The 230,355-nt window shown below is 28.0% G+C and overlaps 1 protein-coding gene across 2 annotated transcripts; it reads right to left on the reverse strand.

Moving 5' to 3' along the window:
- Positions 1-7,233: 7,233 nt before the first annotated feature.
- Positions 7,234-218,527, reverse strand: LOC111027285 (protein eva-1 homolog C). 2 transcript variants are annotated; one of them, XM_022305605.1, is made up of 9 exons: positions 218,203-218,525; positions 68,117-68,313; positions 40,373-40,505; positions 23,388-23,537; positions 22,390-22,533; positions 19,029-19,238; positions 16,889-17,029; positions 13,733-14,004; positions 7,234-8,442 (listed from the first exon to the last, which is right to left on the reverse strand). In XM_022305605.1, exons 1-9 carry the CDS (start codon positions 218,288-218,290, stop codon positions 8,365-8,367), a joined length of 1,413 nt encoding a protein of 470 aa, XP_022161297.1. In that variant the 5' UTR covers positions 218,291-218,525; the 3' UTR covers positions 7,234-8,364. The 2 variants fall into 2 exon arrangements, with proteins under 2 accessions (XP_022161297.1, XP_022161298.1); XM_022305606.1 differs by lacking the exon at positions 16,889-17,029 and having other exon boundaries at positions 218,203-218,527.
- Between the last annotated feature and the right edge of the window lie 11,828 nt (positions 218,528-230,355).

The following is a 230,355-nucleotide window of genomic DNA, read 5'->3' on the forward strand; positions in this document are numbered from 1 at the left end:
CATTCTTTTTTTAACAAAAGTTTTAATCATATTTCTCCACCAATAAGTACCTGGTTAAGTGTTATTAATGAAATTCAAACTGAAGTCTACATTAAATTAAATAGTTTACATTTACAAAGGTGTCCCAAAGATAAAAAAAATTATAGATCGACAGCAAAAAAAGAAGAAAAAATACAAAAATATAAAACAGGAACAATTAATCGGTATGATTTTATTAAATCAATGTCATTTAACTATTATATTTAATATTAAAGTATCAAAATTTTGACGATTTATACTTTTGATAAAAACTTACTCTTGTATTATATAAAAATTATATTGATGTACAAAAACTGTACAAAAACACAATACATTTTTGGAGAAGCCGCCTCTTCGTGGTACTCTCTGGGTAACGCTAAATGGCTTTATAGAACTAATTAACACAAATAAATAATTTAAATACATATAACAAATTTATAATATATTATAAATAATTAAATAATTTCAAGTAAGTGTTTCCCAAAGTGTGTACTATACAAATTTGTTCGGAAAGTGCTATTAAATATTCTTGGGCGAAAAGGGAAAGTAGTATTAAAATATTTGGGCAAAAAGAGACATGGGCAAAAAGCGAAGGGTCATTTTTGGGCGAAAAGAGTACCGCCCAATATAGTTATAATGTTAAAATATGAGTTGAGAGGGTTTTATCACTTATCGAGCCACTAAATGGAGAGAGGGCTATTTAAAAATGAAGGATTTTAAGACATATTATACCCGTACGTAAATATTGCTCTAAGAATGTATCTATGTTATCCTGCGTCTAATTGCTCTTCAGAGCGATCGTTTAGTTCTTAAGAAACTTAAGTTACAATATTTTAGTCTCCATACTGGTAATAATACATGATAAATCCAATGACAAGGTTAATATTTATGTGTAACAACTAGGTCATTGAGGTGGTCCAATTTTGTCGATTGTCCAATATTGGTTACTCTCCTCTATACCTATTCGTGTTGAAAAAATTAATAATATTCAAAATTGATTTTACTTTTATTTTTTAGATTCAGATATTATATCCCCAAGTAGTTTTTGTGGAAGACTTATGTAAAAAGAGTTTTATGTAATTTTATATTTCATATCTTGTTATGATTTATATAATTTATATTTATCTATGGTATTAATTCTATTCAGATATTATACGAATAAAATCGATTTATTTCATAATGCATAATTTTTTATATAATATTATTATTATTAATGTTTCACACCATCATTATAATATTGTATGTTTTTTTTTTTTCATTAATATTTACCCACCTACCTAACATACTTTGTATTATTTTAAACTTCACAATAAATTGATAAATTAATAAAATTACATTTTGTATTAGTTAGTGTTGTAGAATAAAAAGATGGAGGAAAGGGGAAGATAGTGGTAGTCGTGTGCGTTTGAGATTTTAATGTGAAGGCTACGGTTAAATTCGTATTGTAATAAGACGACACCGCATAACATGTGATAGATTGATGACCTATATATACGAACATTGTCGCCGAGAGTGGCTGAGCGTATCCTTCCAAGAAAAGGATGGCCCAGTGTCCCCTAACCTTGTATTCCGTAAAAACATAAAAAAAAATTTGTCTGTATAGGTACTTAGTAAATTTGTTGCACGTTTAACACATTTAACGTTTTTTTATGCATATTTTAAAAGTGTTTGTGAATTGCATGCATGTTTAGCCTTTAATGCAGTTATAGCTATTTCAACTTCCGAGTCCTAGTTAAAACAATGATAAGAACAAGAACTAATAAGCAAAGAAAAATCAAGGTAGGTAACTCATATGCGATCATTGTACTATAATATTTCATTGGGTTTGGGATAAGTTCTGACTCGACGATATTGATATCGGAGTTTGCTTGGATATTTGTTATCTGAAAATTAAAAAGGTATATGGCAGCGCTGTATAGTGACAAAAGTTTGTGACGGTATAGGATGTATCTCTGCGCTCGCATGTTGGTAAGTTCATAAATATTGGCAGTAGATGGCACTGCAGTTATCATCCGGAAAAATTGATACCAGTTTAGAATTCAAATTCTGAATTGACATTTTAAAATGATTACAAAATACTGGCTTATCGCATAATCGTATGAAATAAATGTTTTACTAATTCAACATTTGTATACTTTAACGTAAAATAGACAATTCTAAAAGGAATATTGTAATATTATTGTGTAGAATCTGTATCAGAAATTTATCGATTTGGAAACCTAAATCTTACAATCAAGAATCTATGGTTAGGAATTTTAAAATACAGAATTCGGGATTGGAAACTTAACAATTAGAAATTATAAGACTAAAATATTGATCATTGGGGGTATCAAGTTATTTTTTTTTTATAAAATACATATTTATACACTTCACAAATTACAAAACATGTAGTTTATATTCGCTCAAAATCTTTCATATAGTAACTTGATGGATTAGCATTATTTTGGTTAAAATATTGAGCAGCACTTTTATTAATAATAACTTTTTGATCCTCCAGTATTCTGATTTTTACTTTATATTTAATTTCACTAATATAGTAACGACTCCCATTGTTTTGGTATTTCTCACTCTCATGATTTACAAGTATATTGATAAAATTAGAAATCTATGATCAAACCATAATAAAATAATATAATATCTACTTAAGTTAACAATACTAATCTAACCTTTCGAGTTCGGAAACATTTAATACAATTTACAATAGGTACATGTTTTTATTAAAACATTTTTCTTTTGGGGGACGTAGACTTATTGACCAATGAACTATTGGCCGATTGGCACCAAATTCCAATAACTATCTCTGTTGATTTTTAAAAATTGAACAGGAGAAAATATCTATTTTGTAACCATAATAACTCCACCTTGTATTTAGTTACCCATATCGCAATAAACTTATTTATTAACCTAACTTTTTATGTTTTTATTGGTTGAATAATCCAAATCCGATTAATTAATAAGTTTTGATTTTTGACGATTGTTTATTTTTATGGCCTTCCAGCGTAATATATACACACGCATATAATACATATTGTAGTATTTTTTAGAAAAAGTAATCAAAACTATTAAGTGTTTCAAATAGTTTCGCAACTAATTTTTTGTCTTTATCTTATCTTTTCCTCAGATAGCTCGTTAATAGATTAATGGTCTTTTCGTCTGACGTTATTTTTTCCATCACATAATAAATTGTTTTAAATTTTTATGGAATTGAGTCCATAGAAAATACTTTTACAACTTCGGAACATACCAATTTGATGAAAACACAGAGTAGAATATTGTCAAGTATCACACAGCGTCTCAGAAAACAATATACTTAAAAACATTCTGTTAGTTCTTTCAAAATTCGAAAACCTCATAAATTTAAATTATAAAAGGAAATTAATTTTTTGATTAAATATTATAAATTTGATATATTTATAATAATTTATTTTTTGATGAAATTATTGCCAAAACAATAATGGGTGTCATTATTATATATTATTATGCATTAAATGTACTACCTTTTCACCAACCAATGACCGTATTTATGCAAAACATGTATGTATCTGCAATATGATTTAGATTTCTTATAAACGATCCTGACCACGTGTCTGTTTGCGACAATATTTATATTTTATATTTTCCAGAATATTCAAAACTGTCAATAATCCGTAAGGTTTATATTTTTGTTCATTCAATAAGACGCATAAAACGTTTGTATTTATAGTTATTTTATAACATTAATTTTCACTACAGTTTAGAAAACTTAAATGCCTACTACGTAATAATATTAATAAGAAAGTACTTACAAGTTACAATAAAATATTTGAACACAAAAAGTCCTAAGGTTCATTGTTATCAGATAATACATTTGTCGATTAAGATAGTAAATTTGGCGTTTTTGAATGATATAGTTCTAAATTTAATATCTGGAATAAACCACCCGGGTATCTGGGATTTTAGCGCTTTTGTGCGATTTATTATTTTCTTATCTCGTTTTGGCACTTAAGTCTTCCGCTGCGAAAATTGACTTATTTTAAAATTAGAGCACTACTCTTAAAGTTTGATCCTGGAAGTATTTTTATAACAATACTATTGATTGAGTCAAATGTATTATTTGTTCATTGATTCACTCATTAAGGTAATTTGAAGTTTAATTAATTAGAAAATGATTTTATCTGATAGCGCTTAGTTAAATTTACCTAACTACCATCAATTTTTGTAAAATCTACGAGTCTTAAATAAATAAATTAGACTTGAAACAAAGTAAAAATACAATTTTCATCTACTTATTCAATATTATTTTTGTATAGCGCGGCGTATTATATAGGCAATATAGGTACATAGTTTAAGAAAATTAATTTAATACGTAATATTAACTGGTGTTTTCTTTTGTTTGTTATCAAGCTTTGGAATTGTGGTCATTGGAAGAAACATTTTTTTAAGGATATATGAAAATATTACATAGTAATAAATGAGTTATATAACAACAAATATATACAGGTAATATGAGCTTAAACTTTAAGACAGCCCACAGTATTATCTGATGATTAAATTAGTTTGTTTAATGCTATCTTCTTGGCGTTTTATTCAATAACATTATTACGCATTTAAAATATCATCTAGTTGCATTTTTAAATTATGTTTACTTCGGATTACTGTGTATGATTTACGATTTGACTGATAACTCGATATTTTTCGACTGAGTAACATATCTTGGAAAATGGCATAGCACTATTCACCACCAGTTAAGCCTTAAAAACGAAATATAATATTTGTTTAACCAGATGATCAACTAATACGTCAGTCAACTCATTAACTTTTGGGGCGATTAAATGTACTTAAATTAAAATCATTATCTAGTTAAATGAACGGTCGATTTCAGTAAAGTAATAACTAATAAGCCAACACCAATTCAAGTATTAAAATAGAGGGATGCATTCCTTACTACTGTAATTTGTGATCGCTTTGTGTAAAATGTCACAAGAACCACATTGTGTGTACTTACTACTTTTTACATTTTTTAAATACGTTCTTATACATTGTGAACTGTCATATTTAATGTTGAGCCCAGAAAACTTAGTTTATACCTAAATAAATATAAATATTTTATTTAGAGAATTATAATTAAAAGAGAATTTTCAAATAAATTGTACATACAAGTATATACATTTTCACAGTAGGAGTTTGACTGTAAAATGTTCACAGTTAACAGTTGTACAGTATTCCGTGTCCTGTTGAAGAGAAAGCTGGTGTTTATGGATATTAGGTTTAACCGAATCAGACGAAAATAATCAATCACAGAGTACAGTGTGTACACTTTATAAATGTCTTTCAAACTATGCACATTAATATTATAATTTTTAAAGTTGAAATTAGAGTAAAAATTCAGTATGAACAAAATAACGAAGTAACATAATATTTTACTTCGATTTACCATTCGGAATTTTAAGCAAAGGGCGCCATCGGTGCTACAGTGAACTGCAGGGGGAAGACATGTGAAACTAAATATTACCTATTCATAATCAACACGTATGTTTAAATATTTATTAAAAGTTCTTAGATGATAATACTAAAATAAATACAAATAATGTAATATCATTGATATTAAACTGGTTCTCAGTTAAACATTAATTAGTGGCGTGTAACGTAGGGTTAAATTATTGCTCAGGCAACACCTTAAATATGAGTGGGTGGGTATTGATTGATGAAAAATAGGACATTTTATCGGTAGATATAATATTATTATCAAAGGTACGACACCTTACATTATTTGAGCAACACTATTTTTTTTTTTGATACGTGTCATTATTAATGATAAGAAATTGGAATGTTTTATATTATGCATTGGTAACATTGCAATCAATAGTAAATTTCAATAAATAAAAATTATCACAAAAAAAAAATAATAATATGTAAAGATAATTTTACTAAAAACTAAAAAGTTTCTACTCGTAATATATTTTTTTATTATCTAGATAAGTAATTTGTTTATCTTAGATACATTTTTAAGATATTTTATTTCTAATTATCTCAATAAGATAAAGTGAAAAAGTTACTAATTATTAATGATTTCAACACTTATTATTATTAACTTTAATGATCAGTCAATATTTATAAAAGATAACATGAGTTGTACAATAATTGTAACTTGGAAGTATAACTGTAGTTGTACAGTTTTGACCTCGGAATATTGTTTAAACAATAATTTAAATGTGGTGAGTATGATGTTTTTTTAAAAATAAGTTTATTCATAGTATATATACATTACATTTATTTACATTGCATTGAGATTTAATGAAAAATAAATAAAAGTAAAAATTGTTTAGGTAAATACATAATAAAACAATATCTATTACAATGATTAAACTGATAAATAGACTAATAAACAATTTGAATTGACTACTTTATTTAACATTTTTTAAATTTGTTCATAATAGTCTTAAATAGAAAGAAAAACAATAAATTAATACATTTTGTCATAATACAAATAAATGTATAGTCTTAATGATAAACAATGAGCTATAGTTATCAACACAGTTAAAAAACATAAATATAATATTAAAATACAACAAGAAATGAATTTATTATTTACAATTTCTTTACATACAATTAACAGTAATGAATATTAACATTTTATTATACTTTAAAACTGGGATAATAAAGATATGGTTCGTTTATATATTACTATTATTAAGAAGTTTAACGATTGCGTTGATTTTTACTTCAAAACAATATTTTTAATAATTTATGATTTTCTACTGAGAAGGTTTAATACAAGCATAGCCGTACAGTTTGAATACTAAGGAAACAAAAATTATAATGTTCTTAAATATTTATAAATATAATATTTTAGTGATATAGCCTTTAAGTAATCGAAAGATCAATTTTGGCTTATTATTTTTAGCTCTAAAGTTATTCTTATGAAAGATTATATTTATAGTTTTTCTATGTATACATTTTATAATTGCTTATGTATTGCTCTGATTTCGTTTTATACTGAACTAAATATTTACTCCGCCAATATTTTTATATGATTTATTGTTTTTATGCGTAAAAATGTCTCATATCCATGTATTACAGATAGATATCGTTATTTTTAACGGATGATTTTATATCCTCGATGGTTCTACCTGTTCTTCTAGTTGTGCTGTGATATTTAATTAAATATATATTTTTCATTTTTATATAATACCTATTTATTTTAATTTAAACTTTATTTTCACATTATTTGATTTATTATGTTTAATAATGAAGCTTAATACTATTTTCATCATGGTGGGTATAATACTCGATTATAGGTGTCATTTTAAATCCTCATTAAGATCGTAATGGAAAAACAGGTTATCCTCCATTAGCAAAATCGTTTCTTACATATATGTATAGATATTATGTTGAAAAAACTAATTAAATTCTAAACTAAAAAAAATTAATTTTTTTTATGATTAATTAAGCAATAATTTTTTAATTTCCTTTTCAAAATATTTCTAAGTTTTACAGGTTACAAGACATCATTGTAAATTAAAAGTATTATGTGGAAACTGAAAATGATCAAGAAGTGTATTTATATTTGTATTTATTTATACTTATGGCTTATAGTATTGTGTTTAATTTAGTTATAAAATGTTTTTTTTGAGAAATGATGCTAACCAAAAGCGACAAACCCTAGAATTCGTTTATTTTGAATTAAAAAAAAAATCTCTATAATCATGTCATGAAAAGTAGTTAAAAAATAAGTTTTATTGTAATTGTATGTGTCAAAAGTTAATAACGTACCTCCAAGATTAAGTGTCTTTTCATGTTAAAATTTATCAAATTAGTCATTATCACTTTATGAGGTTCTATTCGTCGGTCACGGTTATTTTTAAGTGCAAAAAATCAATAGTAACATATTCATTATGGTAATGGAAATGAATTGTCTGTACGAACAAGCTGTAACCCTCTTCATATTTTTACATTACACAATTTTCACAGCATATAAAACTCGTTTGATGTAATAATTATTATACATCAATTTATATTGATTGTTCCCTGATTCGTTTTTCGAATGGTCTCGTTCTTTGGTTTTGAGTTTATTAAATTATCGGCAAATTAATCATATAATAATTAATAATATACTTAAAATTATATAACACGATTCGACTGATACGCAGATATTTATTTATATAATATTACATACATTATACATAAACAAAAGAAATTATAGACTAAAGTAAATTCGAAAGTCTTTTAAGTTGGGTTTTGCTAAGCTCATTCTTGGGCAAGCAACGATCCCGTCCGTTAGAAACAATACATTCTTGATGCGGCAGGATTTGCTGGCGTTTGGGATGAGCAAGGCAGCCGGCTGACCGTCTCCTTGCCGCCATTTTGTCATCCATAGTAATATTGTGAGCTGTCATTCCTACACAGACTTTTGGGCGCAATACCTTCGTTTCCATATCTCACCACCTATAATGGAAACAAAAGTAATTCACGATTAATCGTAGGTGTATAGTTTAAATATTAAACTCGATAAAAAACATTTGTGATGTCAATAATAATTATTGTGCTAATAATAAATGCAAATTATATTAGACAACTTAATGTAAACAGGTTCTATATATAGGCCTAGGTAGTTTTTTTTAAGAATAATTAAACTAAAGAACTAAAGAAGCTAAATTTAACTAAAGAAGTAGGTGGAAAAGTCCGAGGGACATCTGCTAAAAAAAAGCTTCGAACAGAAGCAGTGAGTCCTGTTAGTATTTTTAAAATTGGGAGGAATAGTTTAGAAATGTACAGTTACTACATAATATATTGTTGATTCAGTGGCGCAAAAAGAATTTTTTCATTTTGTTTTGTCCATATTTGTTTGGACATCGAGAGTTCAACCAAAGCGAAAATCTGATGTACTATAGTAATAATTGGTACGATCCAAGGGGAGATCCTGACCCGGGACCCTCTCCGCTTGGTCACGCAACTGAGTTGGTCATATTATGTACGTCTGTGACATTATGATTCATAATTATTAGATTTATCTTTATTAACTAAAATACGTGACAAATTAAACTTGTTGTATTATCAAGAGTCAGACTTCTGTGTCCCGCTAAAACACACGTTGATCATTTTTCGGCACATCATAAAATACGAGTGTCTGGTTCAGATATAGTTAGAACTCCGAATTATTAAAGTGGCATCGAGGTTATTATAAATAGCATCAAGTAGAAAAATTGGATACCATGATATTTTATTTGAGTTTAAAAATAGTTGTATACAAATCGTAATACATATTTTCCACTGTCTTGTATTTTATTTTATTCTACTGAACAACCGTTTACTCCTTTGCATAATTACGCAATGTTTATTACACGACGACACTCTGTATGATGTTACGTTAAGGGTAGATAACCTATGTTTTATGAAAATCGTCGAAAACTTATCTGACGACATTAAGTATATGTTACCAGTGTATATATTTTTAACCATTCGCCATTTAATATAACATTTGTGGTTTAAGTCTAGTGTTTAATGCGAAATAATATTTCACTGGAAAAGCGCATAAGTATATCAATGTATGAAAGTAAGAAAAACTTTTTAAATTTATGTTTACACAAAGTCGTTTTCAAGATAGATGTAAAACTGTATTGTTCAGTTACATTTATGTGAAGCTTCTACAAAAGTATATATTATACGCATATATGTATAATATAAAGTTATACGTTTATTAATTTAAAAATCGTTTTATACCGTTACAAATTTAATAGCTCATTTTAAAAGTATGCATATTTTTTAACACGGGTTTCCACATCATGCATAGATCCATGTAAAACTGTCTTTAAAAAAATATCAACTTAATTAAAATTTTTTTACTAGTATAAAAATTAAATAATACATTTTTAATTAAATCAGATGATAAGTACTGTAGGTAATGTATTATAAATTGAAGAACAATAAAAATCTAGCGGCTAAATCCAAATATATTATTATAAATAAATTTAGCAATTTTCTTTGATTATATACGTATTTACTAGCAATTGTTTTAAAATATTATGTTTGACTATAGTTATAATGTTAAAATATGAGTTGGGAGGGTTTTATCACTCATCGAGCCACAAAATGGAGAGAGCTATTGGGCTTATTGAGAGGCTATTGGGATTCAAGAATATTGGACTAGTCACATTTTATATTCAATGTCTACAATTTGAATTCATAGAATAGGTTCTAATGATTGTAAGATTTAAGAAACAATAATAAAAAAAATTAATATTTTTGGAGTCACACATAAATAAATTATTATTTACAAGTACTCATTTGTTCATAAATTCGTTGTTATGATTAAACATCAAATATTAAATTTGTATTTTTTTTTATTGCTATATTGCCATGGGCCAACGGCTCGTTTTGTGTTTAAAAATGAATAAATAAACATTATTTAGTATTTACGATTTAACAATTTACTATGTATACTACTATACTGTAAATAGATACAAAAATATTTTATGATTTTTGTATTATTAATATTATACATATAATATTAATCTTTTTTGGTGTTAAAAAACTGGCAACTATAAAATATATTTAAATTTTGGCCATGTCTAATATATTATTATGTTCAAGGTAGTTTGAAATAACGGACTAAATCGCATACTTACAAGTACGAAAAATGAACTTTTTTGTTTTAGAATAACAATATTACCGATGTCATTGAACGTTTTTCCGTAAGAATTTTAGTCTAGGTATTTTTGAACAAACCTTCCAAAACTATTTTGTATAATATAAAATAACATAATATATAATAGGTAGGCAATGAAGACTTAATAATTTCTTCGGGTCTCAACTTAATACATTTTGTTTTTTCAATGTTTGTTTTTATTGAAAATTGAATAACAAACTATAACAATGCAAAAAGATTTTCTCCCCTCCGAATAAATCGAATCCGTGTCACCAGCTGCATTACTAATACATTTTGGTGTTTTTTTAATTTTATCCATTTTCTGTTAAATTCAAAAATTTACCTTCGGTGCACCATACGGTATAAACGTACACAGTGAGTATCAGAAAGACCTTACATATAAAAATAAATTCATTACGTTTCAAATTAATTTCCTTAAAAAAATAGATAGTATTGATATTTTAAAAATAAACTACTTGACTTAACTAAACGTTTTTATCACAAAATTTGCCTAATTATTAGATTTATAAATTAGCTACTCGGAATTTCTCCAAAAATAATTTTTTTAAAATTTTCATTAGAACAAAAGTTATTTCATTTGTCAGGTCTTTCTGTTACACTCTATATTTGTGTTATTTATGGCTGATTGATACTATAAAATAATATGGTCCATATTGAACTTTTCGAGTACATATCTAATCTAAAATCTTTTTAACCGGAGTTATGATAATATTCCAACACATAAATAACATAATTATATTACAAAACATCACTAATTGTTAGAGATTACTTGCTTTACATGAAATTGAAAAATCGAGTTAAATTTAAATTTTAAATAGTGTTAGTTAATATTGATAACATATTTTAGAAATCAAATTAGAGTTTTATTTGAATAAACATTATTTTCAATATATTGTAAATTAAATACGACAGTTTCCGATGATTTGCATTTATTTGTTGATCGTTAAAATACATACTAAGTTTATAGGTATATCCGTTAATTTTATGAAAAGAATAATAACATGTATGAGTGGCATTCCAAATAGTTCGTTTTTCTTGTGAACGACATATTATATATTCTTTAAAATGTTGTGAATTACTGGAATTATTGAGTACAATGGTACCTACCTCAATAATTTGAATTAAATGAAAATAAAATAACTTGTGTAATCGCAAACGGAATAATGTTTATATCTATCATTTATAATTTCATTTTCATGAAATTAATATATTTCAAAAAATTAATATTTTTTGAAAAGAAAATAACTATTATAGACATTTTGATATTTGTATTAAAATTGATTATAAAATGTTCTTTACGTCACTACATTTTATCGTAAGCGTATTACTTTTTTCATATTAAAAAATGTATATAGGTTTTATTTATTTATTTCAAAAAATGTTAGGTTGACGGAGTTATTTCTGATCTTTAATTTTTATACTCTGGTAAGTATATTTAAAGTACAATCTGATTTCATCAACTGTAGATTTTTTTGTTGCCATTTTAATGTTTTAAGCGCATATTATAACCGATTTTTAAATTAATGTTTATCTTAAACTTGTGGTAAAAATTGTACACCATAACTTTAAATCTCATTTTCTTATGCTTCCCTCATTGTTGATTCACTTATGAGGTGCTGATAAACAGGTAGTTATGTATTTATATTTTATGGTAAAGGTACCTATTGAACAAATATTTTAAGTGAATCATTGGACTGGCTAGATATCGGAAAATGTGTAATTTATTTTCTAAGAACCGTATTTTTATTAGACGCCTATAGGTACTATATATTATTAAAAATAATACATTTAACTTTTTTAACCGTTGAAAGGGTTACTAGCAGTAATTACAAAGTCTTTAGCGATATCTTGGTTTTTTTTTTTAAATTAAATTGTCTACGATTTCAATTAACTTTACTTGTCTATTATTGTCTATGTGTTTTATTTAAGTTACTTTGCCATTATTGTAGTATGCTCAATAAATAATTATCAAACGGACAAAACGATATCCAACCGATAGCAATATTACGCAAACTGATTGTTTACCTACCGGAATATCGATACAATTTATAAGTAATACAATAATTTATCATAACATTTCACATGTAGGTAAAAGTAAAATAACGATTTTAGTCACTGCGAAAGGCTTATAACATTTTATATTATTAATAGGAAATTGTATGGGCATTTTTATTCTTCAGTTTATTTCAAAACTTGAGTTTTGAAATTCAATTTTATACTCATGTACTTAAATAACAAACATATAGTTAGGGTGTACGGTATTTCATTACTGTTGATATGTTATATTTTTTTAATTTTACAATTCAATGAAGTTCACCTAAATACTTATTACGTGCAAGTAAAAATTTGCTTAGGTCTAGTAGACGACATTTATGCAGATTCACTTTTTGCGTAAATGGGACAAAATTACTCTCTTTTATGGGTAAATTGAATTTACATATTGTATTCTGTAAGTGTGTGAATTTTAACTATTCGGGTTGCGTAAATTTACACACTTTTGCACCAATTTAGGATTGGTGTATGGGTTTACCAAACAATCACAGTTTATTATATTCCTCTTCATTTTAGAACAATTGTGTGTAATTTTTTAATTAAATAATAGAAACGTATATGGAATACGTTTTAAGAGTTATTAGTTTTGATTAAAAATGCTAAACCACTGTACTTTAAACGTTTAAATTTAAAAAAAAAAAACAGATTATGTACCTATATAATTTATAAGGTAGAGGTTAAACCTAGGGAGAAGTAAATTATGCGATCACTCCCTCCTATCGTATAAAATAAAAATAACTTCCCCAATCCCTCCCATAGTGCGCAGAGAACTTACTTAATTTATTGGTGAGTAAATATTTGAATTTTAGAATTGCCAAATGATTTATAACATTTAAAAGTTTATAGGTAGCATACTGTTTTACATCTTATTGGTTGACAATTGTCTAAAAAATAATTTAACGTTCTGCTCAAAATTATAAAACCGTTCTATCCAGTTTATTCTATTTTGATTACTAGCATGTTATTATCATCTTTTTCCAATATATTTTTTAATTATCGTAATAATAAATCTCTTACTTCGCTTGGCGACAACTGTTGTGTGGGTATAACGGTGATGGGAAATTGCGTAATATCCGTTAGATCAATATCGGCGTCTACTTCGCTAATGTTATCGCCAAATGCGTTTGGGTCGATTGACATGTCATGGCTGGCGTTATCGGACTTATGTTTGTTGTCCAAATGTCTCCTGGAACGCTGCCAGACGAATTTGGCCGCCACAACACACAGTATGGACAACAGGCCGCCAATCAATCCACCGCCCAAGTATAGGTAAAACTTGTCTTGTTTTTCTAAACAAAAAAATACACAAAAATCAACAATTAATCATTTCCGTAATCTGGTACTCACAATGGCAATATCATTACGTATATCACGTCGATCGTATATTATGACGAATTATAAATGGCCCGCGAAACATTGATAATTATTATTTAACTATATCGAAACATCGACGATCCAACCATATCGTAAAATCGATAGTTTTCGACCGACTCTATATTACCCGTTTGGAAAGCACGTCGCGGACGAAAATCGGGACCTCAATGTTTCGCGACGGGACTCTGTCATATTTTCCATTTATAAACACCGTGTGGCGTATATTATAGATGGCATACAAATGAAGTGGGTATAATATATAATACTGCGAGGAGCATATTATTATTATTATTATTATTATTATTATTATCATTACCGTGGCGGAGTGGTTCGATCGTCTGACTTACGTCTTGCGCGCATTACAAGCCCAGTCCCAGCGCCACAGTGAGCGGTTAACGCACGCGGCATGTGAGATTACTGCTGTATTGACGTTATAGTCCCGGCCGCATTACACAACCTCTATAATATATACTGACTTTGATGCTACGTTTATTAATTTAAGGTCTGCAGGTTGGGTCATAATACAGGACGTGGGTACCTCTATTTCACTACCTATGTACACGCTTTCCGAATAAAAGTCTGTTGTTCAATAATAATATAGTAATAGTAATAATAATAATAATGATAAAAAAAAAAAACAACAAAGCCACTTTGGCATAATATTATTATAATATGTTATACTAATATTAGTTTTTGGTTTTTCATCGGAAACGAATTTACAAAATAAAACATTGATAAATAATCGGATGCCGTTCATGGTCGAGGGTACATTTTTTATCAGCATTGCGCGGTATTGTATGTAATATGATATCTACAACCTCCGTATATTATAACATTCATTATTACTGCCACAATGTAATATTATAATGGTGCGATTACACTGTGATAAGCTTCAGTTATACGGAATTTAAGTTATATAATCTGTAATATGTAATGCACAGTTGATATTATAATAACAATGTTGATATTTGATTTCAGACTCTGAGCGGAGCGATGAATGTATCGGTTTTGAAATTAAGAATTTAAAAAAAACAATTTTTCGTCGGTGCACACACATTTTATGTTACGGAAAAAAAGCTTCTATCTTCAACTTTGAAGGTGGATTTCGGTTGAACTTTTCAGGATCTAGATGGTACTACAGTGGTCGAAAGGGGGAAAAAACAGAAAATACCGAATTTATGACAACATAATTTTGTTATTATTCAATTACAAACAACACTTTTTGCCAAATATTTATATTGCTATTTTATATAAGTAGTATAATTTTAAAAATATTTTTCCTAATTTTTCTCTTTTTATAGACATTTAAATTTTGTTCTTTTTTATAGACTAGGTGTGATAACAGTTTTACTTTTCGTTAAAAGTTTGAAAATGTAATGCATAGTTCTTTATAAATTGATCTAACAGCATTCTAAAAATATTTAAAATACATATACACAGTTTTTGTTAATAAATATTTGAAGACTTGAAGTCATAACTTTGATAACATTGGATTATTAAACGAAAAATAACAATTTTAGTTATTATTATGTTGTGTAGTTCCAAACAAATTTAGTCGTAGGGACTAGAAACTTTTTACTATTATGTATATAATGAATTGTTTTCTGATGATATTTCAAAAATATACCTACTAATTTTAATATAATCATGAAACTATTCATATGATCGTTCTTCTGTTCTGTTGGTACATTGGCTTATTAGTTATTAACAATGATGTATGATGTAATATTATAACAATTAATTTATAGGCGATATTTTAGCAAAAATTACTTCAACCTACTTACTGTAATAGTTATACACATAAATTATAAAATATCCTTAGAAATATGGAAAAGTGACGCACCAACATACAGTCCTCGCTCAGAATTTTCGTACCTAACGACTAATCGTTGAATTTAAAGCCATTAACATTCGTTACAGTGACCTACTTAATGACAAGGTATACTCAAAATCTACTAGGTAAACATCATAGCGATTTCCTGATTTGTTGTTGTTGTTGTTGTTAAGCTGTATTATAATATTGGTACGTTTATTTTTGTGTTCACTTAACTGTTCACTGTCTTCAACATAATATAATATCAATTGATAACATCATTATCTGTTTAGTTTTTACTTTTTTGGAGCCTTATAATAATATTATACATATCATGTATCGTTAGTTTTATTCATAAATTTAAATATTTATATTAGAAATTGTTTGAATTTCTAAGGTCATATTGAAATCATAATACTATTCACTGTACATAATATAATAATTTTTTTTTTGAAAAACTTAAACTTATATTATGCTTATATGTGAATGTTTTACACGGAAATATGAATATTATATTTATAGGGTTTGTATAAGCAATTTGGTACTATATTATCTTTATTTTGTTGTTGTTTTTTTTTTTTGGAAATTGTCATTCTTTTTATTTTCATTTCCCAGGAAACGATACAATTGTTGTGAATATCACAAAACTATTTGTCAAAAGAAATAACTGAATTGATAAGTTATTAAAAAGTTTTTTAATTCAAAAATATTGTAACAACAGTTTGAAACAACTCTCAGAAATCAGTTCTTGTATCGATAACTTTCATTGATTTAAGCCAATATTATATATATATTTAATGAAACAATGTAGTACTACATAACAATATGGAAAATTAATTTGGTTAAGTACCATTAGACGCTAAATTATTTTTCAATAAGTTACCTACATTGTTTATTTTAAATTAATTAAATTTTGTTTGATTTTGTTGACAGATTACGCTTATTCCCGCAATGTCGTTCAAACCAGCCATTAATATTTCACTTACTGTACACAATCTTGTAAGAAACGTAACCAAAAGTAACGATGTTAGCTAAGATGCTATTCGGATCAGCCGTCTTGATAGTGGTAATATTTTGTACCGGATGCTGTGTCGTGGACTGTTGATACGTATGCCGAGATATCGTACCTAATGTTGACAATATGGAAATGAGATTTGTCAATAATTATTTTCTGTGATTTTTGCCACCCAAAAGCGAAGGTTGTTGTGTTCCATTTATACAGTGGTAGCGATGACCGTGCATCAGCGCGTGTGCTAAATACTGATAACTTATAAGCCGCAGCGTAAGTGGCAATTATAATTATGGTGTACGAAGGTGTATTTTATTATAGTTGTGGTAGTGCTAGTGATATTTTACAATTAAACATGATTATAATATTGTTATTGCATTTGCCCGCTGTGATGATAGAAACCAGCATGTAATAATATATTATTATATTAATAGCGCGTCAAAGGGTTAGTATCAAGCAGAATTAGCAATATTCATCAAACCATTATACTATTAGGTATAATATAAATTATTATCAGCCTGAAAAGTATGACGAAACGAAGTAATAATAATATTGTGTTCTCGAATAATCGAGTAATGTTTCTGTACAATTTTATAGGCAATCGCGGGGAGTCCTGCAGTAATAGTTTTTAATTTTAATAAATTACGTTAAACAAGATTACAATACGAAAATAAAATGTTTAGTGTAAGTGTGCAAGTGTGCAACGCACAACACTGCGGTAGAAATATTTTTTATTTATTTTATTTTTCTCATTTTTAATAATACAGTTAAGAAAATATAAACCTAATTATATTTCAATAAGTAGGTAGTTTTCGTCTCGTTATAATTTAGTTTTAAATTTTTGAAAAAATACTTTTTAATAAAAAGAAAACAAGGTTAGTGTAGAATAACATTATTTATTGTATTACTGTAAAATATACATTTATATGCATTTCACTCTTGAAGTCTTTACAACTTCAATTTGCGAATATTTTGCTGAAGAGTTTACTACCTGGTAAATAAATATTAGGTAAGATTACATAATAATATGCAGAAGTATGATTGAAGTCGTATTTTGAAATAAGAAAATGTAGGTATTTTGATTGTCTTTTACTTTAAAAATTGCAACTACAATTACAATTACCAAATTACATAGGTAATTAGGTAGGTATATGTTGATAGTCTTGACGTGAGTCTCAGATTTAAGCACCAGATTACCACTTAAACAATTAAAATAATTTAGATTTAAATCTAAATTTTGGCGAGCTTTACATTTAAGCTGGGTTTACTAAATTGAGATATTTTTTTCTGATTCACGTGCAAATAATAGTAATGTATTACACAAATCAATTAGAAAAAATAAATAAAATGTGAAAAACCCTTTTTTTTACATAAAAGTCATCATCGAAAAAAAAAATTATTTACTATTACAATAAAATAAATTTAATTAATGACCAACGAGACTTTTCTTTAAATTGATTTACAAACTTCTTTCGTTAGTTTTAGGTTTTCTCTAATACCTATTCCTCATATTTTTATATTAATGTCTTACATAAAAATAAATATTTTTTAATTACTTTTGTGAATATATATATTGGACAATATTGGACAATTTTTGAACACCTACCAATTAATTTGTTATGCATTGAGAAACATTCATTAATTTTATTTAATTCATACGAAAGCAATTAAAAATTCTTATTGATATTATTTTAATATACAAATATTACGATAAAATAAAAAATAAAATTACACTAAATGTTCTAAAATTAAAATGAATTTATTTTAAGTATAATGATCACAGTGGAATTATTTAAATAGTTTATTTTAAATTCTTTTTAGAAAAATTAAACATTGAACAGTCTTCAGCGAGCTCCCTGTATTAACGTAATTTGTATTTTATAGAATCAGTCCCACGAGGAATTACTAATTTAAAGTGGCGGGGTAATGTTGATACGGCTTGCTCGTTATTTTAAATCAAAAATCCTTCGTTAGACACCATACATAATACAAAATATATACAACAATATGCGATACGTATTTTGTGTTATTCAAGGACCATATCAACATTTTTCCATTACTTATATAATATGTCTGCGCTTGAAATATACTAATAAATCAATAATCTGTGTGCTTACCCAGTGACGAACTAGATGAATTTCCATGCCCAACGGGATCAGCAGCCGACTCGTTATACCTAGTCCTGGGGTCGTTGGCGGGCGGGGATAAGGATTCGAATGGCTGTACGGGGGCCACACCGGGGTTGTCAAAGTAGTCCAGTTCCATTACAGTCGGTTCGTCGGAATGAGCAGGCTCTTCGAATTGTTCTTTTAACACTCTCCTGGGCACTATAAAAAACCAATACCGAAAAAATGTAGATTAGTCTACAATATATTATATTGTTAACACGGGGCCTTATCACATTTTTTGCGTTTATGGTTCAAATGGGATCGTACATCATGGAGAACGCAGTTTCAAATAAAATAGACTAGTACACTCCGAGGGGTATTAAAAACGTCATTTTAAATTCGATATGTTTTCAACTATAGACATGATATATTATTTTCATATAGTGTATTATTGTATTTATTATGATATATAGGTATTTTTAATTAATCATTACTAATTTGAAACTAGGTATCTCTAATACATTTTAATGGTGTTGTTGTAAGTAGTTTTGAAACATAATATTTTATAATGGATATTTAATAGAATCAAATTTTACTTATTTTTCTACTCATTGTTGGTGTTAATAAACATAAAATGGAAAATTATTATTCATTCGAAGACAATAGCATAAAGTACAGGCGTAAAGTAACCATATTTTCTCAAAATAATTTATTATTTTAATGATTTTTTTCAAACAATCAATTTTTAGATAGTAATTTTTTTCATTTAGAATTATTTATTTTATTTTTTAAAATTATACAAGTAGGTAGTTCCATTAAAAATGTATTACTCAGAGGAAAACGGTTTTCAACTTTTTATCCTTGTGAAACCCCCAAGTAAATGTCCTTTTGAAAAATCGCCTTTTCTAAGTATTAGTAATAGTAATATGACAGTATGTATATGTACACAAATAGGTGCTGTGAAACGTATAATCACATTAAGTAATTATTATGAAATGTAATTTTGAAAGTAAATAGAGTACACGACATGATGGATTAGTATTAGAAACTACATAAAAACGAATATTTTTTATATAACTCCGTTGGAATTGCCAAAAGATGATAAGTAGATTAGAATAAATATATTATAGGAGGTAGGAATAAACCAGAAAACTATTAAATAAATGGAAGTACTTTTATATAAGTTTATCATACATATTGGCATCGTACAAAACTATTTAACTATGTAAACCTATTAAAATACAAAGGCATATGGAATATGTGCAATTTCGTTATAAACTTGTTTCAATTAATTTATCAAATGGAAAATTTTCAAATTAGCACAAATAATTAATGTTGTAACTTTTAAGTGTAGGTATACGCTACGGTATAGAATAATGAATAAATAAAAACATAAAGAGAACGACGTATGGGCTATAATAGGTCGAGTGAACGAAAACAAAAATTGTTTGTAGAATTACGCATAATGAAAAAATTAGAAATTAATTCATCAAAATAATAAATTATATGTGATGGCCATGTTCTGGGGAACCCATAACAGAATCTTGCACCAACGGAAACATGAAAAAATATTAAAGTTTTTTGGAATATTGTTAAACGTATACCGGGAAATATACCGATGTACACTACAAGTCTACAAATATTTACTAAATGTAATATTAATAACTCAAAAATGTAATGCGTTATTGGTAGTATATATAGATAGCGTACACATCATATTATTATTGTAACACACAGACACGAGGTAGCGAACTATATTGTAGCTTTATTTAATAAAAATAACATAATAATAATTTGAGTTCGAGAAAATATGGTGCGTTACAACATGTCGCTTTTCGAAGATACGTATTTTATTCCATCGTATTACAGCGGCGGGAAATGTAAACGGTTTGGACGAGTATATTTGCTTTTCATCAATTCGTTTTCCGGGAATGCATTACGGGTTAGGTATCTGTCTACAATACGTATGATATAAACACGTAGACGTATTTCGTTTCAAAAATGATTTGCGAGGAGGTCGCAGCTAGGAGCACCGAGTGTCCATACAAATTTTTCAGATTTTTTAGTGTAGGTGCTCAGTACTCCTACTTCTTTTTTAAGGTATAGGACGGTATACATCATTATTTTGACCTTTGGGTTGTAACTCTATTTTTCAATTAGATTTTTGAAAATCATTTTAAAATAATTATCTCTACCATATGTTATTAAAGTTTCTTTAATACATAATAATTTAATTTTTAATTTACTAAGTGTACCCTTTCTAAATTCTTTACTCAAAATTGGTTCACAATTACCAAATTGGTTCCAATGAATTTTCATTTTTATCATAATATAGGTACCTGCTATGTAAATTATGAAAAATTGTTGTATACAAATCGACAACAGTTTCACAGGATAGCACGTTTGTTTTTCTAATTAAACTATATACTAGTGCAAGAAATAAGTTAAATTCGAATTTATTCATACTATAATAATAATGAAATGGTTTATAATCATAGCTTTACCCAATATCAAATAGGTGAGTCGAAATTAATTAAAATAAATAATAATAAAAACAATTGAAACACTAATTAACATTTCATTTTCAGCTGTTTTGCTTGACTTAAAGTGCTCTTCTTTGTTTTAGGTATGTTTCACGTTAGATCTTTTTTCAGTTAATAAAAATATACTTGTGTGGGCGAAAGACAATTTCGCATTAAGTTTTCAGTCAAACTACTTGCAAAAATGTGTAATTCGTTCTGACGTAGATGAAAGTTCTGCCCACATCTTTCTGGTGGAAAATCATAGTCAGATATAAATAATAATACTTATTTGTACGCATGTGAAACAGTCTGAACATTTGTATGATGGTAAGTTGTTATATTTTATCGGGAACCAATTCCGTATTTCCCATTTCTAGAATATTCTCCAATATTGAACTCTAACGATCCCAACGATATCTAGTAGTCTAGAATTGATCGCTAAATAGCGTACACGTTTGCCTACGACCCGCAGACTACTAGACTAGTATACCATTGAGTATAATATTATATTGTACAATATACTACTACTACTTGATAGCCTATTCTTAATGTATTAGTGTTAGTGGTCTTATGTATGTATTAGTGGCTCCGTAATAATATTAGGATATTGATCACACATATATTATTATCTGACTGGAACGTATTCTTAGAACAGTCTAAATCCACGCGCGCAACTCTGTCTAGCCTCCCGTTCGCGGGTTATAAGTGTTAGGACGGCAAGGTACTATGATAAAAAATGTGAATTTATTTTTTATCTGTATGCCTTCGGGGGTCTCCATCACTCTGTAGCCGGTTTACTGCATTATAATGAAAACATTTTTTTCCGCGGAATAGCTTCAGATACTCACCGCAGTTGTAAACGACTTTCAAGTACATCCTGGAAGCTGGTTTGCAAGGGTTGCCGAACGTCGCCGCATCCGCCGCCAGTCTGCAATTTCTCTTGCCGTGGCACACAGTCATCACGGTCTCCGTCGCGTAACTCACCAGACACGCTGGAAAAGAATTTAACTTATCAGCACTGTTCAACAATACGTTTTTAACACAACCATCGAATCGTGTCTACAAAACAGATTGATCGTGCATAGCAGTAGATATAATAACATTATTGCCTCGACCGTTAATTATTAGTTTAATACTGCAACAACTCAAAAATAAATAAATAAATGGAAAATTAGTTGACCTTAAACCATCATCGTTTTACTTTTCAATATCAAAAACAAAAAGTTAAATTATTATAGATCATTAGTATAGTAGTGTGTTAGGGGTTCTAAGTTAATTTTTACAGTGACTTGAAAAAAGTTCAAGAGATCATTACTGGCTTACACGCACAACGAATACCGTGAACCTACAGATTATATTTTCTTAAATTTTAGTTCATTAGCTAAAAGCGTATTTCAAGTTGTATTAGTACATAATTAATGGTAAATAAAAATAATGTGTACACGGTAATTGTCGACTGTATAAGTCGTATGGTCGGTTTGAATTGTTTTTGTCTCCTCGTAAAAATGAACACAGAACCCCCAAATATATAGGTTTCTGTTATGTGGTTCTTTAGTAAAATATGTTTGTGTGTCATATCCAACTGTGAAGTGAAACAAAATCACTAAAAAAACGTAAGCAACAATCAAAACTATAGGTTGTAATAACATAACCCCTACATAATATCTAATAAGATTTTTCAAAATTAAATCGTATACATAACTGATTTACATCAAACTGTATAGTCAATTAAGGAATTGGTGAATTTTTTTTAATTGCACTCTTGAAAACGTTAGGTACTTTTTTCAGGAGTTGTGACAGTCTAGAAATAGAGGGAATAATAATAATAGTTGTATGATATATTTACTCTCTTCGGGAACGCCTTGTGGTTGCGGACACTGGATACTCTCGTACTCTGTCCGGCCATAGCTTGCTGAGAACATGGCCAGCCGGGAATTCGGATTGCACTGCAAGTTGACCACCTCGTTTTCACACGCCACTTTGCTCCTGAACTCGACTGTCAAAAAATTAACATAATCGTCATCAGAACTGGCCACACTATACAATACGTAGAACATATACAATGCGTTATTGTAGGTACGTGAAGTAGCAGATGACGAAACTCGTTTATTGATTTCGGATTTCTTGTGAAAAGTTAAGCTTTGAGAAAAATTAAATAAATAATACTCTAAACGTGGAGACATAGGAAGGCACGACTGCTGTTGTTATAGCCGTTTACAACATTTTTTGAAAATATTATTAAATATTCACTTGACTATTAAGTATTTAAGTGCTCTTTATGTGTATTATTGCATTTTGTACTATTCGCTCCAGAAACTGTCTTCAATGTCTTACTAATTTTATCTTATAATAATATTTTACATAATTTATATAGTCATTTCTGAAGTTTAGTTGAACTTTATAATTTCTAAAAGAGTTGTATGTACACCTCTTCTGGTAGAGGTTATGGTGGTTTAGAAAATTTGATTCGGAAAATAGAAATGTAAAAACATTATTCTTTTATCTTTATTTTTATAAATTAAAAGTGCTGGAAAAACCTTTTTTTTCTGTTTAAAACAACAGTTTTTTTTTCAGTCGGTTAAAACAAAATGTTCTAAAACTAACAACTATAGATTTTATATACATTTAAAATAGAATTTATTTTGTAGCAAATTTATATTTTTTATCTTTGTTTACATTGTAATTTTAATATATAATACTAGTACAGGTTCTAATTAATAATAATTATCGATACGGTTATTATACAATTTTACATTCATTTAATTAATGGCTAAGCGAAATCAGCAATAAAATGTATTATCCCCGTGAAACTTTCGTAAATATTAGTTTTAACGATATACCTAAGTAATTAAAAGTCAATAAAAAAATTATAAACTTTTATAACTCAGTAAGAATATCCTTTTTAATTCACAACATATTATTTTGATGTAGCTGGCTAGGTTTACTTTAGGCGGTGCAGTTTATCCGGACGTTTTTCACGCTTTGAATGCACATACAATTTATATATATATATATACAATGTGAGTACCAAACCACGATTTTTGGGGGTTTAATTCTCGCGCGGCATTTGAATGAAAAGACGCGCAACGATATAACAATAATCATAATAATAATATCGTGAAATTTCCCGACAACCCACGTCGACCACAACATTTTTATGTATTTAATCTTTTTTTTTTTGTGTTGTTTTGAGTGGTCACCTGTTGTTGGCTCGACGGGTTTTCAGAATATTAACCATATTATCTTATCAGTATTCTGTTGGTATTTTAAATATTATAATTTCCAGCCTCTACGAGTCTGACCTTAACGATGTACATTAACCACGGCAACAAGCTGCTGTTATCCTTGTCCGCAGTAACAAGTTACCAAACATGACTGCCTATACCGCACAGTTTGTCTCGCCGTGTTTTTACTTGTACATGTACCCGCCCACCTATTATTTATACACCCTTTACCCCCCTTCTACCACAACTCAAAAACTATCAATCCTATTTGTTGATAAATAGCTTATCAGTTAAGCTTTCGAAATATTTACATAAATAAGTGGCTCTATAGATTGCTTGTTCGACGTTTTTGAGAAAAACAAAGAATCAAATGATTCCAAAAAATATTATAATTGAATTTCTTTAATACGGTTATAATATTTAAATGATAAAAATGTAAAAAGTTATTGGCTGGGATAAACGACCCTATATGTGTACAGTAGATGAACTAAAAATGTTTTCTCCAGTAGCCGACCATCTGGATCATTCTATGGGAAGATAAGCTTTTCAAAAAACAAACAACCAAACTAGAGAGGAATGAGTTTATAATAAGTTTTTTTTTCAGTTTTGTGTGTTTAGTTTGTTAAAAAAAAATTATCATAATATTGAACTATGGTGTCCGTGTCTGTACGATTTTTTTAGTGCTCATGCTCGTCGTAATTTCATCAAATATTATTGAAAAGTTTTAAAAATTGACCGTTTAAAGTTCAGGTTTGTAAATCAGTTCAATAATTCATAAGTAGCAACGTGATGAGACTTTTAGAATCGTTTTATTCGTCCAAACTATGTACCTAAGTCGAAATAAAAACAGTGAAAGACGTAAGTATACGTCATACCAACTATATTGTATCGACGTTTGAGGTTACCTTGTTATGTAGAAGAAGCACAAAATCTTCACGTCACCCTTTATAGAGACACATCTGGGTTTTTTGTAGTGTTTCAGGGGTGTAAGTGTGGATGCGTGCGTGCGTGCGTGCGTGTGTGTGTGTGTGTGTGTGTGTGTGTGTGTGTGTGTGTGTGTGTGTGTGTGTGCGAGTGTTTGAGTGGGTGGCTTTTACTGGTTATATTATTATTTTGTTATTGTATAATATACGAATAATCAAAACAACGTAAACCGTTTTGTCAGCCAATTTTTTTAAGATTTACTCTTTCTTTAAAGTTTCAATCACTAATACCTCCGAGAACGGATTGTGTTCCTATATAAATAATACATTAGCTGGCGACTGCGTTTTATTCGAATTTCCAACGAATAAAACTGCCACGGACAGTCCCGCGAGCTCGACTAAGCACTGCGATGACGCACGTTTGCATAAATAATTTGTAGGTCCCATTTGTATGCCTCGCAGATCATCATCATCATAATAATAATAATAATAATAATATGTGAATACGCCGTACAATAATAATTATTAAATCGTGTCAAACGAAAGTCTATAACGGTTCGATTCACATTTATGTGTTAGATGTTCATTTGTTTTTCAACTACGCCAGTAAATGTTGAATATTATTTCCGCAGCACAACAATAACGGAGGTAGCAATATGGCTGGGGTTTTTCGATTAGACTGCATAAAATGTCGTCCATTTTCAATTTGTATAACCTCATTTAAATATTATGTTTATCTACATCACATGTTTAATGTATATTTACATTCGTTTTTATGAAATTGTGATTATTAAAATATCCCCCCCCCCCCATCAATATTCGTTGAAATGCAGTTATATTTTGGGTGTTATACGGTGGGAAATTATATCGATTAATATAATTCATATCACGAAATATTTTAAATTCATTAAACCCGAACTGGGGGACAAACGGTCGACCATTATCACCTAATAATATAAAACTTCCGACGTCCCAAATTCAATAAAATAGCTCGTTAACACTTCTATCACTCTCGTAGCCATTATAATATTTTCCATAGACCAACACTCGATCAATTAACTATTATTAGTAACAATCAACAAAATAAATTTCAAGTATGTTAAATGTATGTTTATATAATATTTACTTGTAAGATACAAATTTAATATATTTCGAACACGCAGCAACAATTCCAAGATTTTTTTTATTTTGATTGAAGGGACATGGCGTAGCATTTAATTAAACACTTTACAATGTTTGGAAGTTTTGTGTGTAATAATTGTATCATTTTGATGATTACCTAAGGTCTTTAAGAGTAACACTCGCCACTTAAATATAACTCTCTACTGTTTCAATAAAATGTTTTTATGTCTAGCTGAGAACTTGACTTGTATTTTTATGGTCCTCGATTGACTCGAGTTAGAAAATTTACCATAATACGATGCAATTTAATACAATATTTTAAAACACCTATCTGTGTACATATTTACAACAGTTGTATAATAGTTAGTAATTCACTATTCATTGTTCATAAAATAATTCAATTTTTTTAAAAACTTAAATTTTGTGACTAAATTTAAAGCGTTTTATTTATTTGATTGCATCGCTCAAACCTAGTGAGCCACTGAAAACTAGAACGTCTATTTTAGTATTAATCTCTATTTTCTAAACATTTCTCTTGAACAGACTCGATTAGATAAACACAAGATTTACCTGTCGGATACCGTCATTTAATAACGAACCAGCAAATTCGCAATAACCATACCTAATTTATTTAAAGCTGTAAATGGATTTTCTGATGGCTGTTATTGTATATTATTTTATCAGAATTTTGATTTCTTTGATACAATTTTGGGGCTTGGGCTAAATGTATGATATTATAAATTATAATATACGACCACTCGAAAGTTCTAGTGCGGTAAACAACACATTTGTCTCAATTTATATTTCATTGTATGCATTTATAGGCTTATACAATGAGAAATAAGATATAACCTTAACGTAATCTTAAATTAATCATACAATATTATTTAGCCTTAATTGACAATAATTGTACTTTTAATCGTCAATATTTGAATTAATCGGGCTCCAGTTTATTTGCCGATAATAATATGTACATAATTTATGAACGACAAAGTGACGACATATTGCTCTTATTTATTTATATTTGTTTTATATAGATATTTATTTAAAATACTAAATGTATTGATATGTTAAGTGACTGTTTAATTTACCAAGTAAAATACGACACTTGATAGGTATGTTTTGTAAGAGTATTTCAATTAAATTTTTTTAACAATATTTTTAATTATTTATAAACTAAAAGTGAATATTTTATTTTAGTTCGTTGCAAGTTTAATAACACTGATATTATATTTATTTATCTTATGTTATGCGGTGGTTGGTCATTAGTTACAGTTGTGCACAATTAGAGAAAAAACATCTGATATAGTCGATAACATATTTTATATCTAAATTACTTGCTTTTATAACATTACGGTTATGATGATGTAGGACATAAATCATAAAAATGCACGTATCATACTCCGTTCAAAAATCATTTCGAATATGTGGTTGGTAAATGGCAATTCTAGCAATTAAATCGTACGTTGTTTATTCGCCAGTAGTGTCTAACGTCGAGAGAGATAAAAAAAAAGGATCGATTAAAAAGTTTGAAATTATGCCGGAGATGGATGAAACGGATAAGCTGAATGGGTTGTTTGACAAATGAGTATGTATAACTTTTATTTTATAACAATTTTTCGACGTCACAAAGCCGCCAGAACAGAGGCGTTTTTGAAATTCAAAATAAATTATTTTTATATTAATAAATAGTTGTATGTACAATAAGTTGTGTACAAATTAGTAAAAATAAATATTATTTTTCATCACAACTTTAGGTGTGGAATCAGTATGTTTGGAATTATGTAAAAATGCTTGTCGGTCATTTTTTAAAATTAAACGAAACAATGGTATACATTATTATTTATTGTTTTCACCAGAGCTTACATGCAAATAAAAAGTTTTCTACAGATGAAATTATTAATCGTAGCAATTGAGTTGCTCACTAGAATGTTATAATATATGTGTACGTCGGAAAATACAATAGTATAAGCAGTGTACTTATAAATTTATAATAATTAAATTCCTGAATACTCAAAGAAGGATTAAGAGCAGAGTCGGAGATAGGACTATGGACAAAGGGGTAAGGCGAATCGGAATTTAATCTCGTGTCTTTCCAATGGGCAGACACCCACAAAAATTTAGCTTTCCTATTTATATTTCTCTATTTCCACTAGTGTTTAAACATTATAATATTAAATTCATCGTCATACATTTAATTTAACAGTAAGTTGTTTGGAACGCATGTCAAGAAGATATTTTATTTTTTATTCTCGTCTGTTTCAAAAATGTAGACACAAATAGAAACCTTGTTTTTAAAATAAGTGAAAAATCGTAAGTCAAAAGTAGTATTTTAAAATACTAGACCTCTGTAAAAAAGAAAAAATGTATTAAGACCAATATATTGACCTAATGCACTAGGAGTACCAGCAAAATATAGGTCCAGTGGTTGAAAGGATTTAATGTATGTATTTAGCTAATGCTCATTTTCAATTTTTTATAACAATTATTTTTTTTAAAGACTTTAAAAATTGATGTAAAAATTAATGAAAGTTTCAAGAAAATTTCAAGAAAACTACTTTAAATTTTTTTGTTTTATGCTCAATTTGATGAAATATTAGATTTTATCCACCGTTTTTACTTTTACTAAGCTGTAATAAAAACTGATAAGCAATTTGTTTATTTTTTTAATTATAGTATTCTCAATACAAATGAAAAGTCATTCTAAAATGTTTGCTGATTAAGTAATACAGTCTTATTGATCAGCCAATAAAAATTTTTAAATAAAAAAAAACCGTTCTGTAAGTTTAAAAAGGAATTATGATTTATGATGGTTATAAATTATTGATTTTTACATTAAATTCAGAGGCAAAACAAATGAATTAAAAAATTAAATTGGTTAGATTTGAATTAAATTAAAAAAAACGATTTGAAATCGTAATATCTAGAATGTATAAGGCACATAATATATTTAGCTACCTATATAACTTTAATAAATGATGTTTTAACATTTAGTGTACTTATCTAAATATTATTATTAAAAAATGTCAAGTCTCTGAGGTAATTTATTTTTAAAAAAACATTAAAAAAATAAAATTGGTTTTGCTTAAAAATTCCAGTTTTTCTTTAATTTTAATTTTTGTTTATCCAGCAGATTGTTTGAAAAGTAGGTACTGAGATATTTCATTTTTACCTTCAAAAAGTAAGTATTAACTATAGATATTCATGATATATGTATATTCTGTACATGCTATATATTTTTCATTCTCATAATATAATAACATAATATAATTCTAGATAGTATAGTAAATCGTTTTAATTCGTAGCCACGAGAACAAACAAATCGTGCATTTAAATAATTAAAAAAATTCGGAACACCTGTACGTCTGAGAGCGTCGTCGATCTAGAGAGTGTTGAAACTAAATAAGTTCTCCGAAAGCTAAACCCTCTGAAGCCTACTGCAGTAGGAGGTGTGAGTGCTGCTGGAGAGTTAGATTAGGGGCCCAAATCTTTTTTCACATTTCTTGTAACTTAAATTTTCGTAAAATAATTGGTATTCAGCCCGTTCCACGTGAAATCATTACCTTTTAATCAACAGGTAATAAACAGACGTGGTTCGATACCCGACTGATGACAACATTTTTGCATTATTTTTTTAATTGATTCATCAATCGTCGTTGTATAGTATATTACTGTTAAGTGGTTTATCTTCTAGAAGAATAAATAAAAAATTAAATATGGTTGTTGTTAAAACGTAATTTCTATATCTCTGGTAGAGTGTATTAAAGAGACAGATTAATACCAAATAGGGGAATATGAGTAGATTTTGATGTCATTATATTGGACAAGACACTTAGCAGTTACACTGAGAACAAACTATTATTTAACTTATATTGAAATAGAAAAAAAGAAATTCAAGTGTCTACGGCTATTAATTTTTTAGTTAAAAATAAAATCGGTTTTTTCAAAAATTGGTTTTGCCCAAAAATGACCACTTTTGTTTTTCCAGACGCTTTCTAAGACTCGTGGGTATTTTCTACTCTGACCTCTTAAAAGTTAAAAGTAACAACTAGATTCAATTTTCTATTAGAAAAGACGCTGCGGATGTCAAAAATTGGAACATTTTTACTACCTCCCAAATGTTGATGACAGACAGAAAAAAAACAACACACATCATTGTAAATACAGTACATTCATTCATAATATTCAGAATCAAAAAATATATAATAATATTTTATTTATTTCGATACAATTTCGATAACCATTAATGAAATATTTGTCAAATAACGGTTATGCATATTTTAAAGTGATCCCCAAAATAAATATGAGGTGTATCATTTCCTATCCTAAACATTTTGCTGGTGCGTTTTGCGCAGACGTTTTCGACATTTAAGACTAAAAATTGTCCCCGATAACTGGTAAGACATTTGTGGCTAAACGAAATAAATCTCAAAGGCTTAAGTCAATAATTCAATATACCTCCCTATAACCTATGATAAAGTGGGAAAATTCAAGGAAAGTGGTATAGGTCAGCCACTTTATCATGGGTCTAATGTCGTGGCGATACGCTTATGAGAATTTATAGATACCGTTGGACGTCCCGAACAAAATGTTAGGACCAGCTTAAATATTGACATTACAGGTTATAATTTACGGCTAATGTGATGCAAATAAACTTGTCTTATTTAAATACCTAGTGATGTCATCCTGCAATCTGAAGGTTCTGGTTAAAAATATTATATCGATTTGTGGAACAATAGGTTTGAAATGTCTGAATCGTAAATTATAATATTAATGTTGTAACTTTGTAAGTACTTAAAACTGTAAAATCTAAAATTTGTCTATCTATATTTAAATTTCGCAGGATACCTACTAATTAATATTACTAATTTTATTTTATTTTTTAATTTATAGATACCATTGGACACTTGGACGTCCCGAACAAAATTTCAAGACCAGTTTAAGTATTGGTATTACAGGCTACAATTTACGAGTAATGTAATGCAAATAAACTCGTAGTACCTATTTAAATTGTGAGACTTCCCTGCAAAGGGAAATCGCAGGTTAAAACAAAATTATACGTAATAGATTTGAGTCTAGCACATTGTCTATTGAGTGTAAGTATATAATATTATAAACTGTAAAATGTATAACACTTAACTGTGTCTCAATTCCACAGGTTAATTAATATTAGTCATGACTAAAACTATTATAAATTTTTTTTTTATTAAAATAAAATGTTTTCGAAGAGCTTTCATATACAAATTCGAGAGTTAATTTTTTGTAAAATGTATGCAGGATATCGTCCTACGAGGAATCACTGGTATACATTATTTTCTTGTATTTAGACACATAATTTTATAAAAAAAAGGGATATGATAAACCGTAATGTTATCGTCTTGCAGTAATAAAATATATTTAAAAAAAAAATCACATAAAATCACTGTAAACTTTCTATCGTTGTAGCTACATACAGGCGCATTTTGTTTATAAACATAGAAACTGTCCAAGCATCTCATTTATAGCGACAAGGGGCTTACGGAAGACGGGAAAATGGTGATATTCAGTTTTAACTAAATTAATTCCGAGAGTAGGGAGGTAGGAAAACTTGGCGATAACTTGGTTGATAATCTTGCAATTCTACCAGCGCATATTTTACCATCCAACCGCCCGTGCCACCGTCTTTGGCCAATATTATAGGTGAACGTTATAACACTCTCAATGCACATGGTTATAATAATGTAAATTATTCAACCAAAACCCGAAGTGTGTTTGCAGCTATCAACTATCCCCCCCTATCCCGTACAAGAGGTCGTATGTGTACAGAATGTAAGTTTATGTAAATCATGGACCCCAGTGGTGTGCCATTTGATTCGGATGAATAATGCTCGATAAGTTTTCCTCGGCATGGAAAGGATGTCCGTCTTGCATAATCTTCTAGTCATAAAAAGAAACCAAATGGATAACACTAGTACATTATTTACATATTATTACCTTTATTTCTTCATTAATATTATTATCATGTTATAGACAAATATCTATTTGTTTTAAAAAATAATGACAAGTTTACCAGTAGATAGGTAGTTCGGTAACCGTTACGACGTGTTGATGTTAAAACAATAAATACAAATTTGATTTCGATTTAATTCATCGGATTGTAATCTCTCGTTAACAACTGCGATCAAAATATTGTTCAACCAAATCGGTTTCATCGAAAAATAAAACAATCCTATTATTATATTGTTCGATACAAAAATATATTAATCAATAAATATCAATAAATCAAAGTGTTAGGTACTATTATATTATAGGGACGGGTAGGAGGTATACCTGTACAATTATTTATTTTGCTATCGAATTTGACTAATGGAGTTTGAGCTTCCAATAACAAAGTATCATAAGCTTGTTTTACAAAATAAAACCATGATAATAATATTATGTACTTGTCATAAACATGGTACTATTTATTACGTATTCCCCACTGCAAGTATATATTGTACTTCACACATATCTGAGAATTGAACTCGTCGCGGTATTAATTAATGAAATCTTCTTACCGAGGTAGTTATTGTAAATTAAACTATGAAAATTTCCATTATTCAATACGCGTATAAAATTTTAAAGTATTGTCTTCAATTGTGATTTTCTTAAACTCTGATATAATTGTACAATATAACTTGGTTCATTGTTAAACACAATATATGTTTCACTTATTTTACACATTCAACAATACCGATTTGGCGATTTATTATGAACACAATATTCGTTGATGTCTTTGGTGTGCAGTATTCTACGTAATCACACTGTTCAAAAAACATTTTTGTTTTATTGAATTTAAATATAATTAATAATATTATTTTGTGTACATTTTGTGTGAATTGCACGCGGAAGTCAATAGTTATAATAATATTATCAGTTGTTTTTGTTGGATGTATTTGTCATTTAAGTTGTACAATTATAAACATGATATTCAATATAACTAGGCAAAGCGACATTAATAATTATTGATTTAATTTTATGACTATCATAAATTACGTATAGAGAGCACTGAATGTCCATAGAGTGTACTTACCCTTACTTGTTTATTTTTGTAATTATTTCCTTATGGCATTTCATTATTGCCAATTATTGATTTTTTTTTAATGTTCTTTAAGTTTATTAAAACTTTGTACCATTTCCCAAGAGACTTGCTAGGTTTGCTTTATTTTATGATGTACTTTGCTCATTGAATTTTAATTTGGTATAGGTAGGTAGAGCTAAAAATACGAGTATTATTGATGATCGAAAATTGGTGTTTTCATTTAGTGTGGCCTGTGAGTGATTTTTCAAATATCGATCACATCGAATACGTTATCAATTACAATTAAGGTAAAACATTAAAAGCATTATATTAAAGTAATGTGTTCGTATAAACTAAATCAATTAGAATTAATGTTGGTATCTCCATATTGTTTATACAGTACAATGAAAACAATATACTGACCAATGGATTAAATACACGAAGTTCTAGGCCAACAAATTGAAGCAATAAGCAACATAACATTTCTCTTTATACTTAACTTATTTATGCAAATGTAATTAATCTAGGCATAAGATTGTAAAAAACAAAAAGTAATATTTTGAATTGTTGTTTACATTAATTGCTTCATTCATTGTTTTTAATCTAACTAGTAGATAATTCATCACACTTTTTTGCGTTTTGAACATAATATTGCTCGAATAGTAACACGAATACGTAATAGGTAACAGTTAGAGCTATTATAAAGTATTACAAATATTAACAATTAAACATAGGTAGTTTTAAAGAAGATTTTTAATTTCCTATACAATTTAAAAAAATAATAACTTAAAAAGTTATGATAAAATGTAGGCGCGAGTGTATATTATTGTATACAATTGTTAACTGCACGCCGAGTTGTAAACTATTCGATTCCAATATTGGTTAACGTCTCATTAAAATTATAAAAAAAACTCTATCATGACGTGCTTATCACCTATGTGAATGAGTTGAGACGAGCGACCGTTATTGAGTTATTGAGTTATTGAGTTATTGCAGTATTTTATTTTTTTTACTTTTACCCAGACAAACCATTTTTAAATTTAATTTCACATCATGGGCCCTGTACTTGTTATCGTAAAAAATAATAGACTGAACAGCTTCATTAATTATTTGTAACACACTTTGTTAAATTAATTTCACAGACCACGTACGGCACTTTACTGATTTGTCATTACTCATAAGTTATTACACACTTTTGTGACCAAAACCGTTACGACAACCCCCAAGCGTAACAACATTTAAGTTTAATATATTATATTAATTGATGTATAATTTTATTTACATATTATATGTTTGTGCATAATCTAAAATTAAAACAGAAAGATGACAAGCACAGTGTAAAGTTTTCACACTGGGTTATCTTTATAACGACGCAATTTAAAATCAAAAATATTACTTGAAAAAATTATAAAGAGATATTATGTAATTTGTTGTAGATCTGACTCCAGGAAATTTTAATGTAATCTAGTACTTGTCTTTTTACAAGATAATGGCGCTAAATAATTGTACGACTTCATAGATAACTTTTCATTTATTTTTATTAAATTATGTTAATAATATTTTGTACCTAAGTGTTAGTTTGATGTAAAATTATTTTCAATATTTACGAATATAAATGTTCATAATTACATTCTTACACTCAAGTAGGACTGCAATAATAAAACAAATAAGTATATATTATACCTATATAAATTATTAAACTACTAGCATAACATCAAGTTTAATTTTTATTTACAGGTAAAAGTTTAGATATAATATATATTAAAAACTTACTCAAATCAAAAATCAAAATATAATTTCAATGAATTATTTTAGCGTGACATTGTCATAGAAAAGTCATTATTAAAGCAAATGGTTTCGTGATGTTTATTCCAAAAATGATTGTGAATTTATGTTATTTATGATTTTTAAATGTCACGCATAATAGTTTTCCCAATTATTATTTTCATAACAAATTCACCATGTGATAATTGCTTATTGACTTTTGTTTCATTAGTGAATAGTGACGTTGAATCTCTCACGTGTGACAAAATTACAGAAAGATATTGTTTTTTTGTTGTTTAACTACCACGACGAAAGCGTATTGCCAATTAAAACCTAAGCATTTAGACCACACGCCATATTTCATCATCGTAAATAAATTTTTTAAAAAAATGAGTTAGGTATAAACTACATTTTTTATTTCTATACATGAATACTGCAGTAACACGCGGTTGGCCACAGTTGCCGAGGACTGACTAAAAAAAAAAATGCGCAGTCGTTGTTTAAAGTATATTATAGAAAGACGGATCGTGTATAATATTATAATATATTTTACTCTATGCTCAAAACATATTGGAATAGTGTCAATATATTATATTTTGATGTTAATTTGACATTTCTTGTCAATCATTTTGCTGTTCATCTTCCTAATCGCGATACAGTTAATACCATAGTTATATTTATTTATTATTATATTTAAACCTTATTATTTAAAATTTTTACTTATTGACATTTCATCATTAGTTCATCAGGTATCTATAGAATCAGTAATAATATGGGACTTGAAACGGGGACAAAAGAAAAAAGAGAATAATACTTAGCTAGTATGTATATAATATTATCACTGTAAAATGTATACAATATTTAGCTTTGTATCAACTGATTTGACATCAAAATACGCTTATAATATGATAGATTGGCAATATGACTATTAATTAGTATTAATGTTTGACTGTTTTTGTTAGTCTAAGACATAAGACTTAAAATTGTGTTTACTGTATATAATTGTGTATGATATATTACCTATTTGTATGATAAATTCGTCAATTAATTATGTTTAAGTATAAAACGTTATAATATTTCGTTTTCTGATTGTTTTTCAAGAGAATTGTTTAGTATTTAATTTTTTTTTCCCTAAACTGTGTTGAGTTTCAAACGAAACGCTTGTCAACTTTATTGCATTTGTATATAATTTATTTTTTTAAACTAAAATTTTTATACTGCGCGTTTCGTTAAAAAGGTTCAGATGTGCTGCACGTGTGTACTTATACTGCAGTGACCCATTTCAGCTGTACAACAGTTTAATGTAAAAAATAAATATTTTTAATACATATACATATATTGCATACAAATGGCTGTCAAATAAGACATACCAAAAGGTTTATATTGTCCAAATTTCATAATAAACACGATATGAGTAATTCAATTTACCATAGAAGAGTTTTAAAACACAATCAATCAATTAAATAAGCGTTCAAAGTTTGTTTTAGATAAAGTGTATGCACATAATGCATATTATAGGTATTATAGGTAATGTATAAGTAGGTATTAATATTTGAATTTTTAAATAATATTATGCTTATCATAATCAAAGACTTCCACTCGTAAAATATGCGTTTATAATTGTATTACACAATACTTTACTCTGTAAATTGTCATTATACCAATCTTTTAAATATGCGTGAATTTTGGTACTTGTTTAAGAGTAAAACGTCACTAATTTGAATTATTTATACATTTATAATTTACGTTAAAAATTTAAATCATGCATGTAAGTGCATATAAATTGTAATTTAATGTTACATACTTATTGACGATATAATATTGATTAAAAAGTTTACACATTACATTGTTCACATAGACCTGTCTCTCATCACATCACATCCACTATAATAATATGAAAATGATAAACAAAGAGTAATCGAGTTCATAGAAAATTTGACATATTAATAGTATGATTTAGAGTTAAAACTGTTACTTTTACCCCCTATTTAACGTTGTTATTATTAATTTCATTTTGTATAATTTTAAGTAAGAAAAAACTTCAAATGTAAAATACATAGGTCTTTATTATATTTCCCCAGTTGTCGCTTGTCGTACAATACAGCGAGGAGCAAGTAATTAACCATTGACGGTTTGTGTGTCATTGAATCAAAACATTGAAATGTATATACAAATAAACAGCATAAAACAATTATTTATTTTTATACCGCCTATTAATAATAACTATACAAAGGTACGTAAATTATTATAAGCCTTTTATTTTTTATTTTTCGATTGTTTATAATGTAATAATAATGGCATTCATTGCATTGCTAACGCATAAGAAACGCATACTTCCTATGCCACGTTGTAATTTTTTTTATTTTTATTATTATTCTTAATATTAAAACTGATATAATTATTATTAAATTTATGCTCTCTGTTATAGTATGAGCATAATAAATTTAAGCTAACAGTATTAAAACAAGCGTAGTCATAAATCTGCGAATTGTGGCGTGGGTGGGTCGTAGGTTGAGCGGGGAGGAGGGGTTGTTCCGTCCTGTGGAAAATGTTTATTATACGAGGCATAGATACACAGTTTTAACAATGATCCGATTACAAAACTTTTCGGGTTGAGCAAACGATAAAACGAAACATACATGCTTTATTTTTGCATAAATGTCACATATTATACGAGTGCAAGCAGTGGCACAGAGTTAAATTTGAATTCGTGTGGTTGTGGGAAAGGCAAGGTGAGGTAAGGTGTAAGGTGAGGTAAGGCATGGTAAGGTGTAAGGTGCAGGTGAACATCACGCCCTTTGCCTAACATCGCCACTCTCCTCATCGCACCCCCGTACGACATTATTTCGTGGTGTTCGGTGCCCACCGAGTGCAAGTGTTGTTAAACGTCACAATAATATATATATGTATGTAGTACGATAATGGATTTGGTAACATCAAAAATCGATTTGGTGAGTGTTTCTCGTCGTTCGGAAACGTTACAGTTGCACATAAAAATGACTGCAGGGGTTTATTTGTTAAACACGAGTTCGAATGTATACCTATAGTGGTTGTTAAATATTTTAACGGCATATAAATTTCATTTGGAGAAATTAAACACTAAAAAGTTGACATTTGCTACAGGTAAATTCGTTCGTAATTTCGTTATTATGCAATCAGTTTTTTTTTTTAATTTGATCAGTTTTTTGGCAAATAATAATTACTAACTGCTGGGATTTATATAAATCTCATTAAAAATATCCAAAAAATTAATCTTATTAAATAATATATTTCTAGTCATGTTTTCATCAATAAATTAAAAATTGATATTTAATTACGTGTCATCTGCAATATTAAACTTGATTGATAATTCAAAAAAAACTTTCACAAATATAATACCTATAATATGTTATGATATTTTTATGAGACCATGTTTCATTTGTCATTTACACGACTGTTGTGGTGGTTGAGAGAGGACAGAGATTGTACATTGTATAATAATCTATCATAATTTTTAAATGTAGTCAACCGTTGTTGTTATTTTCTAGTGTACTATCTCCACGTTTGTCAGTCGAGTATGGGACTATTCAATCGATCAATGAATCAATGAAGAATGATCTATGTACCTACCTATGATCGCTTGGTACAGCTTACCAGTTATCATAAGGCTGCATCATAAAAACAAATTGCTTACACATTTTGAAGACAATATGCTAATGTTGTCTATACATTAGTTCATTTCTTACAAGTAGGTAAATACTTTTGAAGTTTGGTCGCAAGCTAAGTTGTGTATGGTTTATGTTTAAATAATAAACTAGGTAGCGGAAAAAATGATTACATAAATTATTGCGCTACTGGTTTGTCGAAAAGTAAATTACTTATTCAGTTTCGAGAAAACCAAAAGACGAACGGTTTAAATTTAGCAAAATATTGTTGTGTAATCTATTTTTCCTTAACTTTATCATAATTCAAACATAAAGAAGAAATGATTAAGAATACTCGAAATTCATCACTTTAGTTTTTATAACTGTTGTATAAGCCTCTTTAAATTTTCGATGTTGTTATAACAGCGATGACGTATAATAGCAATCTCTGAAGATGAATATTTGGCAATTGTTTTGAGTACCGGGCGTAACTAATAAGTAATAACTTTGTATAAGTTTAATAAAACTAAAAAAAACCAGTAAGTAGTTTATCTTGATAAATAAAATGTATGGTTTAAGTTTATTTGTTTAAACTTTAATTTATCGTATTGTTTATGCTGTATATGTATTTGTAAACACACCGGAATCGTTTAATTTGTCTGGAATACATAATATTTAACTGAATATAGGAATTACATTTTTAACACGATCTGTATGAACACATTACGTTTTATGCGCATTTTGTTTGACATATTATTTCAATTTGATTCGAATAATAATTATTATCGTACAAATAATTTAATTGGCCTAATTAGCTTGTATACATATTGAATGCTGTAATAGATTATTATCGTCTACGTAATTTTCAAACATCAAGTTTTCATCTACAGCTCTAGACATAACATTATAATCTGAATTAACCTCGTCACCATGTTGTTTTAATAATATTTAAATTTAATAGTTTGATATATATTTGGTAGCTATATAAAAAAAAGTTTCTTTTAGATTGGTGTGAGACGCACTTCCCACAAATTACTAAGACTACTTGCAATCGAGCTCCGTCGGATTTGACCAGCGGTAGAATGGAAGTAATTGAGTTATAGTTTAGTGTTACAATGTAGTTGAAAATTACTTACATGGTCGACATTTATAATCGACTTGAATGAACTTTGGGTGGCCTGGACAAGGATCGTATTTGCCCACAGATGGCTGAACTCTGCATTGCTGTTTTTTCTGACACGCCTCTACCACAGTTTGTAGCAGCGAATACTATAATAATAACATAACAATAAATTACCTCCACATCATGAAACGTTTACTACAGCATAGGGTGATCTGAAAAGGTGTTTTGTATTTGACGGGATTTGGGATATTGTTTTGAATATACAATTCAAAACCAAAACAGTGCCAAAATAAAATAAATGTTCAACATCTTTATGATTTTATGGACATTTTAATGTGATATGATTATCTCTATTTATTCGTATGTAGATAATAGATTACAGAAGTCTGTAATACACGTATAGGTATTAAATTAAAGTTCAATAGCTTTATGGATAAATAAATATATATTAACCATATAAATAATTTATTATGAATAATGTATATTATAAGCGTTTTAATGTATTTATTTTACTCTTGTAAAATCATTTTGAATATGCCACATTGCCATTATAATGACATTATGGAGGGTTAAATTAGACGGCGTTGATCGATTTCTTATTAAATATTAAGAACTTAAATATATTTCGTAAATATCACCGTGTATACAATTTAAATTTGCCGATTTTCATAACTCGTATAAGTATAACAACCTATTATTTAAGTTAACAAAAAAATCAAAAAAAAAAAAGATTCAAGTTCAGTTTTAGTTAAATTGTTTTCAAAAACAAAAAAAATAGTTTACATTGAATGATATAAATATTAAATTGTAGTGTTTTAAATAAAGAATACAATTGGTACCCAGTTGAATATAGTACATAATATTTATACAATATTTTCATATAGTGTTGAATATATATTTCTATTTCACCTGCAGTTATGCAAACCGTTTAATCACCTAAAAATGGATTTTTTTTATTTAACTTTATATTCATCTATTTCTGTAATTTATAAATTCACAATAACTACATATAGGTGTGTTCTTATCGAAAAAATTCTGTTATATTTTGAATCCTCTTTCAACAATCGTAGTTTGGTAAGTAATTGTATTACAATTATTAGATTTCATATTATAATATTAATAATCATATAGGTATATTTTTATTAGTCCTTAACTGTATAGACAAATTATTAATACGAAATTTCAATAGTAGAAAAGAATAAAATAAAAAATTCATTGATTACGTATAAATTATTTTATAATAGGTAGAACAAATTTGAATATTAAAGCATTTGTTCATTGTAACGTTATTTTTTAGATTTAAAATCTTTTAATTCAATTTTTAAGTACACTTTTCTTATAGGAATTATTCAAATTTTTATTTTTATTCAACCAGAAAGTCACGTTGAATAATAATAATGTATATTTTGCTTAACTTCTTTCTTTATTTTATACCTTAAGAGATGCTAGGAATATATAGGATTTTTAAATTTAGTTTTTATCTGCTATTATTCTTATCTGTATTAAAATAGTGATTTAAGCCTCTAAATTATTAATTTTGATCTGTATGTCTAACCAGTAATGCATAATGTTAAACAATTTAGTATTTATTGTCAATTACCTTTAAAACAAAATAATATAAAATTGTAAATATTAGTTTAATAACATTTTCCACTAATGAAATAGTGGTATAAAAAAATATAAAAAAAATAATGAAATGTATCTTATTATATTTTGTTGTTTTTAGGTGTTATAGTGAAGTAGGAGAGGGGATGCAAAATATATGGTCTACAATTTTAAGACATTTTATTTTGATTGGTTTGCAGTGTCCACAATATTTGAAACCACTGATCCAGGTATAATATTATGTTTGAACTGACAACATAAAACATATACGTTTTATATTAAATGGTATTTTATAAGTCATTTTTCGATTTTATCAGTTGGTAGTTCCCACGAGTCCAAGGAAAAACTACAGCAAATTTCTATCAAATGGTGAATTTTACAGCATAAAATAATTACGATGAATTTAATCAAAACAAAGTGTGTAGGTAATGACGATATTCGTTTTTATAGAATTTGTGGTTTGTATTTTAAAATGTAAATACATTTTTTGTGGTTTTTTTACGGTAATTAATAAATTTCAAACGCTAAATGCTTATTGTTTAAAATTTCGGTGTAAATTGCAAATAGATACTAAATAAATTTATATTGTACGTGCAAAATACAAACATTATATTTGTACATTACTGTGGTTGGATGAATATTGCTCTAAAATACCAAAATGACATTTTGACATTTCACTATAAGAAATGTGCCTGACAAATCCTTATGTTCGATAATATATGTATATTGTACATTGTACCTACTACATTTACATTTACACACATTCAAACTCGTGCATATGCCTATACAAAATGCGATGGCGCATCTAGTAAGCATTTCGAGGGATATTTCTAAGAACATTGTGACGTCGATGTGTTGAAATAAATCTCAGATCTGATAAAAAATAAAATAAAATACTATAACTTAAAAAAAAGAGATTTTGTATTTTAAAGTTTAGTGTTCGGAGATGACATCTGAAATAAGTATGGTTTTGTTATTGTTTTTTAAAATCATTAATAATATCAAGGGTTATATATCTTCAAACTATAACTTAAAATATCTATTTAGATGCATCGACATTTTGAAAAAATCATCGGGTAACATTCAACTATAAGAAAGTACTCAATAAAAATAATGAATAGAAATTTATTTACTGGGCACTAGTCAGTTAAAACTGAGAAGTCTGAGTATTTAAAATATGGTCATTAAGGAGTCTAATTAACAATTCCAATAATCAGAATTCGAATGGATGTATAATTAAAGGGTGAAATTGATGGAGCATGAATGGCGAATCACTTTGTACAGTACTAATATACACACAGATCTAAAATATGTTGTTTATCTCTTATGCGATTATGTATACAAAGTACAAACTTCTCGAACAAAATATTTAATTTCTACTCGTATCATTTACCCCATTGTTTCATTGCATCGATTTTATCAACCGACGTTGAATACAATTATATTTTACGACGGTAATTATGAGTGTGATGATAAAAGCTGCGAAACAAAATTGAAAAACTACAGGACTTAGAAGTATTAAAAAAAAGTACTTTCGGAAAAACTTGCTCGTCAACGCTAAATGGTAAGATGTTGTAATTTCCAATTGTTCTTAAAATATTTTATTCAAAATGCGATTATGAAATTCAATTCCCAATTTCAGAATAACTACGTTCAATGTTTATTAAATTAAAACTATAAATAGTTAATTTACATATTATTGTATTATTTTTATCTGAATTGAACTAATTATATTCAATTATGCATTACGTGGTAATTAGATAATTATTTTTTGTTTGTTCTCTTTTGGTTTTTTTTTCAATTATTATTTCATTAAAAATTATTTACTTGTAAAAAATATGTGCCAATACCTTTGTCAGTTTTCATAAATCATAATAGTGTTCAATAATATTCATGTTCTGCAATAATAAATGTTATAAAAGGCAATTGTATAATTTATAACAGTGTAATTTACTGTGTTTTAACTTAATAGTATTTTAATTCATACCTATGAAGTATGTAGTGTAATATGGAATTAAGATATAAAATATTATTTTTTATTCGATTCAGCAAGTCATTATGTACAACTTGTAATGCCTTTATTTCGTTTTAATCATATTTTATTCAGTCGATATATTTCTGTTTTATAATTTTCTATTTATACAAGTCGCAAATAATCTATTATAAAAAACAACAGTAGGAATAAAGACGATTCTTTACTACGATGCTTTTATATATTTACTCAACATACTTATTACGGGTACATGCTCTGAAAGTATGAACAGTGAATACATTGTACAACATTAAGTTAACGCGTAATTAAAACTATAAATGTGTCAGCCAAAATTATGGAATAATACGTAGACGTTCATATTATATTGGACTTGGTGTGGTAACTATGTAGGTATTTTATATTATTTAAGTTTCTACGTCAAAAACTTAATTTAATTTGATTTATTTATTTAACACTTTATATGATATGAAATATAGTAGAAAAAAAGTTTGAAATTTATTAAAAATTTAAGTGAATTGGCATATACACAAGAAAAATAACACATTAACTCATTAAACTTATTACTTATATATGTATTATATAGGTAGTTAATTAAACAAAACAACTGTGGTAAATGGCTTCTTTTAAATATGCATTAAGCTGTAACGGTAAACAATAGAACAATTGAAATAATTATATCACACTTAATAAATTAAATACGTTTATTTATAATGAAATACGGTAGTTTGTATTATTTTGTGAACGTTTCAAAAAGCTATGGAAACTATAACTTTAATCGTTAACCGAACATTATAATTACAGGACATGTGATAAAACTTTGAATTTGATCTTAATTAGTATTCCAAAAATTGTTGTGAAATCTAAACTCATGTAACCCATTCAATAACTGAAAAGTAAAGGATGTACCAAATAAACGGTTTTTTTAGCACTATAATTACCTAATTAATAATTATATTATACAATTCTGAAGCGGTTCAAAATTTAATTTAAGTTTAAATTCTCTGTCTTGGATCTGATGATATTGATTATTAAGTTATTAATTTTGTATTATATATTTATATTACATAATATTAGTATATATATTATCATATAATGTGATACCTACCTATATTAGTTATGTTGGTAGTATTATTACTGTATGTAATATAAATTATGATTTATTGTTTAACTTTCATGAATAATTATAGTTAGGTATGAAAATTTGATGACAATCATCATTCACCGAAATTCATTGATAATAATTATTGTTAATATGTAAATATATTCTTCTTGTTCTTGATCGCATGGTCTATCTCTATAGGCCATTTTAAGACCATCCCGTCATACCTACACCCAACCCTCAAATTATCCCAATAAACTGCTCGTGTTTTCCATTGTAGTCCTTGCTGTATGCAAGTGGCTAGGAATCCTGTTGTTAATGGTTTTTAATAAATGGTTGGTAAAAAATTTCCAAGAATCAACGAAATTATATTTTATTTCTATTAATTTAAACAAAATCATAACGTGTACAAGCTGTATTGATATAAGTGCCGTAAAAGTGCCCAGGCTATGGTGCAACTCTTCTCTCTGCTGTCCTCTGGGCTTCCTTATAACTTCCTTATAAATCTCCTTTGATTTGGATGGGTCACGTGTTCTACGGATGTCCTTATGAATACTGACGTATAATTGATATTTAACTAATTTGTGATTTGTGACCTGGTCAACAGTTCCTTGTTTACAATTATATATTTATATAGGACTAAAATTTATGAATTGTGTGAGGTTAAGGCTATTGATCACACAGTAATATATTCTATTATTCTTAATGACCGATTGAACCAATTCGAAGAGTTCATCGCCGACGACATCCATCATTCATGGATTCTACGTATTTTTAAATTATATCTTTCCATCTCAAACGGAGTCTCTTAATCTATCTTTTTTATATTTGATTCTCTTCCATTATTACTTTCTTTAATATTTAATTACATTCAATAGGGAACATATTGTGCCCCCTCCTCGTATTAACCAATATTTTACATATATTTTAAATGAAATATAGTTGTAGGTATTAACATTATTATGATTAGCTTAACAAAATTATATGCTTTTAAAAAAAAAAATATTATTATTACCTCACAACGATATACGATAATTTCAAACCCAAGTACCTATCGACAAAAAATGTATGCATTTTTTCTATATAATATTTTCAATAGAAGAATTTCACGAATTTATCCTTTTTTACCTTAAATATTGACATCTCAAATACCAATTTAAATGCACAATGTGCATTGCACATGTTGGATTGTACGGTATTGAATAACCCACATATGGACAAAGAATAGATCATCTTATTAAGTTAGTGGTGTGTAGGTAACTTTTAAAACCATTACACTACTAAATATAGTAAGTAAATATAGACATGAATATTTATATTTTTTTCTATCGTTTATTTAAAACATTTAAAGCAACAATTTACTTGGTGGTGTATGTAATTTTAGTTATTATTGCAAATAGGTATACAAAGTGGACGGACGGCTTAGCACATAGCAGTTATTTTAGATTTATTTGATAAATTGACATGACAATAATGATTACTGTTTAAAAGATGTAATGTTATGTTTTTAGATAATATTCGTAGTTGTTTTGGTATCATTATTTCGTTAAAGTAGGTGTCAATATAAAATTAAAAAATACACATTCGGTAAAAAAAATGCTATCAAATAAATAAATAGTAGGAACGTTATAATTTGTAAAACTAATATATTTTGTCAAAATAAATTCGGTAATTATTAGTTTATAATTAAAAAAAAAGTGTTAGCACCAATTTCCTCCCAAAGCTACATATTTCTAGAAAATCCTAAAATAAATAATTGACAAGTATAATTTGCAATTTGCTAGTATTATTATTTTATAAATTAAAACAAAATAACCAAAATATTCATATTTTTTAACCAACTTGCCGTAAATATAACTGTTATTTCTCGTGGTTTTCAGAATTTTCTATTTTTCTGGAAATCTACTGGGAAATTCCAAAAATGACATGTATAAAGTACCATCTGTGTTGTTCCCCATTATAAAGTGGTGCCGTATGCAACTTGTGGAGCATTCTTCCTACCCGGAAAATTGTTAACATATATTTTAAAACTGAAAAAGCACATCACACATAAAAAAAATACTAATTTGTCCACATTTGTCCGACGATTAATGGAAACATCTTGATATCATATCCTGGTCACATTTCGAAATGTTACGGGTGGGCTGCATAGTTTGATCTGGCTAATCGCCAAGTGCCTTCTCTCGGAAATTTGAACCATTTATATTATATTTATATAATAATTATATAAAATTTATGTACCATGTGAAGCAGAAAGACCGAGTCATTCAAAATAATACAGGAATTTACCGAAATAATGTTATTTAATTACCTATTTAATATATGAATCATTAAAATATCAATGAATCATTTTACAACACAACCAACTAATTTTAGATTTATTACACGTACATTCATAATTATTACCGACAGTACGATTTATGGAGTTTAGATATAATCGTGACTTAGTCATTCAGGCATATAATGTAAGTATAATTTATCGTAATTGGTATTTTTTTGATTAAAATACCTATGTAAACAAAGTTAAAATACGTGGGTATTAATAAAATGTGAAAATATAACATCAATTTAAATCATATACCTACGATATATTTTGATAACCCCGTCGTCGTTCATTGAAAACAAATAATTTCAAATATTACCAACGTAGCATTATAGGTATTACAAACAACAATCGACTTTGTGTCTGGCTTCAGTCACAAATGTGCTCTGACTGCCAGCACCACCCGATGCCACTAGTTCCTGGATGGGTGATCACCTGGGTTGTTAATTCAAAATCTTTGAGGCGCTTACACGTGTTCCAAACCAACCATATATAATATATATTATTTAAAATTAATTATCTATTATTGTATAATATGAATTATAACATATATAATAATACTAGCTGACCCTTCAATACTTTGCTATTGCTAGATTTCAGTACATTTATATATGTTTAGGAATATTTAAAAAGTTTGATATGAATTATATTATCAGATATTTAATTTGGTTAATTTTTTTATTAAAATTGTATATATAAGAGTGGAATATATTTGTTTCGTTATGATGTATGATTTGTCTTTTTGTCAATTATTTAAATTTGTCTTAAGCATTAAATATTTCTGGATACACCACTTTAAGTGTCTCGGGGCCAGCACATATAGATTTTGTTTGCATGTGACACGTGAGTACGTGACAGAGCTACGCACAATTGACCATGGGAAAAACACTGGACGGTTAAGTCTAAACCTGCAACGTTTAATGTTTGACCTTGTGCCTTATTAATAGTCATTGCGAAGCTTCATTTCACGGGAAATTGCAGCTGTTTGAACTGGAATGGCAAATTGGTTGGTATCATTGGTATTCTAGGAACCAAGACCATTTCCCCCTCTCCACAGTCAGTAAGGATTATACACTCAAGCAGACAGTTTCTTAAAAATTTTATTTGTAATCAAGTATCGTGGCATAATTTTGGTGGACTTAAGTTACGAAGTACAATTTTTGGAGAACCTACCTTTAGAATTAATTTGTGTGGTGGAGTCCCTGAAGGAGATATAAAAAATTTAAAAATTCAGTTGGATAATATATCGCCTCCTCTGTATCTAAAACAGTGTCAATGGAATAGTACACTTTTGTTGGTGCATTGAATTTGAAAACCAACTTGACGTTTTAGTCGAAGTATTAGATAAATCTGGGTAAAAATTTTCAATTAGGTCCAGCAAATTAGACATCAAAAAACATACGCACAGCAGTTCCCCACCCCATGCGCATCGACAACGATAATTAATGTGTTATCTGTGTACTGAAATAACTCAATATTATGTTTCTACAAACAAAACTAAGATTACGCCATATAGCCGATATAATAATCGTTGTATGAAAAACTAATAGTTAAGTAAAAATTATATTGCGAAAAATAAGAGTCTGATAATGTAGTTCGAACTCGAGACACTGTTTTTGAAATGTTATAAAAGTGCCACTGCGCAAGAGAAATCTGCGCACGGGGCGATAATTTTATGCTACTTAAGAATATACCGATGTATGACCCAAATAAGTTTTTAATTTTATTAATCAAGTTATACGAATAAATCGTTTATTAAAATTTAAAACCTTCCCTGAATCTAGACCTATTGATTAGTGAAAACTGTACTAAAATCCGTCGAGTACTTTTTGAGTTATGCGCGTACATACAAAAAAGGAGGTTCTATTTTATATAGTAGTGTGATGTGTAATGAAATCTATTATTACCATTCAAACAAATCATAAATATCACTCAACATCATGTTTTTATTTCAATAATCAATTGGTACATATTTTTGTTTTGTTTTCTACTCTTCTTGTTTTATTTTTATTTTTCCATTTCTATATTGTATTGATATATACCACTATATTGTTGTATACTTTAAGCTTCATTGCGTTTTAAACAAATAACATTCATATATTTTTTTAATGTGGATTATAAATATTCCAAAGTTTAGTTCTTTTAAAATGTCACAGTGGTGAGTTACATTTGAGATTCTTATTCAAATTGCGAATTATTATTTACGTATTTTTCCACACTAAAAGCCATCTAAATATCAAAATATATTTTTTTCAATAATTTTAATACAATAATTAGTGTTTTGTGAGTGGGATGTAGTAGAGCACAGTTGTAGAATATTAATTTTTTCAATAAGGTCTAAAAATGTTTTAAATATTTATGTTTTAACATTTTGCAAGATTTAATATGCATCACTGTTATAAAAACAAGATTTTTTTAGCACGACATTAAAAAAAATATACGACTGGAATTATTGATAATATTGGCTCAAGCCTTATCGTTTATGATGTTGCGTTAATGTTTTATGATTTTTTTTTACTTAAGATTAACTAATATTATAAACCGACTTAGTAACTTCATAAAAAATGTTGTTCTCTTTTGTTAAAAAAATTGATTAATCACAATGGACTCGTGTTTACTTATTTGCTTTTAAATATTAAATCATGCTTTCTAAATAGATTATCTTAGTGCACAGGGTAACACCTTCGTCCTTTAACAGCAGCTCTCACCAAATATAGTGCTCAAACAGCTGCCAACAATTTAAAATTTAAATGGTAGTCGTTTTCATTCACGTCATTGCTTATCTATATTCTACAATCTACATATTGTATTATTAAATCAATGATAAAGGTAATCCATGTTTTTAGAAAAGTGTTCGAGAGAGTGTCTGCTATGATTATCGAATAAATTGCTGTTTATGTACGAAAAGTGAGCTCTGATAGAACATAAACAACGTAAGACTAAGTTTTTAACAACATAAAAGGGGTTGACGCATTTTATTAATACATTTATTATTATATATGATGTAAGACGAATTTATGAAAAAAAAAAAACATTTTAGGAATCAGTTAAGGAGCATGTTTTTATCTTATTCAGGCTTTGGGCAAACCACAACTATGATGTTATTTCATTTATTCGATAATAACAAATACCTACCTAACGAATTGAATTGCATTGAAGTCATTTGGATTTGTTTTCTTAGAATTTTTCGGTGTACCGAATTTTATAGATGAACTATTTTACCCAACAGATTTGAAACAGTGTTATTTATATTTGCTGTAAACGGAACGATGACCAATGTAAATGATGTGAAAGAAAATTACCTATAATATTTATCATAATAACACAAATACATTTATTTTTGGCTTACATAATTAAGGTAACACATTTAACAAACTTAAAAAATGAAATTTAACACCTCTAACCTTAGCTCAATCATTGCATACAGATGGCTGTAGTAGTTAAATCTCAAATCAATATAAATAAATAAATTATGGTTGGTGAATAGCTCTTCCAATGAAATAGTGTATCATAGTTAATCTCAATAGATTGCAACATAATATAAGGATAAAGTTCGGCTCAGCTCTAGTATCACCAGACATTGATTTTTAATTTGTCTACCATGTTTATACCCAATACATGTAATTTAGATTAAGTGTATGAATAGAGTATCGTATACAAATAATACGACCCGAAGCGTTTATTAAATAAGTAGTATTAAATTCTAAAAATACATCGATAAAATTAAGTAAGTATTGAGTAATTACTATTTTGTTGAGTTTTAATTTTGTCGTGATTCATGATCAGGGTAGTTTACCATAATTATTTTAGAATTTAACAAAGATATATTACGAAATTTAGATTTGGATCAAAACAAATTTTCATAAATATTTATTATAATATCAGAATTTAAAGTTATGATGACAGTATAATTTGAATTTAATAATTTAATTTAAAAATGCTCTTCATTTACAATATTTCTACTTTCGGAAATTTTTGTGATATTTACATACAAATGTACTCTATTTTTCGATTATTATTAGTTACATTTTTAGTTATTAACTCTAAATACTAAACATTTCTTATGATGGTGCTCTTTTTGTTTCAGCAAATAATTCATTATGGCTCTTGGGACTATTCATTTTCGTTGAGTGTTATTTGACGTTCATAATGTTCAAAACAACAGAATATTACAAGAAAAAAAAATGTTTGGCACTCGTAGTAATCATTATACGTTATTATCGATAGTAATAAATAATAATAATAATAATAATAAAAATAATTTTTATTATTAAGATAAAATGTTGCATTGTAATTTGTAACAAACTAGTAGGTTTAGTATTTTATGATAAAATTTCTATGAACAAATGTCACAATGAAGGCTGTAATTAATTAGGAAAAAAATATGCGATTTCTTATTATTATTATTTATTATTTAAACAATTATTTATTTTATAAAAATTTTAATATTCTAAAACAAAATGTTGAAATGTTTTCACACCATTTTGTCGTTGTGTAGAAACTGAACCTTAAAATTCTCCTTCCCCACCATGCTTCACTAATCACTACCAGGGTTAAGATATTATTAAGTGTAGAGATATAATTGTATTGAAAATAAAATAACTGTAAATTGACGTTCTGGTCGAAGGTACTATGTATATCGCTTATAAATGTACCACGTCGTACATGTAGAGCATAGACATTTTTTTAAAATCATTTTTAATTGTCTGTGACTAAAATAAAAATAAAATTCACGACATTATTAGGTAAAACGTATTTGATAGGTAAATTGCAAAGTTCGGTGAATAAATTAATACCATCAAACATGTTGGGGGTTCGTATCAACAATGTTGAAAATAATGGTATCCGATTTAGAAACGTTTTGGCAACTTTTTCTGACACAAATTATGGTTTAAAAGGTAAGTTTTATGTATAAAAACCGTAATATAGGCTCAATTGTGTTCAACTGGTGTCTACATAGATAAACAAATAAATACGACATTCTAGAGACGCATTTGAATTTTTTTACTATAAACAATAAAAAGTTAAACACTCGTTATAAGAAAACCTCAAAGGACGAAAATCCACGATTATTCCACTCAAAACTTTAAATATTAAATATGGCATAAGCAAAAAAATATCTATAATAATAATAAACTGTAATGTTGATAATGTATGAAAAAATTAACACAATAGTTTAAGTATGTTTTCACACTTAAAATAAAGTAAAATTAATATGCATAATATAACGAATTTAAATAGTCAAAATAAATATTGTGTGCATTATTAAGGGAAATGTAATAATAATAAAATGTTTTAAAATAATACGATGAGAGTATATAAATGTGATGTTGACAGAAGTAATTTTATTAGAATAGATATTGAGGGTCATCACAAATACTGCAAAGTATATTAAATATAATCAGTTTGTTTATTGTTTCAAAAAATATAAAGATACATTTTTAGTATTTTAGTTATATGTGTACTGATGTGGGTCCTGGAAGATCATAAAAAACAGAATTATTTGGAAATATTATGAAGTATAAAGTAGGTATGATATTTTTTTTTCATTTGATAGAAAAAAAGACTTAACTTTTATTTATGAACATTTTTTTTTTTAATTTTACTTTATTGAATTATTGTTAGTTGGCAGCTACTTGTTTATCATAGTCCATCTATCATGTGTAAAATTAACTTATATATTATACTTCAGTGATTTAGTTATTAGTACACAAATACATTTTAGAGGTTCTTAATCAATCGAAAAAAAACAATGAGAACATTGCCGTTTATACTAACACTCAGCTTTATCAGTGTAAAATAAAATATGACGATATATTGAATTGGATATAAACATAACTTAATAACATTTAGTGTATAATAATATAGTTAAAGCTTTTTTTATTTTATTAATATATTTAGCTTTAATATAAAACTATTAAATTTGACAATTAAAATCTACAATACCTATACTTAATGATATAAATTAACAGATATTTCGCAATGTGTAAATTTAGCAGCCGTACCATGAAACAAATAATACTATTGTACCTATAAAAATATACGATAGATGTCAAGTTTTTAGATGGTTTTAAATAAGCTTTAATAAGTATAAATAATAAATCATGATTACATGAATGCTAGGACATAGGCTATCAACCACTGTGTTTATATCAAGACAAGTAATTTATAAATGTAACAAAAACGTTTTGTTAAATATTGGAACACATATACCATAAACAATATAACACATACTAATAATTACGTTCTCAGAAAATTAAATATGTGAAGAAAATCGCACTCTACCTAGATTTATATGCAATTTATGAGTTTAAAATTAAATCTTATAAGATAATAGGTATAACGGTTATAAAAGCTTTGACAGCCGACACAAGAATATTCAGTGCGCAAGCGTCAACAACCTTTCCTATTTTCATTCTGGCGTTTGAATTCGATCTGTTTTCCGGTATTCCTTAAGATGGTATAATATTTAATTTACATCAAAAGATACCATAATATCGTACATTATATTTTTTATGCATTTTTAACAACAAATTTATGATCACACGGCGTCTTGGATATGCAATTTAGCTGCACCAATGTCGCGGTGCACATTTCTTGGTATTTCACAAACATGATATTATTAAAATATTGTATTAAATAATAAATAGACATTTTACACTGTTTTATAATATGTACCTATCTAAACGGTTAACACATTAAACAACCAAGTTTCTGGTAGATGTCATTGATTTTACACTGATCAAACGATGGTAATCGAAAATAAAAATATTTATGTATAAAGAATTAGTGTTAGTTGTTTGTATAATTTTCTATTGCATAATGATGTATGTTTTTCAATAAATCTATCATCAATCATAGAAATGAAAACTGCCATGGATGAAAACGAAAATGAAGAGTGGAAACTCAAAGTCATATTCTTATTGCATGATGGTAATATGTAAAAGTTATAAAACAAAGTGTATTTATCATTGTGTACATTAATATTATTCATACGAAAACCGTTTCAAACCGCAATAAAAATATTTTCCGTAAAATTCCTTTTGCCGATTTCTAAAAATATAATCATTTTATCTATTTCAATTGCAAATCGTGTCTAATGAGATTTTTTATGGGTAGTAATATATACTGTTGTTTTGTACGATTTACTAGTAGTCTGAGCTTTATTACTTAAATACCCTTCGGCAATGACTGCAGACGGTGATAAATCGAATTTCATTAACTCGGTAGTTCTTGTGCAGCAGCAGTTATAGTGTAACGGAGGCGAACCTTTTTTCACAGACAATGAGTTAATCTTGAACCCGTGACCTTTTGTATGAAGTTGACATCGAAAAATGAAGTATGTAAGTCTTAGAGTAGGATTGTCAATTGTGACTTTCTCCCCTTTCGTTACACGCGCGGCGGCGACAACTACAACAACGTAACGGCAAGAGATGCTTCCTACTCGATAACTCAAAAAAGTAACTGTTGTATAAGGCAGTGCGTTTAAGACAGGCCTCTTTTATAGACTTGAAATATCATTTGTCACGTCCCCTATGAAATGAAATGTCATAAAACTAATTTGTCACGGGATGTCGTTTCTAAAATTTCGAGTATTAAGTTAGATATTTTAATTTCAAGCACAACTTGTGTGTAATAATTAAAATTGTCACACTTATTTATGTGTGTAAATTAAAAGGTCGACACGGTACAGTGACTTACATTTTGATTCACAATGATTCTACACCAAGAGTATATATATACATTTAAAAGTCGCAGGAGAATAATAATTTATGATGTTTGGTTAGTGACCGAGTCGTAGTTATGAACTTCTAATCTGATCAAAAACAAACAATCAAAACAAACAATTTGAACAAACAATTACTTTATCAACTGAATATGTTCTACAATATTTTTTGTAAATTATAATTCGTATGACAAAATATCTTACTGGATGCATTTCATTTAAATTTTTGATTTGATTTAAAACAATTTTTTGTATTAGTTTTGGGATTCTTTTTAAGCAAAATTCAAGTAATTTAAAATTTATAATCTAAAGAAAGATATCTTAAGCCCACATGGTTTATCAAGAACACCACAAAAACTTCCGACTTCAAACTATGAACAATTGTATTTATAAATTATTGAACTAACTAAGTTAAATAAATCAAATGAAAAAAAAAAATTGTCATCTATCTGAACCTTTAAATATCGTTGACTTAAACGAGGTCACAGACAGGACAACTGTTTTCAATCGAATATCTATTATTATGGTTAAATGACTGAAATTGTTATTATTTTGTTCTCAACTGATACATACGGCAATAATAAGACCCATCAAAACCTAAGGCATGTTTTGTATGGATTGCTGATCCCAAACAAAAGCTACAAAATTAGAAACTATTTGAAACAAATTTCTAAGCATAGCACATAAAAGCCACTCGGTTGGTGTGAAATAAGCAGCTTCATAACGATACGTAATTAACTTATCGATGGATAAAATATCGATTTAGATTAACTAAAACCATAGAATTCTCCATTTCAATATGGGCCAAAAACCACGGCTACTTGAAGATAATTTCCTAGAAGACTACAAAGACTAACCATACAACTTACAAACAATATAATATGTACCATAATACAGCATAAATTATAACTATAACGTATGTAGTAGTCTTAAGATAGTAAAAACATTAAGTTAGTTTAGATAATTAATTGATTTAAAAAATAAATATTATTATCATTATGCTTCACGCTTGGATTAGAAAAATAATAATTTATTATTATATTTACGAATAACTACTAATAACTATAATACGGATCATAATATTTCTAATTAAAGTTAAAATCTATTCATCAATTATCATCAAGCTTAGATGACAAAATGCGTCAGCAAAACTTTTATAAAAATAATAATTTTGTTAACAAATCGACACAAAAACCCTAGAACGAATATAATTTTAAGACTCATTCACATTAAAAATTAATAAAATATTAAAAACAAAATATCATGGGTACTGTGAAATGTTTTCTTGTATTAATTAAAAATACAAAAAAAAAACAATTGTCATGTTTTTACGAGGCAGTATCATTGTTTCAACGAATGTGTTTTTGGAAAAAATATGACATGACTTTCATGTGTCATCACAGACAAAAAGAACCTATTTTGCATCTTTTAATGGTACATTCGTCTGAGTAATACTTATGCTTTAGTTTTAGTATAATATAATATAATGGTACATTATACCTAGAAAATAAGATTTAAAAGCATTAAAAAAAAACTTTAGCTGGATTTAGGAAATAATAATTGTGTTATGCAAGAAATATTTGCATTTTATATTTGTACCTCGAATCTGCTTTACGAATAAAAAAAATGAATAGTAGAATATTACAAACAATAATCATTATTTGGTATTTTCAGATGATTTATGTGGTCTAAATAGTGTTTAAAAACTATCTTCGATAACATCGACAGCATTAACTTGTCTGTTTTAAATAACCTCTATACGTTTAATAATTATTAAAGAAGAATATTCTCATTCTGTTCAGTTTTTTAATTTCAATATGGTTCACATAGCTGTGAGTAAATGTAAATTGGCTTTTTGATTTAAGGATTTTTTGGCGGAACAGGAAATTATTCGAAGAGAGAAGAGTTTTGGATGTGGGAAGTGAAAAGTATTTGTTATTTTTGCCGCGCTACTTAATTTGGACAGCACTATTTGTTATAGTGACAATTTTATGTGATAAAAAGTTCTGTTTTTTTTTTTTTAAATTCAAAATGATAGGAAACAAAATATATATGCACAACTCTCTTTAGTTAGAGTTAAAGTTGTATAACAAATGGACTGTTATCATTGGTGTTCATAAACAAAAGTATTGTATACCAGTGCATAGGTGATAATAACATTTAATGTACATCGTGTATTGAAAGTAATATACCTTAAGTATATTTGACGCTTGCTTTAGCAGAAGTATTTAATTGGCTGCTATTAACTAGGTACATATATTTTTTATTTTAAAAACTGTTCGAAGTTTACAAATAGTTAATGTGGACAAGTTGACACTGGTGCAACAGACTGTGTCGTTATGTTGATTCAGTTTATTTCAGTATTTAACATCGTTCTATAATTGGTATGATATTATAATACATTTTGTAACTTGCATACTTAGAACAATCAAAGTAGTTTGAATTGGTTTTGATAGATTTGGTAAATTATATAAGACATTCAATTTTGAAGTAAGATACAATAACTTGTTTCAATGAACTGTTGTGTCATGTCTTGGTTTTACAATAATTTGGATTTAATAAGTATGATATGTGTGTTCAATTTTTATTCTTTGTTTTTGTGTCAATGATTGCTTTTAGGATGATTTTAAGTAGAGAGTTGAACCTGGTTACTACTTTGAGGTGGTTTAAAAGACAAGAATTTTCTAATACGATTCAAAATAATTGGAAAACAATAAAAAATAAGCAGCAGAAAATAAGAATGTATAGACGTACAAATATAATTATTGACAAAATCAATTTTGTTTTTAATTGAATTAAAAAATAAAGGTATACCTACACTTCAATTATTATTCATTAAATATTTATGATAATAGCATTTTGTATTGTAATAATTTATGTTTAATTTTTTTAAACTATTTATATACATTTTGAATTGTTGACTTCTTTTATCTAAATATCTAATACAATTTTAATTAAAATCTATATACTAACATTTTTTTCTGAATTAAGAAGTTTGAAAATGTAATACAAAGTTGTTTTTATAAGAAATTTAAAAATATTAAAAATACATATGCACAATTTTTTACAGGCATTTAAAAGTTAAATATTGACGAAATTGGATATTTAAACGAAAAATAACCGAATTTCTATTAACGATTTCGGTTATTTAATTTTAATTTAAAAATAACTATTCCTTGTGACTTAACTTGAAACATTTTGGCATAACATACAAATATTTTTTCTTTACACAGTGAAAGTGACTAAAATGTATTAAAGTAATTTTAAGAATAATACTAAGTTATTTATAACACATTCTTTTTCATACCAAATTACTTTGGTATCCACTTATAAGTTAATAACGATAATATAATATAATATTATAACCATACATTTATTAGTATACAACTAATATATTATTATGTGATGATTTAGGTAAAAAAAGTTCAAAATACAGTATAACGAATAAAAAAATGTTAAAGTTTAATAAATAAATTATAAAACTCAATTAGAATTAGAGACTAACCTACCGTTTCAGCATAGAATCGTTTTTCGTATGCGGTGATTTATCATTGAATTCAAATTTCACCATTAACTCAACTATCATCTATCGACTCACTCAATAACGGCGTACACTCAAAACCTATAATACACAGTAGAATGACTTCCCTGTTTTATTTTACTTTTTTAAATAACTGTTGTTTTTTTTTATAATTTGATGGAGTTATAGATATTGTAATTTTCCGAATCAGTTTATTATATTGAAAATGTTGATTCACAAACTCGAAATATCAAATTTAGAACTTATATGAAAGTTTAAAATTGATATTAGTGGAGTGAGGTCATATCGTCTACCAGAATACTCTTCTTGTATTAGCTTCGAATATTTATAAATAACAAACTGTAAGGAGTTCAATATTCGATGTATATGTTGAAACAACTTGCAGACATTTTTATTTTGTTGTAATTTAGTACAGTTGTTGTAACTTAAAAGTACTTACTAAAATACGTAATGATATAACATCTTCATAACTGAAAATCGAGAGAATGTATCACGTAAAAACTTCAGTCACGCGTATCATTTGAAATGCGTATAAGTATATAACGTATAAGAAGGTGAAACTTGGTTGGTGTCAGAACTGTACGAGAGTGCCAGGACAGGATTTTATTTCGATTTTATCGAAGTGAGGAAATAACGTTATTAAATGGTGTGCATTTTATTTTTTTAAATTCTACTTGCCTTCTAAACATTTTTTATTATACTGTATATATTTTTAACGTACACGCAAAAAGCTTAAACGTTTTTTACGATGTACGTTATATATATATATATATATAGTATAAAACGCATACACAAATCTACCAACGAGGTAAGGGAGGAAACAAAGGGTGCACCCATGTTTTAGCAGTCTAAATAATTGTATAAATTATTTATGAGCCCTTTGGACATTTCTTATTTTTATCGTAGATTTATCGACTTCCCGGACAATTTTGTTTTGTTTATTTAACACGGTATATACTTGTATGTAAATAATCTAGAACAGCGACCCCAAAAAAGTATTTATTATTTTAGTAAAAGTCACAAGTGATAAAAATAATTCAACAATGAATTCGTTTCAACAATGCTTATAATATTATAATCTTGAATCGTACTTTCTACACGTATTTTAAACGTGACTTGGTAAAATATATTTATAATGAGTTTCGTTTACAATGTAGGTAGGTACCTATTTTTGTTATTTATAGTATTTTTGGGAAAACGACTTGATAACTATTACAATTAAGTCAAATTTATTATTTAATACTGTTAAAAGTTTCATGTACCCTAAAATAATATATTAGTATGTTTAATAATACCTATGCTTAATACATATTGTATTTGAACTTTTTGTTATGGTTTGAATTGACTTTTAGCGCTTGGAGTGTTTTTAAAGATTCATCTTAAGGGTTGCATCGATTTGGTCAGAACTTGAAACGTTACTATTATGTCAAAGCAGTATAAAACGTAGTAAATATGAATAAAACTTATTAAAACTAATACATTATAAGTATATTATGACTACATTTGTGATCAAATTTGAATGAAATTTTAACATAACATAAAAATCCAATTCGTACGAGAAAAAATATATGTTTAAGAAGTCATTATTTTGCTTGACTTCATCGGCGATTGTAAAAGCTCTGAAGAATATCGAAATTTTTAATATTGAACCTTAAAACAAAATATCTTGCACATTATATTTAATGTTAGGTAATAAATTCTTAGTAAAAAAACTAAGTCTTAAAAGTTGTTAGTTAATCGATTTATTATATTTTTGACAGGTTTCAACAAATTTAAACAACAAAGTTATCTTTTTAATTATTAAAATGTGTTTTATATTTATTTTATCAATCTAAATTTATAAGATCAGCTTCAGCATATTAGGGATGCCGAAAAAGTTGTTTTTATACAGTCATAGTATTGTTTGCTAATTGGTAACTATTGTTCAATTGACCTTGGTCAATTATTTTTCTCCTGAACTTTTAAACTATGGTGAAACATAATGTAACGATGTATGGGAGGTTGGGGGGAGTATCATTTACACTGTTAAACTTTTGTAACGAAAAGCTGACGTTGTAAAAGTTCAAACTCCAAATGATTTATATATTTATATATATACGAATGCGTGAGTGTGAGTGTGTGTTTACAGTATAGGTATATATATTAAAGTTTGAACTGCACGTTGTTTAAGGCATATTTTATTATACCTCTGCCCGGGCTAGAGAGGTTAAAAAGGGAGATAAAGCTATCACAGTTAAATGGGAAATTACGATCACTTTTGGGTGGACAGAAAAAACCCAACAAGTTGAATGAATGGAATTAATCCCTTCAATTGTTTGTGGTCGAGGAGTGAGAGAAATCCATAGTTTCACCCCAAACAATATAATAATATATTTGCAACACAAAAATGAAATCGCATTTACCATATTTTGACTACTATAACAATAATTTATATAAAAAATGTATATAGGTGTTAAGTTTTGTTTTAATATAATGTTTAAATAAAAATTAATTTCTGTGCTGAAGGTGTACAATAAATGTAACATTTAATATTTTGTTGAGGAGCTGAAATTAATACATAAAAAAAAATATGTTATAGTTATCTATTAAATTTAATATTAAATGTATACAATGAGGACAAAAATAATTTTTTTGAAATAATTTTTTACTTACAATTACTTTTTATTGTAAAAATATTGTGACCACTAAGTTGTGATACAAGTTTATAATATAAAAGTATTATTTTTTAGATTTATGTAATATGTTTCTCCAGAATTTAACATCAAAGAGTTTAAATTAAAAATTTAACTTTGTCTCTTTTATCATTTCTATGAATATATACGTTTTAAAAAATATTATGTCTGGTCATATAAAGTTAAGTTAAATTAGTTTTTATTTATGAATCTTTAGTGTAGCAGCTCTGTGCTTTTATTTGTTTATTATTATTTACACTATATGTTGGTATGATTTTCACCGAAAACATTGCATTATTATATTATAATGATTGTTATAATATTGTATCATATAATATTATTGTTATAAACGTATAAGTCAGTACCACATCCCATAGAACGGTATGAATAGAGTGAAATTAATTTAAATATTTCTAAAATTCCTCTGTGAATGGAAATTAATAATATACCGTCGCAACGGTGTAAAATGTCAATTCTTTACGAATACTTTTTTTGAATTAAAACATAATAATATAGAAATATAAATGAAATCATTGGAGAAAAACCCGTTGTCTTTCGTTGTTAAGTATTCAATTTTGTCAAATTGTTAGCAAACGCGTTGTGCGTAAATTCTATTCTTATCAATTGTACAATTCGTTATCCATTGGCCGTTATGGAACTGTTTAAAACAATAATATTCACTTCTATCATTTGTCTATTGATAGTTACAGCTAATCACCGAAACTAAACTTGAACGAACTGCACTGAGAGAGGGTGCAAAACTTATCGTTTTACACCCGCGCTAAAATACCCGGATGAGCGAGTTCCCAAAGCAACCTAGTAATTACGCCTATGGTATGCGTGCCGACTAAATAATAAATATATGCATTATTATGTAATTTGTGCTTCGACAGATGGAAGCAAACGATTATGGAATAAGCGGTAGTTAATGCATTTTAAACAGTAAAAGTACCTATCTGGGGAATTCGTTGTAGGATGTGGTTTTTATTTCTATTCGTTACCGTCCTACAAAGTATAACAGTATAATAGTCATTGTAAAATGTGTACAGTATGAGATTTAAACGTCTCATCATTAGAACTGTACTTATCTGTGAACTTGTTTTCATAAATATGTTATATTTTGTACATTTATTGAATTTTATTTTAATTATGTTGACTGGTAAAATAGACAGAAAATCGTCAATAAGTAAGGATAAAAAGCATTATGAAAAATCTGAAATTTAATGTAAATTATTTGGTTTATATGAATGTAAAAAAAGTTTTTAAAATAACAAAGAAATAGGTTAGGTGGAAATTAGTACTTCAATATTTACCTGAAGACTAATTTGAGAAATAATAATCATAAAATAAAAGTGAATGACATACGAATAAGTTAATTTAACAACACAAAAAAAGCACTTAAAAAAATGCACTTTTATTATGATTCTATAATATGATAATTTCATGAGTTATCCCCAGTTATGTATTACGGTATATAATTTTGAAAACATAAAACAATTTTCAACTTTAATGATGGTAATAAAATATTAATTAAATATGGCCTGTACACATTTTAATTATTTGTTCAATTTTAGAAATAATGGTATAGGTATTCACTAAAATGTCGTAACGCTGTTTTGTTTTTATGATAAGTAGGTACCTATACCTACTCATACTTGCTTTATGACTTCACTTTACCTATTACTACCTAGGTATATTACTAGGTATACATTGGTGTTCATATATAGGTATATCATATTGCTCAACATCCATTATAGTTTAGGTATGCAATATAAATGTTTTATGTTGTGCTACTTTGATGTATAGTGCCTAACTTTTTAACAAAGGATAACTGCAGAACATTATGTTGATGATACGAGTTCCTGGACCTTTTTTTTTACCACATCTAAGTTTTAAACTATGTGTCTATTTATACGTATATTATAATATTATGTTTGTATAATCAAAGTTTATTGGAATTTATCAAGTACCTACGGTCAATGGTAGCAACATGTGTTGTATATCTTTGTTGTCTGTAAGTATTATTAACGAAAACTAATAATTATACCAAAGAATTTATGGTAAAATGTTTTGAATATTGCAAAAATATAAAAACCGTTTTATATCTTTTTCTTAACAAAAAATGTATTGAACCACTTCCCTCTCCACTGAAGGTATTTAAATTAAATTATTAAAATAATTGGAACACCTTCAAAATACTTCCATATATTATTAAAATATTATATTTGTCGTTTTCATTATTTTATTTAATATGCAGAGCGAAACCTATTTTGAACTAAAAGTAAAATTATGAAATACATGTTGGGATATTAAATTTATTTGTGGTACATTATCATTCAGTCTTAAATACCAAAATTTAATAAATTGTAAATGCTTATATTTTTATATTTTATAGTTACATTTACAAGCTACAATTTTCAATTTTGAATATAATAATATAGTTATTAAATTCTATAGTTGTAAACAAACAAGTGAGCAAGTTTGTAGGTAATCGGAATGCCTTAAAATTGGAGTCAAGTGTACCTAACCATAGAAGATGTTAATACATAAATTTCGTAAATAATTCAAGTATCTACGGTGATTTGGGTTTGAATAAAGTTTATTAAAATAAGAAAATTGATTTTGGCAAAAAACTGGCTTTGTGTAAATAATTTCAAAGTTCCATTTAATTTTTTTTCAATTTTTTAGACAAATACTGGGCATTTTCACTTTTGTTATATTCATCAACTAGATTCACTTTCCTACCAGAAAAGGTAAATTGTATTATATATTTAAAACAATGAAACACACTATCATTGCATTATCAATACATTCATCGCTCCATTCAGAATCTAAACATGTTTAAGTACCAACTTTGACGATAAATAAATATATACCTTTCTATGTATTTTAAAAATAAAAAAAACTTCCTTTAGTTCTCAACGTAAATGGTAAATAGTACAACTTAACAATAGTGATTAGATATAAACAATTTTTCAGAATACAAATTGTTATGTTTTATTTATTATAATTTCAACAAAAGCTCAGTAATAAATGAAGGAAGTGTAAGAATGAGCGTAATCACAGTGAAAAAGGAACATGACGTTGAGCTGAGAGATACTATTGTAATATCGAAACCAGAACCTAAAAATGTATAGGTACCTAAGTGCTATTAATGCGGGGCCGAATAAATAAAATCGATTATATTGATTTCATATATCCGGAAAGATGTGTTCATATTAGATTGTATTTAGATTTTAAATTTTAAGCAGATGGAAAAAAATATAAATGTCAAGATAAATAAATAAATACCTTAGGGTACCCTAGGTACATTAATTTAAAAAAAAAAAAACGTCCATTTAAAACTTAACGTAAATAATACAACATAACAATGATGATTAGATATAAAAAAAGTTTTCGAAATGCAAATTGTTATGCTTTATTTATTATAATTTCAACAAAAGCTCAGAAATGAATGGAGGAAGCGTAAGTGTGAGCGTAATCACAGTGAAAGAGATACACGAAGTTGAGCCGAGAGGTACAGACAATAAAACAATATGTGAGAAAGATCATAGATACATTAATTAAGGCGCGGTCGTACGGATGATAGGCCAGTCATTGAATGGAAATTGAAAAGCATAACATATATATATATTGTACAGTGGTAAATGGTAATCAGGTATAATAATGAATGACCCGTACGCATACGGCTAAAATAAACAATACAATTCATAAACGGGTTAAGATTTATAATTATTTATAAGCCGCGGTTGATGTGAAGAGCACGGTGGTGTATGGTATATTCCAATGTTTGAATAATATAATATAATATAGAGACAAAATTAGCATGCAGATTAAATCTAGTATGATATGAAAACCAGAATTATTGTAGTTAGTCGGTGTGGGGTCGTAAAAAGGGGTGAAAAAATCATACCCGAGAAGTTTACGATGATAATATTATGTGAATATTACAATGGGTGTAGATTCAGTCAAGCGATTTTAAACTTCATAACCTCGAATTTCACCTGATACAGCGGACGGAAATTCGTGGAAGAGATGTATAGTGGAATTAGCTCGGTATGGGGAAAAAAATCTTATTAATGTAACAATGCTTCGGGAGGGGGGGGAGGAGGTATTATTGATTTGACAGAGTATAAGGCAAGAAAACGTCGAGTGAGACGTTACTCAAACATTATTGGATGGGAAAGAGAAGAGGATTCATAATAATATTATGAGCATTTCAATAATCTACGAAACGAAAAAAAGAGGAGGACGACTGTTAAAGTGAATTGTAGGTAAATATGAGATAAAAAATCATGTCGATTGTTAAACAATTACAATTTCGATTCCCTAACACTGTGTTATTTGAAACGATTTTTTTGTTAAGTTATTAAATCTAAACATTATTTCAGATTGAATTTTTACTGAATAAATCTAACCTTATAAGTAATTTAAAAATGAGGGAATTAATTACAATTATTAAAAACAGTCAATGAAATTGGATTTAAAATTTTTTTTAATTACTAAATCTAAATATTATTTGGAGTAATATATTTTTAGCTTATACTTATACTATTAAACTACCTTTAAATGTAAATGTATATTTTAGCTGTCAATTACATGTCCACGTTGAATTTTTACTGAGTAAATCATCCTTATAGGTAATTTACAAAATAGGGAATTAATAATTATTACTATTAAACATTTTCAATGAAATTGGATTTTTAAAAACAATAGTATGAAGCAACCGTCTTGTAATACTTATTCGTCAGTATTATAAAGGTGTGTTAAAGTTAATTTGAAAAGTTTAAGGAAGTTAAAGAATTTCAGTTTTCTTAAATTGCTAATTGGATTTAATAAACTTTAAAAATGGTTTTGATGCTATGGTTATATTTTTTAAATTATTTATATTGAAAATTTTTTTGTTTTTATCAACATCTTCAAATGCATATATTACTTTGAGTGTTCTTTTCTGATTTAAATGTATAATTAATTCATTTATTTTTGAATAATAAAAGTGTTTTGAATTAATTTATTTCTACTCGTAATTACTTGCTTTAATTTAGGTTGTTGGCACCAAACACTATTTATCTTCGTGTATATAATTCTAACGCGGTAAAACATATTTTTATAAATTTCGGTAAGTATTATTCAATTGTGATAAATATTTTACACATTATATTTATCAAATACTCAGAAAAAAAATCATTTAAAATAATAACGACCCTAATAATCTCGATTCGTTAGTTAAAATGGGCTACCTAAGGGTAATTGAAGGTTATGCGTTCAGAACTCTATGGTGTTATAATGTTGTATGCATAAAGAAGACCCCTACGTGTACATCGTATACAACATTAACATTTTAATTTGTTAATGGAGAGAATGATGTAAATAACTACATGTCTTTATGGTAATTTTATTTATTTTAACTTGAATAATATTATATCTACCATAGATGTAAGATTATTTACTACTATTATTTGCAGGTTTGGTGTAATACTTATTGGTAAAATAGGTTTACACAACAATACCATGATGTTAATATGGTAGACACTGTAAAGGTGTTTGAACAAAAATTATTTATAATATTAAAATTGGGAAATCACATACATTGGTTGGTTAATGTTGCATATTACATATTATGCTATCATAATAATTAATAATTGTATGTTTAAAAATAGCCTTGTCTTATTACCAATATATAAATATTTAGTATTTTCCCATAAGCTATTGTAAATTAACTAAATACATATATTAAAATTATATATATTTTTTTTGTTTTTTATTTATATCATTTACAATCTGTTACAGAATAAAGAATAGAATTATATTTAAATAGAAATTGTTGAGTCTTGAAAATTACAGCACAATTATTTGGGTTCAACTTGTTATGATTTACGGGACAGATATTTGCTTACATTATTATTTCGCACGATTTTGTTATATATGAACAATAAATGATCCGGACACATGTTTTGTTATTTAATTGGTTGAAACAAATTATATTTTTGGTCAAATCCATGTTTATTTCATATGTTTGACACTCGGCTGCAACTGAACCATTCATTGAGTAAATCAACACTAGATTGTTTAAACTTCACGAAAATAATTCATAGGTGGAAAAAAGTATAGAAAAATCGTATATTAGGTACTTGTGATTCAATAATTTCATGGACATTTTGTACCACTATTTAAGACCCAGATATTGAGTGAAGTGAAGAATGTATTGGTATTTTGTAATTTATTTTCCACGTTTGACAGATTATTCTGTAGTACACCAATTTATTCCCTCTCTTTCTCTCGCTCCCTCCCTTACCGTCACCACTGTTTCCGTCTCTCTTTATTATAAATTGATTTAAAAACTTATACGATTTATTTTCATTTCACTCATGCCTTTTGAATCAACATTTGTTTTTATTCATCTGTATATGACTCTCTATATACATAAATAGTGAGAGGGAAATATGATTTATTAGATATTTTTTGGAGTAAAGGAGTGTGTCTATTCGTTCATTACAAAACAGCATAATATACTCTTTGATGAATTACAATTTTTTTGTAAAACGAAACAGCGGTAACAAAATAATATATATAACTATGGCGTTTAATTCCGAATCCTCGTCGTGTCAAACATTTTACAGAAACAAAATACAAAAATACCAAATAAACCTCAGGTATACCAGCCATACCTGCAACTACCGGCTCTACGCAGGCACTTGGATTTAATTTGCGGAAGGCGGTGAGATCTTATGGGACTGATGCGCAGCTCATAAAACGTATATAATATTATTACTATTGTTTTATCGTTTATTCGCTTACCTGTAAGGCCTGAGGCCAGCTGCAGCTGTTGTTGAGATTGGCTGCAAGTCTGGTGTCGGAGCAGGGTAACGCCAACGAACCCGGCGTGTACTGGGCCGACTGTACCGAGATGATCGTACCGGTTGGACACGTCAGCGCCAACGATTGGGTCTCGCAGCCCACCCTGTGGTATGTCCTGAGCGTACCAGATAACAGAGCTGGAGAAAAACAAAAAAAAAAAAAAAATTCAAACCTCGAGACATTAATATTTCATTTAATAAATTATTACCGTTATAGGTACCTTTAAAGCTAGTTGTTATTTATACATATTTTTTTTTCGACGCATCGTAAATGTACTTTTTTAATGTCGCGTCGCGCAAAGTATAATGATAGATGGGCTCGAAATAAAACCCAAAAGCAGGTAGGTCGGTATAATTACCTAGGTACCTTTTATACAATATTATACCATAATATCATACGTGCGCGTGGTGTTTATGTGCTCAGAGTCATCGGCTTAGGATGCGTTCTCCCACTGGGGTACACACGAACTTTTGCGTGTGACGTATCAATATTTTGGGCGTTTCCTTTTTATTTACCTAATGGATTCGCGAGTAGCAAAAGGTGTGGGACCGTGCATAGGGTTAGAGTGGGAGTTATGCCATTGCTATTCTTCATCACGCTCAGTTTCGTTTCGATCCATTTTCACTGCGGTTTCCGTTCTATTTGCTCGGTTGCACAACAATGACTACCAAACTTGTTTGGCCTTACCGAATTCGGGGAAAAAAATATTCATGTATAATATGTACACGTAATAATATATACATATTACACTCTATACGCCATAAAACTTACATGGAAATAAATATATAAATACTTCCCCAAGATATAACGCAGTGTTATTGACGATAGCAATTTTGTTCGCCACAGACGCGTATTTTAAATAAAATTATACATTTTTTTTTCGTATTCAAATATTGTAAGCTCATTGTTTATTACGGTTGTATAAATTTATTTTTATTATTACTTTATAACGACGTTCTAAACTTATATTAGATTAAATATTTTTCAATCAAATTTGTAGCAATAACTCTTACAAACGCCACCAGCTGGATATGTATGCAAAACCAATTTTAGAAAATACTTGTAATCTTATTTTACATTCTCAACGAAGCGAAATATGCAAATGTACAAATGGTGTTTTTTAAGTAATTTTTATCTGTAATCATGTTTATTAGTAGAAAATGTGGCAAATTTCAAACGGAATTTTCTATTGATTGGACATATTTTATATAGTTGATGAGATTTTAAAAGGTAATTTTTAAATATTTTATATCAGTATTCCAAACACAAAGGAAAACTACTGGAAAAAAGTATTTTTAAATGTTAGTTATATACCTACTGCCATAAAAAATGTAATCATACAAAGCACTTGAATTTTTCATTAATTATTAATTTAAATTTTATGTTGAAGTGAAATAATTTAAAAAAGTAACATTTCCAGATTTATCATGATAAAACTCACAATTTTTCTATGACATAACCATTTAATATATGTTCAACCATAAAAAGAATGATTCAACAACCATTTTTTCCTTTATAACAAATGCAATACATTTTTAATTTATTTAAGTTTTGATTTTTTAGATTTCTCTTGGATCTTCTTCCCAAGTATACCTATTTAAGGACTATATTTTAAAATGCATACATTTTATGTACCATTTAAACAGTGTCCTGTGGTGTACAAATTTCTGTTTTTCAAATAAGAATCACCTTTTTTAGTATTTTTACTGTACATTTTTAATCATATAAATTTTAAAATTTTTAGTTGCTTTTGAGTTATTTTGACTTTGTATTGGTCCCGAGGAATAAGAATGATGGGTTTAGAATATATCAGGGCCTTGATGAATAGTACATTTTAGTTATTAATATCCAATAATATTTTATAAATTGTAAACATTTTTTGAGTATAAAAAAATACAAGATCGAATATTATAATAAAATCTATTTAATATTTTTATAAACCTATTTTTAAAGAAAATTATTTTTAGTATATTCATTTAAATAATTTACTCAGAAACTACTCATTGAAAAATTTTGAATTAGAAACATTAAGCTATCAAAATCATATGTATATTATAGGCACCTATTCCAATTAGTGGCGTTTACTCAATTATTTTGCACGGAGAAGGGGCATAATATATGTGTAGGCGTTGATATCTTAAAATATTTATGAAGCCCCCAAAAAAAGTCATTAGGTAGTGTATGAAAAAATAATTTTAGACAAGATATTAAATAATCAAAGGCCTAGTTATGTCAATATTTTTATATTGTATAGTATAGTTGTAGTATGTATATTATGATACATAATTCATATATTTCCACCATAATGCATTATAATATGTGCAATATTGCCAATATTGAATATATATTATATGTGCTATAATCATACGATATTGTTTTTATGAAGATAAGCATTATATTTTTAAGTTTTTTCTAAAATACATTATTTCATTAAAATGTCTTAGAAAATGGCCATAGAGGTAACAGACCCAAATATCCACCCGTGTATAGATGTTTTATTCTAATTATAACTTAATTACCCCTAAAAACTTAAGTTTAATTTTTTTTAATGGAAATAAGTAAAAAAATAATATCAACGACATCAAAACTGAATACAAACTTAACCATATTGTATATTATACTGAAGTAATTAATTGAGAAGGTTCATACAATATTATAGTATTATAGGACTGTGCCCTGTGCGTATGTTCCTAGAAGATCGAAGCTAGGTGACACCCGAAATCCGGTCTTGTTAAAGCCCTGGCTATAATTTTCTTCTGGGTATTCAAATTAATTTTGCTTTACTGCAATTATGTACATAATATTATGTATAGGCTTGAAATCTGGTTTGGTTGTATAAGGTATTGTTTAAAAAAACATTTATTTTGATTGTAATTATTTGATATTATCATCATTGACGATAATTTTAAATTTTAAATTCAAGAATAATATTCAAAATTCGAATAGTACACAATGCTGACCTGATTTTGTATCCCAATAGAGAATTTTAATAATGGATTACGGTATAAATTCAACTTAAAAATAAATCATTATAGATGACAGTGTAGCCATAGGGACTAAATATTCACTGAATTACTAAAATCGAGGTATGCCATCTTTGATTCAATTTGAGGAGTGTGACTTCATGGGTAAAGTTATTAAAGCTCAAATTGATATACATAATTCTCACATGCCATTTTTAAACACAATATGTTATTAACGATGTGAAAAAATTGTTTTGTATACCTACTGGTTTATTTTATTTTATCAGCCTAATGTATAATATAATTGTGTCAATAAATCCGTTTTGTGAAAGGTACCTAAATTGTTATTTATTATTTATTTAAATAAATACATGAGTTACAACACGCCAATATTATACCGTTGTTATCGAATTTCCAAAATATTCGAATTACAGTTGTGTTTATTTTATCGAACAAAGTAAAACGCGTATTTATATTATTCTAACTGGAAAATAAAAATCGTAATAATCTTAGTATATTACTGTATTTTACATTATATGTATATTATTGTATAATGTATTTTATTGTTTTTTGTTTTTTGTGTTTTTTTTTTTTTTTTGTAAATGAAATTTACTACACCAAGTTTTGTATCTTTAAACTTTTTTATTTTATTGCATTTAATAAATCACTTTTGTTTGTAGAGTCTTTTAGTAAGAGAATTATGTGTTTTTAACATTTCTCACATAATATCGTTTCTTTTGAAATCCATGCACTTAAGCTATTATATGTATACGTTTCGTAGGTGCAAGCGTAACGCCACAACTCATAAGAAATTCTAAGACTCGAAAATAATATATTTGATACAGGGTACCAAATTAACTTTTTGCGCAGACAAATAATGTCAAGTGTTGACCCTTTGATCATATAAATCAGATTTTTTTTAGAATATAATAATAATCTATGAGTTGTGGGTAAATTTTTTTATTTATTGACGAGATAGGTACCGGAAGCAGAAAAAAGGTTTACCATATTTTCGATATTTATGTCACGAGCACAATAAATATCGATAGGTAATCAAAAAAACATCGGAATAAATAAATACTATACATAGTGTGTACGATAATAATATTATAATCTAGTATTTTACATATTATATTGTGAGCCGTTTATTGATTTACGCTGTTATATTTGTAAACTAAAACGGCTTTATGAAAATAGTTTGATACAAAACATAATAATAATAATAATGTGATATGCATCATGCCAGCTATTATAAGATACGTACATATAGTTTGCTGTTAATAATAATAATGAAGATAGTTCCTATTGATAAATGCTAATTATATTGCAATATTATTTGTACGAATGAATAAACCTTTATAATTATTAAGTTTTTCGTTTAGCATTAAATGTGCTGTGTAATTTCAATATATTAAAATAATGGTATAAATCATATAAAATAAAATAAAATGGAAACTATTTATCTTGATTTGGAAAATTAAGAGGAAATAACTGCAAGCTTAACTGTAATATTTTCAGACAATATTGTATTGTTAGTTAAGTTTACATAACCATTACAACCGTAAAGCAATTAAACATTATTTGTACGAATTATTTAGGCTTTAAGAGTTTATAATATGTGACTTATATGTAATATAGGTACAATGGTAATTAATTACAGACAGCATTTTACAACGATTATACATATGTGCCTACATCATTAAATAAACTAAATCATTTATTTTAAAAACAAAATAGTTTAATCATCGGAGTTTTTTTAAAAAAAATTGTACCTAAATAATCTGCAATAGATTTACAATTTATATTTTAATAATAATTGTCGCTACTTAGAAGGAAACATCGTGGTGCGACATGGAGTTGTATAGGCATTTTATTTAGACACAGTTAACGTAAATATAAGTAATCAAAATTAATTAATAATTAATATTATTGAAATTGTTTGTTTACGATATCATCTAAAAAAGGTTTAAGTTTTTCAATGTTTAAAATAATATCAAGCAAAAATTGATGTTTTTTTAATGTACAGTTGTTTATTGCGATAAGAAATTTTTTGTTTAACAAAAACGAATTTCACATTGTTATACAAGACTCTAGTTTCATTAAATTAAGAAGCATTTTTTTATGTTATAAACTACATTTTTTATTGTTGCATCATAATATTATTATCAATTTTTATTATTATTAAATAGATATAATACTCAGAAATATAGGGTACAATAATAGTGTGTACCGTATGCGATTTTCATAAAATTGTTTGTTTCATGCATTTTTATCAACATATTTAAACACACAGAGTTATAAGTATGTGAAATTAGTTGAGTAAGTCTTAATTTGGATTTGCTGGATACAAAGATATTATTTTTATAATATATTACAATATTTCATAAAAACGAAACAATTAAGAATTTGTACATGGGTACTTATATCTTTTTTTCAGCAATTTAATGAAAAATTACAAAAAACGTATATTTTAATTTAGAAACCATATTTTTATATTAAGTGTGAAACTTTCAAAACTTTTTTATTTCCATTATGCGGTTGGTTTTTAAATTTATGGCCAATAAAATTAGAAATATCTTTGAGTTAAAGCATAAAAAAACTCGGTTAAGATATCATTAAGAATTCTAAATAGTAGAAATTAAAATTAACCGTAGAAAATGTTTCTTTAAACATTCAGTATTCAGACTTTTCGTTTAATATATACAACTCCAAAGTAAATACATACAATTCCGAATAAAATATACATCACTATGATTCTACAATTTATTATTTTATAATTATTATTTACATCGCTCTTTAGATTATAATATACGACTTATTATGTTAAAATAAAACACTGCGATAAAATACTTCATTAAAATGTACGATTAAAAAAAAAATAAAAATAATAAATAAATAAAAAAAATTAAGTTCATAAATAAATGTTCATTGTTTTTACTAATGTTTCCCAAGTGTCGATATGGTAAATTTTAATATATGTATACAATAAACATGCTGGTGGATTATAACAGCAGGAATCTCATTTTGGATTATCCTTCGTACCTATATAATATTATTGTATTGTTTCGGTGGTCATAAACCAGACGACACGAGAGTCTACCCACCCTATCCCGCCCGGCGACGGTGTTAATTAAATAAATACAATTAAAATTGTCACTCCCTAGCACGGTGGGTTTCGGGATTTAAAAAAATAATTTATTATATTACGTTTCGTGTGTACTGCTGCGGTTTCCATGTGCATATATTCAAATAGATTGAACATATATTATCACGGCAAACTACCATGGTCACAATGCGCTCTTTGAACGACGTATAAATAACTGCTATTGCGGCCACAATATGCTCTTTGAAAGACTTATATTTATAAATGATAATTTAATACAATTAAATGCAAACGATCGAGTGTATAAAAATATCAAAATGAAACTCTGACGCGTCTATAAAGACCTACCCGAATGTATTTTAATTAATTCGACGTGAAAAGAATACATTTTTCTTCCCATTTTAATTATTTTCGAACAATCGTACCAACCTATACATATATGGAAACGATTTCAGTTTTAGTTGGTTATAAGACGGGCCTAATAATAATTGTACGCTAGGGATATGTGGCCCAACCCTTACATATACGTGAGGTTGTAATTCACTGAGGCTGTCTCGAAATCGCTACAAAGTTCTTATTCCGTTTAAGTCCAGGTAGAATTAACATATTATTGTCGAAACCACCTTGCTGTGTATTTTATGCGAATTCTCAAAAGAACTTTTTTCGAGGCATGGTGAAATCTGAGTCCATAAGAACAAAATTGTTTCATTTTTTTACATGTTTTCGTGGTTATCGAAGTATGTAACTCGAGTACAATTCATAAATCATAAATAATGAATAATAAATTTTGAATTAATAAGTGCTTTGCAAAATTGTTCGTATGAAAACTATCTCTTCCTAAAATTATACTTAAAATATGCTATTACCGACCAAACATAATATTGATTCTAAAAATAATCGTTGAAGAGATAACTTTTAAAAATCCTCAATGTTTTCCTGGATGTCAAGAAAAAAATACAGAGAAGTATTGAAAAAATAAATAAATTCAAGTTGGCTCGTTTTTATCCGAGCTTGTCTCATTTTTCAAATTAGTTGATTTATCATTACTTTAAAATGTAATATCATAATACATTAGTATTCCACTGCGAAGTATTTAAATTGTGTATTTTTTTATAAATATTTTGTTTTTATTCACAGATTTTACCAATCGTTTAAACGATTTGTTTTAATTAATGCGCATAACATGTATCTAAACAATAAATTGTTATTATAATTATTTTTTTTTTTTTTAAGCAATATTGCAATTTTTGTATTGAACATTAAATTATTAATTTGCGTAATTACGGTTTATTATTAAAAATGAATACAATTTTGTATTTATAATTAAATTATTTTTAAAGTTTTTAGTTCATAATTGCCGGATGTTCCACAAAGATTTATTTATTTCGAGAAATGGAGTAATTTAAATTACATAATCTTATTGTTTAACTATAATTTGAAATTTGTTTTTCTTTTTAGAACTTATAATTCAAGTATTCATCGAATAAATTAAATTGGTATTTTAGAATAATTAAATGCGTTGATATACATTCATTAAATTGAAAAACAACCAGTATCGTTTTCTGATGGGATGGTCATTAATAATTCCAATAACTGAATGACTCTCGAACTATGTGCAGTACGTATTGTTGTTTTTTATTATCCGTATGGACGGATAGTTCAATATTTTAATAATTCCATAAATAAGTGACTGATAGGTAATAAATTATACTTAGATATTATTATAATTAGATGTTCTAATAGAACGTTTAATATTAAGAGTTCAATTAGGATTAGGTACTTTTAAGCTTAAGTAACCTTGTGATATGATTTCTCGTATATTGAATTTATATTAAAAATATCTCAATTTCAGTAAAAATTACATCAACATAGTGTAATTACACAATGCTTTGTAATCTATTTCTATTCTCTGGACGTGGATAAATTATATGGTAGGTAACAGATTATTAATATTCATAAATTCAAAGCATTATTTCAGCATAAAAAATAATAAATAGAGCTTATGATTATTGAGGTTATTGAACTGTTCAGTATAATATTAATTAAAATGGCAAAAACTTTTATGAATATTATAGTTTTATTTTTTTAAAAATTGGTTACAAAACCTTATTGATTACAAATTTGTATTTACATTGTATCATACAAAATTATTTTAACTATTATTATAATCATAATAGTACATTTTTGTGGCTTAGTGATGCACGGTCGTACGCTCAATCTGCGGCTCTAGGATGGGTGACCATCCAGGTTTTTAGCATAAAATCCTTGCCACACACACAAATACATATTCCAACCAACCGTTCTTCTCCCACACAGTACTCGACTAATGACTATAGAAGTTGGAGCCTTAATATTCTCATTAAATATAATAACAACAATTCATTTTATAACGAATTAGAGCAGAATAGATCACTCACTTTTTTTTTTAAACAAAAAGTGTATTTTTGATGTGTGTATATAGTTATTAATATTTATGATGAAATAAAAATAAGTATTTATCTATTTTTACAATAATTTTGTATTACAATTTGTAATGTTTTTAGCAATATAAGTAGTTATATAAATTAATGTCTTACGTTTAAATATGTATTTAAAAAAAATAATAATTTAGGTAGACTATATTTAGTTAAATTTACAATTTAGTAGTAAAAATGAAGTATAATTTTTAAAACAATTATATAGAGAGTTAATTTATATAGAAAGCCTAGCTATAAGATTTATAAAATCTACAATGCATAAAATAAATCACTAAAAATTATTTTTTATTGGTTTACCAAGATTTAATAATAAGTTAAGAAACTGTATTAATGTTTTTTGGTTTTGTTGAAAGTTCAACCAGAATAAATAATTGTAGTATTCAAAGCAAAGTGGAAAATATCGAGAGAACGTAAATTGTTTTGGTATCGGTTGTGCAATAATGTGGATCTGTATTGTTTTTTTTTAGTTTGTATGTAATCACTTTCCCGGGTGAAGGAGTGCTCCAAAAGTTTCATACAGGTTCTCTATACATCGGATTTTGGACACAGGTGGTACTTTAGAGAGAGGTCATTTTGGAATATCCCCACAGTATTTCCCAGAAATTGTCGAAAGACTATAGGAAAACCACAACCATATATGGTATACCCAGTTAGACCTGGGGATTTGACTCCCAATGGAAGGAAAACTTTTGAATTATTTTACGATTTTTTAATAATCCTAGAGATATGACATTTTCTTCGATTACTTTTTGGTTTTTATGACATATACATGAAGTAATTTTAATTTCAATATCTTGATACATTACCTGGCATGATATGTTATTCTTCTTATTTTTAAACAAATTTGAAATTGTATTACTTCATATTTTCTTGAAAAGAGTGAAACTTTGATGATATTATTAATAAATTTAGCTTTTAACGTTCAGGAGAAAAATATTTATAACATCATTTTTCAGACATGATTAAGTTTTAAAGTATTTTAGTTTATTTTGAAACATTTATAAGCCTTAGCAATTGTTTACTTTTCTAGTTTCGATATACTATGTTGATGAATTATTTTCTTGGTCAAAAAAACCGCTTGTAAATTTAACACAGTAAGTCCCTGAAGGAATTTTCTTACATCACTTAAGAAATATTGAAAATACATAATCACAATTTGTTTTGTAATCGTATGCGATTCAAATTTTGACGAAATTAGACACTTAAACGAAAAAAAACTATTATTATGTATGCCTCATTCAATTGTATAGTAACTGTGTAATGTTTCAAAAATATTAATCAATATAATCATACACTCTTGAAAATGTTCTTAATTATGTATATTAAGATAAATTTAACACTTTGAAATATCCAAAATATTTAGATAAAGTTTTGATCATACAATGAACCTATATTCACGCCATTCTATTCTGAGCGAGTGTTGACTTATAATAAGTAAGTAATGAAGGATGCTTTTGCCAAAAAGTTAGTCCAACCTCCCTAAAGTTAAGAAAATACTTTTAATAATATTAATAAAATATTACATTTACTATCCTTAGAAATAAATGCTGATCCTTTGCTCAGGAATGTGGGTTATTGTTTTGAGCGATGACGAAGTTATTCGAAACTCACTATAGTACAGATGAAGCGAATTCTCCGGTATTTTGTTTTAAAGTTGTAATACATTTATCATATTTTAAAATTTTTTGTTAATGTCATTTTTTTATGAGTGTTCACATTTTAAATGTTCCATAAACACACAGTTTAAGTATGGCCTGTAATATTATGCTTTATTTAGAATTATTTTTCTATGTACGATGATTGATTTCAAAAGATAAAACTGTTGTGGTCTTCGGTTAGGCTTTTACGCTTATCCAGTAGCTGCCCTTTTTTATTTAAATGTATTCCTTACAAGTAAAGAGTTCACACTTTGTACGCGTTTGTATATTTTTATTAATTTAACGTTTTAAATTATCTAAAAAAAAATGGACCGAATAAAGATTTATTTTTAGCATTTCCGAGTCATAACAATCACAAATGAAATACGAGTAACTACCGAGGTATAGTTGGTAAAAGGTTTGTTTTTACGCCAATAGGGGACGTTAAATATTATAATAACCATTTCGCTACATACAAACGGTCATTATTACAGCTATATTTTAATATAATTGGAGTCTTTCGTAAATAAATAATATGTGACGGTATTTTATTGTGTAGGCATATTAATATTGGAAAACGGTAAAAGGTCCAAATCTGGTGAATGTTATGCTAACCGTACCAAAAAGATAAATCGAGTATTTTTGCGACCATAGAGGTCGTCCGATTCTAATCGTCGTCGTTAATCATATTATACGAATCACACTGCGTATCAATAAACCGGAAATACAAATAATGTGGTCGGACCTTTTGTCAGATTTTTTGAATGGTTAAATCCCTTTTAGTCTTTCTGAGGTCTGATGAACGATTTTAAAATAATTAATATGAATTGAATTGTAATTGTGTATTTTTCATCTATATCATTCTGAAGTATCTCGGACATAATGTATTTTAAAAATATAATATTGATGATGGAATGGCGGATATCCTATATATAATGTCAATGCTGCAGTGTGTGAGTTGAACAAATAAAACAATACATAATTCATATTTTTTTATGAACGTATACGATTTGATTTTCTAGCTATCTCATGATTTGATCAGCGTAAGGAGGAGTAAAGTATAATGTTATGTTATTTTTCTTTATTTATTTAACTATAGGACCAAAACACCAGCACTAACAAAACATTACCTATTTTACTGATCCAAGAAGAAAAAAGAAATTAGATTACAATGAGGACAACAAAAGCATATTAATTTAATTATAGTTTCATTTTACTAATGAGTTATAAATAATGACATTAATTTGATACTGCGAGTAACAAATGCGAGTAAAGATTATCTTAAAAAATAATTAATCAGACTTTTAGGACATTTTGTAAGTCAATATTAATTATTATGCGATTTTTTTGTTTACGCATAATTATCTTTAGATACTATAAACAATAATGGACAAGGAAAATAACCGAATAGAAACTTTTCAATTAATCGTTTTTCTCAACTTCACACGTTGTGCCCTCTGTTTTTAATGCAAACATCTAAACGTAATTGAATCGATCATATTGTAAATGTTTAGCTACCAATATAAAGTCTATGACGGGAATAAACATCCTTTGTGCAAAATGTATGATTTTAAGGTGTTGATATCCCTAGATAAAAAATAGAAGCTATTTGTGGATAAAATATCTTATGTGCTATCTGTATTGTTGAATTAATGAAAATTAATAAGTGATCTCCCCTATATGTGTTACCTAGTGTTACCTACAATAAATCATTTATGAAATATCTCCTATGAGCTATCTCCGTCGTAGAACAATCTTCTAATGTGTTACCCAGTATAAACCGTTTATGAAATAATCTATGTGATTTTTTTATTTAAAACGTTTTTTGTATTTCTTGTAAACAACGGATTTTCACATAGGATTTTTATTCCCGTCATAATTCGTAGAAAATACGACTCGTCGGATAAAGTTAATTCTGGCAATATTATAAGAAAAAAAAATACGAATTTACATTCTACAAACTGTTATCCACTATATTAATTAGTAGTTATTTGCACTTTGATCCGATAAAAAAAACAGAGTGTTTTTGATGGACGAATAATTGGTGCTACCTATTATTAAGACGTCAGTGCAGTTAATATTATAAATTTCAACATTATTAACAGTCGTAGGGTCATGCGCAGACGAGCTCGAACGTATCGAACACACCCCTAGCACGAGGATATTGCACACTTTTGTCGATAGGCACTTGTCACTTATACACTCTGGTTGGCACAGACGATAATATCGAAATAATATTATTGTGCTGGTAAAAAATAAAAAAAAATAAAGAATAAAAAATAGCGAAGTTGTATCGCGCGAGTGGTGTAACAACGCGGCTTATGTACGTATAAATGTTATATATAATATATAGGTACCACGTGCGGCTTTTATAATATTTGCATTTTGACTGGTGACTATTATAATATGTGACCTTTATATTATGTGGTGTACTTAAACGCGTGTAGTGTAACGCAAACATTGAAACGTGTGTAAATTACGATATCTAAGTGGCAAATACAATATTACTATGTGTAGCTCATAATAGTTGGTGGTGTATAATAACACTGCTGTTCCACTAATGGTTGACGGCAAAAATTCAGATATTTTCATATTATATTCCATGTATTGTGTTTTACACCTAAACTATCGAATAAACGCGCTTCACCTGTTGTCATATATGTGCAGTGTTACCTTCATGCATATTGTGTCCAGGACGTAGTGAACATGTTACCTGTATTGTTGCATATTATGTTATTATGTTTATTTACATATTATACACTCTGCCACTAACAAGCCGCGAACTGACGAATATCTGTTCTTCTGCTCAATACATTGTCTCAGGGGCAGTGGCGTGCCCATCCGGGGGGGAGCTTATAAAGGATATTACCCTCTTCTCAATTGTCTCATAAAGACCCTTATTTGTGTATTTTGTAACCTTTGATACTGTCACAACGATTCATTTAAAAATGTATTAATATACTTATAACACACCTTTCTCCTTCTCATTGAAAATTCCTAAGCACGTCACTATTTTGGGGAACCGGCTTCGAAGGCGGGGCTAAAATATGTGCACAGTCGCCGTGTTCTCTCGCTGCCAAAGAGGTGTATTTTGTGAGAACCATTGAAGTCAGACGGTTTAAAAAAATATGATTTGGTGTCGGTTTTAAAAAATATAGTATTCTATGTATTTGTTTATGACCACCTGTCTGACTAGTCATTTGATTTTTCAAAATACGAACAACAGTCAATAATTAAACTGTAGGTACCTACTGTCATATTATGGGTTAAACAGAGTATACCGTTTTTGGTATATTAATATTGTCATAATTGTTCTACCTTTAAAGAATAACTGCAAGCAATACATGCGTTTTTAACACAAATCGGTTAAAGTAGATTATAAAACTTAAAACAAAATAAATAGCTGTTCTAAGTCTTAGATAATTAAAATAACAATCATATTTTATAAATGATAACACAGAAGCTTGATATTTAATTGTAAGTACCAGGCATTATTATTGATCAGTTTTTATTATTTTTTAAGTGCTAATATGAATGAATAATTGTTCACAATACATTTTTTCTGTTTGATATTATGAATATTATAATAATGAAAAAACATGTTTCACGTTTTTTTTTTTTTTTTTACATTTTTGGCATCATTATTAAGTCCCACAATAGTGCCAAAAATACTGAAAACTTTGGAAATATTAGGACAACGTTTTGTTTTTGATCTTGGAGTGGTATTCATATTTTTATACATCCAGTGGTCCAAAAAGAAAAAAATTTAAAACTGAGAATATAAATATTTATTTTTAAAACTTAGGATGAAACATATTTTCACATATTTTCAACATATTAAATTAAAAATTGAAAATTGAAATTAAATCTATTACGTATCGAATAAAATCGTTATTTTTTTCCACTTTTGCACCAAAGCTCACCTCAAAAATATTCTCAAATTTTAAAGACGCCCTTTGGGGCCAAATGAGAGTTTGAAAACCTCTGGTTTAGAGCAAAAAACTGTACGTTTCGTTGATGTGCATGCGTAGAATACAAGAGTTCAACAATTGTGTAAGTTATAGGTTTTTATGATACAATAGTTAAGTCTCATGTCCCGAAATTCAAAAATATGTGTAGGGTAATAAAAGTAATTGAGTTATAAAGTGTACCCACCCTGTTTTTGTGGACACACGGATATACACATATAACGATATATATAAATATATTACGATGTAGTAAATAAACATTTTATTTCGTATTGAATTTCGGGATTTAATCATTAAAACTATTTTATACATACACGTAGCGTTCGTTTAACTAATCTAAAGTTTCCAAACTGTTTTCTACATGTATGATATTATATCGATATATAAAACTGTATTATGAAAAAGTTGGTAAATATGATAGTAGTTATATATGAAGCCGAAAGAAAAAATTAATGTCAATAATGACAGTTTTTTTTTTATTTTTACAGTAATGTATTTTGTGCTTATTGGTATTTCTATAAAATGATGTTTGTAAAGGACATATTGGATGTTTTGGTGTACGTGATTTTTGTATTTTATCTTTAATCATAATAAACTGACAAAAAAATCTTCGACATTTTCAATTGCTATCGACAAGTTGTTTTTATTTACAATTGAATTCTATAAGCTAAAATAATTACACGACTCCTTTATGGACTCTATAATAATTGCGCGTATTTAGTTTTTTTTATGATGATACACTAGTACATTAATTTTAAATCATAATATTTATAAGATTTATATATTTTATATTGATACAGAATTTTTTCTTCAAAAATAATAAACATCAACAAAAGGGTGACAAATTAAAACCATTTCGGAGAGTTCATGGTATTGTATAAAAATTAAAAATAATATTGTATTAGATAAACGTAGTGTATTTGATAAACTTTGCGAAGTTTCAGATTACCTCTAACAATGTACTCACAGATAGTTGAGTACCCCTATTCACCTGTTGAAAATTCCAGTGGCGATCGGCTTTCAACATTCTACTTAGCCACTGCACTAAACCCCGCCATAATCTTTGCTGCTTACAAATAAATAATAAATATGAATGCATATTTCATCACACATAACACACATGTTAATATTATGGACTAATAACTTAACCGTAGGTACAAAGTTTGCATGCTTCGCTGAATATATACGTTACCATAAGTGCAAGCAATTTATTAAGAGTAAATATTCCTTATCTGGGTCTTACAGTGATTGGTGGACAATTATTTTCGAAAAACGTCCTTATCCGTTTATGAAATTGCAGGCACATACCTAAATACATTTGATATAATGAGCATCTCCAAATTCGATTTTTTTGTTTTTTGTTGAGATTATTTTCAGCCAAAATGTATAGATCAAAAACGGTTATTAACATAGATTTCCTTATTTCTCGAACTAAATAAGTAGAATTTCCTTGAAAACAAGTTAGTTAAACCCAAAAATATACTCATTCGTGTACCCATCTGATCCAATTCCTATAATCGCTAAAAGGAAGTATGTAATGTTTACGCAGCACTCGTCCAATTTCAGTACCAAAATGGTAATCACGGACAAAAAATAAAAAAATGTTGAAAAATCAATAAGATTCTCGCGCAGAATACAAAATAGTTACCCAGTTATTGGTATAGTATACTTGAAAATTCAAAAAATACTCAAATAAAATACAACGTAATTTTGAAATGTTTACGACAACAAAATGGAGATTTAAATTATATTGTAGGCATCTACTGATTATTTGAGAAGTCACTCACCCTCTAAAAAGTTGTATACTCATAGATTTTATTGACATTTTGAAAAAAATTAAAATTTCAAGTCTTAAGTACGTAAACAGTACCTATGTTTAAATATTAATCCAAAGTAACTGTCAAGTAGCCCTTTGATGTCAGTACCATTGATGGTTGTAGTGCAATTACAAGATTTCATAGAGTAATGGTTTTACGTGAAAAAAATCACTCAAGTTAAAGTCCTACTAACTATATTTATACTCGATACTTAAGAAATAAAATAATATGACGTACTGTGCCAATGTGTTATAAAGTTTTTATTTTTTTGATACCATTCATAAAAAAAATGTATTATTATTTTAAAATCCGATAAGTTAATGTTTTTAAAACTGAAATAACTTTTATTCAATTGATGGCATTAAAACTAATAAAATATAAGTAAGGAAAAGTTAGGTTTTAAAAATTTGGGTTTTCAACTATAACAACAGCTTGATGAGTGGCTTTTTCGTTCTAAATTGTTCTCATAAAAAATTACTTTTTAAACAGTACTATTTTATAATAGCTTGATTTTAATACTTTCTGAATAAATGAAAAATTAAGCTTCATAAGTATGGATTTAAGAATTATTTAAGATGCTTATTTTCAAATGTACTTTTATGGCTGTAAGCACATTAAACTGTTAATATATTTTAAAACGTTTATCTTCACTCAAAAAATATATATATTTATAACCAATAACTTAAGTAAGTCGCTTAATATTACAATGTTTTTTTTTGTACTCATGTCATTGGAATCTGTCAAAACTTATATCAAGTGACAGACATTGATTTTGAGTTGGATTCGTTTAAAAACGATTGTCATACAAATATACAATATTTAAAACTATATAGAAGTCACAGTTTTGAAATTTACTAATTCATAAATTGCAAATGTAATTTTAAAAACAATGTTAATTTGAAAAAAACATTCAAGAGATTTTTTATCATAATTACTCACTTGTTAAGCTTAGAAATTGTACCTAAGTTAAAAAAAGCTTCACTATAAAATGTATAGTTAATTAAAAGTTCAAAAAATTATAGTTTAGATTATATACATTACCATCTTATAGGCAATAACTATAAATTTTATCTCCATATAATTATAATTGTTAAGTAGATAATACATATTGGTGAATAATTATTTTCATAATTAGATCAGGATTGATCATGTTATATTATAATCTACAATTTTGTTTAAATTGTTAAAATAAACTTGTTTGCTAGGTATAATTTACTGGATTTATTGTATTCAGAATTAGTATTATTTCTCCGAGAAACTTTGTTTAATCTATACATAAATAAAATGTTCATATTGTATAGGATTAGGCTTCCTAACTGATAAGCTTATGGATTTTGTTGGGTGTGTATAAAACGCTACGTTAAAGTTGGCAAAATAAATCTTACAACATTAACTAGTTTTTCTTCATTAAGTCCAGGTAGACATATAGCAATAATTTGTTAATTATTTACTTCTATAAAAAACCCGAGCTTAGGGGGTTATAAAATTGATCTAAACATGTCATACACCATAATATTATAATTCAATTAAAATGATCTATATTAAATACTGGTACAAGTTAACATTTTATGTATACATTTTTTATTGTTGTACAAAAAATATCGTAAAAACAATATCAAGTCTATTATGTTGGTAACATTTTTATTTTTATGTTCAAACTTAAATACAGCTATACGCATCTTGATATTAGATAAGTAATTGAAAGTTTTGAAAATTTAAAAATCTAAAAAAAGTAAATAAATAAATAAATACCATAAAACCACACAAGGAATGGTTTTAAAATGACGTGATAATGTCACTTTCAAATTTAATATGACAACAGTGTTACAAACTTACAAACGTACTTCGAGCACACGGACAGAGGAATGGCTCAGCATAAACCCATACACATAAACTATATTTTGCTTTCGTGATATGACTTGATGATAATATTATTGTAAGTGTGTGTGGTAATACGACCTAGTTTGAAGCAGTTGAATGTTTTAATAATATGAACTTATTGTTTTTTTTTTTAGCTTTTTTAGCTTTTAGTAATACTGAACTTAGTGTTGTGTTCACTATTACGTGAGATTTCCGCTAGATTTTTTTATTATTATTATTGTTATTTTAGTATTTTGGAAATCAGTTGAATTAAATATTAAAATAACAGTAAACTACACAACAAATGTTGTATTCAACTGCTGAAATGTCGTATAAATTAAACTGTACATCTACTTAAGCATTTAATCGATTGATTTATAATCAACAAATGTATATAATTATTATTTTTCCATATAAAATGTGTTGTCAAATTTTCGTAGATTATATAAAGATATGTTTAGAAAAAAAAAATATTGTCTTTAGTCAAGTAAGAAATATAATATCACACACGTGTTCCCCCCTGCCGTTCCAAAAACCTACAAACCATCAATACAAAAACCTACAGTACCTACTAATAGCTAATGGCCACAGTTGCCGAGCTCAGGATCAATTAAAAAAAAAATATATAATATTATGTAAATGTTTTGCAAACATATATTATCGTAAACATAATAATAATTATGATATATTTTGTTATGCACAAATAGGCGCTCGCAATTAAAAAAAAGAACAATGAAAAAAAATACTGCAATACAATATAATGTTTCTAAAAAGAAATAAAAACATATTTATGATGTACCTACACCTGCATTTTAAATTATTTTCGAATTCTGCACTTTAGTCAAACGGAGCAATAATTTTTCATCAGTTCGCATTAGGTATTTGAAATAATTATGTATTTACTTTGATTTTGTCAGGCCATGTTCTCTGAGAAATTAGCATCTTTGTTTCGAAGTGTCGGCCATTGATTCATATTAATATTGAACGGAGAAAATTTCCAATATTACTCGTGTAGGGTGAACATAATAATGATGGCTAAAGTAACAAACTACTCTACCATAACTAATTCTCGCTGACTGGCTGGTATTTTGAACGACGTTTATAAAGGGTTGCTTTCATCGTCCTTATTAATGAAACACCAGCTGTCCTTATTCATTAAACGAAGTACTTCCATGACCGTTGCAGTCGATAAAAGCGGAAGTCAAGGGGATCAATTATTAGTAATAATAGGTGTATGTTTTTTTAAACTAATTTTTTTTTTGTAATTAGATCGAATTAAATTGAAAATAATTTTATTCATTAAGCAGACATAATATCGGAGTTTTTTCGTTTTAAATTTTGGAACGGATTTGTGAAATGTGTATACAGTAACTCTATGGGATAAATCTCACCTATAACATGGATTGATTATTATAGAGATGTGTTGTTGGCCAATTACGGATAGTAAGGTAATTTGAATTTATTGACCGGGAAACTATAAATTTAATTTTGTAGTACACCAACACACGATCACCGAAATACCGTTTTACTGTAGCAACTATATAGTTGTCGTTATTGGTTTTTAAGTGGTGTAGTACTTCAATGGTACGCTAAAATAAGTAATGGATTACCTTTTCACAACATATAAAACAAAATATCAATAAAAAAATGGTTTTAATTTAATAATAAACAACGATACATCCACATGATAACCTTTAGCATTTGGAATTAATGCATTTTAATATTAGGAATCATACATAAATATCATTTGTACGTAATATAATATTACGAAACATAATTTATTATTCTATAAAATTATCATTAATTTATGTCGTTGGGGAGGGTAGTTAAGATAAACTATCTAAAAAAATACGTGTGATTCCTTTAAAATATTTCTTATGAATTTGATACATGCGTTAAATCAGTTGGAATTTTTTAAACTTAAAAAAAAATGTGATTATGATATTTTGCAATATAATATTATAATTTATAATACAAAATATTAATATTTTGTTTTATTTTTTTATATATTATAATATATTAGGTACTTCTACTAATAATTTGTCTACAATAAGTGGCAAGAGCTATTTTCCGTTCATTAATTGGATTATGTTTATGCTACCTACCATATTAATATATTATACGGTTTTATTGTAGTGTACTTATTTATGACCAAGTACTAAGTTCCCAACTTACACTTAACTAAACATATCAATTATATTTAGTATACATGTCATACATTATTTAGATAGTAGACATAGGTATATTTCATATATTATAGACTTCATAATATAGAAACTTATTTTTAAAAGTCGCTATTCAAACAATTGTTCATCCCGTACTCGAGATACTCGGGATTCCTAACTGCTGTTAGGTATTTGATTACAAATAATTAATTTTAGCTCTGATAGTTAGGCTGAAGTTAATTTTATTTAGTTCACGACGATGTTCATACTAAGTATTTTTTTTTTTATTTCATGTAAATTTGTAATTTTCAAACTCAAAAAGATCTTTAGAAAATGAATTATACTATGCGCCGTTTGCTAACAGTTGTAATTAAAAATCTTTGTAGTACCGGCTTACGACGTTTTTAATGAAAATCGAAAAACGACTCAAGCACAATACATTTTTCAAACGGTATGATTTGAAATTAGTTTAGAAATTCTAATATATAACGTTGTTTTCTGCTGATGAGATAAATGAGGAATGAGTGCTCAAAACTCGGTTTGTGTACCCAATATGGTTCTCGTGTATTGTGAAACCGTGTGGGATTAAATATATTAAAATCCCCAAAACGTTTATAATTATTTCATATTTTCCTCATTTTATCAAACATTTTGCATAGGATGATATTTTTAGTATTTATTTACTTACATTAAACAAAATAACATGTGTTTACTTTTGGCGAGTGCGTCAGAGATCCTTCCATGACAGGTAGGATAATTTTGTATACGAAATTGCCTTCAAATGAACCCAAAGTTTTACCATAACCTGAAGGGTCAAAATATGGTAGTTGCCTTTCATGCTAGATGAATATTTTTTTTCCGTACGTGTTGCGCCCTAATTCACCCTTAACCATGACCAAAAATCGCAAAATATGTTTTCTATATTTATCCTGTGACTAGTATATGATATCATATATTATAGTGTAACAAGTATTTTATACAAAAAAAAAGTATCTTCATTGGTTTTAAAGGTAAATCACAGTAAATAGATAAGATTTTTTTTTTAACTGATAAGTATGATGGGTATTTATAAAATCAACCGTCATTTTTTAGATTCAGTCGGTTTTTGAACATTCATCTCCATTTGCTGGCTGGTGTATGCGGACGTGAAAAGGAATTGCATGTATACTATTATTATTAACTCGTCAAGACGTCAACCATATATAATGTTATATTATACTGGTATATTTTACGGCTTTTCAAGATATGAAATAAAGCTTAAAATTCATGAGAATAAGTACTATGGTTGATTTTTGAAATTATGGTGTCATACAGAAATTAATTTATTTGTCATGAGAAACTAGTAGTTGTTTATTTTAATCCCTTGGGTGGCGATCAACTTCGAAGGTTATTAGGAAGCAACTTTGAAAAGTAATTATTTGTATTTAGAAATATATCTTATACGCACTAAACTGGTCTAGTTAGATTTTGGGATTTCTTGTAACTGCAAATCATTAAGAACCAAAATTACTGTCATTAAATATTGTATTCAAGTAATAATACGGTTCTAAGCCAATTAAATAAAAACTCAAAAAATGTGGTTTTATCATGAAGGTATCTCAATTTATATTTATAATGTAGATTTTATTAAAAGATGGAAACGTGTTTTTGAATTATTGTAGTTTTTTATAAAAAAAAGGGCATCTATGAAAAGATTGATGTGTATGATAAATTATATACAACGGGTCTTGTAACATTAGGTTTATTTTGTTTTGAAGATAAAAAGATTAAATCTCATATTTACCGAGTTCAGTGTCGTTGACGGCATTTCCACCTTTACTCGAGAGAAACTTTATACGAAAGTGTGGCACGACACTTAGGCTTATTATTATAGGCATGCATATCAAATAAAATGGATCTCCTCTTAAATTCTTACATATCTTGGCTTTTAATTAAGTGATACTTAATTTATTTTTTGAATTTGTTATGTGCCATCAAAATCCTTGATTATTATCGTTGAAGACTTTTATTCTCGAGATGATGATATCTTATTAGCTAGGTATCACATATGTACATTTTTTCATATCTATATACGCGTTATCAAATAACTTAAAGACAATAAAGAGTTGAGACAAGTGGAACACTTTTATGGATCGAGAAATTCGTAATCAATCAGTGATGAAATTATTAATTAGGTGCAACCTTTAGCAGTTATATAATTATAACACTTATGTTATACGACTAGGTATTTAACATTTAAATTAGTTCTATATACAGAATTCACTTAGAGTTATGGTTAATGTTATAAATAAAATAAAATTCTAAGAATAGAAGTGATACCAAATTGTAGTTACATTTTCACAGATGTTTTGGTAGTCATCGTATTTCTATAATAAATTCTTAACTATACAATTTTTATGGAGACTTCAGAAAAAAACTACAGAAGTCCACCTTCATAAAAATTAATGCATATTTGTGTACATAGACTGATCATTAATTATTTGTTTAATTTGTTTTTGATATTAATTTCGTATTTATTTGTACAGAAATTTGTATCGTAATCACCCTATTTAATATTTAATGAATTTAAATTGTTTTTAATTTCAAAAACATTATTATATACGATGTTCAATGGTTAAAATTACGTAGTTATTTATTTTTAATGAAAACTTAATATTCAAATACAAAATTGTATAAATTATAAATTTGTTCAAAATTTAAATATATAAAACTTAGTTATATATTTCACGAAGATAAGAAAATACATGACTTTTACGCTTAATACAAGTGTCTAGGTCAATTACATTACAGTTTTACATGCCGTTGGTAGTAAAAAAAAAGTTGGAAAAGTGGAAAATAGGATTAGTTTCACTTGAAAGAATATATTCTTGTTGATCCATGTATTTCACGAACGTCAGTAAAATAATCATTATTCAGTTGGTGTTTTTAAGTGTTAAGATAAAAAGAAAAACATACGTTTTAGAAACGAGGATTAGATTGGTATTGTGTAATTTAAATCACGAAGTCTATTATTAGGTTTGCTACAATAATTTTCTTCGTGTCGTTACAGATGAGTTTTTTTTTGTTACCTACTTAAACAATAAATTCAATCGTTAACAACTATTTTCTATGAAGTATATTGTGCCACGAATTATTTAAAACACGTGTTTATGTATTTTTCTTGCAATCATACCGAAGCACATTAGCATTAAGCGTGTCCGTGAAACGTTTAATATTTATCGCATCAAAATATATGATATATTATAATGCTCATGGTGTCGGGAAATTAAAAATAAAATGCATCGATGTACAGGTACCACTCTGAATTTTATTATAATATGAAATATTACACGTGCATATATATTATAAATTATATTAATAAAAACCTATCGGAGAAAAAAAAACACCAAACAATTTTCGTGTAAATTACACACCTACGATATAATCTACAGGAAACAATAAATACACATAACGTGTGTTTGTTCAGGATTTTTCAAATTAACAATATTCAATATCGGTTCCTAAATAAATAAATATTTAAAAAAAAACCAATACAATACACTATTAAATCCAGGGCGTGGCAATATGTTAAACCATTAAAACAAAAGGTGAACAATTAGAACGCTAGTTCTAACATAATTATATTGGATCGTGAAAATCGCCCTGAAATGTCAAACTCAGGTCGTTCATTCATTCATACGATCGTAATAAAACAATTTATTATTTTAATGGCGTTTAAAAGCATTTACATTTTTGAAATACAAGAAAAAATTGAAATAGCACCGTCGAAAAATCACGTATTCGTATAGTCTCGTTATTTTCAATGCTGCGCATACGTATTTTATATTATTATATTGCCATATTGGTAAGGACTAAAGAGTGATGACAAGTTTAAAATGAAGAATTTGATTAATCGCAGTCATAATGCGTATCGCACTCGATCCAGTGTACATTACTGCAGTATATAATATTATAGTTAGGTTATACATTTCATTGTACTATGTACAGTATTGTACACTGTATACACTGTAACAGCAGTGATTGATATTTTCAAAAGTTATAACTTGATCCTATATAGCTCGGGAAATATTCGTATTTTTTCATCACAAATACTAATTTATTTAAACGTACAGCCACCTTCTACATCAGCTGATATTCTTATACAAGGAGTAACAGACATGAAAATTGAAATAACTTTTGTTCTAATAAAAATTCAAACATTTTTTTAAAAATATAATTAAGTGACACTTGCGCACAGAATATATATTTTTCTTTAATAGTGAAAATGTAATTATATTTATAAAAAAAATAAAAAATTGCCAATTTTTAAACACATTTTGATGATAAAAACGCTTATTAAGGTCAAGTAGTTTAATTTTACAATTTTTTATAATATCAATATTTTATTGGAGTAAATTAATTTAAAACTTAATAAATTTAATAATTTTTAGGAATTTATCGGCGTAAGTATATTTCTTAAGTTATTTGCTAACCATATAATTTTCATAATTATTCTCATACCTTTAACTAGTTAAACTAGTACTAGTAAATTTTTTTCCATTTGTCAGGGCTTCCTTTTACATACTATAATTTGTTCATTATTATGATATTGTTAATCCCTCATCATTATCACTTCACACTTTTCGTGTGGATAATATTTTCAATTTAAATTTTAAAATTTTAATTCAGAATTATATTCTAATCTTAACAATTTTAAAAACAGTCTATTGTTCTAAAAATGTGATATTACGCCTTGGGTTTTTAATCTTATAATACTTTATTTGCAGAAAATATTACGCAGAAAGGCTGTTTGATAAGATAAAGCTGTAATGTAGATGGGTCGTAAGCCATCTTATTTAGTTGTATTTCGTTACAACAGTGCTATGACCTATCGCTGATAGAATGAATTACTTCATATCAGAACTCATACTATATTCATAAATTCTATCCATAGAAATACTTAACTCATAGTTAAACTAATATTAATATTATAAAATTAAATAAAAAGTTTAATTTGGTTGTTTAGTTAATTATTTCACTGTACAGCAAATACATAAAATATCATGGTCTTGGAAATATACAATACTATTAGCAGACAATTATTCTAGTATTTAGTACTAAATCAGTTTGTAACAACATTTCTTTTGATAGATTTCTTACGAAACTACAAAGCCTAAGGTAGGTATGAAATGTAATAAAATATCGATTACTGCGGGTTGCTTTTTGAAAATTTAAAACTGAAAAGTGTCACTGTCTTGACGAATAAAGAGCGACGCGATACAACTATTTAATACCATGAACAAATTTAGAACAACCAATAAAGTCTGACGTTAAAAGTTAAAAAAAAAAATTAAAACAAAAAGTTTTGTGTATTTCTCGATTTAAAACCTGTTGGATCACTCAAAAGAAATCTTAGTAAAAACTTGATAGTCATATCAAAGTCAATAAACATTTCTCGTGGCACTTGGCAATCAATATGTATTGACCCGTCACTAAAAATGTTCCACATTATTAAATTAAAAATTTTACGTCAATGTTGAAATTAGAGTGTTTGAGTACCTGACCTAACCATGATGTCAAAAATAAAGTGTCCATGCTTTAATTTATAATTGATTAACATCGATTTATACACGTGCAAACTATTAGGCTTACAATTTAAAAATACATTAAGGGTTATCACGTGAGCTGTTCAATAGAAAATATCAGAACAAAACATCAATGAAAAAATATTATGGTATGAAAATGTTTTTAACACATTTTTACGTGCTTTTTGAGCACATAACAGTGTATAAAATAAGAAATAAAAATAGGTCACGTAAGGTTATATTGCGTTAAACGTTTCTATAGCGACTTAAGTATACATATATATATCATATAAAAGTACAAAGTATATAATACGCATATACTGCACATTTCTATCCTAAACGAATTTTTTTTACCAAACTCAACAATCAGTTTTGACATTTTGAAAAATTTACATAATAACATACACGGCTTTCCAATGTACCTGCAACATTTTCGGTAAAGCAATTTGCTTACATTTCAATAATAAAAAGCCGGACAGGACAAAATAGATACGTCACACATAACATAGTATCACCTAGAACCTTGATGATCGTAATGTCATGATATGGTTTATTATTTCAAATAGTTTTAATACACTTAGAAACCTAACCTAACCTAACCTAACCATAGAATAACTATATAAGATGTGATTTCAGACTTTTTAAATTCAAAGGTTATCATAAAAATTATATAATGAATAAGAACGGGAAACACATTGAAGAAAACGGTAACGCGCACTTACCACATATTATTTTCTTCGTCATTGTATTTTTGTTTTTTCCTATATAGCCCAATAAAAATGCTGCAAGAAATTAACTTATACGGTAAACTACAATACATGTTGCTATTTATTTCATTTCCTAACTAGACAGCGATAGAGTTGGGCTGGAAAAAAGGACGTGTAAACAAGATAGTAGACACACATAGTTAAAAAAAAAATTCGTTTGGAATATATACTATTGTAGTCTCTGCTACAGTACTGTTCACATAACATAAACACTATTAACACGTGCAAAGGGGCGTCATTGAAAGTGACAGAAACTATACAAGGCGATAACGAAGCTGCACATCAAACGACGAATTAAAACTGGAAAAAAAGTTTTTCCAAATGAGAAGTTCAAACTGCACAAAAGGTAAACGAGACACTACACGATATTATAATATTATTGTGTTATGTCATATTATGTTGTTCACAGCCACGCAAAACTAACTATCGTTACTTTTTGCTCGACAACGAGCAGCCCTTGTCCTGTATCAATTGCAACACAATTATGATACAACTGTTCGTACAACTCCTGAACAGCCGCAAGTAAACTCCACTGCGAACGAGTACAAAACCGAATGTCAGGAAACTGGCAACAACAGCGCCCACAGCAGCTAACCTAATGAACACAGCAGCAGTCGTCTTAACTTCCTCCCCACGAGCAAAACATCTCTGACCGATATTGTGTGACATGCAAACGCATAATGTTATTTTAATGTTGGCACCGCAGCTAAAATAATAATTACGTTGTATTGTCTCACTTGCTCGTGTGCGAATGTACCCGTACCGAATGCGTACCACCGTCGTTTTTTATGAGTAATGCGGGCTAAGAAATTTGTCATATCGCTTGGGCGCTGCTCGAAAACAACACGTACCTCAAATTTTATTAAAATCTTAAGAATTATGTTTCTAGCTGTTATCGTTGACAGGTAAGTAATAAAATAATGACGAATATCCATTATTAGTCTGATAAAATTATGGTTCCAAAATCCGTTATTATTCATCATAAACAACCATATTATATTGTAATAATGTAACAAGTAGAATCACAATTAAATCTTTAGTTTACTCAACTGAATATCTTTTATAAATGGAGGAGGCATAAGTGTTGGGTGTTGCATGTTTACGTGGGCGTAACAATTTATAATTAAAGTTAAACGTTAAACATGATCCGAGAAAATACTCATAATCGTTTGTGTTTGTTCTTTCGTAGTTACCTGACGTAGTAGGTTATTTTTTTCAGAAATTGCGAGTCGAGAATGTTCAATAACGGACGCTACACTTGTGACAAATTTGGACCTTACCTCAGCCTTAAAAAAGACCGGATAAAGGAACGAGCGTTATCAAATAAATAATTAAGTTCCAGTAATTATACTCAACCCCTATGAGTACGTGTAATGTAAGACTAGATGAATATAGTTACATTAATTGAATAAGAATTAAAGAACTGAAGGCCCCTCAGCTGTGTGTGCGCTAGTGGAATTGTACGTGTACATCAAAAGTAATATGCGCAGAATGCAAAACATATTAATTAATGTATTCCAAAAAGACACACTTGCTTTGATGATTTCCACAAGTAGAAATAAAGATTACCTCATACATACATTTTGTTGATTAATTTGCGCTGCATAGTACAACGTTAAGGTAATTTTTTCTTAATTTCCATAAAATAATTGATACCACTAAATATATTATTATGATGCGGAGACCAAACACTCGAGGTAGCGATACACGGTTGATCTTCGCCTCCACATATTTTATTTTAATTCTTAGCATACGAATGCAGAGATTTAATTCAACCTGTGCCGATTTTTGTTATTACCATTTCGTCTGTAGTTTAGGACGGCATATCATTGAAATCCGACGAAACTCATAAAATCGTAGTTTTATTACTACCTATTACATATTTACATATATATTTTTCAAAAATTTAATATTACGTTAGTATTCGGTGAAATAATTCTTTCAACACTATTATAAATATGAACATATAGGTACTAATAATTCACCATCAACATTTTCAAAAATCATTTGCAAATTATAGTAATGATTTTTTTTTAAAACGTCAATGTACTAAGCTAAACATGTCTTTGCGTTAGGTTAGTATTTATTGTTGCTTTACATTTATTTGTTACTTTATGTTGTATTAGAAGTTCAAAGTAATTTCAATTACTTCTCGTACATTTTTTTTTATATTTTTACACAAATGAAAAAAAATATCTAAAAACAAAGTGAAATTCTTTTGTTCTTGACTTTTCTTTGTACCTCTTGTTTTAATTTTAGTTGGATACGTTGGCGAAAATGGGAATGGCTACGATCATTTGAAGATAACAGCTACCTTTTGAGTCCATGGTGCGCTGTTGATTATGAATAATAGTCAGGACCCTTGTGTACAATCGCACACTCAATAAAAAAAGGTGAAGATTTACAACATATGATTACAACTATTTTTTATTTCATTTATGTTAGTGTTGTATTTATTCATTTTTAAATTCATGTTCTTCTACGATTATGGGTTGGAAAGCAGGATAAAATAAAACATCAAATTGAAATTTAAATTATATTTTTAAAAAGCACGAAAACAATTGAATTGATATTTTTGCTTCTGAAATTATATTTTATTTATAATACTTAACATTTATATGTGAATATAAGCTAATCAGAAACCTCAAATAGGTTGTTACCATTCACATTATTATGTCACTTGAATAAGTAGTAGTGTTAATTGTTATCTGGTATCTATAGCTAATGACTTTTGGTAGTCACGTTTATGTTATATGAGAGATAGAAGAATATATTATTATGTTGACTTCAAAAGACAATAAACCAAAATAAAATAATGCAGTTACTTAATGAAAATTTGATTTCAATCGTTTCTACAATTTGTACATCGTTTTTTTAACAATTTATTAAAAAGTAATTTTTATCTTAGTTGATGAATGTGACTCTTTATATTTGTATATTATACCTACTACTTAAACCTTTTTTTTTAGAAATTTAACTTTCACTTAGTTTGAATATTAAATATATCGTAATTATAAATAAATACTGAAAAGGTAGACAAAAAATAAGACTATAGGTGTCGCGCACTTATCTTGTACTCACTTCACTGCGATCCAGTGTTATGTTATTATACATTTGAAAGCAATGATAAATCATCTCATTTGCAAAACGATTTTACGTTGAGGTCGGTTTGCTAAAGTGTTTATAGGACACCTTTAACATTTTAAGTGCTCATAAAAATAATTTATGAGTAAATATTTTCAAAATGTATTAAAAATAGTAATGAATTTGATATGGGAAACCATGTATTATCCATTCTTAATACCCAAAGCTATTAGTTTTACAGAATGAGAACTAAAAATCATTTTCCATGGGTTATAAAATTAAAAATATATTTAAAAAAAACAATACTTGTGATTTTTGCAGTCTTCGTAATGTATTAAAAAATTCAATTTAAATTTTGAAATCTAGTTCTTATGGGATATCGTAAAGATACTTTCAAATTTGTTAATTTTAAGTTTTTATAGAAATTCTGTTTTAAAATTGTGATAAGTACCTTAAAATATTTTTGTATGCAGCGTTGTTAGCTTTATCTCTATATAGGGCGAAAACGAAGCCAAAGTTGATAATTTATTGATCTATAGTATTGTATTCTAGGAATTTGCCATTTTGTTTAAGAATTGAATATTCATTTTAGATTCTGCTCTCCAGTCTATATATGTACAATTTTTTTAGAAAGTTAAGAATTAAATCTACATTTTTGCTTAAGTTAAGCTGTTTAAGGTTGTTTTGGAGTGGTACTTTGTTGTTTCTAGATTATAGTTCCAGTGTGTCATGACAGAAAACATCGCTGCCATCGGTGAATAATATTGACTATTACGACAGAGCTTTTAACGGCATTTGTAACGCTGTGAACAGTATGTAACTAAGTAGATGTTATATGTGGTGACATTGATTGCAAAGTATTGAAATAATATTTTATAGTGTACATTTTTTTTGAAAAATACAATAAACTTATTTTTTTTAAATATATGGATTTTTGTTACGAGTTATATATGACAACTTTGTCAAATAGTATCAACTCAGATGATTGAAATCACGTCCTTCTAATATCCCTTAACAAAAATTATGTAATTATTTGAGTAAGTTTTTAATTTGTTCATATTTTAAACTTTATACGCGTATTACATCCTACCCTAATAATAAGATATTTACACAAAATTAAACATTGTAATTGCTGAAATCGATGTAGCTTCATTAATCACTAAATTCAGAAACTTTTAAGAAATGTAAATGATTTAAATATAGTTAAGAGGTACCTATTTATAAATTATAGCTTAAACGAAATAATAATAATAATAAATATATCATTTTTAATACCACTCTTTATTATTGCAAATCAAGTTGTAGATTTATTTTTTAAGTATAGTTTTTTGGTAGTATTATTAACCATTACTCATAATCATCGTTTTAAAAATAGTGCATAATGGTAATGATTAAATATTATGACATGAAATTGCCTATATAAGAGCAAATACCGGAGGTGGGCTAAGCCTTTCCAAAAATACGACTACCTAAGTGATTATGCCCTATATACGTATTCAGATAGAAATATATTATATTATATAGGTTCGTATATTGCGTAGATGCCTATAAATGATTACTAATTCAAAGTATTTTATTTATTATTGAAATAATACTGAACAACGTTGCTAGTGCTATCCATAATAGATGTTTAATGGACATAATATTACATTGAAAAGGTTTTTATTAGTGTTTAGCGACTTTTGAAATTAATAATATTATGTTTTTTTGTGTTCTAGAAAATAAAGTAATGCGCAATCAAGTAGAATTACGAATTATGAAAATAATTGAAAAGCGAAGATTGAATTTACTGTCGAATAAATAAATTAGCTGTTGAATACCTCCAAGTAGGTACCTATGCAAAAACTAATAAGGTGTATATTATATTTTTTAACAACTTTTACTTAAAAATAAATAACTTGTAAAGAATAAAAAATATTTAAATTTATTAGGCGAGATTTAAAATAATAATGTACAGTACATTTTGAATTACAATTTTAAGTCTTCAATAGTAAAATAAGAACTAAAAATATATACAACAAATATACTTCCAAAACGACAACAATACACAATGTCTGCAAAATTCGTTAACACGAATTAATAGATCTCTTATATTTATATAATGATATATAATGTAACAGTTATTTTATAATATGTATACAGTTAATTTAACATTGTAGCGCAACGTAGATTTACGGTACATCTTTTGTCGGTAGTTTTCTTTTTCATCTCCAAAACTTTATACATTTTAATAAATATAGGTATGAACTTGACGATTTTTTTTTAATACTTATTATATTCGTGTAACATTTTATACGTGGGGGGAATTATGCCATTTAAATTTTTACGACACATCATATTTAGTTGACCTACAAACAGTTCTAGAATAAAAAAAATTGTTTCTTGTAGAAAAAAATGAATCGATAAATGAACTTCTCTTATGCGATGACCATTGGTCGACGTCCGACACGTTAATCTAAAGTTTCATCACTGGCTATTTTGTTAACAGTTTCAAGTATTGAATTATTAACTTTGCGTAATGAGTTTTAAATCAATTTCGGTTTATTAGCACTATCCTCCATATATAACCGTTCTTTACAAGTCAACATGCTTTGGAGAGATTCCAGTTATCTGTTCCAATTGTTCAACCCTATTATCGAACTCAATTCTTTTCATCTGCTAGTTCCTCGAAAAAAAACGCGGACATTCCTCCACGGGGTTGTTTTTGGGCATTTTCGTTTATTGTTGATAAAATTGTTTTTTTTTTTTTCATCACTTATTGAATGGTCTACAAAATAAGTTTTCTTTTCGATCATCCGCCTGAATGAGACACAATATTGTAAAAAAAATTCGATGGATTTCTCTATCATTATTTTTTTTTTTCGATTGACAAAAAAATTTATTGTACACACATTTTTTTTTATCGAATTTGCACTATCGTTTTGACATATTCACTTCTAGGTGACAAATTCAGTGACATAAGGGTTGCACTGTTTAAAACATATTATATTGTAGTCCATGGCCTAATTGGTATTGTTTAGGCACGAAGTGAGATGAATGTTCATGAATACTCTTAAAATGTTTTAATTACAAAGACTTTAATATGCGAGATAAATGAGTAGGTAAATACATTTCGACATAATCATGAGGGTAATTTAAAACATTTGTAGATGAATTATTTTTAATGTAATAATTGCACACATTATTATAAACTGTATATCACAAAACTGTTAAGTCTCTAACGTGTTTACCATTTAAAACATTATGTTTAATCAGTCTCTGAACTCGAATTCCCATAAAATATAACACGTACGCTGATATACAGTACCTGCAAACAAAATCCACATTAACAGTTTTCATACGCAAATCAAATACCTTAGAATTTCAAATTGCATATTTAGGGTGACGTTCGTTGGTTTTCAAAACTGGGACTTTGTACGTGATTCGGTTGTTTAATGATAAAATAGTTGTTAATTTCTCGAAATATATAACTAATTTAAGGTTTTTGTTGATTTAATTTCTAAATCTCATGAGTCATGACTATGTATATTATTATGCTCTACTTTTATAGGATTCTAGCTTAATTTTATTTCTTGAACAGTTATATAATTTATTTTCAGAATTTCAGTATATACCATTAAGAAATCCCAATTTGTTACTTTTAATTTAGGTATGTACCAGATATAGTATCCGTATGAAATTGTTGACAACACTGGATTTGGGCCTTTATTCCAATAAAATAAATGTACTATTATTATTTAATTTAACAGTAAAGATTATACTGACATTAATAAGTTTTATAAGATTGTTAGAAATAATTATGTTGTAAAATGTCTGAACAGACAATGCAGTGATATTTACTGTCTCAGGCAATTTAAAAAACCAGTAGCAGATGAATTTGATTAAATAAAAATACTTATTTCATATCTTCGGCAAAGTGGTGATCATAGAAAATAAATATATTCAAATTGATATTTTACTGTTTATTGTAATAATTGTCACGGGTATAAAACATGGATGTAAGAGACTGCTAAGAGACTGTTTTATGAAGACTTTTTTGTTATTTTATGTACATTTACATGACATTCAAGAAAAATATTTTCATAAAATAAGTAGGTACCTACTTATACATTGAATGATCAGTTAAAAAAAATAATATTTATAATAACATAAAAGCTAAATATAAATCCCTTACATATGCTTTTATACTGCAGACTTTGAAGTTTGAACCATCAAACCATTACTATAAATATGAATCCGAGAAGACTGGACCCTTATTTTACATTACTATCAAAGAGATAAAATGAACATAAGTATTGCCTTCAAGAAGTGACATTTAATGGACCGTTGTTTGTAAAATATTTAGATCTTAAAATAATTGCCAATGGATTTCTAATGAAAATATAATTTGACAAAATATTTTTTTGTTTACCAAATAAATAATTTATGATGATATTTTTCATAGGTAAATATATTAATGTTATATGCAGACTGAAACAAAAGTGCCATTATTTGTATTGTACACGTTAATAGAAAAATATAAAGCTCTGCTATAAAGCTTTTCGAAGACTTCAATTAGTACCATTTATTTAAATTGAATAGTAAAATAATAAACAGGGTTTTCAAAAAATTTAAATGAAGTCGGTATCTATTGTATAAGAAAAAAAAACCATTTTACTATTGTGAAATTATTTTTTCCATTTGCTGTAAGTAAAATATAATTAAATTAATTATCTTTAGGATGTGAATCTCGTCCCATGAATAATACTGCATGGAATAAAATCGAACAGAGAATAAAGTTCTTCTCACTTCTGTATTAGAAATATAAATAAATAGAAAGTAGAAAAAAAGAGATATTTTCAGTTAATACTAAAATAGTCTTCTTTACAAAATTTCAATACAATAACAGTGTTATGTTATCCTGATAACTATGATTTTATCTATGTTAATTCAAAAACCAGTCTCGTTGTAGATGCCATCAGTCTATATTCGGCTCTCTGCGAAATAAAAAAGAAAATTGAAAAGTAAAAGTCAACATCTCTATAGTCTATTGTTGCGATTCCTTTGAAACACCGGTTGATCGGGTACACTCGTATTTAATTTTAATATAAAATATCCGTGCCTAATGTCTAATACCTATAATATTATATGTTATACAGAATCTAAAACTTCAGTTTATGTATTATTTATTATGAAAAATTTAATTTGAAAACATTGTTTTGTACTGAGAACAGGTACATGTTTCCTTATTATCAAGTAGGTAGTAGAATATTTTTTTTAATGAAAACCATTCACAATTTGTAATATTATTATGTCAACATAGCAGTTTTAATACAATAACGTTTATTAACGTTTATTATACATATTATATTGGAAAAACTACGTTGGAAATAAAATTTAATTAATATTTTATTAATGGTTTTTTTTTAACTCCTTTGCTTTTTTTCCATGTTATCAAATACCATTATATTATTTTTACTTTGTTTTTAAAGATTGTGTAGTCTGATAGAGCAATTTAGAGTCTGAGAAGGAATGATTTATGGTATTGAGTTGGGAACTGTTTGAATTTTCGGATCATGGTTTGGGATTTGATAATTTACAAAGCGAGGAGCTTTGGTGAGTAGCTATTAGAATTAATATTCTGGAAATATCATAGCACAGAGGATTATGCAGTAACAAAAAGTGGTGACATGATATGTCACAACTAGTCCAATTCTCATTGTTTATAATTTATTTAATAAGAACTAAATAATAAAAGTATAATGTTATTTTATAATAGTATGTATAAAGTAGTATATTTAGTTGTGTGGGGGCCTTTTCATTCATAATAATTTATTGGTAGTGCTAAAATATTAATGGATAAGCATTTTTTCTGTTTTAGAAGCGTTACACTTGTAAGTTTTATTCTATTTATATTTTAATAGATTTTCAAGGTATTGTTTTTGTTTAATATTGTTTTAACGTTGTTATACTGCCTCGACCAGGCAGAATATTAATTTTAAAAAAATGTGGGTTATAGGTAAATTCTCGTTATATTAATCAATTTTTATTCTCAAATCGTAAAAAAGTGTTTGCTGGGGGTATAAATTATTGAGTAGGTAGTCAGAAGGAAATTTAGAACCCGAGGCAATCAGTTGGGTATAGTATTGGGAACGTGACTAAGGCTGTGGGATATTGCAGGGATCTATATGAAGAATATCTGGTATGTAAATGTCATAGAGGACCGGGATTAGTGTACATAATAATAAACTTCCATGTGATACGTCCGTTTTTATTCGGAACCTATTATTGAACAATATTAATCACACTGAATAGGAAAGGTTTGGCAATTGGAAGGTAATATTATTATAATATAAGAAAAATTGGCGCTGATATTCGAAGGTACCCAATGTATGCGCACACAGACTTTTTCAAAAGCTTGAGCCACATCAGCTGTAAAAAGTAAGCCTTCCAGCAAGAATTGACTGCATCATACATTACAATATTAATCTTAGGTTAATAATTGGTAATCTCGTATGCATTAAAATAGTAAAAATAAATATTGTAAATCATACATCATTTTGTATAATTTATAAGATGTGCTCTCGAATCAAACGAGTGAGATATATTGTGAAGTTTGAAATATTGTATTTGTTATAATTCACCATATGTTACACTCAGAAATGTTTAATGTTTTCCACATATATAAATGTATATATATATATCATCGTTTTATTAACAGTTGTTACAACAAAAAAACAACGAACAAAATCAAATTATATTTCCGATTCCGTGGTCTACGGCGTAAAAACTATATAACTACTGGATTCACGATGATGTGTTATTTATTTATATATTTATTTGTTATGTTACATTCTATAATATGGTATGATGTATAATAAATCTAATCATATTTTTTTCGGAGAAGGAACTGCAGAATTTCAAAAGTTTTATGTGGTTGATAAGTTTTTTTATTGATTAGAAATTGCACACAGCTGAATAGATACTATACTTAGGTATTTTTTTCAGTAGGTTTGTAAAAAAAAAGCTACAGGCATAATACCAATAATATACAAACAACAAGCTATGCTTATTCATTAAATTTGAAAAAACCAGCAAAAACAAATTATAATACTATTAAAAAAAATAATATAAATATCAATTATAGTATTAAATGAACCACCTATTTGAGATAGGACGTAAGTGAATAAAATTGAATTCGGAGAAAACAAGAAAAAACTATTTTTACGCTACCAGTGATACATAATTATTTCATTTTCATACTGATTATTGACAGTGGTAAAATTAAGTATTTTTTTTTGCAATTGTTTACACATGATAAGTCTATCATTTGATAACACATTCCACTCAATAAACTTAGGGTTTGTGATGTTTTGCGACTACGTCGTTTCTCAAGTAGATAGTTCAAATACAAATTAATATTATGTACAAGTAATACAATTTTATTTAATCTTTTTAAAGTTTAAATTTAAAATTTAATTTGAATATAAGTACCAACATTATTTTTTCCTATTGTAGCAGGACTCTACATTAAACATTTTTATTCAAGTTTTTGAAATTACAAAACCTTATACCTACAAGGGCCCTTTAAAATTTTAAATGAATGATCAAAAAAATAATACAATTGTATATAATATGGTACAATAATAATATACTATGCTATATGGTATAGAATTTTAACTATTCTGTATAAATGGAGGTACCTGTAGGCAACATGTTTGGTGCTTTTAACTTTAATAAGAGCACACGAAGTTTGCAATAATAAAAATCACTGAACATCATGATGGAGTGTACATGCATTTTTAAGATGGGCATGTATAGAACAAAAGAAACCAATTTGTCAAAGTTTGTGTGAAAATTTATTACGATTCTCCTTTGTGGAATGAACAATATTAATAATAGAACTCGTGTAAAAAAAGGGTTTGTCGACAAGAGGTCGAACGAATTGAAAAACATTGTAGAAATATCACGGTGTAGTCGTCTAAAGCAGAATCATTAGTTTTAATTTGAAAGCAATTTCAATTCATCGAATGAGAAATAAGTAAGAACTGAGTGTGATTATCGATTAATCTTAATTAGATAATAAACTGTATTGTTTATATTTTAAAGTAATGATTAGGTATTATTTAGGTCATATTATTGTGACGTGTTTAATAAGTTTTATAAAATTTATTTTTATCGTATGAAGATGACAAGTTTAAATCGTACGACACTAAATTGTGACTGGTTTAATATTTTAGTATACTTTTTCTTTAAATATTTAGTTGATTATAGGTACCCTACCTATGTAAAAAATGGTATAATTTATAAAGTTGAATTAGGATGCGGTCGAAATAGTAAGTTTCAAATTTCGATTGCGTCTAAAACGGGTGATTAATTTGGTTCATTAAATATAAATATTTTAATATTCAGACAAGACATGATATTGTTATTACCTATTAAGAATAAAAAACTTTTAATTAAAATTGTAAGACTCAAAGGCCCAATAAATCTTATAAAAGTGCACTCTGAAAAAGTTATATAAGTTACGTACCTACCATTGTTACGACTGGCTTATGTAATAATGTGCAATATATACGAATGACTATTATAAAAAAAAACCGATAAAAAGAACGAATTACACTTCTTTTTTTGTCTCTTGAAAACGTAGTGATAATCTTTAATAATATTTCTTCACTATTCTATTTGAAACCATTTATGAAGTTATCCAAAATTTATATTATTTGTCTTTTCTGTTCACTGTAGTTATTAGAACGCAAGACGATGCCGTAAAAACAGAAAAAAATTAAATAAAACAATAATAACATTAAAAATAATAATAAATAAAAATGATAATAACTGGGCTTAGGGACTCCTAGCATTTGCAAGTTTTTTTTTCTTGATAATTCAATAAATAGCAGGGTCAATAAGGCTTTAGTTTTTTCTTATCAGAGCATATTTACGCATTATCTAGCTTTTTAGGGTTTTTTCTTTGACAATTCTCCTGAAAAAAAATCGTTTATAATAATGTAATCTAAAAATCAAAACGCCTATAGTATTTTACTAACATTATACTAATATTACATTATTATTTATAATAACATAACCTGACCTTCATATATTATAAAGCGTGACTTCCACGCTATAAGCTTAGCTCTCTTCGAACCATCGATAACAATCTTCAATCTGTATTGACTTATTGTGATCTCATTTTTTATAAAAGGATCAGAAGACATTTATATGGAAGAGATATATTTGGATGAAATGAGAAAAACTTATAACACAATCAATAATAAAATAAACATTTTGATATTTCAGTCAACAATTTTTTGTTTTATTGTACATTTGTACCTATATTTATTTGGGTGTTTTTTAGAACTATCCTATACATAGTCACTAAGTCCCTAACCCTAATTATAACACTTTGCTCCTTAGATATTATAAAGATCTTTATATCGTTATATATTGTGTTGACGACAAGTCTCCTAGAATGGTATTTTACGCTTCTGTGATCTTACCGGTTTCCGTGTTAATGGTTACTTCCGTTCTTTTTTTCCCCATATATAACGGTCATACGTGAAATGAAAAATTCGGTCGGAGAAAACGGAAAATCGCTAAACTTTATGCTGTAGATTATTATCACTGCGATCTAGTGTGGCGTTAGATATATAGACGTGACCGGCCAATTAAACGTTAATGTGTAGTAGTTGCACTTATAAAAATTGTAAGTGTACAATAAATCATTTTGTAACGGCGATGTTTCACTGAAGGTTTCTAACTAGGTATACATACTACATACAGAAACTTTTTGAAACAAAGAATACAAATAACGCTATAACTGTGTTTTAGTTTTCAATACATGAGTTTAAAATATTAAATACTCCACGCATAGAGTTTAATAATAATAATATTTATAATAATTATTAGGAGAAATTTTAACATTTTTTTTTGTCAAATAATAAATTTATTATATTCGAAAAAAAAATGTAAAAAACATAAATACATAATATGATACAATGTTATATATAAAATGATAATTACTAATCTACCTACCTATTATCATTATATTATTTGAAAATTTATTATTTTTTTATTTTATTAGGTATAGGATAAGAGTAATTGATAATTTTTCTACATAATATTAGGACTCAATTTGTGGTTAAAAAAAGTATTACAGTTAATTTTATAAGATGATACAAGAAATATAAATATGAAAACAAAACAAATTTATAAAATACTTTGAATAGGTACATACTTGTGTTTTATTGTATTCAAAATCCTATAACCATAATCAGTTGCCAAACACAGAACCTTACAGTTTAAAACAGATGGCTGCAGATTGACCGTTTTTCTATTTTGCATAGAAATTCTTATGAAAAAATATTTTTTGATTACGTCGTAGTTACATGAGCCAAATGGACAATGTTATTTTTATTTTCACAATATTTTCAAATTATTATTATTTTGAATTATATTATTTTATAAACGATTATAATGAAATCCACATTTCTAACATAAATTCTTGAAAACTATGTCAAAGATTCATTTATTCGAAAAAATATTATATTTACACATTTATTTAATTTTTATGCAACAGAATACTTCAAACTTAAAATAACAAAAAAGTTTGCAAGATGAAATAGAACACAAAACAAATTCGATTATTAATTTTTTGAATTTTGAACAAACACAATGATGCTAGAAACTTTGAAATAAATAAACAGTATCAACTTGAATACTAAATACAAATATTTGAACATACTATACAAAAATTAGTATAGTTAGAAAATTATTATCTGTATTATCTAGTATCAAATAAACATGACGTCTTGGCAAGAATGTTTCTACTTGATGAACATAAATCAAATGTTAATCGAAATTTAGGAATAAAAAATAAATACCCATTTAGCTTCACATATAGGAAAAAAATACTGTTTTCACCTAAAATCAGACAAAGGGAATTGTATCTTTGTTTTACAGAAACTGGATTAAACAGAAAGAAAGACACATCTAATAAACGTATATAGAAATAAAAAATGAGTTGTTAACTAAAATAATTAAAAAAGATTGTGAACAACTAAGGTTAAAAAAAGTTTTTGTTAGGCCCGAAATCTAAAGTTTTCGAAATGTATTAAAATATTGCAATAGGTACCGTAGTACTATTAAGATAAACGAACTACTTGTAATTAAAGTATAATATTGTGTACACAATAATTCAAAGAAAAAAAAAACAAGAGGAGAACTATCTGCTCTGCTCTCAGTAGTAGATGTCAGTGTAACTCGACATTGAGTATAGATCACTGAGTGGATGTGATTATATGATTAGAAATTTGAAGTCGATGGTAAATCATTGTATGCGATGGAAAAAAATACGAGTTGAAGGTTTGTGTGTCTATAATTCTAAGGATATATTTTTTTGAATATTTTTATAACTATAGTTATTTTTTCGTTTATCATTAATTCAGTCGATTGAACTCTTCTTTGCCTAAAACGATCGCATATTTTAGATAGTATTTTTATTTATTACTAGCTGTTATTAACTTAAAATTCAATGCCGTCCTACCACGTAAAGCAGAGAATAGGTCCATAGCGCAAATAACTTAAAATAAATCTGAATATTTTGAAAATTCATTGTTCTTAGGTTTGTAGTTATTAATAATACGCCGAGGCGAATAATTTAAAGTCTCTATAAATTGTACTTATTGAATTACAATAAAATAACTAAAATAGTTATTTTTCAGTTAAAGCTTTAAGTATCTTATATCAATAGCATTTAATATAAAAATTAAAAGTAATATGTAGGTATTATTGAGATTTTTAGGTTTTTATAAGAAAAAATTCTGAAGAATTGAAGAACACTGTATAAATTTTGAAGCCTTAGATATTAAAATTGGAAATGTTATACATTTTTAACTATAAAATAATTTGCTAATTTGTATGACAGTGATGTGATTTTAAAACCAACATATTTCTCACACTACTCAGAATCTAAATATAATGCTCTAATGAACAAAAATGTATAGAAGACAATTTTTTCAATTAACTCAAAGCTGTCGATAGAATCGTCAGAAAATAATAATACACATTTAGTAGAAATGTTAGCTGATAATATAAGTCTAGAATCTAGATTAAAATGATGACGGTTTAATTCCTTTCGATGTGTTTCCTTTCCAAGTATTGCAATATTGAAATCCTAAGAAATATTTTCCTCTAAGATTAGTTGAACACATTCAAGATAAATTATAAATCAGTAAAACTGACTAATCTCTAAAAGTACTTCAATAATTTGTACAAAAAAAAAAAAATATATTTTGTGGATTTTTGGTTTTAAAATATGACATGTTATACTATTAAATAAAACAAAAATGACAATTTTTCAAAATATTTTAACAGGCTGCAAGACTTAAAACTTTTAATATGATCAGGTCTCTGCTTACAGTTGATGACCTATGATTTATGACCTAAGCTAAAATATTTAAAAACCGAGAGCCCGAAATAGGGTTGTTCAATTTCCAGGAATATCGTTCAATTCACTAATTAACTACTTACAATTAATCATTATGTTAATGTATGTTATGTTTATGTATTTTAATCAGACAAACTATTTTTTGAGCACATACAAATATACAATAAATACATAACATAAAATTAGTAAATATGATGGGTTTAATAATCGTTCTTTATTTTTCCTTATATTTTACTTATCTTTTAGGGTTATTCCCTTTATCCGCACTTTTTATTCATCCTAGTATCCTGCCGAGATAATTAGATAATATTTCAGAAAACTGATCTGAATTCGTTGTAATTTCTACCCGTTGGTCAGTTCACATTTTAAGATTTCTGAAGAAAATCCCAAATAATCAACGTTTAGAATTCCAAAATTTCAAAATGTTCAAATTGAATTTATAGTTGTTGGGGGGGGGGGGACTTAAATTAAAAAAAGTGGATTGAACAATTTCAAGTAGACATAATAACGAATTCAAATCAGTTTCAAAAAATATTATCGCATTACTAGGTTGAATTGAATGACGGACACAAGATTATTATGTTTTGGCTAAAATAACTTTCCATCACCAATTCCCTTAAATCTAAAAATAAAGTACTTATAATATTTAAAAAATAGTGTAATATTTAGTAGTAGTGTTAAAATTTAAAAGTGTAGTTTTAATTTGTTATATTCCCAGGAACGATTAGTTCAATAACCCTCTGAGAATTTCCAAGAGTGCCAACCCTAGTTCAAAAATATTTTACCTTTTTGATGAAAGTCACTATATAATTAACCTCTGCTAGTTTACTTAAATGCCTCACTGTTTAGGTTTGTATCTTGTTATATGAACATTGAATTACCTGAAAAAAAAAAACATAATTACTATAATTTTCCAATTTCTCATGCAGGTACGAGGTACACGAGGTAAATATTTTAACCACGGACTAAGATAGATCTTAGTCCGTAATTTAAACAAACCACATTATAAGTCTATTAAAATATTCGAGTAACGAATTTTATTTCACACTCATTTAAGTTAGGTTCTTATTCCATATGTAGTGGAAAGCATATTTAAACAATCGTCAATCGGTTATCCGTAGCACCAACTGAATTTTGTATTATTCTGTATTTAACACTTAATGGCTTAAGCATCATTAGCTGTTTTTCAGCCCACAATCCAATATATTTAAAAAAACAAGTTTTTTGAGACATATGAAATATTTATCATATCAAACATTGATATTTATTAGCTATTACACAATTCAACGTTCTATACGAAAAAATATTCTATTATTACTTCATTTCAGACATATTATTTTGATCTTAAACTTAAGCGATTCAACTTCAAGTATACATTTATCAGCTATAGATGCCTATTATTATAAGTTAAGGAATGTAATGTTTAAATACCTTGGTATTTAGGCATTTAAGCCTTTGGAGTTTTGATATATATAGTTGATTTTGTTAGTAATAAATATTTACTAAAATACAAAATATATAAATCTTTAGAGGAAAAAAAATGAAAAACTGTAGTGCAAATTTTCAAAAATAAAACCTATTAAGGTAGTAAAGCTAAATACGTTTTGTTTAAATCGGGGCTACTGTAATTTTCAGAGTAATTCTAAAGTTTTTTGCAACTAAAAATACGATACAAAACATATTGTATACATTTATTATTATTAATAACTACATTTTACATAACATAACATGTGTTTTGCACGCCTAAATGATAAATCGTTACAATGTTTTATTCACTTGACATATTTTAAAAGGGGTAGTGCAAATCATATATATATTTAAACTTTTATCCAACTTAATCTTGAATATAAAAATAAAATGGATTTATAAATACGAAAGAGAAAATAATTTCACTGGCATTGCAATGAACGGTGGCTTTAATATCAGTGCTTCTGACAGAAAACTGGAACGAAATGTGACTATATATCTTTATTAATTTTAAACGAATTAAAAAATACCATACATGGAATTTCTAGAGTAAAAATAATTTTTAGTATTTCATTTTTAAACTTTTTAAGTTCTCGATTTTTTTGTACACATTTTGTTTTTACGAGTTGAATTTATGAACAAACTATGCAAACACGGTGGAATTTTTATATTAACGGATTTATATTACACAGTCGATTATCACAATACCCATCGCGTAATTTGTAAGACACCACTCACTATAACTAAAACACTGTGTATAGACGGTAGGTACCTATGTTACATTATTATCTGTTGTACTTGAATAAAGTATACCTGTACACGGCACATAATGTTGAAACGAAGCATAATAATATTATCTTTCACTCTGGCGTCTTATTTGCAATGGGCAAATGTACCATTATTCTTGTCTTTATCAACGAGAGCTGAAATCCGCGATTTTGGCATCGGCGGCGACGCATTAAACGCACAAAAACGGAGCGAGATCTACTCCCGAGTCCGCGATTCGCGCCGAGACGGGTGAAAATCATTATACAATAAACAGAAGAAAAATAGTGCTCCCTCACATATTTTCCGCGCGAACAATGGACCGGATAATACGGAAAGGTAGGTAGAATTAAAGAGAGCGAGTCTCTGTGCATAAAGGTTCTTCAGAGCAGACGGCCTGCTGCAAACTTACGGCGAATATAATACTTCGTCGTCGTCGTATCGAATCGCAGGCGACTGAGTCGCAGTCGTAGGAATAAAGCGCATTTCTCGGTGCGGCCGTTGTCGTTGTAATATTATTATTATGTTTAACTCGCGACATTTGTCCTGCTCAGCCGCTCGGGCGCACTGTTGAAAATGATTTCGGTTACACCTTTTGATTTTCCGATCGTTTATTCGTGGCCATCTGCTTTTGCACATTACCGCGAGCTCTCTACGTAAATAAATACAAATTTGGCGCAACTGGCAGCGACGGGGATGTGTGTGTGTGACTGCTGCACGACGAGCTGAGTCAACAGTAGTCGAAGGATCGTCTCGGGTAGATATCAATTCGCATTTCGCCGTCGTCGTATCGCAAGCCAGTCAACATTTAAACGACGACTTTTTGACGCATCCTTCAAAATGTAATTTAAATTATTAATTTCCACGCACGTTTCACGGTATAATCAGAATCTCTAGAATTCCCGGTAAGATCGTGGTTTCCAAACGACACACGTAAATGTTCATACGCACCATATCTTTAGAACGCTGCACAGACACCACTATCGGTAAGACAGAGCTGCGAAATCGATCAAATAAAAATAAAAACTTCCCATTCGTATTTTGACAATATATTTACTGTGTTAATAAATATATTGTTTCCAAGTTTATTCAATCTATCTCGCGAGGTCTATGATTGAATTACAAGCGTCGTGCGTATCCAAATAACATATTTAGACTTATTTAAATATTGAGAAAATCGTGAAATAAAACTGTTGTTATTTATTAGTTATTACCTACATATATTATATGATGCATGTAGAAGTATCACAATATAGTATGCGTATTTGCGATACATTTTTAAACCTATTAAAATTAAAATTATTAAATCATTTTCTATTATCGTCTATATTACAGTATTATACGTTGTATACATGCGACAACAGTGAATGATTAATAATTGTAAAAAGTAACTACAACTGTCATTAATTGTCATTGGGCGCATTTTATAGTATGCAATATGTAAATTGTAACTCAATTTTCGTTATTAGCCTTAGACCATTCCATAGGTACACTTCCATAATAAATACAAATTGTATTTTACAACATGTTTTTCTTCGTGTTCTTAATAAAATATGTCTTACGAAGAAAAATTGTTTCAGACCATGGCCTTAACTACAAACGACGTTGTTTCGCGGAATTTTCATATTTTCGATTTACGGAGCGTAGCAACGGCTAAACGAGCGCGGCGTATGACTACCAATGCCAAACACGAGAGAGCGATATAAAAATGAAGTGTTGAACCCCAAAAGATCAACAACGGTGAAATTTACATGCGACCCGTGCCGCAAATTACACATCTAAATTCGTTATCAGTAACGGCGTACATTACATAAATTCACTTTTGGCGTACAAAGCAAATAATACCGTCCTATATTGTCATCTTATCTGTGTACCGCAAATCGCATACACCTTGGCTTTTGAACATATTTTGTACAGGTTTTTACTTTATTAAAAAAAAAAAAAAAAAACGTCATATCCGGGAAACCAAATATTATAGGGCACTACTGCGGACTGCCTGATGGTGGTAAACACGTTTTTATAACTAATTATACACGCCGTACGTTTATGAACATTATGAGTAGGTACTTGACTGTTTTTTTTTTTTTTTTTGATCGAGAACGCATAAACTAAAAGTAAATATTACTTTTCACGTTATCTGCTGAACAATTTAACATATCCTACTTAGAACTGTTATTAATTCAACTGTTGAGTTATCATTTTCAAATAAGCAGTGTGTTGATACATTTGTAAGTTCAAAAGTATAGGAAGTTGGTGAGTGGAGGCGTACACATCAGTGAACTACCACTGGTGTGGGTGGCCGTATATATGTATTTACGAAAGCAGACACCACTAGATATCCCGTTTAATATATTTATACAAACACCAAGCAATTTATTGCACGGCTTCAACTAAAAATGACAAACTTAAAGAACGAAAAAAAAAAAGTATGACAATTTAATATACTCTTCAAGTTTGGTGTACTATATTATTTCAAACAAAATACAGCAAGTTTTAGAATTCCATAACCCATAGTGATATATTGAATAAAGTTGTCAATTGTTCTTTTTAATGCATTTTTCGTGTATTTTCGTGCACGAGATTTATTTTTTAATTACGTTTTTCTCTGTCAAAAGCGTTAAACTAACAAACCCGTTTTTTGAAAATTTTAGTTTTTAATTAATTAACTTATTAGGTATTTAGTAGAGAAATATTTCTTATTAAACACGACGCTTCAAATAATACTGTTGTCTATAAATTCAAGTAAAAGTTCAGTTCAAACGTAATAATATTAAACATCCTGCTGCAGTACCGAGGTGGCCCTTGTTTTATAATAATGTATATAAAGTTCAGTTATACTGTTTTCATAATTGTATATTTTATTTATACATTTTTTAACGGACACGGGGGATAATTGATTTTTACGCACGAGTGCAGTTTTTGGTTTATCCATGTTGTTTCGATACGTATACATTGTCAACTTGGTAAATCGACGACGACGCAAAACATTGATTCACAGTAAAGCGGCTCAGTTTTCCAATCCAATGATGTCGTAATATTATATAGTAAGATAATTATAGAGGTGCCCGTCTACATAACATCATCAACGGCTATCGTACCTATATCGCATTTCGATGTGCAATATCTGAAATCCTAAACGCCCCGTGAAGGCGTTATCGGACTACCTCGTATTGTTTTTCGATGGTTTTTTTTTTCCCGAACAGGCTAGAACCGGCGCGGCCGTAAACCGGCCGTATGCGCGCACGGCTAATCTATTTGCGTACCTACCTACACTCTGCCCACCCATATTCGTCGGATCGCAAAACGGCTTAGAAGTTAATCTCGTACCTAACACCGGCAGACGCAGCGCGCAGTTGCACGCGGCGGTCGTCTAATTAATATCCCTGTCTGTAATAGGAGTCCAGGCGTTTAATCCCAGTCGACCGAGCTGCGCACCCCTCGTCTCAAAAATACATTCGATTGCGGGCGGCATCCGGCGGCGGCGGCGGCCAGACAACCCTCATTCGGTCGGAAGTCAAGACGACGAATAATTCAAGGAAAACCGACGCCGAAGAGAGCATTTCGTAACAGTGTTACGCGCATTATTATACACGCAGCGAGGTATATTATTATATTGTGTATTATTGTCACAGTGCATGTATATATATATATATGTACGCATTACCATATATGTATATATACGTTATAGTTAAGGTGCTGACTGTGAAATACGTGTGTGTGCGTGTGTATGTGTAATCACGTCGGTAAACCAAAGATGCACCGCCAGGTTTAAATAATTGAATTTCGACGGTGAACGGGCGTGGGCGAGCAGTTTGTAGGTAATCAAATTATATACGGTACCTATAGGTGAGATATTTTGAACCGTATCGTACAACACGGCTATTATGGGTTTTTTTTTCGCACGGGTCTTAATTCGCGACGGTTTTGTGTTACGAACACATTCGTGATGACACTTCATGTAAGAACAATAATAGTACCTACACAACCACATGCATTAAATTATTAATATTATTATTATTATTGTTATATAACTATCTATATGACGCATAAGACGATGTGGCGAAATAGACGACAAAATATATCCAAAACAAAAATTCACACTTTAAGATGTGCAGGTACCTACTTATATCAACCTATTTTTAATTATAAAGTTAAATTTCTCAAGTTTTTTCTTTCAGACAATTCAGAAAGGTAAATCTTATCTAAAACACCATTAAATTAATTTCCTACCGTATTATATGATGTCAAATACTTTAAAAGTTTACTAAAGGAAAAATCTAAATAAACGATTTTTTTTAAATAACTTGTAAAATGTAACACAGTTTGTTTTTACTGAAAAAAAATTCAATCGTTGTTAGTTTTCAAACCGATTATATTGCATGGCTTTAAATTTCTATTGAAATGTTTATAAATAGTTTAAGTACAAACAATTTTTATCGTGTAGCTATTTCCTATTCATGCTGAAAGTGGCTAATTGAGAATTCAAGTTGATAGTTTTACAATGGTATATTATAACCTGTGGGAGTGAATGTGGAAAGAATTACTGGATAGAAGTTCAGGTGATTTTTAAGAGGAGTTAAAAAAACAAAAAATGAAAAGACAGTCGGCTATATCAAAGCGCCGGAAGTGACTGTTGGTACATGAAGGGCACTTCCAGTAAGAAAATAGTCATGTAAAAAATGTTCCTATTTTAAGAAAGGATTTGTTTTAGGCCAGAGGAAAAATGTTTGAAAGACAGACTTTGTATAAGATTCTGAGAACCGAAATTATGATAGCGTAATAACATTGATGATAGAATCAGTATCATCAGTGTCGACCAAATATTGAAAAAATGATTTTGTTATTCTTATGAAGTATATTACCGAGTATTTAAAACAATATAGTTTTTTTTTTGTTAATGCTTTGACTCGTTGAGATAGATATTTTTTAATATTACATAAAAGTATTATTAATACTGCAAAGTATATTTTAATATATTTCTTAACTTATTCAGCACTTTATAATTCAGTTTAGTTTACCTATGTATTATTAATTTTCATTGACGAGTGTCAGCACTCAGCTTCAGGGCAATCAGTTATTGTTTCACCAACACCAGAAACTCAAGAATATGACTACCTACTTCTCTGCTATTCCGAATCAAGTTCAAATTATTTTAAATTATTGATTCTGATTCTGTATTTGTAACAATATGCACTGTTCATTAAAAACATATAATATCACGAATGAGACTGTCTTGATTATTCACCATTGCTGATAACCCAGACGATAATATTATTATTATACCGTATCGATGATATGATTGCAGTAGCCGCTGCCGAAAAGAATAAATGGACGGGATTTACTTGCGTGAAGTTGCCCCCCCCCCCATTTCAATCCAGGAACTTACAATTTGCATGGCCCATCTAAATTCACTTACGCATTCGAACCTGGTATCAAACATTTATATTCAACTAAGATTTTAAATTAAGAATATTTATTATTCATTTTAGATTTTTTTTATTAATTTACATTTGTTATTCATTATGGATTTCAATTATTACATTTTTTATTAATTGAAGTTAATTTATAAATATACATTTTTTTATTAATTTAGGCATTTAATCCAATTAAGAATATATTTTTTTTTTATTCAATTTAGATTTATTATATAAATTATATTTGTTATTAGTATTATATTTTTTAATATTTTAGGCTTTTTATTTAATTAAGAATATTCTTTATTAATTTTAGATTTATTATTAATCTACACTTTTTGTAAGTATTATAATTTTTTTATTAATTAAGAATTGTTATTAAATTTGACTTTTTATTTAATAAAGACTATTTCTTATACATTTTGATTTTTATTAATAAGCGATTTTTCTTAATATTACATTTTAAATGTTTAGGTTCATTTGTTATTATCACATTTTTTTATTGACTTAGGATTGTTATTACATTTTTTATTAAATTTGACTTTTTATTTAATAAAGACTATTTCTTATTTATTTTTATTTTTATTAATAAGCGATTTTTCTTAATATCACATTTTTATATTAATTTAGGATTTTTATTTAATCAAGAATATTTTTTTATTTTTTAATTTACATTGTGATTATTTAAATATAGATTTTTGTCCTCAACTTGACTTTTTAATGATATAAGTTTTACAATTCATCATCTTTTTTATTCCAGTTGTATTGTTTCATTTTTTTCATTTATTCAAACAAGAATAATTTATCAAACATGTATTTTTACCTAATTAGACTAAAAAAAATTTGAATAAATTTAGAAAAGAAGTTAAATAAAAAAAATAAAAATTTAATAAAAAACCTAAACTTTTTCTTTCTTTTTTTCTTTTTCTTTTTTTCTCTCTTTTTCTTTTTTCCTTTGTTTTCTTTTTTCTTTTTTTTCTTTCTTTTTGCTTTTCTTTTTTTCTTTTTTTCCTTTTTTTCTCATTCTCTTTGTTTTTCTTTTTTTCTCTTTTTTTCCTTTTTTCTCTTTTTTCTTTTCTTTTTTTCTTTTTTCCTTTGTTCTCTTTCTTTTTTCTTTTTTTTCTCTTTTTTTCTTTTCTTTTTTTTTTGTTGGAATAAATTAGTTTCTGGGTTAAGTGGGGGGNCGCGGAGGACGATGACGCGGGTGAGTGTGGCGAGTCAACTTCAAGCATTTATAATATAATGCGCAAGCGTGGAATTTGAAGAGTAACACGCACCAGACAGCGAACAAAATATTGGTAATGCGAAGTATGATATCAAAGTTTCGAAACGGCCGACCTATTCGATAATATGCAGGCTTAGGGTAGTTTTATTATCGCATGGTACCTATAATAATAGTTACTCGACTTGGATAAGGCGTGTGATAACTGTTTTCAAACTGTATACGCATACGATGCGTACCGTATCATATTACGATGTTGGTACCTATATATATGTATATATATATAATATATAGATATAGATTATATATATATATATATATATATATATGGCATGGCATATTATGTATAGAACAGAATATGCATGCCGTGCGTGTACATTATTATATGTAAACTATACACACCCTAACTATCTGCCGTGGCTGTATAGAGCTCTATTATATTTGATGTATTTTGTAGGTAGTCTCATATTATTATAACCTCCTTATCAATATCATTAATTTATAATCGTACGCCAAGCTCTCTTAACGGCCACTTTTAACGGCTTCGATAATAATATTCCAGTATAGGTATAAGTAGGTAGGACGTGTGTGTATTTATCTGCAGTTATGTCTGCAGGCATCCATACAATAATAATAATAATATTATATTATATTATTAAATGCAATATAGGTTGGTACATAATGTATTATGTTATGTGCAGTATACATACAATTTAATATACTCATTTATATATAATATTATATATATATATATTAGTATATTACGTTATGTACCTATGCATATTTGGGTTCGGCATAAATTATTAATGGTTCACGTAATAGTGCATCGCGGGTCTATGACCAATTCGGTCGTAGATATTAAATAAATATTAGTATTACTATCTGCATAGCAGTTCATGCATGGTAGACTGTAAACTGACTGTATAAAAACCAATGCAGTATTAACTTTGGAAATTATTCGAGTTGTGGCGTCAATTTATACCACCTAGATAATATTAATATTTGTTTGCGCTAGTTTTGAATTTTAATGCCACCTGTGGGTTAAGATATCATTATAATAATAATTTGACAACTTACATGTGCCCACTGCGGGTTTGCAAATTAGTTAATAATTTAACTGATTCATTATAATAACTGGAGGTAAGGAAGATGGCTGTATTGATTAAATATTTAACAGACGTGAATACATATTTTCTACAGACTACTCCATTTTTGTTGGTTTCTACTACCTTAAAGTACCAGTGTACGACTGTACGTCTAAGGCTTGGACGCTTTTAGTTAAGACATTTTCTTTGTAGTTTTCAAGGATATTCAATAACGAAAACATTCAAATTTAAAAATTTAAATGGCCCCCTCACATTGAACACAATCTTGATATTAATTTAGGATGAAACTATTTTCTACCTAATAATATCATTCTTTATTAAGTTAGCTTAAAAGTAGGTACTTAACTACTTATTGCATATTTGATCAGTTTGTATATTACTTTGTGTTTGTTTGAACAATCTGTATTTATAGTGGTATTAGCTAACACTAAAATATATTGCATTACTTACAACCATCAACTTTTATACCTCAATGATATTACCTTTATGACAAATCAGCAAGTGGATAATTTAATTCGATATGATTTATGTGACCAATCAAATTTGATTTGATAGAGTAAATTAAAGATTGAGAATCAAACACTTTTTTTTTTTTTTTGATCTCAAACTCTACCACCGTTCAACTATATCAGATCATATTATGTAGGTAATTTTAAAACGACGTCTTTGGTCATACTTAGTATACATAATTACGTAATATTGTATAAGTGCAGTATATAATTTTTTTCCTCAAAGGATTCTAATAAATCGTATCCTGTGTCATTTTTGCTATTTGCCGCCCACGATGTATCAATATATTATTACAATAACATTTACTTATCGTAGGTATTTAAATATTTAATATATCACATGTATTTTTAATTTATACAACGTAAATTGATCGCGTTTAGAAATTACAATTTAACATTTACTCAGGAATATATAAAATCTAGGTACTCGTTCCAGTGTAACAGTATACCTACTTTAGATATTATTATTTATGGTCTAGGTGCGTGTCACTTTGTAGTTTATATTTACTATCGCAAAGTATACATTTGATTGCTTTGTTGATCGAGCGTGACCTGTTGATTAATATAACTGCCAATTTTATAACATTTTAATTTTACTACCTTCTTCTTATTAAGTGTTTTAATATTCTTACACACCAATACAATTTCACTTTTAAATCTATTCTTATGATTTTATTTTATCAAAATGTATCTTTATGAATCAATAATGTTATTCAATCAGACTGAAATTTGAACGGTATACCTACTATATATTGTGTTACTTACATCGTATAATTAATAATAAAGGCACCTAGACTATCGGGAAACTTGCTTATATCCAACATATTTCTAATATTGTTTACCGGAATTCACCATTATATCAACAAATATTATAATAATATATTAATTTAAATGAGGAATCGGTTAAAATATATAACCAGAACTGAAAAGCACTTACGTTCATTCTGTAGATCAATATATAATTCTGAACTTGGCATTGATTTTCATAGTTCTGAACACTATTTCAAAAAATGGACAAAAAAACAATTTAATGTTTCAGTTGCGAATTATTACGACCGTATAATACACAAAACGATGAGATTGTTATTCATTTTGATAACATTTGTATAGATTCATGTGTAATGTGTAAACACATGGAATTTTAATCCAGATTACTTGAACGTCTTATTTAAATTATACTTAATAAATGTCGAAAATCTTTGTAAGCAGTTTTTTATTTTTATAAGCATTGAAAGTTTGTAAACCACATAAACACTGTATAATACACTAAGGCACTAAGCTTTGTTCAAAACCGTATTTCGACTGAAATAATTAAATGACAGCCCCGGCTTTCATTTTTAATGATATAATTCGCTCACTCTTATTGCCCACTCAAAATATTTGTTGTATATATGTATTTATACAGTATATATACCATGCGTGAAGGATGTCTCCTTTGTTATATTATTAAGTTCCCATTTTACCACTCGTAATTGACATGTATTCGTAATTGCTTACTATTGTATGGTGATTAATGTTATTATTAAATTACCATCAATACGTCAATGTGAACAATTTATTCCATAAAAACTCAAAGTACTTAATTTTTGTATTAATTATAACTAATTAAAATTGATATGTTTATTGACTCATATTACATTTAGGTATATCATTGGTTTTTTTTATGTTTTTCAATATTTATTTTATACAAATCCGACATTTTTTTTTTGTGGTATGAAGCCAGAACATAATTTCTATTGACGCACTCATAAAAGTTGTGATAAAATATGTAATTTTAAATACCATTTTAATCAAGCGAACTTACACGTTGCAGATTTAGACATCATGAACGAGAACTATGCAAATTTCTATGACTCACGTCTCTATAAATTTATTACTAGTGACGAAAATATTGAGTTTGGAATGTTTTGTATGACGTGAAAAATGTTATATAGTAGGTATGTTATAATTTATAATGATAAACATTAATATTATACATCGTTATATTACATTATTTAAACAGTGGAAATCCAGAACTGAACGTTTTAAAGTAATTAAATAATATAATATCTCATAAATTCTAGTGGAGAACACTGTACCTCGCTCGGATATGGAGTACACGCGATATGCTCCAAATGAATGGTGTATGTGTAGTTCGGTTTATTATTTTTTATTTTTTGACGGAACTTGAAATAAATCCTTTATAAATCCACAAATAGCCGTATACATTTTTTTTCTTTTAGGGTATTAATACAATTAAAAAAAAAAATCCTGAAACTAAAATTTACACCTTTTCTCAAGTTGCATCAACATCCAACGAATTACGTCACTGTCTGGGAGACATAATGTTATGCGATGAACGTCGAGACAAACCGATCAATAAAGCAAAATGTGCCATTGTCTATTAACGCGATCACCGCTACCAGGATAACGTTAGTAAAAATATTGCTTACTCCGTTGAGAGGTTCCTGCAGGATTATGATTAGGTGTTCTATAGTTTTTCATCACTGTTAAGATCCTTCGTCAAAACTGTACACAAGCCGTTTAGAAAGAAAAATACGTTCGTCGTCCTAGCGGACACGCTATGCGAACAATACGCGTTTGTATTTACATTTTTAAACTTGTAAGTTAAACTACTCTAAACTTTTTAACTTGTATAGTTTAGTTTCTCCCCGTGACATAAAATATACATATTTTACATGCGTATATATATGATAAATACGTGTAGATAAATACGGCTTCAAGTAGGCTGTGCATTCGATTTTGTGTACCTATATGTCTTGTCACAGGTGGATTTATATATTTTATCAAATATTGTTTTGTAAGGTTAAGTCTTATAAATTAATTTATGCATTTCACTTATTCGTTTACGTGTCTTTTGGCAATCTCGTTTATAAGGGAGGTTCCATTTAGGTAGTTTGTTTATTTTTGTCGTACGCATAGTTGGTTCCTTCTTCATGCACCTATCATAATACATTAATACATTATGTATTATTTTCTAGAATCGTTTATAAATTGTAATTAATTTACTCATTTAAATTAAGTTTCGCAGTAATAATATAATATTACCGACGATTCGCTCATGTTTCCAGAATTAAATTCAACCTTAATATGAAGAAATAATAATTATTATGACCTGGTAAACTGTGTTTTCGTTTTCATTGTGAAAGTTGGAATCCATAAAGTGGGCTCAACTCTTAGGGTACCAGTCGTATGAAATTAAACCCTGTTGTATTTGAAAATTAGCGATCCCAGAGGACAGAGGTATTATAACGAGTCGTTTAATATATGCAGATACAAGTTTATCTGAGTTCAAATGTAGGAATAAAATTTAAAAAAAAAACATTTTATTTTCTATGCTTAAAATAAAAATAATAATGTCGTGAAAAATCATAGGTAAAAAAAAATAAATCCGATATTGTAATGGGCACCGTTGTTGACTCCAAAAGGACAAATATAAAGTACATCTAGGGATATGGGGACTTTCACTTGTGTTAATATCAAGTGGTTTTCGTTTTTGTTATGAGAAATAACTTTAAATCTGTTTTTGACGTCAACCTAAAGTTATTGTGTTTCGATTACGTTTAGGAATATTGAAGAATTCAATAATAATAGTCATAATATAAAAAGAGTAATGTCGTAAAAGTTCTGGTAATGCGAAACATCTGGCTATTCTTTAAAAAGTACTTTGATTGTTTTTGGTTTGGTGCGGTCATCATTATCCATCTTTATTACACATACTGAATGTTGTTTTTCAATACTCCTCTTTTTTGTTTTACAAAAATAACGCTTAGGGTTAAATACTAATACTGAAATAAGTTAAAATCCAAAAATGTTAAAATTTACCACCATTTATTATTCCACACAAGAATAAATGTTGTGGTATACCTATAACAAAATATAACATTTTTAAATTTAGTAAGATAAAGTATAGGTTTGTTTTTTTGCAATAATGTAGAATATTATAAGTTATTACATGTACTTAAACTTGAACGAAAAAAATATTGACTAAAATAGTAAGAGTAGCGTGTTAAATGTATCACCCTTTATATTTTATACTTAAAGAAAAAAAGTAACTTATTAACTTTAAACGTGGCGCTGCCATTAGTTTCTCAAATTTCGCACTGCACTAATAGGATAACAAAAAAAAAAATTATTCTCGTTGTATAAATTACTAACCATTAAAATAAATTTATACTTATACATTTTTTTAATGCACTAATTAAATTCCTCAGTACGCGTAGTATACCGTAGTATAGTGAACACAGTTCAGTGCCCGGCGAGGTGTGTGTGATATTTGAAGGACAATTTATTAAAACAAACAAAATATTATGTCATACCTACATGATTTGTTTGCATAACTCTGTAGTATTTTGAAACTTGAATTGAACGTAAAGACAATATTATGTAGGTCAAAGAATATATTTGTTTTGAAAAAAAAAGGTGAACATTGTTATTGTGGATTTCCATTGAAATTTCTGTCCACGATCTTTATACGGGATCCCGATTTATGGGTCTGAGGTTTTTCTGAGGTAGCACTTTACCGTGGCGCATAGTTTATAGTCGTATTTCCATTTTAATGATATTCTAAGTTTTTTTTTTCTTGATACAATGTCTGATTCCGAAGAAAGCGTACTATACTTGGATTTAGATTTGAAAGAAAATAATGTTTTTGGGTTGAGAAAAAACGAATTTATGATTACCCATACGTACAAGATTAGCACATACAAATATGTAATAAGAAATTCTGATTTTTGTGATTATCGGCTACATCCAGAGGCGATCAGGAAGTTAGTGAGGTAAACCTCAATAAATCTCAATTTGAATAAAAATTTACTAAGTTTCAGCTGGTTAAGTTTTTGATTTTCTCGAAATTAATGATTACGTTAGTAAATACAAAACGGATCGCATTCGTTTATAAAACTCGATTGTAAAGCAAACTTTTTCACAAAAATCACTTCAGTTATCTGCCGCTTAGTATAATTTGAACACAATGAACGATACATTCAAAAGATTGAAACAGAAACTTTGGGAAATGTAATTAATTCTTTCGTACAAAAACTATAACTTTGTGTAACCAATGGAAGGTGTTTCGAACATCTGTAAAAATTAAAAATAATTAAGTTTAAAAAGATGATATCGAAATTCATTTGTTAGTTTTAATAAAAAAAAAAACATTTGTAGTTTTCTGTTAATTATTATTTTTTTATGCCATAACTTTGCATTACTTCTTCAATGTACTATATTTTCTAGGGTTGAAATGTTTTTATTACAAAAAATATCTTACTAAAATTTAGAAAAAATTATTATTTTTAAATTGTGATCAATATTTAAGATTAATTGTTCAACCATTTTTAACATGATACGCGTTATGAGACCCAATTTTGATCTTAACTAGATTTTGTTGACTGCCAACAACGAGTATACATTTTTTATTGATATGGTATAAAATATTGAAATAAATATTTGATATTTTGTAGTTATATTTAAATATATCTTGGAAATAATAATTATTTTAAGATTCATTATTCATATCAAAATCTAGTGCCAAATCTGAAAATAATAAATGTAATACCTAAAATAAATGATAAATGTTGGGCAATATTGGTTATCATTTAATAAAAGTTCAAAAGTAAAATATTAGTGAGACCCAAATGTGGTCATCATGTTTTAATATAAAAATATTCACCTAGAACCAAATTTGTGTCTTACGGAAACATTGGAAGAAACTATAAAACCCACATTGTACTCAACATGTTAAAAAATGTTACATAAATTAGGCTTTATTTTAGCCACTTTACAAATTAGATCTTAGTTACGAGTTCATCTATTAAATAACTATCTTGGACAACTAAATTTGTTAAATCTCCCTCGGCTGATTCGTCCATAGTTCAACTCAGTGCATACACCCAAACATTAAATAAATATTTAATATAATAATTCAAAAAATTACTTAAACAAATTGTTAAATAGTAATTAAAAATGGAATTTCATAACTTTTGTTATTATTAATATTTAAATTTACCATATGAAAAAAAAATTGTTAAAATATTGTTCACTTAATTACAATAAATTTAATTTTATCTATAACCCTTTTTTTATTCGTACAAAGCGAGTTTTTAACATTTGTAATAATACATTGAAAATTATATACAATATTGAAGGTACCTACCTAGAAGTATAAATAATACTTAGAACATTTTTAGAAAAATAATATTCAAATCAATTTATTCATGTTAAAAAAACATCTCACCGGATATATTATGTAAAATAAAGTGATTATTACTATATAAGTCATTGCTTTGTACAAGTTAATGTTCACACTTCAGACAAATCAATATTGATAAACGATTAAGTTATTACATTTTTATTAACTATCAGATTTTAACCGAACTACGAGTGATGAAAATAATATAAATTTATTGTGCACGGCGTTATGATAAAAACCTCGTTTGAATTAACACAATTTTATAAGGCAAATGAGTATTGCGAGACGTTATAACATATTATCATCGTGAGTTATGTTTTGACTTCGTCGGAAATTAATACCTACTAAAAAGTGACGTAAAGTAATTAAACATACAATTTGACCAGACTGGTGTTTTGTATAGGTGTGCCTAGACTACAATATCAATTATGTGTGAGCCTTCTATTTCAATATAATATCAATATGTATTATAAGTTGGTACATGTAATGATATTGGCTAACCACTCAGCTAGGCAAAACTATGCACGTACCTTGTCATAAACTCAAATTATATTATCGAATGAAAGAATGTTGTAGCGTGCCCGTAAACAATATGAATATGTATGGGTATTTGAACCCATAATATTTTACTAGTTAATCTTAAATTACCGAACGGCGTCTAAGTTGCACGAAATCAGCAAATTATGACATAATATATATTATTATGATGCCATAATTTTTCAACAGCGTTCAAACGGTCGTTTGCTGACCGCGCATGTTCCAAGTTATGTTGTATATCGATACGTCTTAGATATACTGATCCATATTGTAATAATATATTCCCATGATGACCGGTAAACTATCTTTTATCATTTGGATTTGTCGACAAAGTTAGAGAAAAAACGCATCACATATCTGCAACACGCGCTGATCTAAAAGAAAGCTTTCGGTAAGATTTGTTCTATATACCTAATGTGTTCGTGTAGCGAGTATTATGTTCAACGGACTAACCCATATAATCAGATATTGAGTTGGGCCGGATAAAGGACAATACGAGCAAAAATAAATAAATAAACAACATGCCAGTGCGTCCGATTTTTTACAGTCATTAAATTATTAAAATTTGTTTTTAACTTTTAAAGACTTCTTACTTTCACCGTAGGGTCGAATCGAATGTTTTCAAACCAGCTGCGTGCTTGCACTACATAAACGTGAACATAATAATGCGGCTGTGTAGTACCTTACAGACCTATTAATTATTATGTTAAGTGTCGTATTAATTTTGGGTTTTTCGAAAGTAAGTATATATTATTATTATTATGTGTTTTTGCTTCCTGGCAAAATCGTAAGCATTTTTTGAGATATTTTCTCCTCACGTCCAAATTAATTTTTTCGCGAAATCGTATCGATTAAATAATTTTTACCGTTTTCAATTATTGAAGTTTTGAATATATAATAATATATAATTTATAGAGTGAAAATAACTATAACGAACCATCATAATCGATCAGTTCTTTAATTTGGTGTAGGTTTCACAATATATTTGATTTGCAAAACCCGATATTTATTATACGTTTTCTATAGGTTTCGCAGACGAACAAATGGAAAATGGTGAAAAATATTTTTGAAAATATACGGTTTCGCGGTTAAACTGCAGCTTTGGTAGTAAATGGAAATTGCCAGTCGAAGTGTTTCGACAATATATCGCGATAAAAAAAAAATAAAAAATAAAAAAACCATAAAAAAAAACAGACGCCCAAATGAAATACACCGAGACCCTGCACTTGCCCAAGCTACACTTGTACTATATTTTTTAGACGGCTCACCTCGGCGAAATATTTTAACGCGTTGTACACACACTTGTACTGCAAAGAAATAATTATTATTTATAATACCGTTACACAGACTCGTCTAGCGAAACCGTTGCCTGTGTATACGGGAGACCGTCTCACGCGACTGCTGGAAACGTTTCTGTGCTGTGTAATATAATTATGCTCACGACTCGATCGATCCCTCAGCGATGTAGTACACCGTGTAATGTGAAATCCAGCTCATGTGCACTCGGGATTAATCGCTAACACATCGAGAATGTCCGGGGAAATCACGTCTAGAACTTTAACACGCGCACACGATCGATAGCCGTCGGTTTTCGGCGTGCAATTCTCGTATAATATAGTCGCAGTACGTGTACGTACACGTTTTTCCAGGTTTCCCTGGAAGTGCGGCTGCCATCGTGTGTGGACACCGTGTGGTACCTGTGTGCAGATACAGGATGTAGCTGACAACCACCGCCCCCCCCCTCCCCCCCCATCGGACGATAACCGCCGCGAAATTATTGAATTTGTTTTCGGTTCCGTGAATATCCCACGCAGCACGTTGTCACTCTCCCGGGATCGCTAAACGATATAGGTCAATCATTTAAACGCTCAGAGCCGTTCTAATTGTCCGTTACCATATTACATTATACAACGTCGATCATGTACACTAAACATTTACCGCGAACCTATCAATTGTACATCTGCAAGTGCGGTATGCGCAAAATTAGCATTATATTATTATGTTATTGTCCACGGGTATTGTGTGTAGTTTTGCCCCGAGCGTTCATCGCAAGGATATAGGTACTCTCGCCACCCGACACTGCTTATAACCCACGTTCGTGATTCCGAGTAATGAGCGCCCGTCTTTCGAAGTCCAAAATGTAAAAACGAAAATGGACGAAATCGTCCGTGTCTCGACTATTTTTCCCTACTTCGAGCCCAACACTCGTCTTCAGATGTACGAAGTATTCGCATTGGGCGTTGTGTCGTTTATGACGTGCAGCACTACCATTTTTTTTCGACATTACAATTTATTAATCTAGTTGTGATCGAATCATCGGCTCAGCCATTCGGTCGGACATGACGTCGCGGCGGAAGTGATGCTTTTTCGTTTTTACGACGAAACCAATTCGAAGGATATTTTGTCGGGATTAAGAACGCGAGTCCGCTGTAATACGGTTCACTTAGAATAAACATCGAAGGCGGGAATGTGCGGGTACATTTTATCTCTCTGGTGCTCTATACTCGTAATAATTATCGTAATTAATCGTTAACGCTTTAAGGATAACACTTTCTCTAGTTTCGTACCGAGACCATCTCATACATCCGTGTATTATGTATTTATAGGTACCTACCGCAGTTATAACTACTGGAGGTTTGCCTTTCGGGCGTCGTCGTCGTCGACAAACAAATAAAATAAATAACAGCGGTACAACGAAAATAATAATAATAACAATAATAATAATAACAATAAATATATCTGGCTATCGGCGAACGAACACGGTCGTGGGGAAAATACTCGGCGGGAGGTGCGTGAGGGGAGACACGTGTGTCGATCGTGGCTGTGGTTCTCACGGGCAACGCGCGCGCCGACGAAATCGTAAATCTACACCGAACAACGTGGGTAAATGGGCAATACTGCTGCTTTTGTGCCCGGTGTTGCAGCCCACGAGGGGAGGCAAGTGTGTTTTTATTTACGACTATGAGACCGTTCCCGTGTACCAAACGAATACCTCGAGCGAGTCGACGACCGCGTATATTATTATAACGTAGTCGGCCGAGATCGCGGGGTCGCATATTGTAGCCGGCCTCTCGGAATTCGGGGCCTGGCGAGAGTGAATAATAATATAATTTCAACGCGTGTGCACAACGACACCGCTCGGGCCCCGCCTCCGATTAGCTCTCGTTCGATACAGCGAAAGTGAAAAAGAAAATTCATTTTTCATAACGCAAGACATCAGGTAGGTATAATACGCGTATACCTATACAGCTGATATCAATCGCAAACGCTTTAAGGACGAGAGGCTCGCGATACCGAGTATAAACCATACTGTAGGGTGATTCACCAAGCATGCTCACTCCATTTTTTCCTTTAATAATAATAATGAATTTATTCAAATTCTGATTTTTGGAACTTTTAAACCAGAGAATATACTTTCAAATTCTTGAATTTTGTTGTACTACTTAAGGAGTGTTCTGTGAAGGTCATACAAACTCCTGTTGTTCAAATGAGAACACCCCTATTAGACTTTAAATTGTACAGGGCTCTTTTACTATAAATTAATTAGTGGATATTTTTTTTTGAAAACGCTGATGTACCACATTCAAAATTGGAATGAGTAGTTTCTTAGTTATTAAAATGTTTGTACTAAAACTGGATTTACATAAATATAAAATAGAGCCATTTTAACAAATTATTAATATCGATAGATTAATATTAATGGCTACAATTTTCAAACCTCCATAGCCCCCATATCTTATAAACTCATAACTATATGGACCTTTTATCCTTAGAATTCAATGTAAAATAACCCAAAAACTACTAGTACGAATTTTGATTTTGATTTGTCAAAAAATTTAGAAAAATTATTTTCTGTATAATTTATAGTTTAAAATAGAGGGGTGTTCACATTTAAAAAAACAGAAGTTTGCACCACCTTCACGGGACACTCCTTAATCAGTACAAAAAATCTCGAGAATTTGAAAATATGGCCTAAAGTATACTTAAAAATTAAAAAATCAGATTTTCAATAACTACATTATTGAAGAAAAAAGGAGGTGAGCATGCTTGGTGAATCACAGTGTATACTATGTATAATAATATTCTAATAGCATACCCATAATTATTTTTCAATCGCAATATGCCCTCAGCAATTATTGTGTTTCAATCATACTCTGCAGAGTTACCTACGCGTTGCTCGAGCACAATAGCATTGATTAAATATTTGTATATTTAATTACATGATGATCATAAACACCGGCTTGTCGTATTTTATTGGAGCGACATCGAAACAACAATATGTATATAGAAACGAATTCTGTCCACGAAAAATCTGATGTATAAAATAATAATCTATCGTATGAATAAACTGTCAACGTAAACAAATAGTATAATACTATATGGTACGCTTATTGTGTAAGAGATAAAAAAGGTAATTGTTTTATCAATACCTGTGTATAGTTAATATTGGCACGGTCTGGTGGGGATGAATACGTTGCATAGGTGTATCAGATTTTCGCAGAATTGTTCGGCTGTATTATGTAAATTAATTACCCGACGTCGGCTGGACATTTTATTTGTCGTTTTAATATATTTTAGTCATTATTTAATATTATTATGATATACGGGCATAATATATCAATTCCATCAATCCGCGTCGTCATCAAATAAAAATAAGTCAAAGTCAAGTACATTTTTCCGAAACAATTACCTCTGCGCTGTAGTTGGCACTTCGGTCTTTGTCTCCGTGCACATGTCAATGTGGATCGAATACGAGTAGGTACTTCGAACTACGACTGTTATACGAGTGCGGGTAAAAGTCAAATAATATGGCAGTCCTAGTAAACTAATATACAGGGTGCCGGGGTGGATCACAGTGGTTTTGGCATTAGATTGACACGGGAAAATGGGAAAACACGGTGGCCCACCCTGTATGTATATATTATCATAAGTAGGAATAGTAGGGTGAAAAAACACGCGTCACGCGTGGATTGTGACCAAAACTCGTTCTCCGTCTGTCATTACCATGATATAGGTATATTGTGTGTATACTTATTCTCTGTAATTGTATGCATTAGGTAGGTACCTATAAAATGTATGACAGCAGGGTAGGTCGCGTACACATGCGAGTCGAAAATAACATATTTTAATAATAAACTCCTACTACTAAGGTTACTTACCCCGTGCAGGAGTGAAAAATAATACGTCATAGTTGAGTGATGTGGAACGATTAATGTTGTGACCAAATACCAGATTCTCGTGCGACTGTAACTTTTTAGGCATTGCGTGTTATACAAATCTAAATTGAAACAAGTTATAGATCCGAATCCAGTGAAATAGATTGATACAAATTACAAATTAAAATATTGCACGAAATTAAACGTTTCTGGGTTTCTGCATTAAAATACACATTTTTATTCAACTACCGTGACTAAATTGTAATGGTGGTATTTTTTGTTTATATCAATTAAGATATTAAATATTCTATAAATAGGTAATATTGCATGCTTTATTATTGTACAGTAGGTCCATGTCTTACACGGTAAACTGCAACCAGAGGCTGGTGAAGGTTCACAATATACTCGGAGACCTTCCGGCTTGGCGCTAATCGTCATTATCATAATATTAAAAAAACATGATTTCTTAATATACGCATAAGCTTACAGTCATACAGATGGGATTTTAACAAAAATATTATCAGATAAAATAAATTGGCGAAAAACGGAACTGCATGCAACTCATATTTTTTCAGATATAGGAACGGTTCCGGCCAAGCAGACGCTCAAGACGTGTTACGCACATTGAATGGATGGTACATATTAGAATGGAAAAAAATGACAAAAACCACTTCCGGGTAACTGTACTAGTTCATTCGATTTTCAAACAGGAAATACGTGTTTACACAGATCCTCATATACTTCTGCAGGGTTTGTACACCCGAGTCAACATGGTATATAAGCCAAGCGCAATTGATTCTAGTGGTATTATATTTGTTTCAACGATTTTAAACGACATTTACAAACTTTTATCTCAACAATGTATTTCAATACCCAGAACAAAATGTATCGTACTTCCCTTAATTATTTCTAAAAACAAAATTAATTACATAGTGTGAATGGATACATATCTCTAATCGTTTTACTTCAATAGTTATATTTCCGAGAGACATGATATAACATTATCTAAAACATTTAAAACTTTAATTTCAATAACTTATAGTTTCAAATTTGAATACTAGTAACTTGTAAGTAGGTAATGTAAATATGACTTAGTACAGTGGAACCATACCTATTTTTCTGAAGATGCTCACTGTTTCTTAGATGACTTTATTTATTTTTTGACATTTCTTATACAGAGTTCATTAACAACAAAAAAAAACGATTTTCTTTCTAAACGCTTGAGACTCAAATGTAGTTATTCTCACTAAAAATATCAATAGAATACATTAAATTTTCAATAATTTTAATAACCAATATGTTGTAATATTAGAAGATTCTTAGATTATTATTTGACAAATTTGTATATTAAAATGAAAATAAGGATTTTATTTAGTATATTTTAATTCAAAAAATATTAATCGAAAGGACTTTAAACTTCTCACAATTACGTAGGTACCTTGGTATCTATATACTCGTATTTATTATTTTCTTTATAATATAATGCAATTTTCAAAACACTTAGCCTAACTTTAACCTATACTTTTACATAACACCTATATGGTTATAAGTTAGTAACAATAATATATTACCCATATAATATTATAATAATTAATAAAACGAGATGGCTGATAAGGTAGCAAAAAATGCAATTTTGAACCCTTCAGCAACAGCAGGTTCAACTCTTAACGAAACAAGATGTAATACTCTTAATAATATTTCATTGTTCCAATATGTGGCAGGTAAACTGGAAGTCTGTTTGCACGAAATTCCAAGAAATCAAAAAAGACGTATCCATATGACCACATTTCACAGAACTTCCAAGAAAGTTCGAAGACATCCTAAGGAGTTTCCGGATCGAACCCACGCAAATTACTCACAGCCATCTAATGAGTAAAAATAACCCTTTAACATGCCTATCATGTGGCAGTGGTCTTGCAATTAAGCTCAAAATGACGGGATGTAGTTATTTTTCCGAAACAAGATCGATCTCAAAATTTCCGGAACACTTTGCAGAATCTCTTAGGCACAACAGATCTTCACTTGCAGACACCATTGAATTTACCAGAAAAGCAAAGCTCCAAAACAAAATATAAAACAATTTTACAAAATTCTATAAATATGTACAAACTTAATATCACTAACACTAATTTCTCCATGTATTCAAATTTAACACATCAATACAAAAATAATAACTCGATGATGAGGTGACTACAACAATTAACCAGTTACTATTAAAACGGCATAGCAACTTCCCGGGTTATTTTTTACTATTAATTTGGCAAACATCCCGTTCTTTAATTAGGGTTTTTCAGTTTGTTTCAGTTAGGTTTGTATCTCAAGTATTATTTAAATAATTTTCAATATATTTTTCCGTAACAAATTAAACCACTTTTGTTGGATTTCTCTCAGTTTTCAATTAAAATTAAAAAATACATATCATAAATACATTGGCCTTCAAAATAAAACACACATGCCTCTGAAATTACTGAAATATTTTTTTAACAGTTCATTCATATTTACTTATAAAATATAGATTTCAATTAAAAACTATGTAATACTGATATCAGTGCAGCAAATTTTAAAATAATACGTAAATTATTACAACGTAACCTATATTAATTTTTAGTAATTCATACGCTAGGTTTTTATCTTGGTGTATGTACCAGGTACATTGTACCCATAATACATCAATGGTACCTATAATAATTAACAACACAATTAAATTACATACCTAATTATCTTACGGATTCAGTATATTCCTAAATGCAAATAAGTCCCTATAATGCTTTGTGTTTAGAATACATTGTTTTTACTTTTAATTTTCAATCCATAACAAAAATAGTCGTTGTTCATTAACGAGGTATGATTTCAATATGACATTTAAGTATAGAAATAAAATATTGTGTACTTTAAAAAGACATTTAACTAAATATATGCATAATATATGTTATAATTATAAGAGCTGATATATTTTTAAATGGCCCTAACTTTTTATGGTTTTTTTTTTTTTGCAAACTTAAGTTTACCACTCGTATATAAGATTAATACTTAGCTATTTATGTTTAATTTAAAATGGATTTTACTAATTAAATCGAGGTCTGTCCATCAATAACCTTTAAAATTGCTCTGTTTTGGTATTTTACTAGTTTTTGCACATTTTTTAAGCCAGTGTCAAAAATGCGATATTCAACGCCTCTTGGATAATAGATTTTAAAAATATGATTTTTTGGAAAAAGTTAGTTTTGTACAATGTATTATAATATATAGGTACTTACTATACATAGTATATACGTTTTTAAACTTTCGTAGTTATTAATTAATTACATTTATCATATATATTTCTTATTAAGTTTATTATTCACTTAGACAACAAAGTTTCAATACTTTTAATGTTATTGAAAAGTTTTAATAATTACTTACTATTTTGAAAATATTTTAAACTTTGAATTTTCAATTAAAACAATCAGTTATTATTTTCTATATCGACCTTGGTTAATTTAATAATTAGTATATCACTATCTAATGATAATCTGAGGAAATTTATATGAAATTTATTGAAAAAAGTAGATAGTTATATAATATATGGTCAAATACTTTAAAAATTTTAAGTTGTACATTTATAATAAAATACTATATTCTCCGATGGAAAATTATAAATCAAATTATGATGTTATAACTAATAGCAATGAAAAAACTCGAAGGTAAGTAAAAAAAAAAATAAACTCAATTATTATAATTTTTGTATACATTATATACTTTTGTGCCTTTACTCAAGCCGAAATCAACCATCAGTATAATTCTTTATTTTTTATATTCTCAACAGCAATCCTAACACCTAAAATTCGTTTATTATTCAAAAATATGTACCATAACGTTACAATACAAATCTAATTTGGAAAAAATATACTCATAATCCATATATTATGTACTTACATAATATTTTATTCAATAGAATATTATTACAAATCTATGTACATATTTTCATGTCAGTTAATATAGTACAAAACGATAAATATTATTATTACCTATATATGATTACTACCATGTTATAAATTAAAAACTATCTAAGCTTTTATTCTTATAATAGTAAAATTATTTCTTGTTTGTGGAACATTTATATCAATATTTTTAAGCATTGTCAATACATAAATGTATTCTCTAATATTTTAATTCGACATAAAAGAGAAAGATTACTGTTCTCGTGTTTTAAATAAAATGGGTTTCAAGAGCTTATGAAGCATAGTGTTTTTATGTCTTTGAATTTTATTATTTTTACGACAGAAAAAAAAATACCAAGGAACATAGGTACAACCACTGGTTATAAACACTAATATTATTGTATTTAAAATCAATGACCAATCCCAGTGTTCACACGAAATACTTATATAAATAAGATAATAGATACAATTAATATATATATTTTTGAAATAAGATAGATCATATACGAATATTCATTAATACATGTAAGTATAATTTTGAAGGATAATTTTTTTTTTCATTATTGGTACAATTCCCTCGGTGACATGGGCCATTGGGTTTAAAAATAATTTAAATCGATAGCATAATAAAATTAATTATTCTTGTAATGATATTTTCAAATAGATGTACCCATAGAGTAATATAATAATCATACAATTTTTTCGATCCATTGTTGGTTTCAATCAAGTTAGATTACTAAAAACTAATTATCTATTTGGATAAAACAGCGTTCATTTTAATCTACGAATGTGACGATTAAAGCATAATAATCACAATATATTATGAGAATTACCATTATTTACAGTCAGTAACATCTAAAACCTTATTTCATAGTTGTATTACTCTCGGTTTATAGTGACGACTGATACATATAATTTTTATCGATTTATTATTTTGTACATAATGTATACCTCCTACATCGTTATTCCCATAGCGATAAACTGCAACAAAAATGTTTTTCAACCATACATTTAATGGATGTTCCTCGTATTTTCTTTTTTTTTTACAATAGCGAGAACATAGCAATTATAATACAGAATGCATTACAAGCGCCCGAAACGTTCCCTAGGTAAACTTTACGACGTTATTCAATTGGATATTTTGGGACATGACTAACATATAAATCGTTTTCAGAAAGCACTTCGATAACTCTAATTATAAACTTCATAATAAATTAACCATTGAATATTCCGCATTATAATTTTAGAACGATAAAGTTTTCAATTTCACATTGATTTAATGAATTAGATATATTTAAAAAAATATAAGACTTATTATTAAAAAAATGTTGACTATATTCACATACATTCATAAGGGAAGAAGAACCAACAGAGTACATACTTTTTACATTGAGGAATAATATTTATTGTTTTTGGTAAACGATTTGTATTGTAATAAAAATATTTCAAAAATGAATCTACCATAATATTTAGCACGGGAAATGGAGCATGGAACATTTGATCGTAAACAAGTTTAGATCGAGAAACTTCAGCCCAAGGAAAATTAAACACACGACTTTCTTGTGTAATAATAATAATAAGTGCAATGTATGGTGTTCAATAAATTATAAATTAAAAAGTGCATATTCTATAAATTATTGTGTAGATACATATATATTGACTTACCTACTATAAATCACATATTAAATTAAATTCAATATTTTTAACAAAATCTTTTAAAAATGTTTCAAAATTCTCGTAATAAATTTAGCATTTTAATTATTTATGTAAAATAAGAAGTTTCACAGTACTTGACGGCTGCAAGTCCGGTGCGGAGGAATTAAAACAAAACAACTATATAATGCGGTCTGTGGGAATAATGTTTGCACAGTACTTATGACAGTTCTCTAAAAATCACGTATTATTGAAACATGATGTAATTCTGGTTTAATTCCAATATTATTTTGAACAAACGCAAATATACATTATCTTTTGTTTTATTAGGGATAAGATCGAACATTTACGGCCACGACGTTTCATTGTATTGCATTCAATACACCGCCAAACTATTATTTTAATCAAATCTGTGCATTTATCGGCTTAAATTTAAAATGTATCACCTACTAAACCCAGATTATTCCCATAAATCGATAAGGGGGGAGGTGCAAAGTCTACATCCTCTCCGCTTACTGCTCTCTGATTATCTAGCACTGGTCCTTGTAACTACCTACTACATCCGTTATATAATCAAGTGCCAACTACACTTTAAGAATATCTGCAAACCGCTGAACTGGATAATCATCATCTTATACATAATTTATTTCATCAAAAAATCGACTCGTTTTCTAATTTTGCCACATTTTTAGTTAATAATTAATAAGTTGGATGTTTGGAAAATTACACTACAAATATTTTTGTTAGTGATAATATTCTAGAACTACACTCTAGTTATGCTCATAAACATAAAGTGGGAGGGAGCAACGCCACCTCCAATGCTTACTTTCAACCTTTGATTTTCTAAAACACTAACCCTCGTAACTGAGTCATATACATTTACATATATATATGATTATTAAATGTAAACCGTAAAACGAAACAAGCTTTCAGTTGCTTGGGGTGACTCGGAAATATTTATATTATAATAATATTTTTAAATAAATTATTTTTAGACTATAGTGAATAACTTTAGGCTGTAGGAGGTAGACATTGATGATCATTGGTATTTTAGACCGCCCTGATGATTACTGGTACCAACGTAAGCCAGTCTACACTTTTGAAAAATCTGCAGAAGAACCTCAGAACTGGATAAACGTGAACTTATATTATATTTAATTAGAAAACCAACTAACTTTGTAATTTTAAAACATTGTAAGTTCCTATCTATTACTTTGGTTTTTTGAAAAAAAAGTATTGTATAACATATATTTTTGTTAGTGGAATTTGAATATTTATTATATTATCGTGCATTGTAATATGATTTACTGTCACATCCGATATTTATAGTCGGTAGTTAAAAAGACATTTGGCAATGAATTGAAAAAATAAAACAAAATTTCGTTAACACATCTTATATTATATGAATCAAAAAAAAAAAACTTTTGTTGTATATTGTATTTTTTTTTAAATTTCAAAATGATTACATTTAACCATTTTGGCAGTTGCGCTTTTCTCGTAAAGAACGTACAAATATATCTGTGGTAGGTTTAATAACAATAATGTTTTTGTGTATCAATAACTTGCAGAAAAAATATACGTTCTGGTCGAAAATGACAGTACATGACAGTACCGAGTATTTTTTGAAAAAAAAGTTCTGAAAAATCAAAATAAACTTTTTTTATGTGATTCCATTAATGAATAAATATAAATAAAATACACTTCTATCGGTTGCGCGCTAACATCGCTTTAGAATAAACACCTCGAGCTTTTCGTGGTTTTATCACTATGGTAATAACCAATATATACTATATGTAACAGGTAAGTATGATAATATTATGTACAGGATGTACTGTACACAGGGTCGAACGGAGATACGTATCTGAAAATATTACACTGAACTAACACTCTTGTTCTATTCATTTTTAAAATTTATTTTGTATTTTATATTTCGTCTGTCAATAATAATAAAAAAAACTTACAAACATTGATTTTACCGAAAATAAGTTACTACATATAATGACTATTACCTAGTATATTTTATGTACTCGTACTTATCGAAGCAAATATTATGGCTATTGTACACTATTGTACACCTATATTGCGTGTTATACACTTAGTAAATAATAAATATATTTTAAACGTTTAGAAAATATGCGCTGTAAGAGATTTAAAGCTATATCAGGAAATTAAATTTTGTAACTGTAGACTTCCATGTCTATCATGGTGTACACAAATAAAGTTGGTATTATAGATTATAAATATTTTAATAGAATGTAAAAATTATCTCTGTGTCCAGGCGCACGAAAATCAAAACCGTCGGAATAAATCCACATTTTGTTCACCATAATAATTTTGTGTTCATCCATTTAGGTTATTGTGGCATTCTACTCGGTTTTACTAGGCGGTTGTACAGCGGAAAAATTCAAACGATTTAATGTAGTGTGAAAGGTATATAATAAACGTAGGAGTCGCTGCAGAGCCGTTCGAAAAATAACTTTTTTTCCCCAAATATAAAATTGACACGGTTCACCGAACTGTTAGTCGATATTCCATACCGCAACTATACATGTAGGTACTATTTGATATACACACACATTAAATTATAATAAAAATATATTATTATTTCGAATACAACCGCCAATACAAGACGATTATGTATTATTATTTGATTTTCTACGTTACATAATATTTCACAATTTGTGTTTTTAACATTTGGAAATTTATTCACGAAGAATGATTTTATATATTTTTCTCATGATAACTTACGCTCTTGAGTCTCTTGAGTACCCATCGATTTAGATACATATTTGATGTGATTAAGTGTGGAATTGTGAACGGTTTGATAATAATATCCGAACAGGCTGACTTTTCTTATAATTTATGATTTTTAAATGTATTGTGTATCGTATAATAATGATTGTGAGTATTATAAACTATGTCGAATAGTATAAAAGAGCAACAAATACTTTGGAACCCGCAATAGATATTTATCTAATAATTTGGCAAATTAAAAATGTAAATGCGAAAACAAAGATTGTCTTTATTATTTGGATTATCCAGATTTTTGGATATCTTCCAATTCAAGTAAATGGTTGTTCGATTAATTCCTACTAATGCACAGAATCAACATTTTTAATTAAATAATGCTAAAACTCACTTGGATTGATAAAAAAAAAATCTCAAGCACTGTTTTTCTTTTCAAATTGATAACGTATGAAACGTCGCATTGTTGATCGAACTGACCTGGTGATCATGAGTTAGAACGCTTGATTCGAATTCATAATAACAAATAACACACTAAAATCATACTCCAAATTATATTAGAACAGAGTCTGCTTTTAACCTATTCGTGTCTTTGGCCCTTCATAACAGCGACCTGTTAAACATGCGAATATCAACGTGGTTATACTATAAAAATACCAGAGATATATTATACATACATACAATTTAATTTATAAACAACATACCGATACTAAACAAACAGACAATAGTAATGAATACTTACTAAATATGTATTTAAATTATTATAAATTATTTATAACCTATGTTATATTTAATTATGCTAACAAACATTTTATTTATTACAATATAATTTAATAAGCCACGCTTCGCATATTGTTGTAAATTATCTGTACTCAATTAATATAATTATAATTATGTTAAGTATATGAATAAGTTTATGCACCGTCGATTATTTCATCGGTTAAAATGGTAAATTTTTTGGGCCGTTTCGTCTATAAACACATTGCGTAATAATAAAAACAATAAAATCGCCTTAAGCTGTTTTTAGGTGAAAGTGTAAATAAAAGTGATATATTTAAATATATTGTAGGAAAAGTCTTAAAGTAGGTAGACAAAGTGAATACTATCTCCCAAAGAGTATAAAAACTTTTCTGCTCAATACTGTTTACCGATTGCGCCTTCGCAATTTTATTATCAGCTGATAGGAAAGTTTTAAACGATCCAACCAAATAATCATTTTCAACCTTTTTATTTCCTTTTTTTTTTAAATACTTAACATTTAGCTTAAGTACTTCAGGCACAATTTTGCTAAAAGGTTCACCGTGACAAAATTTCACGTTAGCTTTTATTACATATCTTAACCAACTCTCGTTAATCGAATAATATAATAATACACTCTGAACATTCCCAACAAAATTATCACATTTGAACAAAATTATATGATTATAATCAGATTATTCAAACGAATAATATGTCATTCTGCCAGCTAAATTAATTTGTTTTTTAAATCATTATCGCAATTAATTTGCTTAATACTAGCTTGTTAAGATTTGCATTAAATTTAAAGTTTTAATAATTTTGTTAATGGATTTACAATTAAGACATTCTTTTGAATATAGCCCAACATTGAATATTTTCAATAAAACAATACCTAAAGATGTCTGCTCATTATAATGAGATTGGTGCACAACAGGGACATTAATACTTGAATATTTATAATTTTATTTTTTTGGCTAGGTGTATAATTATGTGGGATTTTATTAATGTCACTATTTGTTTGTTTGTTTGTTTTTTTTTTTGTTGTTAAAATAAATAATAGTAAAGAATGCAACCTAAATTAACTACGCATAGTGTTGTATTTGCACCCTAATTATTTTTTGTCGCACAAGGTGGTAATTTCAATGGAATTCCTCCTCTCACCATATAGCTTTAACATTTAAACAAAAGATAATCCATTTAAAATAGGATAATTATACTTACATGCATACTTATTAATTACCTACTATTATTATAATACTCGAGCTAATATTTAACACAACTTTCCTGACTATAATTAAAAATATATTTTGATCCCATATTTGCGCAACAGGGCAAAATAAAAAGTTACACGCGCGCACGGCTAAATCGAAATGTGTTCTGTAGGTTTTTTAACTCAAACATCGAAAATGTGAGCTTTGCCCACACAAAAAATATAAATTCGTTTAATATATTATTATTAAATACGGGTAGACACGCGTGTCGCTTGGTCGCCTTGTGATTTTATAAAGCAAAGTTCTTATAACAAAAACGCCTTCTCAACGCCAATTTACACGAGGTGGATATCATTTACCATTGAAGTTTCGAGGGAGTATAACTCAACAAACATCATATACACCGGGTTAATATGGCCGTACATCGTTCCTTTATCGAAGACACTACACCTCGGTTGCCGACCGGTATCTATTGAAGGATTTTATAGGATGCGTAAATATTGTTAATTGTTACCGGGTGGTTGACCACCTGGAAACAACATTAATCGACAACACGTTATGACTTCTAACACTCGGTCGTTCTAACGTCTAACAACAGCTGATTCGTGGTTCGGTTTCTCAGCTGGTTATTGATCGCTCCAATCATGTTTTGTGAAAAACACCAGCAACCATCTGCAGATCATAAAAGTGACTAACTTAGTCCTGTATTGTATAATTACAACGGAGTAATTATTAAAAAAAAAAATCTGTGAGCTATGTTGAAATTTGATACTTTGTTTACCACGCCGTGAAATTTCAACTCTTTCATACATTTCAGAAATATGTGGGCTTGATAAAAATATTGACCATATCTATAGTCTCTTCTGGTGTGATATTTTAAATATTGTTTTTTTCAACCGAGACGTCGACAACCGGTAAAAATAAATCAACAGAATCAAAAAACTATTTTTCTACAAAATGAATTATTTTAATAATACCCAGTTATATTATACGATATGTTTTTTAACATAATATTTTTTTTTTCACTAACATTTTCCCTGTGCCTTTTTTCACTATTGCTTTTTACTGTAGGTACCTGTGCTTTTTTTTGAATCCACGAAATTACAATGAACGGCGCTGGACTGAATTTTTAAACCACACCTCAATCATCATCGATGCTTATTCTACCCGTAGAGTCCCATGTCCCAAAAGTTTGACAGACGAATATAATACAACAATTCTGGTGTCCCACAACAAGATGCAATTTCAGTCCAATTACACCCTTCGTCAGATTATATTATACATTTACACTTCAGACCCAAGTTCTTGCCCCTTTCACACTGAATTGGAAATATCAATATAGGTAGATCGTTGTATGCCCAAATGCCTTATAACTTAAGTAGCTGATCACAACGAGGCAAATTGATTTATTACGGTTACAAATAGATTAAAAGTTAATGGCGGTATCAACATACACCACGAAACTATAAAATATTTTGATATTCCCCTGGTGACAATATACTTTAATTAACAGTATTTAATGTCCTAAACCAGACAGACATGGTGTGTTGTGGGTATGGACTTTGGAGTAAGTCGTTATTAATGGCGAGGTTACTCAGACAATACTTTATTATTACTCAATGTGAATTATAAAAATAATAATCTAAGTTTCCGTGTAACAATTACGCTCTATTATCAAATCATAATTGCGAGAAACTCGTACAGTCGTACATAGTCCAAGACACCCTCTGTCCCACTCATCAGTGAATTGAGTAATTTGTAATATAATTCACTGATGATATTCGGGACACGAGCTGACACCATTTTCAAAACATAATATTCTGTAAGATTATAGTGTCATACGACGTCGCTCGCTATGTGTCAAAAGAAATTTGTAGAATATAATATCATATTTATGTAAACAAATTTGGACGGTAATGATCTCACATGATGCCTAAAATATATACGACTTGTGCAACTCGTGTATGCCCTTGCGGTACATGTTATGCAATAATGACCGTAATAAAATACTTTAAAGTATGCGACTGTTTGAAGTAATAACATTAATACAAGTGTTTGTATTTTAAAACAATTTTTTTTTCATCTGTTTTAATTATTGACTAACAATTTGTTAATTTTTAAAGTTTTCTAATGCTTATCATATTAGTATTTCCTCTGAAAAAAATGTAGATTTTAAAGTATGGAAATTTAATGATTCAAATACATTCACCGATAAAATGACTTAAAAATGCAAAGTTAATGCGTTGTATCCACTATAGCTATATACAACAGTAATTTAAATAATAAACCAATACCTAGGTGTTTTAATAGTCAGGGTATCTGAAAAGACTGTAACAAATACCTACAATATTATTTAATGAGGCCAGTAATAAAAAGAGAATATAATGTTATGTAAACCAAATTGGAAAATATTTTTTTTTTAAATAACTTTTAGTCGATAACTTTGTTTCATTAATCTTAAAATAAACTGAGATGAATATAATAATCTATATCTGTGGTAAATCAAACCCTATTATGAAATTTTTCAACACAAAACACAATAGGGCAGACATTATTAGGTTAGTAGCGTAACAAGAAAGAATTAGTCTAACCAGATATGATAGCTTAAACATTAAAAAAAAATTTAAGCATGAAAAACTCGAGTAAGACGCAGTTATTAGATTTGATTACTACATTATGGAGAAAAATCTTGAAAACTCTCCTATATTCCATAATATAATATGTTTCAAAAGAGGACGTAATACCCGCACGTGTAATTTGCTGTCTTATAATCGCACAAGTGCATAACATACGAACATTTACGTTCAACAGATCCAAATTTGTGTTGTCAGCTTAAATATTAAAGTGAATTGACCTATATTATGAAACTTAAAAGTAAAACCAAAATCTGTGTTTCACGTAGGTATTTTAAGATATCTTCATTTTTAAGCGAATTATAAGTATGTGAAATATTAATATTTAAATATTACATTCATAACTAGCTATGAAATTAAAATATTCAAAAATAAAACTAACGAGAGAATAATACCCTTAAATAAATGGTGTTATTACTTTTAATTATTATAAAAACACGAAATTGCCGAAGGCTGAATGAAAAATTAATATTTTGGTCCATTTGAGTGGATTCGGGGGCGATAATATTTGATTGTTTAAATAAAATATTTAAATGATGTTAGAATTTCAATTATAACATAATATTTCATCAGAAATAAATAATATTATTTTTTAGATGTCAGACTTATACGTTTATGATAATTATGCTATAATTTTTTAAATAAATCTGTTCAACATCCAAATAATTTATCAAGAAAATATTAGTACGACGTGAACTTTCATTAGAAATATATTCTAACCACAGAGAATTAGATGGGTGAGTATCAGAATCATTTCTTCACGTTCAATGACTTATCACATAACTCTAATTTAAAGCAATATATTAATGTAACATTGACATACTTAACAAAGGGATACAATTGGAATCTACTATGAAGGAGAAGTTAGTTCTCCGCATGGTTTTTTATCTACTCCATATTATAATTTTTTTTTTTTTTGAGAAAACATAACATTAAAAAAAACAAGACTGATGGTACACCTACGTATATTAATCGCGAAAATAAAAATATTTAATTTAATTAAAACTGAGATCAAATAATAATACAATAATAAAACTAATAATAATACAATTTACTATGTTACAATAATAATATAAATTACTCTGCAAAAGTTGGTAATTTGTTTAAAGTATCAAAAGTGCAGTAATCTACTAAAACTGCTTCACTCGTTATTATACTCACGTAAGTACACGCGCTTCACACTGTCGTTGCCAATTAGTATACTGCAAGTCTGTCAATAATTCGCCTGACTCAAATATTTATTTCTAAGACACCTCGTGCCACATAAACCACCCGTTTAGTTACTATTATATTTTCTCGTCGATCATTAATTATTATCGTCGTTAAACCGTCTTCGGAACGCGCGATCAATATACCGTGATGGACTTATTATTTTTATTGCCAGCGACGGAAATCGATTATAACTCATGAGCCACGTGTCCCGCGTCCAGAATCAAATAATATAGTCGCGGTAAAAATCGGCGACAGTCTGCCGACGTACAATAGCCGTCGTACCGACGTCGGTGGTTGTGGCGGAGGTGGCTACTGGCCGTCAGTGGCGAGAAGGTGTAAAATATATAATTCTATACAGTTAGGCGGCGTAGGTATTATATTATTATACAGTGGCGCTTTGTCAAAAACTGATGCGCCACAACAAATCATGGTCCAGGCGGATGCTCGTCAATGTTAAACTCGAGGCCGATAAGCCGAACAAACACATTAAGGTCGCACTATTCCCAAAGGGATGTTCGGTAAAGTACGATATATATTATTTGGGGCAACCACCCTTTTAAAAATAAAATTGATTGATACGCCTGTACGAGAACGGTTGTGCACGATAAATAATACTGTTACATTAACTCCGGTCTTCTTCTACTGTTTTTCCTCCGTTCGCCGATCCGGCCGACCCTCCCCTCAACAACCCTCTTACGACCACCGCCCCTCCCCACTCCCACCGCTGTACACGGCCGCTGTAGTATTGCCGAATGTGACAAGGCTGATGGGATTCGTGACGTCGACATTTTGATAACAACACATAAGAAACAGCCAGTCATTTGTACGCGGGGAAAGGTCAAACGTATTATAAGGAGCAAAAACGTACTTTCTCAACGGCGCTATTGCTATATTATCGTGTTTTCACCATTATTATTATTATTATTATTATTATTATTATACACGTGGTAATGGCGGTGATACTGACCAACGTAATATTATTTTTAAAAACGCAAGCAAACCATGGCTTTAAACTTTACCATATACTATTATTATTAACCATAACCCCTCTAATAACATTTAAAGAGCATATTATCCCGGACGTGGTTAATAGTAGATACATATGGCCATAACGCAAATCGTCTATGGATTATGTCTTACGTAATAGACATGTAATGTATCTAAAAATAATATACCGACTATTTCAAGGTACACTATGACCGCACGAGTGTTCAATTTATAAGCATACAAAAATGTGTGTTTTAAATTTTAAATTGTTTTAATCGCATTACGGTTGATAATATTATAATGTATTGTACTATAATCATATACTACCAGTGGCGTATCCATGATATTTAGCGGGTTGTAACACCCCTCTCACCGGCCACCCGAAAATTGTTAAATAATATCAACGTTTGAATTCATAAATCATTTTCAGATAAAATTTGTCAAAAATTAATTTTAAACCCCCCCCCCCCCCCAAAAAAAAAAAAAAATCTGTTTACTCCACTGCAGTATTTTACCTACTTTTACAACATGCACACAGTATGCAGTGTTATATTCTATCTCTAACAACCATTGACGATAATAGTATAGTGATAACCGGGTAACTTAAAATATTAAGAATAATAATGAAAATCATTTAATACAAACACGTGTCTGGCAACAAAATATTAATTCCTTTGAATTCTATGTAAAAAGTTTACGTGAGAATTGCTTATTATTTTACAGATGTAACCTTCCGTTGGCTACCGATTAGTTTTAACGGAGAGTATATATTACTAGCCGGACCTGGCACCTGAACCTCTAAACTCACACCGCCGTCTCCTACCACCCTTTAATCGTCCCTCCGCGAGAACAAATAATAATCCACGGTCGTAGTTGGTTGATTCGTCTCTGTAGTATATTGTTTATCAATACCGTTCTGAAATTTTCAGTTATTTGCTAGTGGAGTTTCCGTAATATTGTTAGTGGTCCCTTGTATAATGCAGTCAGGAAAATACTTCATTCTGAATCGTGAGTGTCGTGGGATCTATCCGGTGTTTATTGACGGCCGTCATCTGTCCATGATTTGAGATTCGCTGTAGGTCGTGTTTTCTCTATTCTCTCCGATATGGCAGTTACGAGAACGTTATAAATTTTGTAGTGCTAAACAGTTCACTTTCTTTGGTTATCCGACGCCTGTCCACCGGTGCACGAGACATGATATTTCTTATCTCCAACAGCGAACGTTTTAAGGAAAAAAAAATCTAGATTTAAAAACCACTATGTAACGAGATACTGTTATAATATTTATTGCAACTTTGAAATTGTTTGTCAGTTCGGGTCAGACATAAAAAAAACTTTGCGATTGAATGCAGCAAAATCGATAGAAGATCGCTTTTCGGTGTGGTCTTGGGAACTGTACGCTTGTTTTTTTTTTATAACTCATGTTTTTTCTGCCAGTAAAATTTGTGGGCAATTTTTGTTGCAAAAAATATAAGTTAATGAAAATCGTTCTATTGTTAAAACTAAGACTACCAATTTATGATTTTCAATTTCAACAAACGCTATTATGCCATCGACAATCCAATATAAAATATTATATTCGTCTGTAAATTATACAACTGGAATAATCAGTATTTGTGCCTTGGTTTTTATGAAACGATATAATGCCGAGGATAATGTTTACAAATAATATTTATGTTAGTTTCAAGAGATGGTAAAGCAAAAGATTAAAACAAGTGAAATAAAAATTAACAGGAACAGAAAGTATTTATATAAACAAGCCAGTACATAAAACGTAAACATAGGAAGAAGCCCGTGGCGTTATTTTTGGCGTTACAGATGTTTACTGTAGTTTATAAATGTTATGATTTCATTGTAGTTAGGTACCACTAAACTTAATGGGGATATCAACAGAAGTATAATTTTATACAACAAATATTGGCATATCAGATTCCAAGTGAATACATATTATCTGTAAACAAACGTACTAATAAGTACAAAAAATAAAATACAAATATACTTAATTCTATCAATGAGTGTTATTTAGTTTTAAAAATGATCATTTATTAATTCACGACGAATATACAAAATACAAAAAGTAATATTTTACTGTTTAAAATCTAATTTTTTTAAATTTAAAAACATTGCCAATCGGTAAGGTACCTACTTTTAGAAAACCTCCGACGGTATTGATTGCTATCGAAATAAAATAGTATAAAGAAGTACGGGCAAAACAGAAATCCAATCTATTCAATACACTGATTATTTACGGTCTGTAAGTATAGGTAAGTGCACACTTGAATTGAAATAAATAAATATTATTGAGATAACAACATAGCTGTTAAGCTAAACATGTTTATGTTTTTATTTTGATATTTTTAATTCCTTATGATCATGCTAAGAAGCATATAAATATATTAAAATGATATTAAATGTACCTCCTGTGGCGTGTAAAAATATTTAACCATATTATTTTTATTTCTGTACGCCAAATAATAAGGATACGTTTTCCAAATTAATGTCAGTGGCATTCATAAAAGGAAACAAAGTTAATTGTTTCCTTTGTATGCTACAACAAAAGCAGAGCTTTTGGACTGTGAGCTTTTTCGTCATAATAATAAGGTAGATCAAATAAAGACCTTACCTATAAAGGAGAAAATTGATTTGGCTATTCAGCAGGATAAAATTATATATTTATTCTATAGTCTGTATCCCCTTGAATAAAACAAATTTACAAACACACAATTCCATATCCCCGTGAAAGGCAAAATATATTCAATCGAATTCTGGACATTTTTTTAAAATAACTAGTGCTTAGGTTATGGCATTTATCTCTAAATGGTATAAATGGTAAAGTTTTTCAGTAGTATAAAATATACACATTTGTATCGTCGTTCATAACCCTTCTATAACTATTGTTCTAATTTCTTTTTGATTTTTGTAAAAATATATCTGTGTATTAAGGTTTTATTTATAAATGAAGACAGTACTCTTTAGCTAGTTTAAAATGAAGATAAAAAATAATCTCAAAAGTTAACTTAAAAAGTCTGAACTAGCCAACTAAATGTATATTTAAAAAAAAAAATAAATAAATAATTAATTTCTATTAAGTATTCAAATAATGAAGTCAGTCTTGAAGTATAGGCAGAAAGATGCAGATATAATGGAGTACAAATTTAAAGGCTCGCTCGTATGTAAATAAGAGGAGACAAAGTACAGTGAGCTGACATCCAGTCGTGCGTCGTGTATGTATCACGTACTCATATTTGTTCAGAAATTTACATTCGTCATAATATATTGTAATATTATGTTAATCGTTTATAAAAATATATTTTTTTTTAAACGAGTCTATAACGTTTTAATATTTTTACACTTGTGACGTGCGTGGAAATATTATTATGTGTCTACCAATTAGTGTCCGAAAATAGTATAGTCATGGATTATTTTAGCATTTCTGTTAAAATAAACAATAAGACTACGTTTCCATTTTCATCCTGCATCATTTATTGACGATAAAGTTTTTTCACTTTTATTTTAATGAACAAAAAGGTGTGACAAACAAAAACGAGCTTACAACAAATTATGTAACTTAACGCTCTCATAACATTAAAAGTAGGTACGTACCTAATTAATTAAATTTGTTTCCGAGTAAAATACATTTTATGACTCATTAAAAATTGACTATCTATTGTACAATAGTAATCTTTTTTTTATATGAACGGGGGACAAATAATCACTTTTTAGATTCTTAGTGGAGTGATGAGTTTCAAAATGTATTGGTTTTACAAAAAAAGTGTTTTTTTCTTGTGTGTCTAAAGAGTGACTCTTCCAAAGGTTAGTCCAAACTTTTTATAGAAGAAAAAGGCTTCTATCTTCAAATTACATAAAAATTACTAAAAAAGGGAGTATTTTAATTATTTACTTAAAACCAATTCTTTGAAAATGAATTGTATAAATTTTTTGTAAAACCAGCGATACTTAGAATTTTTTATAAATATTATGCAAATAAGTTGTAGCATTTGAAGGTAGGTAATACAGATAATAATGAAAAATACTACTTATTTACATTGGATTAAAATATATTGGGAACATATTTTATGAACTTTATCAAACATAATATGAATAATCTAAATTCTTTCAAATTTGTGTTAAATTCTATAGATAATAATATTATTGTTTATTATTCCAGTATAGAAATTACATAAGTAGTATCAATGATAATATATCGGAGACTTGGTCAACCATTTTTCAACTTTTTTTGTTTAAGATTTCTTATTCTAATCAGTAATCTCTAGATACCTAAGATACATCTAAACACGAGAAAAATAGAAAATTTTGGTAAAATAATGAGATTATATTATTATATCACGGTTGGCTATTGTACACACCTGAGGTATAAAATGTGGAACAAGAGTAGATGTAGCAGTAACTTTTCCCATAATTTCTCATTCGAACCAGAAAAGCCGTTACTTTTAGTAGGCAGCATTTTTTGAACCTCTAAACTCAGTTGAATTTAAACTAGAGAATACTGTACATATGACAGATATATATATTATGACTCGTATATCAGTTTTATTTTTAAAACTGTAACCACTTTACATATTTATAAGCATAAATATTTGGGATGAAATTTTAATTTATTATCAGCTGAATGCGTACAAAATGCAAAATCACACAATTGACAAAATTATCTCCGAAATATATAAACATTAACTTATACCCTTCAGGAACCAATAAGATTTATTTAAAGTTAACTAAATGATGGCAATTTATAACTTTTAACAACTTATTGTGCTTTAAATTATGACTTTTGTTTAATAAAACTTTTAAACATTTTTCAACGAAACGTTTGTCTTTGGAAAACTATTTCAGACATTATTATGATTGTGTATTATTATTATTATTATTATTATTGTTGTTGTTATTATTTTTAATACAATTTTGTTCATCATACTAAGTCACTTTTTATCTTTAACAATACTATTATAATATTTATTTATATGTTTTTTCCTGGAAGTTCACACACATTGACTTACTCTGCTAAAACTAAGTTGAAGTGTCACTCTATAATAGTTTTTAACGAGAAACATTTTAAACTGCTAGCACAAAAGAAAAGCTTTTGATTTAATAAAGTTGATTCATTTTTCCCCTTTAATTTTTATCGTTTAAAATAGTACCCAAATCAATTTATAGCTATATAATTTGTTACATATTTGATGTGATGCGATTACATGAAATTTTATTTTGAAGATATCAGATTTGATAAAATAAACTAAAAACAGTTTCATATTTCTTTTGAATCGGTGTAAGAGGTTGAGTTGAAATTACATTAATTTATGATAGAAATATTATAATATTATTATAGGAATAATCAAAAGTTAAAAATATTCGTTAATTTTGAAGCGCAGCTACGCTATTAGGTATTGTCTTACAATGTTAAAATTACTAATTTGTGTCAGACTTTTCTATTTCGTGAATGTTGTGAATTTAGTTGTATAATGTTCGTAATACAGAATGTGAAATAAAGAACAAAAAGAGAATCAAAATTCCAGGTCAAATAATAAAAGGCGACAAAATCTTTGTCGAGGTTACGAGACAGCTAACATCCGGCAAAGAATGTTTTGTTACCTTACTAAAGCAGAATAACTCCAGTACCAAAAAAAAAAAAAATAGTACAAAATAACAATGGGGTTTAAAGGGTTGTTGAGAAAAAGAGTCTACGATATTCTAGTGATATTAAAAAAGTCTAACCTACATTATTAGTTTTTAGTCGACAACTGAATTTCAATCATTCGCCGAAAAGTGGATCCTTTGTCGTCTCTAAATTTATTTTCCCTAAATAATGTAATAAACGAAAAGAAATTGTTGTCATCAAATAATACGCCAAAACCATTGTGAGTGAACCTGTACCAAGTAGAACCCGCTCTAAGTAGGACCCGCGCAGATTATTGATTGCACCTATACCACCAATAATGTTTGTAGGACCTTCATTGAAGTGATAAATAGTGTCCACTTTACATCATGATTCAGTCACGAAAATAAATTACAAACGCAAGAGGGATTTAAATGGAAACCTTTTTGGAAAATATTATAATTGTTGAATATCTCAAATGGTTTGTTCTAATAAGTAACATTTCTATGATGGTCAATTGAAAATGCGATTTTCAACTATCAATCATAATGAACTGTAAATAATTAAAAATAAATTTATAAATATATTAAAAACATCGCTCTTACAATATTTAAATATTTTAAACATTTTATCTAATTGTTTTGACAATATTTATTTTTTTGACAGAACTTAAGTTTGCAAAATTAGTAGACTTAATGATATTTCCCAACTCCTGCACTTAAGATAAATTCGTTATTTGCTCTTCATCGGGAAAATAGTAGCTAAAACCTAAAGAAAAAAATCACTAGAAACATAAAAAAACTACTTAAACTATTTTCTTCGAAAAATTTCATATTTTGAAAGCACATAATATGTGTAATTACATAATATTTAATATTATTACATGTTAAATTTAATGCGTTACATTTATCATGTAAATTGTAGGTAATAAAAAAAACTATAAGACCATATTTTACCTAAATAAAAGTAAGATATTTACAACAAAATTTAAGTAAATCTTGAGTCAACGTTTGAAGCTTTAAAATTATTATTTCTTAAGATAGAAAAGTTGAATCTAAAATATATTTTATTCAACAAGAGTTTGTCATAAATGGTACGGTGTATAAGGTATTACGTTGTACCTATGTTTAAAACAAAAATGATAATATTATTATAATAAAACCCTGGTACACAAAATAAAAATTTGGTCCAAGGTAAATCTAAGTTTAACTAAAAATATAATATGTTAGAGAGAAGCTGTGTTAACAAACCAAATTATTCAAGCAGCTAGGTCATTACTCCAACAACTTTTTTCAAACTTTTTGATCCTTGCTTTAAATAGTGTTTAGTTAGGATTATATGGCAAAGTTAATTTGCATACACGTTAAACCTACGATTATAGTATTATATCTTAAAAATCGTCACAATTTCAGTGATCCATCAAACGTATGGTTTAGTAAATGTCTTGGCATCAGAAACTGAATGATTTCCGAATTAATAATAATAGCTGTTCTCAATGTAAAAAGATAAGTGTATTAAATTAAAAACATTCATGTTTTTGTGAAATACTTTAGGTTATCAAAAGTACAACAAACATTGGTATGTAAAGCTAAGTATTATTTTAATTACGATCCGCATGTATATAATCTGTAAGTATAGCCAGTATAATACCTATACTATTATTATAACATTTTCATAGGATTGCATAAAAAGTGATTTTTTTCTTTTTTAAATTACAATGAGTTCATTATAATTTCTATGTATTTTTCTTAACGGTAGGGGCCTTTCTAATCTCGCCTTTCTAATTTAAAATTATTCTGTGGGTACAGTATACCTACGGTTACATCTTGTTTTAATTTTTAATAATTAATTTTGAATAATATGATAAAATGAATAGCATAATTAAAAAAACGTATAGTCATTAGCCAGTTATAATGTTATTGTTTCAATATTTAATCACTGAAAATTGTTTCAATACGTTTAGTAGACAGACAGACAGACAGTAAAATATAATATATATATATATATATATCTTAGGTAAGTATTTTAATGCTCAATTTAAAATTAGGTTAGAGATGATACAGAATACAGATAATGACATAGAAGTTTATGTAATCATTTTCGATTATGTTAAGTCCTTTGTTTGAGTACCGGCATCAGGATATTTCTATATAAATGCAAATACCTCGAAAAGTCGGTTGACTCCTCTTATTAATTAGTGTATTTCATCAAGTACAAAGTTTAGGGTGAAAGTTGATAATTGTTTTAAACATAGTCACTATATTATATGCATACTGAAAAATGTTTTCCCTTTTTGATACTTCAAATGTGATGAAAAATTAAATTTATTAAAAAAATAAAATATGATTTTCATAAGGTTTTTACAAAGTAGAATATTATAAATTTTAAAAAACTAAATCATTACATTGACCTATGGACAATAAATGAATGAAATATTTTTCTCTAATCAGTGCTTGTAAATTATTTTAATCGATGCTTCAAATATGAAATCAAAAAAAAAGTCTATAAAAAGGTCAATCATTATTGTTTTTATAAGTATACAACCAGAATGCAATTAATCCGTAGAATTAGTATAAATATGCACTTACATTGCAAAATCATAACTTGTAAGTACTCGAGTATATTCCATAACAGCTATATTTACCTGAAAAAATAAATACATAACATTATTAAATTAATAAAACAAAAATGCAATTATAATAGATGGAATACAGTTTATAGATACTTGGTTAGATTAATACAATTCTTTTATTTCTCTCACTTTGGCGTAATACACTTCAGAAACTTTAATATTATTATTATTAATTTTAAACCATAGATAAATGGACTAATGGAGTTTTTTTTTAAATATCGGTTAATTAATTTAATATTATTTCTTAAGTCGAATTAACGGCATCAATACAGAAGCAAAAAATAGTAGAATACCGATAAATTATTCCAAAAATCGATTTTAAAAATGCTTACTCTACTAGAACATTAAATTATTTTTCAAATTTTAGTGTTCATAAAAAATACTACTGAGAAAATACTTTAGAGACTTTTTAAATATAGGTAAAATAATATGTTAGGTAAATAATTTTTATTACATATTATTTAATTTTTTATGCAGCAGAACTTTTTCACCGCATTCCAAGTAAATAATATATTTTATAGATAGTAAACTATTAATATTTTTTGTTATAAAATATAAAGATGAGCTCATTTTTTAAAAAATAATTCAAAAGTGACATATCAATGAAAAATATAACGTCCTAACCTCCTGAGCATAATAATATCATTAGCTAATATTGTTTTCAGCAATCAATTCAATACACCAAAAGAAAGACCAAACTGTCGACAAAATTAGATGTTTGTTGCAAAAAAATATATATATAAACACAAGTACTCTGCAGTCTGCAACTGTGCTTTTTCTTGATGTCTCCCAGTCTTCGATAAAGTTTGGCACACGTCAAGACCTGTGTGATTTTCTTAGCAAATTGAAAATTTCAGTTCCGTCTTCTTTCCATCTGAACTTTCTTTCCTACCTCACCAATTGCTAATTTGACATCCGCTATCGTATATCTCTCTCTCTCTCTCTCTCTTTTGTGTCTGAAATACAACCACGAGTACCTAACTAAAGGAGCCGTACAGCGAGCAGCAGTGTGGCACATATCTTCAAAAGATAATTTCGATTTGTCCCTATGACTAAGTAACATGATACTCGGGATTCAGGTAATAAAATCTACATCATGGATCATTAACGGTCTTCATTTACGAGTAGATATAACCTATGACGATCGAAGGAAATTCAATGCATTTCACCATAACCAGCACAAAATTAGGTCTCTGTTTACACAGCGTTTATACTCCTAATTCGCAGAGCACACAAAACGCCTTTGAATAGGTTTAATGAAATGTATAATGTTAGGATATGAAGACGAAATAAATAAATACCTAAGTTTTACAAGAATATTGAACACGGCATTTTGTTTAAACAATACGCGTAGGTAACCTTTAAATATTTTGAAATGCCAATTCAAAACCATCTCTTTGTGCAAATCTAACATTATATGAGCTCCTAATTAAACCTTACACGAGTATATTATAATTTTATTATATATCCTAATGCTTTAAAGCCACTACTACTACCTATACACACTACATGTTTATCAAAATATTCCCTCAAAAAACCTTGCTTTGTTTAATTGCCCAGGAAACTTAAGCGAAAGCTAAAATGAAAATGGTACTGCTATTTATTAAATTCATGACACCCCACCTAAAGAAGCGTAATTTTTAATTAACATAATTATCAAACGAATCTTTTGAAGCGTCAGCGGCTTCTTTTACAAAAATACAAGTTGTATTAATTTATTATTAACAAATGTTCTGATTATTATGAATATTAGACTTTCGTATTTCTAAAGTTACAACATTCCACGTTAAATTGCTCACCACTTCTGAGAAATAAAAAAATGCTATCACATAAACTTATGCCTAGGGCCCTACGTATATAATATGGATAAGAGTAAACTATAAACGAGCAAAATTGAAACTATATACGTATAATAGTATTCTACTGTTCTTATTTCGATGTTTGAGTGAATTGCATTGTATTTTATTTTATTTTTTTACAACCCATAAACGAGTTGTTAATATTTCAAACAATATTAAAAAATAGCAGTAATAAAATACGTAGGTGTAGTACCTAATATATAAATACTCAAAATAAATATCACTATGCGATTTACCTAATAGGTCTCTATATACGATAATTTACCAAATAATGAGTCCTGAGAATTCTGGGCAGCTAATACAGCTGTTATTGGTAACCTCAGGATCATTGATCAACCAATATTATACCAGATACTTCAGGTTAGGGTACACCACCGTACGGTCAGTAAAGGTAATTTGGTTAATGTGGTAAAACACCTTTAAAAGCTATGTATTAGTGATGGATAATTCGCAGTAAGTATAACAGTAAAGATGATTTATATACGGTTACTACCTATATAGGTATAATAAAGTATAGAAATAACAAACGGAAATTCATCATTGATTGATATTTTTTACTAGGACCATTTTGTATCATAGTAATTATCTTGAACTTAAGGCTTTGTATCATGAACGATTAATTAATATTACAAATGAGACGTGCTACTTTTTAGTTAGTACACGGGTAGGTATTTATCATCATTGATGTATAATATATAATCATAGATTTAATTAACCATCTGAGAAATTAGCAGATCAAGACAAACAAAATAGATAATTTTATAATTTACCCTGTCGTTTTTTTTTTTACTGTTACAACAACTATAACACTTTATAACAGTTTGCTGACTTTAAAAGCACCTTGAATACAATTTAAGAAATATAGAACACCTGAGGTGCCCAACTGCGCAAAGTTATTTATTTTCAGAAGTGAAATGTCGACTACTTATGTCCTATACAATATTTATGGCCATAATAGTTATATAGGCTTATGCAATATGTGATAAATTAGTATTAACCTTCTATATTCATAACATTTTTGAAGAACTATATCATATTGGTTCATTTTCATGAATTCAAATCAGAAAAATAATTGTTTTCTTTAATTAATTATTTTATATGGTGTTATAACGTTAAATAATTGCTCATTATTTTTGCAAATATATTTTAAAGTACTCAAAAATAAATTATTAATTTCAATGGACAAAAATTAATAAAATGTTATGAATTATCGAAGGTACAATTTTTATTCAAAATTTAACCTGTTTGCTTTGGTTGATATGTATTTTTATTGCATGATATAATACCGTCGTAAAATATTTTGTTTGAACAAAAATATTATAATTTAGTTACATTCACAAATAACTTTTTTAGTCAAAATTAAAATCGATATTTCCCGCCACCGTTGTCTACTGTTGATACAATAATAGACATTTTTATTAACTCCACTGAGTCTATAATAAACTACCTATATACTCTAAAAGACGATTTGGAAAAATAATTGTGTCTTGCCGAAAGTTGCAGGATTTAAAGTACAAGTGAAACTTGAGTTTACATAACTAAACTATGTTTGTACAATTTTTATCTGAAAATAATTTATAAATAAAAATGTTGTTATTATTTAACGATTTTAGGGCGTTGGTGGTAGGGGGAGGGGGTGAGGTTACAACGCCACTGAGTTACATATTATGTTGTTCAAAACAGTGTAATATACACTGTACGTGCAAGTTACGGTTGTTGTGCTATTACCGGGATATTTTTCTTTTATTTTTGGATATTAATACATTACTATTGTTTTTGAAGTATTTTATACATCCCTGCATCCGAGACGCGGACCATTAGCTTTCGTGCATCATTGTTTTGACAAGGTAAGTAATTTTTCAAAATCGGCAAAGGCTGACAGAATAAGATCGGCTATAAGTAGTACGTGGTTTTTTTTCAGCTCATTCTGTGTTCAGCTCATTAATTTCTAAAAGCTATACAGCCAACATATCGAAGAGGCACCCGAAACACCAGTTTTCACGCGTCTGCCAACCGCAGTTTACTTAAAATGAAAACTGATAAATCTTTGTAAAATTTAGTAAAATAAAAATAAAGGTAAATCGAATCGAAATCCTATCAACGTCGTCCCATTATCTTCACTCTTCACCGCAATACAATATGTAAAATATAATGGAATAATACTGTTGATCATAAACCACGATTTAACCTTTAAGATAGTTTTTGGAACAGCAGATAAAACAAAGTTTTATTAATAAATATTCTAAGATCTAAAATATAATAATTATTATCAAACTACTACACAGCTTTAAATTTAAACTTTAAATATAACGTGTTGCAAGTAAAGTGTTTACATATTATCATCAAACATCTTAAAATGAAATAACATAAAATGGATAATAATAATAATAACTATATTATGATATTATTATAATACACCTATGAATAAAAGTTTTCCTACTAGATAAGAATTAAACAATTATCATAACGTGTAGTTACCTTGTGAATATTATGTATTTTATTCATTTCAGTTATTTTATGATTTTAACAATAAATAATTTAAAAAACACCGATAACTCTTGGATATATATAAAAATCAAATTTATTGTGCTCACGCATCATATCCCGATCATCTATAAAATATTCTTCTTTTTTTTGCTGTCAACGAAACTTGAACAAGAGAATTTTTTGATTTTGAGAACTAAGTGTATTTACAGAGCACTCTAAGACTACATTTTCTCATACAAACATGAATAATGCAATCAGTATGAGGATTTCAGATTCAAGCAGACTATATTATTGACGATGGAACAGATGTTTTTAATAATATAACTGAGTTTATCACACATTTCGTTGTTTTTCGTGATTTGGCAGAAATGCTTATATTATTGGATCTCATAACACAAAACAAAATTATGATAATATTAATGCAGTGCTATCACATCGAATATTGTACAAACCACATAAACCCATACACATAATATATGTACCTACCTGTATTCAATTAGTATTCGCTTACGTTTCAAAAATTAACAAACGTAAGTACACGAAAGTCGGAAATTGTTTTTTCTCTTCAATTAGTAATTAATTATTACTGCTTAGTTTTATACCCATTACAAGTATTTACATAGCGCACCTGACTTTTTTTATTTAACCTCTTTTACGTGATGTTAAAAGGTTTAAAAAGGACGATTTTTTTTTTTGTCCACCATCGTTATTCCTTTCATATTTTTTTTTTATAAATACAGCACAAACGGGTTTTCGTGATATTAAATATGATTCTGTTTTTTCGTCGTCCAATAAAATAAATCAACCTTTCAGTAATAATGGAGGAGGGTTGTTCGAGTTAAACACATAGGTGCGTAAGCATTTAATTCACTAAATAAAAAATAGTAGTTGATATTATCGACTAGAACGTATATGTACTTATTTTCGTGGAATGAAATCTTTGCAGTATCGATGTTTTATTCATGTTGTATTAAATCGTATGATATACTATGGTTTCTTATTTTCCTATGGCTATTATGGCTACAAATAATACTCGAAAAAATGACAAATAATTGAAAAAACAATACACAGATAATAGACAATAGATAATACCTATTATACTAAGTATTAAACGGCTTTTGATCATGTAAACGTTTTTACGTTTATAGATATTTTTTTTTTAAGAAAATATTTTAGTAAATTATGACGATTGATCATGCTACGTATTTTATTTTTCACATTTTATTTTTATGAACCAATCGCTACATCATGGGTTATTTTTTAGCTTTAAAATAGATTTAAAACTACATGCAACATTTTTTTTTTTAAATTTTGAATTCTTAAAATTTTAAAGTTTTAAATGATTTAAAAAGAATAAATATACATTTTCTTTTTTCTTTAAGTTTGACACATAATTTCAACCTTTCTTCCCTACCCCGACTGATATTCAAAACTTTTCAAACTATTTTACTCGTGTTAACTGAACCGGAAGTCTCTGCACTAGATGTTTTAACGATCAAAGACTTTCTATAACTATATAATGTCTCACTATATTATGTCTCGTTAAAATTAATTCTAATCGTAAATTGACTAATTATTTTAAATCTATAAAAACTCTAACCATAGGAATATTAACAATATATGAATATATGTAATATTAACTAATACATTTATATATTAACTAGATGAAACCAACGCTGAACGCATTCTTCTCGTAAAGTCGTAATAAAGTACATTTTTACTAAAATAGTTTCATTTTTGAAATATTGATTTCAATATTTTCATGTAAGTGTATGAAACGTCAATATTATAGTTCACTGTTTTTAGATGTAAAATGTAAAGGATCTAAATTATTTTTAAATTTAGATAGCTGATTTAAACAGTTAAGTGCCATATAGTAAGTGAGTTTTTATAAGCGTACTATAATTGACCTATTATAGGTAAGTGATAATATTTTATTAATGAAAAATAAATAATAATTAATAGTTATATATTTGTGTGCATTTTTGCTAGACCACGACGAATTTGCATCGCATAGAAGGCGAGCTTTGTCGAGAATTTTCATTACCAGAACATAAACGTTGGGTGAAGGTAAATGCAATTTCGACGGTAAGCCTGTTCAAACGGTTCGCATTAGCCAGTAGTCTCCAGGGCCAAAGCAACTTAATTTTCAAACACAAATCCTACAAAAAAAACTGTGACAATTGTATTAAAAACAGAATCTTCTTTTCATTGTCTAATGTGATCTTAATAGAAAATTGCAAAACTATCTTTTTCATAAACAATAATCACCTAATGATTTATATAGGCACCAGCAATTAATGTACAATATATGCTAAATAAATTTTACAAAAATTTGATGAGGAGGTGTACAACATCAAAATAGTTATAATAATGTCCTTTGTCTCAGTACCATACAACGAAACAACTTTAAATTGAAATATTTACAAAAAATATATATAATTAACATTAAAAGCATACTATCGCAAACTAATTTGATCATGGATGTGAAAATGAAGAAAAAACTGTCTCGAAAATAATAAATAAAAATAAATTTAAATTAAATTAAAAGTCACTAAGAAAAATTAACACAAGTAAAAACTGAAAATACAATAATTGAAAAATAAAATTGTTAAGCTTTGTTATGCGGACCCTCTGTAGTAAGTAAACATATATGTAAAGCTGTTATAAACTGTAGCTTACAACTGGCGAAGTAAAAAGTTTACGCGCCTTTGCTTTCTGAGCGTTTACAAAAGTTTTCCAATGGTAATTAATCATAAGTTAAAAACAAAATGGTGAATTATTTGACCCTAAACTGTATGTGATAAAAGAGTTAGTGATACATTTTCCCCGTGGCCCTGTGTTCTATTATATTCTACAAAACTAAACTACTTGAAATACTGCTTATTTAAAATGTCATGATATGTTATCAAACGCTAAATTATAAAGGTACCATTATGGAATAATTATTTAATTGTTTGATAAACATAATTGAATTATCTGTAGTTTAGAAAAACTGTGAAATGCTTACGTACATATAGATTTATAATGTTTGCATTATAAATTATAATATTTGATCTTATACAACTTATTCGATGGAACCTCCGCTATACATAATACTTATCCATAGTTATTTTAACTGATTTATGTTCACCATAAACAAATTGTAAGTTTTAGACTTATGTGACATAATTTTTTTCAAAAATCTATATTTTTTTCTGTGAATTTTGAATTTATATTTGTAATATAGCTATCAAAAAAATAATATAATTGTTACGTTTAATCTGTTTTATATTCAGAACATTTTAATAGTATTTAATTATACTAGTTGTTTGTACGATACGAAAACTGAATTAACCTTTGTTTTCAATCGAACCATTTTATATGTTTCGTTGATATTGAGAATATGACATATGTTGCCTATGGATTTTAACAACGTACATTAAAAAAAAAAACAAGTTTTAAAAGTTTGTATAACAGATGTTGTTATAAGAAAAACCCGAAATCTCCGTTGTATAATATTCTTTTTACATTAAAACTGAACATGTCAATGGGATAACATAGTATATTATAAATCAAAATAATAATATTTTAGGTAATTAAGATTATTATATATTAATGATTTTACGACATCATTAAAATGTTGAAATGTCATTAAGCAGAGTTTTGATAATTTATGTAAAGTCCTCTTATAAAACTAAAAATCTTTCCGTCACAGTCCGTTATAAAATTATGTTTATTTGAAAAAAAAAACTATTCATCTTTAGAAAATAATCCATAAAAGTACTATTTAAAATTTAAATATTAGAAATGAAGTTCTGGACATGTTTGTAAAATTTAAAAATATACTACCTTAGATTAATCTCCAACAAAGGAGTATAATACACATGGTTAATTTTATCAAAGGAATAGAAAGTTCTCCAAAATGTCTAGATACTAATAATTTACTATTAGGAAAACTATGAATATAATAAAGACTATGGTAGCTCAACAATAATTATATTATGTGTTCAAGCCAAAAGTTATTACAGCGTAAGTCAAATGACAATAATACAGATAATTAAGAATATTTAATAATGCAGAACATTGATATGATAATATACTATATAGTATTATTAAATACTAACAACGAAACATTATTTTAAGATATAATAATAAGATGGCGGTCGTACGCTCAATCTGTGGCAACGACCTGAGGTGTGCACCGGCCGTCGAATCTAGCATTCGGATGGGTGACCACCAGAGTTTTTAGCAACGCATCCTTGCAACACATACAAACGTGTTCCAACCAACCACCCCCTCGCCCCCTCCCCACACACACACTGTACCAGGCTAATGACTTTAACAGTTTAAGCCTTAATCCAAATAAAAAAAATAATAATAAAATAATAAAATTGTTATGGACTCAACATTATAGTTACCTACTTCCTATTCATTTAAATAAACACACGGGAACAACGGCAATTAGTTGATTACAGATATACATTGTGCATTTAAAGTACCTGTCATATAATATTAAATTAATAATTATACAATAATGAAGAAATGGATATAATTGAATGTACAAATGTATTTAAACGTATAATTTATAATTTGGATTAATGATGTGTCTAAATGATTTGATAAATATAGAGATGTTGTCCAATGACATGTCTGGGGATTGGTTAGCTGTAACATCGATGTATGTTTGTTCATAAATGGAATTGCAGGGGTTCTCATACTGAGTGGGGATAACTGTTCTGGGAACAAGAGGGAGATGTTTTCCCGGTTTTTGTTTTCTCAGAATTGAGATTTTTATATGCTGGACATAATTTGTAAGACCCAGGGTGAGCTCCTACGCAGAGTACCTACGCATTTAGCCGGGGGATTGTGATCTTTTGGGCACATGTCCTAAAAGTTTTATCTCCGAATTCAACGCAACGAGATTTGTGAGAAAAGTATGACTTCGTGTGACCGCAAGGCTGGTAGAGCGACATTGAGGCTGACCACAATTTGTTTTAAATGGTTTTTCTATTGAAGCGGAATAATGATGTAGCTTAGAGATGATAGAAATATCGGAATTTATATTTTTAAAAGAGGTACACACAAAACGATTGCAATGACAAATAAAATATGTTCTTTTTCATATTTCTAATCAAATGGCCCAGTTTATAGTGAGCATCTGAAATAATATCAAAACTAATAGTTGAATTATGCAAATTTATAATTACAATCCCAAAAGATCATAAACTGCTTGGGAAAAATGTATGAAAATCTGAATCTGTTTTCTTCATGGTATTCAACAATGTTGTCTTGCAGGTGAAACCATTAACATTGAGGTCAGTATATTAGTTTATTTTTAAATTTAGAGGAGTTGGTTAAGTTCTTGATATGAGTATAGGCTGAGAACGTGGTTGATTTATATTTGTTTTCAATCTTGGACTGGTTCTCTCGGACTTTGGTACTGTCGATAAATTGGTAAAATACCTTCTTATCGGAGTCTTTATGAACTTCTGGTGTTTACGCAGTGTTACGGTTCGGAGAACTGAAGATTTTTTCATTTTTTATTATTCAGTCCTTGAGAAATAGACGTAGCGGAAAGACGCCGTTTTGGATCACTATAATCATGTTTGATTTTACCTTCATGTACACATGCACCATATATTGTAAGGATAAATAATAATGCACTTTAGTTTATGCATACAGTATAACCTTATACATTATGAAACAGAAGTTTTTGTCTATTAACTGTTTTACGGTTTAACGAACTCCAATCAATGGAAGGTAAAATAAATCGAATTAAGAATTTAATATTAAAATTCTTAAAATAATTTAAAATGGAATTCGTAGATATATTTCACCATATAAAGGTGCCTTAAAAAAGATACTCGATATAATATATCAGTCGAAACATTAAATTTTAAAACACAATTTTTTTCTTGTATAAACTATTAAACTATCTTATAATTCCTTTAATTTCGATCTACTGTTGTCACTCATTTGCACAGAAATCACATTTTTATTCAACAAATAACAACAGATTTATGACGACACAAGGTTGTTTCCCTATGAAACTATTTGTTGGATATTTCAAAACAGCTAGTGGCAAATTTGGAAAATTAGAGATGTTTACAATTATGGAAACATATACTGTTGATATTTATTCAATCATTTTGCAATGTTGAAACATTATATCGGTACATTTAAATGAATGTTTACAGTATATATATTTTTTAATACAGAAAATAAAAATAAGTGATACATAAATATAAAAATAATTAATAATTTTGTTATGATTCGTAAAATAAATATAATTCACTTACGCTGTAATTTTAATTCAAACGGTATAATTTAATTTATTTATTTGAGATTATTAAAGTATAGTCAGCATGACGTATAATTAACCTTGTATTCAAATTTTTTGTCTTTGAAATTAAAATTGCTAAATAACCGAAATGCATTTGGTTTAAAATGGGTTTATCGTTCATTTCCCCGTTTCACGGTACCTAGTTTTTTTTGCCATTTTCTCGAAATCCACTGGGAAATTCCAAAATTAACCTGTCTAAATAATGCCATCTGTGTCCGATTAATTGTCATTGTTTAGTGCTTAATAATATTTTTGTTTTATTTTGAAGTAGATTTATAAACTAAAAACAATGGTACGTGATATTTTAACGTTTCATATACTGTCGATCAAAAACATAGACGCCAAGGCTATTAAATCATTAACACAATAGTAATTAATATATAATAATATATACAACTAATGATTTTGATTTTTTAAATGATAATAAATTATTATTTACTACACAAATTTCTCTACTTTAAATTGATTGAGTAAAATGTATTGCGTACTAACTATTTCACGTAACTGACTAATATAATTGATTTATGGTTCTAATCATATACCAAACCATTCTCAAAGATTGAAACGTGCGAATTAACGATTAGCTCAAAACCTTATTGAATTTCACTAAGTTGAGTCATACTGAAACAACAAAATCGGTCTAAATTTTAATTAAACTATCTTGACTATTCTCTATAATCACGTCCACTATAAACTTATAGTTTTTATTTTGGAACTTACTTTTGATTACTCAATCAGTTTCATGGCTGAACTAGATTTAAAAATTAAAAGTCAATCAAATTCTCTGTTGAATATATTGTTATTTGATAATATGCTAAATTGTAAAAAGTACCCACTTTAGAAATTTGTTAAAAGTTTTCATGAAAATTTAGTTTGGACAAAATAGAAGAACACTAGATTTTGTCAAATTAGATTACAATCAATAGTGCTTCAGCTTCAACTTAATGTTTCAACATTGTATTTTTAAAATTCATCAAAGCATTTTTAAAGTACAAAACTAAGTTGAAGTTTAAACTTTAAAATTGGTTTATTTTTTGTCAGTTTCTTTTTGTGTTATTAGGTAGATAATAAATATCGATATACTAAAACGAGTCAATAAATCCTACAAGATGTTGACTAAAATTAAAATAGACTCCCTACATTTATTTTTCAGTGGATAAAATTGATGCATTATATACAATTTAATTGCAGTGTAAATATTTAATATTACCGTAAAAGTACTTGTCTCTTTAGATTAAGTAAATAAATACATTTTTAAATTTGAGCACCTATAATTAATATTGAATAAATAGTGTCATTTAATAAGCTTAATGTATGTATACAATCAGAAATGAGCTCTATTTTAATTACATTTGTTTAAAAGTTACAAAATCTCAAAATGAATTAAAATTTATAAAATATTTATATGAAAAAATAAAAATATTTTCCTATATCGTTTATTAATAATGACAATATTATGCACCTATTATGTTTTAAAATACAAATATTTGTTAGTTGTCACCAGTAGAGAGGTTATTTTTATTCGCACGAATAAACTAGAATGTGCAAAACAGTGTCAATTTGAAAAACTTCTATTTTAAAAAGTATTTTGTATTTTTCTCATACGTTACATATATTTTTATTTTCAGTAGAGAATTTGAATTATTTTTTATTTTTTATTTGAAATATATGAAGTGATGTATTTTCCACATCCATGTGTATGAGCTCCAAATTATAAGCTATGTATTTTTAGAACAAAATTTTAGTATGCTACTATTTCAATTTCACACCATTTATCGAATTTTTAAATGGTTTTAAAAAATAATGTAATATTGTTCTATTATAATACAGGTCCATTATTGAATATTTTATATATTTAATTAAGTAAATGTATGTGTATGCATAATAATATTATGTACGTACACACTTTAGGAAAATTAAATTTGTCATAATATTATGCATATTATGCAAACATTTAGTTATTATGTAAAACAAACTCATAAAAACGTATATAGATTATAGGTATAATGAAAAAATAATAAGAAAAATAAGAAACTTGACAGATAGTGTTAAATAAAAATAAAATACTTTTTTATTAAACTTTAATAAAAAAAAAATTATCTATAACTAGTTCAACAGAAAAAGAAAAAGAAGGAACCTCTCGGTGACGATGGATTTCCGTTGAAGATCTCTAAGTTGTATACCTACCTACTGATATGCCGTCAAAAGAGTAGACTACAGCTGTGGACTTATATGACTCACAAAGAAGGCATACTATTTTTAACTATAGAAAAAAAAATAGTATAGTTCTTATAAGTTCATCACGTTAAATAATTAAAATAATACCTAAAATACGGAGTGGACTGAAATTATTTTTCAATTGTTTAATCGATTACTATAAAACATGAAATTTCAATTAACACCGACATAAACAGGACTTACTAAACCAGCTAACAATCATTTACTTCAACATAAAAAATAAACAAAAAAGTAAGGTTAGACTATTATACATATGTTGTCGCATATAAATGTACAAAATTACATGTTATTTAAGGACAGATATGAAGTCTTTCAGCAAAGAAAGAAATTTAACCATTAAAACTCTAAAGATTCGAAATATGTAGTACAAGTGATGCAGCTTAAAATTAATTACACAAAGCTTGAACAGGTTCTAAAAAGTTAAAGGAAGACGAGCGAAAAAAGGTTTCTCAAAAAAATTGACAGACTAAAATTAAGATGGATAGAGCAACAGACAAGGAAAAATGAAAGAGAATAACTTAAGAAGTTAAGAATTTACATGATAAATGATAACTTGACGGTGAAGAAGAAAAAAACTATAAGCACTTGGGTAGAGAGGTTATTATATGAAAAGTTATTCGACTTTATTAACACCAAAAAGCAGACATTCTCTGCACATAAAGTAGGCCACAGTTTTGTGACAACAGCAGATGCAGGTGCGCTGTCATATTAAATTCGAAAGAAATTATGATCGCATACTAAGGTATTGTGGTTTTTTCTAATTTTATACAAATAAATCAACAATCTTTCCTATTTAGTTTTATTTAAAATTACTAAAACACACACAAAATAAGGCAAAATATAGATAAATATGTATACCTTAATAATAACTAAAACAACAATTAATAAAGAAAAGTTCTAATCTGCTAAAAATGACCTTTCAAAACCCAGAGATTTAATACTTAGTAACGAATTTACAGGATATTTCATCGGAGTTATGTTACTGTCTCAAAACCTACGAATAACTGTTCAATTTATAAAAAAAAAACCATTAGTGTGATTAGGATGACGTTATATTATTTTATTTCATAAATAAATATTATATATAATTATATATATACAATTATACATTATATATATATATATATATATATATATATTCATAAACCGATTCGAGGTAATTTAATATTATTACCTAATAATCCAAATATTATCTATTCTTAGATATTAGGTGCATATATTAATATTCAAAATAAAGTTTACCAGAAACCGTTATTAAACTTTCATACCCATTACACATTTTGGTAATCCGTGATAAGAATCTGCTGTCAAAACTTCTAAGATGTTGACGATTACGCAGTTGAAATAATAGTTTCTACCTCTTTAGCTTAATATAATTTCCCAAAACTATAACATTAATAATTTCAAATTTTAATTACGGCAATTACATAAAAATTAAAATCATGAATAAGCACATTATGTAAAATGTATCAACATTATTATTTGTTATTGGAGATACCAAAGGCATGATATTTATAGCTTAAGTATTGATGATTAATTAATCATTAGAAGTTACTAATTACTAATTAGTGATATAGAATGATCGGAGTTAATATTAGTTTAATGCAAAACAATTACATTTTATCCTTATAAATGTTAAAGTATTATACTTTTTTAAATTACAATATACAGCTTAAGTGTTTCGATACATAAAAATCGAATTTAAGATGAGTAGTTTTTGAGTTATAAGTATTTAAAGTTTAAATGAGCGGATAGTAGCTAGTGGACCAACATTTTGCAGGGGGTAACAGTATATCACTCCACTTCACCTATCTAAATTGTTCAATGCTTATTATTTATGAGTTATAACTTATAAATATGACTTACTATGACTTGTTAGTTTACTTGTTCAAAATTCGATTTTTATGTAACAAAATATTTAGAAAAATATTCTGCTTCGAAATATGAAATTAAAACTGCATTCCGTCATTCTAAATAGTAAAACACTTAAAAAATTATTAAAATAAAAAATATTTTAAAAAAATATATATTTTTCAAAAATGTTGTTTTTTACAGCTAGAAACCTTGTATAAAATTGTTTTCAGAAACAGATACTTTTGGAAATAATAAGCGTTCTATAATAAAATAATCATATGCTATTTATAGATCTATCTAAAACATAATACAACAGTGTATAGACTATAGATTGTGTAAAGAATAAATGAAATAATAAAATCAGCCAAGTATTTCTAAATAAACAGGAATCAAGCTATTCATTGTATTCGTAATGTCCTATAAAATAATATTTCCATAGGTATTATGACCAATTACTAACAGTTTAGACTGTATAAGACTTATTATTTTATTCTAAAACAATAGAGGCCAGTCATAGAAATAAAATGAGATGTATAAACTTTTGAATTACAGACTACAGCCATTATAATGTAGGTATTGCATTATTATTATAAGTATTATAGTACCATAATGATTTCAAAAATGCTAATTGTATTGATTCAATAAATCCAAAATTTGGACATTAATTTACAGTCATATTTTGTATTGTTCGACTTATTTTTACAACAATTTAATAAAATCACGAAACAATTAAAAAAATATAAAATAATAAGCTGTGTACTGAGTATGTATTAACACATGTCACCATTTCCTCAATCATATAGCCCATAACTTATTATGGAAGAACATCAATATTAAATTTATATAGGTACACGACAATTTTGAAAAACTACTTTAAATTAAACATTGAAATGAATAACATATTTGTTTTCAAATAATCAAAGATAATTGTTCTATATTTTCAATGAAGAAAATGAAATTTTTATGTAAGTAGTTATCCAAAATAAATAAATTATAAATTATGACTATTTAGCGCGATAGCCTATTCATAGATTATTTTTCGTTGTCGAAAAAAAATACGTGGTAACTGAACACAAATGATGAACACAAAGCATAACACATATAATTGTCATTGAATTTTATTTTATTTAAATAAAATAAAATAAAATTATATTAAGTATTTTATAATTATTATATTTTTTAATACCTGTAGAACATTTAATCTATTATATTTGGATTATTTCTAACGAGATGAACTTGTTCAAAAAAGAACCAAAAGCTCTGTTTGATTGATGACTGATTTAAAAAGCGATAAAAACCAGGACGTGTCGATGATTAATAATAAACCGTTATAATTCCACTCTTAATGAATAGTCTTTTTTTTTGCTTACCAAAAATCCTTGAAGTAAAGACACCCCGTTGTCAATGACAGCATGCTAATTAATGTGTATCTACTACTCCTCCATCACTACCCTTAGGGAAAAATTCGATTAAGGATTTCCACTGTGGAGACTTTTCGAAGAAAAATGATTATTTGGTAGAGATTAAAACGAGTTGACGAAAAAATTTAATAAATTAATCAATAATAGAAAAAAGGTGTTTCTGATACCATATTTATTATAAATAATAGGTTTGTATTAAAACTTAACTCACATTAAGACCGTTGACTAAAAACGTCTTTATAAACTGCCTTACATAATAGAAAATGTACACACTGAAAACTCAGTAATGGCAAAGTTCACCTAATGTGTTGTATCTACAACCTATATGATGAACAAAAGCAAAAGTGTTCAATATTCAAAACACAGTTTGCTACTAATTAATTTAAAGTTTAATAAATTTTGAACTTTAAATAAGTCTAATAGTATTGAAGTCACTAAAATAATCACATTTTAATAACTTATACAATATATTAGAGACCAGAGTAGAAAGCAAACAAAAATACTTTGTTTCATTTGATAGCCAATTTAAGACAATATAGATTAATATTGAAAATGATGATTCTCAGTTAATTATTTAACACTGTTTTACCAATTTGCAATTTACTATTACTCCAAATTCTCGAAGCATTTTCAAATCCCTAAATAGGGTTCCTATACTTGTAATTTTGCAATAACATTTTCATTCTCAGAAGTATCATGTATCCCTTCTATAAATTAGAGAGTGGACACAGGTGGCATACATTTGTTTTCAAGGGATTTGCGTATTTTAAACAGTAGTTATACATAACGTTATGATTATTTAAACTAATTTAAAATCTGTCAATGTTTGTTAATATATTTTATAGTTTTTTTCATATTTTTACCTGGCGTGTATAATAATATTCTACCTTCATTTTTAAAATTTGAGAATTCGTTTATAATTCCACTATATAATGCTTAGATAGAAAGATTAAAGAGTTAGGTCTAATTTTAATAACAACTTTTATTATTTGAGAAACTTTTATTAGTGACATGAAAATACATTTAAAAAAAATAACTGTTGATATCTATGATTATTTTACAGTCTCTCAACAAACAAACATTTTGGATCTCGCTCTATTCCAAACAAATTTAAAACCATAAAATAATAACTAAACTTTCTTAATTACCTTTTCAGACATTCCTAACTTAGTACTAACAACAAATTAAATTTATACAAAAATAATTAATGAAATCTGTTTAAACTTATTGTTTACAACAGACTATGAAGCACAGCTAAAAAACTAACATTACCATAAAACAACAAGTATAAACAAAAAATTTACGTACAATAACAACAATTTAATTTTATGTCTCTAATAAAACCTTAAACTTAAATTTATCAGAGCTCACAAAAAAGTAACAGTGATATTTGTTTAGCCAAAATATTACTCAAAACTAACTGACACAATCCCTCTTTAATTTTAAGTTTTAACCTTTCTGACTTGTGAATTTGTTGTACGTTTAGTTTTAATGCAAACATAAAAGGAATAAATCCAATTTAAAATTCCAATAGTAATTTAAAATGAACACCACACAATTATTGAATGAATTTATATTTTTTAAATATATAAAATTAACATTTAAAATATTACCATTGTTTACGCTCGTAGATATATGTTTAATGTATTAGTCATATATTATGTCTATTATTTATATTATATATAAATAAGTCATGTATAAAACATTATTCCTACAACAAATAAATAAAGTATAGTTTCAAATTTAAGTTTAGTAGTTATTTCGTGAGATCAAATTCGACAAAACAACAATCAAACACAATTGCAATCGATGATAGTGTAAGTTTGAAGGTATAAAAAATATAACCCAATAAGCCTAACGAAATGTCCGTCTATAAAACTAACAAATAACAAGTTTGTAGGAGAGACAAACATCGAAGAAGTCTAAAGTCATCAAGTTTAGTCGTCCATTTTGCTGTCACCCATAGAACGACTTACAGAATAGGAAGGATGGCCCTCATTTCCATAGCCATATTTTCTACCACGACATTTTATGTTTATTTGGTGTTGAAATTGAAGTCAGAATTGTCGATGTAAAATTTACGATAAAAAATAAAATTATTAACGTCCATAAATAATGGTCACATACTCTATGACTTATAATATGTACCTACCCCCAAGATAGTATAATTTTGCAAGGCCTAAGTAACTGAACTATGTATTTATTTAATGAAATTTGGAGACAATTAAATGACTAATAAAAAAATTAATTTTTCGAATAAAACTATTTTTTTGATAACCGCTCTACAACCCATTAGGTCAATATTTTTAATATCAAATAGGTTTAAAATGTAAAATTATAGACATAGATATTATAGGTAATGGGTATACCTTATACAAAGTGTGTAGTATAGATTGCAAAAAATAACACTTTTACAATTTTATAACTAGTTATATAAAAACATATTATGATCTCGGTATAACATTAAATATTGGGATCAAAATTATAATAGAAATTTAGGCGAACCGTGCCTGTGGCGGTGGTTATAGACAAGGTAACGCAAACAATAAGAAAGCTATAAGAGGTTTCTGCAACCACTACAAGTCGACAACCACAGGATAGTGAAGGGCCGACGAACTACAAAGAAAATATCAGAGGGTTGCATAAAGCATAATCCAATTGATTTTTGATAGGTGGTTTAAAGGCGAATGCACTGATTGTATTTTGTTATGCATTTCGCAACGACTTATTGTTATTTACATTATATTATAACGAACACATTGAACAGGGCCCATTTCAAAAAATATTTTATTCTTGCTTTTTAATTATTGATTTCATAATAAAATAAATGCAATTCGATCGTAACAAGTAAATAGTTAAAATTATCATGCAACCAAAAATTATATTATAACCACATTCAGGTGCAAGATAATTGTTTTTATGTATTCCCGTCAGTCATAAAAATAAATTATGTCTCAATACAAAACACTAGATGTCTAGTAGCAAAAATATATGATATTTAAGAAAAATATTTCTATACGTCTTTATGAAATAGATTTTTATAGTAATTATTTATCACGACGATCAGCAAATATTTAAATTGATTACATTTTTATTTAAATTTAAATCATTTTTTTTTTTTTTTTTCTTTATTAGTAATACACAATCTGTACACAATCGACACAATAAGAGTATGAGCTGAGACACAATAAAAAAACATGAAATTATGAGCTAAGAAGCCACCCACCGATGACACTTATGTTTTTTTAAATTTAAATCAAGTGTGAAAAGTTATAAGTGACAGAGAAAACCTCATAAAGTTGTTCTACGCTCATCCAAATTATTTTTAATTCATTCAATATTTGGTATTATTTTGTATCTTCATAGAACTACCTTGCTTTAGAGTTTAGAATATGAAACCAAAATACTTTAGATAATTATATTATAACTATATATAAGTTATCAATTAATTATAAAAAAATTAAAACCATGAAAAAAAAAATTGATCAACATAAGAGAGTAAACTTGATACTCAAATATCTATAAAAATGGTAAAAATATTTAGGAAACTATATCTTGTCTAAAATGTACTAATATAATTCTTTGGTATACAATTTTTGCCTTTTTTATTTGGGGGGGGGGGGGCTGAGGAAGTTAAAAGTAAGTTTTAGTCTCCCACAACTTTTTATTGGGCATTTGTATAATTCTATATTTCATATAATCTATATGATTTTAATATAATATGAATAACATACGACGTGAAGATAATTCACAATAATACTCAATATAGGTACAAGGTACATATTTACCAAAATACATAGATATAGTAGGTATACCTTAACGACTTTACTTTATACTTCTCACGACCATTTTACTAAGGTTTTTTAAAGATCTTGCAAGCCCACACAGTATCTATAATAGCTACACTCAATGTAGAGTACACAAGCAATATGCAAGTAAATAAATTCAATAAAATAAAATAAATAAGCGTCGCAGAGGCGTATGAAAATGTCACTATTCCTACATGCAAGGTACCTGTGAATAATAAAAGTAAACTGACCTTTACGAACCGCCTGGAGCGCCTTATCAGTTATCGAACTTTAGATGACAATATTCATATTATGGGGGCTTGTTCAAAACTCGTTTCACTGAAATTTTGAAGCCCTGCAGACTGCAGTACTGCACATTACAAAAACTATATGCCAAAACGGTTCGGTTGACATGAATCGGAAGTGGCGAGACAATTGCGGCGAAAGTGGACATAGACGACAGAAAAATGATCGCGGTAACCGAGAAGGTATATTATACCGTGGTAACCAAGCAGGATTATTATACCACGGTAACCGATCGGGTATAGTATACCGTGGTATACACTTGTGATATGAACGCCGCCGGACGCCTCGATCGATCTTACGATCAGTATCCACCCTCCTAATCTCCTTTTCAATTTTTTTTTTATCGTCCGACAACATCCTACTATCCCAGCTTCGAATCTCAGCCGTCTTCGTATCACCTCTCCTAAGTACGTATTTTATATATGAACAGTGTTGTGCTATGCACCGCCAGCTGCACCTCCAGCCCGACCACAAGCACCGACCGCTCATTTGTGAGCTCAACTTTTTTTTAAATAGAACGATACGCATTTTTTACTGTTGTCAGGCCACGTTATATAGCAATAAATACACATTCATTGCTTAAGTTCCTATTTCGGATCACGTTCAAAAGTACTGACAAAAAATAGAGGCTGTATGCTTCGTATGCCCAACAAAAATTCCATGTGAATTCCATTTCACACTTTTTTTTATTGCTACACTGTTTTTTAATAGGTACCTATTTCATAAGCCTTGTGTTTCGAGGTAGAAAATATGCATGATAAAGTAAACCACCGAAATAATATCATTACAGAGAATTCACTTTCCGTATACAAGAAGAGACCAGAATATTATGCGGTTTCCGCAAAACATTGGAGACAGTACAATATTTAATTACCATAGGTAGGTACAACGTTGTACCTATTGTGTAAAATTCCGATTTTCGTACTTCCCTCGCGCACCCCCCCCCCCCTCAACACCATCACACACCCATACACTCACATGCGCGCAATGGCTGTTGGAAAACCGACGGGAAGGAAAACTCGGCTATTAATCAAGGTATAGTCGTATCCCGAGGTGGACCTTTTTTTTCACGAACCTTCTCCCCCCCCACTGGTAATATGCTTCTATTTAAAATGTTCATGAGATTTACAACTTTTAAAATTTACACCATATAAAACAAAACGAAAAAGACTACTGCAAAGTTTGTATGGTTGAAAAAGAAATATAGTAACTTTTGCGTGCTGCACAAAAAAAAATATATACTGAAAAGAAAAGCACCTAATTGGAATATAAATTCAAAGTTATACAACACTCGAGTGTTCAAATAATAACGTAAAGTTAGTTATTTATGTCTATGAAATTAATCCTAATCTAATATTCTTTGGCTTTTCATAATATTAAACAAATGCTATTTATTAAAACAGTATAACATAAATGTTGAATAGACATAACAATGGATCACGTAGGAATCAAACTTAGAAGTTTGAATGTAAAAACTATAGCTAGTTACACTAACCTTCTCTGATTTGAGAATTCACACTAGTTGTAGTCATAGGGTATTGTACAATATTTTATAATGAACAAGTAAAAAAAAAGTGTAAGAAAAAGTAAAACATAAGTCATAATAATTATGTACTCGTGCAGTCGTGTACGATGATCAACAATCAACCCTAAACTATAATAAATTGTAAAAGTAAAAAATCATAACTTTTTCAAATTAGAATATATAGTATACAATACATTTAAAATCAATCGTATATTTTTGGTCATTTTCACGAAAAATATCTGGAAACAACTCTCTCGCCATCTGTGTTCAATATCCAATAGATACCGGTGCGATGTAAAACTTTTAACATTCAATTTTCATTAAAAAAAATTACAAATAAGCAAAGACTCATAATAATTGTAATAAGAACCTCATCGAGCTCAAAACTTAAATTTAACTCCTATATAACTATTTATATAATATATAATAGGTAATTATTACATAAAATATCGGACACCTGACACCTATAACAAGACAGCTGCAATTCAAAATATCACCCTAATTATTCTTCCAGCGATTTGTACCTAATATAATATATACTTGTATATATTTTTTAATGTCAGTTATTTATATAAATATTAGAATAGGTATCATTTTATATTCATACACTATATTTATCTGAATTTAATCTTATGTTTTTGTTATGTGAGTCGAATAGTTTAAAAAGTGTTAGTTATCAAAAGTAGTCATTACATATCAATAACTCACGAGTAAAAAAATATATTTTTCAAAATATAACTAACAATTCGTGATGTCAAAGATATTTTTAAAAGGAAAAGTAATTTTTTTTGAGTACCGACAATGTTTAGAACATTCTACTGCATAATGGTTTTGTGTAATTAAATGAATGTAATATAATGCATAAAATTAATTTAAAATATTATACATAATTTATACAACCAGTATAATGATAAAGATTATGATAATTTAATAATGGCAATAATAATAAATAAACAAATAATAAAATAAAGTATTCAAAAAATGTATCGATAGTACATTACTAACGTAGATAGCCAGTGGTCCGGCTGAATTTCAAATAGCTTATACCATCCCATTTTAGTGTTCAGCCGATAAAATCCCATTTAGATGAATGAAGAACTGCAGACTTATTCAATACGGTAGTCATAAATATTATTTATTACATAGTTTGGCAGGCACTTAACTGGTTTGAGATATATACACATTTGGCATTGGTTTTAGAGATATATAAATATGTAATGCACGTCTACAGGAATAATAATCAGCTATAGAAAATATAATATAGATTTACTAAAATAATATGTTTTTTAAATTATATTTTTTATGAACAATTGAACACTTATTACCCTCTGATTAGAAAAAAATGAACCTTACAAATATTATGATTTATTACTTATAAAAAAAATTAAATCATAAGAGACTAGTACATTGTTTATAAAATTAAAACCAAACCAGGCTGAATATTATTTTCAAAAATGTCCTGTTATAAGTCTTGTAATTTAAGGCTTGTGATATTATACCATAAATACTCTAGTTAAATTTGATATATAAGACTCCGAAATTTCTGAATATATTACAATCAAGAAAGTTATGTGGAATTTGCTTATATAATTCATGAATTATGAATTTTATTATATAATAGTATTCATAAATTTATAAACAAAAGAAAAGATGACTATTAAAATTAAATTATAGTAATAAAATAAAAATAACAAAAAATACCATCTGAAATAAGTAGTTTTCATAATTTTGTAATTACTACCCTTTTTTACAATGGCATTTATTTTAGTATTGATCCAAGTATATATAATTATATAAAACCTAGTTCAAATGGTCACCGGTTTTTATTTGTATTATTTTTGTCTCGAAATAATTACACTCAAGCACCAACTGAAAAATTATGAACAAATTAAAATAATCACCATTTTACAAATTAGAAAACGATCAACGAGTTAGCCAATCGTTAAACGACGTAGAGAGATCAAATAAAAAAATACTTTGTTGTTCAATTTATATCTAGGTGGGTACCTACCGTATCTATTTCTATATTTGAGATTCAAGAATGGTTACCAGAATCGTTTACGTGAGTAAGACTCTGCCAGGATATCAAGATTTTTCAAAGCGAAAGTATTCAAGGCCATGTGAAAAATTGTTGTTAGCTGCAAATCGGAGATTACATTAGACTATAGGAGTGAGACTTTAAACGACTTTTCAGGTGTACCATCAATCACCCTACTATGATCCTCTACATTACGAAGAGCAGACAATATATATTATAATATAAAACTAATCATTATACAATTAGTGTCAACAATTAAAAATTAATGCTTTTCCCGTGCAACTAGATACATAATATGGCACTTTCCAACAATATGCATTAATTTTAATATTTTGTAAAATTAAATAATTCGTTGAGTGTGTATAGCTTCAAAATAAAATGTATATTAAATTAATTACGTAGAGTACATACGAAAGTAATTATTTTGCAAAACTTAATATGATATTCATAATATCATGAAATATAGATTATAGGCTGTATATCATTTTGCAAGACTCCATATTTATACAATTTGGCTAACTTTTTATAACTCACACTAATAAAACATTTTAAATGACAGTCAATGATATTTTCATATCAGTTTATATAATAATTAATTTTATTCTAACACAATACTGCCCAAGTTTTTATCAGTGTTTTCGAGTACACCTCCAAAAACAAAATAACATTTTATACTCCGAAAATCGAAGTAAGTGCCTTTAAACTTTGAGTATCTATACAAAATTCGGTCCATACTAAGCTCTAGTTTAAGTGATAAAATTAATAGTTTTCATCATGTTTTGATTTTTTTGTCTTTTTATGGCAATATTTTTCTTACAGAAGGGAAAGCTATAAATTACTTTATTAGTACCTAATCGCCATACACAATTACGTATGTAATATTTTAAATTAAGTGCATACCTTTTACCTACCATATAGTTACGGTGTAAAAATAATTTTTTTCAGCATTTATGGTAGTTTCCTTAAGATTAAGAGTTAATACAAAGATTTAGTGTTGATGGAATAAAGAAATTTAAGCAACCATAGAATCCCAGCTATAGCAGAATAGTTTTATGGATACATCGACTTATCATCGTTTTATAATTAAACATAATCACTTTAATACAAACGTAGAACACCCGCTTCAGTGGTAACCCAAATATTTATATTAATATCATACTTGTATATACTGTTTTTTTATTACTTGTTTTTAAATGAATTTTGATTTAATATGAAATATTTAATTTGGGATACTCAAAACTAAAATTTGAATACAATAGACGGCAGTACTATTCATCCTTCATTCAATACATTTTGAAAGACTTGATTCGATTATTCATGAGTACTATTATAGTACAAACTACAAACACTTGAGTAAACTAAGTTTAACTTTTTTTTTAGATGTTTAACTTATACATCATTTTTCAAATTCAATGAATTTCCATTGCCTCAAATTAATAAATAATTTAATAAAACACTGTATTGAAGTGACCCGAGTTCCCAAGTCTTAGTCACTGTAGTCTGTATTTTGTACGCAATTCAAAATAATTTATTCATAGAAAAATAACTTGAAGAGTAATTAAGTCCTGTATTATATATAAGAACTATATTATAAATTGTGTACTGATTATAATTTAAAACGATAAATATACACGTACTTTTTCAACTATATTAAGTTATTATGGTTCGTTTATTATTATATAACAAAAGATTGAAACAACGAAAGTATAGTAAAGGATTTCAATCGAGAAGTCAATCATTAAAAGTAGTGGTCTAATAAATCATAAATACTCCTCTACTTGAAATTTAAAGTTGAATCGTAAATAATGGGTAATTGAAAATGTAGCAATAGATCACAAAAAGGCTAATATACAACAAATTAACGCATTATGATTTGAATTAAACAAAAAAATGGAAAAAAATTCGGTGTCAGAATTGTTGTAATAAAAATATGAAAAATTATTCTTAATAGAACTGTGATTTTTTTATCACCTAAGTAGGTATTACGTATATTAAAATAATATTTGTGTTGTTGATTGTAATAGTAGGCTAATCATGATTAGGTACCATCCGGAAATCCCGCTGGCTATTGACGCATCGCCGACGGTTTATGAACGATTAAGAGATAGTTTATAAGGTTGTATCATTTTCTTTTGAAAAATATTATTTCTAAAATTAAAAACTAGATTCGAAGTTTATTGCGAAAGTGAGTAAAGAAATTGTTGATATCGTTCATCGTTTATCATATATTATTAGTAGAGAGAGTATTTAATGTAAGTAAATTATATTTTATTTTTACTGAAATTTAGAATGTCCATCAAACAAATTCGTCAACACTGTAAGGTTACTTGCGGTGCCTATAAATATATGGCATAGATGATGGCGGGGTTAGTGACATGTTTGCGTTAAAATAAATTATATTGGATTTTGTATACAACAAAAAAAACACAATTTTATATACCATTTAGTGACAATATTCCAATGACCTCTAAAGATGTTTTGAAGATCAACAAGCCAAAAACGTCATTAAGTTTAAGACATCATAATATTGTATATTATATATGGTCATATGGATGCTTTATATTTTTATTAATTTAGAGACACATCTAAGGTCAGTCCTAGGCACACCATTTTAAAACCACTACCTAACAAGTGACATATCGTATGAATGAATAATACATATCAAATTTTCAAGTTCTCAATTATTTTAAAATTATATTATTGCTAATGAAAAAAAAATAGTGATCGACAATCGTTCGTTTTGCTTGTTGAGCTAACATTTGACATTACCGGCAAAATAAAAAAAAAAAAGCTTAATAAATTACAAAGACAAGTCACACATTTCTATATCAAACTTTATTTTTATTATGCAAGAACCTACATATATCAATTTTACATGACAAACTTTGTATATAAAATGGCCAAACTTATCTATTATATTGCAACAAATAAAAACTGACTTCAAAATAACACTATACGAATTAGAATAGTAATCATAACTTCCCGATCGATATTTTTGAACTATTATACATAAATTATATTTCTCAATTTATCATCAACGTTATTAAGCTATTCGAAAAATACATTACTTATAGGTACAATTCGTATAATAAAATATAATAAATCAAATAAGTTCACTGGAAAATAAATATTATAAATTTAATATAAGAGGTAATCTCTTTTGTATTGTATGCTACAAAACGGTTCTATACGATTATTAAGTCAATAATAAATCGAGGGAACTTTTTATAATTGAGTCGACTCAACAACAGTTAGGTATATGAACACTAAATTATATTATGATTTCATACATTATGGCGTATGACGCCCATGTGAACGTGTTTTTATTGAAAAAAATTGGCATTCAATAAGACTTTTGACTTTTTATCAATTGGACTAACACCGGAACTGTACCCGGAAAACTAAAAATGTTTACTCGGAAGTTCTTATTCTACAATAAGGGTGGTACTCGTATTTAAAATGTCGATAAATAATGGCGGTGACATGCGTAATACAAGAACAGGAGCCGAATCTAGCCTACAACGGACCACGGTATGCGATAAATCAACCGCGGAGTTTCCAGCCAGCATAATAAATATTCGGCTCAGAGGAACTTTGCAGATGTCCCCGGCCCATAAATCCCGCCCTACCCTCTGTCCGAATAAGGTGCCATATAAAATAAACTATTTCCCGTGCAGACATTCGCCAATAACCTGACCGGCAGTTCTTCTTCGCACACACACTCGTGCCACTTGGGGGGGGGGGAGAGAAAAAAAGAGACAAATTGTTTTTTTTTGCTCCTGCCCTTTTTTCCGAATAAGGGCACACACAATATTAAAAATATGAAATAAGGTAGTCGATGGCGACATACCGGGCGTTTTGATAGAACACATACTTTATAAACTTTTGGATTTTACCATATAACACGTTTTATGCGCAATAAAAAAATATAAAGATACACCTAAATATTTTATGGAATAACAAAAGTTGAAAACGTTACCACGATACAAATGAGGTTTTATTGCTTCAATTTTGTTTTTTCACAGTTCAAGAGTTTTATGAACTATTTTTAAGTTATTACGCTCAACAACTGTATATAGCATAAATCTCAACACCAGTAAAAATCCAATTATTAAATTGGAATTTAATAGCTATTATTTTTAAATGCATCAATATATATTATTATACAACATTATATATGAATCGCAATTAACAAAACATAGACACTTTTATAATGAATAGACTAATAACTTTAAATTCCAATAACTGAGAAAAACATAGAAAACGACAATATGATTTACCCACTTGATTATTCATTAATTTGGAGTAATTGCGCATAATTATTCGAAAATTAATTCTCTAAATATTATAAAACATTAAATTATAAAATATACTGTAAACAACATTGTTATAAATATTACAATTTATTAAGTGCCCATACTGTATTCAGTATTATACACCATTATCTAAAATTTATTAAAATCCACAGTTAAATATTAACAAGTCTATTGTCTATACAACAATTATTCATTATTTTGACATTATTAGCATGCACAATTATTACGACATCAAAGTAAAATATTTTGAAGGACAATGTGTATTACCCACCTCAGAACGTCATTAATTCCTTGTGGTATTCGTGTCCAGGTCTGAACGACTTAATAATTATTTTTAATTAGGTATACTACAATATTAAGCACACATCTCGAGTATAAGATTCATTCTGATTACTCTTTTATATACTTACGAGTTCAATGAATAAGACTGCTATTTCGATTCAATATAAAATGTCAAAAGTCAATTACCTAAAAAAAAGTTATAAAAACCAATTAATTAAGATTATATTACAGTAATTAATAAGTATATCAATTATGTTATTTTTTGTTAGTTTTGATAATTGTAATAATTATAATTCAATAATTCAATTTTTATAAATATTTTATATATTAGGCGTATAAACTACCTAACTATATTTAAAAAATCGTTATTCATATTTTTTTTATTTGAGCACTTAAAATTTTACAAACAACAAAAACACTTTAGTAAACTGAGCTCTACTTAAAATTATTTTTTAAATGGGATGATTTATCATTGTTTTTAAATTTATTAAAAAACTATGAATACGACACCAGTACACCACCACACTTCTTGCTCATCGTCGAATCGTCGCGCACTTTTGCGTTAAACCTTTTTCACACAATAATTAGATTTAAATATTACATTATATTGTACGATTCCACAGACTGCTAATTATTTTCTAAGTCTAGATTAGGTATTTTCATCGACTAATGTGTGTTCGAATGTGTATTGGTACTTTTTCGATCTAATCACCCAAATAAAAACTATTTTAAAGCAATATTATGTTTAAAAACAAATACATCGATAAAAGAGACAAAATGACGTTCATAGATTAAACAGCAGTTAAAAAAAAAAATCAACAGATATTATTTCGTTTTGACATATTTTATGTCGAGGTCGCAATCCCAATCCTAATCTCCATGCCTGTGGCTGACATCTTATACCATACTTCTACCAATGTTTGTGCTGGTACCCGCACTTCTACTATGTTTATGCGACCACTCTCGGGTGATCGTCGTGCATCTAAGCTTACCTTTTTTTTCTTTAAATATTATTTTAAAATGTTACACGAAGGAAACCTATACTGCAATTTTCTAAATATTGATACTAAATATATGGTGCCGATAAAATGTTTAAAAGTGTTGGTACCAAAATGTACACATATAGTGCAAGTATTACGACTATAATATCACACTCTCCCACAGCATGTTATAGTGCCATAGAGTGTACTATTGAGCACTCTTGTCTTCCATTTTATCATCATATAACATTACTCGGGATTATGTGTTGTGCGTTCAACACATATATTTTTGAAATGAGAAAGAAAACTTAATGTATTGTATTAATATTATATTATGACCTTATTTTTTAAACATGTTACTATACAAAGGTGAAGCCTAAATTTAAAATAAAAAACTTTCCCTATTTCTGTAAATTATTCAAACCAGTAAGGGGAGATAAGTTTTAAATACTTTTTGGGGAATTTCAACGTGTCTTTATAGTGACAAATTATCATTAAAATTCATTCTGTTGACATATAGGACATGTTTTGGCATCAAACTTTTTAAGAAAATCATTGACAGTTACGAAAGTCGTACTGTGCAAGTACGTATAGTAGATTACGTCTTGTGTTCCTCATTATTGAGAGTAGGTCACTGTAATGGACGCGTTCCATTTGAGTTGAATAGTAAATTATTGCATACGAAAAAAGATTCTGTGCAAAGACAGTAATAATTGTATAATATCAGTATATGTGGCTTGGTGTGGAGCGGTATTTTGCTTGTGTCACAAACGTGTTCTAGTGCCAGCACCGGCCGGTGTCACTAGTTCCCAGATGGGTGACCACGTTCGTAGTGACAAATCCTCACCACACATAAACATGTTCCGAACTAATTGTAACTTCCCCCTCCATAGTAAAAACCAGCAAATAACCATGCATTTGATGCCGCAAATCCTATTAAAACAAATAAACGCTTTTGTTAAGTTACCTATTCAATTGGTTTTTATTTGACATCATTATATTACTGATGATTATTAATAAACAAGTCAAAACGCTGGCGGAAAATTAATTTATGTGGCGAAAATCTTAACTACATTATATACATACTATATTACAGGTATACTTTTAGTTTTATTTTTTGTAACCGGTGTAAAAAATTTTTATCGACATTTAAAAATAAAAGTTTAAAAAAAACAAAAAGGTCAAATATCTATAAATAGCTCAAAAAATTGTAAATTGTTTATCGTGTACTGAAGATGTTCACCTAAACATGGTGAAAATTTCAGGTAGGTGTCTACGGTTTCACCCTCCTCGTTAAATGTTTCACGTCAAAAAAAGGATAGTTAAATCAAGGTTCCGCATTGAGTGATATTGATTTTTCTTACAATAAGTCAATCACCTATGTACATTTCAAAGTATGGATCCCTATTCCCTACGGAAAAACCACTGTCAAATTTTAAAACTGAAGTATTTTTACTGCTCCAAAAGGAGACGGGACTCCAAAAACACACACACGACATCAATATAAGACGACTTATTTGAGCATATTTTCCGCTCAGAATCCAAAATACATATTTTCATTCACAGCAAGACTATATTTACGTATTATTGTAAAATAATACACACATACAGTACCTAGGCACCTATAGTTGATGAAAGTTATATAACAAAAAATAGTACCACACAGTTAAGAACGAAACAACGGTGACGACTGTGGATTGACGAGTGTAAAGGGAAACGCGGTCACTGCCATACTCAACGTCTCGTTAAGATAAGTCGCCCCCCCCCCTCAATCCAACCACTTTTCAATATTCAGGCCTCGTCAATGCGACGGCTTGACCGCGTTTTATCAGTAGTCAGTACACCTAGGTATATTTTGTAAAATATTCATAATGACTTATGCTTATATAAATTATTTTAATATTTTCGAGTACTTTTATTCATTTCCTGTAAGGCTGTGTCAATGTGATTTTATATTTTTAATTAAAAAAAATACGATTTACAAAATGTATTTTATGTTAACATCTCTATCGTAAAATTCAAGGAATTCGGTGCATTGGTTTTTCTACATTAAATGCACACAGTCGGGAGGAGCATATTATATTTTTGTAGGTATAAAATGTACGTTTGTAGTGTTTGTACACAGGATACGAGTGCATACTTTAAAATATATAATCTTTATTGAGTACATAATTTATAAATTAATATAATTATACACTATCGTTTGCGCCATTAGTGTGTCAATTTTTTTCTTCCTAGCTTCCGTAGTTTTGATCTAATATAATAATATGCATTTCTAAAGATTCGAATAAAATTATGAAAGTAATTAAATAGTGTTCGAATAATAAATTTTAAATTATTGTGCTCGGCAGTTGTAATCATTTTATTTCCAAAGACATAAAATTATGTTTAAAAAAATGATGTATAAAGGTTTGCGATTTCTTTGTACTTAAACTAAAAAAATTTCAATACAACCTTAGGGCATCCCATTCTTCATAAATTATAATCCAATCCAATTTTACGTTTTTTCAAACTTTATTCCCTTGAAATTAGTTAAGCTAAACTCGATTAAAAATAAGTGTATAATAATCATGTCGGTAATTAAAAATAATTTGATATTTAAGTATTAATTTTTCGTTTTTCTATTTTTCATGCTTATATAACCTTCGCAATAAAATCGCTCTTATGTTAAAAGAAAGCTTATATTTTATATATATATATTTTTTTTTTGCTTTTTAAAATAATAATAGTAGGTTTATTTTGATCATATGGATAGATAACATCACTAGGAACCAAGAAATAGCATTATAATAGCATAAGTAATTTATAGTTACAGACAAGCGACATTAAAATTCAGATGTGCTTTGAACGCGTGGGTTAGGGTTATTAGTTTACCTATGTAAACCGCATAATTGTTTGTAATAAACATTAAATTTAAATGTTCTTCATATCTATCACATTCTAAAAACGATTTTGAGTATGAATTTGTTCATGGGATTCATTTGAGTGTTTGCGAAGGATAATGGTATGCAAGCAAACTACCGGTACAATATTGAGACTTTTAATCTTCCTAAAATTAAAAAATATTAATGTACAATAGCTTCATCTTACCAGATCGTAATTATATCGTAAGTATATTAAAAATGATTAAATTCACTCATAGACATTTTACCACACTTATCTAAAACAATTTAAATCAATAAAATATTTGAATCCATTTTTAGAAATAGGTTAATTTTAAAAAGAACCTGACACAAATAATATGTCATGGAAGCATATTTTCTTTTAGTAACAGTTTTAAATGTTTCTTTTTATGACTTGCACCAACATGCTCTATAGTAGTAAACTTTTTATTTATTTGGTTTCATAACTCAATGGTAATATTGAGAAGTAACTGCTTTCTAGGAAAGTACGATACACACAACCAAATTTTAACTTTCTTTACATAATAAAAAATATACACAAAACCTTTACTGATTTCAGTACCTAAGTTAAGCTCTCGACTCAGCACCAGCTAGTGTTATAAGAAGTCTTATTACAGACATTATACATATGGAAATACATTATCGGTTATTTTAAAAACAATTTTTAACACTTACAAATAATATGAGTTTACATTTTGAAGAACCTACTAATGAGTTTAGATTTTTTTTAACCTAGTGTTTATACAATCTGTACATCAAAAAAAAAAAACTACAATAAGCATAAAGAATGTTTTAGTTATGATATATGTAGCAGCTTGAGTATCTTGAGGTAAGAACCAACCAGCTAAGGCACATCGAAGTGAATTTACAAGTTTGGATTTTTGAAGTTAAAATTGTGGACTGGTAATAGTATTATATTATGTAGATTTATTAAATTTTATCAGGTAGATACCTACTTATTTAAAACTTTTATCAACACAAACAAATAAAAAATACATATTTAAATTATACCGTAGTGAAATTTCACTGACAATCAAACTTTTCATGAATTATGTATCTTCGTTACTACTGAGAATTATTAATTCATTATTATCAGATTTTTAAACACAGTATATTACGTTACACGGCTGAAAAATAATAACATTTTTTAAAAAATTGTTTGATTGTTGTACATTTTTATTTGGTCACATGCAAAATAAAAGTGCCCTTCTGAGATTTATTTTAAAAAAATAACTTGTGTTGATATGAATAATTTTTTTTTGTTATTTTAATTATAAATAATATTTAATATCATATTCAAAACAATAATATGTCATGATACTAAGCAAAAGTCAATTACGTATGTCATGAATTTCAACTATAATTATTTGTATGGTTATTTGTGATTATCGCGCAAATTTAAGAGAAACTTATTATTGTTTCAAAACTTCTAAATAAAAGATCCAGTTTTATGCGATTAAATATACCCTACATAAATCGTTTGAAACACGTTTAAACTATAAAGAGCTTTTTCCAACCAAAAAACGTATTGCGACTGTATGGCTTTCTACTCTACTAAAAATTGAGACACTATAAGTTCACTTTTTTTTTTTAACTTTTTAACAATGTTTTATGATCGTTAATTAATATTTATACTTGTTTGCTTTTCGTCGGTACTTTAAACTATATCGTGCGGATAGGTAATCAATAACTATTCATTGCCTATACAAATGAAATGTCAAAAGTCAGGAAGGTAATGAAATGTACGAGCATATTTATTTAAACATGATTATGATTGGAATATAACCGTCTTGTTCGTAATTTATTTATGATCATAATATATTCCCCTTTATACCTTGAATTTTAAACGCGAATTGAGGCAACGCAACCATCGACTTCCTCCACCTCCCCTAACCACTGTGTGTTTTCTCTCATCCGTTTTCCACATCCTTGCACCTCAAACCTACTCTGCACACTTTATCAATCTGCCATTGTTTTGATCTCCTCCTAGACCTCCTTCTGAGGGAAATTAGATTCCTCTGTCAATGCCTACGTATCTATATTCTATTATGGTATTAAAGTCTATTAGAACGTCCTGAATATAGTAATAATTATTATTAAATGCTCTACAAGACAAAAAAAATGTATTTATTTTAAAGAAATAAAATGGAGGCAAGACAAACATTCCACCTCCAAATCTAAGTGTTCGAGATCATTAAAACGAAACCATTTCTCTTAAAACAATGACAAACTATATAATATGGTCCACGTGGTAGTCACTTTAATGATAATACTCCAAAAACAAATCGAATTAAACAACAGTTTTACCCAAGCGTGGAGGTGACTCACATTGTTGTATTATAATATTATAAGGTAACAAAATAGTTGGATGGAATAAGTAGAAATTAAATCTGAAAAAAACATACGTACAACTTAGTATTATGACATTAAAATATTATATCGTCGACAAATATTAATATAAAGATTTTTTTTTAAAAATGTCTCGAATTGACAAAAAATTGGACTTCTTGCTTTCTTTGCCCACGATATTCTTTTGAGTTAAAACTTTATAATAACCTAGAGTTATTTTCCCGCAAGTATTAATAGTGAGTTTATCAAAAGATTTTTTTTTCCTCGAGATGAACGACAATGATGTTTAGCATTTTCGTTGTCATTGTTATTCACGATAGAAGCGGAGGAACATTTTGCTACTGCGTGTTTCCGAGCTCATAAGCACTGAAACGTCCGGTGTGTTCATTCGCGCACTACCGGCTTTTTCTTTCGTGTTCCTTCTGAGGACACAAATGGAGCGTACCTAACCCGACCCATAGACAATAATCTAACAAATTCAACAACGCCTTTTTAGCATACATATTTTCTAAAATATAAATTATAATTATTGTGCCACGGTATACAAAACCGTCTAGTATAAAACCTTGTTTTTATGTCGTATAATCAAATTCTAAAAGTACTGAAATATGTACCTACATTATAATATTGTTTAATCCCATAATCCTTTATTGTATTGTTTTATCGTCAAAGGCAACATTTACAATCTGTATATACAATGTACCATCATAGATAATACTATTACAAATTAATGGATAGGCCACCAGAATTTATCACCAGAGAATGAACATATTTTTGATATTTTGAGCTATCGAGGGGTCTTATTGATTAGGCATATAGGTCAATATAACAAACACAATTAATGATAAAATCCCTTGCTGGGGCAAATTCGCTATACTATGTATAAAAGCGGTCTGTCTCTCATCCGCATTCCGGACCACAGCCCCTTATTTTGTGTAGGAGTGGCCCATCCATTCTTTTATTATTCGTGGTACCTATATACATAAGCAACCCAATAAGTAAATATTAAAACATTTTAACAAGACCTAACGACGTGAGTGGGCATCCATTAACACCACTTCCAATTAATCTACTCTCTTTAAATTTATTTTTGAAAGACACGACACAACGATATGTAAGATAATAAATAATTAGACAATACAAACCAAATATTTTTTTATTAAATAATACATAATATGAAGTGCATGTCATATGTTTAATATGTGTGTATGAGTGAAATGTGTGTTTTTTTTTTGTTTTTTTACATTTATGGAATAGAACTTTGTCCGTTATTACTCATTAATAATTGAATACAACTGATAGGTAGAGATATAATCACCAAGAGATACACAAATCTAGAAATTGAGCTAAAATTAGAAGAAGAAAAACGCGAAAGCTTAAATTAAAAAGGATCGAAGTATATAGTTTTATATTTATCGATTTAACCCAAAAGTTGAGGTAACGTTTCAATTTAATTTTCGACAAAGGTGCATTCCAACGGGTTTCTTCAGGTTCCCTGCACTCTACTAACCTGCTCCTGTTTATTATTCTGTAGAACTCGAAGTCTAATTTACTATTACCAACATAATATACAACACATGTACACACTGCCCGTTGTACGGATTTCGAATAATATTGAATTATGTTTTGATAGTAAAAAAAAATTAAAGTTTCGAACAAAAACTAATTATAATGAGATAATTAATTGTCTTCATTCTAAAATTAGTTTTACAAAATATTGTATTAACTTAATAAATTTTTTATCATAGCAGTGGTGTTCTCTCTGTATAATATTATAATATGTAGATACCAATCTATTATAAGATGTTTTTGAATAAATAATCATTATTATACAACTGAAATCGTTAATGGTAAACAAAATGTTTTGTTTAATTTACAAGATAGTGTCTTGTTCGTGCAACCCATCAATAAAATTATTACAATTAATCCATATTATGTTGAAGCGAGTATAACATACCTCACATATAAAAATAAAACACAAATGAAAAATAGCGATTAGACCATCTGGCGCCGAAAACCTATTAATTTCGTATCACGCGTGCTCCAGTGCAACCGCAAATTTTTCGAAGTATTGAAATATTTATTTCTACTTATAATACAATCAATATGTCAATGCATTGATGAATGGATTACATGTTTTGATACTTGTCTCTATCATTGAGAATACAATTGATACGGTGTATGCATAAACTGTGTAGTATAATATTGTATAATGTGTACAAAAGATTACCGCACAAAAAAAATAATCTACAAATGTAAAAAAAAAATATTAAAAAATGACGTAGTACAGTACAGCTGTGTACAATATATATTTTAATAATATTTTAAACTAAAGAAATGGATGATACTAAAATAGTCGATATATTTAATATGAATATACGATTACTGATGGTTCTTTTTCTCTTTTCTTAAGTAGCCATGGTTCTATAATTTTAATGCTGTACCTTACATATTAGTTTTTATAATTACAATATACCGAGTATCTACCTACTTATATCCTTTGGCACACTATTTTCTTTTTATTCGTACAATATTGGTTTTTTTGTTTTTAATTATCAAACGAACGAAAAATAATCAAATTCTTCTTACCTAAAACATGTAGTAGGTTTTGCGTAATGGACTTAAATACATTGAAACTATATAAATTGGATAGTCAATCCACTAGCATCTGTACACCAAGAGTGATATGAATTTAATTTACATAATATCATACTAATTTTGAAGTACTTGAAACTCATAAAAAAACATTAACAGCATTAGTTTGTGTTAAATATCATAAACACGAACGATGCAAAAATGTACATCGAAAAACGAGATCGATAAGTTACATTAACAATGAATCGAAAAATTGATCGTGAACTTAACAGTTTGTATGTAATTAAGGAACAGGCCACATATTCTGAAAACTTTACCAATTTAAAAACTACATAATAATATACTATTGTCATGGATAAATTGTGAGTGTACATTTAATTTAAAAATAATAAACCCACTGTTCACTTAAGCGATACAGCCGTTAAAAAAATTGGATTATTAAATATTGAATATTGTCAGTGATCAGCTATTATGTCAATACCAGTCTTCCTTTTCTGCAAATATAGACATTTTTTAACTATAAAGTTCCATTTCAAAATAAAATTCTATAACACATGTCAACATAATCCATAGTAGGTAGTTGTGGTTTCGGAAATGCACATGTATTAAACCATATATTTAGTTATATATACGCAGGTTTTGGTTCAAATTTAACATAACCACAATTATTTAGGAAAGCCTACAAAGGATTTACGACATTATTATTTACGCGGGGGAATTATATGGTAAAATGCATGGTCTTAAAATACAACAACACTATTATTTTCATTAAGTCCATAACGAAATAAATTAAATTCGTAATTTAACCTTAGTAGTGTCCGTGTAAAATCGATTTAAGTGTCGTGTATTTTCAATAACTGAAGGAGGAAGCAACAATCATTAAATGTTCACATCGTTAATTGTTTTTAAAGAAAAATAATGCAAATTCTTTCATTTTTTGCTTGTATTAAATCTTTGTGTGGCTTCAAACGCATTAAAATTGCACAATTAGGTTTGTTTTTAAATAGTAATTCGAAATTCTTTAAAAGTTTGTGGATAAATGCATTTCAAAAATGTAAATTTACAATATTACTTGGAAACCATATTTTAACTTCTAAAAGAAAATACGCAATGTTAACAAAATCTTATGGTATGAGTAAAACGCCCCAGCGCATATCAAATACTACATTGGTACTTCACCAACCATCCTAAAACAAAACCAATAGTAACTACCAACTAAAACGTGCGAATGTTTACTACGTGCTACTGTGGCATCGAGAAAATAAAATATTTAGTTTCTTCAAACATAATTATTACTCATAAAATAACTTGCAACAAATTATTACTACTCCGTCAACACGTAGTGAACATTCCACAATATTCCATTTAGTACCATTAATTTTGTTCTATATGAAGGGTTTGATGTATTTGAAAAATAGTTCGAGTTTGTGAGGCGATCAAAAGTAATACTCAAAAGATTATTAGAACATTTTTTTTTTAAATTTCAATAAAACATTTTATTACCTACTCAATATTCTTAGATTTTTGTTATGTTTTTTTTTTAATGCACTGTAAGAATTTACTTTATTACTGAACTCGCATTGTGTCTATATTACATATTATCCATTGTGCATCTTGAGGATCTTTCAATATTTTTTTAGTTTTTATTAATGAACTACTAAACACGATGGAATTTCGAGATCCAACCTGTTGAAATATATCCTAACCTCCAGAATAAAATATTATTCAAATAAATTAATATGAATTACACTTCCATCAGCTTGAAGCCATTGGAGTACAAAAAAAATATAATACAAGGTCGCATAGCGTAAAACATAGATATTGTTGAAGGGGCGTTTTGTACAATTTATATACATATTTTTGTTAATAGTTTAGCGTCTTTATAAATAAGAAGTAATATCCATGGCCCTAAAACTGGCTAAGACTCAACAATTTTATTCAAACTAATAATCGAACCCATTTAATGGTTGATATAGACAGCGTCCCGAGTTGTTGATAAGTTTCTATACTTAAACGTATGTTTGATTAAAATGTCGAACATTCTGAAATTACCTAGGATCAAGTTTTGTAGTGGTGGTAACTATACAAGCATAAGAAACTAGGCGATATAATATTAATGACCAGCCTCATAATAGTTCGATAAACAATGTTTGTTTTAGACATTCTAAAATAATTAGCCTGCTATTACTTATTTAGTTCACCCACTCAATTCACATAAATATCATTGACCATGTAATGGGTAGCGTTTAAAGATAAAAGTATATTAATAGTATTACGTAAAAAAGTGATGTAAATATTCTAATTTTAATTTTCTTTTTATAAGGTTCAGTCACTTTGATCACGTCTTATTCTAACTGTGCTCATTATTTCACTGAAGAATGTACATAGTACTATTGATTGTGCCAAAGAAATGAATTATCCTATAAATGTCACGGCATTTTAATAATTTAAAAGTATCAATAATGTATAGTGTGATATTATTATCTTTACTGAGTGAATATTTTAAAGCATAATTTGGTCAGCGTTACACATTGGAGCTACCGATTAAATTAATGCGAGACCCTCAATACTTATATTAATACGGTACCTAATAATATATTGTAAGGTTGGATGAGCTCCAGTGCAATAAATGCTTAACAGAGGTGACCTATTGAATTTGAATAATATACTAGTTGTATAGTGTAGACACATCCCACAGGTATCTAATAATTTTGGCCATTTCGGGTATAATAATTAACAGTTACCTACCTAACTACCTAAGTATAGTGTAGACACATCCCACAGGTACCTAATAATTTTGGCCATTTCGGGCAAAATAATGAACAGATATCTACCCAACTTATACTTAATTTTATACATAAAACTAATAATCAATATACAAACAATTCAATATTATGTCTTTCAATTGTAAAATAATGTATGATATTATTATTATTTTAGTACCGTATCTTCTGTTACAAATTAAACAATTTATATTTTGCACTCAAGAAAACCGATACAATTAGAGTAAACGAGACAACGCATGTGTTAAGGCTTTTTATAGTTTCAAGATATCTATAACAATAATAATTGAATATTGTGAAAAATAGTATAGTAATGCAAATATAATAATACTAGGTTGCCTTATATTAAAAATAAAGTTTATAAATACCTTAAACTATAGTTCAACAAACCAATATAGCAATAACGATTATTGAACAATTATGATGTTCTTATTATTCAAAATGTACATCCATTAAAAATAACTATTTTATTATCAAAACATTAATTATAATTTCATGCGATTATACTGCATACGCACCTATTATTTATTATTAAAGTACATATTCTGCACATTTGTCATAGAAAATTAAATATTATAAATACAATTAGCTGTTAGGTAGGTACATTCAAACAATTAGGACTTTAATAAATATATTACACACCACGCACGCAATTAATGCAATACGTTTCATAAAAACGTGGTTTACACTTAAAGCTTAAAATAATATTATATTTTCTCGCAAAATTATCCCATACTCAGTTGCAATAATTTTGCTGAACCTAAATAATTTATTTATGAGTACATTAAAATGTAAAGTATACAGCAATAACTCACCTTTATAAAATAAAAATGATGATTATCGTTAATAATTAAAAGAAGAAAAACAATCAATCAAGTATGACTACACTTAAAATATTAACATATTTTTAAATAATGACCACTATATCTACGACAATAATGATAGTACACATTTTTTTATTCTCATACGTTATATTATCAGCTCTTCATTGTCGAATACATACACGACTAGAAATTTAAATTTTAGAGAGTGAAATTAATTCAGATCCTTTTGCGAAAAGGGAAATTTATATTTTTGCAGTCCTTTGGATCTATTGTCGATATTTTTCCTCTTCCGTGGACCTAACATATCATATATACCAATCCCATCCATCATCATCTTATGGTTGTTGATAGTTATTTTTTTTCGGTTCTTCCTTCTTTTTATACCGGCAGATCATTAATCTTATTTTTCTTGTTCAGTGTCTGGATATAAAAAGTAGCACTGAGGGATGGGACTGATGACGAAGGAAGGACCGTAGAAAATAAATGTCATTTTCAACTATTTTCACCCCCTGCGTTGGGTAATATAACATCCCGTACGACTTTCGACCTCTGCAGCAAGGTCGAGTACCTCTACTTTTTTAAATAGTTTTAATACTTCCGGTGTCTCATTCATCAAATGAATCACTTTATGAAACGCGGTATGGTATGTTATTTAAATGTTAAAAAAATATTAATTTAGTTTTTTTTAAGAAATGTATAAACTATAAATACAAACGTTGTGTAAATAACGTTATAATATACCCCCCCCCCCATTACCGTGTCTTTCTGTAAACATCGTTTTACTTCTACGGTTGTTTGACTGATTGGCGATTTCCGCAGTTATAAAATAATATTTCATAACATAGAATCGAGGCGAGTAATTAAATTCTAAATTACAGCCTATTACAGAAGACATTATTCTTTTATAGTTCTATTACTAATTGCAGTATATTAACATTGAACGTTGAAATAAAAACCATATTAGTCAGAGTACCCCGAGTAGGTATTTGTGGCTGTATAGGTATTAATATATATAACTCCACATTCATTGTGCTATTGCAGATCCTTAGAGAAAATTATTTTATATTATACTTAATCTATGTACACTTTCTTGGTATTAATTATACATAACAAGTTATAAGAACTTAATAGAATTACTACTGCTCTAAATCTAAAATAATTTATAGCAAAATCATTAAAAAACAGTTTACCTACCATAGAAATATATTACTGTTTACCACACACATTATTGTTGTTAATAAGCATATATAATAATGACTATAATAATAACTCTAAGCGCATAAACTAATAGAATAGCTCACAAGAAAACAAAACATTTTTCTCATAAAAATTAGTATAGTATTTTTCATTTTGTTTTCTTCTTTACTCTCAAAAGCTTATCAAACTGAACAAACATCGTTTTTATAATACAATATAATATATTTATAAAGCTAATATAGATAATGGACTTTGTGTAATTAATGTCATTATTATGATTTCAAATCAAAAACACATAACGCACAAACAAAAATATAAACCGAATTGAACCCATAACGGTCTACGCTGTGCGTTCCAAAACTGTCGAGTGAAAATATTTACGGTAAAGCAAAAACAACTTTCCAACATTTGTATAAAAACAACATGATCATTGAAATCTAAGTAAACTTTCTCTTAGCTTTTTCTTAACTCATCTAGACATTTAAAACAAAATATTATATAAGGGTACAAATCTCATTTGCTAACAAAAATAATAAACCTTTAACTTTATAAATAACAATAGATCATCTTTCAAAATGTGATAAATAGTAATATCAGTTCTAACTTCACACTAATACTCAACTTATGTGTAACTATTTCGATGAGTTTGTATTTCATTTTCGTAATGCAACTAATTCATATAATAATAATATTCAAATTATGCACGAGACCATGAATATAAAAAGTTAGGTAAATACAAAAACTGTAAGTATCTCCATTCCACCATTCCCAGTTTTTTAATTCAAAATTAAGGTTTTAATTATGATAAATTATAATAACAAAACTATTGTATTAACTATGATTTAATACTGAGGACATTAAAATGATTTTAAAATTGTATTTCAAATGCATAATAATTACTGATAATGCTCCTTCAACATATACTCTATAACCAATGATCTGTCAGGTTACTCTTTTTTATTCAGCTTATAAAAATAACAAACAAACTTTTTTGTCCAGTTACAAAAAGCATATCCTGCACGTGTGTTGGATAATAGAAAAAAAACAGTCGGCGCCATAGTTAATCTACCAAAACGGTTGTTCCCTCACGTCGGCACGTTATACACATCATCATGTCTTACTATATATTTGACGTAAAACATAAAAATTAATGTTTAGAGTTAGTGTACTTTTTCAACGTGATAACCGGAAATAACTTCAAGTTAAAATAATGTTTAGTAAATATATGCGTGTATAGTGTATGGGTGTGTGTTTTTAGTACAAAAAAAGTATAGTAGATGATTTGAATCGTAAGCTATAACAAAGGGACGAGGTACAAGATGTTCTACGTGATTATTGGACCACTGATTCGAAAGATTCACTAAATTAATTTAGTTTTTTAGGATTATTATAATGAATTAAAAAGCAGTTTAAAAAACATAAAATCCAGAACTTAGCTTCAAAAAAAGAATAATTTAAATTTTTAACTTGTAAATTATAAATTCTTAGTAAAAAAAAAAAAACAGTTTTTTAGTTCAAATATTTTATCTGCTATAATATTCAATATCCGCATATTTTAAACATAAAAAAAAAACAATTGGGTAACAACTAGTTTCCTACAGTTTTGAAATCTCAAATAAATAAAAATATTAATTTTTTTAAATGTTTTCAGAATTTTTATTAATAGTTTATTCTATGCAATCGAATAGCATTTCAATAATGAATATTGCTTACAGAACACAATGTAAACATGTATTGATCTAAATTGAAAAGTATATTTATTAATATCAAGTGGTCTGAATTATGATTTTCTAAATAAGAGAAACACTATAAAAATAGAATTTGATCAAAATGAAATTGATGAAAATTTCATCATATTCCTCAGTTTTATAGTTTTCTCAAAACTTTGGGGAAATTTCACAAATTATTTTTTTAAAGTACGGTCTATATATCCATTTTTCATTTGATAAAGTACAAATTCTTTTAGTGCACTTCTGTTACAGAAAAAGTACTTGAAGGCATAGAGGAAAGTTCATAATTATTATTATAGAAACGATGTGTAATACTAACTATAGTTTAAGTCTAAAATCGTATAAAAACAATAAAAATAACGAAAACACTATGACGATATTGAAAATATTACATTCCTACTAATTAAATCTTTACATTAAATAATGACTTAAATAATTGAATACATTTTTAATAAACTGTTCGATATATATTTTTACTACCTATCTACTATATAAAAAATATTGGGCAATATTATGTAGCGTAACTCAGTTAAAAATACAATCATTATATGTTCACCATTTTTTCACACGAAACCAGTATCCATTTTATATTTCCGATTAATTTGTTTTTATATAATTTATTATAGCCTAGTTTAGTATCGAACATTTTGTCTGGTTAAACAAGCATGATTGGATGTTGACTCAGTGACAAAAAAACAATATTTACGATCACGGAAAACATGTAAATAAAGGTATTTTTAATATTACGTAAACTAAATACCCTTTTTCCAAAAAACCTAATGCTTAAATGAAATATCGTTCCCTCTTGTTTTTTACGTGTCAGTTTAATTTCGACACGTGACAAACCCTTAAATAAAAGGATTGTTTTCTATTGCTAACCGAATAGGTAAAAACGAACAACGAATATAACATAATATATGAGAATAAAATAAACATTTTCGATGTAAAAAGTTATTTAACATTCACTTTTTGAGGATACCAAAAGTAAAATAGATTACCTAACATTTAAATAGATGCAATCGAAAAAAAAAATAATAACAAATTCATTGGTAATTTTATAGTACATACATACAATAATAGAGCTAATAATAGTTTATTGTGTTTGATGGCCACAAGAGTGGTTAGGTGCCTCTTAATCATATTTCATTTTATTGTGATTAATATTGTCAGATAAAAACAATAATAATTATTATTATAAAAGGGTTTTCGCTTATTTTTAAAAGAAATAATACTTAAAAATTGCTGATTGCATTTTTTTTTCAATTATAAATCTGGTTAAGCTTATAGAACTCAAGCATAAATATTCAAATTGAAATTCAATTCTATATTTTAATATTAGAATATGACATTAAATATATAATAAAATAATTGATTTTAGTTACTTTTATAGGTAATTTGTTTTTTTCTCCTTAAAGTAGGTAATCAGAAATAAATCACTGTACATAATTCTAAAATAAATCATTACAATTTTTTACAACAACCAAATTCTAAAAAAAAATTCTAATTATTTCACGAAAAACTCCTAAAATTTTTTATACATTTTAGAATTTTCTAAACAAATACAAAGTGTATTAAAAAATGAACGATCTAAAACAATTCCGCGTCCACTGATACAAAACAATTTTTTTCAAGAACAAAAAATTGCTCCACTCAGACTCTAAATACATAGCGAGGGATTCACTTACTATGAGCCAGTTATTGTAATGTGTAATGAAATAATCATATTTTTATTAAGCCTTTCACAGTTATTTCTGACTCTTTGTTTGCGATTTCCCGAAATATCGTATAATATTCGAGTATGATATATGGATACAATAATTCACAAAACTCTATGATATATATAATATATTATACAAATAAATTGAATAGTTCTATAAACATGGCATTGTTGTGTTTAATGTTCAACGATGTATTTCTGTATTTATTTATTTGTCTATCTCGTTTTAACCTAACAAAAAAATACTAAAATAATTAAACAACAATATATATTCGACAATAGTCGTAATTTTATGTTTTAATCAATATGGATTTTTATTATATTGTCATGAAGAATAAATACAAATAAACTAACCTAATATAATATCTATTTTTAGTCATGTCTATCGGGACTTATGTTTTAATCCTATGAAAAAAAAAATATATTCTTGATATAAGCATTAATACTGTACCTACAATATTAATACTGTTCTATAATTCACACTAACGGTAGCATCTAAATAGAAATAGAATATGATAAACTTAAAAAATAATAATTACATGGTCCTCATGATATGATGTTTCATAGTACCTATGTGACAAAGTAAAAAAAATTTTACAATATTAAGCAAATGTGTAATACCGTATGAAAAATAGCAAAACCACGGCCTAGGGTTCTAAGGTTATGTTAGGTTACAATGAGCTAACATTTTTTTATTTTACAGAATTTCACTATTTCTTGAAAAAGCAAGCTATTTTTACTATATTTTAAAAATATAAGCTATTCCATAAAAAAATTGCAAAAGATTTAAGTCATGGTACCTTTCATTCAAAACACGAGGTTTTTAAATGTTTGCTATTGTTCATTTATCATTAATATTCCATGAATAGTGTTCATTGGTTTTATTCAAAAATAAAATGCGAAATTGAATTAATTATTTAAAAAATACTTTATTGAATATAAAATTGTCATACCCCAGAGAGCAGTGTTTACGAGGTTTCCTTTAGATGTTCAAATATTACATTGTGAATATTACATTTTGAACAATACATATAAATCCTTCAAAATTATATTTAAAAATATAAAAATCAAAACGTTTTAAATAATGGTTTGTTAACAATAAACAACATTTTGTATGAACTGAAATAAATAATTGAAACCCAATAATGTATTTTAGAGGGTTTCGAGAGTGTTTATACTTCTTTTAATAATTATCGTTGTATTTGAGTATTTATTGAAGCAAAAAATACTTTGAAACATATTCATAACAAGTATCAAGTATATATTATATACCAGGACACTAGTTAAATAAATTACTAAAATGTCTATTAAATTATTCTATGATGAAAAAAAAAATACCATACAATTTACAAGACTATAACAACATGCAATGTCAAGTACGGCAAATCTTCGTCCAAAGTTTGTTCAGTTAAACGATAATTTCAAAACCTTCAATATGATTTCCCAATAGGCAAATAACTCAAAGAATTATTTACTTCAATTTTATTTTAACTCATGCAAACATAATCCTATACTGTTATTTACATTTAAAACTTAGCAAACATACCTATACAGTATACATTTTACATGTTCTTTAAATACTTTTATAAAATATGAAATAATATATTTTATAAATTCGTAAACTCATTAATAGTAATAATAAATATATAGGTATACCTAAATAAATACACTTTAATAAACTTTGAATTCTGAGCAAGCTAATAAAATATACCTATCGCTATCACTTGAATTATCTTTTTAAAAGGATGTTTTTGAGAGTTAAAACTAACGTTTTTTTGTCCACCTTTAAAAAATTCTAAATATAAAACAAATTTAACTAAACATGGTGAAGATTTTGTTTAAAACGAGTACATGCTGACATTTCATTATTATTTCTTTACTACGCATTACATTTTTAAAAACAATTTATTTTTAGAAATTTAACAAACGATTATACTTAAATTAGTTTCTAAATTTGTCTCGTGTTATTTTATATAAAAAGCTATATAATAGCTATATAATAGCCATATAATAGCTATATAAGCTAATATTGATAAAATCACAAAATTAACGGTAAAACAAGTTTAAAAGAGTCTGCAAAGTGCAATGTAGTACAAATAATTTTTGAATTTGAAACAAAAAACAATCAACATATTCTTGAACGCCGAAAATGGTTTAGAACATTTAACTATATACAAGATCAGAGGTGGTGAAGGGTTCGGTTCCGAGTCATATATGTATATCTTATTATTGGACGCCTATTCTTCCTCTTATGTTAAAGTCAATAATATTGAAGTATTTCAATTTTTGTAATTTTACTTACCATAATAATTATTTCTAACATTATATTTATTTAACTACACAATACCATTTTTCTAGTATTTATCTTTCCCACACCTATGAAACAGTATTTAAAAAAAAACAAAAACACATAGTTGTGGAACACAATAGTCCGTAAAAAAACAAATTCCAAACTTTATAGTTGTAGTTATTTGTTGATATATTTAATACACATGTTAATATTTCGGTCTAAACGAGAATTGAACAGTGTCCAAAACAACAATGCTTTTGAGTTCATGCCATTCTCGGTAGACTTAAATTAAACTTCATATATATATTCTCTTTTATCATTTTACACCTAATTATTGTTTTAGTGAGACTTTTTTAAAAATAAATACATTTCTAGTAAAACAAAGATTCTTTATCAACTCCACTTGAATTAATATTATTTTTAATTTTAAGCCTTAAAGAAAACTTAATTAAACAATATGTAATTTTAATATACCTATAATAAGTAATAACGTATTCACATATTATATAGCCACTAGCCATATAGGTATTAAATTATAAATCAATATTTAATGTCGATTTGTGTTTGCACACAATACACTTACTAAAAATATCAAATACCCATATTTACGCTCAGGGTCAACAAACACTTTTATTTTATTAATATAAATTCTTAACACTCGCACCCTTTTGCATCCATTAAAATATTCTTTCATTAGAAAATCTTAATAAATATTCCTAATAGATAAAACAAATTGTAATAGTTTTAAAATCAAATCTGTTATAATAACTGTCAACCTTACATCATACAAGCTACTATTTGCATAAAATGTTTAAATGTATGTATTAAAAATATTTCTCACAGATCTAGCACAGATTCAAAATAGGTTCCAATTCCACCTGATAACCTAAACAATGATTTCAGAAACATTATAAACTATACCAGATAATGTGACTTAGAGCCCGCATTTCAGATGACAAAAGTTTGACCAAAAGTTTAGCTGGGGTATTGAGTTCATTAAAATATCTTAATTACACCACCTAAACTAAGTTAACCATTCAGTCCATTAACCAAAATCCGTCTTTATGACTTTGGAATCTTATCGTACAATAGTATTAACATGCACATGTATTTTCAAACATTGTTTTTATATTATGATATGATTTGAATTTTAGCATGTTAAATTATAATTACAAGTCAGCCAAGATATTTTATGAAAATATTATTAATTTATGTAAATATTCTTATAACAAATGATATAACATATTATACGCTTCTTGTTGTAAGTACAAGTAGTATACCGTTCAAACATATTTTCATTAGTTATAGTAACCAATCATATCAAATAAACCTGTTTATTCGAAAATGTTCATGTATTTATGATCTTCGACATAATAACTCCAAAACTAAAATATTCTGAATTACAGTCACTTTAAACATAAATGAAAACGAATGCTCTGCAATCAAAAGCTCAAGCCTACCCACAAATCCTTCACAAATCGTCACATAGAGAGATGAACTGACCTTACAAGGTTTTTATTATAGAGAAAATATATGCACACTTCCATGAAACCTACAACAATGGTTGTAGTTTTCTTCCATTAAACATCATTAATAATAAACAATAATTAATAATCTTCCTTCTTCAATTGTCCAGAAAATTTGAAAAAATTATCACTCTAGAATCTAAATTCGCCCACACTAAAATATCACATTTTTTTTAATGACCAATTAATTCAGAAATATTTTCACTGACTGCTATGAATAACCTCAAAACAGAGAAAGTTCATAGCTACCTGGGCCGAATCGCTCAATCGGAACCCCCGGCTCCATCTTGCCTCCATCAAATTGGTTGTCGATGCCAATTTACATACCGAGCTATAGAAGGTCTTAACTGATCGTTCAATCGTTTTTTTATGTCATACTTATGTCTGTTAAAGATGTATTATGTATTATACATTATGTAATCCACATATAAATTAATATATTCTGTAAATCGCTTTCAATGATCACTGCTAATGCAGCAGTGTGTATCATTAAACATAAAAATATTAATTTGCTATTACTTATGACTTTCTTGCAAGAAGATATTATCATAATATTTAAATTATAAATAATTTTTACTCTGAATTCCGAGGTAGATATTTAAAAATCATTTGGTAATTTGATGATCAATTATTATTTTTAAGTTGTAAAACTCCCCTAATTATGAAATAAGTAGGTAAATGAGTTGATGTGAAAATATTTTTTCATTCAAATACATAAAGCATACAAATAAATAAGTTATTATTTTTTCCTTGCCATATTATTTTAAAGCAACAAAACTCGGAAAAAAAATAAGGTATTTAATATTATTGTATAAAAAAAATTAATCTTCTTATAAATATAAAGTTTTCAGATTAACATTCCCACTCATTATCTTTGCAGTACTTTCGTCAAATTCAACATTTAACTAATGAGAAAAAGCGGTATTTAATAAATTCACTCTCTCTATATAGGTGTATATATATTATATATATTATAAACGCACACACAAAATAACAGTCTTATTTTTGTGTGTCAAGAGTTTACAAAGAAGTGGTTTTGGATTTTTTTTTTCAGTTAAATTTGTTTACATGCTCTCCTTATTAGTGGTATTTAGCCAGTATTTAAGGCTTAAGAGTATTTGTTTTAAGTATAACAATAAATGAATAAAAATAAATTTTTTTTGAGATATATAATTTATAAAATATTAATACTATGAAGTTATTGGTAAGTGTTTGTCCTTGAATTTCGAGGTACGTGTTAATTTGCTTAATTATAAAAATGAAAATTTAAACAGAATCCAATTAAATAATTAACTTGATGTCTGCCCAAACAATAATCCAGTGAGTTGGACATTCGAGGTAAATGTTTTAATCGTATGTGCTAGAGAAGAAATAAGAACAGTTTCATTGCAAAATTAAATAAAAATTAAAAATTATTAAAATCAAAATGTTTGTATACATAAGTTATTTGACAAAAATTGTCAGAGTACTGTTTTCTTAGATAATTGAAGAAAAATTAACATTTTATTTTTTAAATATTGATGAGGAAATTGCTGAGATTTAAAAAATTTACAATATAGTTTCTTAATAATAAATCTAATCAAATAAATCATTCGTCGACAAAAAAATATTATTGAAAATGAGCAAAACAAAAATATCTTTCACTGTGGATGTTTTATTTTTATCAGTATGCATTCCTGATCATAATTTACAATCTGAATTAAAATCGATGAACAATATAAGACCATATAAGTTTTTTGGTACTTTTATATTATACTATGTTAGATTGCACATTTTAGGCCCTCCCATAAGATTGTCACACACCTCGCTTCGACGCTATATTTGCCCAAGCGACTTCCTTAATAAGTAAGTGAAACGTTGCGATTTCATATAATACCAAGGTAGCAATTAAAAAACGATGCGAAAACGACGGACGACTCGTGCGCGATCCGTTGTGCTGATCGTGCGGCAATCGTGTATTCGTGTCACATTAACTGCACGGGAGTTTATTAGTTTTTGACGTTTCGTTGTGTAGGTGTGATTCTGGTTTTTATTTTAATTTTAATCGGTTATCCTATTTATTTTATTCACAAAATATATCGACATTTTAACTAATTGATGAGTTGGTTACCGTAAAATATAAAGTTTGTCTTGTCTTTTGAGTTCTATGGTTCACCACAATTTTCAATACTAACTTATACTGTAAGACTGCTTATTTATTATATTGATATAAAGTCATCGTGCTTGTTCTACTTTACCTACAAATAGGGTATATATATACTCTATTTTTTCGATAAGAATAAATGCGAAATTAACGATTCGTGAATAACACTGTGATGCTTTTTAACAACAGTTCAGTGCCATTAAGAAAAATTGCACCAAGGGCATACAATAATGTACATAAAGTTTCCAAACTAAGGAGGGTTTTGTATAAAACTATTAGAGTTGTACTCATTCTATCAAAAATTGTTTACGGATATAAGAAAGACATACTGTAAAACCAATAGATATCACTCAAAATCTAAGAAAAATATTAAATATTTAAATACCTAACACCCTGCAAAAACCAGAAAAAAAAATATATAACGTTTTATTACGGACGTAAAAAACTTATCTTGAAAGTATTTGTGTTTTATTTCTTATACAAAAATGTTTACTTAGTTGAAGTTTCTATCATTGTTGATCTAAACAGCTATAAAAATCATAATAACTTAATATTACATATTTAAACTACGCTAATGTCATTACATGTTAATATGTTATAATATTAAAGCTATAGATAAAAGCTTATAAATTATAATAGCTACCAAATTTAGCTGGTAAAATATTGTTAATATGGTTGATTTAAATTTTTATCAGCCATTATTAAAACCTATAAATTTGTGTAATGCGTGGGTCATTTAATTTTGATCTGTGTTATAATTTATAACTATAAAGCTAATATAATCATATAATATTCAACTGGCTATATCGATATGGCTCCGGGTGTAGTTACATATAAAATGTACAGAATACAAACGACCAGTTAAATAATATCGACAAAAATGTCAGAGATTGTTGACGAACTAACGGTGGAAGGGTAAACGAGTAGTCCAAACAGATAACCTTTATTGCGTGGGCAACCCAACCGAGAACTACCCTAGAGACGTGTGCTATTAAAGGGTGGTCTTGGGGTAGGTGTATAGAGCTATTAACTTGAACGCGGATGCTATCCATCATATAACCCCACCGTGAAATCGTGCTAGTTTTTCGCGCTTCGTGTACCTACCCCCTTTCAACAACTAACAATTTTAGGTAATACGTGTTAATGATGCACGTACAACCTGAAACAGAAATACCACTCTGCCACATTAATAGAGCGCTTTAAGAACAATTGCATTAGCTAAACCTAGGCGGTAAGTTAATGAAACATACAAAATAGAAATTATTTCGTTATCAAATAACAGGAGATTTAAATAATAGGTAAGTATCCAAATTAATGAATTAAGATAATATAAGGAATTTTCAATATTTATTCTACATTGCTAACATTTTTTTTTCTGGAAGATCATTTTGATAATCTTGACTAATATTTAACAATTGTTTATAAGGAAATATGAAAAAGGATTATTCCATATCGTAATTGTATACTGTCAATATTATTTTCGTACGAATAAATTGATTCTATTTTATTATTATGCTAATATAATTATTTTTGAAAAATTAAAAGTAAACTGAAATGGTTTATTACATATTTTGCTAATTTTTTCATCCTGTTTGTTTTTAATAGCCTTGACTCCAAACAATATACCCATTTTAATATTTATTACCTACTGATAATAGCGTACTTATGGCTACTTACTTTATTATTTGGTAAGTCAAAATGTGAACAGTTAACTTGAATATTGAAATAATAAATGGTGCCAATGTTAGCCAATCGTCTAATTTCAAGCTTGGGAACACTGCTCTAAATACTCAAAATTCAAGTTATGGATAGTAATACAGAAGGTATCCATCCCGGTTTCTTTACTTATACCCAATATATTCAATACCAAGTTAAAATCAATTCATCATTTAAACGGATAAATGAGTTACTTATATTTTATAATAAAACTGTGACAATGTACTTGAATACCTATATTTTATTTCATTTACATAGACAAAGTGACACAATAGTATATCATATAGATTTATTTTTGTCAATATTAAACATTAGTAAAATTATTTTAGTACATAACTCAAATTTCATGAATCCAACTTTGTAAATAGACACTATTTAGTACTCATTTAATATTGTTATAAATAAATCCAATATTTATGGAACAAATAATAGAGACAGTAATATAGTGATATATGTTAAAATAAATGAATAAAATAAGATTTTTCATTTTTTATATGTACCAAAACGATATATGTAGAATTTAACTTGTTTCCCCAAGTAATTATGATATACTTTCTTACTAATACAGTAAAAGATTAAAAAAACTTGAATTATGTAATGCTTGCCAGTTAAAAATATACAACAATTCATGGTATACAACAATACTGTCTATTATAGTCTTGGCTTAAAGTCAATAATAACTTATTTATAAATGAAAATTGCTCGTCTTGGGTGTAGGAGTTAAGTAACAAATAGCTGAACGTTTGTTTTTCGTACCTATAAAAGACGTAAGCTAAAAAATTACAATGTTATTCAATACCTAATTAGATAAATAATGAAATTGAGGAATGATTTTATTTATTTTTAGTTTTGTTAACCTTGTACAATAAATAATTGTGTCTTTTCTTAAATTTATAAAAATTGTATTTATTAAGTTAATGCTTCGATTAAAAATAGAAGTAGAGTAATAGATTTAAGTTTATATAATGTTAATGAACCTAAAATGTCCATAATAGAATGTAAGTTATTCTATAATATGTAGAGTCTCAAAAGTGAATACTTAAAGATTACTAATTTACTTAAAACACAAATCAAATTTTAAAGCATTGTACTATTTTTTTTTTAAATTCATATTATATCATAATACAATTAATCTAAAAATCAATATCTACAGCCTATATAATGGTTTGAAAATTCAATATACATACTCTACTGAATCTAAATTTTAAATATTGTAAGAACTTTTATTTACTTAAATTTAATAAATATAAAATTAAACTCAACTACAGACCAATTGTACATAACATATTTTTCACTGATTATAAAGAGCATTAATTTGAATTTAATTTTTAAATAAATTAACATTTTATTTTTTTGATCAACAGACTTAAATATTTTAAATCTAAAATAAATGTATTCTCAAAACAACACTAACAAACAACAATTTAGATCATGAATACCGCATTTTACCAAGTCTGATTCAAAATATAACTTAAAAAAATATTAAATTTGCGGAATTTTGAATTAATAAACTTAATTCATTGTAGATATTATTATTATATGAAACGATAGTATTACATATTTTTTTTAAATATGCAATTTGTTTGTTTTTTAAATATGTAGTATTTACGGACAGTATAGGCTCGGAAAATAATAAATAACTTAGGTACATTAATAGTTTTTTTTCATTTTCACTAAAAAACAAAAACGAACCTACAGAAAAAATATTTTTAAATTATCATAAAACTATTATAACCTCATTTGTCCAAACCTCACGAAAAAAAAAAATTATAATAAGAAAAAAATTAGGTATTGTTTTATTTACCCCAAAATTAAATAATCCATGAAGATAAAACACAAGTGAAAAAACATACCCTAAAGTTAGCCTCGGTAAGGTATGTCCTAAATCAGTCTTCACTAATTTCAAAATAATTACTAACAAAAGACAAGCAAAGGGTTGTTAGAATCGCACCCGTAATTCAATAGTTCGAGGAAAAAAGCTAAAGATAATTTTTTTAAGCATAACACACGAGATACTAAACTATTAGAAACATTTCTGAAAAGATTTAATTCATTTAAATTACATTTTTCGAACATTATCATTAAAATTAAACATTTATGTCAAAATGTCTAGTAGTTGGTAAAAAATTCCAAACATTGATTTTATAATACAAACTAACATGTGTACCAATTGTTTTTCAACTAAAGAGAAGAATTATTCAATCAATCAAAATAATTTGTATTGACAATGTAAAAAGAAAAAGAGAGGGTTTTAACAGAAATTTATTTGATATTCAAAAAACAAATAAAACTCGGTCTGGAATAATACCACTAATGGTCACAGTACACCCCTCGACACAAAAAAAGCTCCTAGTTCCTACAGAAAAAAAATATCCTGTGAAACTGAATGACGCATAAACGTCCCGATTACGTTTCAAGAATGCCAATTATCATCGGTGTTTACCCACATTACAGTATACAATGACGATTGACGAGTTAAATTTAAAGTATCCAGTGTTCAATTTAAAGTATTATAATATTTAAATAATAGCAATGAAACTAGATGAGTCCTCTAAACACAGGTATTACTTACATTATAGTATTATACACATCATATTTTGTTGTTAGTTTTCATATTATATCGCATGGTTTTTTATTTCAAGTGTTTCACAAAAACCCATAAACAATTTTCCAAAACATAAAAAATACATATTTCCTCCCTACGCTTGACATTAGGTTTATTTTCCTTAAAATGCATTCACTACATGTTGGCACATAATAATAATAATATACGGACAAGAAAATATATCCTACAATAATTTTAATGGAATATTTTTAGTATCAACTCCTTCCATTCAAAAATAATTTTTGGTTTTTGAATTTACATACTGAAAAATCAATTCTTATAACATCATATATAATTTAAAATTATTTGTTTATAATTTATATAAAAATATATAGTATTTAATGTAATATCGAAACATAAAATCTTTGAAATAAATTAGACGAAATATGAAATTGCAGATATTATTTTACGTAGGTACAATAAAAATGTTTGAAACAAATGATACCTTTACGATCTTTTTTTTATAATTATTAAATCTTAAATCATCCAATCATGAATCATGAACCATGATTCATATACCTATAATTTGTATTATACTGTATTTGTAAAATTATACAATATTATCATTGTTTAAATAATACAGGTTTTGATGTATCTATAATTTTCACCGAATATTATATTGTTTTTAAAAATAATGTCTTGAATACCTGACATGAGGGTCTAGTACGAACTGGCGGCTTACATTTCGGAGGAACTGCGGAAGGGACCACCATATGGTTCAGAAATATGGAGTTCACGTGACGCACATGTAGACGGTTGATTCATAATAATATGATATGTATATATATACATACTTTTTTTGATCTATACTTGGCACACGCACCCCATTAAGAAACGCACCTTTTAAATTCTACACGTTTCTAAACACAACCGGTGCCGCAAGGACCACGCACTAATACTATTGCTGCAGTATTACACATTATTACTTATCTGTCTTGCACCACAAATAATCTGAACGATACCTACTGTTGTAACACACTTTATACCTAGCCACCTAGCCACACATGGTATAAAAAATAACGACCGTTCGTCTACTTTTCGGCACATGCGAATTTGCTTTCACAGAATAGGTACAGCTTTGGCTTGACAAGTAACGTCATATTATAATAATAAGAAAAACCGATTCAATTGTCGCCTTTTTCAGAATATATACAACATTGAAGTATTTAGTACAACTACAGCACACATGAGAAGTCACACGGGAGTAAATCCGTTTCCATGAGCAGCTGTAAGTCATAAATTCTTTTCAACGAATGACAATCTAACGAAACGACGAATGGAATGCCAAACTGGAGAAAACCCGTTTTCGTATATAAAAGGTTAACTGTAAAGTTCAAGTTAAAACGAGACACGGGAAACAATACAAAATAAATAAGCAGAACACGTTAATGCGTATAGTTCATTTTAAAGTTTTTTCGCAATTTCTTCGATATCTGCTGACAATTTACAAAATAGATTAACGTGTTATGCACCACATTACTTTCACGCTTACTTTTCAATCTATAAAAATGAGATGAGAAACACAATACATCAACTACGTGTTTGAGTTAAAAAAAAAACAAATGTTTAAAAATGTTTGAAACAAATAACTTTAAAATGTTACCTATCTATATAGTTATCATAATATAAATCTCATACGACATTGATAATAATACTTAGTGGTTTACTAAAGTAAGTTGTCTGCAGTATATGTATAATATAGTAGAGTAGAAATAAATAAAACTCAAACCATTGTGTTCTACGAGTTGAAAAACTATTCACGTTTTTATCATCAATAAACATCAAATTGCGTAACTCAAAACTATATCGTAATTCGTAGGCATTATAACAAAAGGTACCAAGTCACATTTTATTTGCTTATTCAATCTGAACTCTGAAGTCATTGAAATTAGGGTAGAAATTGTGCAATTTAAAAAACAAAATAACATTTTAAAAACCTAATGGAACGTAAGTAAACAATTTCAGTTTTTTTAAAACAAAATCCTCAATTTCATCATAGTATATAAGATTTTTTTTATTTAATGTATTTATAGTTTACACATTTGAATATTTAAGATCCTATTTTTTAATAAATGCAGCTAAGAATAAAAATAAGGCATTTATACGTATTCTGTTCAGTTTCATCCGCATTGATTTTACGCTGACATACGTACAAAATAATTTTTTACCATTATTTGTACTACTTTACTACACTCAGAACATTCTCCGGTTCGTTATGTTTGTTAAAAAAATTTATGATATACGAAATTTATGGTTGTTTCAGTACACAATACTTACAGTCTTAACATTTTTTTCTAAATTTATTTTAATCTTTGTTCATAGAAATATAAAAGTGTTCATAAGTTTAAATTATTATCAAACATACTTTTGACGAAATAAAAATATTTTAAAACAAAAGTCGTGTAATAATAAAAATAAAAAAAATAAGCTGAGGAAGGTAGTTAGTAAAAGAAAATTAAAAGTCGCAGATCGTCTAACGACGGACAAACGTTCTACGGTTCATTAACGTGTTATATATAATTATTCTACCTACATAATTCCTTTATAAATCCAAGGCACACACACAATAAATTACAAAGAACAATTTTAAAACAAAATAACTAGGTAACAATTTGAGCCTTGCTTTAATTAAAATAAGAACCGTAATGATATGTTAAAACTTTTTATAACGACTCGGCATTAGCATACGAGTAAGGGAAAAAATACACCTATTTTCACTCCAATATGTCAAACCTATATGCAGCGCGTAAGTTAATAATATTGTTAAAAGGACGTTTTTGTGAATATTAAAATTCTTTTATTTTTTTTCTAATTAAAACTATTAGTTTGGGAATATGAGAAGTTAAGCAAAATGTAAAATTCACACTTTATGCTACAAAATTAATTAATTAATTAAAACGAATTTAGTTTTAATATTAAAATGTAAAACCAAATAAACGCATAATAAGAGGTAAGCGTAAACCTAGTATAATATTTACATCAATAGATTCGTTTTTAAATCAGTATCGAGAACTTTGAGAATTAAATATGAATGAAGTAGTGTATAACATATTATATACTGAAGTAATAAATCGCTTATTATTTTATATCCTTACAACCTTTAGTGAAATGCGTTTTTGATTAGATACAATAATTGATTCATTCAATGGTATATTTTAAAATTGTTTTAAGTTGAGTTTAAACATACAACCAATAGTTGTTAAATTACTTGTTTAATTAATTTAATTATTACTATTGTGTAAGTATAATTTAATTAACATGTAAAAATGACACTTTACAATTTTTTTTTCGAAAATTAAAACAACGACGAACATTTAAAATAATATATTTATACATTATACTGCAGTTTTTTAACTTAATACGTTGTAAGAACCAAACTAAATTTTAATCTATGAAGTTGTTACAGGAATCTTTTTAGAAACACTGCTTTTACCACAAATGTAGTACTTACTCAATAGTCTCACACCAGACAAAAAAAAATACAATTGTAAAATTTGTTCAAAATATAAAATTGAATTTAAAACAAAATTTTAACGAACTGAGAAATTTACTGTAGCATTACTTAACATAGTTTTGAGTGAAACTGTTATATATTTGGCTTACAATTTTGATTTGGTTTTAGTGTCCATCTCCATTAAAAAGTATCTCCATCAATAATAAAAAAAGACAGCCTTTAGTTTTTCTTACACATCGTTTTTCTTTTAAAATTTACCAAAATAAATAATTATTTTATGGGTAGGTATACGATACTCTCCCAACCACAACTATACAACTAGATAGCCGGACTTATCATTCATATTAAAATCTGTAAAACGGAAAATTCTTCTCTCAAAGAAACTCGTGTTTACATTTTACATTTGATATAGGATTATAACCGCACACATATAATAACCACAATATTTTGAAATTCATTATTTGGTCTTTGTCAATGTACATGGGTGCCTTTGGTAAGTATACTCAGCCGTTTTACCAACTTTAATATTTTATATTACTGGTAAGGGAACCAGCTATATGGTTATAGTATTATATAATATGTATCTGTAGTCACAACAAAATAATGACAGTGACATTTTTAAATTTGATATTTATAATTAATGGTAACACGGAAAATAACAACAAAAAATCGGATCACTATGATACATTTTGTATCATATAAGAATCTATTCAATTTAAAATTTCAATTATTGCACATTTTCCAAACAATATTGAATCAAGTTGATTAAGCAGTTTTTTTTAATTTATAGTAAAAAAATTGGAGAATTTTTTTTTATTTAACAAAGCTCTTATAAATTACGTAGAGTACTAAAATATTAATATTAATCAATTTAAATTTCATGTCACTTCAATCGCTGGTTTACTTTGGTTAAAATAATACGCACATAACATACATACTATAGTGACAATACACGAATAATAATTGAGAATTCATGATAACTATTCAACGTCCATACATTAATATCCATATAATATTCTATGCTGATTTTCCAAGAATAATATACGATACGAAAATTGTGTAAATTGAATTATCTACAATTTAAAATCAATTTCCCACCAAAAGATTGCCATTTAAAAGTTCTAGAGCACATTTGCTTTCCCAAAAAGTGTTTTACGAAAACACATATTATAAAATCAATAGCTTGCTCTCTACCCACTCAAAACCTAAAAATCAAATAGGTCACAGAAAAGTTTAGAGCAACCAAAAGTCGATCATCTAATCAAAACGCACATATTCGTATACCGAAGAAAGAAAATTACCAATTACATGTACATAATACACCACGATCACTGTAAGTGACACACCCACACATTGCCGGTGGACTGGACAATTTATCGGTCCAAGCATTAATTCTTTATTCGTACACATTGTTATACAATTCACGCGCAAACTTTTTACATGCGCACTAGAAATTTGTCGGTATTTTAAAACAATACACATTACGATTAAATGTAATGACAATCGATTGAGCTAAGTACCAACTAGGGACTAGGTGCCTAGCCATCTATAAAACCAAAACAAATAATATTAAAACCTAATGATACAACAACATAGGTGATTTACTTAATATATACTTTACCAAAGTAAATAATTACTTGTGAAGACGCAATTACACACACAAACAAGCACACACACTGTTCTCACTATCAGACTTGAAGTAAGTACGCAATGCCGTAAACATAATATTCGTACAACTAAAATGATGATTACAGGTTACAATTCATTTATTTATTATAATGTTTAACAATGAAAAAATAATATATAATTAGTAATGCCTGTAATACCTACATTGGTCATGAACTTCTTAGTATTTTTCTGTATTTTAATTTTAAAGTTTTGTATCAGTTTTACAAGTAGGTACTGATTCAAAATAAACCTAAGAAATTTTCGAACAATTGATCTATTAAGCATAGTAAAAAACTATCTCTATTACAGACAATTTTTTTTTCACTAAATTGTGTAGTTTAATAAAACATGAACAGTTACGATAAAGCATAAAATAGCCGAAAAGAAAAAATGAGAGTGTGTCGCCGTCAGTAAAAAATTCAATGTAATAAATACAAATTTTAGAATATACAATATACTATAGACATAATACAATTACTGGCATACTTGGGGTAACAGATAATACCGTTTAATGGTGTCATTTTGGAGCAGCAAAAAGGGATAGTGAATAAGCCGTACAGTACCAACAATGTAGGTCCTATATATGGGCTTAAAATCGAGAACAGTTTATAGAATTGTATCTACTTAAGAAGCATAAGTTTTAGAGTAATTGTCCATTACCTTAAATATAACAGAATTTTTGCAAAATCTTATCAACTCTTGAAAAATTCATTCTTCACTCAGAATCTTTTTTAAAAATTGATCTCAACTTTATGTCATACTTCATTTTGGAATAATTAAATCCCATCACTGTTTTTTTTCACTAATCCTAAAGTTCCAAAGTTCAAATGTATCTACAATTCTTTCTGTAATTACATAAACGTCCAAAATATTTTAAAGCATATAACTTCTTATACCTAACAAATTGTTCTATATATTAATTAAATACTCTTAAAAGGCGTGAAATTTGTGTAATCAAGTAAACTTATTACAATAAATAGAAAATAGTGTTTGTTTTTGTATTAAATATATGTGTTGTGAAACTTTCAAGGTGATAACATAATATTACAGAACTTCTTGTCTTATGTTATTGTTTATGTAGGTATTTAGATACCAAATAGGTAAAAGTACAATTATATGTATTTTACATATTTTGTAGTATACTAAAAGCAATACCAGATATAGGATGAACCGTGGAATTATACCAATTTATCACATATCAAACTCAGTAAAATAGAAAACACTGGGGTAGCGGGACCAACCCATGGACACCCTAAACTGATACTCAACAATTTTACGATAAAAAATATTTACATAACCATACCCTATAAAAAAATATATGAAGTAACTACGAATAAATATTAATATATACACATATTTTTATGGTTGAGGGAAATTTTGCATACTGTGAACAAGAGGCCTGACAACGGTTGTATATTGCTACATAATAATATTATGTTCATGGAAATCATTAAATATTCTGAACATCTTTGTTACTATAATAAGAATTAATCTAAATCTAAAATATTGAAAAACCAATAAAATTTAGCATTCAATATTAAATAAAATGATATTATATTATATTTTTAGGCACCTAAATTATCCGCGATGGCCGTCCGATGAAACGCCAGCAACAGCAGCATCGCCATAGTGATACGGCATAACATCATGGCCGTCTCCATCACTTAATTTCGAGCATATCACAAAACACTACCGTCGGACAACGTACAAACCATGTCGTTAAAAAATTTCTCGGAAATGCATTTTATACATATAGTATCACGGTAAAAATGGAAATTGAAGACGCCGCGCGTAGTCTATCGTAAAAAATATTGTGTTTTTTGGTGACGCGCGACAGAAACGACGGCAGACGAACGAACAACACGAAAGCTGCGGGAAAACTGGCGACGGTGCACACACGCGGGTAGCAGCCACCGCCGCTGCTCCATCAGGAACTGTACCGGAAACATCACGCAACGCCCCTCACCCGCTTCCATCGTCCACACCATCCACCCGCCATGACCACAACCACAGTCCCTGATTAAACCAGCTAGTGACCACCCTCCATGGTATATAGCATTGTGAATTGTGATGTACACAAAACGGTCGGCATATTATAATTATTATTGTTGTATTGGTGCACTTCCAAAATTTATTTTGACACCGAGTCTCATTATGGTCGTTATAAACTCTGACATGCTAAACATAACATGATATACCTGAACGGACGGGCCAACAGCGATTTTGTTCAAATACTCGACAGTATAATAAACGATAAGCTTGTGATTTTCCTGGCCCGTTTTTGACACTATTATACGTCATATAGACAATCAAATGATATCAATCGACCAAATACCGAACCTATATAGAATATGAGGGTCCACTTGTTTTTATCATTAATTATTATGGGTGCAAAAAAAATGAGCACGGTGCATAATTATAAATAAAGATCTATAGTAGATATTTATACTTAAAGCATGTTGTGCCTACTATTCAAAGTTTAATAAAATGTTTTAAAAGGTTAGGTTCAAAATCGAATAGATGAATTTTCACGACTAGTCAAGAAGTTATATTTGTTTTTATTAAATACACAATATAACACATATTAAACTGAACCTGATTACGTTTGCTTAATTAAAAACGCCCTTTTTTAATATAAGCCATTAAACTTTTTTGTTTGATTAAAATAGTAGAACCTTGACAATTTAAAACACAAAACTTAAATTTGAGTGACCAAATAATAAATATATTATACAGTTCTAGCCTCTAAATAGAATATAATATCAACTCACGTTCACATTCATCGCACGTAGGTACTTAGTACATATTTATTTAATTAAAATTTTTTTTTAATAATATTTATAAGACTGAAGGTAAGATTTTCTAACTGAAGCTATCTACATCAACAAATATTTTAGATTATCTACCTTAATAACTATAGTAGAAATTTATTTATATTTTAATTTTCTTATTAAGTAAATATTGATTTAAATTAACTAAATAAATAGCTTACAATAGTTTATCATAAACAGATTACTTCTAATGAAAAATTTGTCAAATTTTAAATAACCATTAAATCACCGTCGCCATTTTCAACCAACGTACCAATGCATCTTTAAGACTAAAATTTCATCGTTTATTGTAATTTGTAGGTAACTCAAAAATCCTACTTCAGAATATAATAATTAATATACACAGCAGGACACACTACACTTAACAAAAATGTGTTGCAAAATAATAAAAATATGGACTTGTTAATCTCTATTATCTATTTTGTACCTATTTCGGTATAATAATATTATATTAATAATTGTATCATTTATTCTTTTAATAATGAACATATTGGTCGATTGTAATGTTGCAACCAATAATTAATAACAATTATTTGTATGTGTGATTATTGATTGATGTACGGCTCACACATATTCCACGCTTATACTATACCTCTGAACCCATAATTATATCTAATTATAATATAATAGGTAGGTCGTAGGTATGCACATTGAATACTGTTATGTATATATCACAACATACATATTGATTTACATTTGTACAATTGTACTTAAAAATTAATTATAATTTATATATCGTTATTATAAAAGATAAACAACTAAATAGACACACATACCTGACCCCTTGGATGATATATTATTAAAATTATTGAATAATACAGCCTGTGTGATAATAATTAAAACACATTGTCACTTATTAATGAATAAAAAAAATAAAACAACAAGTCATACAAAAACCTTATACAAATTTAAAATACTATTTTATAATGATGATAGCCTTGTGAATATGTATTTTTAAATTATATTCTAGTCCTATATTGTTATGAGACACGCTTTTAATTATATGCATATCTATAATTAAGTACAGGATGATTCTTTTAGCAATAAACACTCATTATTATTTAAACTGTATTAACTTTTCTTAAATAAAAAGCGTGCATAACGCGTATATTGGCCTTATTTTTTACCCTTATCTTTGATGGTAAACCCACTAGCAATTTTGAAGTATAAAACGGCCCCTATAATTGTGATTTCCTTGATAATCAGAATACTTTTCTAAAGATGTCGATGTATAAAATAAATAAAATATTATGAGTAGTTTCTCTTATTGACAAGTATATTTAATGTTCAGATGAGCTTAATAGTATAATATCAGTGTAATATGCCTCTAAAGTTCAAACACTGGAAAAAAACTTCGATGGTATAAATCATGAATGAAACAATTCTATAATGTTGGAATATTAGATTTTTCATTATTTTCTTTGTGAAATGGGAAAATAAACCGAAATAGTGACTAGTAGGCGTGTTAACATTCTCACGCACAGTCGTGTAATAGCTATAGGGTTTGACTGATTAGGCTATAAAACCACACCCGAATTCCTTTTAATTCGTATTAATCTAATGTTAATCTATTTCACAATATTTATTTTTACTCTCTGGTCTAAGAATAGCTGAGTAGACTATGCGTATTGCCACAAGTCACAACTTTTAAAAATGTCTACACATATCTTCACTATAACAATTCTCATAATTTATTGTACTCACAAATAATTGTATAATAAAATAAGTATGAAGTTAAAATACCTAACTACGTGGTCAAGATGAGTTAGTGGTCGTATAGTGGTCTAGCAAAATACCGAGTGCCTACAACAATAATACAATATTTTAGTCTAAATAGTTAGTAGGTATATTATAGATAGATAACGACGCACAGCAATATCTAATTAATCCATTTATTAAATTTAGCAAATTTTAAATAACATGGTTCTTACTTATACTACAATTCTGCGCTTAAACCCAGACTATTGTATCTATTCTTGTTGGCTTTTTATTTACAGCTTTCATCACTCTGCTAAATTACGTTGTCTACATTGGCCAAATACAGTTAAACCAAGTACATTCAACTCCAAATCATTAAACAATAATACAAATACATTTTTTTTTTTTGAAGATAATTAATTTAGATTAAAAACATAAGTTAATGCCAACCGAATATCAATCGTATAAATTAGTATTCCCTGTATTATTATATATTTTAAATACGTTTACTCGGTGAAATCGTAATGGTTTAATCTATTTTGTGGCGAAAATTGATTCAAACATGTCAACATATAGTCACAGTCCACAAAACACTAATTTGTCGAACCAACATTGGTGTACCTAAAACACAACCTGATAGCTACCCATAAAGACCACAAAATATTCGTACTCTACTATACTATCTCGTATATACTATTTGCCTACTTTTTTCTCTAGAATATTATAAATTATAATCCACTTTCATCAATTAAAATGTGTACACTGCACAGGTGATTTTTGTATTAATATCTAATTATTATTTTTTTGGGTGGGAATTTTGAGTAATATCCTCACTTTTAATAATTGTATGTACAATGTAAGTACCTACTATAACACGTAGGTATAAACTGAAGTATTAAACAAACAAGCAATTTACATTTTTACGCTGCATTGCGTATTATTTATGACATCACATGCATTCAAATCAGTTTTAGTAGACTACCTATAGTGCAATATATTATTTTAGTTATATATTATTTTATCTAGGTACCATTTCAGAATTACATGATGTAACGCGTGTTATAATTTATAATTCTAGCATAATATGTTCTATTTCTAAAACGACAGATAATTATGATGGTTAATTTAAAGGCATATGAATAAATAATTTTTAGTGTTACCATATATTACGGTTTATAGTTTCTAGTTTCCACTATAGCCCTAACTTTAAATTATGTTTTTATTTTTTGAAAACACAGTTTTAAATTGCTGTGTTTAGTTGTGGATGAGATAGAAATCTGAAAATCTGATACAACGCACAGCATAATATAATTATGAAAAAAAATGTCATCTTTCAAAACGTACTGATGTCCGGTATAGTGACCAAAATCAATAGACTACAACTCACTGTTCTATGTATAGTATCTATTACCTAGTATACTATATACATCTATAGTTTTTGAACAAATCAAATACGGGGCTTAATATGGAAGGTTAATATATAAATCTATTGTTTCAAAGGTATTAAATTCAATTCTGATGAGATTTATGCTGAAATGTCACTCTATATAGTATTAATTACCTAATATTATTGTATTCCTTAAGTTGTGTTCAATATTGCCTTTAGTCTCCTTTTCTTCTTCTCCCTGTTCTGCAATTCAAATAATATTGTTAGAAGTTCATATTGTAATTTGTAATGACTAATGTGAATGATGCCCCAGACACGATCTTGAGTAGGAACTGTATAAATAAACAGATTAGTACATATTATTATACTTAATATATGTATCATTGTGATTAATGTACACGTCAAGAGAATAGTTATATTTAAATAAAACTTAAATCCTATCGCCTATTATTTTAATACAATTTTAATAAAAATATGATGGTTATACTAACAATAACTGAAATTATTCAAAGACTGTGATTATTAATTCAACAAAATTATGAAAAAATATAGAATTTTTAAAGAAAATAATATCAGCAACGTTTACAGAGAAAATCCAACTGACGAATCTTTACCTGATGGTGCCAACTTAATTATTAATACAATTTCAAAAAATTACATTAATAGTTTTTATAAATAAAATATTTTAAAATTTAATAATTTAAAAGAACATTTTTATGATAATAAAATATGATTATAATGTGAATCAGGTTTGAATAAATGTAGTTCTTAAATAATACCTAGTATACATTTATATGTAAATTTATTATTTTGTGGATTCAGTAATAGTATGACCTTAAACAAACAATTTATTTATATGCTCACTTCTAAGGAAAGTGATTAAAATATGATGTTCAAATCAAGACAAATATTAATTTCTATTTTCATTAAAAACAAATATGCTTCAATCATATTACATGCTTTCAATTCTAGCGCTCACACATTTACAATATAAACATCTTAATTCAATTTAGTTTAAAACATATCATAAAATAATTAGTATTTCCTCTTATTTAGGTATTGACTCTGTTTCCGTAAATGTTTTATGGATAGAACTTCTATTATTTAATATATAGAAGAGTTAGTGCCGCCAAGAGGTGTAATCATTTTCTTTGAAACCACTCAATAACAATTCTGGTAATATTGGAAACACATCGAAACGTTTTATTTTATATATAAATGAAAAAGTTTTTATTAATTTAATTTCCTCCAACTGGCGCTATACAATACCGGTCGTGTGAGTGATATTGTACACCCTCCTAATGACAACAGCTTTGGTGCCTACCCCTTGACGCACTCCGTTGCACAGACAAATATACACACAATTGTCACCCGACGGGCGGTCGGTCTACCGCGTCCGCAGCCAGTTGACAAAGCGATCAGATTTATTATAAATTATATTATAATATTTTACATAATATCATTTAAAGGGGTGGTTGGGTCGTCGCGGTGCGTGTGACAACGGACACGGGACGCGCGTACATTATACGGATGGATCGTCGTCACGAGTATCGCTGCAAATGCTAACGTTGGGGAGGAAGGGGGTGATTTCCGACTTCCCGCAGTGATATTTTTTTTGTTTGATCGATCGAATGGATTCTGTTTATTCCACATTTCCACGATTATGTACATATTTTAAATGTACGAGTTACAGCAGCCGATCCTACAAGAATCGAGTGGTGCACCGGAGGGGTGGTGTCTTATTAAATCGGAAATAAGCGATTTTACAAGATGAACTGCTTCTTCCGGAAAACGATTCTTAGCCGTTGGCGATTTCGTTGCGCAGCAGTGCGGTTTCTTTCATTACTTCGCCATTTTTCATTTTTTTTTTTTTTGCTGTTTTACGAAATTTTCTCAACTGCTGAAGAATTCAAAAAATTACCTCTCTAGAGTTCAAACTTTCAGACCGTGTTCAATTTCCAATCTATACAGATTCTATACGAAACTTTATGCTTTTTAACTACATTGAAATAAAAATTGAGTACGTAAGCATAGGGTTTTTCTTATCCTCGTGCGTTTGTTAACAATTTTATAATAATATGTATTCATGTAAATAATAATAATAACCTCTGAGTAAAAAACTTGATACTGTTTAAGGTTTAATTTAAACAGGAAATTTTTAGAATAATTATCTAGAAGTTAAAAAATTAATTTTTTAATTTTTTTAACAATAACATTTACAACAAATCCGTGATGATTCGTCGTTTCTATTTCAAATCAAAAAATAACAACTCTGCAAACTACAGAGATATTTGAAAGTATGTTGAAAATATGCTTAGCATTTTGTAGTCCAAAAAAAAACTACTAAATTGTTTGTTACATTTATGGATTATATTGTTTAGTTATTTTTCCGGTTATTCATCTTTGATATTTTTATACTATTATTATTGTCTAAAATAAAGACGTCCGGTAATCAACCGACAAACAGAAGTACACGAACAATATGCATTACCTCAATCGTTTTTACAAGATTTTTCTGCGAACACTTTTTCGGGAAAAAAAATGTCAAAAGATTCATGTAGCTTAGAAATCGACAGCTGTTGGAATTCATAAAAGGTCATGTTTTTTATCTTCACAGTATGGTTTCCAGAAGGCATAACGAGAAACCACCACCGACCGTGCAGTATACGAAAAAAACAAACAAACACGATTTGAACCGATACAACCAAATTAGAGTTACTTTTTTGAGGTGCAAAGATAACTCTCAAATAATGTATCACAATCAGTGGCGTATTTATGAGCGTATGAGTGTATGGTATTCTGCCACCCCCTCCCCAAACCAGAGAATTTTTATATTATATTCCTAGGTACCTACCTACATATTTTCTAATATTTATAATAAATGGAAAACCCAGTAGAAATGCTCTGCCATATGGCAGGTGTGCGCAAAAGTACCTGGTCATTGAGTACAGATCACTGTAAGGGATGTGTTAAATTTAAATTTATGATAAATGAGTCGGTCTTTCAGCTTATATTCCAAAGAATATTTTTCTATATATTTAAATTGTTATCATAGTAATTATTTTCTTTTAGTAAAATTAGTAAGTACCTAATGGCTAATACCACTGTGCGGGTTAACTAATGTTTGACAAAAACAAATAAAATATAATACATGTATTACATTGCTAACCATTATTAACAGCTGTACATGTGTCATGTGGTAACCAAAAGTTTCGTGTCCCAACCAGTAATATTATTTGAATTGCAACAAAATAAATGAAATCAATATGTTTGTTTAAATATCCACTTTTATCAAAATCTGAAGTCAAAGTATTAATGTCCTTACAAAAATTATGCCATTTACATTTTTGAGATTTTTATCTTTCATTAGAATTGTATAGAACCATCAACTAATTGTTTAGCTATACATACAACTATAACTCTTTAAATAGAGACTTATATAATTATTCCTCAAACTTGCAGAATTGCACTACTTCCACACGAAACCAAAAATTATCAATACGCCACTGCTGATTAACATGGCTCATACCGGGGACCTATTCTCGAACAACGGAATTGCATAATATTATATGAAGTATATTAAGTATTTAACCCCTGTTTATTATTTATTGTTTGTAACATATTTTATATTGTAAGATTGATGGTAACTAAGAAAAATAAATGTTGATTGAAAATATGTGGAAAAACAAGAATTTAAAATTTTAATACACCATATACGAAGTGGATATGATAAAGTTATGACAGTTCGCTTGATTTATATTTTTAGGTACCTACCAACCCCAACTCCCCATGTTTTACATAGAAACAATTACATACAATTTAAATGTGAACAACAAAAAAGAAACGTAAAGCTCAAATCATTTAAATTTTGAAATTTGTCTAAAGCTAACCTGAAGTAGTACCTTTGTTATTCTGAATTCTAAATAGAGTATAATATACTTTATAATATTGCATTATATTGCCACAGTTTTCATGTACGTGCATCTATACGTACATCATATTACAATTCACAATTAATAATGAACGCAATTTGAATTTATACACTCTACGTCTCTGCCACTCTGATCCCAGTATCCCATCCAAAAACAGACCACCCAATAAGTGGGTAAGCCCCCGAACACTGTCTTGCTGCAGTTCATGTCGGTTAGCTATACCCAATTCCACAAGATCTCTCGACGTTATAATGTCACTATATTTTATGTTCGAGTTTGCTCGTATATTCCACTGCAGTAATAATACACGCGTATTATACATTATTTGGGAACACCGCAAATTGCAAAGATACTTTTGGCACGTATTATATTATTATTATTATTATTATTATTATTATTATTATTATAATTATTATTATTATGTGCAGACGTCTTGCCACCTAGTATATGTAATATTTTGAATTGGCTATTTCGAAATTCCACGAATCACACGCGCGATTCGTCAATAATATTTCTCGCCAACGTGCGAGTTGGCCTCGTTATGGATATCGGAGGTAGGATACGACTACGCCTGGTATAATATACCTACCACTGCGTTGTTTTATCCGTACACGTTGTAAAAAAAAGTAAGATAAAGGCAGGAAAAATAAACCCCGCATGGGAATATCCCGAGCAATACGCACCCCGATCACGAGTTGACGATAGCATAGGAATAGGTAATTAAGCTGCTCTAATAGTCCCTGCGACGCTGCCTTGTCATATTATATATTAGTATATGCATGCATACAATGTCATGGCATTGATGTTTATTATTGACGCCAACACTTATACTGACTTACAAGTTACAACGTTCACATCACGCACGTTGCTACTAGCCCGGATGGAACAACCACTCGAACATCCGAGAAAATATTATACAACTGTAATCGCGGACGATGAGCTGCAGGTCGACTACCGGGCGACCACATGTCTACGTTTTTTGTAATTAATATTTTGGCACTTTGTTTGTAGTACCTATGTATAGTACATATCTATTTTTATGTGTATTTTTTTATTAAATTTTTTAATTTAATACATTTCAATTGATATGCACACAAGGAGTAAATATAATTAAAAAATGGTTTTTTCATTAAAAATAAAACAACACGATGACGTGTCGTCTAACCTGTCTGAAAAATTAACTAGGAGTAAAATAACACAATAATAATAATGTTTCTTTGAGTTGTTATTCAATTTGTCGCTGCCATTGTAAATAATACAAACGGTTCTATCAAAATTAAAATAAAACAACAGAAATTATAAATTTATTTATTAACATAATGTATTTCTTGATTTACCTATATGTAGAGCAATGTATTGGAGGCAAATTAGGTCTTGTTGGTTTTGACCAATATTATGTGCACACCTGGCACCGTTGTTAGATAGAAAAAATTAAGGGTTGGTTGGTAGAAAAAAAGATAAAATATGAATATTCGAGGGTGGCGATAAACTGAGTCTACACCATTGTTTATAGGAGAAGGTATGATGTATTGGGAAAAAGTTAATCTCGAGAAGCCGTATGATGTTTCGAAGCTGGCGCTATATAATATAATATACAGTATAAAAATCGTTTATAATGACATTCAAAGGACTGGAAAAAATAGGTCATAATAACTAATAATAGTAATAACAACCAAAATTTAAGAAAAAAGTTATGCAGTATTCATAATATAGTATACGCTATATTAAATTTTTATCACAAAATACTAACTGTATAATTATTATGTATATTATTGAAAAGTTAAATGTATTTTTCACCAGGTACATTACATATCGTTATAATTTATTAGTTTTATTATTATATAATATTAACATAAATCTGTAATTTATTTGTAACATGTTTTATTTTTTTTAATAAAAATCGTACGGCATATTTTCGTTTTCACTTTTTAAAAGTTAGTTTTTGAACTTACATTATTAATAGCCATATAATTTGACACCGATTGTTTAATATTTTGCTATATCTTTAAATTTATTCTTGTCATAAACCGTCAATAATGTGACCCACGTATATTACGCGGTCGTCGTAAATAAAATATTGCTCTGAATTCACCAAAAATAAACGTCATATATTATCCGGTATGGTCATCTCAGGAACGTCATAACAACCGATAAAAATTAGCATGTAGTAGAAGTTTCGCGGGGACCTTTAACTGTATAGGTTACTAAACCCACTATGCCACTACAACAGGTGACAAAGGATTTCTACTGTATGATATTGACGTTGATGGTTGAAAGTCTCAATATGTAAGAAACCAATACACCAAAAATATTTAAACTGTGCTCCGCGGGTCCCAGGAGCGTCTCAAGAGTTGGCGAAGGGAGCCGTGTCAAAGAACCAGAAACCAAAATAAATGTAGGTAATATAGGAACCTACAATTCATTTAAATATTATTTATAATCATTACAGTGATTATGGAAACGATGACAAAAAATATGCGACCATTTGAACTAGTTTTATTTTTATTGTTCCAAACTCATTACCTATTATTATCACTCGTATTGCATCCAAGTATTATTTCAATTTTTTCTTGACGGTTTGGTAGTTGTCAAAATATTGTGAACACACAAAGTAGCCTCGGGATGAAAGCATTTGAATACCTCTGCATTATAAACTAGTAAATTATGACCATGTAAAGGTGATGTAAATCACACGTGGCTGATCAAAGAGACAAAATACCAAAGTCTACATGTGTGGTAAGTGGGTATAATATTTTAAGCGATAAAAATACTGTTTTGTGGTAACGTCGTCGAGTGAGTACCGAGCAAATATACGATTATAATTCATATTCGATTATGATCTATTTTCGATTGTGCAAGTGTCGGCGATCGACCGAGTAGACTCAACCGCCAACCACGAATGCCGTAAAAAGCCTAAACTCTGAAACGGTGTTTTCCCAGTGCCCCTAATCCCATCAATATGGTATTAATGAAAAACGTATAGGCACGCGTTCGGTTCGCTGCCAGAACAAAAAATCATCCATAGCCCGGTCGGATCGCGAGCAAAAGAAAAAACTCAAACCCGACCCAGTAGGATCGGCTATGTCGATCTTACATACCATGTAATGTATCATTTTAAATCATATTATTATTATTATTATTATGTTAATGAACCTCTCTAATATGACAATAATAATAATATATTATAAATTGTAATTCACGGCCGTATGGTGCCAAGTGTAGCGTTCGCTGTCCGGCCGGTTCATAGCATTTGGTGAAGTCCGACCGTGTTCAACAGCGGTAACATACTTTTAGGACTCTAGAATTTGTCGTCTCCGTCTTACAACTGCGTAACATAGCGAATTTACGCTCAGCAGATCATGTCTAGCTTCTTTAGTTTGAAAATAAGAGTGAATCAACATATTATGAAACTTGATGGTAAGAACATTAACTTTGTTTATACCTAAGCGGGTTTTTCACTATAATTCAGTTTTTGAGTGAGTTATGAGCATTTATAAACTTTCTAAAAAATTAAGCTATCGTAAAAAACCCACATACAAATTACAAACTATTTGCGAGTACACAAATGGCCGTGTAGCGTGCTTTTAAATACAAATAGTTCATCGTTGGTGTTAGCTATTTCATACTATGACTTATTCCTGCAGGGAATGTCGAATATTTTAAACGACTATTTGTGTATATTGCACATGTTTGCCAGCAAATAGTGTTATGAAAAGTTTTGAAAATATAATATCGCTACTCGATGATCGATCAACTATTATTATTATATAATTATACAATATTATAATGCATTACTTAATACTATGGCACCTATAATAATCGCGAGTTGAGTCTGCGCACCCGTTTGATTCGAGGTAGGTACTTAGATTTCAAAGCTA

Source organism: Myzus persicae, unplaced genomic scaffold (genome assembly GCF_001856785.1).
Source record: "Myzus persicae strain clone G006 unplaced genomic scaffold, MPER_G0061.0, whole genome shotgun sequence".
Taxonomy (NCBI): Eukaryota; Metazoa; Arthropoda; class Insecta; order Hemiptera; family Aphididae; genus Myzus; species Myzus persicae.

Excerpts from the sequence above, each read along its gene's own strand:
- LOC111027285 (XM_022305605.1), bottom strand. The coding sequence starts at position 218,290 with ATGGAGACGGCCATGATGTTATGCCGTATCACTATGGCGATGCTGCTG. Across the intron at positions 22,534-23,387 it reads ACAAGGCGTTCCCGAAGAGA|CGTGTCTGGTGAGTTACGCG; the intron begins GTAAATATATCA and ends ATTCTTTTCCAG. Across the intron at positions 14,005-16,888 it reads TTCTTACAAGATTGTGTACA|AAAAACAAGACAAGTTTTAC; the intron begins GTAAGTGAAATA and ends TTTTTTGTTTAG.